The 257,203-nt window shown below is 47.4% G+C and overlaps 6 protein-coding genes across 15 annotated transcripts; 5 read left to right on the top strand and 1 right to left on the bottom strand.

Annotated features, from left to right (window-relative positions):
* Nucleotides 1-5,666: 5,666 nt before the first annotated feature.
* On the top strand, nucleotides 5,667-45,640 carry Oga (O-GlcNAcase). The gene is made up of 16 exons (XM_075974258.1): nucleotides 5,667-6,108; nucleotides 11,958-12,009; nucleotides 12,514-12,611; nucleotides 13,660-13,790; nucleotides 15,126-15,297; nucleotides 18,541-18,639; nucleotides 20,870-21,154; nucleotides 22,617-22,775; nucleotides 24,420-25,033; nucleotides 26,922-27,096; nucleotides 30,370-30,455; nucleotides 31,420-31,524; nucleotides 34,824-34,909; nucleotides 35,325-35,517; nucleotides 41,335-41,494; nucleotides 43,696-45,640. Exons 1-16 carry the CDS (start codon nucleotides 5,910-5,912, stop codon nucleotides 43,830-43,832), a joined length of 2,751 nt encoding a protein of 916 aa, XP_075830373.1. The 5' UTR covers nucleotides 5,667-5,909; the 3' UTR covers nucleotides 43,833-45,640.
* Nucleotides 45,641-46,594: 954 nt separating this feature from the next.
* Npm3 (nucleophosmin/nucleoplasmin 3) lies at nucleotides 46,595-48,503 on the top strand. Of its 2 annotated transcripts, none has more exons than XM_075975110.1 (6): nucleotides 46,595-46,743; nucleotides 47,053-47,138; nucleotides 47,309-47,428; nucleotides 47,538-47,631; nucleotides 47,927-48,037; nucleotides 48,301-48,503. In XM_075975110.1, exons 1-5 carry the CDS (start codon nucleotides 46,626-46,628, stop codon nucleotides 48,025-48,027), a joined length of 519 nt encoding a protein of 172 aa, XP_075831225.1. In that variant the 5' UTR covers nucleotides 46,595-46,625; the 3' UTR covers nucleotides 48,028-48,037; nucleotides 48,301-48,503. The 2 variants fall into 2 exon arrangements, with proteins under 2 accessions (XP_075831225.1, XP_075831224.1); XM_075975109.1 differs by lacking the exon at nucleotides 48,301-48,503 and adding an exon at nucleotides 48,133-48,268.
* Nucleotides 48,504-53,407: 4,904 nt separating this feature from the next.
* On the top strand, nucleotides 53,408-59,486 carry Fgf8 (fibroblast growth factor 8). 5 transcript variants are annotated; one of them, XM_075975105.1, is made up of 6 exons: nucleotides 53,408-53,537; nucleotides 53,638-53,866; nucleotides 54,208-54,294; nucleotides 54,555-54,702; nucleotides 57,850-57,956; nucleotides 58,759-59,486. In XM_075975105.1, the coding sequence occupies exons 1-6, from the start codon at nucleotides 53,506-53,508 to the stop codon at nucleotides 59,047-59,049; spliced, it is 894 nt and encodes a 297-aa protein (XP_075831220.1). In that variant the 5' UTR covers nucleotides 53,408-53,505; the 3' UTR covers nucleotides 59,050-59,486. The 5 variants fall into 5 exon arrangements, with proteins under 5 accessions (XP_075831220.1, XP_075831219.1, XP_075831223.1 ...); XM_075975104.1 differs by having other exon boundaries at nucleotides 54,522-54,702; XM_075975108.1 differs by lacking the exon at nucleotides 54,208-54,294 and having other exon boundaries at nucleotides 53,638-53,674; nucleotides 54,522-54,702.
* A 65,547-nt stretch (nucleotides 59,487-125,033) lies between these two features.
* Nucleotides 125,034-211,462, top strand: Fbxw4 (F-box and WD repeat domain containing 4). 4 transcript variants are annotated; one of them, XM_075974223.1, is made up of 9 exons: nucleotides 125,034-125,780; nucleotides 144,448-144,543; nucleotides 149,030-149,215; nucleotides 149,676-149,808; nucleotides 155,174-155,268; nucleotides 198,886-198,951; nucleotides 209,773-209,913; nucleotides 210,459-210,545; nucleotides 210,736-210,873. In XM_075974223.1, exons 1-8 carry the CDS (start codon nucleotides 125,053-125,055, stop codon nucleotides 210,541-210,543), a joined length of 1,530 nt encoding a protein of 509 aa, XP_075830338.1. In that variant the 5' UTR covers nucleotides 125,034-125,052; the 3' UTR covers nucleotides 210,544-210,545; nucleotides 210,736-210,873. The 4 variants fall into 4 exon arrangements, with proteins under 4 accessions (XP_075830338.1, XP_075830339.1, XP_075830337.1 ...); XM_075974222.1 differs by having other exon boundaries at nucleotides 125,035-125,780; nucleotides 144,448-144,547; nucleotides 149,034-149,215; nucleotides 210,404-210,545; nucleotides 210,736-210,997; XM_075974221.1 differs by having other exon boundaries at nucleotides 125,036-125,780; nucleotides 210,404-210,545; nucleotides 210,736-211,462.
* Nucleotides 211,463-212,136: 674 nt separating this feature from the next.
* On the bottom strand, nucleotides 212,137-235,457 carry Dpcd (deleted in primary ciliary dyskinesia homolog (mouse)). 2 transcript variants are annotated; one of them, XM_075974226.1, is made up of 6 exons: nucleotides 235,339-235,457; nucleotides 224,602-224,682; nucleotides 217,946-218,070; nucleotides 217,392-217,525; nucleotides 212,757-212,859; nucleotides 212,137-212,422 (listed from the first exon to the last, which is right to left on the bottom strand). In XM_075974226.1, exons 1-6 carry the CDS (start codon nucleotides 235,400-235,402, stop codon nucleotides 212,318-212,320), a joined length of 612 nt encoding a protein of 203 aa, XP_075830341.1. In that variant the 5' UTR covers nucleotides 235,403-235,457; the 3' UTR covers nucleotides 212,137-212,317. The 2 variants fall into 2 exon arrangements, with proteins under 2 accessions (XP_075830341.1, XP_075830342.1); XM_075974227.1 differs by having other exon boundaries at nucleotides 217,957-218,070; nucleotides 235,339-235,398.
* On the top strand, nucleotides 235,424-249,234 carry Poll (DNA polymerase lambda). Its single transcript, XM_075974225.1, has 9 exons — nucleotides 235,424-235,551; nucleotides 236,319-236,456; nucleotides 238,529-238,823; nucleotides 239,005-239,164; nucleotides 239,468-239,785; nucleotides 245,187-245,360; nucleotides 246,059-246,187; nucleotides 247,987-248,155; nucleotides 248,413-249,234. The coding sequence occupies exons 1-9, from the start codon at nucleotides 235,470-235,472 to the stop codon at nucleotides 248,775-248,777; spliced, it is 1,830 nt and encodes a 609-aa protein (XP_075830340.1). The 5' UTR covers nucleotides 235,424-235,469; the 3' UTR covers nucleotides 248,778-249,234.
* Nucleotides 249,235-257,203: the final 7,969 nt, after the last annotated feature.

Here is a 257,203-nt window from a genome sequence, read left to right as displayed (position 1 = left end):
TAGGCTTTTTAAGATAAAACTCAGAAAATCTGGCAGGCTTAGCCGGGAAGATATGTATACAACTGTATACACTTGAGCCACAGTGTCTCATTAAGGCCGTTAAGGCAGTGGTTCTCAACCTGTGGGTCTCAGCCCCTTTGGCAGTTCCTTTCACAGGGGTCACAAAGGTCATCAGAAAACACAAAAATTTACTTATGATTCATAACGGCAGCAAAGTTATGAAGTAGCAACAAAGTTTTACGGTTGGGGGTCACCACAACAGGAGGAACTGTATTAAAGGGCAGCGTTAGGACAGCCAAGGAATCACTGATTTTTTTTTTTTTTTTTTTTTGGTTTTTCGAGACAGGGTTTCTCTGTGGTTTTGGAGCCTGTCCTGGAACTAGCTCTTGTAGACCAGGGGAATCACTGATTTAAAGGGATAATTATTCCTCCCATTTTCTTATTCCGTCTACAGGTGGAACTTTCCCTGGCCAGGTGGTTGTCAGATCCAATTAGATCCCCCTCCTTTTGTTTATTGTGTTTCTCTTCGTCTTAATTTTAAGCTCAAGGACCATTTTATTAGTTTGAAACAACAAATAGAAATCAGGACAGACAAGGTGTAAATCTCTGCAGCTACTGGGAGGGAAAAGATGGAGAATCAAAATTGAGTCATGTCTATTTGAGTTAAGGGCCAAGAAAACTGGCAGGTTCAGCAGTGGAGGCTGGTAAGGAGCCGCATGAAAGGGAGGGAGGAAGGGAGGTTTCAGAGAAAGAGGCACAAAGCCTAGAGTGTCAGGGCAACCATGCTTAGGAATGGGCTGGTGTCTGAAGAAGAGATAAATCGAAGAGTTATGATCAGCTCCCAGTTGGGTTAACTCTAAGGGAGGAGACACCAGTATATAATGTTCTATGCTTGGGCCAGGGCAGAGTGGAATGTTCTGCCCAAGGCCGGAGAGAGTCTCTTCTCTTGACCCAGAGAAAGGGACTTCCCCTAAAAGGGCCTCAACAGAGTTCTGAGCCTCTGCCCTCTCATATGGAATTTTACATCCTGGAAAGGTTTTTTAGCACGTGTGACACACGCAACAGTGATGTGAAGGTCAGAGGACAATTTGCCAGGAACCCTTCTCTCCTTCCACCAGTGAGCCCAGGCACCTTATGCCCAGAGCCGTCTCTCTCACCTGCCCTGGTTCTAGTGTTACCAAGGAAACAGGAGATAGAATTCAAAGCTGATTATGAGGGGAGGGTCCATCTCTACCTAACCGAAAGTCTTCTGTAGCCTAGGGTGCCCAGAGCTCAGGACCTCTTGCATGTTTCCCTGATTGCTGGGGTTATAGGTGTAAGCCATCTTGCCCAGGCTTTAGTTTCCAGGCTGAGGAAGTGGACTAGCTCTCAAGGCCCTCTAGAAAGGTTTTGGCACAACGTTAGACTGGACTCAGTCCCGAGCCTTTGTCTAGGTGGCCTTGAAGTTAAGATTTGTGCGCTGCTTGGTGTAGTGACACATGCTTAGAACCCTGCCACTCGGGAGGCAGAGGCTGTGGGATCACAAGTTTAAGGGCAACAATCTGCATGCTGCATTCCAGGACAGCCAGGGCTACATAGTGAGGGAGACCCTGTCTCACAGAAACAGATAGGACTGGGAGATTGCTCATTTGGTAGTGCCTGCCATGCAAGCTCGAGGACCTGAGCTTGATTCCAATGTTATTTCTTTTCTTTCTTTCTTTCTTTCTTTCTTTCTTTCTTTCTTTCTTTCTTTCTCTTTCTTTCTTTCTTTCTTTTTCTTTCTTTCTTTCCTTTTTTTTTTGTTTTGTTTTCTTTCGTTTTGTTTTTTGAGACAGAGTTTCTCTGTAGCTTTGGAGCCTGTCCTGAAACTAGCTCTTGTAGACCAGGCTGGCCTCGAACTCACAGAGATCCGCCTGCCTCTGCCACCTGAGTGCTGGGATTAAAGACGTGCGCCACCACTGCACAGCCTAAGATCCAATTTAAAAAGATTTGTTTTATTTATGTATGTGTCCATGTAGGTGTTTTATCTACATATGTGGCTATGTGCCATGTGCATGCCTAGTGCCTGTGGAGGCCGGAAAAGGGCACTGGGCGCTCTGAAGGCCAGCTATCAGCCACCAAGTGAGTGTCCTTCTGCAGAGCAACAGTTGCTCCAGCTGCTGAGCCATCTCTCCAGCCCCATAAGCTCCACTTTTCGACATGATAAATTTAATCATTCTAGGTCTTCATGAAAGTGTGGCTGTTGCCAAGAAGGTGTTAGAGCGCAAGAGTGAAGTTCTGCTTATATATACTCAGGAGCCTCTACTTAAAGGCAGTCCTCAGAGCCACAGAAGAGGATCCAATGTAAGCTTTGGTGCTTACAAAGGGTCTAGACAAGCAGAGAAGGAAGGGAATTCCTAATCTTTCTGGGTGTTGGGACTGCACAGTGCCACCACCCCCCTAGTGCTGAGCTTCCCTGGTTCCAGCCACCAGCGTTCACCTAGACAGCTAGTAAATAGTATTCACCGTTGTGAAGTATTCCCTGCTTACACACCACCAGTTTCCACCTTTATACACGTACCAAAACCCACCTGAGTTCCTGTTTTGTAGATTATTTTATCTAATGCTATTTTATTTTTTGTGTTTTTGAGACAGGGCATCTCCGTGTAGCCCTAACTGTCCTGGAACTTGTTCTGCAGTTCAGGCTGGCCTCGAACTCAGAGATCCCCCTGCCTCTGCCTTCCAAGTGCTGGGATTAAAAGTGTGCACCACCTCCACCACTGGTTGTATGTGTGTGCAGGTGTTGGGTTGTGAGCTGCCTGGTGTGGGTGCTGGGAAATGAACTCAGATCCTCTTGAGACATCTCTGCAATCCCTGTACTGAGCAAATGTCTGTTTCTGTAGCTAAAATAGAATCTGTGAGGGCAAGGACCCATCTCATTCATCCCATATATATGTATCATAGGCTTCCTAAATACTGGTACCTTTTTAATTTTACATTCTTTTTTATGTGTATGGGTCTGCCGCACATGTATGTCATACATATATATGGGGGCACCACTGTATGTAGTGCCCAGGGAGGCTAGAAGAGGGCATTAGACACCTCCCCAAACTGGAGTTCTATATCACAGTGAGCCACCAAGTGGGTGCTGGGAATCACCTCCAATTATCTGGAAGAGTGTCAGTGCTCTTAGCTGCGGAGCTGTTTCTGCAGCCTCCACTGCTACCTCTTGTAGGTGATAGGGCAGGGGGCAGGGTAAGCATGGGCTGTGTGGAGACTGTGTTCTAGCTGAGTGGTTAAGAATCACACCCTTATCTCTGTGAGTTAGAGACCAGCCTGGTCTACAGAGCTAGTTCCAGGACAGGAACCAAAGCCACAGAGAAACCCTGTCTCGAAAAACAACAAACAAAAAACAACAAGCAAAAAAAAAAAAAAAAAGAAAGAATCATACCCTTCAGGCCTGGGGATATAGCTAAGGGGTAGAGTACTTGCATAGGCCTTGGGCTTAATTACCACCCAGAAGGAAAAAATAAATGTTCCTCAGCTGACATCAATGATTCAGACTAGCCTGGGCTACTTAATGAGACCCTATCTCAAAAAGAAGAACAGAAGAAACAAACAAAAAGCTGGGCTTGGGTGGGACATGCTTATAACACAAGTACTATGAAGGTTGAGGCAGGGAGGGGAAGACGGAGGAAGAAGAAATTACTTATATTTGGCTGTTAACTGCCATCTTAACAATCCAGGACTGAGAAGAACTGATGAAAGCCCTCGCACGGGGGGGGGGGGGGGGCAGGAGGGATGGCTCAGCCATTAAGGTACTGTGTTAAGAGAAACCCATGTACATCTGTCTAAGGAGTATAAAGGATTTATTAAGATAGGAAAGGGGAAATCCACTCACGAATACAGGAGATGGTAAATCCAGTCACATAGTCCTTGGAAAGCTGGGGACTGATCACAGGCTGCTCCATATGACCTGCCTCAGTCTTCACCACCCGAGAGTGTGCCCACCCCTCTTCCTTCCTTATAAAAGGTCAGGTAGGCAGACAAGAAGCACCTCCTCTCTAGGGCCAGATAGCCCAAGGTCATGGATGGAACCATTACAGTACTGCTCTTCCAGAGGACGGACCAGGAGTTCAGTTCCCAACACCCATATCCAGTGGCTCACAACCGCTTCTGCTGCCCCCCAATACAAATGTGACATGCATACACACACATTAAAAAGTAATAAATAAAAGGTCCTGGATGGGGCTGGCAATGGCTCAGTGGGTAAAGGTGCCTGCCCAGTCAGAGCCTGACAACCTGAGTTTGCTCCCCAGATCTGCAAAGGGAAGGAGAGAACCAACTCCCACAAGCTGTCCTCTGACCGCCCATGGCATGTGAACCCACACAAAATAAACAACTCAAAATCCCTGGAGAGTTTGTTTAGCATGTACAAGGCCCTGGGTTGGATACCCAACACTGCATACACCTGGCATGCCAGTTCACACTTGGAATGAACACCCACCCTTCAACGCCCCTGGAGTTACAAGTTGAGCTACCCCGTTCAAGTATAAAATAAACTACTGTCGTAATATTGAGCACTAGAGGTTTGTGCCCAAACTGAGGCGGATCTCTTAAGGCACATAAATGTCAAGTGCACTCTGAGAAGACTACCGGAAACTGGGAAACACAGCAGGAGCCAAGCCCACAGAGGCAGGCTTTCCCAGGAAATGTTGACGCTCGGGCTAAAAGGATCATGCCTTATGCACACTACACACTCCCCATCGCCACCACAAACCCGCCTTCCACCCCTCTTCTACCTTTATTAGACTTTTGTTTCCTATGTGCTTGGAATGTAGTCTTTTCTTTCTCCATACGTAGTCTGGCGAATTTCATACCACGGGCTCTCCCCAAACAAGGAGTTATCTCCTCTGACTTCCCGAAACAAATGAAGGGGTATTCTCAAGCAGAAACTGTGTGTACTAGATTATTTTAGCCATATTATGAGGTCATAATGGTGCCACAGCCCAGGATGTGACAAACTCTAATAAACAGTTGCCTGCACAATTGAAAACGGGTTAGCTCCGAAGGGGGAGTAGAAGAAAATGACTCAAGACAGAGGGGTGAGCTGAGCTCCTTGGCATGTCTTCACAGAACCGAACGTGGGCCTGGCAGACGTGATGGGCCAAGTTATTAGCAGCATCTCCTAAGTAGGTCAGTGTTTCCTGCCACTTTAAGACCAGAGGCGTCGTTTCGGCGCCTGCGCACTGGGAGAGTGAACGCCTCTTTTCCCCTTCCCCCTCCTCAGCCCGCCGCATTCTCCCGTGCTCCCCTCCTTCGGGTGGGGTAATGGTCCGTCCCAGAGTGCGACCCTCATCCCGGAGGGTGGCGAGCCAAGTGGTACGTTCCACGGCCGCACACCTCCGCGGTTTTCACGGCGCCCTTTGTTCTGTTTCCCCCTAGCAAATAAAGCATAATGGGCTGATCCCAGAGAAGGCGGGGGAGCCGGGTTAGGGACCGGTCTGAGCCGGTCTGTGGCGCAGGCGCAGTGCGGATAAACAGGAAGCGGGCGGCAGAGGCAGCGGCAGTGGCAGCTTAGGGACTCCCGGGGCTCCTAGCCGAACAATTAAGGCTGTTTGGAAGGCGCCGGACGCTGAGGACGGAAGTAGGCGCCTCTGGCCTCCTCCCGTGCAGACGCAGCGGCGCTCTCGCCCTCCGCTTAGGCTCCCGGCCCCCAGCCCAGGCGGAGGCAGCGGCTGACAAAGGGCTCTAGCCGGTGCCGCCGCCCTTCTCATCCGGGCACTCGGGCCCCCGCCGAGAGGAAGGGGGAAGGGCGGAGGGGGAGGGGAAGGAGCCCGGGAGGCGCGCGCTCGGAGCCGCGGCCCTTTGCAGGGCTCCGGGCCTGTGGCCCAACGGACCAAGGCGGAAGAGGAGCTGCGGCGGCGGTGGCGGCGGCCGGCGGCAGAAGGATGGTGCAGAAGGAGAGCCAGGCGGCGCTGGAGGAGAGGGAGAGCGAGCGCAGCGCCAATCCTGCTGCCCCCTCGGGGGCTTCGTTGGAGCCGCCTGCAGCTCCGGCCCCCGGAGAAGACAACGCATCCGGAGCCGGGGCGGCGGCCGGGGCCGGGGCGCCTGGAGGAACCCGCAGGTTCCTGTGCGGCGTGGTGGAAGGTGAGTCCGCCCTCCAGCCCCGCCCCGGTGCCCAGCACTTGGTCCCCCGGGAGAGGCCTGCTGGTGGGTCTTCATGTGGTCTCCACCCCCACCCCCCAGGTCGCAGGTTTGCCCTTGCTAACGCGGGTGTGGGGGAGGCGAGGGGAGACGGAGGGAGGGACTCACTTTTCCTCCAGTCTTGAGCGTCCCATTCTCCTGGCTACTCAGGAGCCTGACCCCACCCTCCTTGGGCTTGGAGCCAGGCAGACCACGGAGGAGGAGGCGGGGGCAAGAAGCCTGTTGTCGGCTCTGTGTTTCACTTCTTTGTACCTTGGGATCTTAGTCCCCAGGGTTGTCTGCTTTGAAATGAGGAAATTTGTGCAGCGCTCCGGTCCTCATCCTTGTCAGGGGGTGGGGAATTCAGCCCACACAGGTATGCTTGGGAGTGAAGGGGAGCGCAGTTGGGCCATTAGTGCTACAAACCCTGGCTTAGGGTATTTCTTTGCTGCTCTGCAAGCCTTGCAAGCTTCTTCTCCCCCTGAAGACTCATCTGCAGTCGAGAAAAGTGTTATGTTTACCAGTTGCTTTATTCTGCTCTGTGTGTGTGCGCGTGTGTGAAAATTTCAGTATACCATTCTGAGAACATCTGTGATGTGGAGTTAGAATTCAGTAAAAGATTTGGTTTTTATAGTTGCTGTCTTCTCATTCACAGTTGAAAGGCATGAGGGACGTTTTGGTAGTGAGGGAAGATTGCCAGATCATCTTACTGCAATTTCTGAATAAGAACCGGCAGATTCTGAACTCAGGAAAGCACATTACCTTAGTTCTAACCTAACTACGTCGTAGCTGGGGGTCTTCTTTTTTTGGGGGAGGGGGGCAAACCCAAGGTTTCCCAGTTTCTCCCCCCTCCCTATTACTGGAGAATATAAAAACCAACACTCAAACCAAAAGGGCTGTAAGTAGGATTCTTGGTTGATAGCATCAGCTTTTCCCAGTCTCCTCACCATGTATTTTGAAAGATAAAAGATGGTCATTACGGTATTTTAGATGAAGATGATTTGCGGGGAGAGAACATTCTTGGCAGCTGCAGTAGTAAGACATGAGACAGCTCAGCAAAATTATTTTACAAAATTTGGAGGAGTACTGTTCCTACTGGAGTCAGTATTTATGAAAATGTGAGTGCTTTGTTGTACATACTGAATTTGCCAGAGTGCAGAAAGATTTTAGAAAAACTGCGGTGGAATTTTTTTTTCCTTAAAAGACAGGGAAGGCCTGGCAGTTTTATTTGCAACAAAATTGTGTGTCTAAAACAAGTTACACAAAATGTTAAAATCTGCAGGAATTCCGTGTTTGCAGACAGGATCTCTGTGAAGCACAGAGTGACCTTGAACTTGTGACCCTCCTGCTGGGATTACAGGCCACCAGCCCAGTTTAGGTGTAAATTTCTTTGCTGTTTGTTGTTGGGGGTTGATTGCTCCCCCACCGCGGGGCATCACACTGGAGGGCTCTGTCTCCTCAAAGGTCCTAGGGTGGTGGCTGGTAGAGCTAACAGTTCCTGTTGACGACTGTAATCTGCATTGGTAGGCTGAGGGAAGGGGTTGAGGGGTTGAGGCTGGCCTGGGTTACAGAGTAAGACCCTGTTTAAGCAGCAGCAAAAAGTGGAAGTGTGAAATGAATGAGGTATGCTGGAGTGAATGTCAGGGAGCCTGACAGTGTGTTACCAAAAATGAGAGGAGATAGCATACTGTGGTCTAAATTGGTTTCCCTAGAATAGTATTAAATATGTTAAAATGAAGCTGTCTTCAGTTGTTTTCCCTCCTGTCATTCCCATGTGCATATTTTTCTTAAATGAGCACTGAACCAGTCCCAGTGTATTAAGTGCTTCTTGGTTGGCAGCTTTCTATGAAGTGTAGGAAATACTGTAGTTATAACCAGGGTGGTTGTTCTTCCTTGCTCTACAAACCTTGGTGGTTTTTAACTCTTGGGTTAATAGTACACGTCCTCTTTGTGGTTCAATTAATCCAAACCATAAACCTGGCTCTGAAAGAGTTGCTGAAGATTAAATTGTTAAAATTAGGGGCTTGAGAGATGGCTCAGCAGTAAAGAGCACTTCTTACTCTTCCAGAAGACCTAAGTTGCATTTACATGGCTCCTCAGAACCAACTCTAATGCCAGTTAGTCTGTAACTCCAGGGAGTCCTGCTTCTCTTTCCCTCTGAGGGCACCACACACGTGCACAGATGCATGTAGGCAAAACACTCATGATGTTTACAATAGAAGGTGCTGCTAGGGTTTAATGGTGATTGATTGTTGTGCCATTCTTTTTGGGGTACAGAATATCTGCCTAGGATTAGAGTTCCTGTGGGAGAATGCTTGTGTGAACACTGAGGAGTACTTTAAAACTGTGTTTTGCAGGGGAGATGGCCACACAGCATGCATGTGGAGGTCAGAGGACAGTTTGCAGGAAGCCTTGTGGTCCCAAAGATTGTCAGACTTGGCAACTGCCTTTATCCGCAGAGCCATCTAGCTGTCCCCAGTGCTTACTTTGGTCATCTTTCATGGTGCTTCTGAGTTTTCCTGATCTCTTGCTAATGATTAGGCTGGGACTGGTTGAGGGAAAGGTTAGATTGGCTGTGAGGTGTCTAGTGGTGTTCCTAGTGAGCTGGAGAGCTCCAAATGCCAGCTTTACCCTTAGTCAGTTTTTTTTAGACATTGTTTCATATTATTTACAGTTTAAATATTAAATGCAAAATAGATGTAACTAGAAAAACAGTATAGAAGTTTGTTTCCTACAGTGAACACTACGGTGTCACTTACATCCCTAACTAATCTATTTTTTTTTCTTTTTCTTTTGTTTATTTTTTGACACTGGGTTTCTCTATAAGCTCTGACTGCCCTGGAACTAACTCTGTAGACCAGACTAGCCTCAAACTCACAGACATCCTCCAGCCTCTGCCTCTTGAGTGCTGGGATTAAAGGTGTGCGCCGCCACCACCACCACACCTGCCTCCTAATTTTTCATTTCACAACTTGATTCTGAAATTAAGAGAGTTTGAAAGTTTACTGTTCAGGTCAGCACCGCTGTTGGGTTTGTGAATGTGATCATAGCCTGTTACTAATTAATTAATTAGTTCCTTTTTTTGTTGTACGAACTTTTCAAAAAAGGTGATCATAGCCAAGTGTGATGATTCACACCTGAAATTTCAGCACTTAGATGACTGAGGTAGGGAGGTGGCTACAAGGTCTAGCTAGACCAGCCTAAGCTAAAGATCTATTGCAAAAAGTGTGTGTCTATGTGTGTTCATGTGTGTATATACCTTCTTCTAACCTTCTAACTCTCTGATCTCATTGCCTTGTGTAACTCTTAAAATCACTCCTCTAGAACTAATTGAACTCCCTTTTAGTGTTTTGAGACAGAGTCTCACTGTAGCCTAGGTTAGCCTGGAACTGTGTAGTTCAGACTGGCTTCAAACTTAGGCCAATTCTGCCTCTGCCTCTGTGCTGGGACCACTGGCAGAGCCACCATGCCCATCTCTTAGTCTCCCTCCTAGTGTTAAGAGTTTGGTTTGCTCTGCTTTTGTTCCTTGCTGACTGAAGTCCCACAGTCATTCAGTCCCAAAGAAACATACAGAGGTCTACATTAATCATAAACTGATTGGCCTATTAGCAGGCTTCTGATTAACTCTTTCTTACATCTTACATTAACTCATTATTGTCTGTGTTAGCCATGTGGCTCAGTACCTTATATCAGAGAGGCAGTCTCATCTTGCTTACTCTGCATCTGGGTGATGACTACAGACTGACCCTTTCCTTTTCCCAGAATTCTCCTGTTCTCATTGCCCCACCTCTACTTTCTGCCTGGCTACTGGCCAATCAGCATTTTATTAAAAATAATACAGGTGACATGATAAAAGACCATTGTCCCCACACACCCCCCCCTTTTTAAACAAGAACTCTGAATCTCATATCCTTGTTTAGCTTTTCTCCTGACCGTTACCTGTAACAACTTGTAACCAACATTCTAAACAAAGGCAAACATCCATAATCCATATTTTGGGAATACAGGCATGGTTTTCCAGGCTACTTCCTGCTGATTGGGGGCGCTGGTAATCTTACAGGGACCTAAAGAAATTTAGAATTATGATCAAGTCCTGACTGGAGTATCCTGTGAAGCTTGATCATCTTGAAACTGTTCTGGATGCAGAACTCAGACATCTGGGCCTTTCATTCCTACTGGAGATTTCTCAGGGGGGTCTTCCTTGATCAAACCTGATTTTTCTTAACTCAAAATTGAAGCCACAGCTTCTCATTTCCTGTGGAAACAAAAGCAAAACCTCTTCTCCAAAGTAACATACCTTTTTTTTTTTTTTTTTTTTTTTGGTTTTTCGAGACAGGGTTTCTCTGTGGCTTTGGAGCCTGTCCTGGAACTAGCTCTGTAGACCAGGCTGGTCTCTAACTCACAGAAATCCGCCTGCCTCTGCCTCCTGAGTGCTGGGATTAAAGGCGTGCGCCACCATTGCCCAGCGTAACATACCTTTTGAAGTCAGGGTATTTTCAAAATACATATGTTGGATTAATCCAGTATTGACTGAGTTTTCTGTCCTGCCCGGTTCCCGCAGTCCTTAAGTCCCAAAGAAATCACACAAAGGTCTACATTAACTATAAATTGATTGGCCCATTAGGTCAGGCTTTTTATTAACTCTTGTATATTAGCTCATTTTTCTTGTCTATGTTAGCTACATGGCTCATCCCTTTTTCAGTGAGGCAGTCACATCTTGCTGCTTCTGTGGCTGGGCAAGGACTGCAGAGGAATGGGCTTCCTCCTTCCCAGAATTCTGTTCTCATTGACCTGCCTCTACTTCCTGTTTGGTTGTCCCACCTATACTTCCTGCCTGGCTACTGGCCAATCAGCATTTATTTAAAATATAATTATCAGAATACAGACCATGGTCCCATACCAGTCCAGCAGCATTTATAATCAAATGTTTTTTTTTAGCAGCTGTTCCTCAGCAAACAATTCAAAGAGAACACAATAACATACAGTATTCAGACTCTGTATTTTCCATTTTTATGTAACTTTATTTTAAATTGTTTCTTTTGTTTTCATTTTTAATTTTTGGTTTTTTGAGACGAGGTTTCTCTGTGTATCTTTCGCTGTCCTGGCACTCACTCTGTAGACCAGGCCTATACTTCCTGCCTGGCTACTGGCCAATCAGCATTTTATTAAAAATAATACAAGCAACAGGATAAAAGACTATTGTCCCACAGTACTCCCTAGTTGTGAGAGTGTTTGCCTAGTATGATCAAGGTACTCCTGTCATTTCCAGTATGGGGGGGGGAGTGTGTGTTTTGTTATGTGGGTACTGGAAATGTATACTCTCATGAATACTAAACCAGTACTGAATTATATCCCCAGCCAGCAGGAAGAGTTCTTGCTGGCAATAAAAGATGGTAGGTCTGGGTTCCTAAGCTAGCATGGTGATGATGCTCTCTGGAATTCCTGTGCTTAGACGCCAGAAGAAGAGCATTGTTGCAAGTATGAGGACAGCTTGTACAATCACTAGGCCAACCAGGGCTCCATAGTGAGACATCGTGTCTCACTAAAAATAAAACCCAATCTTACACACAGTAAATGTTAGAGGAGGAAATTTGGAAATTTAGGAATAGATAAACAGTGTTTGATTGTGTAGTTTTCAGATTCTGCTGTGTTTTATCCGTGGGGCTCAGACCTAGGGCCTCTGGTAGATGAGGCTGTTTACCCAGGAGGCCACACATTTCGTAGAAAACGGATTCCACGTGTGTAACCTCCTTTTTCTTAAGCTGTACCTTATTTTCAAAGCTGAGAGTAGTTTTATTTTTCTTTAATTCCAGGGTTTTATGGAAGACCTTGGGTAATGGAACAGAGAAAAGAACTGTTTAGAAGGTAAGTTTCGTATGACACAGGAGGCACTCTCGCTGGATGAGCCTGGTGTCATAGCAGGAGTTGCTATCTTGTAGTCCTTTCCAAACTGTCTGGGGAAGCTGAACAGGTTGGGGCTTTGTCTGCTTTATTCAGAGTTCTCTTTTTGTTCAATACTTAGTATGATGGTGCACTTTGTGATATTTAATTAGTTAAGGGCTGGAGAGATGGCTCAGTGGTTAAGAACACTGACTCTTCTGCCAGAAGATCTGGGTTTTTAATTCTCATATTCCCAGCACCCATATGGCAGCTTATAACTAACTGTAACTCCAGTCCAAGGGGATCTGACACCCTCCCACCAATGCACATAAAATTAAATAAATTAGAAAAAATTCCATTGATAATTAAAGTTTAACAGTAGAATATTACTGGTTTGTCATGAGATAGAGGTACATCAAAAATAGTAATTGAGATTTATAGTTTATTAATATTTCATATTTATGCAGCTGTAATTTTCTTTCTCTTCAGGCTTCAGAAATGGGAATTAAATACATACTTGTATGCTCCAAAAGATGACTACAAACATAGGATGTTTTGGCGAGAGATGTATTCAGTGGAAGAAGCTGGTAATCTTTTGTGTGTGTGTCTGTGTGTCTGTCTGTGTCTGTGTGTCTGTCTATGTACATACATGCCTGCCCCTGAACTTGAACACGTGTGCAGGCAGGTCCTTGAGTTAGGGAGTTTTTCTCTTTCCAACTGAAAGCTTCAGAGATTGAATTCTGTCTTTCAGACTGTGTGGCAAGTACTTGTATCGTCCTTAGCCATCTTGCTGGCCTGGTGGTGATGTTTTTTATTCTGATCAATTGAGTTCAAAATAGTGAGTGAGGGGACAATTTTAAGGTTGTACTAGACTCTTACTAAACATTGTATTTTATAGGGCAGCGGAGATAGCTCAGTGATGGAGGGACAGAGTAGTGTGATAGCTAAGTGACCGTTGTGACAGACAGACGAGTAGATAGATGGAGCTGTGTAAATTTAGCCTAGGAATTTCATTTACTCAGATAACCCCCTCCAAAAAGTATTTGAACCTTTCAAATGTTAGGAGAAATAGAAATGGGTTGCATTCAGTAAGAGAATTGACAATTGAGGGGATTTAAGACGAGGCTGGTGAGATGGTTCACTGTGTAAGGGTACCTGCCATTAAACCTGGCAACTTGAGTTTTGAGTCTCAGGACTCAGATGCAGCTGTCCTCTGTCCACACACTACTTTGTTAACACCAAATGTTTAAGAAACTATTTGAAAATGAGAATAAAAGGTCTTCTTAAAATATTGGTTCAAATAGCTGGGTGACGGTGATGCACTCAGGAGGAAGAGGCAGGAAGATCTCCGAGTTCTAGGCCAGCCTATTCTACAGAAATGAGTTCCATGACAGGCACCAAAACTACAGAGAAACCCTGTCTTGGGGGGGGGGGGGCTCAAATAAAAGTGCGTGCTTTTGTGAGATTATCAGGGTATACCAAAATACCTTCCATGAATATGATACTTTTTAAATTTTAATGCTTAGCATTAAAGAACCTTTACTGTAAATGGGAAGAGATAATTTCTTCAGTTAGAAGGGACAGTTTGTTTTAGCATCCTATGTTGCTTTCTAAAACCAAGACTTTGTTCTTTAGAGCAACTTATGACTCTCATCGCTGCTGCTCGAGAATACGAGATAGAATTCATCTACGCTATTTCCCCAGGCCTGGATATCACCTTTTCTAACCCCAAGGAAGTATCAACATTGAAACGCAAATTAGACCAGGTAATTCTTTTTAATTTTACTGACTCAATATTGAAATGGGGTTTTCTTAATTGCTTAATTTCTTAATTTCTTAATTAAGGAAATATTGGTGGGAGAGATGGCTCAGTGGTTAAGAGCACTGGCTCCAGAGGTCCTGAGTTCAATTCCCAGCGACCACATGGTGGTTCATAACCATCTATAGTGAGATCTGATGTCCTCTTCTGGCATAAAGGTGTATATGCAGATAGAGCACATAAATAAATCTTTTAAAAATAAAAGGAAATCAAATTGATACTTTATTTCTGTAGCTATTACTTTCATAATTATGGGTAGAGAAGTATTTGTCAGTCAAAAAACTTAACTGGAATACCATAGATCCCCATGCCTCTGCTTCCTGAGTACTGGTATTAAAGGCATGTGCCACCGCTGCATGTTTTGTTCTTTTTTTTTAATATTTATTTATTTATTATGGATACAATATTCTGTTTGCATATATGCCTGCTAGAAGAGGACACCAGACCTCATTACAGATGGTTGTGAGCCACCATGTGGTTGCTGGGAATCGAACTCGGGTCCTTTGGAAGAGCACGCAATGCTCTTAACCGCTGAGCCGTCTCTCCAGCCCCGCATGTTTTGTTCTTTAAGAAAAGATTTGTATTGGTGGCATCACATGGCTTGTAAAACTTTGAAGGTAGAAAGCTGGGTGTGGCGATTCATTATATTCTAAAATTTGAGGCCAGCCTGGCCTCCAGTGTGAGACCCTCTCTTAAAAAGGGGACGCTACAGAGATAGCTCAGCAGTTAAGAACACTGGCTGTTCTTTCAGAGGACCCGGATTCAATTCCCAACACCACATGGCAGCTCACAATTATCTATAACTCCAGTTCCAGGTGAATTAGTGTTCTTTCCAAGACTAGATCAAGGCCTAAATATTTCATAGATTGAGTATACTTGTTCATACTTTTGTAATTTTATGAATTTTTTGGATCTTCTAGGATAGGTTGCCTTGTATAAACTGTTTGAGGGCTAGAGAGATTGCTCAGCCAATAAAGGGTAGGCTCACAACCAAAAATATAAGAGTTCGGTTTTTCCAGCACCCACGGCTATCTCTCCAGCAACCAGACAAACAACCAAGCAAACAAAACTATTGTTTGAACATTTACTCGATTCATTCCCAAGTGAAAGTTGGGTCCCAAAACACTAGCTATATTAACTTGAAATTGCTACCACTTAAAATGTAAAAAGATCAGATATTTGACATTCCAAGGAAAATATTTGACTTTGATATAACCATAAGTATATATTTAAAATACTTTTCTCTGAGATGAACTAATAATCGTGTTTTTTCTTTTCTAAGGTGTCTCAGTTTGGGTGCAGGTCATTTGCTTTGCTTTTTGATGATATTGACCATAATATGTGCGCGGCAGACAAAGAGGTGTTCAGTTCTTTTGCACATGCACAAGTTTCTATCACAAATGAAATTTATCAGTACCTAGGAGAGCCGGAAACGTTCCTCTTCTGTCCTACAGGTATTGTATATAAGAACTGAGTATTTAACTAGTATTGGAATATGTTAAAAGGATCTATGTAAGCCAGGCGTGGTGGCTCAATACCTTTAATCCCAGAACTCAGGAGGCAGTGGCTAGTGGATCTCTGTGAGTTCGAGGCCAGCTGGTCTACAAAGCGACAGCCAGTACTGTCTTGAAAAACCAAAAGAAAAAGAAAAAAAAAGTATCAATGTATTACATATTTTCCATCATGTATAAAAGGGACACATGTTTAATACATTTTTTATTGATATTTATTGAGCTGTACATTTTCTCTGCTCTCCTCCCTGCCTCTCCCTTCCCCACTTCAATCCTCCTCCAAGGCCCCCATGTTCCCAATTTACTCAGGAGATCTTGTCTTTTTTTACTTTCTACTTCCCATGTAGATTAGATCTATGTAAGTCTCTCAGTGTCCGCATTGTTGTCTAAGGTCTCTGGGATTGTGGTTTGTAGGCTGGTTTTCTTTGCTTTATGTTTAAAAACCACCTATGAGTGAGTACATGTGATAATTGTCTTTCTGTGTCAAGGAACACATTTTTAGAAGACATTTTTCAAAGTCATATAGGGAAAATTTAGGACCTTATAGTACCAAAGAAGTAGGTTGGAGATGTTATGTACTTTTTAGTATTAGAAGTTGTTAGGAATATATCCGAAACGTGAGCTCTCTGCCCATGCCAAATTCCCAATCAAGCCAAATCAAAACAAGCCAAATTAAGAAATACCCAGGTTTAATGGGAGTTCTATGCTCTCGGTGGCGCCGCACAAACGGTGTGTCCTCTTTTGGGAGCTCATTTAAGTACCCTGGGGAGGGGTCAGGACCTGGCCTGCAGGGATTTGGAGTCCAGACCAGGCCTGGGGGCTGGGATAGATGCAAGGGGCTGGAGCCTACGCTCCCAACTTGACATTCCAGACTCTTTGGATATAGGGGTGACAGAAAATTGGAGTGGTAATAGTGACAAACATTTAGGCTCTCTTTGAAAAAAAGGGCGTAGACTCAAATCTGGCTACTTCCTGTGGGCAAGGGGCGATATGGGGAAAGGGAGAGCTAGGTGTCCACGTTTAGTAATAGGTGTGGCTGGAAAGGCATCCCATGTACTGTCATAGAAGGCAGGTGTCTAGGAAAAGAATTGTTAACATTAAAGATGAGTGTGCCAGAATGTGGAGCAGGTAGGCCCATCATTGTGGCATCCTGGAAAACCGGAGGGCGGAAGGTCCTGTCTGCTGGGCAGACCAAGTGTCTTGAGTAGGCGCCTGCTTGAGCCAGGAGAGATGGTACCAGCATGGGTGTCCCAAGAGCTTGGCAGCCGATGGAGTGTTGAGGATTACCGTGTGAAGTCCTGTCCATCGAGGTTCGAGAGACTAGGAGTTAACTGTTTGAGGAGTACTCTGTCCCCTGGGGAGAGTGGGGCAGGTTTAGGGGCCTTAGGGTCCACTGGTGTCGTGGCAGGAAGACAACTGTCAGCGGGTGAACGGAGAAGGGACCTTAAAAGGGAGAGGTAGTGTGTAACCATTACATTTCCAGGTTAAAGGAGGAGAATAGAATAATTGGAATGAAAACTGGAAAAAAATTTAAATTTACATGATTTTGACTTAGTCATGTCTCACTCCCTTCGGCTTGTTCTCTTTTTCTGCCCATGCATTTCTGCCCCCGTTTCACTGCTCCCACTCTCTTCTGGCTCTATTCTAGCAGTCAGAATAGAACGCGTCCCTGCTCTGCTGCTTGGTTTTCCGCTGAAAATGTTTTCATCCTTAGTCACCTCTCAAAATTGACCTCTGTAAACTTTGTTCACCTTTTTTTCCCTTTTCGTTTGTTTGTTTGTTTGGTTTTGGTTTTTTTCGAAACAGAGTTTCTCTGTGTAACCCTGGTTGTGCTGGAACTTGCTTCTGTAGTCCAGGCTGTCCTCAGACTCAGAGATCAAGCTGCTGCTACCACTGCCTGGTCTAAAGGTGTGGGCCACCACTGTCTGACTCACTTTTGTTTCTTGTTCAGAAAGAGATGTTAGTTGTGAGGGGTAACTGGTCAGAATTCTTTTCCAGTGGGGGTGTTGGGTTTGGTCTCATCAGGCTAGCAAGTTGGGGACTAAAGTGGGGGTGATGTGCACATATCACCATGCAGGTGTTGTAGGAGGCCGCCCAGACTCCCACAGAAACTGTTATTTAAATCACTGCTTGACCAGTCAGCTTATGTGTATTGCTAGCTAGCTCTTACATCTAGAATTAACCCATTTCCATTATTTTATATTTTACCACGAACCTCATGGCCTACTGGCAAGGTTCTAGCTGACAACTCACATCTACTCTGCCTACTCTCTCTCCCAGCATTCAATTTAGTTTTCCCGCCTACTTCTATTCTGCCCTGCCCAGGCCCAAGACAGTTTTTTTTTAATAGCCAATGGTGTTCATAGCATACAGAGGGGAATCCTACATCAGCAGGATTAAGTATTTTTTTTAAAAGATTTATGTAGAAGCTTATAAAATTCAGTTCTAAAGACTGGGATTATAAAGATTGCTTGTTATTACTACTAAAAATTCCAAGGATTTGTTTTTGAGATAAAGACTCTTGATGAAGAGTTAATCTGTGGTACATAGGGAGACCCTTGAGATTTTTGTTGTTGTTTGTTTTGTTTTAAAAACATGGAGATGCGGGGCTGGAGAGATGGCTCAGTGGTTAAGAGCATTGCCTGCTCTTCCAAAGGTCCTGAGTTCAATTCCCAGCAACCACATGGTGGCTCACAACCATCTGAAATGAGATCTGATGCCCTCTTCTGGCCTGCAGGCAGACACACAGACAGAACATTGTATACATAATAAATAAATAAAATATTTAAAAAAAAAACATGGAGATGCATATCAGTGACCCAAGTGATAGGGAAGCAGAGGCAAGGAGAACCACTACCAGGTTGAGGCTAGGGCTGCCGACTTAGAGACCTTTTCCCGAGGATTCTCCATCTAATGGAGGCTGTTCTGTGACATTGTTCTGCCTAGCATGACCTTCTGTGAACTTCTGCCTTGGGCCTGGAGTTGAGATAATAAGCAGGCCCACCACCCAGTTTGGATATATGATTGTATGAAATATTATATGTAACATCTGCCCAAGTTTACTTCTTTTTTTATGACAAAGAACCTTTTACTGTTTGAATAAAAATGATACAGAATTTTAAAGCATTTTTCCCAGTTCCCATGACCATTTTAATCCTGACTTAATTTTCTCCCCTCTGCATTCAGAATATTGTGGCACTTTCTGTTATCCAAATGTATCTCAGTCTCCTTACTTAAGGACTGTGGGTGAGAAGCTTTTACCTGGAATTGAGGTCCTTTGGACAGGTAAGTCCTCAAGAATTGTATAGTGAAAGTTTTATTACTAGGACTTAGGAAAACTGGTTGTTTGTATTAGGTGGATACTTTTGTCTGTTGAGACAGGGTCTTCTGTATTCCAGGCCTGAAATTCGCCGTGTAGCCAAGGATGATCTTGAATTTAGTGGTTCTCTTGTTTCTACCTCGTAAGTGCTGGAAATACAACTGTATCCAATATACGCAGTTTATGTGGTGCTGAGGATCTAACAACTAATTTTCTGTCAATTTAGCTATACTACTAGACTCCTGGGAAACTTGTTTTATAAAATGAGTAACAGGGCCAATCAGTGGTGGTGCACACCACTGGTCCCAGCACTTGGGAAGCAGAGGCAGACGGATCTCTGAGTTTGAGGCCAGCCTCATCTACAGAGTAAGTTCGAGACCAGCCAGGACTGTTAGAAAAAAACCTTGTAGCCGGGCGATGGTGGCGCACGCCTTTAATCCCAGCACTCGGGAGGCAGAGGTAGGCGGATCTCTGTGAGTTCGAGACCAGCCTGGTCTACAGAGCTAGTTCCAGGACAGGCTCCAAAGCCACAGAGAAACCCTATCTCGAAAAACCAAAAAAAAAAAAAAAAAAACCTTGTCTCAAAAAAACAAAATAAAATAAAAGAATTACGTTACTATGCTGGTTTAGAAAGGAAAATTGAAGCTGGGCATAGTGGCACACCCCTTTAATCTCAGTACTTGGGAGGCATAGGCAGGTAAATCTGTGAATTTAAGGCCATTCTGGCCTACATAGTGAGTTCCAGGACTATATAGACTGTCTCAAAAAACAAAAACAAAACCAGAAGAATTAAGTATAAAATTTCTGTTCCAGCACTTGGGAGGTTGAAGTAGGAGGATCATGAGAATTGAAGCCAACCTTATAAATGAGTGGATAAAGAGAAGGGAGACAAGGAAGCTGTGATAGCTCAGTAGTGTATCTCATCAGTCTGCAGCACCTGAAACTCTGGGCTTCATCCGCTTTGATGGAAAGACCTGGGGGATGGAGATGGGTATAGAGAGAAATTTTCAGGATAGTGTATATGCAAGGAAAACATGTAAAAGCTTCTGTGTTTTTAAATTTCACACTTTTTTTTTTTTCGTTTTTCGAGACAGGGTTTCTCTGTGGTTTTGGAGCCTGTCCTGGAACTAGCTCTTGTAGACCAGGCTGGTCTCGAATTCCCAGAGATCCGCCTGCCTCTGCCTCCTGAGTGCTGGGATTAAAGGCGTGCGCCACCACCGCCCGGCTATTTTTATTGTTTTGTGTATGTGATATGTGTGTAATTGCATGTGTCACAGCAAGTGGAAATCAGAGAACAGCTTGTGATGTCTCTCCTTCCATCACATGGGTCCTGGGGTCCTGAGGATCAAACTTAGGTCCTCAAGCTTGGTGGCAAGTGCTGTTTGTTTCTTTTTTATTTCTTTACTCTTTTTTTATTTTCTTTTCCCCCTGAGACAGGGTTTCTCTGTAGCTTTGGAGCCTGTCCTGGCACTAATCCTGTAGACCAGGCTGATCTTCCACTCAAAGAGATCCACCTGTTTCTGCCTCCCGGAGTGCTGGGATTAAATGTGTGTCAAGCAGTTTTATACACTGAGCCATGTCACTGACTTTCTTAGCTCTTATTTTATCTCTTTACATTTTTTTTATTGCATTTATTTATCGTGTATGTGTGTGTGCATGTAAAAGTCAGGGGACAACTTGTAGGATTTGGTTCTCTCTTCCTAACCTGTAGGTCGTGTGATTGGACTCAGGTTGCCAAACTTGCTGTTTAGATTTATTGTATTTTATTTTGTTTTTCGAGACCGGGTTTCATTGTAAATTTGGAGCCTGTCCTGGAACTAGCTCTTGTAAACCAGGCTGGCCTTGAACTCACAGATCCGCCTGCCTCTGCCTCCTGAGTGCTGGGATTAAAGGTGTTCACCACCACCGCCCAACCCAATTTAATGTATTTTTATGCATATTTTGCCTGCATGCATGGATGTATGTGTACCTAGTACATGCCTGGTGCCCAAGAAGGGATTATCTGATTCTGGAACTGGAGTTAAGGATGCTTGTGAATCACCATGTGGGTTCTGGAAACCCAACCCAGGTCCTCTGCAAGAGTAACAAATGATCTTAACCACTGATCCATCTCTCCAGCATTGCTAAAGTTTAATTATTTTAAAGAACCATGTAGAAGGTTCTGTAAATAAAGTTCTTTTTACAAATTATTTCTAGGTCCAAAAGTTGTTTCAAAAGAAATTCCAGTAGAGTCTATTGAAGAGGTTTCTAAAATCATCAAGAGAGCTCCAGTGATCTGGGATAATATCCACGCTAATGATTATGATCAGAAGAGGCTGTTTCTGGGTCCCTACAAAGGAAGATCCACAGAACTCATCCCACGGTTAAAGGGAGTGCTGACTAATCCAAACTGTGAATTTGAAGCTAACTATGTTGCTATCCACACCCTTGCCACGTGGTATAAATCAAACATGAATGGAGTTAGAAAGGATGTAGTGATGAGTGAGTATCCTGTATTGATGATGGACTTTTGGGGGAGAGGTACATTTGTATTCCTTTATTGTCACAGTTAAAGCTTTTATTATATTAAAGCATGTTTTCATTTCTCTTAGTCATAGATATATAATAAGGAAAATCTGTGTGGCCTTGGACAAGTCATTTTTTTTTTTGCAAAGTTTGAAGTGAGAATGTTGGTGTTTATTGATTTACATTTAATTATATTGTATGGCGGTGCCTCTTTCTTGGATATTAAGAGGAGAGTGGGAAGAATAAAGTGTACCTGCTTCTGAAAATAATTGAAGTTGTGGAAGGCTTGCAGGCATTGGTAGTATTTCTAATGTTGTCATGCTATTACAGAGTGTGGTACCAGAGGAAAGAATGAGAACCTGAAGTATTGAAGTGTTGATAAACAGTTTGACAGGTATTTGAGCTGGATCAGGTAGAGTTGCTACACATGGTTCAGGGGAAAATATTGGTCATAAAAATTTTGAAGTTAGAGCTTGTAAGGTAGGGCTTAGTGCTTTAAAGGCATTAGCTGTGCAAACCTAGCAACCTGAAGTCGAGTATCTGTTATCCACATAATGGAAGGAGACTCCACAGTTGTACTCTGACCCCCGTATTATGCCAAGGATGCATGCCCACAGGCATATCATGGCACACGATAAATAATAATAAAAATTAAGAATTTTGAAGTTAGTCTGAAACAGGGTTATTGATGAAATTTGGATTGATAGTGCGTTTTGCCAGGGCCCTTGGTGGTATGTAGTTGTCTGTCTCTCAGTCTGTGTCACTCTTGTAATATTTCATTGAATTAATGAGTCCTTTTATGGCCTGCTCATTGCTGTTTCTTTCACCCCAATAAAAGGCACAATTAGAAGTATTATCTCCATCCCTTCTGCATGCATGACATTTAACTCCTGCATCTTTAAGACAGCATAATGCAACACTAAGGGATAGATGTTGGATTAGCCAAACTCAGCCATGCAGGGAAATAAGGGAAAGCAAGACTTTATGCTCAAAATCAAGACGTTTTTCGAGACAGGGTTTCTCTGTGGTGGTTTTGGAGGCTGTCCTGAAACTAGCTCTTGTAGACCAGGCTGGCCTCGAACTCACAGAGATCCGCGTGTGCCACCACCGCCCGGCGTACCTGAAGACTTAAATAGGTTTTCTTTATGCAGAGGATGGTGTAATACTTTTAATTAACATTGTCATCACATTATTGGTATTTATTGGACATTTATGACAAACTTTTCTGATTATTCTAACATGCTTATTACTTCATTTGGAACCTCGACCAAGTAGGTGACTTTCCAGATGGTTACTGAAGGATCTTGTATTTGTGTTTTATGTTGGTGTGTTTTAGTTTTTCACTGCTTTGCTTGTACTGCAACAAGTGAAATTTATACATCTTCACTTGGGAGGAGGTTTTTATAATCAAAACTATTTTTGTGCTTTCTTTCCTCAGCTGACAGTGAAGACAGTACTGTATCAATACAAATAAAGTTAGAAAATGAAGGCAGTGATGAAGACATTGAAACCGATATACTCTATAGTCCACAGATGGCTTTAAAGCTAGCTTTAACGGAATGGTTGCAGGAGTTTGGCGTACCTCATCAATACAGCAGTGAGTTGGGCTGGAATGGGTGAGGTGGTGGTGCTGCTTAGAATTGAAGCTTAGTCGCATGCACGCTAGGCAAACAATCTGTCACTTAACTATATCCTAGCCCATCAGTTTTTATTTTATGTTTTACTTGGGATTATCTATTATTGCTGTGTATGAATGATTGTGTGGGTGGACATTTGCCTGTGAATGCAGATGCCAACCATCCACCTTGGGACTTTTCTTTTCAGTATGGTTTCATGTAACCCATGTGGGCCTCTAATTTGACAAGTAGCCAAAGATGAGCTTGAACTTCTAATCTTGCTGACTCCACTTCCTGAATTCTTGAAATACAGATTTGTGCCATCACACTGGCTTAGCCAGTTTCATAAGGAGATTGGATTACAGAGTTGAGTCACAAAGTGTACTGTCATGCCCCTTAACTTAGATCCATTAAGCAAAGTGTAATTGTGTTTGTTGTTACCTTTTAAAGCTACCTTGGAGCTTGCTGTTTAGTCAGGGATGTCACTGAACCTCTTCCTGATCCACCCACTTTTTTCCCACGTGTTGGATTTTAGGCATATGCTACTGTGTCCAGTTTTTATTGGTGGTGTTTGTTTGGAGTCAGTTTTTCTCTGTGTAGCTTTGGAACATGTTGGGGAACTCACTCTGTAGACCATGCTGCCTTCGAAATCACAGAGATCCGCCTGCCTCTGCCTACCAAGTTCTGGGATTAAATTCATGTACCACCATCACCCAGCCCATTTCTAGCTTCTTAAAAAATTGTGTAACTGGGGGCTGGAGAGATGGCTCAGAGGTTAAGAGCACTGACTGCTCTTCCAGAGGAACCGAGTTCAATTCCCAGCAACCACATGGTGGCTCACAGCCATCTATAATGAGATATGGTGCCCTCTTCTGGCATATAAGCATACATGGAAGGAATGTTGTACACATAATAAATAAATAAATCTTTAAAAAAAAAAGAGTACTTCCTGCTTTTTCAGAGGTCCTTCAGATTCCTACATACAGGCCAACTCAACAGTCATTTGTAATTCCAATTTGAGGAGATCTAATGCTCTTTTCTTGCCTCTAAGGGCATCGGGCATATCTGTGGTACACACATACATACATGTGGCCTACAGGCTATGGATCCCCTTGGAGCTACAACCATGGATAGTTGTCAGCAGCCTGATGTGGGTGCTGGAAATGAGCTCGGGTTCTCTGCAAGAACAGTATACACTTTTGTTCTGTGACAGGGTCTCTGTTTGCAGCCTTGACTTTCTTGGAAACTCAGCGGCCATGACCTCAGGTTGATCTTACCTCTGCCTTCTAAGTGCTAGGATTAAAGGTGTGTGCCACCACTCCTGACCACAGCATTCAGAAGGGTGTGCCATCAAGCCCAGTTTTCAAGTTATCTTTAACTAAATTTATTGATTTATTGTATGTACATACAGGCAGGTACGTACCACAGCACAGCTTTGAAGAGTCAGTTCTTTCCATGTCAGTTCCAGGGATCAAACTCAGGTCATCGGGCTTGGTGGCAAGTTTCTTAACCTTTTGAGCTGTCTCCCTGGCCTGGGGGGGGGGGTATTTCTTAAAGTCTAGTAAGCCTAATTAGTTCTGTTTTTAATTTTGATTGCTTTTGTTTCTCCTTTTTCCCCTTGATAGGTAGGCAGGTCGCACACAGTGGAGCTAAGGCAAGTGTAGTTGACGGGACTCCTCTAGTGGCAGCACCCTCTTTAAATGCCACGACCGTAGTTACGACAGTTTACCAGGAGCCCATTATGAGCCAGGGAGCAGCTCTGAGTGGTGAGCCTTCAGCTCTGACCAAGGAAGAAGAAAAGAAACAGCCAGATGAAGAACCCATGGATATGGTAGTAGAAAAGCAAGAAGAACCAGAACACAAGAATGACAATCAAATACTAACTGAAATTGTTGAAGCTAAAATGGCGGAGGAATTGAAACCAATGGACACCGATAAGGAAAGCATAGCTGAATCCAAATCCCCAGAGATGTCTATGCAAGAAGATTGCATTAGCGATATTGCTCCTATGCAGACTGATGAACAAACAAACAAGGAGCAGTTTGTGCCTGGTCCAAATGAAAAGCCTTTGTACACTGCAGAACCAGTGACTCTAGAGGACTTACAGTTACTTGCTGATCTCTTCTATCTTCCTTATGAACATGGACCCAAAGGAGCACAGATGTTACGGGAATTTCAGTGGCTTCGAGCAAACAGTAGCGTTGTCAGTGTCAATTGCAAAGGGAAAGACTCTGAAAAAGTGAGTATGCTTGTTGCACTCACTGGCTCCTCACAGTGAGACCAGATGCTCAGGGATTTCTTTACAATGCCTGTAAAACACTTGAAAGGGATTGTTTTTGTTTGCTTGCTTGCTTTTGGTTTTTGAAGACAGGGTTTCTCTGTGTAGGCTTGGCTGTTTTAGAACTCTCTCTCTGTAGAGCAGGCTGGCCTGGAACTCACAGAGATTTGCCTGCCTCTGCCTCCTGAATGCTGGGATTAAAGGGGTCTGCCACCGGTGCCTGGCTTTAAGGTTTATTTGTAGTTGAATGTAGGTGTGTGTGTCTGTGTCAGTCTGTGTTCACATGTGGGAACCTGCATTCAGGTTCCCACAAAGACCAGAGCCATTTGGCCTTTTACAGCTAGAGTTAGAAGCAGTTGTGAGCCACCTGGTGTGGGTTGGTAGGTTTGAGACAGATTCTCCATATATTGTGAGCTGGAGGTAGTCATTTTGGCTCAGCTCCCCCAAGTGTTGGGATTGTGGAAGCCCCTCCCCTGCAACAAAAGAAGCATCCAGGGGGCTGGAGAGATGGCTCAGGTTAAGAGCATTGCCTGCTCTTCCAGAGGTCCTGAGTTCAATTCCCAGCAACTACATGGTGGCTCACAACCATCTGTAATGAGGTCTGGTGCCCTCTTCTGGCCTGCAGGCATACACACAAACAGAATATTGTATAATAAATAAATAAATAAATAAATAAATAAATAAATATTAAAAATAAGGAAGCATCCATATATGTCTGGTGTGGTGGTTCTTGTGCTTAAATAATGGAAGCAGAGGATCCCAGAGTTCAGGGCTGTTCTCCACTATATCTTTAGTTTGATCAGCCTGGGTTATAAGCAGGAGACCCTGCCTCCCGCCCCCCAAAAAAAGTAACCAAGTTTAGTTTCTTCCTTTTCTCCCCTCAGCCATGAGGAAATTACTTTTATTTCATATGTAGGAGTGTTTTGCTTGAATGTGTGTATGTGCACCACATTTACGCCTGGTGCCTGAGGCCAGAAGAGGGCATCGCATCCGGGTGTTTGGGAGGCTACTTTGTGGGTGCTGGGCAAAAATTTGAGTCCCCTGCAAGAGTAGCAGGTGTACTAAACTGCTGAGCATCTCTCCACGTTTGTGATTCTTAAATGAAATACTGTAACTGGTGTAAAACACATTTTAGAATGTGTTCTATAAAATAAATGGGAAATTTTCTACGTCTGGCACCTTCACCTTCACAGTTTGACTTTCTTGTTAGAAATGGAGGGAAGTTGCTGGGCAGCAGTGGTGGCGCACACCTTTATTTATTTATTTATTTTTAAAGATGCTTGAGAGAGGAACTTGCTTCTGCTCTTTATTTATTTATTTATTCATTTATTTATTATGTATACAATATTCTGTCTGTATGCCTGAAGGCCAGAAGAGGGCGCCAGACCTCTTTACAGATGGTTGTGAGCCACCATGTGGTTGCTGGGAATTGAACTCAGGACCTTTGGAAGAGCAGGCAATGCTCTTAACCACTGAGCCATCTCTCCAGCCCCTGGCGCACACCTTTAATCCCAGCACTCAGGAGCCAGAAGCAGGCGGATCTCTGTGAGTTTAAGGCCAGACAGGTCTACATAGTAAGTTCCAGGACAGCAGGACTGTTTATCAGAGAAATCCTGCCTCAAAAAAACCACAAAAAAAGAAAAGAAAAGAAAAGAAATAGAGGAAAGTCTATTTTAGATATTTTCTGTCAGTTCAGCGAGATAAGCTCATCGTTCACTTAGTGTTTAAGCAAGTGATTCACTAATGTTTAAGATAAATTCGTGTGCCTGATAAACGGCTAAGTTTGTAACTCTTAGATTATTTTTGTTAAATTTAAAATCATTGCTTCCTTTTTTAAAATCCCGTATAGATTGAAGAGTGGCGGTCACGAGCAGCCAAGTTTGAAGAGATGTGTGCACTAGTGATGGGGATGTTCACTCGGCTCTCCAATTGTGCCAACAGGACAATCCTGTATGACATGTACTCCTATGTCTGGGATATCAAGAGTATAATGTCTATGGTGAAGTCTTTTGTGCAGTGGTTAGGTAGGTGCAGCAGCAATGATCCTATCTCCTCATTCTTATATATTATACTTAAAAAAATTATCCCACAGGGAGAAAACCATTTAGGGAATTGGCAAATTTCCATGTATTTTATTTCTTAGATTTTTCTTAAAGATGAACATAGTTGAAAAACTTGAAAGTTTTAGTAATTTTGTTGAGCATGTTAGTTTTTCTCCCTTGGGCTAATTCCATAAATACCTTGAAAATATGTTAGAAAGTGCTGACTTTAACGTGCTCTGACTGAATGCTTCCTGGATGGAACCCCGAGTCCTTCATTGACCTGATTTGGAGATGAGACTCTATGAGATGTGACGCTGTAAGCTTTCTGCTGCTTGCTGTGTCTTGGTAACATTAGTGCTGTGTTTATTAGAACTAGTGCTGCAACTCCCCCAGGGGCCTGGAAAGAGGAAGCCGTCCTCCCAGCCCTGTGCGCATGCGAGCTTTAGTGGAAGGCTATTCTGGTGCTACTTGGTATAACTTCATGTGGCTGTTTCTTTATTCCTCTACCAAGTAATCGATTTTAGCATGAAATGGAAATTACAGTCCCCTATAAGCTCTTGCTTGGTTCAGTGGACTTTTGTGTGCTTCCTCCCCCCTCCCCCCTTTTTTTTTTCTCTTCTTTTTGGAAATTCTCAAACTTGGTTTAAAAAAAAAAAGCACCAGCATGGCCAAGTTTCTCCAGGAATCTCATTTCATTTGCAGGTTTTCAGTGCAATGGACTCACAGCACACAGCAGGCAGCAAAGCTAACTGATGTGTCAGTTTTCATAGTAGTCAGAAATACTGTGACGGGGTTTCACGATCTGAGTGTGAAATAGATGGTCTGAAACACAGTCAGCCCTGAGTAGTTAGATTTGTAATTCTCCACCCATATGCCTTTGGGCTCCTAAATATTTAAAAAAGGAAGAATCTCTGATAATTGATTTAGAAACTATGATAATTTCCTCTGTGGTCCTGCGTATTAGCACGGCAGGCTTGATGGAAGGTTCTGTCTAGGATTCTATCTAGCTGGGAGCAGTCTCTTTAGGCTCCTGGGGAAGATGTGGGGAGATCTCTGTATTGACTGTTGAATGACAGCACTTGCCTTCCAGGCTTGTTGCCAGGGAGTTATTTAATCCTTACAGGGATTTGCGTTTTAAGAATCTAAGGCCCGTAGGTATTTTGAGCCTGAAATGCAGATTAGTGAGCTTGAGGATAAATCACTTAAAATATTAAATTTGAGGGTTTAATCCTCAGTGTGACTTCCCCATTCAAGAATTACTGAAAGTTAAAATTTTATTATATCCAGTATTACTTCTTTCTCTTCTCATGCTATCTTTGCCTGAGTAATTTTTCCAGTTGGTACAGTATCAACGCCAGAGCATTGTAATTTTAAATAACTACCATCACCAGGAGGTGACACATGCCTTTAATCCTAGCACTTAGGGAAGCAGAGGCAAGAGGATCTCTGTGAGTTTGAGGCCAGCCTGGTTTACAGAGTGAGTTCCAGGACAGGCTCCAAAGCTACAGAGAAAAACCAAAAGAAAATTTAAATAACCACCACCACATCCGAGTAGGTGTACAGTGCCCGTGACAGGGAGAGTGTCTTCGTGACCAATCTCGGGCTCATGTCTAGAGTCCTTTGTTTTTTTCCTCCTCCAGTCCAGCTGGCATTCAGTCCTTTAAAGAATGTGGCTATGCAGTACTTTTGATTACTAACGACTTCTATTATCTTCTTCCCCATTGTGTACAGATGGGAGAATCCTCAGCACAAGTGTCTACTGCTATTGGATGGACAGCGGCAGATGTTCACAGCGCGTCATGATTAATTAGTTTAAGTTGAAAGGCTGTGTCTGTGAGGTAGCTCAGGTAGAATAAACTAGGGCAGTAGACATGAACTGAAGTCACGTTTGCGCAGCGTCTGAGGCATTAACCATGTTTTCATTTACACAGCTCTTCGTACATGCAGCTTTTTACTGTACTAGTTGGAAGTGCTAGTTATGTTGGAGTCTCAAAGTGGAGGGTAGGGGAAATTGGCTGAAATTCAAGTTTGTGAAGTGTAGTAGTTTTGTTTTTGTTTGTTTTCTTTTTCTACAGTGTAAATCACTGAATTATGGAATGGGGCAATCTCTTGTAGTCTAAATTTTGACCCATTTCATGCTTATTTTACAAATACTACATTTTATAGGTTTGTGTTTGTTTTTTCTTGCTTTTTTTGTTTTTTAATTTTTTTAAATTACCCTACCCTTAAAACATAACAAACCCAGACATGATCTCTTAATGGGCTGAATTGTCAACAAAAAATTTGGTTTGCTTTGGGACTGTCTGACTAGCACACTGTGTCTTGTACTGATGAGACTGTTGACTTGAGCAGGAGGTAGAACGCTGTCTTCCAATGGAACAGAACTGTATTGCGCTGCTAATATCTTGTCAGAAAACCAGGCAGGCTGCTTCCGGTTGGTTCCAAAACATTTGCTTTTCGTTGTCTCTTGGTTGTTGGCTTTATTGCTTGTGAGGTCGGTTAGTGTTAACCTTAAAACTGACACCTGGGCCTCAAAGCCTGCTGCCTGATACACATGTTCATCACATTGCAAAAGTCATAGCAGGGTTAGAAGACTATATACTGTCACACTTTTAAGAAAAGTGTGTTTTTAGCTCTGGACAAATTAGGAAAAGTAATTGGCTCTCTCTTGTTCTCAGAGCTTGGCAGAATGGTATTCTAACTGGCCATGTCTAAATTTAAATTGTCCTTGTTCATGAAAACCAAATTTTTCATTGTTTTGTTTTTGTCCACAGTATTCTGCTGACCTTAAGTTTTCTGACAAGATTAACTCCCCTTTCCCTTTCCTTACCCTTCCCAAAATGTAAAATGTGACTTCAGACAGGTTTAATTCAGTTCCTTCATGGGCTGTGATAATAAAATGTCTCTATCTCATTCACTTCAGTTTATAGTTAGAGAATTTCATGATAGATAAGCAGCTGTTTGATTTATTGCTGTGTGTGTGGAATATAGAAAGTTTGCTGGGTAATCTCATTATTCCTTCCAATAATTAAAGCTTAGAACTGATTGTAGTGGTTTCCATTAATCAGAGGAAGGAATAGAAGTATTGAAATGCCGTTATAAATTTAAAAATAGTTATTATCACAGCCTTGCCTTGAAACCCTGGATTAGTACTTCTAGAGAGCTGTTTCCAGTGTATGTTAGTTTGTTGGACATTTGAGACTTCAGGAAATCCCCTTTCTCGTAACGTTCTCCGCTTGGATCTGATCTCAACAGGGTGTCGTAGTCATTCTTCAGCACAGTTCTTAATTGGAGACCAAGAACCCTGGGCCTTTAGAGGTGGTCTAGCAGGAGAGTTCCAGGTATCAATATGAATTCACAACTGAATTGACATTTTTCTTTGTTTTATGAGAAACCTTATGTTGCGCATCAGATGGCTGGAAGGATTGGTCTGCCGAAGGCTTTCTAGTCCCAAATTCAATTTAGTTACATAGCTGGATTTTAAATCAAATTTTCCTCCTCTTTCACAGTAATTTCTGAAGGAGATGCTGTCAATCCCCCCGCGCCTGCGAAGCGCAGCGGCTCTAGGTATACACTTCACATTGTTTCTTTGCAGGTCGCACAGCATTTAAATCTGCGCCCGCAATGCACAATGCGCGCATGCTTGTCTGCCAGTGGAAACTCCATGAGCAAAAAAGATGGCTTATTATGCAAGTAGATAGTAAAGGGTTTAAAGGGCAGTTTCTTGGTTCCTTAATAAATACAATACCCTTTAAAAGTAAGAAATAAAAAACTCTGCTGGTGACAGTCTGAACAGACTGTGAAGGGTTCTTGCTGCTAGATTTGTTCATGGACTTTTCCGGTGCTCTACTTTTCTCCCCCCAACAGGTGCTCTGCTGCGCACAGCAAACTGAAGCGCATTGCTTTGGGGATAAAGCGTCTCCTGGACAGATAACCCTCTTCAGACCAAACCTCTCCTCCTCACAGTCTGTTCTGCCATCTTGTAGTAGAAGGATGGTTCATTTAAGATTGGTTTTTAAAACAAATATTTATATCATAATTGGAGTAGTTTTTTGTTTTTATTATAAAATTAAATTTCTATTATTATACCATTAAAGCTGTGAGTCAGTTTGGGTAATTTCTATTCTGAAACACCCCTTCCCCAGGAAAGAGGTATTATATTAGTAAAGTGTAGTACGCCCCTCTTCTTTAGGTCTGCCTGCAGTAGCCAGTTAATGTTAAGTTGGTAATCTGCAGTGCACACTCATTGAAAGAAATGGATGTATTCTCAAAACTAATCTGTCGCCCTTTTTTTCCTTCCTACAGCGTTTGTTGCCAATTGATGGAGCAAATGATCTCTTTTTTCAACCACCCCCACTGACTCCTACCTCCAAAGTTTATACTATCAGACCTTATTTTCCTAAAGACGAGGTAATTTTCTGTCAACTTGGTATATGGTTAAGTGTTCTCACAGCTTTCCTTTCAACTAGATGGTTGCAAGAACTAGATGGTTGCTTCTGTGTCTTAAGCTACTCTTCATTTAGTTGTGTACTTATGGATTCAGGGATCAGACTTGGAGCCATCACTGATAGCCTTGGGTTAATCAGCCATCCAGAATCCCAAGAAAGCCTGGTGTGGAAGGCAGAGGCAGGTGGATCTCTGGTTTTGAGGCCCACTTGGTCTACAAAGTGTGTTCCAGGCCATCCAAAGCTACATGGTGTGACCCTGTCTTAAAAAAAAAAAGAAAAGGAAAAACAAAGGATAACTTTATTTTGCTTCATGGTTTCAATTTGTGGCAGCCAGCTCCATGACTGTATGTCATTACATCATGGTGCAATGGCAGAACAGAGTAAAACAAAGCTGCTTACCTTACAGTCAGTTAAACTGTACCCTTAGCAGTATGCCCTAAATTTGTCTAACAGGGCCTCGTAGGTCTTCCACTACCTTCCAGAGGCCTGTCCGTTGAATACCAAGCTTTAGGTGGATGGCCCTTTGGGGGCGGGAGTGGGAATTCCAGATCAGAATTGTAACTAAACCCCGAGCTCTTAAAATACCAGCCTGAAATTGAAGAAGTTAGCTAAAACACTGAACCCTAGAGGTGTAAATTCAGTAAAAATTTCAAGAGGAGCCTAAGGCATTTTACCTCCTTTAGGTTGTTTTTTTTTTTTAAGATTTATTTACTTTTTATGTATGTATACAGCATTCTGCCTGTATGTCTGCAGACCAGAAGAAGATCTTATTATAGATGGTTGTGAGACACCATGAGGTTGCTGGGAATTGAGTTCAGTGCCTCTAGAAGAGTAGCCAGTGCTCTTAACCTCTGACCATCTCTCCAGCCTCTCTTTTAGAACTTTTGAGCTGAGTCCTTTAATCTTCCCTTTAAACACTCAAACTGAAGGCTAGGTATGATGGCCTGTACCTTTATCCAGTACCTGGGAGGTAGAGGCAGGCAGATCTCTGAATCAAAGCAGCTAGAGCTACACAGTAAGACCCTGTTTGTTTGTTTGCTTGTTTGTTTGTTTTGATGGGGTTTGGACCAGAGAGATGGCTCGATAGTTAAGCACACATACTATTACAGAGAATTAGAGATCAGTTCCCAGCACCCAGATGGCAACTCACAACTGCTGGTAACTGCAGTTCCAGGGGATCCAGAGCTGCCTTTTGATCCATGAGCTCCTGCACATATATACCACAATATGTGGTGCATGTATTCGCTTGTGCAGGCAAATACACATACATACACATTAATAAAATTTTAAATCTTTTTTTAAATTAATTAATTTATACAGTATCCTGCCTGTAGGCCAGAAGAGGGCACCAGATCTCATTATAGGTGCTTGTGAGCCACCATGTGGTTGCTGTGAATTGAACTCAGGACCTCTGGAAGAGCAGTCGGTGCTCTTAACCACTGAGCCATCTCTCCAGCCCCCTTAAATCTTTTTTTAAAAAAGTATTTATTTATTATGTATACAGTATTCTGTCTTCATGTATGCCTGCAGGCTAGAAGAGGGCATCAGACCTCATTACAGATGGTTGTGAGCCACCATGTGGTTGCTGGGATTTAAACTCAGGACCTTTGAAAGAGCAGGCAATGCTCTTAACCACTGAGCCATCTCTCCAGCCCTAAAATTTTAAATCTTTATGAAAATTAAATGAGGGTTAGAGATAGGTACATAGCGAGCGTTCATTGCCTAACACATACAATGCCCTGGGTTCAATCCCTAGTATTTGAGGGAGGCAGAGAAGTATCCATTTAAAAAGTCAAATGACAGGTGTGTTTTGGTGGCTCAAGGTTGTAATTCTACTGCTCAAGAAGTTGAGACGGAAAAATCGCTGCAAGTTCAAGGCAAGCTTGAGCCATAGTGAGTTCTAGAACAACGTGAGGCTATGGTGTGAGACCTGACTAAAAAACAGTGTGTCTTAATTATGTGTTATCCTTGACTGATTTTCTCTTATGTATCTTTAATTTTCTGTAGTGAATTATTGGCTGTTGATAGTCAGCTATTTAAAGAAAGCAGGCAACTCTGTTTAAAGACAATAACGTGTAAAAGCTTCGTGGAAGTATTATTAGAAAAAGTGTAAGATTAGTAGGTCCTGTGGCCCTCTAGTTTCATCCCAGAACTTGAGTCTAAAGCCAGAGGATCTTGTCCAGGCTAGCTTGGGTTGTGTAGCAAGACCCTATCCTCAAAAAAAAAAAAAAAAAAAAAAAAGATTAAGAGATTCTTTAAAAGTTTACTGGCTTTTGGATGTGGAGCCACAATTTACTTTCAAAACCCATCCAGACTGGAGAGATGACTCAGTGGTTAAGAGCTCAGCCATCCTCTTTTCAAAGGAGGACCAAAAATCAATTCCCAGCACCCCCTCTCCAGATAACTCACAGTTGCCTCTAACTAGCTCCCTGGGGCTCAGGTGCCCAGAGCACCTGCCTTTAAATGCGCATGTCCTACACATGGGCAAGTAGACACAGGTTTGGTTTTTTGAGACAGGGTTTCTCTGTGTAACTTTGGCGCTTGTCCTGGAACTAGCTCTTTTAGACCAGGTTGGTTTTGAACTCACAGAGATCTGCCTGCCTCTGCCTCCCAAATGTTGGGATTAAAGGCATGCCACCACTACCTGGCGTGGACAAGTATACACAGTTTTGAAAATAATAAAAATTAAAGTTTTTTAGCAAACGTTTTCAGTCTTTATTAATTGCATTGCTGCAATTAATAAATTTATTTTATTTATTTATTGCTAGGTATCAAATGTAGTACCTTGCATATGCTAGGTGAGTGTTATACCACTGAGCTACATGCCCATTTCAATAATACTTAATAAAACAAAAGTAATTTTCTAGCCAGGTGGGGGTGGTCAATGCAGGGGCAGTCGGACCTCTTGAGTTTGAGGCCAGCCTAGTCTGCACAGTGAGTTCCAGTATAGCCACGATGACACAGAGAAACCCTCCTTTGCAAAAAACCAAAACAAAAGGTGATCCTCCTATCCCCAGGTGATGATTCTGATAAGCCAGATCATACATATTCCCCCCACCCAGACTTGTAATTCTTTTTCTCAGACAGTTGGTTTATTATCCATAGTTGTCTCAAACTCAGTATGCTGCCTATTAATCAACCTGGCTTTTAACCTGCAATCCTCCTGCGCCTGCTTCCTCTGTACCACCACACATGGCTGTTTTTATATTCATTCTTTTGACATTTGTTTTGGTGTGTTGCCTAACTAGATTATGTTTTCAGGCTTCCGTGTACAAGATTTGCAGAGAAATGTATGATGATGGAGTGGGCTTACCTTTTCAGAGCCAGCCGGACCTCATTGGAGACAAGTATGTGATGTTTTGATGTTTGATACAACAGGTTAAGGGTAGGTGTTGGCTGGCAGGCTATTTTAAGTCACAGTTTAGTCCTAGTTAAATCTAAAAAATGAATGTAAGTGAATGTACATGTCTATCTTCAGTTTCTTTTATCGAAAAGGTAGTTTTCATAGACTAAGTACATTGGACCTGCTGGGTGGTGGTGGCATGTGCCTTTCATACCAACACTTGGGAGGCAGAGGTAGGTGAGTCTCAGAGTTCGAGACCGGCCTGGTCTACAGAGTGAGTTTCAGGACAGCCAGGGCTACACAGGGAAAAACTGTCTGAGAAAAAAAGAAACAAAAAAACTTTGGACCTTGAATCAGTGAATTGTGAATTTTTTGTTAATACTTTACAAGCTTACCCTGACTTTGTTTCCTCCAATCAGGTTAGTAGGAGGGCTGCTTTCCCTCAGCCTGGATTACTGCTTCGTCCTAGAAGATGAAGATGGCATTTGTGGTTATGCCTTAGGCACTGTAGATGTGACCCCCTTCATTAAAAAATGCAAAATATCCTGGATTCCCTTCATGCAGGAGAAGTACACCAAGCCGAATGGTGACAAAGAGCTCTCAGAGGCTGAGGTAATACAATGGTTTTATATTATGATAATTTTTAGAAATTAAAGTGTAAAAATTGGCAGGTATGGTGACACACATCTCTCAGCACTAAGGAAGCAGAGACAGGTTTGAGGCCAGCCTGGTCAACGTAATGAGTTTCACACCAGTGAGAAATTACGACTTAAAACAGTTAAAAGTGTACAGTGCTTTTTTTTTCTTTGTCTTTTCTCTCTCTCTCTCTATCTCTCTCTCTCTCTCTCTCTCTCTCTTTCTTTTATCTTCCTTCCTTCCTTCCTTCCTTCCTTCCTTCCTTCCTTCCTTCCTTCCTTCCTTCCTTCCTTTCTTCCTTTTGGAAAACTCAGGTGTACCAGGCTAGCCTCGGCTATCTGTGTACTGAGATTAAAAGTGTGTGCCACCACAGCCAGCTTGCAGTGCTTTCTTAACTAACTTTATTTACTTTTTTTTATTCTGATTAGGATTAAATTTATGGCCTTGGGTGAACTAACATGCTTTATTTAGTGTGATGTACTCACAGTTATAATCTTGGTACTTGTTTTAAATTTTTGTTTTGTCTTTTGTTTTTTTGAGACTTTTTTTAATTTTTATTGAGCTCTACATTTTTCTCTGCTCCCCTCCCTGCCTCTCTCCTCCCCCTTTCAACCCTCCCCCAAGGTCCTCGTGCTCCGAGTTTACTCAGGAGATCTTGTCTTTTTCTATTTTCTACTTCTCATGTATGTTAGCTCTATGTATGTCTCTTGGGTCCTCATTGTTGTCTAGGTTCTCTGGGATTGTGGTTTGTAAGCTGGCTTTCTTTGCTTTATGTTTAAAAAAACCACCTATGTTTAAAAAAAAACCATACGATAATTGTCTTTTTTGTGTCTGGCTTACCTCATTCAAATAATGTTTTCTAGCTTCATCCATTTTCCTGCAAAATTCCAGCTGTCGTTATTTTTTTCTGCTGTGTAGTACTCCATTGTGTAAATGTACCACATTTTCCTTATCCATTCTTCTGTCAAGGGGCATTTAGGTTGTTTGCAGATTCTGGCGATGACAAAGCTGCTATGAACATAGTTGAGCACTTGTCCTTGTGGCACGATTGAGCATCCTTTGGATATATACCCAAAAGTAGTATTACTGGGTCTTGAGGAAGGTTGTTTCCTAATTTTCTGAGGCATCGCCACACTGACATCCAAAGGGGTTGTACCAGCTTGCATTTCCACCAGCAATGCAGAAGTGCTCCCTTTTCCCACAACCTCTCCAGCATAAGTTGTCATCAGTATTTTTGATCTTGGCCATTCTTACAGGTATAAGATGGAATCTCAGAGTTGTTTTGATTTGCATTTCTCTGATGACTAAGGATGTTGAACATTTCCTTAAGTGTCTTTCAGCTATTTTAGAATCCTCTGTTGAGAATTCTCTGTGTAGGTCTGTACTCCATTTTTTTATTGGATTATGTGTCCTTTTGGTGTCCAATTTCTTGAGTTCTTTGTATATTTTGGAGATTAGACTTCTGTCTGATGTGGGGTTAGTGAAGATCTTTTCCCATTCTGTAGGCTGTTGTTTTGTCTCGTTGACCATGTCCTTTGCTTTACAGAAGCTTTTCAGATTCAGGAGGTCCCATTTATTAATTGTTTCTCTCAGTGTCTGTGCTGCTGGGGTTCTATTTAGGAAGTGGTTCCCTGTGCCAGTGTGTTCAAGTGTACTTCCCGTTTTCTCTTCTATAAGGTGGCTGGCTTTATGTTGAGGTCTTTGATCCATTTGGACTTGAGTTTTGTGCATGGTGATAGATATGGGTCTATTTTCATTCTTCTACATGTTGATATCCAGTTATACCAGCACCATTTGTTAAATATGCTTTCTTTTTTCCGTTTGATGTTCTTTGTAAAAAATCAGGTGTTCGAAGGTGTGTGGATTAATATCCAGGTCTTCAATTTGGTTCCATTGTTCCTTCTGTCAGTTTTTATGCCAATACCAGACTGTTGATATCCGGGTCTTCGATTCTGTTCCATTGATTCTCCTGTCTGTTCTTATGCCAATACCAGGCTGTTTTCAGTATTACTGAAAGTCTTTATGAGTTGTAGAAGTTCCTTGGTAGAATTTTTAGGGTGAGACATTCATTGTTTCTTTGTGTAACATCCCTGGTTGTCCTGGAAATTGCTTTGTTAGATCAGGCTGGCATCAGACTCTCAGAGTTCCACCTGCCTCTGCCTCCCAAGTGCTAGGATTAAAGGTGTGTGCCACCACCACTTGGCTTGTTTTAATTTTTTAAAAGTTTATGTGTGTGGGTGTCTTTTCTGCATTTATGTCTGTGCACCTGAAGTTACATATATATGGCTGTGTGCTGTGACGTGTGTGCTGGGGATCCTCTGGAAGGGAACAGGAACCTTTAACTGCTGAGCCATCTTTCCAGCACTTCTGGGGCTTTTTTGTTTGTTTGTTTGTTTTTTGAGACAGGATCCTATTAATCAAGGCTGTCCTCGAATGCAAAGCTGGCCTTGGACTCCTGTTCCTCCTTCCGCCTCCCAAATGTTAAGATCATAGGTAAGAGCCACCACTTGGTAGCTGCTTGTCTTTTTTAACTGTCTTAATTCAGTTTATTTTTCCTCTGTAACAATCCTGTGTGGTGGCCACAACTGCAGCCTGAGTCTCTTGAGTGGAGAATTTAGTTTGAATTTTCACAGGATGGTTGGGCAGTTCATGATAGGGAGATTTGATGAATACAGTCTCTTTCTGGAGGTTGGGGGCATCAGACAGCAATAAGCCTAGACAAAGTTGCCCTGGGTAGCAGTACGGCCTCTGGTTGGTTTGTAGTCATCGTCAGTACTGGCTGTTGGCAGCAGCTTCTAGAGCATAGAAGCAGTGACGATGCCAGTGCCTGTGGGGTCAGAGAACCCTGTCACCTTGCATGGCACAATCTGGGACAGTCTTGTGCCCCCTGTAGCCTCTCTACACAAGGATAGTAGAAAGCTTGACAAGGTAACAGCCCCTTGGATAGCAATAGCTACCTCCCTAGAGTGCTTATCATTAGACCAACAGGACTGGAGTGAGTCCCCATTAGTTACACAAGCCCTAAGCCTGGTCTGCTTGGCCCAGATCTGCTTTCATACTGGCAGAAACAAGCGAAAAACAAAAAATAAAAAACTTCATCCTTAAAGGGATGCTCCCAGGAAAAAATAATCTCAAATTCCTTGATGGGCCAAGCAAATAGGTTGATTTCCTCTAGGTATGAGCTACAAGACCTTGACCAGGCAGCCCAGTTTGGTGATGGGAATCCATTTTGCTTCAGTGATGCACCTGCAGTGAGACTTCGGCTCTGTCACTGTCCTGCATCTGCAGCCCCTTTTTGTAGATGGAAGTTTCTGTCTCACCCAGTCCCACAGCCATACAGTGCTAAATAAACACACAGAGGCTTAGTTACAACCTGTTTGGCTTGGTAGTTAGGTTTATTACTAACTAGCTCTTACACTTATTAACCCATAATTCTTATGTTTAGCCACGTGGCTTGGTATCTTTTCTCAGTTAGCATTCTCATCTTGCTTCCTCTCCAGCTAGCTGGTGACTGCGTTTCTGCCTTTCTCCTTCCCAGAATTCTCTTAGTATGGTCAGCCTGCGTATACCTCCTGTCTGGCTACTGGCCAATCAGCATTTTATTAAAACAGTACGAGTGATAAATCTTTACAGTGTACAAGAACGTTATCTCACAGCACCTTGTTTCTTAGCTTAGTTAAATAAGACGTGTGTCTTGAAGGGAAAACCATGATTCTTTTATTCTATTGTAAGTATATTCACATTTGTATGTGTGTATTAGACAAATTTATTTATTTATTTATCTATCTATTTATTTATTTATTTGGTTTTTCGAGACAGGGTTTCTCTGGCTTTGGAGCCTGTTCTGGAACTAGCTCTGTAGACCAGGCTGGTCTCGAACTCACAGAGATCCGCCTGCCTCTGCCTCCCGAGTGCTGGGATTAAAGGCGTGCGCCACCACCGCCCAGCATATTAGACAATTTTTTAAAGTTACTCTAAATAATTTGTAGATTTCCAGACATTTTTCAGTTAGTAAAGAGTTCCAGTCTGTCCCTTGTTCATTTTTGACATTTCTCAAGCCTAAGAAACCAGGCTGTTTTCCTGCTATCATCTTTACTTTGTTTCACTGTTTCACAGTGCCACAGTGAGTATCTGTCAGGGTGTTTTTGGAAATGGAATTTTATTATATTATATTGCCCTGGCTAACCTTGAACTTTTGGACTCAAGATATTCCTGTCCTCTGAATAACTGGCTTGGATTTTCATTTTATTTTCTTTTTTGTAATTATTCTGCTTTTTCAAGACAGGGTCTCATGTAGACCAGGCTGGCCTTGAATTCAAAAAGATCTACCTGTTTCTGACTCCCAAGTGCTGAGATTAAAAGTATGAGTCATCATGTCAGTCCTTAGATTTTTGTTTTAGTTGTCGTGCCCCCCCCTCCCCCCCCCACACACAGGGTTTCTCTCTCTAGCTCTCGCTGCCCTGGAACTTGCTCTCTAGACCAGGTTGGCTGTGAGCTCATCAAGATCCATCTGCTTCTACCTCTCAAGTACTGGGATTAAAGGCGTGCACCACTAACCACTGCCTGGCAGATGTTTAAAGTCTATGTTGCTGAGAATTGAGTCTCCAGCTTCACACATGCTAAACCAGTGTTTGTCACTGTCTTATGTCTGGTTGCCTTGGTCTCTTGAGACAGAATCTCCTTGTATATAGCCCAGTACTCCTAGAACTTATTGTTGTAGACCAGACTAACTTTAAACTTACAGGACTCTGGTATTGAGGCATGAACAACCATGACTGGTCTAAGTTTTTAAGGATTTGTTCATTTATTTTTGGTTTTTCGAGACAACATTTCTCTGAAGCTTTGGAGCCTGTCCTGGAACTTGCTCTGTAGACCAGGCTGGCCTCGAACTCAGAGATCTGCCTGCCTGCCTCTGCCTCCGGAGTGCTGGGATTAAAGGCCTGGGCCTCCACCACTTGGTTTTATTTTTAGATTTTATTGTTTTGTATACCGTGTTCTGCCTGTATGACAGGAGAGGGCGCCAGATCTCATTATTGATGGTTGTGAGCCACCATATGATTGCTGGGAATTGAATGTAAGACCTCGGGAGGTCTTAACCTCCAGCTCCAGAGACTTATTTTTGTGTGTGTGTATGTGTGTGTACCTGTGTGTGTGCGTGGAAGCCGGAACTCAGAATTGAGTAAGTGCGTCCTCTGTTACTGCTTCTATCTTTGAGGCATGTTGAACCTAGGGTTCCCGTTTTTCAGAGAGGCCGGAAGACAATAAGCCTCAACAACCCTACTCCAGCCTCAAAGTGGGGTTATAGGTTTGTGCCTGGCATTTTACATGGGTGCTGCGATCCTGAAATCCAGCCTTCAGAACTGTGCAGCAGGTATTTTTAACTCCCAATCTATTAAACCCCCTAGACAATAGTCGGTCACTCAGTCTTGGGGAGTGTGTTGAGGGGGGAGAGGTTTTTGGAGATGGGATCTTGCTGTTTATCCCTAGGTGGTCTGGAACTCACTGTAGACCAGGCTGGCCTTGGACTCACAAGGATCTGCCTGCCTCTACCTCTTGAGTAGCGGGATTAAATATACTATACTATACTATACTATACTATACTATACTATACTATACTATACTATACTATACTCGGATATAGATACACCTTTAGAATTGTAAGCTCATTTCTCCTTATTCTGTGCTGGAAAAGTTAATACTGCTTTCCTTTCCTGAGTTTCTGGGACAGAGATAAAAGTAACATGAAAGTCAAAAGGATTCTAATGGTTTTTTTTGTTTTTTTTTTTTCCCCAGAAAATAATGTTAAGTTTCCATGAAGAGCAGGAGGTTTTGCCAGAAACTTTCCTTGCTAACTTCCCTTCTCTGATAAAGATGGATATTCACAAAAAAGTCACTGACCCAAGTGTTGCTAAAAGCATGATGGCTTGCCTCCTGTCTTCACTGAAGGCTAATGGTGAGTACAAGTTGTGGGGTTGTATTACTTGAGTGAGACTTTTTTATTATTATTATTTTTACTTATTTTGTGGGTATGTGAACAGAAGCCAGAGGAAAACTTGTAGGAATTGATACTCTCCTTTTATGTGTGGTCCTACGGATAAACTTAAGCTGGCAGGCTTGGTAACTGGTCTCTTTACTCACTGAACCATCTTACCAGTCCTATAGTTTTTAAAGTATTTAATTTAGTTTTGTCTCAGCCTGTTCTAGAGCACTGTGCACAGTCTTCTATTTCAGCTTCCTGAGTGCTGAGATTACTCATAAAGAAATCTGGGTCTGGTTACTCTGACAATCTTAGCACTCAAGAAGCTAAGGTATTAGGATTGCTACAAGTTCCAGGCTAGCCTGGGCTGCATAGTGAAACCATCTCCAAAAAAACAGGGGCTGGGGAAGGGTGATAGTGACACAAGGTGGGTGAAGGCCCCTGCTGCTCACAGACCCCAGTTTGGTACCCCGACTCTGGTCCCTGGAACTCACAGAAGGGGGAAGGAGAGAACTGGCACGTCACAAAGTTATTCCCTGATTTCCATATCCATGCCATGGTCTTTTAAAAAAAGCCGGCTGACCTGAGTTCAGTCTCCAGAATCCTTGTAAAAGTAGAAGAGCCAGCTCCACAAAGCTGTCTTCTGGCCTCCACATGTCCGCTGTGGCACATACACACAATAATTTTGTTTTTCAGTTTTGTGTTTATGTGTGTTTTGGGAGTGGTGTGTTGTGGTCTTACATTGTCCAGGTTGCCCTCAATTCTTGGGCTCAAGTGCCTTACTGCCTTGTCCTCTAAAGTGACTGGTCTGCACCTGCTGTGTCTGGCTGGCTTCTTGTTCTGAGTTATTGCTGATGTAGAAGTTAAGTAGTATTCATTGACTGTTGGAGAACACTTCATCGTTTTATAGCATGAATACTAATCTTGAGCCTCAATGAGAAATGACACATGTTTTTAAGTGGCCTTGCTGCCTGAATTCATATGGTAGCCTAGGTAGTCCTTGAACTTGTGATCCTCCTGCCTCAGCCTCACAGCTGCTGATAATAAACAAACCACCTTGTAAACCACACCTTTAATCCCAATACTCAGGAGGCAGAAGCAGATGGATCTCTGAGTTTGAGGCTATCCTGGTCTACATAGTTGAGTTCTAGGCTAGCCATGGCTGCATAGTGAGACCCTGTAGAACAGAAAATAAAAAGAACTCAACTTTTTCATTGTTGCATTTATATATTATTTGAACTAGTTGCATCCACTTTGCAGAATTATTTAGCTTTAGAAGGTAATTCTCAGTGTGTACTTAGGACAGAATATCACAGACATTAAATATGTCTGAAGAAATATGTATGAGCCTGCTGAGGAAAGGCAATTGCTGCCAAACCTAATGACCTGCATTCAGTCTCTGGGACCCATATGGTGGAGAGAGCCCACTCATGCAAATTGCCTTCTGACTTCTTTCCACATGTAATCCCTGCCCAAACATAGACCTAGAGGATAAATATTTATTTATTTAAAATTTTTAAAGGTTTATTTATTAAGCATACAATGTACTGCTGGCAAGGAAGGCACCAGGTCTCATTACATTACAGATGGTTGTGAGCCACCATGTGTGGTTGCCGGAAATCAAACTCGGGACCTCTGGAAGAGCAGCTAGTGCCCTTACCCTCTGAGCCATCTCTCCAGCCCTGATAAATAATTTTTAAAAACAATGTTGACATTCTGGTTATGTTGGCTTGTGAGAGGTTAGCATAGGTTCTGCCTCATTTCTTCAAAGGTGTTAGATGCTTTGAACAGAACTTACCTTTACTTTCAATACCCATTTCTCAAAGAATTTTCCTCATTCACTGTTGACTAAGGTCAGTTGTGGTGCCACATGTTTGCTTTTAACACCAGCACAGGGGAGGTCAATCTCTTGAATTCAGAATGAGTCTGTTCTAGTAGTGAGTTATAGGCCAGCCAGGGCTACACAATGAGACCCTATCTCAAAAACAAACAAAAAAATTTAAGCTGGAAAAAATGGTGGGCACACATCTTAAATCCCAATACTTGGGAGGCAGAGGCAAATGGATCTCTGTAGAATTCAGAAATCAAGGGATAAAGCTGTTATCTGTATTAAACATTATTATTCATGTTTGTATCATATACTTACGTACATTTAAAATATTTTGTTTAATTTTTAGGGTCCCGGGGGGCTTTCTGTGAAGTAAGACCAGATGATAAAAGGATTCTGGAATTCTACAGCAAGTTAGGCTGTTTTGAAATTGCAAAGATGGAAGGATTTCCAAAGGATGTGGTTATACTTGGTCGGAGCCTGTGACATTTATTGGCGCTGTGAACTGTCCAAAGTCTCTTAGCCCCACCTTGTGGTTGGTGTTGAGGTCTTCGCAACAGTTCAGTCTCTGGAGCGGATTGGAAACGGCGATGACTAGAGCTCACCATCACCTTCTCATCCTGCCCGCTGGCCAGAAGAAGATAGTACTGCTGCATGTCCTGCGTGAACAGATGCGGGTGCCCTCCTGTGGGTCTTGGGTCAGGGGTCAGGACCTCTTGTGGGCTTCTATAGGGAGAGGTTCTTAAATAAATGTAATCAGCACTATTTTCTGCATCCAGTGTGGTTGCATTTCTCACCTAAGAGAATGAAAATCATTCTATTCTCCTTGGTGTGCTGAATGAATGTCTCTGTTCTTGGGAGACATGGCAGGAATGAGAAGGATTTAGTGGGTTCTAATTGGGCAATTTTTCTGCTTTTTGTAAAGCTCTGGCTGTAATGTTGGTTCAGACAGTTGTGCTTTGTAGGGACAAAATGTGCATTTGTTTGTGGCTAAGGCCAAATTCCCAAACTTGTAAATTTCTTTGTATATAGACTAGCTGTAACCTGACTGTTCTTTTTGTTTACTGTTTTTATATATTTTTTTCCTTTGAAGATGAGAGGTGTTGGTTTAGAATGGCACTTTGGATAATGTAAACCATGGGTGGTAGATTTCCTTTGCATTTGTTTTTAAAGTGCCTCCCACAGAGGGATAGGCCATGACTGTTTGGAGTATGAGTGTCTAACTTCATAGGACTCAAATCTATTGGGAAGTGCAGTTATTTCTGGAAATGAACCTTCCTAGCAGATGCGCATGTGAAATGTTCTGACATTGTTGTCAAGTAAGGGTCAATAAAGGGACTGACTCGTGGTCTCTGCCCTTAGAGCAGCCGCCATTCTTCTCAAGACCTGTTAACTACTGGTTTAATTGAATCAGTCTTTAATTCTCGCATGTTTGTATCTAATTTTAAAAGAAAGAATATGTTAACCATAAGTATACTCTTTCTTTTAATCAGAGGTTCTGAAAACTTTCATGTATTTTAATTTAGATTTGGTGAACTTAAGGGTTTTGAGCATGAAGCTGGCAGATAGTCTCTGCAGGTTTTTTTTTGTTTGTTTTTTTATAATCATGAGTAGCTAGTAACTTCTCCATAGATTTCAACAGTATTTTGTTATCTTCCCTCTAGTTTTTCATCAGCTTTTGAGCTCTGAGCTGAGAGGGGAGAGAGAAAAAAGAAAATTTGAAACATTTTCTTTTATAGAACTCCAGTGTGAGCTTTTGAGATAGTCTTCAATTTAGCACTATATTTAGTGTACCTAGTGAGTTTCAGCTGAAGCCCAGGAGAGAGTGCTTGCTAAGAAGCCTCTTAGGGTAAAAACCTGTGATAGGATATGTTGAAAAACTGAAATCAAGTTTGGTTTTGAAGGCTTAAGGTAAAGGGCAAAATTGTTATTAGATAGTAAGACAGTTTAATGCTCCTCACCTTTCTCTGACTACACCCCATCCCCTAGTGGGAATTACAACCTTTTATTTAGAAGATTTCAGAGTCAGTTTCATATGGAATCAGGAATTTTAAACAAGTTGCTTTTTGTTTTATGTTGGTTTTCAATAATCACTTTGGATGATCTGAACATAACTGAGACGTGTCCAGGTCCATACTATCATTGCTCTAGGATAAAGTGCTGTGCCAACTTCATGGTTATTAAGGTTGGAATACATTTCGTTGATTGTTTGGATCACAGCTCAATTTCTGTAGAAAACGGACTGTAAAACTATCTGAAGACCATGCAATAGGCAAAATAAAACTTGAAGTGGATTCGTGTGATGGTGTGCTGCCTGTTCTCTGCCCTCGGGTCTTTTCTGTCCTCTCTCCATGCCTCAGCAGGGGCAGGGATTCCTCCTCTCCAAAGCGATTTCACTTTAGACTGCACTTTGAAGATAGTGCTCCCCTCCTGCCTTCACCAGCAAAGAACTAACTTCCAGTTTTTCTCAGAAAAGCAGGTTCATTTTTAAGTAAGTTGCCTGCTTATTGAAGTTAAAATCTTTGAAGTAGGGCTGGAGAGAGGGCTCAGCGGTTAAGAGCATTGCCTGCTCTTCCAAAGGTTCTGAGTTCAATTCCCAGTAACCACATGGTGGCTCACAACCATCTGTAATGAGATATGGTGCCCTCTTCTGGCTCGCAGACATACAGAATATTGTATACATAATAAATATTAAAAAAAACTTTGAAGTAGAGGGGTCTCTTGTGAGTTTGTCTATAGATTAGGGAGTGCATGGGTTGGTCCCACCTTGAATGGTGGGGTACTGGTGGGGGAGGGGGGTAGCCTGTTATAGGAGTGGAGAATCCAAAGCAGGATGTGCCTAGGCTGATGGGAAGTGCCGCTTTAATTGGAGCAGGAGTTGACTCCCGCATGTGGGCGTGGCTCCTTTCCGGTCTAGCTTCCAGCAGGATCAGGAAGCTTATCTAAGGCAAAGGTGTGGGTGAGAATTCCTGAGGAAAATAAAAATGGCTGCTCTGCACTCTAACTTTTATAGAAGAGGAAGTACACTACCATCTCTACATAAGCCCAGGTTGGAAGAAAGGGTCTTGATGAATGCGATGAGCTAGAGAAAATCAGAGTCCTCAGGGCCGTGGGAATGAGTGGACGCTGACATTAAGCCCTCATTCCGTGCCTCGTCCCTGTGGCAGTTCACGTGCCTAGAGCCTCGCTGCGCGCGACTCCTTTAATGGGCGGAGCCGGAACTGGCTGAGGTGTCGCGTTCGGTGCGTGGGGGGGCGGGGCTATCACGGTCGTTTCAGCATGGCCGCCGGCACTGCAGCTGCTTTAGCGTTCTTCAGTCAAGAGAGCCGAGCTCGAGCTGGGGGTATGGGAGGCCTGAGAGTCCCGGCTCCAGTCACGATGGACAGTTTCTTCTTCGGTATTGAAGACAGGAGTGGCAGAGGGTGGTGCGGGGCGAGTGAGACGTTGGGCTGAGGACGGCGGTTGGGCGACGTGAGTGTGGGCTGAGGGTTCCTCGCTTTCCCTAACCCTAACCCTAACGGTTACTCCGCGGCTTGTACGGCCCAAGAAGGACGCCCGCCCGCCCGCCCAGGTGTTTTAATGGCCGGTCGGCCCGCAGCGGCACATGGCCGAATGGGAGGGTTCAGCCGGGTTAGTGAAATGCTCTCGAGCGCTGTCGCCTCCACGCGTGGAACTCTGAGGCAAACGAACGCACTGGCTCTTGCAGGCTGTGAGCTCTCCGGCCACACCCGCTCCTTCACTTTCAAGGTTGAGGAAGAGGATGATACCGAACACGTGCTGGGATTGAACATGGTAAGAGAGTGGTTGGAGATGCAGGGAGCATCCATCTACTCACCCCCTTCCCCGTCACCCCCGGATTGGGAGTCACTTACCCCGAGACTGGCAGGTTTTAGGGTAAGATGTCTTCCCTTTGGGTTGTCAGCCTTCGCTGAGATTCACTGAGCTTGTGCGTACCCTTTCAGCTGTGCCTTACCGAGGGGGCCAAGGACGAGTGCAATGTGGTGGAAGTTGTGGCCCGGGATCACGACAACCAGGAGATTGCTGTTCCTGTGGCCAATCTCAGGTTATCTTGCCAGCCCATGGTGAGTTGTACCCATGTATTCATTGTAGTACGGTGGGAACTGAGAACCTCGGTGTCAGTCTCAGAATGGGTGGGCTAGAGTGGCTCAGGCCTTCCTTCTTGTCTTCCAGCTCAGTCTGGATGATTTCCAGCTCCAGCCACCTGTAACCTTCCGCCTGAAGTCGGGTTCTGGGCCCGTGCGCATCACTGGTCGGCATCGGATTGGTGAGAAGAGTAGGCCGTCCCGTTAGGCCCTCCCTCCCTCTCCCCCTCCTACTTTGTCCTAAAGCATCTGCATCCCAGGTTGTGCTTCCCTTATCATGTGGCTTTCACCGCCCCACTCAAGCCTATGAACTGCCTGTAACCTGGCCCAGGTGCCCCCCTCCATCCATGTGGGGGGGCCTTTTTTTTCCTGAAGTTCTCCCCACCTAGACTTAGGAGCTCTGGAGGAAGGGGTTCCCTGTCAGCCTCGCACTACAGGGTATTAAGTTAGTGTCTGGACTATGTGTGTCTCCTCCAGTGTGTATAAACAATGATTTTTCTGAAGAAGAGGACAGTGAGGAGGAGGAAATTAAGCTGTGTGGCATCCTTCCTGCCAAAAAGCGCGGGGGCAGGTCCTAGCCCCCTTCTGGTGAGTAGGAAGGGTGAGGGAACCCCTAGAGGATCTGAGCAGTAAAGGGGAGCCGATGAGGGCTCAGATATTGACTGCGTACCTGCTTTTCTCAGGTTAGGGAACTGCAGGTGTCATGCACCATATGTTCCTGGACAAGTTTCAAGAATTGTAAATGTTTTTCTCTCGTTGAAGAGGAGAGTTTGGGAAGGGGCAGGTGGGAGACTTGGACCGGTGCTAAGAGAGCGGGCATTCTCCATAGGGCCCTGTGTTTGCTCCTACAGGTTGCCTGAAGCCTCCCTTTGCTCTTGGGGTGGGATACATTTGAACATCGCTCCTGACTTTCTCTCCCCTCCGCCTGCCCAGATTGAATGTTTTGTGAACCCCCTGGTTCAATTCCCAGCACTGCAAAAAAAAAAAAAGTTCAGAACATTTTAAGCACTTTTTACATTTTTAGATATAAATAAAGTGGCGTTTGGTTTTTTGCAATTCTTGTGTGGCTTTTTCCAGCGCTGAGATTTCCCTAGGGACCACCAGATGGCACTGTGGCAGTACAAAGGGTGGTCGTAGATGTCTAGTCCTGGTGAGAAAATGTGGCATCCTTTTCCCCAGAGCCTTGGACCAAAAGCGGGCCTAAGTCCCTTCTGCCTCCCTTTCCAGCCTATTCCGTGTTCCTGCAGGTGGGGGAGGGCCATCGCAGGAGGTTATCAGCCTCCAAACAAGGGGTCTGGGCCTCTGTCAGCACTCAGGCTGATGGGCAGAGAGGGACAGATAAGTGGGCTTAAGAAACCTGAGGAATGTGTGTGTCTAGCCCCATGAGGGGCTCAGCCCAGGGAGAGGGCCTGTGAGGGGTGGGCTGGGGACCCGTCTTCGCTCTTCTGGTCTCTGAGGCATGTTGAGTAGAGCAGGGCCCTTAGAAACCTGATTCCCTGGGCCAGATGGAGGGAACTGGCCAGATTGGGTGACAGGGAAACCAGAATCCGGGTGGCCTGGCATATGGGGGCGGAAAGGAGCCCATGGGAATCAGCCTCCTTGACTGAGGGGTTATTGCCCCCCAGCACTCTGCCATACTGTCTCCTCCCTAGAATCAGGTGTTTCTGGGGTCTACCTTGCTGCTATGCCAGGAAGAGAAAGAGGGTGCTTGTGGGAGGACTGTGTGCAACCAGCTCTGGGGTCAGCAGTTCAGCTGTGTTAATGGGGGGGGGGGCATTAGTGCCCTACAAACAAACAAAAGGTTATTTCCCCAGACAGGCTGAAGATGGACAGAGAACAGGGCCTGAGAGAATCAGGCCAATTCACAAGCTGACCAACAAGTAGGGGGCCTCCCATAATACAAAGAGGCTGAGTTGGGGCGGGGCTAGTGTCCCCCACAGTATGGAAAGCAGTAACTAACCCAGGTGTGGTAGCACGGGCAAAACTTGAAGCTGAAACAAGAAAACTGGGACTTGGACCCCAGCTTGGGCTCTAGGGGGTAGGAGGAGAGGGAAGTGGTACCTCTCGGTCTTAGAAGTTTTTCCTCATCTATGTGATGAGGTGATGAGTTAGGGGTAAGTTTTCAGTCTCCCTTTCTCAAGTGGAAGACAAAAGGCACCCTTCTTTGTTTCGAGATCAGGATCGTGGGGCCTCTCCAGCCCAGGGCCTTACCTCCAGGTGTTTCCACCACCGACCGGCTAGGAGCCATTCGCGGAGAGTCTAGAACTGGAGGGGAAAGAGGAACTAGCGCCCTCTGGTGGGCGTGCTTAAAACTGCTGTGGTCGTAATTTCTAAGGGTCAACGACCGCTAAATTTAAGGCGAAATAGGCGGGAATAAGTCATTAAATTTTGAATGCATATATGTTTTCATTCACACGAAGCACTCGAGCTAGAAGAGAGGAGTTAGTTGGTGGCATTCCTTTCTTTTCCTACCTTCTTTGGTCTCCTGCCTCCAACCCCTTGGTACGTGCTTACGTGCAGAGACTAGCCATCTGTCCTCAAACCTCCCAAACTCACTACCCCGTGCGCATATCCCCCCCCCCCATCAGTGGCTACCCCCTGTGACTCCGCTGATCGCCCATTGTATTTCTCGCCTGTTTTCCCGGTGGGTCTCCCGGCGGTGGACTAAGAGCAGGGTCCTGCCCGCAGTGGGAGCCCAATCCACATTTGCCTTCTAGTTCAGGAGTCTCCCGGCCCCTTGTGGCGCGGCGCAGACAGACTTGGGAATTGTTTTTCCCTCCTTCCAGATCACACCTTTTCAGAATACCCCTTTTCTGCACTCTAGTACACAACAGGAGTGCTGTCAATTCTCTGGCCTCAGAGAATTTGTGGGTTGTAGGCATAGGATGGCGTCTGGGGAACGCTGAAAGAGCAGCAACCTGGTACTAGGGGTGGGGGGGCCGAAGAATGGAGGCTCTCAATCTCCGTACGAAGCGGCTAACACCGTAGCGGAGATTTGCATTTGAACGCTGGAGACCTGGGTGTGGATTTGAGGGGCCTGTGGCCAGACCAGGGGTGCGTTTGGGTCCTGGCGAGGGCGTGTTTGCTGAGGGGGCCGTTTGTGTTGGCAAAGAGTGTATGTTTGTGTTTGCAGGAGGGAGTGTGTGCATGTGTGTTTGTGTTTGCGGAGTGTGGGGGCGGCCGGGAAAGGTGGCCAGGCTGTCACTCAGAGATCAGGGTGACAGGCGCTCCCTCATCTAGGCGCGGGAGCTCTGATTGCAGATTCAAGGAAACAAAATAGCAATTGTAATTACGGGGCTTTGATAAGATAAAGGAAGAAGGGAGCTGGCCGGGAGGCAAGCTAGCACGGGTGGGAGGGAGAGTGGCCTACGGGAGCCCGGTGGAACATTTGCATCTGTCAGTCACCGCCTACTCTGGGTGCCTACTGTAGGGAGACCCATCTCTCTCTACCTCCAAGAGACACGGAATTTGGGGGAAATGAGAAGAATCCTGAAGATTTGGGTGATGCTCCCTCCACTTCCTGGGAGTGTCCACATGTAAAAGAATTTGGTCTCTCTGAGGCGGGAGGCAGAGATAAAAAGTAGGAGTAAAACCCTGACCTGGGACCCTTCTGAGAGTGCTGGTGTCTGCGGGGGGCAAGGGCAGTGACTCTGTAGATGGTTGATCACTAAGGTTCAGCTCTGGAGGAGCTGCTTCCAGCCAGGTGCTCTTCCCTATACATACACTCTCCGGGAGGAACTGGGTTGCAGGCTCTAGGGACAGGAGGTTTCCCTGATCCCGGCCTTTGTCTTGTTCCTCAAGCTTATTTTCAGAGCGCTGTGTTCATGGTGGGGAGAGGGCCCTTGGTTTTTGGGAGGAGGCTAGGCTTTGTTTAGGCATTCACTCATTAACACATTCAAAAATAAACACTCTCGAGGGCCTCTTATTCACAGCACATGAAATAAAGTCCGTGAGCAAACAGACATCACCTTTGCCAGCTTGGAGCAAGGCAAAAGGGGGCACACAAGTCATCCTGAAGGCCGGTAGCAAAGCACACAGCCAAAGGAAGGGGCTGGCCTTGTTTATGGACACTAGAGTCCCTCTGACCAATCTTCCCCTTCATGGACCCCAGAGGGGTTGAAAGGAGCTATTGCCTGCCAAATCATTACCAGATACAAGTGTGCAATAACTGGTCTGTCTGGCTATCATCTGTTGGCAGGTGAAGCCAAGTCCCCTTGGGAAAGTCACCATGGGTGGAATGCAGTCTAAATGCTCAGCCAGGTTCCCCCCACCCATTCATCCAACAAACACTGCCCACAGAGCAATTTTGCCAGCTCCGCCATGAGCTGGAAGTCCTGAACTCCTAAGTCCCTTGCCTTCAGGTCTGTGTGGATTAGAATTCGTGAAGGCAGTTACAGATGGGCTCAGGAAGTCTGCTTCTCTGAGGAAGGCTGAGAGGATCCCCCTTGGAACCCGTCCTATATATTGCTGCCCGCTTGCAGGGCTGAGACGGACTCCCGGGACTCGCCCTTCTGTAAGCTGCTCCGTGCTTGCATTTGCAGCTGGGAGTGGGGAAAGATGGGATACAGAAAGGGAGAGAGGCAGGCAGATTGACAAGGACCTGCTTGCTTCTCTCTGACCTCTGAAGACTTCCTGGGGCCACCAGAAGAACCTCTAGCTCTACCCCAGGGACACAGGGTCAGTCGATGGAGGATGTGAAGGCAGTAGCTGGGTGGGCATCAGTGACTTCACCTGTTTCTCAGAGATACCCGGCCCAGGAAATCTCTGCCTACCCAGGCAGTGCCCACAGAAACAAAGTAGTGGATCGGGGCTCCCAGAAGCCCTACGAAGAAAGCTATGAGGTAGGGGCTGGGAAAAGTTTCCGTGAGTCTACCTTCTCACCAGCGCCACCCCCTCCCAGCTGACACAAGACACCAGATACCTGCCGACTCAAGGAAAACTAATGGGGAAAATGCTAGGTAGCTCGGTCCAAGTCCCCGTTCCTCAGGTAGAGTTGCTCAATGTAGCTATCTTTGCCCGTGCCAACGGCTCAGTTTTAGAAGAGGGACAGTGACTATGGGTCCTGCGGGGACCTTTGGGTTGCTACCACATAGATGCCTCAAGGTTCCTCTCAAGCTTCAGGCTAGTGAGGGTGAGGAGGGGACGGGCAGGGGCAAGGTTGATGGTGATAGTGGGGTGACAGGAGGCATCTCTTCCTCCAAGGGCCTCTTTGGAGACTCTGAGACACGAAACCAGCAGGCCTGGCTTCTCAGAAAGGTGGAGGAGCCCGGTTCCAGTAACGCACAAGGGACACTCTGCATTGGTATCCAGAGCACTCCGCTGTTAGCTGCCGCTTCCAAAGGGGACAAGTGCTGCCGAAGCACGCAGTAGGCGACTCAAAAACGGGCAAGGGGACCAGATATGTAAGCAGACCCGGCCCCACGCGGAGAAATAGTCTCGCGGGACTCAAGCGCACAGGACCCCACCAAACCTGCTGTCCCGGAGGCGCCCCCCATCCCTGGATCACCCCGCCCCAGGGACGCTGGAGGAGACAGGCAAGGGTAGTGGGAGGTGCCCAAACCAGCCGCCCCCGCCCCTCCCGCGGGTCCCCAGACCCCTCCCCTGGGCCAGACCCCCCAATCCCAGCCATGCCCGCCGCTCCGCCCCGGGCCGCCCCGCCCCCGCCCCGGGCGGCGACCCGGCCCCAGCGCCCAGCCGGGGGTGCGGGCTCCGGCCGCCCGCCCCGCGTTCCCCCCTCGCGGCCGGTGCGGCGCCCCCCGCCCCTGCCCTCCCCCTCCCTCCCCCACCTCCCCACCCACCCCGCCGACCCGTTACCCTCCCGCCTGCTCCGACTCCTGAGCAGCCAGCGGCCACCGGCTCGGGCAGCGGTGCAGAGAGGATCAGCGCGCGCGGCGAGCACGACATTCCACGGGACCCGCGGAAACGCGTCGGCATCGTCGCTGGGCTCCCGCACCCCGACCATCCTCGGCCTCCGCCTCTTTGGCTCGTCCCCCCGCGGCCTCCTGTGGGACAGCGTAACCCTGCCCGGGCTCTCGGTGCTCCCGGGGCCGCGCGCCATGGGCAGCCCCCGCTCCGCGCTGAGCTGCCTGTGAGTACCGCGGTCGCCCCCGCGTCCCGGTCTGCCGGCGCCCGCCGCGCCCTCTCCGCTCACCCCGCGCCTCTCTCCTGCCCGCTTTTGTCTCCCACAGGCTGTTGCACTTGCTGGTTCTCTGCCTCCAAGCCCAGGTAAGGAGCGCTGCGCAGAGGCGGGGGCCGGGCGCGGGGGACCCGGCTGACACTGTCGGGCAGGGACATGAGGACCGACCCTTCGGCCAGCGCAGCAGGGCTGGAAAGAACCTTACAAATCCAGCCCAAAACTACCCCGAGGAGGGATCTAAGGAACAGAGAGACAGTGTCCTGCCTAAAGTCACACAGCGAGTGAGTGGAGAGACTAGAGCCCCAGGGTCTTGAGCCCCGCGAGTCTCAAACGCGTGCCAGCCAGGTCGGGTGGATGGGAACTTTACCTGTAGCCACACCTGGCCTCCTAGGAAGGCGGGAGCTGGAGCCAGCGTGTGTTTCTTGTCAGGGGAAGTTGGGTTGTAGTTGCAGCAAAGATCCTCTCCGCTGCTCTCTTGGGGAGACTTGTGGCCGGTTTCGGCCCACGATCGTGTTAGTCTAGGCCCTTTGCACTCTCAACATTTGCTCCGTAAATTTGTCTTTATAAATGTCACGGGTCGGGTAGCGTTGCCTCGCTACTTAAAAGCACCCTGCTCCTCTAGGAAGGCCCGGGCGGGGGGCCTGCGCTGGGCAGGGAGCCCGCTTCCCTGCTCCGAGCTGGCCGGGAGCCCCAGGGTGTTTCCCAACAGGTGGGTCCAGATTCTCCCTCATCCCGGGTTCATCCATCCTGGGCTGGGTCTGCGCGACTTCCCCGCGGGGGTTGGTGGCCTGAGCCAGCATGTTGGGGGGATGCCCCCAGTCCCTGCTGGCTGCTTGGCGCGGCGGGAGGTGGGTACAAGGGCAGTGGGGGCCACTCGGGACCCCTGGGCGGAGTAGCATTATAATGGCGTGCTGTGTATTTTTCAATTTCCTAAAGGTAACTGTTCAGTCCTCACCTAATTTTACACAGCATGTGAGGGAGCAGAGCCTGGTGACGGATCAGCTCAGCCGCCGCCTCATCCGGACCTACCAGCTCTACAGCCGCACCAGCGGGAAGCACGTGCAGGTCCTGGCCAACAAGCGCATCAACGCCATGGCAGAAGATGGAGACCCCTTCGGTAAGGCGCATTCCCCGGACCCTGGAGAGGAAAGGTAGTTGCGGACCTCGCCACTCCCCGCCAGCCCCAGCTTCAGAGTCCAGAGAGGCCAGCTGAGGAAGGAAGGAGTTAAGGCAAAAAAGGTGCCTTGAGGGTCAGCTGGAGAGAATGGTAGGGAAAGGACCCTGGGGAGGATGTGGCCCACAGGTGCCCTCTCTTCCCTACTCCACAAATGAACGAATCCGAGAGTCTCCCTTACAACCTCCCCCCCTTCATATACCTCTTTCCAGCTGCAGGTGGAGGCAGAGGGTTCAGGGTAGGGGGCCCAGATTTAAGGGAAGTTCTTGAAAGAGGATATGTCGCCAGGGCCCACAAAAGGCGAGTGGGAGAAAGGAGTGAGAGAAAGCCCCAGTTTGCCCAGCTTGGAACAGGGGGATGCTGCAAACTGATCAGTAGGGTCAATTGCACAGGGAGGCTAGGCCTGGAAGTTAGACCCCCGGGCTCCAGTTGTGGATACCCCAGGGGGCTGAGTTGGCTGGCGGCTCCCCGTAGGGTTGCTGAGTACAGGGAGCTACCGGAGCAGGGGCTGAGGACTGATTGATTTCTAAAACATTCAATATTCCTGTCCTGAGATGGGGCCAATTTCCAGGGTCCTGGAGGTACCACAAGGAAGGCAAACCCTCCGGGTGGCTGGTGTTGTTTTTAGAAAGCGATTATTGTGAGTTTAAAAACCTTTAAATAATGACCAACTTAACCCAGCATGAAAGGAGAAAGGAAGACTCTATTAAAATGTAATAAAAAGGTGAGGCATTTTAAGAGCCAAGGAGAAAAATGAAGAATGATATAAAACAGAAAAAGAACCAGGCCTTTTCTTTTTCAGATGTAGAGTTTGAAAGGACTTGCAAGTCTGTAAATGTTAAAAAAAAAAAAAAGAAAGAAAGAAAAAGAAAAAAAAAGAGGCTAAAGATTGTTCTCTGGGAATCTCTGGAGAGACCCCTGCGTCTGGCAGAGCGATTAAAGCTCTTCTTGCTTTCACCTTTTTTAACATTTCCTGAATACTTTCTCCTCTTCTCCAGCCAGTTTGGGGGATCGAGTATGTCTCGCTGCATTTTTTCAGCATCGACGTAGCCTGACTTCCCTTCAAAGCTGGAGGAGGAGACATAATTTTCCTGGGATAAATCTGTCACTGGGGTGGAAGAATAGGTTTGAAAATGCTAAGCTTTCCAAAAGCCTGGTTGGGAAAGCCGCTGTAAACTGCATGGCCAGACTCCCCAAATCGATCCAAGGAGAGTTGGGGCTCTTTGGGTGGGGGTGGGGGGCAGCCTGCCTGGTGGCCAAGCTCCCCCGCTGGGCTGGCAGAGCCGCCTTCAGGCCCTTTGTCCCTCCAAACTGGCTGCTTGTTGCCCTTCTCAGCTTCCCAACAAGGAAAAGGAAAGAATGGCTGGCCCCTCCGGAGTCCACTCTGCTGGAGCAAATGGCCTAGCATCCTTGGGTTTTGGGGTGGGAAGGGGAAACATGGCTAGCAGTAATGGAATTGATGCCTACTGACTTCCCTCAGACTCAGGGGAGGCTTCCAGGGTTCCTTTTGCAGGGCAGAAGTTGAGGTCCTGAGCTCTGAAAACAGAGGGACTAGGGAGAGAGCGGTGGAGAGATCCCAAGAAAGGGCGGAGGTACCCACTCTGTCATATGATGCTGGGCTGGAATCTTCAGAGCAGGGTCCTCTTACCCCTTCCCTAGCTCGCATTCTTCCCTGACAGAGAAACAACTGCTTCTTGCTCTACCAAGTAAGCATGAAAAGAATGAACAGATTGCCTGGGTCTGAGGAGAGGTGAACAGGAGGAGAGAGGTGAACTGTTGCATTTCCCTGCTGACCTGGGAAGTAAAGAGAGGAAGCCTTAGAGGCTAGGCAGTGTGGGGACTTCATTGATGACCCCTGGGCTTCCCACCCCTGATAGTGGTGAGAGAGAGAGAGAGAGAGAGAGAGAGAGAGAGAGAGAGAGAGAGAGAGAGATGCTTTCTCATGGAAGAAAAGGGCTGGGTTCTGTATTAGGAAGGAAGTCTAGTCAGCGTCCCTCTCTTCTTGGGAACAGTCTCTAAGAGAATAAAGAAGTGGTCAGGCCCAGGCTCTCAGGCAAGTTGACTGTCCACATGCACTGGAAGGAGAGAGAGAAGGGCACAGAGTTCAGTCCCAGGCTTCTATCACCCCTGAAAGCATTTGGCCTTTGCCTAAGAAGCCCATCTGTAGTGGAAGCTAAAAGAAAAAAGACAATTGAGTCGTTGGAGTCTACATGGTAGAGCTGGACTCTGATGACTTGGAAGCCGAGAGAAAGGGGCAGGATCCCCCTGCCTGTGTTTGGTTCCAGAAAGTAGTCTGTTGAAGGAGGGAGAAATGCCCTGCTCCTCTTCTGAGACTCATCTCATTCTAAATCGAGTGTGTGTGAACATGAGAGAGAGAGAGAGAGAGAGAGAGAGAGAGAGAGACAGCGCGCACAGACACACACACAGAGGTCAGAAGAGGGTGTTCGATTCCCTGGAGCTGGAGCTGCAGGCAGTTGTGGGTCCTGCTGTGTGGGTCTTGAGAACTGGACTCTGGTCCCCTACAGGAGCAGTATGCTGAGCCATCTCTCCAGCTCCTCTCTGTCACTTCTTGAAGAGCAGGGCTGCCCAATGGGTGGAAGATGGCCAGGACTGCTAGAACCGAAGCAGCAGCAACAGAACAGGATGGTTTTTACTTAGCCTCATGGTGGGGGGCCACCACTGTTCCCAGATGTTCTTAATGAGTTCATGATATTGTGAGATCTCTCAAGGTTAGCTATGGAATCTACATACTTGGTACCTCAACCTGATAATATTGGCTTCTAGCATGAAAAGAGGAATGGAGATTTGGGCTTCTCAATTTGATGCATCCAAACAGTTCTATGAAACTCAGGTTGTAAACTGTGATCATCTGGTCCAGTGCTGAAGTCTCGGGTTCTGAAAAAAGAGTTGCTCCTTCTCAGGGCTGCCCAGTGCTTAGCAAAGTGGGCTGGGGCTAGCCTGTGCTTTCTGTTCCTAGCCCTTGGAGCATTTGTTCCAGGGTTAGGGCACAGCCCTGGACCAGCCGACCAGGTAAAGCTGTGGAACACAGAGGTCACAGATGTAGTGACCATCACATGACTTCCCTGACAGCAAAGCTCATTGTGGAAACTGACACTTTTGGGAGCAGAGTTCGAGTCCGTGGAGCAGAGACAGGACTCTATATCTGCATGAACAAGAAGGGGAAGCTCATTGCCAAGGTGAGGTTCCAGAAGGGAAGTGGGGCTTGCGGACGTGGTACATTTTAATCTCAACAGCGTGGTGGATATGCAGGGTACCTTGGTTCCCTTAGGGGCTGTCCAATGGTTAGATGGAGGAGTAAGAGAGAGAGAGTCAGACGCCAGAGAGAGGAGAACCTATGAAGATGAAGGAGGAAGGCCAGGAAAAGGGTTGGGGGTGGTGATGGCAAATTCCATATATCTTTTTAACAAATCGCCAAATTGCTTTGCTATTATGTCCAATTACATGGTACCAGCATTTGGAATGTTCAGTAAGCCGCAGGCCCAGCCCCTCGGCCTAGCTCTGAAATGGCCCCATTAGTCACGGCTCCTCTCCAGCCTCAAGCTCCCGGCTCCTGGGCTTCAGGGTTTGGGCCTCAGAGTCGCCTCCCAGGCCTCCCCTCCCCCGCATAGGGTTGCTGTCCTGGGGGCTGATCCTGAGTCCGGAGATGCTGAGGGGGGCAGGTGGAGAAACGCTTGCGGGCAGTCAGGCCAGACTGATGGGCAGTAGGCCAGAACAGGCAGGCTTTGGGCCCCTCTGCTTCGGGCCCAGCCCCTCCGTAGACAGCCATGTGTCACTGCTGCCCAGGAGGACAGGAAGTTGCCGGGTGGGCTGCGGGTTGTGAGGGATTAGAGAGCGGGTGCCCGGGTAGGGGGTGGGGCTGGGCTCGGGCTCCCCTCGCCATCTGCTGGGGTGCCCACCTGCTGTCTGGGGCCGCTGGCCCTCTGTCTCACATGGAGGGAGGCTCCGTAATATCACGTCTGCCCCCACAACTACCTGCAGAGCAACGGCAAAGGCAAGGACTGCGTGTTCACCGAGATCGTGCTGGAGAACAACTACACTGCGCTGCAGAACGCCAAGTACGAGGGCTGGTACATGGCCTTTACCCGCAAGGGCCGGCCCCGCAAGGGCTCCAAGACGCGCCAGCACCAGCGCGAGGTGCACTTCATGAAGCGGCTGCCGCGGGGCCACCACACCACTGAGCAGAGTCTGCGCTTCGAGTTCCTCAACTACCCGCCCTTCACGCGCAGCCTGCGGGGCAGCCAGAGGACTTGGGCCCCGGAGCCCCGATAGGCGCCCTCCCGGCCCCTCCCCGCGCAGCCGGCTGCGGACTCCAGCGAGAGATCGCGGTCGAGGCACTGCGAAGGGGAGGAGCTGGGGAGCAGCCTTCTAGTTGTGGATATTGTTTGCTGTTGGGTTTTTTGTTTTTGTTTTTTTTTTTAAACAAAAGAGAGGCTCTATTTTTGTATTCCACTGGCTGTGGTGTCTGTCTTCTTAGCTCTCAGGAAAGCCCCGTGGTGACCAGAGGCTGGGTTCCCGTGGGCCTCCCTAGGGTGGGTGGAGGGCTCTCTAGTCTGGCAGACGTTCTCCTGAGGTCCCAGCACTGGCAGGGCACCTGGCCAGACCAGCCAGGGCCACTCTGTGCCCCAAGCAGGGGCAGGGAGCAAAAGGTTTGGCCTAGGTCTCAGTCCCTTAGGGGTGGGTGTCAGTGGGAGTAGCTGTGTACTAGTTACTATTAAATGACTGAAATGTTTATTTACTTGCATATTAGAAATGTGTGTTGGAGAGTGAGTCCCGCCAGGGATAGCCCCTTCTGAGGTGCTGTCCCAGCGGCAGGTCAAGGCCACCCTCGGTCTAAGACCCCCCTTCCTGTTTGCCAGTTTCCTCCCTTTAATCCCCTAGAGGGGAAAAACAGAACAGGGAGGGAAAAGTGGAAAGATTCTTAGTTGTCCTTGGAGCTTTCAAATGGGGACCCCCTTGCTCTGCTAACTCTTTCCAAGCCCAGGGCCAAAATGAAGAACAGGCTGGAGCCCTCTGTGGTTGGGGTGACAAGCCCCTTTGGCTGTCTGTGTAGTCACAGACTGTAGAGCTGTTAAAGTCTATAGAACCTGACTCCTCAAAACTGAACTAGAACAGTGCCCAGTGTCCAAAGTGTGGTGGTGGTGGTGGTGGGGAGGTGGGGTCGTCAGGGGCCAAGGCTGGTGTTTGTAATTGTGACATGGAACAAAGTTGACTTTGGGTGATCCAGCCAGAGCTGTGAAGAGAAGGTGCCAGACTCAGGTGCTGAAAAACCTAGTGCACAGTTGTTCGGGAAGAAACCGACCTCGGGGCCTGGTCTTCAGGGAGAAGAGCTAGGCAGGAGGGAGGCTTTTGGGATGAGTGTCATGCCATGCTGAAGGAGGCTCCGAAGCAGGACTCCTGTGCCCAGAGCTGGCCCACTCTGCACAGCTCAGGCCTTCCATCCTGGCTGTTCCTACAGCCCAGCTATTAGGACAGTCTAGAAACTTCTTCCTTATAGGCCTCTTTTTGGCACCTCACCTGGCATGGGTTGGGGCAACCAAAGGCTTCCTAGCCATGAGGCATTCGAGGGTTGTAGCCCAAGACCCAGGCTCAGTCTTTCTAGGTGGATAGGGATTGCCAAGGCTCAGTGGAAAGCCTGAAACAGAAGCTGGGGTCCTCGGTCCCTGCTGATATCATCCCGAGGTCTGCAGGAAAGAGCGAGGGCCTCTGGATAGAGTATGGTTCTTGGGGTGCATAGACACTGGGGGGCATAGGGAAGGGGCTCCAGTTAGCTCTTCCAGCTCCCCAACTCATGGTGCCCCGTCCTCTGCTCCCCTCCCCCTTTAATTAATTCTGGGTGAGCAGCCTGGCTTTATTGTGCGCAGAGCTGGGGTCTCACTGTGGGAAAAGTCACACCTTCTGAGCAGCTTCTGATGCCATGCAAATGAGGAGCGCGTCCAGGAAACGCTTTCATCTCCATGGCCGCCTGTCCAGCCCCCAGCCCAGTAATTACCCACATTGCATTTGTTTGAGAGCAATTCCTGGGGAAAGACGTGGGGTGGGAGGGTGTCTAGGGGGGTGATGGAATGTCAGGCTCTCCGCCTGTGATCCCGGCTACAAAGTGAGGCCTGGCTGGGCCAAGGGTGGTCGGAGGCTAGGCCAAAGCTAAGCCCCAAGCCTCTGACCTAGGAGCACCTGAGTCTTCGGAGGTACCGCGGGAACCGAACTGTGTTTGCGGCTAGGTAGAAGAGGTGAGCACTTAGAGGGCCAGCCCTGCCCCGAGACGGGAGAGGCGGGCAGGCGGGTAGGAGGGTGGGAATCTGCCGAGGCTGCCTGAAGAAGCTTTTCCCCAGGCCAGGGACCCATGGGAGCTTGAGCACAGAGCAGTAGGCTGAAACCAGGCTGGAGCACCCAGCAATTTGTTTATCTTTGAGTTGCTGCCTCCACAGAGCCCTCACTAATGGGGTTTTACAGCCCACTCAAGCTGCAACTGGCCAAGAATCAATCATTACCACACTTAGTGGTTTGATAGTTAACAGCCTGAACTGAAGCCAAACTGGTTGTTAACTGTGATAGCAACTGATTTCAAGGGGTTATTGCCAGCCCAGTATGCTCAGCCATTTATTTGGGGGGAAACAAGCAGGGCGCTGTGGCAAGGCCCAGAAAAGGGAGGAGGACTGGGCTGTGCTCAGCCAAAAGGCAGCCCACTCTGTCCGCAGGTCAGCTGTAGGAATGGTGGAGGTCTGTGTGGAGGCCTAACCATCCTGCTTGAGGGCTGTGTGAGGCCAAGTTAGCTCCACAGAAGACCTCTCCGCTACCCTTCACAGGGTCTGCCTTGAGCCTTTTTTTTTTTTCTCATGTCCATTGTTGTTAAACGGGGTTTTCTGTAACCTGGGCTGGTGCTGGCCTCATTGTAGCCTCCTAGCCTTGAACTCCTGATGCTCCTCCATGTGCCTTCAAGCATAGTGTCTTTAGTGCCTCCCATGACACCCTCACAAGGACAGCTCCCACAGGGGAAGCCCAGCTGAGTGGTCAGGCCTCTCTACCCAGCAGACAGGGCTGGACCTGGGCTTCCCAGAGTCTCGCCCAGTCCAATCCTGAAACCTGCTTTTCATTTCAAAACCACCAAAGACCCAACCCAGGTCTTGACTGGAAGGAAGGTTCGAGCACTCTCCCCTCCCGCAGCAACACGAACATCACACATTCTAGAATGCTCCTGCGGCAAAGGACCATCTCAGCTCTCCAGGTGGACAGCCCATGACTCAGCAAGTGCAGAGTCGAAGCTAGAGAGAGCATTTCCAGGCCCAGGCTGCCTGTTGAGAGCTCGTAGGTCTCACCCTGATGCCATTCATTCGGTCAATAAATATTTGCTGAGTGCCTGATATATGCCTGACTATTCTGGGCAGAGAGGATAGGGCAGGAAAAAACAAAAAAATCCGAAAATCCCCATTGTTACGCGCTCAGCTTCTAGAGGGAGGCAGGAGGGGGCACAGCTAACAGGACAGAGTATCAGACACAATTTCAGAGACGGGAAGCAGTGTGAAGGGCGGTGACTGGCGTAAACAGCACGATCAAAGAAGGCCTCGTTGATGACTTCGTGTTTGAACAGACACCTGTTGGGGCGAGGCTCTCGGTTGGGGGAGGGGCACCCAGGTAGAAGAACAGCTAGCTCAAAAAATAGAGGGGGCTAGGAAAGAGAGCGGTGTGGCTAGAACGCAGGTTAGAGAAGGAGGGGGCGTGAGGGGGCTGCTGGAGGAGGGTGTTAGAGGCTAGAATACTGAGTTGGGACCAGAGAGGTGGCAGGGCGTGTGTGGAGGGCAGATCATGCAGGGCTTGACTGGAAGGGCTTCAGATTTGCCCCCAGTGAGGTGGTACCCCGTTGTGAGGTTAGGACAGCAGAGCTGGGATGGGAAGGCAGGTTTTAACAAGATTGCTTCGGCTGCTGTGTTAAGAACAGACAGTGGGGGGCACGGGGGCACAGAGTTCCAAAGCAGCAGGGAGAAGCTAAGTGATTGATAATAGTGGATTGGGAGAGGTGAGAAGCGATTGGAATTTGGTGTGTGTGTGGGGGGGTTGTTGTTGCTTTTTCTTAAGGGAGGGGCAGGTAGAGATGGTAGGACCTGCAGGTGGGTTTGGTTGTGGTTTGGGCAGGAAGACAGGTGGCCAGGGGTCCCTGAGGCTTGAGCAACTGAAAGAGTGGAGGTGCCATTTGCTGAAAAGGTTCCAGGTGGGGCCGGTTTCCAGGGAGGGTTGGGAGTTTGAGCTGGACACATGAAGTTTGAGCTGACTCAGTATTCCAGAGGAAGCAGCCAGCGGGCAGCTACTCAGATCTGGAATTCCAGGGTAAGGGCTCCTTCTTGTGTTCTCATAGGAGGTGTGCTAGACACACAGGCGATGGATGTCAAAGCCAGGAGACAGAACAGAGTCCCGGGCAGTGGGGAGCGAAAGAGTAGAGATCCAGCTGGAGGACCACTGGGAGTCGATTTTCTCTTCCCACTCCTCAGATCAGCAGACTGGGTGGCACGTCTTTACCCACTGGGCCATCTCACTAGCCTCTTATTTTATTTTTGAGACAGTCTCATATTGCCCAGGCTGGTTTTGAACTCCTGATCCTCCTGCTTCTGCCTCCTTAGTGCTGGAATGGCATGCATTTGGCACCAAGCCTGGCTTATGTGATACTGGAGATCAAACCCAGGGCTTCGCGCATGCTCAATAAACACTTTATCAACTAAGTTACATCACCAGCCTTATTTATCATTTGGGCAAAAAGGGCTCACTGAGATGCCTGGGCTGGTCCTGAACCCACTCTGTAGCCTAGAAAGGCCTTGGGTTTGCCGTCTTCCTGCTTCAGCCTCCTAAGCAGTGAGGTTTACAGTTGTCCTAGTTCGCTCCTCTTTTGCTGTGGTAAAACACGGACTAAAAGCAGCTTGGCGGGGAAGGTGTTTATTTGGCTTACAGATTACAGTCAGTCATTGAGGGACATCAAGGCAAGGGCTCAAGCTAGTAACCCGGAGGCAGGAACTGAAGCAGAGACCACGGAAGAATGCCGCTTACTGGCTTGCTCACAACGGCTTGTTCAACCTTTCTCATACCACTCAGGACCACCTGCCTAAGGGCATCATTGCCTGCCCAGAGCTGGGCCCTTCCCACATCAATCAACCGTCAATCAAGAACATGCTCCCCAGACAGGCAGCCAAGAGCAGGCTGATGGAGACAGTCCTTCAAGTGATGCTCAGCTCGTTCTTCCCAGGTGACTCGTTTCTGTCAAGTTGATGAAAACTGCCAGCAACAGACCCGGCACTGTTGGGGGAGGCCGCTTATTTGTTTCCCGGCTGCCCAGACTCCTGAAATCACTGCACAGAAACTGTATTAATTAAATCACTGCTTGGCCTATTAGCTCCAGCTTCTTATTGGCTAGCTCTTACATCTTAATTTAATCCATTCCTATTAATCTGTGTATCGCCACGTGGCTGTGGCTTAACTGGCAAGGTTCCGTCTGGCGTCTGTCTCTGGTGGGAGCTCCATGGCTTTTCCTGACTCTGCCTTCTTTCTCCCAGCATTCAGTTTAGTCCCCCACTCCCACCTAGTTCTATTCTGCCCAAAGCAGTTTCTTTATTAATCAATGGTAATCATAGCATACAGAGGGGAATGCCACATCACGGCACCACCAAGGTCTGCCATGTTTTCTATATTATACTACTCACTCTCTGGTATTTTCTGGGTTTCTATTTGTTTACTAGATTCTGGTCTGTCTAGCTGTACCTTCCAGAAGAGCAAGAACTTCAGTATAATTTGCTCATTGCCTAAGATGACGCTAGGAATAGCGTAGATGACAATGAATGATGGTCACTGCAGTCAAGAGCTAAAGCAGGTACAGTCTCTGAGACTCTGGATGGAGAGGGCTGCTTGGATGTACCTTGTATCCCAGGAGACATAGGATGCATTAGCATAGGTGATTTCTGTTAGACAGATTGACCTGACCTGAAATTCACAATGTAGCCCAGGCTAGCTTTGATCTCTCTCTCTCTCTCTCTCTCTCTCTCTCTCTCTCTCTCTCTCTCTCTCTCTCTCTCTCGGTTTTACGATACAGGCTTTCAGCCTGTGTAACAGCCCTAGCTGTCCTAGAACTAGCTCTGTAGACCAGACTGACCTCAAACTCACAGAGATCCACCTGCTTCTGTCTCCCAGGTGCTGGGATTAAAGGCGTGTGTCACCTCTGCCCAGCAGCCTCGAACTCTTGACAGCCTTTCTACCTCAGTTCATCAAATGTTGGGATTACAGGTGCAAGGCACCACATCCAGATCACACCTATACTGTTTAACTAACAGAGACCCCAAACCCATTTTCTGAAATTGATACATGTTCCCCAGACCTAGACAAATGGAAGTCAAAGCAGGACCTGCTGGCCTGGAAACCTCAGAACCTCTCCAAATTCCACTTCCTTGGCTGCTTTGGGTTTCCATAGCAACTAAGGGGCGTCAATAAAGATGGTAAATGGGGAATTAAAAGCCAGAGAGAGCAGAGAAGAGAGGAGGAGCAAATGGTGGCAAGACAGATGGGGAGCTGGCAGGAGCGCCAGGGGGATCCCCAAGTCCCATGTGATTCTGGAAGGTTGTGCCAAGAAGGTCCTTTTGGTTGCTCTCCTTCCCATCTGGGTCTCTTGCTGAACTCTAAGACATAACTGTCCATCTGGGCAGGCCGAAAACTGACTGCTTGCAAGCCCCCTCCCACTGGTTGGCAAATACTGAGCCAGGCCTGAGCTCCATCCCTCAGCAAGAAGCAAGAGGGAGCCCTGAGTTGATTCAAGAAACACCTGTCTCCCCTTCCAGTTGAAGAACAGCCGGGGCACTTTCCCCCGCTGAACAGTCCTCTGTACTGACGTTTGGGGTTCATGACCAGGCTAGAAGTACTTAGAGCAAGATGACTGTGTTCTGCTGTGAGAGGCAGGAGAAGCCAATGGAAACTCTCCTGCAGAGGCAGCCTGCCCCTCCCTTGAGCCTAGAGGACTGGGAAATAGCTGAGCCTGAAGCCTGAATGAACTGGCAGCCTGCAAAGAGCCTAGGCCGACTCAGGCTGCCAACAGCGTGACACCTTGGTCCTGAGACCTAGGACTGCTTAGAGAACAGGTCAGTGACTTTCAAGGGGAGGAGTGGCCAGGACACCACCAAATTACCCCTGTCTCTCTGCCACATGTACACTTCATGATGTGGGATTCCCCTTTGTATGCTGTGAATACCATTAGTTAGTAAAGAATCTGTCTTGGGCCTAGCGGGGCAGTATAGAGACAGGCAGGAAAAACTAAACTGAATGCTGGGAGAAAGAAGGCAGAGTCTAGGAGAAGCATTGTAGCCCCACTGGAGACAGACGCTGGATCTTTACCCGGTAAGCCACAGCCTCATGGTGATACACAGATGAATGGAGATGGGTTAATTTAAGATATGAGTTAGCCAGAAATACACTTAAGCTATTGACCGAACAGTATTGCAGATAATGTGGTTTCTGTGTGATTATTTCGAGGATGAGCAGCCCGGAACAAACAGACAAGTGGCTAGAACCCAAACCCAAGATGGAGCAGTTCCCTGTGTACCCACAGTCACCAAATGCCTCCACTGTCATGGATTCTACCTTACGTCCCATCTCTAATCTACTTTAACGATTACAATTTTTCTTCTTTCCTTCCTTCCTTCCTTCTTTCTTTCCTTCTTTCCTCTCTCTCTTTCTTCCTTTTCCTTTCTTTCCTTTCATTCTTTTTTTTTTTAAAGGTTCTCACTATGTAGCCCCCATTGGCCTAGACTTCTCTATACCACACTGGCCTCACATTCAGAGAGATTCACCTGCCTTTGTTTCCTGACTTTTTAAGTTTGCTGGACTTAAAGGTGTGCACTGCCATGTCTAGCCTCCTCCTCCTTCCCCTCTCTCTTTTGTAGTTTTGTTTTAATTTATTTATTAATTAAAGATTTCTGCCTCCTCCCCGCCACCGCCTCCCATTTCCCTCCCCCTCCCCCGATCAAGTCCTCCTCCCTCATCAGCTCGAAGAGCAATCAGGGTTCCCTGCCCTGTGGTAAGTCCAAGGACCACCCACCTCTATCCAGGTCTAGTAAGGTGAGCATCCAAACTGCTTAGGCTCCCCCAAAGCCAGTACGTGCAGTGGGATCAAAAACCCATTGCCATTGTTCTTGAGTTCTCAGTAGTCCTCATTGTCCGCTATGTTCAGCAAGTCCGGTTTTATCCCATGCTTTTTCAGACCCGGGGCAGCTGGCCTTGGTGAGTTCCCGATAGAACATCCCCATTGTCTCAGTGTGTGGGTGCACCCCTCGCGGTCCTGAGTTCCTTGCTCGTGCTCTCTCTCCTTCTGCTCCTGATTTGGACCTTGAGATTTCAGTCCGGTGCTCCAATGTGGGTCTCTGTCTCTGTCTCCTTTCATCGCCTGATGAAGGTTAATATTCAGGAGGATGCCTATATGTTTTTCTTTGGGTTCACCTTCTTATTTAGCTTCTCTAGGATCGCGAATTATAGGCTCAATGTCCTTTATTTATGGCTAGAAACCAAATATGAGTGAGTACATCCCATGTTCCTCTTTTTGGGTCTGGCTTACCTCACTCAGGATAGTGTTTTCTATTTCCATCCATTTGTATGCAAAATTCAAGAAGTCCTTGTTTTTTTACTGCTGAGTAGTACTCTAATATGTATATATTCCATACTTTCTTCATCCATTCTTCCATTGAAGGGCATCTAGGTTGTTTCCAGGTTCTGGCTATTACAAACAATGCTGCTATGAACATAGTTGAGCATATACTTTTGTTGTATGATAGGGCCTCTCTTGGGTATATTCCCAAGAGTGGTATTGCTGGATCCAGGGGTAGGTTGATCCTGAATTTCCTGAGAAACCGCCACACTGCTTTCCAGAGTGGTTGTACAAAAGTTTACATTCTCACCAGCAATGGATGAGTGTACCCCCTTTCTCCACAACCTCTCCAGCAAAAAGGCTATCATTGGTGTTTTTTATTTTAGCCATTCTGACAGGTGTAAGATGGTATCTTAAAGTTGTCTTGATTTGCATTTCCCTGATCGCTAAGGAAGTTGAGCATGACCTTAAGTGTCTTTTGGCCGTTTTAACTTCTTCTGTTGAGAATTCTCTGTTCAGCTCAGTGCCCCCATTTTATAATTGGGTTGATTAGCCTTTACGGTCTAGTTTCTTGAGATCTTTATATATTTTGGAGATCAGACCTTTGTCAGTTGTGGGGTTGGTGAAGATCTCCCCGTAAGTGAGTTGCCTTTTTGTCTTAGTGACAGTGCCCTTTGCTTTACAGAAGCTTCTCAGTCTCAGGAGGTCCCATTTATTCAATGAGGCCCTTAATGTCAGTGCTGCTGGGGTTATACATAGGAAGTGGTCTCCTGTGCCCATGTGTTGTAGAGTGCTTCCCACTTTCTCTTCTATCAGGTTCAGTGTGTTCAGACTGATATTGAGGTCTTTAATCCATTTGGACTTGAGTTTTGTGCATGGTGATGATATGGATCTATTTTCATTCTTCTACAGATTGACATCCAGTTATGCCAGCACAATTTGTTGAAGATGCTCTCTTTTTTCCATAGTATACTTTTAGCTCCTTTATCGAAAATCAGGTGTTCATAGGTTTGTGGGTTAAAGTCAGGGTCTTCTATTCGATTCCATTGGTCAATTTCTCTGTTTTTATGCCAATACCAAGCTGTTTTCAATACTGTAGCTCTGTCTTTTGTAGTTTTGAAATGAACCCCTTGGTCTTGAGTGTGCTGACAAGGGTTCCACTCACCAGCTTCAACAATTTCTGTTTGACAAACACCATTAAATCTCACAAAATCATCCAGGCCGTGGTGGCGCATACTGTTAGTCCCAGCACTTGGGAGGCAGAGGCAGGAGGATCTCTTGAGTTTGAGGACAACCTGGTCTACAGAGTGAGTTCCAGGACAGCCAGGACTATTACGCAGAGAAACCCTGTCTCAAACAAAACAAAACAAAAATAAACAGCAACAAAATAACCCACCACAAAAATCTTTCTTCACAAAGAATTCCTGTGTTCCACACTGACAAAGGCCTGAGCTATCCCATCCCCTTCTATCTGCCGCTTTTGGTTTCCTCTACAGCTTTCCCTGTGTGCAGTGCCCAAGAGCCAGCCCATGAAACATTCATGGTGGGTAATCCGCCGTGTAGGACCTGCTGATGCTGTCCTGATAGAAGGGGCAGGTCAGTGGAGGCTGGTCTTGGGCTCAGGTTCCAGCCACTTTCCCGAAGCTGGTCCTGGTCCTCCTAGCCGGATGGTGGAAGTTCAGTTCCTGAAAGCGCTGCAGAGGAGGTTCCTCAGAAAGGATGTAGGCAGCCCAGGGTCGGGGAGGGCTTCATGGTGATCCATAAGGAAGAGTGATGGGTAGTTGAGGGTCTAAGTATAAGCCAGCAGACAAAATGAACCATGACTTAAGGGCTGAAAGGAACCACTGTTTGTGCTGAGTGCGAGGAGGAGGCACAGGCTGAGTTTGTGGTCTCTGAAGTTTCCGAAGTTAGCTCTTACTGGGGAGCCTGAGCAGGTAGTGGGAGCTGAGAGGCTCTGGGATTGGGAGCAGACCTCCTGCAAGAGGCAGGTCAATCGCCTGGAGAAGAGGTCGGTGTTTGGGCCTGTCATCAAAGCAGTAGAGTCGTGGAGAGGGATGAGGGATGCTGTGTTTTTCGCATCCCACAAACCCCAGACTTTCTCTTGACACAGCTGTGGTGGACCCGGTCTCCAGTCACATCAAAGAAGGGATTCAGAAGAATGGATGCTCAGAGGAAGAAGGAAATCAAGAGGCTCCGTGTGAAGCCAGGACCTTCGAGTACCCTCTGTCGCTTCCTGCCTGGGTAACCTGGAAGGAAGGTCAGGGTACATCTCTAAGCCCCAGCATTCTTATCTGTGAACTGGGGCTGTATTCCACCTTAGAGAGTTGTCCAGACCAGCATATGCATGAGCAGGGAATGTGTCCAGAGGGTGCGCTAAGCCTTGGAACGGTGGTTTCTATGGGGAGGGGTCCTGGGGGGAGGAGTTGGACCACCTGAGTAAGAGCTCGGTGAGTTCAGGTTTGCAAATCTACACTACTCAATGGTACGAGAAGAAGGTGCACTGGAGTCTCCAAGGAGGCTGCTTTCTTGGGAAGCAGCCAATAGCCCGAGGGCCTGAGGTCACCCAGAAGCTGGCAACGATCAAGGACAAGTTCCTCTGTGCCCAAGATGCCTAACCCCTCTCAACCTCATTTACCCAGACAGGTGTGTGGCTGCCTAAGGCCTGGGAGCCTGCAGACCCAGCAGAAGTGACAGGGGCAGGTGTGATGGTCCCTATGGGAGAGGCTCTACCTGCTGGTTCTTAGGGACCCATGCACAAGTCCTTATACCCGGATCCTCTGAGCTCCACTCCCTCCAGCTCTCAGAGAAGCTAGGGCAAGAGAGAGAAGTTAAGTGTGAGTTTCTTGGAGATGAAAAGAATAGAGAGGAGAGAAACTCCAAGGACAGAGATTTGGCATCCAGGGCTTCTTGTCTTCCTCAAAGACAAACATACGCTTCTCCTTTCCTCAGTGCCTTGACTCAATGGAGGAACACTGTGCGAGGCACCAAAGTGCCAAGTGTCAGGGAGCCCCAGAGAAGAGGGTGGAGAGACCTTGACTCCTGCTCCCGTCTGGCACACGGCCATCCTGATGACCACAGTCATGATGCTGTAGAGGCTGGGACAGAGCGGGGGTGGGATGGGGGTGCTGGATGAGGAAGGAGGGCTTGGGAGGGTGCTGGATGAGGAAGGAGGGCTTAGGGGGGTGCTGGATGAGGAAGGAGGGCTTAGGGGGCGTGCTGGATGAGGAAGGAGGGCTTGGGAGGTGGTGCTCAACAGAACCCAGTGGAAGAATGAAGCCCAGCTCAGCTCAAGTTCAGCTAAAAACTCACTGTCAAACTGCTGGAGGGGAAGGGGTGTGTGAGGCAAGGTTTCTACCTTCCTGCTGCCACACAGCTCCCAAACTAGTAAATCTGTGGTAGCTCATACATCAGCACCAGGTCCTTGCTCTGACTGCCTGAATCACTAAAGGGGCCTCAGGGGAGACAGGAAGCTAAGAATGAAGAGCTATAGAGTCTCAGGGACATTCATCTTTTCTTCCTTTTCCTATTTCTGTTTATTTTGTTGAGTCAGGCTCTTATTTTATAGGCACTTGGAATGGCCGGCCACTCACCATATAACCCAAGATGGAAGACTTGAGACTTCACTGACTCAGCCACCTGGGCCCTGGAGTTACAAGCGTACATCATCACCCTTGACAACCTTCATCTTTTCTGCACCTTAGTTTTCTGGTCTAGAAAGAGAACAGTTTGGATAGGGATGCATGTCAGCCAGAAGAATGCGGGCCACGCATAGGTGAAGCTAGGGGATTGAGTCCCAACACTGCATCCAACGGAGCATGGTGACCACCAGCATTAATCTCAGAACCTGGGAGATGGAGGAGGGAGGATCCAAACTGTAAAGCTCTCCTTGGCTAGCTAGTGACTCTCAGACCACCCTGTGCCCACAAACCAGAATCAGAAAGAGAGAGGATCAGCGGGGTGGCTCAGCAGGTAAAGTGTAGTGATAGGAGCGGCGGGGCTGCGTCCCCAGCACCCCGGCCGCCTGCTTGGCTAGCTTATGCCCTGAAATAACAATATACAAATTGTATTCATTTAAACACTGCTTGACCCTTTAGCTCTAGCCCTTACTGGCTAATTCTGATATCCCGATCAACCCATCTCTAATAATCTGTGAGCACCGGTCTTACCGGGAAGATTCTAGCCTACATCCATCCTGGGTCGGAGTTTCATCGCGTGTGTCTGCCCGGGGGGAGCTGGGCATGGCGTCTCTCTGAGGCATCTGCCCTCGAGAGGAGAGCTGTCGAGTCTGAGCTTACTTCCTCTTCCTCCCAGCATTCTGTTCTGTTTACTCCTCCCACCTATGTTTTAACCTATGAGGGCCAGCCAAGCAGTTTCTTTATTTCTTAACCAATGAAATCAACAGATTGGTATATGACACTCCCACATCAGTAAAGGTGGTTGTCACCAAGCCTGGGAACCCTTGCTCACTTCCAGGCCCCACATGGTAGAAGGGAGACCCAACTCCTACAAATTGCCCTCTGACCTCTATGCATGCGCCATTTGTACCTGTGCACACATGAAATAAATAAGTGTAATTAGAAAACTAAACTAGAATTCTGTTTTTTTCCGTCAATACAAACCTAGAAGTATCTTATAAACTAGTCCTGAACGCCTGACTTGACGGTGTGTTGAGACAGCTGTGGCCGAGAAGGCAAGACTAAGCCCTGCGGCACTCTCCAGGGGCACTCATGAAATAACGGTGAGGACCCTCCAGTGAGGCGGAGGAAGGTGGGCTCTGGCCTTGCCATCCAGGGACATTTCTGGGTCCCAAACGAGAAGGGTCCTCTAGGATGAGAAGCCAAGTCCCCCCCTCCTCCTGCCCCCCCCCCCTTTTCTTAGAGCACCTGGTTAGTGGCGATATTCCCCTGGTCCCAGAGCGGCCTCTGTCTCCTCCTGCGCTGACCACTCACACCTAGGTATTATCCCAACCAGAAACTTCCACTTGGAACAGAGCTCCCAAGAAAGAAACCTGAACTGCCAAAAAGAGGCTCCTTAACTGGGAAGTGGCTGGAAAGAGAGAGAGAAATCTTACAAAATCCTCGAAGCCTCAGGGAGGCCATGAAACCCTGAAGACAAACGACCAGGCAGCCTTGCTACCCCTGCCTCCTGCAGAAGCAGGGTCGGGGCTGAGAGGCTGGGGAGTAAGACCCGCTTCTAGGGGAGAGTAATTGGTGCACCTGTGGCTATGGCCAATATCCCCCAGGAGACCTTCAGGGTTGGCCTGCAGTCACTCAAACTGTCCCCTCCCCTCCCCAGTTCCCACCCCCATTCTTTCCAGCTGCTTCCACTTACTATAATGGGCTTCTGTAGCCAGCAGGAAAGGGCCTGCCAGGAACTTGGGGTTCTGTGGTAGGGATATCAGGGAAGGGAGCAAAGAATGGTATCCAGACCCTCCGTTTACTGAACACCCAACAAGTGCCAGGCACATGGCTCGTGTCTGTGATGCAACAGTCCCACCTCTTTTTACTGATGGGGAAACTGAGGCTCAGAAGAATGAGGCAATTGACCTCAGGTGATAGAGCTAGCTGAGTAATGGCTGACCTGACCTCTCAGTGTGGGACTTTTTGAGGAGAGAGGACAAATGTCCCTTCTGCCATGTTGAATCTCTGCTCTAGAACCCTGGTTAACATCAGAGTAAGGACTTCCTTTCCTCTCAAACTGTGGTGGCAGAAAAAGGAAACCCAAAGTTCTCATTTCTTTACTTGGATCCTACTGCCTTGTGGAAATTATTTCAGCCTTTGGGGCTCAGTCTCTTATGTGTAAAGTGGGGTTCACCATAGTATATACCCACAGTGGAGTGCCAGAAAGAGAACATAATCACGCATAAAATGCTTAGCAAGGGCTCAGCCGAGTGAGTCCACGCTCCAGAAATACCTTTGTGAGCTGTGAAGAATTCCTTTGCCCTTTTCCTCGGTAGTCCAGAGCCTGGGAAAAGACCGTCAGCGCCCGAGTGGCTCAGACTCAGCCCCAGCCAAGCTGCCTGCAAAGACAGCAGAGGTGGCCTGGAAGGAACCTCAAAGAGGCTGAGAACCGTGGTAGTGTGGAGGCCAGCAGAAACCCTTCCCATGGCTGAGCCACTGACTCTTGCCATATAGCAGTGTGCTTGGCTGGGCACTGGGTTGCCCTGGCATGTCTCTGAGGGCTGAGTGTGACTCCCGATCCCTGAAGGAAGATCCTTAGAGTTAATTAGACAAAGTATGTCCGGAACAAAGGAGACTCAGTCTCCTGCAGAGCGCCTGATAACTCTGGACTCTTATTTTCTCTGTGTAGCCCTGGCTGTCCTGGAACTTGCTCTGTAGGCCAGGCTGGTCTCCAACGCAGAGGTTCGCCTCCCTCTGCCTCCTAAGTGCTGGCAATAAAGGCATGCACCAACTTTGGACTCTTAACAAGGGAGTCATGGCCAGGAGCTTCAGATGCTGTGGGCTCTCTCACCTCTCTCCAGCATCTATCCAAGTTCAGGAAGCCTGGGATGACAGAAACCTGCCTCTGCTCAGCTGGAAGAAAGACTATGGTTGATCTTTGCTCATTTCCTCAATATCTCAAAATCTTTCCCACCCCCTAAACCCCCTTTCTTTCTTGGACAGGGTCTTATGTTGTACCTCCAGCTGGCCTTGAACTCACTATAGTCCAGGCTGGCCTCCACTAGGAGATGCGTTTGCCTTTATCTCCTGAGTGCTGGAATTAAAGGTCACCACACTCAGTACCGTTTCCTCAGTATCTTAGGGACTGGAGTGTGGCTGCTGCCATCAGTGACTTGGAGCTCGGCTTAAAGAACTCAGAACATTCCAGGTGGTGGTAGTATACACCTTTAATGCTAGTACTTGGGGGGGGGGGGCAGAAGCAGGTGGGTCTCTGTGAGTTTGAGGCCAGCCTGGTTTACAGAGAGAGTTCTAGAACACCGTGGGCTACACAGAGAAACCCTGTCTCGAAAAACAAAAACAAACAAACAAAAAACAAAAGGAAAGGAAAGGTAAGAAGAGAAAATCAGCTCAGGATACTATCTTCAAGACATACGTGGAGAAAACTTTCACCACAACTATGTCTGAACCGGTGTCGTCAGCTGACAGGGACTGGCGGGCTGAGCAAGAGAACAGCTGCCGGCGTGGACACTGGCTCTGGCAGACGTTCTGCCTTTTGATGCTCCAATGTCAAATTGTCATTGACACTGCTTATGTTTGAGAAATACGTAACGTGCACACACGTGCATAACATTGAAGCAAGTCTGGGATTTTGTGTTGAGCTGCGTTCCTAGTTATCCTTGGCTGCATGTGGCCCATAAACCACAGATTGGACATGGAGTACGGGTTTGTGAAGGGCTAACGCCACCACAGGCCTCAGACCCTAGGCTTCTCCCCACATGGAAGCCAGGGATCTCGTTGTCTAGGATGAGACGTGAGGTGCCGTCGCTCCCTAGTCACAGTTCCACTTCTGTCATCTACTGCCGTCCAGAAGTACAAATGGAAATATTTCGGAAGCAGACAATCCCAAGGTTTTATTTATTTTTAAATTCTTTTATTATTTTACATGTATTTGTGTTTTGCCTTTCTGTGTATTTGTGCACCACATGAATGGAGTGCCTGTGGAGGCCAAAATTTGTCAGATCCTCTGGTACTGGAGTTATGGATGGCATGAGCCTCCATGTAGGCGCTAGGAATCAAGCCTGGGTCTTAAACACCGAGCAATTTCTCCAGCCTAGCTCCTAAGTGGTAAGTTACACGGTGTTCTGCGTGGCATAATAACCTCATGCTGTCATACTCAGTCGTGCCTAGAACATGAACCAGGTGTTTGCCCAGAGTATCCACACAGTATGGACTACCTGCCCAGCACTGGCTCAGCTGTCTCAATTATCAGAGCTACTGCTGTGCTATCGCAGCGTCTGTATCCAAGTGCCTCTCATTTGATGCACTAACGGTCCAGCACTCAGAGGGTGCTGCTGGAAGTTTCTCCAGGTTGAAGAAAAGCCACGAAATTCTCTTTGCGAGCAAAAGGGTAAAAGTTCATGGCTTAATAAAGACAGGAGGAAATTTTATGCCGTGGTCGCTAAGACCTGGGGAAAGAGTAAATGCATGAAATTATGAAGGAAGGAAAACCCATGCTACTTCAGCTGTTGCTTCTCAGGCTGCAACAGTCATAGTCACTTGGGCCAGTGAGACAGCTCAGTGGGCAAAGGTACTTGCTGTCAAGCCTGACACCCTGAGACCCCGAGTTCCATCCCTGGGACCCACATGGTGGACATCCGTGGCATCACTTACAGCCAGATGGTGAGGCCCTTAAGATTCGTTTGCTGCAAGCTGTGAGCAATGCACAGCGCATTCGAAAAAGACGCTTCTCTGCCTGCCTCTCTGTGACTCAGACATCCGGCCACTCCATTCCAGAGGAGGAAATCAGAGTTCAGCAGGGTTAACTAAGTGGTCAAATCAGAATCCGAAGCCAAGCCCATTGACTCATTCCATTCTGCAAAGCTCACAACAGTAGCTAATGATGCCGAGCAAAATCTAACGGGAAAGTGACCTGTGACAGGGCCCCGTGACGCCGGGGGCGCTCCACCTGGTCAGAGAAAAGAAGCAGGAGTGCACAGAACCTTCCCTGCCCAAAGTCCCGCGTGCACCAACCAGGAGTTACAGGTGATAGTCCCCAAGGTTTCTTTGTAGCTTTGGAGCCTGTCCTGGAACTAGCTCTTGTAGACCAGGCTGGCCTCGAACTTACAGAGATCCACCTGCCTCTGCCTCCCGAGTGCTGGGATTAAAGGTGTGCGCCACCACTATATTCAGGGTTCTTACTCTAAGGTCAACACAAGAAGCACTGAACGCACGAGCACGACAGGCCTCACCTCAGCTGTTCTGTTAAAGTACTTCTAAAGTTCGGGAGTCCCCCAGAACCTCTGTGAAAATTGGCTGAGTTAAGAGTATATGCTGAGACTGGAAAGATGACTCAGCAGTTAAGAGCCCTGGCTGCTCTGCCAAAGACCTGGGTTCAAGTCCTAGACTTATAGGGCAGTTCACGATTACCTGTAACTCTGGATCCTGGGGTCTGACACCCTCTTCTGGCCTCTTTTGAGTCTAGGCATGAAGGTGGTTTCTAGACACACATGCAGGAGAAGTACCCATACATATAAAATAAAAGTAAATAAAAAATTTAAGGCTTTTACAAACAGAAGAAAGGGAACTGATTTCTCTTTGGCTGGGGGCTCCTTCATAGCGGCATCCCCTGTGGCCAGGACAGTTGCTCTCTGTCCCAAAAATTGGGCTCATGGTGTAATCACTGCGCTCCAAGTGGCTAGAACCAAAAGTTCCAAACAAAACCAAAAACCCACGAAGCCACTCGTACCCAAAGCTCTGCATTGCTCACTCTGCCCCCAAGAGAAACGTCCAATCCCTCAGCAGGCACAGTGTTGTCACAATCCTCCAGACTGACCTCCTTCCACTTTACGAAAAAAAAAACAGAAGGATCTGAAGAGATGGCTCAGTGGTTAAGAACATGTATTGTTCATGCAGAGGACCTGAGTTCAACTCCTTGTACCCACATCAGGCAGCTCCCAACTGCTTATAACTCCAGCTCCAGCGGACTGCCCTTCCCTCATGGTCATCCATCCATCTATCTATCTATCTATCTATCTATCTATCTATCTATCTATCTCTCTCTGTATTTGCGCACGCACATGCAGGCCAACTTGCAGTGTGGCTTTTCTCCTACCAGGTGGATTCTGGGATGGACCACAGGTCATGAGGGTCAGCAGGTGTCCTTACCTGCTGAGCTACTTCACTGGTCTCACCTCCTTTCATTTCTGTGGAAGGTTCTAGCAATTCAGATATTTCTCCCCAACTTCCAAATGCTCCACGCTCTCCCATGGGTTTGCCTTTCCACGTGCCTCTGCTTCCGCCAACTCCTGTGCGCTCTTCAGGGCCTCGCTCAGGCAGTCTTTAGTGCTCTGGTCCACTCTTCCCTGTCACATCCACTTGTCGTTCTCCTAGACCACAGCTCTTCGGGCAGCCCAGGAGCTTAGTAGCTGCGCCTACATTTCATGGATGGATACGGTCCAGTCTGGAGGCCTCCGGGCTTGGTCTCAGCACTGGGGCCCACAAGAGGGTAGCAACCATGATCTGTGGAGTCAATTACAGTCTTATGAGGTTTGGATTTAGAGGTAGTTTTAGAGAAGATGGCAAGAAGAGCTACTATTTACCTTTGTTACCTTTGTTAACACACAGATCGTATGACATTTCTGTGTGTGTGTGTGTGTGTGTGTGTGTGTGTATGTGAGCACACACGTGTCACAGTACACAGGGAAAGTCAAAGGTCAGCTTAGAGGAGTTGGTGGTCTCCTCTCATCATGTGGGTGTCAGGCATGGAGCTTGGATTGCCAGGCTTGGTGGCGAGCCCCTTCACCCACTGAACCATCTTACCGTCTACTAGGAACCATTCTGAGCCCTTGTCTGTCTGTCCCATCGAGCCTCTCAATGCTACGACAGCTGTTGCTACCTCACAAGGACATCATCTCCCGAATAAGCCATTAGCTCCAGTTTGCAGCTGGGAAACAGGTTCAGAAAAGTGAACATATTTTTTTCCTTTCAAAGTCACACAGCTGGGATTCAAATCCACATCTGTTTGCTTGTCAAACCCAAATTCTTAAAATAGTTATGTTTGAGCCAGGCAGCACTCCTGAGGCAGAGGTAGGCAGATCTCTGTGAGTTCAAGGGCAGCCTGCTCTACAGAAAGAGTTTCAGGACAGCCAGGGCTACACAGAGCAGCCCTGTCTCAGAAAAACCTGGAAAATTATTGTGTGTGTCTGTGTGTAGAGGTGTTTTGCCTATATATGTCTGTGCACCCCGGGGGTGCCTGATGCCACAGGAGGACAGAAGAGGGTGTCATATCTCCTGGAACTGGAGTTGTGAGCTGCCATGTGGTGCTGGGGATTGAACTTGGGCCCTCTGAAAGAGCATCCAGCGCTCTTAACTGCAAAGCCAGCTCTCCGGCCTCTGGTTCCTCGGAGTATGACCTTTCCCCTTTGCGTCATGGAAGAACAAGCCACATTGCCTCAGCTCAGCAACACTTCTGGCCTCTGGCTTCTGCATGGTATACAGTCTGTGGTTACATAGGCAGGCTGAGGAGATCGGAACTCCGGTCTGACACATGTACCAAGACCTTGTCTGGAGGAGATGGAGGTATCACTATCATTGACTCGTTGCTCCCTCTGCCACCACCCACCCTGGAATGGCCTAGGCTAAGAATTAAAGAACAGAACAAGACTGATCTTTAATCCCAGCACTTGGGAGGTAGAGACAGGCAGACGTCTGTGAGTTCAAGGTCAGCCTGGTCGACAAAGTGAGTTCCAAGACAGCCAGTGCTGCATAGAGAAACCCTGTCTCAAAAACCAAAAAACCAAAAAAACCAAAACAAACAAACAAACAAAACAAACAAAAAAAAAAAAAAAAACTGCTGGGTGGTAGTATACTTAATTCCAGCACTGGGGAGGTAGAGGCAGGAGGATCCCTGAGGCTCACTGGTCAGCTGGTCAGTCAGCTCAGCTATAAGAGATCCTGTCTCAAAGGAAGTAGGTGGTGTTACTGAGGATGATACCCAAGGTTGTCCCATGTCCTACACACACATGAACACACCTATGCTTTAAAAAAAGTAGAATGGCTTGGGGAAGACCAACAATCCCAAGTCATGTGGTCCCCAGAGATACTGGTAGCTTGGCATTACTAGGGGGAACTTTGGGGTGTTTTAAGCTCCTTGGAGGTGTAAACGCAGATGGCACAGAGTTCACCATCTCAAGCCGCACATCTTTTCCAGGATAGTTATTAGCACCCCAAAACTGTCTCACTTCTGATTTTCTATTTTTGTTGTTGACACAGAATTCAAAACACTGTGAAATTTATTCTGTTCGAGTATATAAATGCATTTTCAGTGTGTTGACAGAGCCACAAAACCATCATCCCTATCTAACCCTGTAACATTTTTCACCCCCTTAAAAGCCACCCACCCATGAGCAATCCCTTTCCTGTTCTCCCTTCCCTAGTCCCCAGAAACAACTAACTTATCGTCAGCATGCCCAACCCACTCCAGATCTGGGGATAGAGTCTCGGTTGGCATAATGTTTCTGAGGTTCACCTATGGGGCAGGACGCTAATGTTTTCAGTCCCTCTTCACCTAACCTTTGTATCTTAGCTATTGTACTGTGGGCTGATCTCATGGGGCTGAAGACATGGTAAGAGGCAGGAGTCGCAGTTAAGTGCTCTGTCTGAAGAGGCCTTTCTGTTGCTTCTGTGGATAAAAGCAGGCTGGGGACTGAGGCAGAGAAGGTTCTGTGTGTGTGATGCTGGACTTTTTAGCTGCCGCTTTTATTGGCTTTGAGGCCTTGGTTTCTGGATAATAGCTACAGATAAATGTCAACAATCTAATCTGACGCCAGCTCCTTATGGGAACAGAGTAGTTAATCACAAAATGGACCAGGGGAAATGTGGCTTGCAGGCTCTTGATTTGAGCTCTCCTCAGCCCTTGGCTTTGAGCCGTCTTGAGTAGATCCTTCCACTTTTCTCCCAGTCTCTACAGAATAAGCTCAGTGACAATGAGGAATCCCAAAGCTATTTGATTTTAATGCACTTCAAAGAGCCTTCCACCATCCTTTGGATTGTTCTGTTGAGCAATCTCAATGCTAGGATCCACTTAGGGCAGGCTGGACCGTGTGAAAGGAATATGGTTCACGTGTGCATGTGGTTTAAGCACTCAGTGAACTGGGTAGTTAATGTGCTAAGCAGTTGGACCGCAATAATTTGGGTATCTGTCACACGTGTTAGTGGCAGGAGGTCAGGATGAGAGAATGGTGTGGATGTTTCTAGAGATCTGTGATCATTTATCTCATTTCTCCTAAGGGGTTGAGTTCCCAGGGTGGAGGATCCTTTAAAGAATTTTTTTTTTAAATTTGTTTGTTTGTTTTGGTTTTTCGAGACAGGGTTTCTCTGTAACTTTGAAGCCTGTCCTGGAACTCTCTCTGTAGACCAGATTGGCCTCGAACTCACAGAGATTTGCCTGCCTCTGCCTCCCAAGTTCTGGAATTAAAGGCATGCGCCACCACCGCCTGGTCCTTTTTATTTTTAAAGTGCTGTTTCTCCTACAAATCCAACACAATTCTTATATACGTGGGACACCGTGTGCGCCCCCAGGGAAGAGAACAGAAGAGCCTGTGAGTAAGGAACCCATGGAGCCTACGTTAGCACACAGGTGTTTCCTTTCAGGCCTCAGCACAGCAGTCTGCCTTGGTGTCATCACGAGGGGCTCCACACCTCCGAATCCGGCAATCAGAAACAGTTTTGAACTGCCCCCAGACCACATGCCAGCAGCAGGGCACGAAGGTTGGCAGAACCAGGGAGCCCCTGTCCTCCAGGGAAAAGCCAGGAGGACAGGGCATGGGCTGGCTGAAAGCCGCAGACGGGTAATTTCCAAATGACCATTTCAAAGGAAGGTTAAATTTCTCTGAGATAAGCGGGAGAGCAGAGAGCATGCCTGTATCTCTAACCCCCTGAGCTCCGGGCCGTGATAACAGCTGTGGGGTTGGAAACCTAATGCTGATGAAAGAATTAAAGGGTGGCTGCAGGCAGCTATCGGTGACACCGCTCCAAACTGAGCATGCTCCTGGAGCGGCTGGGGACTGGGGTTACTCCATGAATAGAGGCCACTCTCAGGGAGTTTTTCCAGGAACAGAATGGGGTCAGGGAGCCGCTTGGGGAACAATGGTTACCACCGACTAGCTGAATTTCTTACAATCACACACCATACCCCCTGATCAAATAGCTCCTTTGTCCGGCTCATATAAAAACATGTCATACAATGATGATTTGGAAGAATGACACGGGTTTGCCTTTCACAGAGATCAGAAGGGCTTGTTGTGCAGCAGGGGGAAAAACATCAGAGTCAAGGAAAACCTGGAGAATAAAGGAGCGAATGGAAACAGTAACAATGCTGAATGCTGGAGAGACAGCCCTGGCCTGGTGGCCGGCAGAGAGCCCTAGCCTCCGGACTCTGCGGGGAGGAGCGCCCGTGGCGTCACAGCGCCCCCTTCGGCATTAAAGAAGGGCAAACTGCAGTCTGAGTACTGGGATGCGCACACAGACCAGAGCGAAAGAAGGGGTATGAGAGACCGTGTTCCCCAAACTGCAGCGCTGGCCCTACCCCTCCGCTTTCGTTTCCTCCGTTTTCTTCCCCTCCTCTGTTGTTTTTCTCCTGAGACAGGATCCTGGCTACCTGGCTGGCCTGGAATCTGTGGTACCCCTCCTGTCTGTGGTTCCCAAGTGCTGAGATTTTGCAAGGGGATGCCACTATGCCCACCCAAGTCATTGTTTTTAGTGGATGGAGACGCTGAAGCCTGGTGCAGTGACTTGGTGGTCTGCTGGTTTTATTGACTCAAGTTGCCTTAACGACTGCTTCTCTCCCCACGCTTCTCTCCCCTGAAAGACGGAGTTACGGCGCTCCCCAGGCGTTTCATTCAGAAGAGAAAAGATCATCTTTAGACATGTGACTGGGGCACCTGCCCGACTCAGGAGCTCCTTCTCTGTGCCTCTCTTTCCTCACCCCTAAAGTGGGCTGGGAAGTACCATCCTTATGATAGACTGCCACTCAGCCACGAGTTTAAAATACCTTCAGCGGATCCCACCCTGGGGAACGAGTAAAGCATTGCTGCTCTAAAGGACACCACAGTCACTAGACCCAGACAGACAAGCGTGGTCTAGCTAGGCCACGTGACTCCACGCTCTGAACCTTCGTCAAGGTGGGCGGATTCCTTTTCTGTTTCAGGCAAGTCAGATGGAGACTTTGTTGTTCAAAGAAAGCAAGCTCATATAGCCAGATTCCTGCAGCTCCCGGCCAGCAAGCAGGGTTACACAGAAAATGACAATCGTTAGTCACTAATTGACATTCCCCTTCAGTGCAGTCACTGTAAGCGGATCTGATGCTTTTGTATTGCATTTCCCGAGAACTATGTGGGGTTAAAAAGTGGGGGTGTTTTGTGTTAATATATTCTCTTTCATCCTCAGACCCTGAAATCCTTTACCAAGGGACAGGCGGCTCTCAGTGCTGCGCCTGTGGGGAACATAGCAAGTGCCACTGCCCCCTTCCCCCACAGTCGGGAGGCTTGAACCACAGAAGGGTCCTAAACCTTTCAGTGGGGGTGGAAATCAAGACTGTCACCTTGTTCTTTACTACTCTGGCTTTGAAACTAAAGAACAAGGTTCTGGAAAGCAACATTGGAGAACTGACCCCTATGCTCACCCTGGCTTATTGCTTTATACAGAAGCAGTGTTCTTAATGTCTCATATCTTATTCCATTTCCTTACCTTTGTTTGCTTGTTTAGTGTGCGTGGACTTGTGAGTGTTGTAACACAAGTGTGGAAGTCAGAGGACAATCCGTGGGAGTCAGTTCTCTCTCTCTCTTTGGAACAGGGTCTTTGTAGCTCTGGCTGTCCCGGAACTCACTATGCAGACCAGACTGGCCAGGAACTCACAGAGTTCCAGCTCCTTCTACCTCCTGAGTTCTGAGGATGAAGGTGTGTGCCACCAAGCCCAGTTTTTTTTTCCTTTAAGTGTTTATTTTTGTTTTCTGTGTATGTGTTCTGCCTGCATGTCTGTATGTATGTACATGCATGCGTGCCTGGTATCTGCATACATGAGAAGAAGGTATCAGGTTCCCGGGAAGCGCAGCTGCAGACGGTTGTGAGCCACCTTGTGGGTTCTGAGAACTGCACTTAGGTCTTTTGCAAGAACAAGTGGTCTTAACTGCTGAGCCTTCTCTGCAACCCCAGTTCTTTCCTTCCACCATGTGGGCCACAGGAATCAGACTTGGGTCATCCGGCTTGCCAGCAAGCTCCTCTAATTCAGCGCCATCTCACTGTCTTCATAGATAGTGTATGTTGTATCCACCCCACCTTTGCTCTGCGATTGGAACCCACGCGGTCTCATGTATGTTATTAGCCTGTGCTCTGCCACTGAACAACAAGCCCTATCCCTCAGAGGCCTGGAGTGATGGCTCAGCCGTTAAGGGCACTGACTAGGACCCAAATCGGATTCCTAGCGCTCATATGGCAGCTAACAACCATCTGTAATTCTAGTTCCAGGGGCTCTCATGCCCTCTTCTGGCCTCTATGGGCAACACACAAACACAGTGCATCTATAAACACACAATATAAAAATAAACATAAGGCCTGGAGAGATGGCTCAGCAGTTAAGAACACTGACTGCTCGTCCAGAGTGTTAGCATTCAGGCATCTGTACTGGCCTGCCCTTAGGGTCCTGACAGGATTCTGCTCAGCTGCAGCCACTGAGAGCATCCCCTGTACACATTTGCTATGTTCCCTTTAAAAGGTGGGCCTTGCCCATCTCCCGTCTCTTTCTCTCTCTCCCTATCTCCTCCTTCTCTCTTTTTCTCTTCTGCTACTCTTGTCCCCAGGGACCGTCCTCTGCCCCCCTCTCTGCCCTTTCTCCTCTATCCAATAAGCCTCCCATGTGAGCCCTGTTGCATGGCATGACTTCTCTAGGGCATTTTCTAAATTACAACACAGAGGACCCTGGTTCGATTCCTGGCACCCACATGATAGCTCACAATTGTCTAAGCGCCAATTCCAGGGGATCCAACACCCTCATACAGACCTACAAGCAGGCAAAAATACCAACGCACATGAAACAAAAATAAATTCTAAAATAAATGTAAGAACCAAATTTGACTGAGCATCGAGGTAAGTCCTGAGTGCAGCGGTGTGCACTGTTGTCCCAGCACTCAGGGGAGAAGCCAGCAGGATCCCTGGGCTTTCTGACCAGCCAAATGACTCAGTTCCCGTTCCCCCAAAGGACTGTAGAAAGCATAAGGTGGAGAGTGACTGAGAAGGACACTTGATATTTACTTCTGGCCTTGACACACATGTACCTCCACCGGTGCATATGGACACACACACACACACACACACACACACACACTGCATAGAAGAGTCAGGTGTGGTGTATATGACAGTAATTACAGAACCCAGAAGGCTAAGATAGTAGAATCATGAGTTTGAATCCAGTCTGGGCTACATAAAGTCTGTCTCAAAGAGAAAGGACCCAGTTGGTTCTTTTCTTTAGGGCCCCTCACAAGAGCAGCTGAGCAAATCTGCACAGAGTAGCAGTGGTCGTGTGTAGTGCTTTCCTCCTCAGCTCCACCATGCTTCCCTTGGCTAACATGCAGGGAACCAGCCCCAGCAAGTTTCAGGCTAGCCTGGGCTACAGAGTAAGACCTGTCAAAATTCAAAGAGATTGCTGGACATGGTGGCACCTTTAATCCCAGCACTCAGGAGAGGGTGTCTGCGGGTTCAAGGCCAGCCTGGTCTACAAAGCTCCAGAACAGCCAGGGCTGTTACATAAATAAACCCTGTCTCGAAAAACAAAACAAAACCAGAAACAAACTAACAAATACAAAGAGATTACCGAGTATAATGTCCCATGCCTGTGATTCCAACATTCAGTGAGTAGAGAGAGACAGAAGGGTCAGGAATTCAAGGCCATCATTGATCAAACTGAGTTTGAGGCCAGGCTATGCTATCAAACCCTGCCTCATAAAAACCAAACACACACACACACACACACACGCACGCACGCACGCACGCACGCACACACACACTCACGCACGCACGCATGCATGGTGCAGAGAATATAGCCAGAGTTCAAATTAGAAGTTGGACACCCCAGACTAGACTCTTGTCCTTTAAGGATGGTCTGCGAGGCCTAGGAGCCTTTGGACGTCTGTCTGTTCAGGCTTCCCAGCGGAGGCTTCAGAGCTGCCATTTGGAATGCTTGTTGGGTAGTGTATGGGACTCTCAAACTGTGCCGACTGCTTTTCTACAGAGCTTCCCCAGTCCTCATGGCTGATGCCTTCCCTGGCTCTCTGAGGAGACTGAGCCTTAACTAATAACCAGGTAATCCAGGCGGTGGTGGTGGTGGTGCCTGCTTCTAATCCCAGCACTCGGGAGGCAGAGGCAGGTGGATCTTTGTGAGTTCGAGGCCAGCCTGGTATACAGCAAGAGTTCCAGTACAGCCCGGGCTGTACAGCCAGAGAAACCTTGTCTTGAAAAACCAATAAATAAACAAATAACTAAATAATAATCAGATAATCTTGCTCTGAGGTCTGGGCTCTCCCTCTGTTTTTACTCATCGGAGGCCCCTCCATTCCGTAGCAGCATCGCGTCCAAAGTCCTCTTCCACACCAGGCCATCTGTCCGGAGTTCCTCCCCAGGCTTCTCCTCTCCTGCTGCTCACCAGGTCTGAGTCACAGTCACTGGTCCTCACACCCTTCAGGCCTTTGTGTAAGCCACTCTCTCCCTAAGGGAGCCCCTCCACCCCAGTCTTCCTTCTGGCTGGCAAACTGCCATTGTAATTTCCCCCCAAACTCAATCTGACTGTCACTTTGTGGTTTAAATCGCCCTGTGTTTTCTCATCATCTAATTTGGGCAAGACACTGTTTCTTCAAACAGAAGGACTTTGAGCTCCGGGTCCTGCTGATTGTCCAGCTTGGGGAAAGTACTGGATTCCATCTTCCAGACCGGCACAAACTGCGTGTGGCTTATGCACGGCACCTCCGCACCTCCCAAGTGTGCCCAGCGACTGGGAGGTGGAGACAAGGGGCCAGACTGTTTTATATATGAGACCCTGCTTCAGAAAGGAAGGGGGTGGGTGGGCAGTGGCGCAAATAATAGATGGATGGGCTAGAATTCAGAGCCCCTGAGCGGGCCTCCTGCTCAGCCTAACCTCGTGGCCTTCCTTTTTTGCCAGCTGCTGCCTAGTCTTGTAATTCCTCCCATTATTGGGAAGCTCTGTGATGAGACTCGGTCTCCTCAAGTGTAACATGAGAAGGCAGGAACACTGGATCCCTTCTAGATCAAATGATACATGCTGTCTGCAAAGGTGAAGGAATTTTCCAGGCACTTTGTGCTTCTGTGGGGAGGCAGCACCAGCGGTGCTGGCACTGGGGGTGTTCAAAGACCTCAGCTTAAGTCCCTTGGAGTTCGATGAGCTGTGGCCAGAGAGTCTAATTCTACCTGCCGGTTGTTTCCTAGGTATAGATACAAGCTAGGGAGAGCATATTCATTAAACGCTTGGGAGAAAAATAAAAAGAAGACTATTTCATGGTGTAAAAAAAAAGTATGCAGTTGAGGATGTAGTTCGGCCAGCAGGGTGCTCACAGGCATGCACAGGGACCTAGGTAGATCCCCAGTACCTCACAAACAAGTGTGGTAGCACAAGCCTGAGAGCCCAGCCCTGGGGAAGTAAAGGCAGGTGAGCCGAAGTTCAAGATCGTCTTCTTAATAATAAGCTGGAGGCTAGCCTGGGCTGCGTGAGACCCTACCACAGAGGGCCCCCGTGTGTGTGTGTGTGTGTGTGTGGTTTCAAATTCCAGTGCCCACCATGAAGCTGTGCTCACTGTTTGTGTGTTGTCTATATCCGCTTGTTGGATACAACAGTGGAGCCCTATCCTCTCAACGGAGACAGTGCGATGCTCGACCCTGCGGTATTTACTACTGAAGCAGCCCTTCGTGTGTTTGTTGTGCTGGGGACTGAAGCCAGGTAAGCACTCTGCAGGTCACTCGTGTTCCCAGCTCCAACATGACTTCATTGGATTTTTATGGCGTTTATTTTTGTGCGTTCATGCTTGCACCAGCATGCCTTGTAACGACTCCATCCTTTCTTCTGGAAGATTCCTCCATTCCGATTCGGCTTGTCCTTTTCCTCCTCGCTCTCATTCTTCCTCAGTCTCTTGTCTTTTCTCTCTCTTCTCTTGTCAAAGTCTTCCGTTCCCTGGACTTTGTTCTCTTCCTCTCTCCTTACGCCCCTCATCTTCCCTTCCATCTCTCAGGAGGCGCCATGTAGATTTCCCTGGACTCGCCTGTAGGGAGCTGGGGAGACCTGTCTCACAGGAGACAGCTGAGGCTGAGAACTACCTCCGACTTTTCCTAAGACACAGAGAGCATTCCATACTGTCCCTCATCTTTCTCAAGGTAGCACAAACAGAGTGGGAAGGGCTGGGAGCCGGCCTAGTGAAGTGCTTGCAAGGCAGTCAGTCTTGCAGACCAGTTTGATCTTCTGCAGTGGCTGGTTTGTAATCCCAGCCCTGGGGAGGTGGAGACGGGAGGCTCCCTGGGGCTCCCTGGACAACTAGCCAAGCTGAATCAGGGAGCCCCAGGTTTTGAGAGATCCTGTCTCAGACAATAAGGTGAAGGCCAGTTTTGAAAGACACTTGATGTTGACTGAGACCAGCACACGCATGTGAACACAGGTGCTGGGTACCTAGACACATATAGAAGAGGTTTGGAGCAGCTTCCCCACCAGAGATGCCAGCCATGCCTGTGCTCCTTCCTGTGCCCCTTCTCTTCCAGGCACCTGCCGCTGGCCCACAGGCATTCTTCCAGCTTCTGGAGGCCGCCTTACATTGCAACAAGGCAGTGGCTATGAAATCCCTGTGACAAAAATACCTGACCAAAAGGTGTTTTGTCCTTAAGGGAGGCCTTGCTTTTTTTTCCTTCCTTCTTTCCTTCCTTCCTTCTTTTCCTTGTTTTTCTTTTTCTTTCTTTCTTTCTTTTTTTTTTTTTAAGACAGAGTTTCACTGTGTAGCCCTGGTCGTCATGAAACTTGCTCTGTAGACCAGGCTGGCCTTGAACTCACAGAGATCCGCTGGGATTAAAGGTCTGTGTCACCACTGCCTGGTGAGGGCTTTTTTTTTTTTTCTGAGCACATCATTTCACAGCGTTCAACCTTGGTTTTATATGCTAGAGCAGAACCTGACTGAGGGAGTAGCCCAGGAATCAGACAGAGGGTGAGACCAGAGGTGGCCAGATGAAAATCCTCCAAGGACCCACCCCCAGTAGCCTACTTCCTAAACCCTACTTCCCAACGTTTCCAAAAGTAACACCTGTGGTGATGTTTTGTTTGTACTTTAACTAATAAAGCTTGCCTGAAGATCAGAGTGCAGAGCTAGCCACACTAGTTAGCCAGAGAAACCAGACAGTGGTGGGTCACACCTTAAATCCCAGCGCTGGAAGATGGAGGCAGAGGGATCTCTGTGAGTTCAAGGCCACCCTGGGCTACAAAAGATCGAATCAGTTTAAAAGAGAAACAGAGCCAAGGGATGGTGGCTCACACCTTTAGTCCCAGCACTAGGGAGGTGGAGACAGGAAGTGATGTGGCAGAGAGAGGAATTTAAGGCTGGAGCTCAGTATTCAGTCTGAGGATTCCTAGAGACAGGATACCCTGCTCAGTCTGAAGTTCCACTGAGGTAAGAACCAGTGGCTGGCTGCTCGACTTCTCTGATCTTCACACACACACACACACACACACACACACACACACACACACACCCGCCTCATATCTGACTCTGGGATTTTATTTAATAAGACAGTTAGGATTGCGTTACAAACACCACTAGCTGGGTCTAAGCATCTGAAACACTACCCCCATCTTTGTCCTCCCCGCTTCCTACAGCTCTCCATCTTTGTTTTGTTTTGTTTTGTTTTTGTTTTTTGAGACAGGGTTCTTTGTGTAACGGCCCTGATTGTCCTGGAACTCGCTTTGTAGACCAGGCTGGCCTTGAACTCACAGAGATCTGCCTGCCTCTGCCTCCCGAGCGTGGGGATTAAAAACGTGCGCTGCCACCACCTGGCCTGCTTGTAAGTGTGTGTGTGTGTGTGTGTGTGTGTGTGTGTGTGTGTGTGTGTCAGAAGACAGTTTGCGGGAGCCAGTTCTCTTCTACCGCATTCTCACCTTCTTCTACTTTAGAGGTTCCCAGGGAATGGGCTCGGTCATCAAGTTCAGCAGCAAGTGGGTGCACTGAGCCATCTTGCCAGCCTGAATCTTTTCTTTTCTTTAAGCCTGGGTTTCAGGGATCAAACTCAGGTTGTCAGGCTTGCACGGCAAGCGCTTTGACCCTCTTAGCCATCTCCCGGGACTTCTTTCCCAGGGTTTCCATATGCTCGTAGTCACCAGTCCTTTCTGAAGAAACAAAGACGTATAGAGACGCAGACACAGCCTTTCTCTTCAAAAGTCACATGGGGCCTCTGTGCTCAGGAGGGACAGTGAGCTCTCCACACAGAGACAAAGCCCTGGGGTAGGAAGCAGTGGCGGGAACAGGTAAAAGTACTGGTGTTTTCCTTGTGCCAAGTACCCTTTGTCCTTAGCACAGGTGAAGTCATTGCCGGGCTTAAGTGAGGAAAGGTGTCTGAAATAGCTATTTCTGTCCCAAGTATTACAGTTACTCGGTGTGCGAGGATTTGGTATTTTGTATTCTTCTTCTTCTTCTTCTTCTTCTTCTTCTTCTTCTTCTTCTTCTTCTTCTTCTTCTTCTTCTTCTTCTTCTTCTTCTTCTTCTTCTTCCTCTCCTCTTCTTCTCCTCCTCCTCCTTCTTCTTTTTTTTAAGACCAGGCTGGCCTTGAACTTGTGATGATCCTCCTGCCTCCTAACTGCTAGAATTATAGGCATGAACTAATGTGCCTGGTTATGAGTTAGAATTTGAACATGAGCTCCCAAGACTACAGAACTGGGGTAAGGACTTCTCACTGAATGGAGTGGTTTTCACACGCAGGCATCCTCGGCAGGAGACCCCGTAGTCTTCAGCTCCCCGGTCATTCCCAGCATCTGTGTCATTCCTTCTTCTGGTGGATGTTTGGGAGACATGGGACTCCAAAGAGAGAGGAAGGGGCCTAACTGGGAGCCAGCTGCTCACTGCCCCCCCCACTCCGTCCTGTGTTGTTGGGTAATTGAACACTGTGTGAAAATGAATTGCTGTGATTAGTGTACTAAAAAGCTGAACAGCCAATAGCTAGGCAGGAGGTGTAAGCAGGACTTCTCTGGAAAGAAGAGCAGAGTCTACAGCCTCACAGAGAGGAAACAGGAAGTGCAAGGCAGAAGAGACATGTGATAGGACATGGATTGATATAAATGGGTTAAGAGCAAGTTAGGAGCAAGCCTGAGTTATAGGCTGAGCTTTTATAATTAATAAGAACTCTCCGTGTCATTATTTGGGAGCTGGCTGGTGGAACAGGGAAAAACTCGTTACAATCTTGTCTCCAGATTTTCTCCAGGGATACCAAGAGCCAGACCACCAAGAGGGTGTCCCCGGAGAGAAGAGGTTCCCTGGGAATTAGCAATCCTGCTGCAGCCACCAATGCTTGCTAATAATACTATTGACCATCTGTAGGGCATGGGCTAGATGCCAGGCAATGGGGAGATATTATTTCAATCAGTTCTCACGGTAACTGTACGAGATGGGATGTGCCCATAGCCAGAGCCATTCAGTTCAAGCTCACCGTGTGTGATGCCGGAGGAGTTAGCGTTTCCATTTTGCCCTTAGCTTTTCTGTAGAAATGTACTACTTGCTGGCAGTGAGACTGTTATGGGCCAGGTATGCTACGGGGGTTCTCAAACATACTTTACCTCGCTGCATTTGTACGGTAATCCTTTCCGCAGGATCTTTCTCTCCCCTCCACCTTCAGTTTTTTAAGACAGGCTTCCTCTGTGTAGCCCTGGCTGATTTGGAACTCACTCTGTAGACCAGGCTGGCCTTGAACTCAGAGATCCATATGCCTCTGTCTCCCAGTTGCTGGGATTAAAGGTGTGTGCAAACATCTCCAGGTGTTTTGGTTTAGCTTTTTGGTATCAGCAGGTCTTAAAGTGTGGTCTGTGTATCCCTGTAGTCCTTTCTGGGCCTGCAAAGTAAAAAGTACCTTCATAATAGGACCTGGAGAGATGGCTCTGGGGCATAGAGCACTGGCTGTTCTTCCAAAGGATCCAGGTTTGAATCCTATCTCCCACACAGCGGCACACAAACTTCTTTAACTCCAGTTCCAAGGGATTCTATTCCTCCTTCTGGCCTCTTCAGATAACAGGTACCGATGTGGTGCCCAGACACACATGCAGACAATATACATAAAATACATACATAAAAATCTTCATAATAATATTATCACAACCTGGACATGGTACTACATGCCTGTAAACCCTCCTCTTGGAAGGCTGAGGCAGGAGGGGTTGCTGTGAAATCCAGGCAAGCCTGGGCTACATAGTGACTTTCAGACCAGTGTGAGCTACAGGTAAGATCCAAACCAAGCCAGACACTGACAAAGAAAACTAAGACATCTCTTGCCTTGTTCACTCTCATTTGTGGAATTTTTCAGAAACTATAAGTGATATTATTACAACTGATTGAACAAAGCATCAAACATGAGAATCACGTATTAAATTTCACATACGTCAAAATGCGCACCAATGACACTCTTCTTGCTTTTTTGGGGGGAAAATTCAGGTTTAATGAAAATGTTATTTAGCCAGATAGGCCAGGACCTATACTCACAGCATTTAAGAGAATGAGGCAGGAAGATTTTAACTTCAGTGCCAGCCTGGGTTACACAGCAAATTCCAGGCTAGTCTGGGGCACGGTAGGACCTGACTGAACTCTACACAACAAAAATCAGTCAGGTTATTGATGTCAACAACAGGTTGTTGTTTTGAAAACAAGTTAATTATCTTTAAAAGTTCTCAGTTTTCAGGGCTGGAGAGATGGCTCAGTGGTTAAGAGCACTGGCTGTTCTTCCAGAGGACCCGGGTTCAATTCCCAGCACATGGCAGCTCACAACTGTCTGTAACTCCAGTTTCAGGGGCCCCTCATACAGACACACATACAGACTCTAATGAGGGGCCTGACACCCTCATACAGACATACAGACACACATACAGACTCTAATGAGGGGCCTGACATACAGACACACATACAGACTCTAATGAGGGGCCTGACATACAGACACACATACAGACTCTAATGAGGGGCCTGACATACAGACATACATACAGACTCTAATGAGGGGCCTGACACCCTCATACAGACATACATACAGACTCTAATGAGGGGCCTGACAGACACACATGCAGACTCTAATGAGGGGCCTGACACAGACATACATACAGACTCTAATGAGGGGCCTGACACCCTCATACAGACATACATACAGACTCTAATGAGGGGCCTGACAGACACACATGCAGACTCTAATGAGGGGCCTGACGCCCTCATACAGACATACATGCAGACTCTAATGAGGGGCCTGACATACAGACATACAGACACACACACATACAGACACACATACAGACACACAGACACACATACAGACATACAGACATATACACATACAGACACACATACAGACATACACACATACACACATACAGACATATACACATACAGACATACATGCAGGCAAAACAGTAATGCACATAAAAAAATAAATTTTAAAAAAAGTTTTCAGTTTTCATTCCCAATTTTGTAACTCTCGATGGATATTACCCAAACAGACCTTTCCAAAGTACAGAAGGAGCCCTGAGACCTAAAAGCTGAGCCCAGCGGTAGAGCACATGTTTAGCATTTGTGAGGTCCTGGGTTTAATCCCCAGCACCCCACGAAAACCTCCTGAGAAGTCTGCTCTATATCATTCCCATCACGCTACACTGTGGCAAGCCCACCAGTGGTACCAAAGAATGTCTAGAAGCACAGGCCTGACCGATGGAGTTTCTGGTGAGAAGAGCCAGGAGCACCAGTTCTTCCCCAGGACCCAGAGGCGACAGCCTGAGTCTGAAGCCCAGTCCTGTAGATCCTATGGTACCAAACTGAGCAGAGGAAATGCCTTCATGGGAATCAGTAGGGGTAGGAGCTTTAGCTAGTCTTTAAAAGTTTTGGGGTTTTTTTTCTTTCTTTTTTTTAAACACTTGTTTATTTTGTGTTTGTGGGTGTGCATATGAGTATCACAGTATGAATGGGGAGACCAGATGACAGCTGTGGGAGTCGGTTCCCTCCTACCATGTGGGTTTGGGGGATCAAACTCGGATCATTCAGTTTGTCAACAAGTACCCTTATGTGATGAACCATCTTCCCAGCCCCAAATAGAGGGTTTTATTTTTGTTTATTTACTTATTTATTTTAGACAATGTCTATTTATGCATCTATGGCTGGTCTGGAACTTGCTTTGTAGACCAGGCTGCCCTGAACTCACAGAGAGACACCTGCCTCTGCCAACCAAATGCTAAATTCTGAGATTAAAGGCGTGCACCATCACAGCCTGCTGGAGTTGTTTCTCAATTCATGTATTTGTGTATGTGTGCCCTCATGGCACAAGTGGTGGTCAGAGGACAGCTTGGCAGAGGATTGAGTCTCTCTTTCTCCCATATGGGTTCTAGGGACCCATCTCAGGTCGCCAGGCTCAGTGGTAAGCACCTTTAGCCAATGGGCCAAGCCAGGGCGGTGACTGTTAACTTCCTTTGTTCTCAACTTTATTGATGTTTATTTGAAGTGCACTACCTTGTGCATTATTTCAGGTATTGATGAGTTATGAATTTCTTTGGGAACCTCCCTACCTCCTACTTCCTCCCCAGGCAACCCCCAGGGGATCACTTGGCACTGTCTATAATTTTACATACATGGGATGGAGTATAGTTGGTTCTCCCTGTCTCTGCCTGGCTCCTTCTAGTCTTCATGCTGGTTTTGATATTCATCTGTGTTACTGTGCTGAAGGTAACATTAGAAGTCATGTTCAGCCAGGTATTAACTGGGTGACTTTGGGGAAATCGCCTTCCTTGCCTCCGAGAGAAAACAAACAATTTCTACCTTGCACAGTTGAGAAGATAAAGATGAATCTATGCGAGTAAACAAGAAGCGTACTTTAGTTCCTGGTACCCACTGGGCACTTGATAAATGTGAGTTATTTTTGAATCTGTGTTTGGGGTGGGAATGGAGGAGTCCGGCTTGCCAGGCATGCAATGGGGGAGGACTTGTTTAGAAGAATCTGATTCATGGCTCCATTTAACTACTTGTTAAACATCTTGCTTGTGCACCTCAAATCTCCCCACACGCCAATCTCACCAGGAAATTTTTCTTCAGTGAGCTCTGGGGACATGGAAGTTTGTAGCCATGAAAGCCCTGCCAATTTGTGGAAAAAAACCAAAATCCCTCTAGGCTGCTTTGAAAACAGAAAAGGTGTATTCCTCCGTCACCCTCACTGACTTCCAGCCTGACTGGCTGGGTTTGCACAAACTTGGGAAGAAAGCCCCTGGCCTGGGGATGAGGAGGATTCCAGAAGTTTCCTGGCCAGAGAAAGCCAGAGAGTGACGTTTCTGTGCAACTGGTCCCAGAGTGGTCTGCATTGGGATACTGGCAGTCAAGCTGAGGAGTTTTTCAGAGAAGTGGAGAAGGAGCCATGCCGCTCAGCCCTTCCCCAGGGCCAACGGCCACCACAGACCTGCAAGGGTCTGCTGCAGACATGTTGGCTTCAAAACAAAGGATTGCATCTTCCCAAGTCTTCATGCTGCTGGCTAGAAACTGCCTTTTCCTGAGTATAAAGATGCAGTAGTCAGAGGGAAAAAGAAAGAGAGAGAGAGAGACAGACAGACACAAGGAAACCACAAAGAGGGCTGGAGAGCTAAAGTGGGGGAGGGGGTTGGTCGTCTGTTCAAGTCTAGCAGGAAAACACAATGAAGTGAAAAGCCTTCTTGGTCCGTGCGCTGGTCTTCATTTTTCCCCAGGGTTTGAAGTGGGGAGGGAGGGATAGGAAGAAAACAGGAAGAGGACAACTGGCCTGGCCAGGGCAGAAGCATCATGGAACCTTTGGGTTTGGGGAGGGGAAAGAGCTTCCTTGGGTCACCCTCTTACTAGCCAACACCTTCCTTCCACAAGAGGCTGCGGCCAAGGGTGATGTTGCTGGCAGTTGCTTAATTGATTAATTAGGAAACTTTAAAAGAGTGAGACATTCACTGCATTGCCCAGGCCGGCCCCGAATTCCTGGGTCCGAGCTATCCTGTCACCTCAGCCTTCCAAGTAGAAGGGATGACAGTCACAGGTGGCAACAGCACAAAGCTGCCCACGGCAGCCTGCACATCTCTCCACCAGGGAGAAAGCACCACACAGTGTTTTACCTGCTGGACCAGGTGACAGTTTACCTTGGCTTTATTTTTCCCAGTGCAAAGCATTTGCCAGGTTTTAAATTTTTTCTTGTTGTCAAATACTGTCCCAAGTTTACATGCTTTATCACTTGATTTAACCCCAAAGATTTTGTAAGGTATGAGATCGTTATTTTTTTCCCATTTTACAGATAACCAAGCCAAGACTTGGGGCCGGAAAGAGGAATTATCAGCTAAGAGCACTTACTGCTCTTCCAGAGGCCTGGAGTTCAGTTCCCAGCACCCAAATCTCGGGCTTACAAGTGCCTATAATTCAACTCCAAGATATCTGATGCCCTCTTGTGGTTTCTGAAGACACATCCACATGCGTGCGCGCGTGCACACACACATATACACACACTCACGAATAAAAATAAATCTAAGGGAAAAACAAGTTAGCCAGCCAGTGGTGGCACACACCTTTGATCCCAGCACTTGGGAGCCAGAGGCAGGTGGATTTCTAAGTTTGAGGCCAGGCTGGTCTACAGAGAGAATTCCAGGACAGTTTGTTACACAGAGAAACCCTGTCTCGAAAATCTAAGGAAACAAAGTTAAGGGAGGTTAAGGCTTAAGAAGGTTTAGTAGTTGGGGATGATGTGCAAATCTTGGTCCCAATATCAAGAGGCTGATTCAGGAGGATTGTACATTGGAGACCAGCCTGGGCTATTGCCAAGACTGTCTCTAAAGAAAAATAATAAAGCAAAGAACCCAAAGACAGAAGTGCTTGAGGCAGATCAAGATGGAAAAGAGTGGTTGTGCAATGGTGGTTCTGGAATGGAGGCCAAGTTTCTTAGACGCTCTGAGGCCCGAGCTCCTTATCTACAGGTGAGGAGAGTTACCCACCAAACCGATGTCTACAGGGAACCGCTCCGTGTCCAGCATTACTTCAGAAAACACTGATCTGTTGCTAAGCAAGCTGACTGGGTCTCTCTGCTCACAGATTGTGCATTGCAGCACACCTAATCACTGCATCTACCTCCCAGGACTGATGTGACTGGAAGGTTCTCTGTCTCTCACTCACATCCTTTCTTGCCTCAGCTCAAGCTCCGTTTCCTCATAGGAGTCTCCCTCAGTTAGTTTCCCTAGGGTGTCATCAGGTGTCGATTCTTTGGCCAAGCCTGGCTGCAGGGATATTTCGTTTGTGTTTTAACAAATGAAACTTTCCTGAAGATCAGAGTGCAGAGCCAAACCACTTAGGCTAGGCAGTGGCGGCACACACCTTTAATCCCAGTATTTGGGAGTCACATATCTTTAATCCCATCACTGGAGAGGTGGAGACAGGAAGGAATATGGTTGGGCAGAGAGAGGAATATAAGGCGGGAGGAGACGGGAAGTGAGTGCAGTCCGAGGACAGGATCGCCCTTTGGTCTGAGCGTTGGTAGAGGTAAGAATTCTCTAGTGGCTGGCCGAGCTGCTTCGCTGATCTTCCAGCACTAACCCCAATATCTGACGCTGAGTTTCTATTATTAATACCAATTAGAATTCTTGTTACACCTGGCTTTTTGCCTGGGCGCTGGGGATTCAAACTCAGGTCGTCATGCTTGCGTGGCAGGCACTCTTATCAACAGAGCCATCTCACCAGCCCCTCTTTGTGTTGTTTTTAGCTTAGGTGTGACCTGGTCTCTTTTGGCCTTTTAGGAGTGATCACATGTCTACCAGGTGTGCCCCATCGGCTGCATGGCCTACAGACCCCATGCATCCCAGGACAGCCACGGATGTAGCCCATGACATTTGTAAATGACAATGACGTCAAAAGGTTGGCTCCTCCTACAGAGAACTTCTTAAGAAGCCCAAAGCCAAAACTATCACCCAAGCTTGCTGGCAATTTTGGTAATGGAAAATACCTGTAGCCCTGTGTGCCACAGTCAAGGGCAAGGCTGCTTTTACCATTTGCGGGCATTTCTTCCTGGTTCACCCAGGTCCTTCAGCTCTTGGCAATGCAGAAGTTTCTTCCAAGAGGCTCCAAAGGGAAGGGCTTCGTCTTAACAGGTGGTGCGTTTAGGCTTGCTGGAATCCTCATCCGAATGACATCAGACTTAACATATGGACAAAGGCACATGGCATATTAAATGATTTACTGATGTCAAAGATCATTACCCAGGCTGCCACCCGTCCTCAGCATCTGCGCAGTCAAGACGCAGGTAGCTTCAGCTAAACTGGGCCAAGCAGCCTGGGCCTGGCCAGCGTCAGCCAGTTAATCCACAATGACACCTTCTTTTCCTACCAGAGGGAGGTTTTGACTTGAACTCCCAGGAGGCCTGCCTTCTTGGAATCCAGATTTCTCTGCTTCAGACTCTAATTTAGCTGGTATTGGACACAGAAGCCTAGAAAAAGCTGAAGCTTGTTTATTTGTTCTTTTATTCCTGGGTTTATAATTTGACCTAATATGCTGTATGTCTGTACATGTGTTGATCTCAGAAAATGCTGGAGCTCACCTACTCCAGCCATGTTGGCAAGCAGCTGCTAAAGCCATCAGCCATGTTTGCTTCCAGTTACAAAAGAAAACATTCTCTATTTGGGGCCATGTTGTTGTTGGTTTTTTTCTTCTTCTTCTTTCTTTTCTTTCCTGATTTAAAAGGGAAAATATGGTTCCCAGTAGAGATGGGGGGCTGCCTCCTCCCCTTCTTAGCTCGGAATGGCTTAGGAAACTTTGCGGCACACCTGCCTCCTCCTTTTTCTGATATCCCTCCTCGGTCTCTCCCTCTGGAAGCATTCTTAGGGGCTTTGACTTGCATTATGTGAGCGCTGGGGCAGGTTTCTCTCTCGTCCCTGGGGATGCTAGTTTATAGCCCAGCATCTCGCTCCACTCCAGAGTGTCTTTAACTAAGGCAGGTTGTGTCCCCCATCAGGTGCGCTGAGGAGTGACTGCTGGTGGGGACAAGAGAACATGAGGAGCTCTAACCTCTGACCAGAGCCTCTGAAGGAAAGCGTGACCCTGACCTTGCTCCCGTGCTTTGGAGAGGCCATTTGGGAAAAAAAAATTCATTTCCCAAAATACATATGAATCTGAGAGTTGCTCTGGCTGGGATGGAGGAAAGCCATATGGCGAATGTGGGGTTCACAAATGTTCGTTCTTGAGAAAATGCTTTAAACAAGAGTCATCCGTGGATCCCTGGTAAGTAAGTATGGTTTAGAAGGCTGGCCTGTGAGCTGGGGGGCAAGGAGCGAAGGAGAAGGGAAAAGAGAACCGAGCAGCTGGGAAACAGGCCTGTGAGCCCCCACCCCCACCCCAGATGGCAGAGGCCTCAGAAGTTACTGGAAGACAGAGGTACTTTGGAACTGAGGAGCAAAAGCCTTGTGACCAGCTAGCAGAAAGAGGGACTCGGTTAAAAATGACAGAGATTGGGCGGTGGAGGCGCACACCTTTAATCCTGGCACTTGGGAGGCAGAAGCTGGCAGATCTGTGAGTTCCTGGCCAGCCTGGTCTACAGAGTGAGTTCCAGGACATCCAGGACTACACAGAGAAACCCTGTTTCAAAAAAACAAAAAACAACAAAAAAAAAAACTCAAAATAAATAAATAAAAAAATAAAGATTATAGGATTACAATTCCACACTAGGCCTTGTTTCAATTTCTTTTTCTTTCTTTCACAGTTGTTATACATTTTTTAAAAACCCCATATATGTATTTTGTTAGACTTATACCTAAGTATTTTTCTTTTCGTTTTTGGTGCTGTGGAAAATGGTACTGAAAATAAAAAAAAATGAAAAAAAAAAAAAGGAAATTCCACTTGCTCATTTTGGTCTTTAGGAAAAAAGAATAAGAGAAAGGACTTTTCTTAGCTGCCATTATGAGCTTGTCCTAGGGAAACTGAAAGCCAGGGCAGGATGGGTCAGTAATCACAGCTGTCTCCCACCCCATCTCCTTCCTCACTGTCTGCTACCCCACCCCTTCCCTCTCTGTAAATGTTTGTTTATTTCATTTGACAGGATTAATGTTAAAGAAGAGTGGGGGCGGGGAGGGAGCTACAGAGAAGTAAGGGAGTGCTGAGATCCCAAAGTTAAGATCTTTAGAGGATTGGTAGTTGTTTGAGCTGGGGTGCTGTGTGTGCAGAAGCTAGCGGCAAGGGAGGGCGGGCTTCGGGCAGGTGGCTAAGTTAGAAACCCTGAGAAGAGTAAGCATAGGCTGGGTGGGGTTACATGTAGCCATCCTCCAGAAGACCATAGAAATTGGGATCAACTTTCTTCTGGGGTCAGGATTAATCCCTGCTCTTCCACTGTCATTCCCACGCAGGAACAACGGGGTTGGAAATGTGTTCGGGGGACATGGGCTCGGCTGCTAGAGTTTGCTGATTTTGAGGGGAAGGGGCAGATTCCGTGCCCAACCCTTGAGTCTATAGTGCCTGCCAGGCTTCCTGGGAAACGGGGCTGAATAAATATATAGCATATTGAAGAATCTGCAAACAATTTCCCAAAGTTGGTTCTCAGTCCCTAAGTGCCAGAGCGGGGGGCCAGGGTAGACCTACACCTTGGAGAGACAAGCTCAGTGACCAAGGTAGCCGGAAGCCATGGATCGGCCTTCTTGGACTGGGGGTGAGCTCTGCGGGCTCATTCCTGCTCACCCCCTGAGGCATGGCTGCTGAGCTGGCGGCGAGCTGGGGAACTGAGGGCTGACAGGAAGTGGCTCGGGATCTGTTCCTATTGGATTCTTTTGTATTATGTACTCCAAGATGCCCAAGAGCTATGATGAGTGTTGTACCCTTTGTTTGTACCCTCTGTACCCTCCAGAGGCACTGGAGCTCCTGGAAGGTGGCTGCAGGGGAGTACCCTGGAAAGCCAGAGCCAGGCAGAGCAAAAGTTTCTGAGCCTTGAAAGACAGGTCAGAAGTTTCTCATCAGGTAACAAATACAGAAGGACCCAATGGTAGGAAGGTGGCAATCAGTTAAGAAATAAGGAAGGCCGGGTGATGATGGCGCATGCCTTTAATCCCAGCACTCGTGGTGTGTGTGGGGGGGGGACAGAGGCAGGTGGATCTCTGTGAGTTCGAGGCCGGTCTGGTCTACAAGAGCTAGTTCCAGGATAGGTTCCAAAGCTACAGAGAAACCCTTTCTAAAACAAACAAACAAACAAACAATCAAAAACAAGGGAAAGAGAGAGAGAGAGAAAAGAAAGAAAAAAATAAGGGAAACAGGGGATATACGCCTTTCATCCCAACATTTGGGAGGCAGAGACACCAGATCTCTGGACTTCAAGGCCAGCCTGGTCTACAGAGTGAGTTCCAGGAAAGCCAGGACTGCTACACAGAGAAACCTTGTCTGGAAAAACAAACAAACAAAAAAGAAATAAAGGAAATGATACCATTTTATCAAAGGTCAGATTTCAGTCTGGGTCCCAAACAAATAATCTGTAGAAGTTTCTCACCTGGACATTCTTGTCACCGGAGAAGTGATATACTGTGTCTGTTTCTTTGCAGTTCAAGAAAAATCTCCTCCCTCCCCCTCCCACTGTCTCTTCCTACCTCCCCCCCTCTGGTCTGTGTGTCTGTGTGTGAAGGGTGTGTGTGTGTGTGTGTGTGTGTGTGTGTGTGTGTGTGTGTGTGTGAAGGGTTTGCTAGCTCTATCTTACAGAAGAGAAAACCTACACTCGTCAAGATTAACCACTTGTCCAAAGACACCTAATAAAGTGATCACGGACCTAATGTTCAAATGCACATTGTCTAGCTCTAAGTTCTGAGGTCTTTCTATAATGCGTTACTCGTTTAGAATACAGGAGAACACAGTTTGGATGGAATGGTGGCGTTCCTGCTGGAGCAGCAGAGATGGTGTGAGGGGACATTGGAATTTTGAGACAGAAGGATCTAGGCTGACCAGAAGGTTAAGCAGTCTCTAAGAAAGGAGAGCTACTCCAGTCTGTCCTGAATTCTCAGGTCTAAGGCTTTGTGGAGGGCACAGATTATCTTTGGCGAAAGACAAATGGTTTGGGGACTCACAGACAGGAGGACTAACAGACAAGCACTACTCCTCTTTAGGAGCATTCCTGGGCAGATTAGACAGCAGCTTGCTGGGGGTGGGGCGGGTCCTAACAGTGGTGTCAGGACCGTTCCTCCAGTCCGGTCAGACAGACTCCTGTGTCTCAGGTTAACCTTGAACTCAGTGAGTGCCAAGGACGACTTTGACCTTCCCATTGGTGTTCCTTCCGTCCTGTCTGGAGACTGAACCCAAGGTCTTGTGCATCCTAGGCAAGTGCTCTACCACCCAAACGACATCCTCAGCCCCAGATGAGACCATTTTTAATTTGCTTTTTGTTTTGAGACAGGGTCTCACTTGTAGCCAAGACTTGGTTGAATTTATGATCAACACAAAATGCCTTCACTTTCCTACTGAGACGACAGGTGTGTTCCACATCTGGTTCCTGAGTTCCATTTTAGATATTTTAAAAAACATTTTTAAATTTTATTTTGGCAGGCGTGGTGGCATACACCTTTAATCACAGTACTGAGAAGGCAGATGAAGCCGATCTTTGTTGTTAGTTCGAGGCCAATCAGGCCTGCAGAGAGAGTTCAAGGATAGCCAGGACTACACAGAGAAACCCTGTCTCAAAAAAAAAAAAAAATGTGCACCACATGTATGAAGGTATCCAATTAGGCCAGAAAAGAGTGTTGGATCCCCAGAGCTGGGGTTACAGTAGTTGGGAGTAGCCTGACTTGGGAGCTGGGAATTGAACCTGGGTCTTTGCAAGAGCAGGAAGTGCTCTTTTAACTACTGAGCCATCGCCCCGGAACTTAGGTTAAAAACAAACAAATAAACAAACAACAAAACCAAACCTATGTAATTAGGCTGGAAATATATCTCAGTAGTGAATTTCCAGCATTCAAAAAACAAGCAAAACAAAACCAAACCCTAACCAAGATGGTATTTTATCTATCTGCATGTATACACGTGTACATATGCATGCTGTAGAACAACCTTTTCGTGCACTATGAATATGCATTACTCTCATTGGTTAATAAAGCGCTGACTGGCCAGTGGCTAGGCAGAAAAGGCTAGGTAGGTCTTACGGACAGAAAGAGAGTGTGGGGTAGAAGAAAGCAGGGTTGTAAGCCGGACTCAGAGAAAAGCAAGATGAACCTGATGTGCTGAAAAAAACGGTACTGCCTCATGATAGAGCGTAGATAAGAAATACAGGATGATTTAAGTGGTAAGAGCTGGTTAGTAACACGCCTACTGGCCAGGTGTTTATAATTAACATTAACTTCTGTGTGGTTATTTGTGAACTGGCTGGTAGTCCTGACAGAAAATTCTACCTACATATGCACGTATATATTTCCAGAAAATAAATATTGGCTTGAGTATAGAGAAATAAGAAATCCTGTCCCCACCCACCCCCTTTTTGTTTTCTAAAACAAAAAGAAGTAGTCCAGGCTTCTCTCAAACTTTATATAGCTGAGAACGACCTTGAACCCTCGGTCCTTCGCCTCCACCTCCGGAGTACTGGGATCCTAGGTACGCACTCGGTACAAGTCTAGAACTCGGGTACTTGCTGATGAGACATCAAATGGCACACCAGCTGTGGCGATGGCGTGGCCTCTTCCTAGCTGCCGTTATGTGTCTCGGGTTACCCTGCACATCCTCTTCTGTATGTACACAGAACAGAATGCAGACTCGTATATCGCTCTCTAACACCAATGTTCACTGCAGCATCCTTCACAATAGTCCAAGGGGAGAGGCTCCCCAAGTGTCCACTGAGAAACAATGGGTGAGCAAAATGTTCTATATGCCCAGTGGAGTGTGAGTCATACCCAAAAGGATGAAATGTAGACGCAGCTACAACATGGATAAACCCAGAAGACATTCTGCTGTGTGAAACACACTGGGAATGACAGAACAAGCCTTGAGTGACTCCCCTCAAATGAAGTTCCTGGATTAGTCATCGCCCTGGATACAGAGAGGAGCAGGAGGAGTCAGGAGCAGTGAGCTACAGGTTAAGGGGTGTATAAAGATGGATGATTAGAGACCACAGCTGTATAACAGTGTACACTAAATTCTACAGAATTGTGCTTAAAGCCATTAGAACGATACATTTTATATAATAATACTTTACCATAGTATAGCTACTTTACCATAGTATAAGCATGTAGAGAACATTGAGAACTATAAAGCATTGGCAACATTAATGAAAGAAATTGAAGACGATACAGTAAGATGGGTATGGTGGTTCATGCCTTTTATACTAATCCTTTGGGGGCTAAGGCAGGGGGTTACCATGTGTTTGAGACCAGAGCCCTAGAGTGAGTTCTGAGCTAACCCGAGCTGCAGAATGGCTACCAGACTCAGAAACAAGCACACAAGCAAAAAAGGAAGGAAGGAAGAGAAGACGATGAATGAAGAGAATCTGGGACTGATTCAGAAGAATTTGTGCTGCTAAAAGGTTTATAATATACATGCAAATAATATACATGCAATCTTCATATTCATTGTAATCCCTATGAAACCTCACAGAAATAGAGAAAAACGCTCTCAATGTTGCCTGAAACTGTGAAGGCTACAAAGGTCATGGAGAGCTAAAGCAAGCTTTTTCTGTTTCGTTTTTCAAAAAAATTAAAGAATTTTCTATTTTACTTTTATTTTTTGGTACTGAGAGGTCCATTTCAGGGCTTTGGATACTCAAGGCAAGCACTTGGACAAAAAGAATGAAGGTGGATGTGATAGTCTACACGGTCTCGAAAGTCTACCGCAGCGCCATAGTAATCAAAACAGCATCTTTCTGCGTACAAACAGATCAGTGGAACAGGGTAGGAGCCCAGAAAGAAATCCACATATTTGCAGAGTTAACTTTTGACAAAGATGCTAAGAGCACGTAATGGAGAAAAGATGGTCTCTTCGCTGGCCGGTGGTGGCATATGCCTTTAATCCCAGGGATTACTTGGGAGGCAGGTGTATCTCTTTGAATTCAAGGCCAGAGCGAGTTCCAGGACAGGCTCTATAACTACTGAGAAACCATGTCTTGAAAAAACAAACAAACAAACAAACAAAAAAGACTGTCTCTTCAAAAATGAGGATGAAAAAACTGGATATACACACAGAAGAATGAAGTTAGACCCCCATCTTACACCATATACAAAATCAAGTCAAAATTTATTAAAGACTTAAGACTGAACTCTGGGAGTGTCGTAAGAGATGGCAGGGGAGAAACTGTGCGACACTGGTCTGGGCAGTGATGGCTTTAATACGATTCAAAAGGCCGAGGCCCAACAGTGAAATAAACTTACATCCAAATAAAGGGCTTCAGATTGTGGAAGACACAGCGTGGATGCAGAAAAGGGGGTGCTTACAGGAAGCAAAGGGACTGGCCAGAGTGGGAGGAACCAGGAGAGAAGGTGGGGGAAGTAACAGAGTATAATAGTCTTTGTGTATGAAAGGACACAGTAGAACACATTTCTTTGTAAGCTAACCAAAACCCCTAGAAACAAAACTAAAAACTTAAAAAAACAGCTGGCGGTGCACACCTACAATCTCAAAATTTGAAGATGGGGCAGGAGGACCAAAGTTCAAGGTCACCCCCAGCTACACAATGAGCATGTAGCTAACTTGGGCTATGCGACACCTCATCTTAAGGAACAAAAGATAAACATGGGAGGACAGTTTCTTCGGTGGTGTAGCCACTTGTAAGTGGTCCGCGAGCCTATCAATAATCCCTCACCACGTTCCTGTAAATAACCGTAATTAGCAAACAAAAAAGTAACCATAATTAAACTCATTGTGTCACATACATATACACACATTCATACATACACAAATATATACTCACACATACTCATATATATATATGTATATATATATATATATATATATATATATTCACATACACATGTACTTACACATATGACATAAAACAGAAGGGAAACCAGCTGAGACTAGGAATGAGCTCGTGGGAGGAAAGAAACAGAGGGCAACAGGGTGAATATGATCAAAATACATTATCTCCATGTCTGAAAATACAAAAACATCCATTACTATGTGTAATTAATATGTGCTAGTACAAAACTGTGGTGGAATTATTTGAAGATGTGCTATATTAGTTTATGCTGTGAAATACTTGTCTAATGATGCAAATATGTGCCACATTCTTCTATGTTGCATTTGTTTAACTCTGTGAAGCTGTGCTGCTTTGCCTGCCTAAAACACCTGAGTGGTCTAATAAAGAGCTGAATGGCCAATAGCTAGGTGGGAGAGAGAAATAGGTGGGGTTGCCAGGCAGAGACAGTACATAGAAGAAGAGAGAAGAGGGAGGAGCAAGAAAAGGAGAAGGAGAGGAGGATGCCAGGGACCAGCCACCCAGTCACATAGCCAGCCAAAGAGTAAGAAGGAAAGAGAGGTATATAGAATAGAGAAAGGTAAAGGCCCAGAGGCAAAAGGTATTGGGATAATTTAAGCCAAGAAAAGCTGGCTAGAAACAAGTCAAGCTAAGTCCAGACATTCGTAAGTAAGAATAAGTCTCTGTGTATTTATTTGGGAGCTGGGTGGCAGGCCCCCATAGAGCAAAGAGGAAAAAAAAAAACAATAACACAAAACTTTAAAAATACTTGTCAGTAGCCCTCCTATACACAGATGATAAACGGGCTGAGAAAGAAATCAGAGAAACACCATACACAAATAACATAAAATATCTTGGGATAACTCTTTTTTTTAAAATACTTATTTATTTATTTATTATGTATACAATATTCTGTCTGTGTGTATGTTTGCAAGCCAGAAGAGGGCACCAGACCTCATTACAGATGGTTGTGAGCCACCATGTGGTTGCTGGGAATTGAGCTCGGGACCTTTGGAAGAGCAGGCATTGCTCTTAACCACTGAGCCATTTCTCCAGCCCTCTTGGGATAATTCTAACCAAACAAGTGAAAGACCTGTATGACAAGAACTTTAAAGCTCTAAAGAAAAAAATTGAAGAAGACACCAGAAAATGGAAAGCTCTCCCATGCTCTTGCGTAGGTATAATTAACATAGTAAAAATGGCAATTTTACCAAAAGAAATCTACAGATTCAAAGCAATGCCCAACAAAATCCAATTTCATATGGAAAAATAAAACACCCAAGATTGCCAAAACAATCCTGTACAATAAAGCAGCTTCTGGAGGCATCACAATTCCTGACTTCAAACTCTACTACAGAGCTACAGTACTGAAAATGCCTGGTATTAGCATAAAAACAGACAGGAGGAACAATTGAATCAAATCTAAGACCCAGATATTGACCTACACACCTACGAACACCTGATTTTTGACAAAGAAGTTAAAAAATATAAAATGGAAAAAAAGAAATCACATTCAACAAATGGTGCTGGCATAACTGGATATCAACTTGTAGAAGAATGCAAATAGATCCATATCTATCACCATGCATAAAACTCAAGTCCAAATGGATCAAAACCTCAACATAAAACCAACCACACTGAAGCTCATAGAAGAGAAAGTGGGAAATATACTTGAACTCATTGGCAAAGAAAATCACTTCCTAAATACAACCCCAGTACCACAGACACTGAGAGAAAAAATTAATAAATGGGACCTCCAGAAACTGAGAAGTTTCTGTAAAGCAAAGGACACAGTCAACAAGACAAAACGATAGTCTACAGAATGGGAAAACATCTTCACCAACCCCAAATCAGACAGAGGACTGATCTCTAAAATATACAAAGAACCCAAGAAACTTAACATCAAAAGAACAAATAATCCAATAAAAAAAATAGGGTACAGACCTAAACAGAGAACTCTCAACAGAAGACACCTAAGGCTAGAAGACACCTAAGGCTGAAAGACACCTAAGGAAATCTTCAACATCCTTAGCCATCAGAGAAATGCAAATCAAAACAACTCTGAGATTCCATCTTACACCTGTAAGAATGGTCAAGATCAAAAACACTGATGACAACTTATGCTGGAGAAGATGTGGGGTAAAGAGAATGCTCCTCCATTGCTGGTGGGAGTGCAAACTGGTACAAATGCTTTGGAAATCAGTATGGTGATTTCTCAGGAAATTAGGAAACAGTCTACCTCAAGACCCAGCAGTACTGTTTCATATACCCAAAGGATGCTCAATCATACCCAAGGACATGTGCTCAACTATGTTCACAGCAGCTTTATTTGTTATGGCCAGAACCTGGAAACAACCTAGATGCTGCTTGACAGAAGAATGGATAAAGAAAATGTGATACATTTACGCAATGGAGTACTACACAGCAGAAAAAATAATAACGTCTTGAAATTTGCAGGCAAATGGATGGATCTAGAAAAAAACATATTGAGTGACATAGTGGGTAACCCAGACCCAGAAAGACAAAAATGTACTCATTCATAAGTGGCTTTTAGATGTAAAGCAAAGGAAAAAACCAACCTACAGTCCACAACCCCAGAGAACCTAGACAACAAAGAGGACCCTAAGAGAGACATACAGGGATCCACATAGAAAGGGGAAAAAGACAAGATCTCATGAATAAATTGGGAGTGTCGGGGTCATGGAAGAGGGTAGAAGGGGAGGGAGGTAAGGGAGGGAACAGAGAAAAATGTATAACTCAAATAAAAACAATTAAAAAAAGAAATTGCAGTTGCACTAAAAATGGCATCAAACTAAGGAAAAAATAAACAAAGTCACTGCAAAACTAAGCAAACCAAAGAGTAAAATGCTTTGCGCAGCAAAAGGAGCTATCAACAGAGGTAGGCAACCTACAAATTGGGAGAAAATACTTGGAAACCATACATTTGACAGGGGGCTGATCTGCAAAATATGTAAGGCACTCAAATTTCTCAACAGTAAGGAAGCAAACAGCCTGATTAAATGTAGGCAGAAGGAGTGGGGTCCACATTCCTCAGATCAGCCAGCTGTCTCCCAGACTCTAAGGACCAAAGAAATGCAAATTAAACCGCGAAGAGATATCAGCTCTTACCTGCCAGAATGGGACGCTATTGAAAGATGATGAGGTTTGGAAAGGGGAACCCTTAAATACCCTTGGCAGGAGTGTAAACTTTCAAAAACTTAAAAATAGAACTGCCGTATGATCTAGAAAGCCTACTACTGGGCGTGTGTCCAAAAGATATGAAACCAGTATGTTTAGGAAATATCTGCCCCCACAATTGTTACAGCACTCGTTCAAGATAACCCGGATGTTGAGTCAACCTAAATGTCCATCAGAGGATGACCAGGTAAAGAAAATACGATACATATATATATACACACACATATACACACAATGAAACCCTTTTTTATCCATTAAAACAAAAAATTGGGCCAGGCGGTGGTGGTGTACACCTTTAATCCCTACACTTAGGCAGAGGCAGGCAGATCCCTGAGTTCAAGGCCAGCCTGGTCTACAGAGCAAGTTTCAGGACTGTCAGGGCTCAACAGAGAAACTCTGTCTCAAAAACCACCAAACGGGGGAAAAATTGGAAACCCCATAGTGTGTGATGTGTATGCTGTATGTACCTGAAAGATTTTATTTTAAGTTTATATATTTTTTCAGGGGCAAAAAGTCAAATATTGCATGGTTGCAGTTACGTGTGAAATCTCAAAAGGTTGAACTGAAAACAGTCAAGTGGTGGCTCTGGCAGGGGTCTGAGGTGACGCTGGTCAAATGACATGCAGTTACAGTTAGATGGGGGGTGAGACCATGGTGATGGCTGCTATTATATACTTAAAAATGGCGAAGAGGGCAAATTCCAAACACTCTCACTGCAAAAAGGTACATGAAGTGATGCGCATGTCAGATAGCCTGGAATGCACAGGCATGTCGGAGCCGTACAGTGAACATCATACACAGACACAAGTTACACCTGTCAGCTGAAACAAACATACAAAAGACTTTACTGAAGGCTGTGGTGACTGTTCTTGTTGTCAAGGTGACTACATTTGGAATTAACTAAAACCCAGGCTGCCGGGCACACCTGTGAGGGATTTTTCTTAAAGAAATCGTTTGCAGTGGGAAGACGCACCTCTCGTCCAGACCTTCCGAGGCAGGGAGGTTCATGTTTCATCTGGGCCAAACCTTCCGCTGGCAGCCTGTGTACAGGACAGGAAGGAGGACAGGAAGCTCTTGCTCTTTGCTGCCTCTTCCTCCCTCTTGCTGGCGAGTCCATTCCTTCACTGGTGCCAGTGCCTGCTTCCTCAGGACTCCAGTGTGTACCAAAGATCAGCTGAGACAATCAGCCTCGTGGACTGAACAGGTCTGGATTCTTAGACTTTCCATCGGTAGACAGCCTTTGTTGGACTAGCTGGACCACACAGCCTGCATATTATCGGATTTATTAGATTAGATTTAATAGAATCCCTTTCTACTTACTTATATATAGATTCATTCTATCAGTTCTGTTCCTTTATTGAACCTTGACTAACACAAAGGCCATGGTGATTTTTATTTTACTTTAATTATCTTATTTTGTTTTGTTTTCCCAGAAAGGGTTTCTCTGTGTAACAGTCCTAGCTGTCCTGGAACTAGCTCTTGTAAACCAAGTTGGCCTTGAACTCACAGAGATCTGTCTACCCCTTTCTCCTGGGTGCTGGGATTAAAGGCATGAGCCACCACTGCTTGGCATAATTTTAATTATTTTATGTGTGTCTTTTGTTTGTTTGTTTGTTTGTTTTTGAGACAGAATCTCTGTAGTTCAGGCTAGCCCTTTAACTCATGGCAAACTGTTTTGGTTTCCTGGGTGTTGGATTGCAGGTATACTTATTTGTTTATTTGGGACATGGTCTCACGTAGTTCAGGCTGGCCTCAAACTCTGTATGTAGCTAAGGACTTTGATCCTCCTGCTTCTGCCTCCTCAGTGTTGGAATGACAGGCATGTACTGTTGTGACCAGTTTTATGTGGTGCTGGGGATTGAACCCAGGACTTTGATGATTCGAAGCAAGCATCCTACCACCTGACTCACAGTAGCCCATGAGTCTGCTCTTTAAACACATCACTGAAGTGTGGCGGCATATGCCTATGGTCCCAGAACGTCAGCAACTTAGTCAGAATTATTTTTTTAAAACATTTATTTACTTATTATGTATACAATATTCTGTCTGTGTGTATGCCTGCAGGCCAGAAGAGGGCACCAGACCTCATTACAGATGGTTGTAAGCCACCATGTGGTTGCTGGGAATTGAACTCAGGACCTTTGGAAGAGCAGGCAATGCTCTTAACCTCTGAGCCAACTCTCTAGCCCCTTAGTCAGAATTTTAAGTCTTGGATACTTAGAGAAATCCTGACCCTCAACAACCTGGTACTTTCTGTTGTGGGATATTTGTACACTGTGTATTGCTGTGATTGGTGTAATAAAAAGCTGAATGACCAATAGTTAGACAGGAGGTATGGGGGGATTTCCAGGGAGAAAAAGGAAGAGGAGGAGGAGTCCAGGCATGTAGGAGATGCCAGGAGATGTAGAGAGGAAACAGGAGGTCCAAGCTAGAAGAGAGGACTCCTTTAATCCCAGCACTGGGGAGACAGAGGCAGGCAAATCTCTGTGAGTTTGAGGCCAGCTTAGACTACAGAGCTGTTCCAGAGCTAAGGCTGTTACACAAAGAGACCCTGTCTCGAAAAGCCAAAAAAAAAGAGGGGGTGTGGGGAGATAGAACAGTGGTAATACCATGTCATAGGACATCAATTAATATAAATGGGTTAAAGTTATGAGTTAGTTGAAATAAGCCTAAGCTATAGGACCAGCTTTTTTAATTTAAAATTTTTTTAATTAATCCAGGACCAGCTTTCATAATTAATAATAAGTCTCCATGTCATTATTTGGGAGCTGGTTGGTGGAACAGAGAAAGACTGGTTACAGCTCTCGGTTATATAATGTGCTCTCTTAGCCAGCCTGGCCAGGCCAGTGGGTAGAGCATGGGACCCTTATGTATGTTCTCCTTGTAAAAGCAAAATATTACAGATAAAACGCACACCCGTTTCTCCAGTCTCCCGTAAGTCTGTATGTCCCTATACCTGTATGTTTTGATCTAAAGCTACTAAAGTTACATAGGATTTATTTGGCACTGGATGTTGAAGATAGTGCTTCACCTCATTACTAGAGTACACTAGATTTTATCCCCTACCAAGATCGTCTGATACAGAACATTTTTTTGTGTGTTTTTTTTCAACTTCCTGTTTGACTCAACACTATTACTTAAACATGTTTTCATGTCACCCTGTTCTTGGTTTAAGCCCTTCCTGTTTTATTACTGCCTTCTCTGAAGTCATTACATAGTGTTCACAGACAGATACAGCTCACCAATTATTTAGCCAAATCCCCGTTGATGGTTATATACAGTGTTTTTACTTGACAGGCGATGGCGCACCTGCCACATTCACACCTATGAGCTATATTTTTTTTACAATGATTCTAAAAATGCCTTTTAACATTCATAAAGAGAAAAAATAATTACATAAGATTTTTCATGCTGCGGGCAATTGAATCCAGGGCCTCAGTCATGGTGACTACGCATTTTATCAATGAGTTACATCCCAACCCAGAGAAAGTATGTATACTATATAATATAGAGGGCTGGAGAGATGTTTCAGTGGTTAAGAGCACCGGCTGCTCTTCCAGAGGGCCAGGGTTTTATTCCCAGCAACCACATGGCAGCTCAGAACTGTTTGTAACTTCAGTTCCAGGGGCTCTGACACCCTCACACAGACATTTATGCAGGCAAAACACCAATGTACATAAAACAAATAGATTAATTAAGAATACGTTTCAGTTTTTTTTTTACTTTGATTTTAAAAAATTATGTGTATGTGTGTCACGTGCACGTGAATGAAGTGCTCCAGGAAGCCAAAGGCAGCTGATTACCCCATCCCCACCCCTGTGCAGGAACTTCCAGGGTTGTGAGCAGTCCTACATATGTGTGCCAGGGTGGGTGGGTACTGGAGGGGGTAGGTGGGTGGGGGCTGGATAGCTGGATGGGGTTTCGAATCTGAACTCTGGTCCTCTGCAAGGGTAATAACGTGTTTTTAATCGCTGAGTCTTCTGTCCAAGTCCCGGAGAGAAGGCGTTTAAAGGATTTGTTTGAATTGAGTTGGAGCGGACTTTTAGACATGAATCTCGCGCCTGTCTGTCCTCCTCCAGCCTAAGGTGGTCCAGAACAGACTGTCTCGCAGCTACCGATGCAGTGGAAATTGAAAGATAGCAGGGGCTCCTCAGATGTCTTTGTCTGTTTGTTTGTTTCTCCTCACAGAATTCAGAACAGTGTGTATCTATGAACTCTTCAACTCCCAGGACCAACAACTGCTGTAGGGAACCCTTCTCGCCTAACGAGAGGATACAGGACCTGGGTCTCGCTTTGGGACTCACGGAAAGCGGAGAGTGACGAGACAGACCTAAGACATCCAAGTCCTTCATCCTTCCCTAGAACTTAGAGAATTTCATCCTTTGGACCTGTGGCTGCTGTCACCACCCTGATCCTCAGCTTTTACCCACCAGCTGAGGATGTCAGAGATGGAATCATGGGGGAAAAGAAGCCAGCAAATTCCCAGCACCTTGCGCTTGGGGCTCGGGGCTGGCCGTGTCATCCTTAACCAAAGGCGCAACTGAGTGTAAAATAAGAAAAGTTCTTGCGCTTGCTAAAACGACTCACCGCACAAAGGCTCTCCGGTGAGAAAAAGAAAAGCAAAAAGCAGAAGAAAAAGAAAACACTCCCCTCCCTCCAGACTCCCCTCAAGCCTCTAATCTCATCTCTGAAAAGGAACTGTACTTTACTGTCCACAAAACAGTCTATTTTCAAAGTGAGAGCAGGAGGGCGCTGGGAGGAGAGGGGCGCCCTGGGCCCACGGCAGCCTGCGAATTCCTGCTTGTTTATAGAAGGCAGTGGCCGAGGACAGACACTTTGAAACCACCTGTGAACGAATTAAAGACCGAGGGGGGCAAAACCCCCATCACAAACAGAATCTCACTGCTCAAGTGTGAAAGAAAAGGAAGAAAGAAAAAGCCAAGTAGATCTTTGCCGGCGACCACTAGATGGACGTAGAATTCAAAAACATTCTTTGGGGAGATCAAGGATGGCAGGCTTTGAAGCCTGGAGGGCCGGCAAGGCTCAGAGCGCCCGGCCGGCCGCGAGCCCCACACCCGAGCGGCCGCACTCCTGCACTTGCTGGGGAAAGCATTTAAATGGGAACAATGTCAAATTTCACAGCTATCTTATGTCCAGTGACCTTACGGGACCCCGAGGGAAAGACAGATCGAAAATAATTGTTCTCGACAAGTTCCTCGGAGAGAAGAAGTCAAATAGGCAAACCTTCAGGGACGACGTCTGCGAAATGAAAAAAATAAAAGGCTCGTAAAAGTGTTGCTGCGCGCCCTGCCCAGCGCCAGCCAGAGCCTGCTCGCTGGCTGTTTGTTTGTTTGGTCATCCACCTGCTCTGCACAGGACTCGCCGTGTGGCTCGTTCTTTATCTAATACACACAGAGATCAAGTTCCATCCCAACAGTCCAAGAACTTTTTTTTATTGAGGGGGAATAAAAAGGTGGTAACAAGTATTCTGAAATATTTAATCAATTTGAAACAGCTTTTCCTGATCTTGAAAGAAAATGAGACAGGCTAGCGTCTGAGTCAAAAAAAAAAAAAAGTCTACACACTAAGTGAAAGAACAATAAAGGACAATTTAGGAGAACAAAGATGAGCTCTCAAAACTCTGTATTTTAGACAAGAATTTCAATGACACTTCATGTCCTCTAACTTTGCCTTAAGTGAATCATCTTAGCTTAATGGCTCCCCACTCCTTAAAAGAAAAGAAGCATTAGAGGTGGGACTAAAAGTCCCTTTCACCACTACCCGGGATCACAGCCTTTCCCAGAATAGCCACGACCACGAGTTTTATGTACTATAGACCTATTGTTTTTTCTTTTATCCTTGTATTTACGTGTATGGCCTTAGAGAACTAAGATAGCTTTGTGGTAGCTCTCATAAATGAAATCATGCTGTATACACAGCTCCAAATCTATTGCTTATTTCACTCCATAGCATGATTTTGACACTATCCATATATATGTATCATTTATTTTTCTGGACAGTGTTTTAAAAGAGGAAAAAAGTTTATTCACAGGAAAGTTATACGTATACTTATTATGTTTCTACCTGTCTGACTTGGGAGCACTTCACTGAACAAACAAGCAACTGATTTGGGTTTTCAAAATGATTGACCAAACACCCAGAGAGGCAGGGGATGACACAGGGCATTCCAGTAATTGTAAGGGTGAATTGGTTGGTGGGAGGGCTGCAATGCTGGGCATTGAACCTGAGGCTTTGCACTTCATAGACAAGCTACCAACCGCTGTGCCAAACCCTCAGTCCTCTCCCTGTGGCTTTAATATTTGGTCTAGCAAGGCGGTGGTGGTGCACACCTTTAATCCCAGCATTTGGGAGGCAGAGACAGTCAGATTTCTGTGAGTCTGAGGCCAGCCTGGTCTACATAGCAAGTTCTAGTACAACCAGAGCTGTTGTACAGAGAAATCCGGTTTCAAAAACAAAAACAAAAAACGAAAGAAAGAAAGAAAGAAAGAAAGAGAAAAGGGGAGGGTGTAAGCTAACTGAGGTAAGGTTTACTAAAACACAACTACCCTGGACTTTATAAAGTACCTAATCATTTAAACCCAACAGGCAAAACAAATGAAAGAGACTTATTTTGGAGGAGTTGATGTGTGCAGAATCCGACATTCTCAGAATGGATCTGCAGGGCAAGGTAAAACTATGGTGGTCACTTAATGAATGCTGCATGCAACAGTTTTAACGTCACCTTGTCAGTGTTCCTGTGCACAAAACTTGTGAATGCAGGCAGGGCTTTGATTTGGTCAGGTTTGCCAGGGAGGGGCCACCGAATCCCTGAAGCATGATTTGAAAAAGATGGATAAGATATTCTACCCAAAATTCAACATCACCTTTAATCTTGCCCTCTCCTCCTCTAATCCCTAGGTAATGTTTTCTGCTTCTTTTGCAGAAAAGCAATTTTGTTAATCACTTTAGCGCCAATTCTTGCATCCCTGGCAATACTCAGAACTGCCTCCATCCAAGCCTTTGATGTGGGAAAGAAACACACACACACACTCTTTCGCATGTAATCTGAAAACAATTCACCTCTTGCCAATGAATGCACAGCACTCCACTTTAATAGAGAGCAAGTTCTGTGGAGGTTTCTAATCCTTTCTGCCAAAGAGGAGGAGAGATCACTCAGGTAGCCCAATGTCATTCAGGAGTTAAAATCACTTGAAATGTTTTGTGGTATGTTGGGGACTTCTTAAAAAACCAAAGCCAAACCAAAATAAAAACAAAAACACTTGTTGAAGATTTCTGTTGAAAACAGCACAAGGAAAAAAAATAAGAAAAGATTGCCCATCTCCAACTCAGACAGGATATTCTTCTCAACTCAGATAACTCTTGATCTGCGCGTGCTACAAAAAGCAAAACCAAACCCCCGCCTTAATCCCTCAAAGCTCGGCTGTTACAGAGAAGCAGCAGTAACTGAGGTGGCTTAAATTCCAGAAATGTACAAAAGATTTGGTTGGAAAGAAAGCTAAACAAGAAAAAACTCAGCTGTGACGTAAGGAGGTCCATTTAGGGCAGTAAAAATGCAAAGAATGATCCCTGAGAAAGAAAACTGGAGGTTCCGAGCTGTCTTAACGGTCTCATAGGCTTCTAAGGGGACGTGTGCGGCTGTGTGTTTGGAAGGGTGGGTACGTGCCAACACTTTTAAGACAATTGAAATTGACTTCCCTGTGGGCTGCATTTTATCTGAGCACGTGTTTAAGTTGCACAGTGATGCTCCAGCGTTCTGAAGCTTTGCTCCATGAACAACTCTCTTTTCATAACTTTCAGTTAAGGTCAGCAATTTCTCCCAGCTTAGTGATGTTTCCTTTTGTATTGTTGCTTATTTAAACCCGGGGGTAGGTTCTGTTCTCTCCCCCTCTATCCGTAGTTACTGTGTCTTCACGATCTACGATGTGGATCTACCTTCAGACAGTTTGGTTAACGCACTGCAGGTCCGCTTAGCTTGCTGTCGTTGTCTACTGTAAGGTGACAACCTCCCTCCTTATGGCTTCCTCCAATTACTCAAACATTGCTCTTTCATGACTTGGAATTCTCCCTTAGAGATAAAACTGAGTTTTCTTGTGGGGTTTTGTTGTTGTTTGTTTTATTTGAGAAAGGGTCTCACCATGTGGCCTTCAATAGATTGAGCTCACTACAGACCATGGCCTTGAATTTACAGAAATCTCTCTGCCTCAGCTTCCTGAGTGTTGAGAGTAAAGGCTTGAGCCATGATATGTGGTGTTAAAGATTATTTTTGATGAATAATAAATATTGTGGCGGACTTCTTTACCGGCGACGGAAGAACGACCACCACACCAGGATTCCACTCAGATCAGGCTTTACTGGAGTGCCCTTAATTGATGGGGGGCAGGGAACGAAAGGGCAGGAAGACGAGGGACAGGGTGCAAAGGGGAGAGGCAGCAGGAAGCGAAGGGGGAGCATGAAGCGAAGGGGAGAGGCTCGCTTAGGCAGCCGCTTAAATAGGGAATTGGCACACGGGTCTCCCTGTGATTGGCTGCCACCAACAGCTGACACCAGACCGCTTCGGGATAGGCTCGAGGATCCTCATCCACCGCGCATGCGGGAAGCGGGGAGCGCAGCTCTCAAAGCCATAGCCAAATATGGAGTTGTTTATAACCAACAAGACAGGATGTCGGCGCCATCTTGTAATGGCGATCCTGTCCGGCTCACTACAAAATATAAATAGGTAAAAATTCAGAAGATATCAAATGGGGCAGGTTAGCTGGCTCTTTGCAGTGAGGTGCTTGCCAAATCACCAAACCTTATTTCCTGAGTTCGAGCCCTGAGACCCACACAGCGGAAGAAAAGAACTGAGTCCTGCAAACTGTCCTGTAACCTGTACATATGTACCATGGTATGAGCATCACACACACACACACATTTAATTAGTATTATAAAATTGCTATGATGCCAAGTTACTTCTTTTTATCTCATGAATCTTCCCTAGATTGCCATGATGTAACAGCTTAGACATTTAAAATCCCATTGTTCAGCTGGGTGGTGGTCGTTCATACCTTTAATCCCAGCACAGAGAAGCCCTGTCTTTAAAAAAAAAAAGCTAAATAAATAAGTTCGTTGTTCAATGATTTTTTATGAGAGGTGACAGGACATTGAGAGATTTATTTATTTATTATTTATACAATATTCTGTCTGTGTGTATGCCTGCAGGCCAGAAGAGGGCACCAGACCCCATTACAGATGGTTGTGAGCCACCACGTGATTGCTGGGAATTGAACTCAGGACACTTGGAAGAGCAGGCAATGCTCTCAACCTCTGAGCCATCTCTCCAGCCCTTGAGAGGTCCTTTTAATAACTGGTATTAACTCTAATGTATGTGTGTGTAACTCTCTATGTAGACCAGGATGGACCTCCAACTCAGAGGTCCACTTTACTTCTGCCTCCTTAGTGCTGAGATTATTAATTTTATGAGTATGCGAGTTTTGTCTACATGTATGCACATCTAGTATGTCATGCCTGGCATAAGCAAATGTCAGAAGAGGGACATGGGTCCTCTGGCACTGGAGTTAGGATAGTTATGAGCCATCATGTAGATGCTGAGACTCCAACCAAAGTCCCTAGCAAGAGTAGCAACTGTCCCCGCACACACTGTTTTTCCTTTCCTTTTCTTCTTCTCTCTGTCTCTGTCTCTCTGTCTCTGTCTCTCTCTCTGTCTCTGTCTCTGTCTCTCTCTCTCTCTCTCTCTGATCTTACTATGTAACTCTGACTGGCCTGGAATTCACAGAGATCTGTCTTTTATCCTTTGCCTTCCAAGTTCTAGGATTAAATGCATGCATCACCATGTCTGGTTAACTTTAATTTTCTTTTCTTTCTTTCTTTTTCTTCTTTTTTCTTGGGGGGAGGGAGTAGTGGTGGTGGTGGTGGTTTCGAGACAGACTTTTTTTGTGTATCCCTAGCTGTCCTGAAACTCACTCTGTAGATGTCCTGGGCCTTGCTCTGTAGACCAGGCTGGCCTCAAACTCAGAGATCCGCCTTCTGTTTTTCTTTCTTCCTTTTTTTTTTTTTTTTGATTTTTCGAGACAGGGTTTCTCCGTAGCTTTTGGTTGGCAAGTGAGCTGGAGGAAGATTCTGGCAGATTTGGGTAGAAGCAATCTCCAAGAGGTGCCACGTATCCACCAAGTTTACTGGAGCGCATGAACACCAGGGTCATTGCTCCCTACTGCTTGGGTGATTCTCAGCATGCCAAGGCTCACCCCTCGCCAAGTGAAGGCTCTTGCCTGTCTCTTGAAGGCTGGGTGCTGTGTGGTCACTGTTTGAGTCTATTAGCAGAAAGACTTCCATTCAGCCTTTCGTTTCCCCATAAGCTCCTGTTGCGGGTGTGAAGCTCAGCATTCTTGGCTTACTCTGGTCGGAAGGCTTTTCTAGCAGAAAGTGTGTTCTTTGCAGGGAAGGGGAGCCGAGGCTGCAGGAAGCGAGTGCTGATGGTCAGTGGCCAGTGCTCTCCTAAACTTCCTGTGCTTTGGAACTACTCACTGTGTAGCTGAGGATGACCTTGAACTCCTGATTTACCTGTCTCTACTTGCCCAGTACCACCTGCAATTGGGGGTGTTACTGTGTGGTCTTGGGGATGGAACGCAGGGCTTTGTGTATACTAGGCTAGACAAGCAGTCTACCAACTGCTGTACATCCCTAGCCTTGGAATGTGTTTTCAGATCCTCGGGAGACAAGTGTTTGTGATCCAGCTGCTGTTTGTTTATTTTCTGACACGGGTTCCACACAGGCCCACCTGTAATCCAGCTGTTAATCCAGGCCAGGGGAAATCTCCCCGCCCCCCTTCATTTTCCCAGTGGTGCTAGTGACTGAACCCAGGGCCTCGAACATGCTAAACAAGTGTTCTCACACTGTGCTAACACTCCCAGTTCTAGCTGACTAGAAACTGTAAACAGAGGCTCACTTACATTCACATCCCCTTGCCCCGTACAGTGCTGTGGCTGGCAAGACTTCCTTAGCTTTTAGTCACCTGTCTTTGCTCTTCTTCAGAACACTATCTGGGATGTCTCTTTCGCTCCCTGTTGGCTGAGATAGTCTCTGATGAGACTCCTTATTTTTTCTATCTTTTTATTTATTTATTTGCTTTTCAAGACAGGGTTTCTCGGTAGCTTTGGAGCCTGTCCTGGAACTAGCTCTTGTAGACCAGGCTGGCCTCAAACTCCCAGAGATCTGCCTGCCTCTGCCTCCCGAGTGCTGGGATTAAAGGCATGCGCCATCACCACCTGGCTCCTTATTTTTTTGTAATCTTAACATTTTGAGAGGATGCTAGTTACACATTTTGTAGCACGCACCTCCGTTGGGTGCTGTCTGGTGTTTGTTATAAGATGTGAGTTCTGGAGAAGAAGGCTACAGAGGCACCTAGGATCTGTTTCTCCTTTAATTTATGCAGTGTTGACAATTGAGCCTTATGTTTAGGCAAACACTACCACTGGGCTACACTGTACCCCTCCCTGCCTCAGTGTTGCCCACTATGAACCTGACTTGTCATATGGTGCTCGTAATGACATCATTTTTCTCTTTGAAGAGTTTATTGATTTTCTGATATTTCATTTTGTTTTTGAGATAGGCTTTCTCTGTATAGCTTTGGAGCTTGTCCTGGAACTCACTCTGTAGATCAGGCTGGCCTTGAACTCACAGAGATCCACCTGCCTTTGCCTCTCTAGTGCTGGGATTAAAGGTGTGTGCCACCACCGCCTAGTAAGTTTATTGATTTTCTTAAAGTTGATATATGCTTACAGGAAAAAAAATCAAAAATATAGAAAAGCCTATCTTGAAAAACCAAAAAAAAAGTCTAAAAGTAAAACTCAAAATTTATATTACCAGGACATAACCATAATTAGTATGTTTCTCAAATAACCCCCCTTTGCACACATACATAGAGAGAAACATTTTTTTAAAAGTTCGTATGAAGCCTTGACGTGACTCAGTTGGTAAAGGTGCCTGCCCTCAAGCATGATGGACGACCTGGCTTCAATCCCTGGGACCTATGTGCTAGGTGAGAATTGGCTCCTGCAAATTATCCTCTGCCCTTCACACACGTACTGTGCCGGTCATGACCTGTGCCATTCGTGACCCCCCCAAATAAGCAAGAAAAAGTTCACGTAATACATGTTAAATTTATTAGTGTTTAAGGTCATTTGTGCCTGTGGGTGGGTGTATGGCTGGACATGGAGGTCAGAGGACAACCTTTGGGACCAATTCCGGTCATCAGGAGTGGAGGTAGGAGTAAGGCACCTTTATCCACTAAGCTATCTCAGCCCAAATTGTTACTAAATTTAAAGAAGAAAATGAAGTAGGAACACAATGAAGGAGTTGCCAAACTTCAGTTAAATGTTCTTTGTAAAGACATATTAGTTCCTATAGCTTCCTTTGAAGTGTTGCACAAAGATTATAAAAAAGCATTAGGGCTAAGGGTCTGCCTTCATGATTAGCTCTTGAAAAGTCATGCCCTTAATCCTAGCACTTGGGGAGCAAAGGCTGGCAGATGTTTGTGAGTTTGCGGCCAGATTGGTCTATATAGTGAGTTCCAGGCCAACCAGGGCCACACACACAGAGCAAAAGAGAGAGAGAGAGAGAGAGAGAGAGAGAGAGAGAGAGAGAGAGAGAGAGAGAGAGAGAGGGAGAGAGATATGGGGATGGGTGGTAGGGGTGGGGGAGATTAAAAAGCTGGAAGGTAGTGTGGGGAGAATATATATTTCCCAGAAAATGGCCTGTATAGTCCTGTATAATACAAAAAATTCCCTTAAGTAACTGAGACAAGAGTAGAAACAGCTTTCATTGTCGACATGTAGCTTTTATTGAATACTAGAACTGCTTCATATTCAGAAGAAAACCACAATATTTGTGTGTCTTTATTAACTGTCAGAGGTTTGAGAGGAACCTGCATTGAATGCTTTATTCCTTTTCCTGCTGTGTATGGGGAAGGTTCTCCTTAGAAAACAAGCTTCGACAACAGACTGCCTGGATTTGATACCTTAGGGGTTAGGAACTACTTAGTCAGATCAAGCCCTCAGCTTCTCCTCAGGAAAAAAAGTCATCAGTGTCTTCCTTACCTGATTATTGAGAGAAATATGGCCAGGCAGTGGTGGCATAAATCCTTAATCCCAGCACTCATGAGACAGAGGCAGGCAGATCGCTGCGAATTCCTGAACAGCTAGGGCTATACTCAGTCTTCAAAAACCAGGGCAGGGCCGGGCGGTGGTGGTGCACACCTTTAATCCCAGCACTCGGGAGGCAGAGGCAGGCAGATCTCTGTGAGTTCAAGACCAGCCTGGTCTACAGAGCGAGTTCCAGGACAGGCTCCCAAAGCTACAGAGAAACCCTGCCTCGAAAAACCAAAAAAAAAAAAAAAAAAACCAGGGCAGGGAAGGGGAAGAAATATGCAGGACAACATATCAATATATAGACAGTTCTTGTGACGGTGGTTGAAAGTGTTTATTACATGTAAGTTATTACGATACAGTGGAATAACAGTACATGTGTGGAGGTCGGAGAACACCCTGGGGGAGTCAGTTCTCTTCATGTAGGTCCTTGGTGTGCAACTCAGGTGGACAGGCTTGGAGGCAAGCACCTCCACCCACCGAGCTACCTTGCTAGTCCTAGACATCAATTCTGACCTAAGCAGTTCATCTGGTTTGCATATGGTATTTTGGCCAATTAATTAATTTCGGATTTAGGATAGAGCACAGTAGCAGAATACCTGCTTATCATGGATGAGACCCTGGGCTCAATCCTCAGTACTAAAACCAGACCAAACCCTTTCATTGATTTCCTGAAGAGGTAGCCCAGGCTGGATTTAAACTCTCCAACTCCCCAGCCTCCACCCCCAGAGTCCTGTGATTAGAGGTGTGCAGAACCACACCTGGCTGGCAACTTGATTTATGCATCTGTGTGCACATGTTCCTGTATGTATGTGTGTGTGTACACAGGTGTGGAGGCCAGAGGTCAATGTCAGATGGCTTCCTCAATTGCTCTCTACTTCATGTTTGAGACGGGTTCTATCACTGAGTCTAAAGCTTGCAGATTTGGCTGGTCATTAAGTCCCAGATAGCCTCACATTTCTGCCTACGTAGTGCTGGGATTATAGGGGTTGGGGGTCAAACTCAGGTCTACACTTTAGTGACTGAGCTATCTCCCCAGCTGCTGCAATTTGATCATTTCAAATGATAGCTTAGTTTGTCCATCAATGAAGGCAATACAGGTAATAGATAAGATGTACTCATTTAAAACGGCGTATTTTAATCTTGCTGTTTACTGGGTTAGTTAGATTTAAAAAATGCTTCTAAGTCTTCCACTAAGCACTAGGTACTATCAGCACGGATGAACTATACTATATGTGAACAACAGGTTAAAATTAGTTAAATTTAAATAGGGTTCTGAAACCATACATTATGTTCATCTGTCTTCTGGTCAGAGTGGTTCATAGCATACAAATGCAGCAAAATGTTGACCCAATGATACCATCATTTCAATTTGCAATGCCTTTGCCATGAGAGTCTCCTAACATTGTCGCACCTGAGACTAAGCCAGGTCAGTGAGATGATCTCTAGAGCGGCGGTCTAAATTCTTTGGTTGGCCTGAAATGTGCCTTTTACCATTTCATTTACCTACCAGATATGAACACACCCAGATATTCTTTCTAACCACAGCCTAGAGTTTGAAAATTGTTTTCTGCCCAAAGCCTTTGTTGTATCTTTTCAAGGGGATGTGTGTATGTGTGCATGTGTGTGTGTGTGTGTGTGCGTTTGTAACAGGATTTGACCTGTAACTATCACTGAGAATTTTCTTAGAGAAGTTCAAAGCATTTTACAGGGATCATCTCATTTATCCTTCGAAAGTAAAGCAGAGGCATTTATCTCCGCTACGGACTGAGAACACTAAAAGGCCAAGAGAGGCGGGGTTTTGTTGTTGTTTTGCTAAGATCAAAAAGTAATTCTAGGGCAAAGCCAGATTCTGGTCTGACCTTGTTACATGATGCTTCTGCAGCTCTGTAGCTCCATGCAGGGGCTTTGCTTGTTCTCCCCTTGGCTATGCCAGGCTTTGAATGATTCTCAGAATTAATGTCTCATCCGTTCCTGCTCCTTAAAAATGGCTGTTAAGATGTCAGCACAAAAGAAAACTCTCCAATCATTCTTGGATTGCTTGGGTTGTTTCCAAGAGAGAATCTTCCTAGGGACCTTTGGCTGGTGCGGAATTTGAAACGGTGCTTTCACTGCCTCCTGAAGTGCTGTCATTACAGGTGTGTGCCACCACACCTCATCTCTTACACAGATTTCAGGAAGAGAAACTCTCTGCTTTCTTTGTTCGTCCTGTTTTTGGTCTCCATCTGTAGTCCTGGCTGGCCTGAGCTTACAGAGATCTGCCTGTCTCTGGCTCCCCAGTGCTGGGATTATTAGCATGCTCCACGAAGGCTGGCTCGTCCAACTCTTGCTATGTAGCCCAGTGCTGTCTAACAGAAATAACACGAACCACAATTATAAGTCACACATATCTTGAATTTCTAACAATCGCACTAAATATACTGAATTCATTCCAGTATGTCTAAGTTACTAACAATTACTATGTAGTATACAATTATGTAAGGTATTTTTTAAGACTTTTTTATTTATTAAGTATACAGTGTTCTGTCTGCATGTATGTCTGCAGGTCAGATCAGAAAGGGTACCAGATCTCATTACAGATGGCTGTGAGCCACCATGTGGTTGCTGGGAATAGAACTCTGGACTTCTGGAAGAGCAGCCAGCTCTCTTAACCACTGAACCATCTCTCCAGCCCGGTATTTCATTCCCTTTCTCGTCTAGCTTTTCAAAAACCAGCTGTGTGTTTGACTTTTTCTTATAGCACACTTGAATCTGGAGAAATTGCCTTTCACACACACAGATGTCACCTGTGATTAAAGTAGACCAACTCAGACCATGTTGGACAGCACGGGTCTATCCTTCGGAAACTTTAAGATTGGTTCAGGTGAACCCAGTGGAGGTAATCTTGGAGAATCAACTTGCCCTATGTAATGACTGCTGAAGAGCCCTAGGTCAGCTATGGTCTGATATGCTGCTTGGCTTGGGAGCTGTGGACTCAAGATCTAGTCGGTTGCTTTTCCCTCCCCAGGTATTGTCTACTTATACTGGTACTCTGGTTCATATCAAGTGAGGAATGTTCCAACTTTTGGGTTGCAGTTTTATGAGAATCTGGTTTATGGCTTGTGGAAGGAAGGCATCACCTTGGGTTGAGGAATGCTCCCAGAACCAAAAGGCCAAGCAAGTAGGTGCCTGTTGAGGGCAGAGGTTCCACCTAGATGGTTCCTGAAGCCACAGGCCTCTTGTGGCCTAGGATGGGGGCTTTCTGTAAACTTGTCAATAACCCCCCCCCCTTTTTTTTTAAATTTGGACAGGATCTTTCTCCGTAGGCCAGGTGGGCCTTGAACTCATGGCCATCCTCCTGCCTTAGCCTCAGGGATTACAGACAAGCCACCAAGCTTGGTTCCTCGTTAGTCTTGAAGACATGTGCTTCAACTAGATGTTCCTGGTGCTCCAGAAGACGGGGATGTCAGCTCCCGATTTGGGGTTCGCACCCCGAAATGCAGGCGTGAGGGGCGGGTCCCGGCCTGGGCCCGCGCCGCCCCATGTGACCCGGTCCGACATGGTGTCGCCTCCTCTGGAGGAGGCGGCGGCGTCTTCGGCTCCGCTGCGCGTCGAACCGGCCCTGCGGCCGCTCATGGGCAGCCAGGGCCGCTCGGGTTCCCCCGGGAACCGCGGGCCCAGGGAAAGCGAGGGCGGGGAGGCGAGGGTCGCACGGGGAAAGCGAGGAAGGAGGAAGGGGAAAGCGGGCACCGGGCACGGCGGAAGAGGAAGCGGGGCGGAAGGGAAGCCGGGCCTGCAGCCGGCGAGGAAGACAGCGGGGCCGGGGGCTGAGGCGGGCCCGGGGCAGGAAAGAGAGGAGGGCGCAGGCGTGGAGGAAGGACCGAGAAGCTTTGGGAAGCGGGATGAGGGGAGCGCAGGCCCAGGGAAGGAGGAGGAACGGAGGCTCGGGGCCGAGCGGCGGGAGGACGGCAGCCTGGAGAGAGCACGGGAGCGTGGGTGTCAGGCGTGGGGCGGCACCCCGGGGACCCGGACGGCCATGGCGGCGGCCGGCGACGAGGAGGCGGCGGCGGCTGCGGAGTCGTCCGGTCGTCCGGCCGCGGGGCCCGCGCTGTGGCGCCTGCCGGAGGAGCTGCTGCTGCTCATCTGCTCCTACCTCGACATGCGGGCCCTCGGCCGCCTGGCTCAGGTGTGCCGCTGGCTGCGGCGCTTCACCAGCTGCGACCTGCTCTGGCGCCGGATAGCCCGGGCCTCGCTCAACTCCGGCTTCACGCGGCTCGGCACCGACCTGTAAGCGCCCGCTCGCCCGCCCGTTCCCCGCTCCGGGCCGGCCAGCGTCCTGGGAAAGGGCGGGGCGCCGAGGCCTGGTCGGCTCGGGGCCGTGTGGCACCCGGAATACCGAAACCCAGATTCACCCCCACTCCCTGTGCCCCAGATCCCTCCCCAGCACCCTCGGGGAGTCCCGGTGTCATCCCCCCAACCCGAGGAAGCTTCGGGAGAGCATCCCTCAGCGCCCTCCCCTGTGGGCGGCTACTCACAATCAGCCAGCCTAAAATACTCTTGAGCCCTCATGAGTTGTGGCTTTTCCTAAATTTTTGACTCTGGGTTCCTCAGCCCAGAACAACTAGGTTGGTCTGCGTCTTGTGCTTCAGGCCCTTGAAGGACGACGCCTGCTGGTTCCAGGACCCAGGCCCACTAGGTGGTCTTTCAACGTGTTTCTGTGGCCTTTGATCCTGTCCACTCTCTCAGAGGTTGTTAGGCTTCAGGGCTCTGATAGTCAAATATACAGAAAAGGCTCCAGAGCCTGTAAAAAAAGAGCTTTTAGTCCCATTGTCAGCATATTTTAGGACTTGATTCAGGCAGAAGGACCCGCAAAAGATGTCTGCTTGAGGCAACAAGTTGGATTTGGTATAGGCTGTATTCAAGATACTGAAGTTGGGTCAAGTGAATGCAAAACATCCCGAAACATTAGGTTGTTGAACAGGAAGGGGAGAACATGGTCACAGAACTCGTGAGGATAAAATCTTTCAGATTGCAGCCCGCCCTTGCTCAGTTGTAATCCGGGAGAATAACAAAAGTTCTTTTTTAAGCATGAGAAATCATCATCTCTACACAACTATTTTCATTTTAAATGTTTTTCAGGTGCACACCCCCTTAAATTGCCCAACCTGCCCTTGCTCCCTTACCCATCCTCACAGGAGGGCTAAGTGAGGTATGCCACGTGTCTCCAATTAGTTCCTTAGAATAAAAATCTCCAGCTAGGCATTATTGGACATAGGTTTTGATATGCAGAGGTATTGGGCCAAGTCACAGTATACCAGCAAAGAATGAGTGAGCCCATTTGATGTGAGAATTAAAACAAAAACAAACCCGTTGCTGCTTTTGCGGGCGAGTGAGTGGGCCAAAGCCGCGTCATTGTGTATCTCTCTCTCATCACTGGCCAGGGTAACTATTTTGCCACGTGTCTGTTTCACCTGTGGCAATCGTCTCTTTCTACTGTTTGTTACTGGGCTCTTGGTGTTTTTGTTATAAATTTGGAATTTTTCTGGGTCATAAATGTTTGACTCTCGTCTATCATCTTTGGTAGAGATATGTTTTCCAGTCGATTTTTTATTCTGTTGTTTTTATTAGTTTTTATACTTCATTAGAATCTGACAGTCTTGTAATTTTTTCCTCCTTCTCTTTAACCTGATAAATTTCTAATTCTTTCACAGACCTGACAAATTTAGTTGCCGACTGATTTGCTTGTAACTTGATTTTTTTTTAAATGGCATTTTCATCAGTAACACTTGTTTTGGTACAAGGAGAGAAATTCTCTTACTGTATTTTTCTCTAAAGAGCTCGAAATTGCTATACCTTTTCTTAAGCTTCTCTTTCTCTTTGGGAGGCTTACAGGGCTGTATATTAAGTGTGAACACACACACATATACACATGTTTGCATATTCAATTTGTATCTGAACTCTCCCTTTTTTATCTACTGGTGTTATCTTCCCATTTCCATAACATTTTAAATATGCTGCTCCGTGAAAGAGTGTAATATCTGCTAGGGTTCTATGATACTTGCTGGGGGACATGTCAGGGATACTGTTCCACTTCTGTTCATGACCAAAACCTCCTATCCTTTCTGATGTTCTAAGAGAGACTGAGAACGATAACAAAATGAAAATGAACTTACAGTAAAAAGTGCTTAGGGTCTGCAAAATGATATTTATTATGGCCTTACTATATTGGGTATGTTCATTTTAATTGTGTGTGTGTGTGTCCTAGCATGAAGCATTGTCCTTCCAGAGAGGTTGTTTTGCTGTAGCACTTGATAAAGAGCAGGGTCACTGCTCTGGTTTTGGGGTTGAGAGGAGAAATTATGCCTGTTATAGCAGGTGGAGAGCATTTACCAGTGTGACCTGTTTCTGGACAGCTGCAGAGACTTAATAAACCACTGAGAGGTAGTTGTCATCCCTGAAGAGATAAGGCATTACCCCAATTCGCTGAAAGGTCAGGGTGCCTGCTTCCCAATGTGCAGATGATCGTTCCCTGCATAATGTCGGCTGTTGGTAGTCATGCTTTGGACTAATTGATGCGGACTGGATAAGAAGTACATCTATAAGCGCAGCACAAAACTTGACTTTCTCAGAAGGCATACAGTCTCTCTGGCTCTGAGTTTTAGCTCCTTAAAGACTAGGAATAACATTGTTCAGTAAAATGGGTCCTAACCAGCCATGATTGTGTTCAGTACTAGAAAACCTTCCCTAAGTTGTTGTAAAAGAACTTTTTCAATTGCTTGCCTTTCCCTTTATTCTGCAGATGTCAGAAGTGGGCATGGTTTGATTTGGAAGTGCTGCCTAATGATAGGAAACACACACACAAACACACAGATAACATCCAGGTTCTCTCATCTGTCCTGAATGTTTTCACAAACATGACAGCACAACCCGTGGGCTTAGGGACTGCACTTGCTGCTTAAGGGCCTTCTGATTTTCAGAAACACTAACTGCTAAGGTTTACTGACCTTCCGGCCCAGGGCAAGCCCTGTTCCCTTTAGCTCTTCCTAACTGATCATAGCTTTGTTGAGTAAGATGAACTGCTTGGGTTCCTTGTCATTTGCTAATGGTCTTATTCTTGTGCTTGAAGGCATTTGAGCCACTTAAAAACCACAAACAAATAATTTGCTTCCCTTTAGGCCTCTTGCCCAGTCAACACTAAGAAGTATTCTAAGTGGGACTTCCCCCACCCCCCATTTTTTTAGGAAACAGAAAGTAGTTTGAATTAGTCATCTGAGTTCAAATTAGTTTTATTTGAAAGCTTTATGAAGCCTAGAGAAATAGAAATATCTTGGTTATAATTGTAAAAATCTAGGCAGTGTTTTATACAGAGATTTTTTGAATAAAGAATGGGGTGGGCACTCACCCAATTCGGTGTGTAAGAACACAGCAGTAGACTCCACCAGGTCTGTCATATATGATGCCTGCTGTGTGCAAGAAACACATGATGGGGGAGGAGCAGAGGTACTGTGTGTAAATTCGGATATGGGTAATTAGTGGGAGCAAAGGAAGGAGAAATCTGCACAGAGACCTGTTTAGATAATACTTGCAATTTCTATGTTTAAGAAAGCTTACTTGACCCCTTCTTTATTTCAGTGTTTCATATTTTCAAATGGGAATTTCCTATGGGCAGTTCCGTGGGTGCTCTTCCATTAGCCCGGGATAGATTTGCCTGGAATTAACAATAGGCGTGTCAGGAGGAGAGCCTCTGAGGTGTTTGCCCTGGCATGCAGACTCATTCCTTTGACAGTCCTGCAGCCTTGGAGCTCTTTGAGGCTGGGGGCCTAGGATATCTATTTCAGTGACGATTACCGTCCAGAGAGGGGAGATAGACGCAGATAAGCAGAGTGTGTTTGTTTGTTTTAAAATGATTGCACCTAAGAGCCCCCCTACCCCCAGGAAGAGAAAGCATGAAGTTTCCTTCCCTAACTGAATGGAGAGGGCATTGCTGACTGTAAGGCCTAAACTGATTTTTAGGAGACAATTAGCAACTCGAAATTATCCTCAACTTTCTTCTTGCCCTTTCTGCCTTACCTGTGAGGAGTAAGGCACCTCTCCTTAGCTGCTCAGAGGTTTCCTGGAGGGATATGTTGTTGTCTTAGTTGTTTGGAAAGGCCTTTTGAAAAAACTATTTTATTTTAAAATGTGGTATGTATGGGTGTGTGCACATGATGTAGTTGCCTGGGGGGTCAGAGAGACTGGATCCCTGGTGCCAGAGGGTGCTGAGACTAAAGCCAGGTCCTCTGGAAGAGCCGTACGTGCTCTTAACCACTGAGCCATCTCTCCAGCCCCAGGCCTTATTTATTTATTGATGGTTTCTGAGTTAATAAAAGGAGGGTTCAGTTTACATGTTCACAGTAAATGCACCTGCAGAAGCAGGAAATGGTCTGGTGCTAGGCCTGTCTTTAGAGGAGGCCTCCTTCAAGGCTGCAGGGCTGAGGTAGTCCCTGCCTTTCCACCCTAGGGGCCGTCTCTAACTCTCAGGGCAGAGTCACAAAGAAAGCAGACTTCACCGACTGCAGTGTGAGTGCATTTGGAGATCTAGATCCTTCACCCAAGTCAAGTTTGGGTTGAGCTTCTGAAATCCAGGTGGTGGCAAGATTACTGAGGAAGCATACAGGTTTTTAAATAATTATTTTTGGGTTCTTGACATAGGGAAGAATCTCCTTTGTATGAAGTTATACCCTTAACTCTGAGTTGACCTTGGCATTGGATTAGTCCTGTCTCCTAACCATTGGAACAAAGAGAAATTCAGGTTGACTTTCTTTGAGGCCAGGTTCTAGGAAGATTTGAAAATTAACACGAGGGGCTGGAGAGATGGCTCAGAGGTTAAGAGCATTGCCTGCTCTTCCAAAGGTCCTGAGTTCAATTCCCAGCAACCACATGGTGGCTTACAACCATCTGTGATGGGGTCTGGTGCCCTCTTCTGGCCTGCAGGCATACACACAGAATATTGTATACATAATAAATAAATATTAAAAAAAAAAGAAAATTAACATGAGAAGGAATAAAGGGAAAAATGGATTATGAGTTTCAGAGGAAAATCTGACTCTCCTACCCCTATCTACAGAAATTGTTCAGAAAATTCTCTGGTGGGGGCTGGAGAAATGGCTCAGAGGTTAAGAGCATTGCCTGCTCTTCCAAAGGTCCTGAGTTCAATTCCCAGCAACCACATGGTGGCTCACAACCATCTGTAATGGGGTCTGGTGCCCTCTTCTGGCCTGCAGGCATACACACAGACAGAACATTGTATACATAATAAATAAATAAATAAATAAATAAATAAATAAATAAATATTTTTTAAAAAAGAAAATTATCTGGTGTATGCTATCAGATGAGGTTGGAGCAAGACAGACTTGGTTCATTTTTGAGGCAGCCTTCTTGTTCCGTAGTCTTGTTCAGGTCCATGGGCTTTAGGTGGAGCTCCACAGAAGCAAGGTGGTCATACCAGTTAATGTACATATGAGTCCTAGCTCCTGGGAACACTCATCTAAACTGAGAATGAGACTATCTGGAAAAAGAATTGACCCCTTGTTGGAGGGTTGGCTGCCTATCTCAGCTCTGAGTCAGTTCTTCATTTTCTTCAGACTGTCCGCATCGCCCTCCCTGGAAGAATGGGCCACCCAATGAGCCCCTCTTTAGCCTACAATTAATTGCCTGCGCATTCTTTCTTTTCTCTTCTTTTTTGGTATTTGACATGAGCTCAAATTGCTGAGAAAGGTGACAACTGTGAAATGAAGACAGGGCTCGGAGACACCTTAAAAAATACATGTAAAGGCCATTAAATGACAAGAGCAGACTGCCAGGCTCTTTCAAAACATTACCATGTCTGTTGACTTTCCATTCCTTGTTCACAGCACAAAATTGGAGGTCAAAGAATCATAGGAGTTAGAGATGGAAAAGACATTTGGGGTCAGCTAGTTCATCCCTCCGCCCTCTCCCACCCCTTATTCCAAATCATTCCTTACGTTATATTTTCTCCCTCAACTTCACGGTCTTCACTCAGCCCCGGCCATCACCTTTGGGGAACGATGGTGGAGGTTCTGGTCAGCTTCTCCATGGTGAAGCGAGATATTGCCATTGCCCCCAATTGACATTCATGAACTTTGTTGGTGGTCTCAGCCGAAATGCTGAAGGCCTCACGGAATGGCTGTCTGTTGCTTTTCCTGATAGAGTCTTAAGAGCATCAGTGTGTGGTGATGCAAGCGAAGAGGGGCTCTGCTGAATTCAGCCCTAGATTTTTGCTTTTTAAATCTCTTAACCTGAAGGGAACTGATATCTGATATATGGACTGGGGACAGATAGTAATATTGGAAGTCTATTCAATTGAGGTTTTGATAAGAAATGCAACAGAAACTGGTGGATTTGCCGAGCACGGTGTACATGTCTTTAATCCCAGCACTTGGGAGACAAAGGCAGGTAGATCTTTCTTTGTGAGTTTGAGGCCAGCCTGGTCTACATGGTGAGTTCCAGGACAGTCAGAGATTTTGTCTGAAAAAGTCTAAATAAAGAGAGAGAGAGAGAGAGAGAGAGAGAGAGAGAGAGAGAGAGAGAGAATTAATGGGTTGGGGTACGTGAGATGGTACAGTGGGTAAAGATGTTTGCTGCCAAGGCTGCTGGCCTGAGTTTGAGTCTCTGGAACCCACATGGCAGGAGGCCCACCTCACACAAGTTGTCCTCTGACCTCTACATGTGTACCATGGCACGTGTGCAGCCACACACATCCTCTCTCCCCTCTCTTCTCCAGCCCCCGCAAATGTAATTTAAAATTGTTTTGGATTAAATAAACATAAGAAATACTGGAACTGCCAAGTAGTAGGCGGCTGCTTGGGGAAATTCAGGTTGGGGAAGAAGGAGAGTTGCCCTCCTGAGGGGAAACTTCCGGAAAGCTTCGGCTTTAAGCCGAATAGAGAGCCCATGAGTTGGAGGTGGGAGTCTCGGGAAGGAAACACTGTTACCTTTGTGGTTCCTTTCCTTACTTATTTGTGTATGCGTGTGTGGGTACGCATGCTATGGGCATGTGTGGAATTTAGAGGACAACCTCTGGGGATTGGTTTTCTCCTTCGATCGGGAGTGTTCCGAGGATTGGACTCCGGTTGTCGGGTTGGTGGCAAGTGTCCTTATTCGCTGAGCCACTTTGCCAGCCCTCCCCTTTGCTGTAGGGGGCAGAGAAAGAGAAGTCATGCTCATTGGCCCCCAGTTTGGAAAGGGAAGAGTCGTTTTTTAGAAGCAGCTCTGGAGGGCTATCCCTAACTCCCCCTTCTTGTTCCAGCAGCTGTTGGGAGCGCTCCGAAGGGGGTATTATGTTTCTTCTGGTAACTCTGCCAAGAATGAGAGGAAATCCACAATCTGTGGGGTTTGGGGGTGGGGTGGGGATAGGGTGGCAGGTGATGGGACAGGGAAATTAAATTGTTTTATAGTAAATACGTTGAGATACTTTTCCTGGAGAGCAGTTTTACTGAAAGGTACAGTATATTTCCCCTGTTCACAAACTTAATGAGTTCCTTTCTTTAGAAAAAGGAAATAGTTTTCAGTACTTTTTCTTTCTCATAGTTCTAGCTTTGACCTCCTATTTCTTTGCATTTCCTTTATAAAGTCTATACTGACTTTCTAAAGATACATCAAGATTCAGACATGGGTGATGTGTGCTCAAGACAGGGCTCCCTGCCCAGGGTGCTGTTGGGAGAGCTGTCCACTCATCCTTATCATGCCTACATTTTGGCTTTCATCATAGCAGCCCAGAGACTGGAGATGTGAGGACTGGCTCGTGGTGTATGGTTCACACTCTCCATCTTTTTGTCCAGGCTAGCGGGACACTAGGGATTTTAAAGTCTCGGTACTTTGAGTGATTAATACGGAACACAGCTTTAAGATTAAAAACAATAAAAAGTAACCCTGGGAAGCAGAGTGGTGTAATTATTCCTCACGTTTCAGATGGGGAGTCCAGGGAGAAGGAGACAAGAGAGCAGAGTGTAACTAAGTCAGCCTGTGCGTAATTCCTGACTCGGGGAGACTTGTCCATGCACATGCACACCAGTAGCAGCTTCTTTTACTGTTGTTTCTTCTCAGAAAGTGCTAGACCAGCCTTTTCAGTGGAGAACTCATTCTGTAGTCAATTGAATGTGGGAAATGCCTTGCGCCACACCCCTCTGGGACCGCAGTGCCCACGGACAAATTAAAGGCACTGAGAAGTTCTGTCATAGAGGGAACTGTTTAATTTTGTTTTATCCTTCATTGTCCAAAATATTTTGATCACAAAACATTTTTCCTGCTTAATATTTGTTAACATTTTGCTGAACACATCCTGGACAGGTGCCTTGCAAGTTACAGAGCTTGGCCAGTGACAGGAGAGACAGTGTAAACATGGCTCGCATCTGAAGCTCACAGTGAAGGGTGGGGAGGCTCACTGCTCCTGAAACTGCTGTGGATGGCTGGGATTTAGCCTAGAATTTGGATACTTAACATTGAGTTCTTATTTCTTCCTTCCTTCCTTCCTTCCTTCCTTCCTTCCTTCCTTCCTTCCTTCCTTCCTTCCTTATTTTTTTCTTCTTTTTTCCAAGACAGGGTTTCTCTGTGTAGCCCTGATTGTCCTGGAATGTACTCTGTAGACCAGGCTGGCCTCAAACTCACAGAGATCTGCCTACCTCTGTCTCCCGAGTGCTGGGATTAAAGGTGTGTGCCACCACTGCCAGGTCTTAGGTTGAGTTCTTAAAGATGTACATATTATATGTCTTGCTAGGAAGAGCTTAAATTTTTTTTTAGATTTATTCTTTATGTGTAAGAATGTTTTTGCTTGCATATGTGTATGTGCACGGTGTGCATGCCTGGTGCCTGCAGAGAGCAGAAGAGGGTGTCACATCCCCTGGAACTGGAGTTATGAACAGTTGTGAGTCACCATGTGGGTGCTGGGAACTGAACCTGTGTCTTCTTGTCCCGGCAGTGGTGACACATGCGTTTAATCCCAACACTCGGAAGGCAGAGGCGGGTGGAGCTCTGAGTTTGAGGCCAGCCTGGTCTACAAAGTGAGTTCCAGGACAGCTAGGGCTACACAGAACCCTGTCAAAAAAAAAAAAAAGGAAGAAAGAAAGAAAGAAAGAAAAAAAGAACAAGTGCTCTCAACTGCTGCTGTCTCCCTGGCCCAGGAAGGACATCTGAACCTCCGGGTAGTGTTGGACACAGTGAGACTTGCCAAAGGGAGAACATATTTTTGAAAACTCTTTAAATTAAAAAAAGATTCTTTCGCCGGGCGGTGGTGGCGCACGCCTTTAATCCCAGCACTCGGGAGGCAGAGCTAGGCGGATCTCTGTGAGTTCGAGGCCAGCCTGGTCTACAAGAGCTAGTTCCAGGACAGGAACCAAAAGCTACGGAGAAACCCTGTCTCCAAAAATCAAAAAAAAAAAAAAAGATTCTTTCCTCCTTCCCTTCCTCCTTTCTTCACTTAGGCTGTGGGGGAAGAGTCAGGCCAATCTCTGAGCTCAGACAAACTGACCTACTCAGTGAGCCCCAGGCCAGTGAGAGCTGAAAAGGCAAGATGGGCTCCGTGTGGTGCACAAATTCAATTTTAGCCGGTGTGTGTGTTAGCTTGGTCTACCTACCCAGCTTGGTGAGGAGGGTGGTGATGAATTTGACTAGTCTCTTGAAGAGAAGCAAGCATTGCCAAAGACAGAGATAGGCTGGTACTGTTGGTGCTGGTGATACAGGTAGGGTGGAGCTTCTTAAGTTTTTTTTTCTACTCATGATCTCCTTTTGCCTGATAATATATAACCCTGGGTATAAAAGTTTGTAAAATAGGTAGGTATGCAAATAAAAAGTTCACTGATAATAAGTCATAATGAAATGTACTCTGAAACAATTCTTTGTAATGTATGACTTTATCATTTATTAAAGATGAAATATATAATGAGATGGATTTTGCAGAAGGAATCAGGTGGTTGCTGAGTATTTGATGCTGCAGCATGTCCAGTGTGTTTTCCAGGCTGACTGATGCTCTGGTATCTGAGTGTCATGCCAAGATCCCTCTTCTGCATCGTTTCTAATACAAAATGGCAAAAGGATGGTTAGGACCATTTTAGAAATTGTTGGGAATTCTACCGTAATCCCAAGCTAAAGTTGACCTAATGATTGAATGTGTATTCATGCGGATGAATGTCTGTATATGTGTGAGTGCATTTTTGTGGGTATGCAGATATGTATGTGATCGTGTGGGAGTATTTGTGTGTGCATATGGAGGCCAAAGGTTGACATTGGGTGTCTTATCCCTCTGCCCCTTGTTTTTGAGAGAAGGTCTTTCACTGAACCTACTGGTAGGGCTGGACTGGCTGTCCTTGAACCCTTGGGATCTACTTGTCTCTGCCCAGCCAGTGCTAGGGTTTTATGTGGGTTTTGAGCATGCACAGCAGGTAATCTTCATTCTTGGGCTGATTGTGGATATTTAACACCACACCCTTTTATATGGGCCTGGGGATCCAAACTCAGGTCCTCATGCTTGTGTTAGAACTTTGCCAACTGAGCCGTCATCTCCCTATGCCAGTTTAATATTTTTTTTTTTACGTGAAAGTTGGCAGGCAGTCATGGTGCATGCCTTTAATCCCAGCATTCAGGAGATAGAAGTAGGCAGATCTGAGAATAGATAGAAGTGATAGAAGTGGCCTGAGTTTGAGGCCAGCCTGGTCTACATAATGAGTTCTAGGACAGCCAAAGCTACACAGAAAAACCTTGTCTTGAAAAACCACACACACACAAGAAGTTGGCACCTCAAATAGCAGATTTCAAAGTTCAGCATTCTAACAGTGCAATCCAAAGATACTTACATACTGAGGAATGGTGGGAGAAAAAATATTTTGTTTTTGTTTTCCATAATTAAACTATTATGCTTCTGTAAGAGCAGAAAGCTTTGTGTATACAGCAAAAATACTGCAATTCATAACATCTAGTAGTCTTTCGTTTGAGCCAAGAGGCTTCAGCAGCAGTGGGTGGCATGAAGGGCTGTGCAGTCCAGAGAGCACGTGTTGTGTTTCAGACCAAGGCGGCAGTGACGTCAATGCAGCATGAATGAACTGTCAGAACTACTTCTGGTTCATTATGCATTTGGTTTTGGATTCATTTTTGTTTCACCTTTTATTGATTTGAAATTTTTCATGACTCCCACATTGATTTGTACCATGGGTTGCAGCCCACGGTTTAAGAAACCATGGTGTCAGGTACAGGGTTAAGTGTGGAAGAGCAGCTTGCTGCAGTCATATAGCGTGGAACATGGGTGTGAGATGGAAGAAGGGGGTTGGCATTAGGGAGCCTCTGGAGGAAGATACGGGGCGTTCTTGTCAGTGCCATGCTGTCCTGTGTGAAGTCTTATCAAGGTGACCCTAGATTCTAGGTGAAGTAAATTTAACATGATTTAAAAAAATTTCATTGAGCTTTTCAGAACCTTAATTATGGCCACGTGCTGTCAGGTGCAAGACCAGAGGAAGATTACAAGTTTCTCGCTGAGCTGCTTGGCTCTTAGAATGGGTAGAACTGGTGGGCATGGGCAATCTGGGAAGGTCTGCTCTCCGGAGAGGGAGAAATCAAAGGAAAGAAGAGGTGGTGCTAAGGCAAAACCCAAGCCCTCAGACTCCATACACTGTGCCTCTCTCACTGGCTCAGGGACCATGGTGGCCTTGTTGCGCACTTGCCCCCTCTTCCTAAGTTCCAAAGGGCAAGCAGTCTTGCCTGTCACTTCAGTAGGCAGTGCAAGATGGGTTGGGGAAGAAAGGGATTAATGTTCTGTGAGTTTTCTGATCCTGGAGATACGTACACTCACACATACAGACACACACGCACGTACGCACGTGCACACACACCCCCTCCAGCCATTGTTCTTCAGAGCAGGTTTGTTTATTTGCCTTTGATTTGGGGGTGTGAGATTGGAAAGGGGAATTGAAAGGTCTTTCTAGATGATGTCCTGGATCATTTCTGCCCCTCTGGACTCACTTGGTAAGGTTTTAAGGGACCAGGTAGCTTACATGGGTGCATGTTGTATTGTTTTTGTTTAAAATAGTTCATGCACCCAGGAATGCAGTCAGACTCTAATGGTGACTAAGTGCCTGAAAGCTGAGCTGGAAGGGAAAGGAAACAAGGGGAGAGATGAGCCTGAGGCAAGGGAAGGAGGGCTGGGGAAAATGGCAGTTCAGCCAGGCCCCTGGGCCAAGCTGGAGAATTTTCCTTGCATTAATAGTCTTGGGGAGATTTATTTATAGGACACCAATTGAGTTCTTTGAGGGGAGCACCCTCACTTTATATCAGCATCTGGGGAAATGGTTAGCCTGTGGCCATTTCAAGGGTGAGGGCGAGGCCTTTATTGGTTTCCAAGGCACACCAGCCTCTGTCCTCAAGGGCACTTTCCTTCTGCCTGGTTCTGCCCTCTCTGAGTGGAGGATAACAGGCATCAGAGAAAAACTTGGAGCGTGGCTGATTTTTTTCAGGTATTGAGGCCAATAAAAATTTAGATACAATGTGGCTACACCATCTAGGGTATTCTCATAGGATTGGTGAAGGAGATGGGAAAGCCCTTAAGTCATTTTGTAACAAAGTTAATTTTTTCAAGTCAAGCCACATGGCCTGCTCTTTGAAAAGCTGAAGCTGATTTGAGGAACCACAACTGAGTGTTTGGTTATGGTGTTGACTTTAAAAGAAGATTCCTGCATCCTCTCCTGCTTAGCTGTAGTTTCTAAAGTTCAACTTTGGATGGTTCTAGTTGCTGAGACTCCTCAGGGAAGTCTCAGACTCCCTAGGAAAGTTTCAGTCACCAAGTTACTGTTAAGTGACCAGGGGGATGAGAGAAATACCCTTCTCCTAATTCAGGAACTGTGTGGATTCCTTTCTTCTCCACATCTTCCTCTGGGATCGAGAATATGACACCTTTAGCTTGTTAACTTAGACCTAGTTTAGGAGGAGAGGTGTAACTACCCACTGTCTTCCCAGTCTCTGGCGTGCGGAGGGAGGGGCACCTGCTGGGAAGTGTTGGCATAACAGTGTGTGCTTTTTCAGTTCTGGGTCAGCTCTTTTCCTGTCCTCAGTTCTCACCCTGTGGTACAGGCGGCTTTCTAGTGATATGAAATAGGGACCACATCCACCTAGTAGGAAAATTCAGTAAAAGATCCACGCCCACCTAACAGTCTTCAGCCTAAAAGATAAAATGTTTGTATTACAGGAATAACTTTTAAAAGTTATAACTAAATTGATTAGGAGAAAAATAATTATTATTTTAGATTTAGTGGTGACATCCCCGATACCCGGGATTAGCTAGTAGATATATTTGTGTTTCCAATATATTTCTGTGGTGATATATGATCACTTTAGAAATTAGTTTTAGGTGTCATCATTAAAATATCAGACTTGTATAAATTATATTTAAGTTGTTTTATTATTGTTAGATTATGTGTATATGTATGTGATATGTGTGTAAATCCGGAAGCATGTGCCACCATGCACTTGTGAAGGTCAGAGGACTTTTGGTGCTGGTTTTCCTTCTATTGTGGGTGCTGAGGACCAAACTCAGGCCATCAGGCTTGTGTGGCAGGCACTCTTACTTGAGCCATCTCTGGCCGTGTGGACTATTACCCTCATTTCATAGGTGTAGAAGGAGACGGAAAGGCACCTGGAGTTACATAGTCCACACCCTGGCGATTCCAGTTCTCTGAGTCTGCTTTCTGTGCCCCACAGAACTTTATTTAACCCGTTTAGTTAAAGGTAGGAAGACACATTACTATGTGCTGTATCGAAAACCTTGTTCACTGTTGGGTGTGGTGGCGCACGCTTTAATCCCAGCACTCATATATACCACTCATCATTAAAAGCCTGCAGACAAAAGTTTTGATTTCAAGAGTCTAATGGACACACATTTGAAAAGATGGCTTGGGCAGGCATAAAGATATCTAGTCCAGCCGGGCGGTGGTGGTGCACGCCTGTAATCCCAGCACTCGGGAGGCAGAGGCAGGCGGATCTCTGTGAGTTCGAGGCCAGCCTGGTCTACAAAGGGAGTTCCAGGACAGACTCCAAAGCTACAGAGAACCCTGTCTTGAAAAACCAAAAAAAAAAAAAAAAAAAGATATCTAGTCCATTTCAAGCTCTGGTCTTATTTATTTGCATAAATTAATTATTTTGATCTGTAAAGTCATGAATATATAGGACTGAATTTTACAAACACAGAGATATGCCAGGCGGTGGCGGTGTGCCACCTTTAATCCCAGAACTTGGAAGGCAAAGGCAGGCGGATCTCTGTGAGTTCCAGGCCAGCCTGGTCTACAAAGGGAGTTCCAGGACAGGCTCCAAAGCTACAGAGAAACCCTGTCTTGAAATAATCCCCCAACGAAAGAAAAACCAAAACAAAACAAACTTGTTCCTATCCTAAGGCACTCTTAATATACATCTTCTTATTTGTTATCCATAAAGCTTAGGCTTCCATGGTAGTTTTTACTTAGTCTTACAGTTACTGTTGTTGACTGTGCAACAGCTGTCTCCATGGTTGTGGGCCCTCACACTGTCCTTTCCAGTGCTGTTCGTGTCTATCCCATTGCCTTAGTGTGCTCGTCCCTCCCACAGGCAAACATCTGGGCTGTTTCCAGCTCATACATTGTAAAATGTAGTTTTCGTTTGAGTTATTTGTTTGTAATACAGTGCTGATAGTGGAAATTTGAGATCAGAACCCAGTACCAGCAGTGCATAACCAAACCCAGTATTTGTGAAGTCAAAGCCTTGTCAGGCTTTCCCACCTAGTAGAAGTGAGGTGGTATTTAATAACTGTTTGAAGGTACGTTTCTGTAAACGAGTACTCAGAAATGTTTTTTCAGTGTTTCTTTGTGGGAATCCCACTTGACTGCTCGCAGGCTCTGTTGGACATGGATGGCTGGATACTAGAGACGGGTGTTGTTTCGATAGATTTGCATCAGCTCCCTACAGGTTGTAGAGATGGAATTTGTATTTACAGTGCTCATTCCCCTGACTTTTGTTTACCTTTGAATTTCTTTTTCCACCTCTGTTAGCATTTCAAAATCAATAGAATCAACTTACAAACTTCATAAATCATATATTTTGTTTCTACTTTTCTTTGGAGTGTATATATTTCATTTTCTTCTACCTCAACTATCTTAAATTTACCCTTTTTTGTTTTGTTTTTGACTTTTTTTTTTTTTTTTTGAGATGGGATGAGACAAGATCTTGCTTATAGCTGAAACTGACCTGGAACTCACTATGTGATCCAGGCTAGCTTTGAACTCACAACAAATCCTTCTGCCTCATCCTTTTGAGTGTTGAGGTCACAAGCTTATGTTATCATGTCTACCTCAATTTCCTTTTTTTTTTTTTAGGTTTACTATATTGTAGTATGAGATGTCCATCTCAATCAGTTCTTTTTTTCTTTATCGGTACATACTCAGTTTTGTCAACAACATCTTTTATTTTTATTTTTTTATTTGTACTGAGGATTGAACCCAGAGCCTTACAAGTGCACATCTAGTCTACTGCTGAGCTACCCCTCTCCTTACGTCATACCACACTGCCTCTAAGTGCCTATATATATAGATAATTTTTTTTTGGTTTTTCGAGACAGGGTTTCTCTGTGGTTTTGGAGCCTGTCCTGGAACTAGCTCTTGTAGACCAGGCTGGTCTCTAACTCACAGAGATCCCTTTGCCTTCCAAGTGCTGGGATTAAAGGCGTGCACCACCACCACCCGAGTGCCTATATTTTTAAGGGACATTTTTTTCCTCTTTAGTAAATATTACGTTGTAAAAGAATTGGAAAATATATAAATCACAACTGTCTCATGGTTAATTAAGAAATTAAGCTGAGTGAAAGGCAAATGGAAGAAGGGAATCTTGATGAGGGTTAGGAGGAGGACTCGTTTTCATACTGTTAGCCTTCCATCTGTGTATCTCTGTGTTTTGTTTGTTGTTTTTGTTTTTCGAGACAGGGTTTCTCTGTAGTTTTGGAGCCTATCCTGGAACTAGCTCTTGTAGACAAGGCTGGTCTCGAATTTACAGAGATCCCTCTGCCTCTGCCTTCCAAGTGCTGGGATTAAAGGTGTGCGCCACCACCACCAGGCATATCTCTGTGTTTTTAAAATTCAGTCCTATATATTCATGACTTTACAGATCAAAATAATTAATTTATGCAAATAAGTAAGGCCAGAGCTTGAAATGGGCTAGATATCTTTATGCCTGCCCAAGCCATCTTTTCAAATGTGTGTCCATTAGACTCTTTTTTTTTTCACGGCTCATCAATGTTTATTTTTCTTTTTCTAAAGATCAAAACATAAACACACAGGCAAAACCAGACAAGCAGAAAGATTTGGATCAAATACCCAGGTCCTTATCCGCTAGTGTTTATCACCGTGTGTCTCAGCAGTGCACCTAGTGTGCCTTGTGTGGTCAAGTGTTTGAAGCCATGGAGACAGAGATAGGCAGGTATCCAATATGGAACTTTCACATTCTTATCCATGATTTCAAAATTCTGCCTAAAGATGTACTCAAAAGGCCTTTGAACTCTTCCCTGTCTTCACATCCCAAACTATGCCATTCTTCCTGATGGTATGTACCCTGTCTTTTACTGCTCTTACCCTCCTCATTCAAACATCTATTACTCAGTCAACATTTTTTTTTTTTTTTGGTTTTTCTAGACAGGGTTTCTCTGTAGCTTTGGAGCCTGTCCTGGAACTCCCTTTGTAGACCAGGCTGGCCTCGAACTCACAGAGATCAGCCTGCCTCAGCCTCCTGAGTGCTGGGCACCACCTAGCAGTTTATGTGTTTTCTTAAAGAAAAATGTATATATACACAGTGATTTAGATTAAATTTATATTTGAGTGAAGTGCTCAAATTTAAACTTGATCATTTGAAATTTTTTGGTGGTGAGTTTTGTTGTTTTCTTACATTTTTTTTATTATATTGTGTGTGTATCACACGTGAACGTCAGAGACAAATTGTGGGAGTCAGTTCTCTCCTTTCACCATGTGGGACCTGGGGAAAGAACTCAGGTTCAGAGTTGGTGACAAGGGCCTTTACTTTCTGAGCCTTCTTGCTAGCCCCACTTTTGTTCTAAGACAGTGTCTTGCTTTAGGCTGGCCCGGAAGCAGCCACGCAGATCAGGTGACCTCGAACTCTTGATCATTCTTCTTCAGTTCCTGCGCACTAGGGTGACAGGCCTGTAGCACCACATCTGCCCAACTGATAGGTACTCCCAAAGCCCTTCAAGGTTTAGATAGATATAGGACAGAAAACCTCAGCAAGTTTCCACAAGCCTTTTCAGATGGATCCCAATCCTGCTTTGTTGGTCATCACCATGAATTTTTATTCCTTTTAGACTAGTCATCCTTTTTCTAAGTTCATGGCATTGAACTATAGTATGTGTAATATTGCTTTCATTCAGTATAATTTTTTTCTTTTTAATTTGGGGGTGGGCAGAGAGATGGTTTAGCTATTAAGAGCACTTGAGGACCTGGGTTTGGTCCCCAGCATGCACTTGGTGGCTTACCGCTGTCCACAACTCCAGTTTCAGGGGATCTCATGTTCCCTTTGGTCTTTCCAGGCCCCAGATATGAACATGGTACATATATATGCATGCAGGCAAAGCCATTCATAAAAGATATGAAATAGCCCCTGCTGGACTTTCGCTACAGTGCTGTGCCATTTTATTCTCTCCCATCATCGGTTAGAAAACTTCCTTATTGGTCTTCTAACAGTGTGGACTTAGAGGCTAAGAATGGTCGTACATGGCTGTCATCCCAGCACTTGGGGCTGGGGCACACTGAGTGAAGGTTGGCTGAAGTATGGAGAGAGAAATATTTCTTCATTGGAGTACAAGTCCTTTGCCAAATGTATGTATGTGTGTGTGTGTGTGTGTGTGTGTGTGTATATATATATATATATATATAATGTGTGTGTGGTGAATATCTTTCCTACACTCTGGCTTGCTATGTTTATTTTGATGACATAGTTTTTAATTTTGATAAAGTCTAATTTATTAGCTTTTTTCCTTTATGTTTTTGCTTTCTGTGTCCTAAGAAAACTTTGCCTACCCATCCCCCCGGACAGACATGTGCCATTTTCCCAAATGGTTTATTTAGTTTATTCTAATAGCTTTACATTTTAGAGTTTATGTTTGGGTTTATTATATATAAACCTTTCCTATTTGGTGTGAGGTAAGAGTCAGGCAAGGTTCATCTTTTTCATTATGGATATCCAGGAGTTTCTGTACTTGAAAATTAAAAAAAAAAGATTTATTATTATGTCGCCCTCTTAGTGCAGTTGGCAGTGTGTCGGGCTCATATATGTTTTAGTGTGTGTGTCCTCACAGTGCGGATGTGCAGTTGGCAGTGTGTCGGGCTCATATATGTTTTAGTGTGTGTGTCCTCACAGTGCGGGTGTGCAGTTGGCAGTGTGTCGGGCTCATATATGTTTTAGTGTGTGTGTCCTCACAGTACGGGTGTGCAGTTGGCAGTGTGTCGGGCTCATATATGTTTTAGTGTGTGTGTCCTCACAGTACGGGTGTGCAGTAGGCAGTGTGTCGGGCTCATAATACTGTTGTAGTGGATGTGTTCTCACAGTACGGATGTGGCCAGTTCTCTTTTTCTACCGCAGGGCTTGAGCTCATGTCGTAAGGCTTTTGTGGCAAGTGCTTTTTACCCACAGAATTGTCTCATTGGTTCTGGCGCTGTTTTGCATGTTTTTCACTGGATTGTTCTGACATCACTATAGGTACTATAGTGGTTTCAGGATAGACATCTGCTTGACTTCTTGACCAGCAAGGATGGAGATAGGAGCTCCTACTTCTGATCCCAGCATCCCTTTACCTATGTTTGTTTCTGTTCTGAATGTTCCCAAGTCCTGACTCTTCTCTTATTGGCAGTGAGTTGTAGTGACTGGGTTTGTTGTTCTGTTTGGACCTAGGATGGCCAGCATTCCAGTAAAGGACCGAGTGAAGGTGTCTCAGAACTGGAGACTGGGCCGCTGCCGAGAGGGGATTCTGCTGAAGTGGAGATGCAGGCAAGTAGCTTCTGAATTTTTTTAAAAAATTATTTGTTTTTATTTTATTGTATAAATTTTTGTTTGTTTTTGTTTTTTGAGATTGGGTGTCTCTGTGTAGCTCTTGCTCACTCTGTAGATTAGGCTGGCCTTGAACTCTGAGATTCACCTTCTTCTGCCTCTCAAGTACTGACATTAAAGGCTGTGCCACCACCACCCCACCCACCCCGCACGCTTTTTCGCTTTTTGTCTTCATTTTTGTTTTGTTTTGAGATGGGTCTCACTGTGTAGCTCTGGCTGTCTTGAATTTACTATGTAGGCTGGGCAATATTAAACTCACAGAGATCTGCCTGCTTCTACCTTCCAAATTCTAGGATTAAAAGCATTCCCACTGTGTCTGCCTTGTATATAATTATACTATCTGCTTGTATGTCGGTGCACCATGTGTATGCCTGGTGCTTGAGGAAGTTCTAGAAGGGTTTCAGATCCCTTGGAACTGGAATTACTGACGATTGTGGCTACCATATGGGTGCTGGGAATCAAACCTGGATCCTTTGAAGGAGCAGTAAATACTATTTACCTGTAAGCCATCTTTTAGCCTTCTTGATTCTTTTAAGGCTTCCCAAGACAGAAGAACATAATCGAAACTATAAGACTACATTGTAGGAGCTCTCTCTACTAGGGTGACTACTAGTGATTCTTCAGACAGCATAAAGAGCCCAGCAGAAGGACGACTTGCTAACAGTTCAAAGAAAGATTCTAAGAATGTACTCTGGGGGTTGGAGGGTGCAAGATAGGAGGATCTCGATTTCACGATTTCAAAGCTTGTCTGGGCCAAAGAGCCAATAGGAGATCCTATCTCAATTTTTTCCCCTTCTCTCTCTCTCTCTCTCTCTCTCTCTCTCTCTCTCTCTCTCTCTCTCTCTCCCTCTCTCCCTCCCTCCATCCCTTTCTTCCTTCCTTTCTTCTCTTGCTTCCCTTCTCACCTCCACAGAGTTTCTTTGTGTAGCCCTAGCTGTTCTGGAACTTGCTCTGAAAACTAGTCTGGCCTTGAACTCAGAAATCTGCCTGCCTTCCGAGTGGTGGAATTACAAACTGTGCTTGCCCAGTTACAGTTGGTTTTGTTTGTTTTAGTTTTTGGGTTTTTTGAGGCTGGGTTTCTCTGTGTAACATTCCTGGCTGTCCTGGAACTTACTTTATGGACCAGGCTGGCCTTGAACTTACAGAGATCTGCTTGCCTCTACCTCCTGAGTACTAGGATTAAAGGCGTGCACCACTACTGCCTGGCACAGTTGTGATTTTTAAATGTTATCTCTAAGGAGTTAACTCTCCTCTTGGATTCTGTTAAACTCTTCTTCATTATTTTTTTGGGGGGTGGGGGGCTGGTGGCCATGATGCTGGGTTCAAAACTAGGGCCTAGCCCATGTTTGGCAGCTGCTTCACAACTGAGCTACACCTCTAGTTCTGTTTATGGAAGATGCTCAGGAGGAAAGCCTGGCAACCTGAGCTCTACACAGAGAATGAAATTTAGCTTCTGAGCTCCACATACATGCTGTGCATACATGTGTATGCTGTTGTACACATACAAAGTAAAGAAAATAATGTCTTTTTTTTAAAGGCAAAATGGGAAATTAAAGATATGTGAAGTAAGACTTAGGAAAAGTGCCAGTGTGTGTGTGTGATGTCTGCTCACGTGTGTGGGTATGCAGAACAGTGCTTGGAGGCCAAGAGAGGGCTTTGGGTGACCTGCTCTGTCATTCCCCCTTGCGGCAGGGCTCTGAATCTGGAGCAAGGCTGGTAGCCTCAGGTCTCAGTGGTCCTCCTGTCTCCTCACCCCACAGCGCCGTGGTTACAGGCACTTGTGTAGTCAGCTCTTTACACAGGTGCTGGGAGTTTGAAATCAGTCCTATGCTTTCACAGTGAACACTTTCCTCCCCAAGCTAGCCTCAGCTCGTGCCATCCTCCTGAGCTAGCCTCAGCCCATGACACCAGTCCTCGTGCTTGTACAGTGAGCGCTTCCCTCCCTGGGCTAGCCTCAGCCCATGACACCAGTCCTCGTGTTTGTACAGTGAGTGCTTCCCTCCCTGGGCTAGCCTCAGCCCATGACACCAGTCCTCGTGCTTGTACAGTGAGTGCTTTTCTCCCTGAGCTAACCTTAGCTTATGCCATACAATTTTGATGATTATTATAACACACTTATGCCTCATCAATATCAAAACCCTTCATAATTATTATTTGGCACCTTGTCCAAAAGGTGCTTCATGTTGGTTGATCTCAGTGGATTTGGAGCTTTGTGACTTCATTCTGACTGATCCGTTCCTGTGCTGAACACTGATAGTGCACTTCTGCCCTTGGTGACTACCTTAGAGGTGCTTCTGTCACTGTGAAGAGACACCATGACTAAGGCAATTCTTATAAAAGGGAACATTTAATTGGGGGCTTGCTTACAGTTTTAGAGGGTTAGTACATGATCATCATGGCAGGAAGCAGATAGGCATGGCACCAGATCAGTAGCTGAGAGCTTTACATGCTGATCTATAGGCAGCAGGAGAGAGAGGGAGAGAGAGAGATGGAGACAGAGAGAGAATGAGAGGGACAGAGCTGGACTTTTGAAACCTCAAAGCCCATTCTCAGTGACACACTTCTTCCAGCAAGGTCACACCTACTCCAACAAGGCCACACCTCCTAGTCTTTCTAATCCTTCTCAAACAGTTCCACTCCCTGGTGACTAAACATTCTAATGTATGAGCCTATGGGGGACCACTCTTATTCAAACCACCACAATGACCCTTAGTTTGCTTGTGCTGTTTCTACTGGTTTGGCTGATGTCTGTTTCTGTGAATTATGTGGTTTTATGATAAAGAAGGTATGAAAGAGAAAGATGGATTTTTATGATGAAACGCCTTATTTTCTGATTTCTATTTTTACTTGGTTGGGTTTTCTTAAAAAGTAGGCTCTCCTTTGTAGCCCAGGTTGACCTCAAACTTGCCATCCTTGTGCTCAGTCTCCTTAGAGCTAGGATTACAGTGCCGTTATACCCTGTCATTTGTGCCTTTTAACATCAAAGGGTAATTCCTCTATCACGTTCTTGCTCCTGGTGTTGTCGTTTATGGCATTACTTTAAGGCAGTCTGGCAAATAAACACAGAACAGTTACCAGGTTGCCCAGGATTCTTCACTGCTCACCTGGCATGAACCTGGTTTCTTGTCCTAGGTAAATGTCTGTTTACCACATGGTTGTAAGAACATGAATTCCAGCCCCTCTGCTGCCCATTTGGATATGCTGCCTAGTGGTGGAAAAGATGTTGAGGAGGAATGTGAATAGTGAATAAGAGCTCAGACATACATGCGCTTCACACATGTTCTATGTAGTATATGCACACACTTGTAAAAACTGCATGAGCAGAAACTCAGTTACTACAAAGCCCAAGCTGCATTTAATGGCCCGGCAAGTCAATTTGCAAAACTTTTCCAGATTCCCATGACGCTTGTTTTAAGGAGCCGAAACACAGCCCAGTTTGCTCAGACAGGCTTGGCAGTGGGAGATGGTGTCTGACCATGGAGATGAGTCAGCTTTCCCTTTGATTTCTTGAGACCTGGTAGCTCCAGGACTGTAGGATAGGCACAGATGGGATGTCTATCTCGGGGAAGGGGCTTAGTTCCCACCAGAGAACCCAGTTGTCTGGTAGGGTGCCCTTTCCTTTCTCTTCTTATCTTCCCTCTTCCCTGTTGTCTTCTCTCTTTTTTTTCACACACTCCTTGTTTTTTGAGATAGCCTATAATATAACCTATACTGGCCTTGACCTAAGTACGCATCTAAAGGTGGCCTCGAACTCCTGTTCCTTCTTCTCCAGCACTCAAGAGAGTGCAGGAGTTACAGGTGTATGCCACTATTCGCAGCAAAGTCTTTTTTCTTAAGGCTTTAGTTCCACGTCATGGGATTGGCTGGTGGCTTTTAAGCTTTCTTTGTTCTGGAGATTGTTCTGGAGATCTAGAACCTGCTCCAGATATCTCTTATGAGTTCTTTGTTCTGGAGATTGTTCTCGAGATCTAGAACCTTCTCCGGATGTCTCTCAGGAGTTCTATAAGAGCTGAATTCTTTGTAGCCCTGAACTGCAGCACTGTTTTAGAGCTGTTATATCAACACATGTGCCCTTCGCTGCAGAAATGGCCATACCCCTGGGAGGATCACGGCTTCTCTTGAGCAGGTTTGCCTACTCTCCTAAATGGCTGATTCTTTTCACTTATAAATGTTCCTTTGCTCCAATAACAAGGGAATGGGATTTCCTAAGACTTTTCTCTATCACACCTTAACTGATCTATTGAGCAAGGAGTATATGTCAGAGTCGTGGAACCTTGAAACTTACCAATTGGACTTACAGTTGCAGAGGTCACTTTACCTGACTCATTTTTCTATATCCTTCAACTGAATTTTTTAGGTCCTGCTTATCTATGAGAAGTGCTGGCAGCAGTTTTACTTTTTTTTTTTTTTTGGTCCCTCTCTGTAGTCAGATGCCCTGGATGCAGCTTGAGGATGCTTCTCTATACATATCTCAGGCTAATTTCATCCTGGCCTACCAGTTCCGCCCAGATGGTGCCAGCTTGAACCGTCGGCCCTTCAGAGTCTTCGCTGGGCACGATGAGGATGTTTGTCACTTTGTGCTGGCAAACTCGCATATCATCAGTGCAGGAGGGTAAGTGCTGGATCTTCCCCAGTGTTCTATAGGAACTGGGTCTGCCTCTGACTTTTCTGGCTCAACAACAAAGTATCAGGGAAGTAAACTTTTGAAAAGGTAGGCTTTAAAAAAAAAAAAAAAACCAAAAAAACCCCAAAACCAAAAACCACTTAAAGCAGAGATTTACCAAAGCTGTTAATAGGGTTAGCCAGAGAAGAAAACAGGAGCAAGAGCCTTTAATACAAAGTAGAGCAGGTTTGCTGCTCTCCAAGGGGAGGTTTATTTTCTCTCTCAGCTCTCTTTAGCCCCAAGTGTGCTGAAGAGATGAAGCTACCTAACACTCAGCACCTTGTAGGCCAGCCTGCTTTGTGCTTGGCTCATCTGGACGTCACTGGACACTTGGGCTCCTTCAGCGGCCTGGTCCTCCTGCTGCAGAGGGAGTATTAACCCCTGGGCTGTGCTCCTTGTTCTCTCGTAGAGATGGGAAGATTGGTGTTCATAAGCTCCATAGCACCTTCACTGTCAAGTACTCGGCTCATGAGCAGGAGGTGAACTGTGTGGACTGCAAAGGGGGCATCATTGTGAGCGGCTCCAGGGACAAGACGGCCAAGGTGAGGTGTTGTCCCCTTTACGTACTGTTATCTCCTCCTGTCTATAGGGACTGGGGTGGGAGAGGGTGGATAGAGCCCGGAGTCCCAGGATTGGCTGAGAGTGAAGAGGGTGAGGGCAGAGGAGAAGGGACATAATAAAGAATTACTTATGTGCCTTTGGCATGCAGCTTGCGATGCCAGGCTGTGTTCCTGCCAGCTGGACTGGGAGAGGAGTGGGCGGTGGCTGGGATGCTTGCTACTCACTTGAAATGTGGTGTGAATGCAAAAACAGGGCTTGCTCAGCTTTTCCTCCCTGAGCTGAGTCTCCTCAGGTTTGTGGGTTGGGTTCTGCCCCAGGATTTTATTTTAAAATCTCCCTCCTTTTCTTGCTCTCTGTTTAAAGAAGTTAATTTTTCACTGCCTTGTTTATAAGCAATCAGGCTGACAATTAAAACGTGTTTTTACTGATTCTCTGGAGAGTGATGTGGTCAGTAGGCAGTGGAGACCACAGGAAGGCTGTTGTTGGTTGCATCATTGCCAGGTTGCCTGGTCCACAGACATCCACGAAGACATAAAATATGAAACTGATAAACAGTTGTCATCCTTGCTTTGTGAGTCCAGTTCATCCAGTCTGTGTCAGGCGCTGCTGCTTATGAGACACAGAAAAGATTCTCCAGTCTTGGGTGCAACAGTCCTAGCCAGGATACAGGCTTTGCCGCTGCAGTGGAAACTCTGCTTACCGTTCAGTTGATGATGCAGAAGACCCCAGAGGTCTTGATGATCTGTTTTCCAGAATCTAGAGACTCCATTGTAGAAATTGCTTATTGGTATCAGTGAATGGGCCTCTAAGCCATATGTAGAGAGATCTCAGGAGAGGGAAGTTGCAGCTTTTATCTATAACTCTTCTGACTCTGTGTACTCTCTAGTGATTGCTTTTTCATGTTGCTGGTTTATATAAAGACAAGGGCTAAATAGGTTTCCTCCTATTTATAAACATTTTTTTTCCTTTTGAAATTTTCTGCCTTATATTTTTATTTAGAAAGAATGGATGCCAGCATAGGAAGCCCAAGAAAGATCAGCAGTTTGTCTAGGCTTTTGTTTTTGAGACAGGGTGTCAAGTAGCCAAAGATGATCTTTGTGTCTTCATTTTCAAGTGCTAAGATTATAGGTGTATGCTATCATACCTAGCTTTAGTGTGCTTTTGTTATTGTTGTTTGTTTTTGAGACAGGCTTTCTCTGTGTAGCCCTGGCTGCTCTGGAACTCAACTCTGTAGACCAGGTTGGCACAGAGATCCACCTGCCCATGCCTCACAAGTGCTGGGATTAAAGGCACGTGCCACCACCGCCTGGCTTTATTGAATATTTTGAATCTTCATGGCAACCACCTTTCCTGTCACCTGTTTCTTCCTCTTCTCCATCCCTTATTGACTTCAGATTTTTGCTTAGTCAATGACTCTATAGCATTCCTGGCAAAGATTCTGACTTTAACTTGCCAAGTGAATCTGGTGCTAGAGCGATGGCTCAGTTGAGTGCTTACTAGTCTTGCATGAAGATCTGGGTCTATATTGTCAATGCATTTGGGGACAGTGGCATTTGCCTGTAATCCCAGTGCTGGGGAGGCATAGACAGCTGACTCCCTAGAGCTAGAGCTTTCTTAAAACATAACATTTGTTCTTTGTTAATTTCATACATGTTTTGTAATGCATTCTGGTTATCTTTACTCCCCTATTATTTCCCTTCTACCCTTCCAGCCCTCCATTTTCCTTACAAATATTTTTCTTTTTTTAAGATTTATTTACACTCGGGAGGCAGAGGCAGGCGGATCTCTGAGAGTTCGAGGCCAGCCTGGTCTACAAGAGCTAGTTCCAGGACAGGCTCCAAAAGCTACAGAGAAACCCTGTCTCGAAAAAACCAAAAAAAAAAAAAAAAAGAGAGAGATTTATTTATGTATGTATACGAGTGCTCTGTTTTCCTGCACATCTGGAGGAGAGCCCAGATCCCATTACAGATGGCTGTGAGCTGCCGTGTGAGTGCTGGGGATTGAACTCAGGACTCTGGGAGAGCAGCCAGTGCTCTTAACCACTGAGCCATCTCTCTAGCCCCCTATATTTGCTAGCTTTTGTTTTTATTAGTGTTGTACAGAGTTTAACTAGAGCTATCTTTATGAGGAGGAGTATAACAGGATACTATGCCTATCCCTCTCCCAGAGTCTGTTAGTTGCCAACAGATGAAGCGTTAGGGAAGCTCAGTGTCAGTGCCACAGTTCCCGTGGGCTCGTGACTGCCATGATCATGTTGTTCTTAGAAGATAGCATTTTGAAGCCCCTTCCTCTGTCTTCTGGCTCTTAACATTCTTTCCTCCCCTTCTTCTGCAGTGCTCCCCAGGTCTGAAGAGGGTGGTATAACTGTTAGGATTGAGCTCCCAGCAGGCCTATAATCAGCATCTGTGCAGCCATGAGGAGAGGCTTCTCTGTTTACAGCTGAGAGTAGCCTTTGTCTGTGGGTATAAGAGGTGTTCTGAAGCTGGTTTGGTGCTGTATTGGATTAGTTAAGCAGTAACCTTAGGTTCTTCTCTAAAACCTCAGGTCCATCTTTCTTTCTCTTTCAAGACAGTGTCTGTCTATGTGGCACAGACTAACCTTGAACTTGCAATTTTTCTGCCTCTTGAAATTACAGGTATGTGCCACCACACGCCTATTAGAATTATTTTCTAACAATGTAGACTGTAACCAGGCATTGTGCTAAGCACTTTATCCATTTTTATCTTTCCAGGTGAATATCTTCCCTGCATAATTGCAATGTGTTTTAGATATACAGTATATCTGTGGTATCTACTCTGTAAGGTTTTTTTGTTATACAAATTAATATATAGATACTTTATGTTTAAATATATAAACTATATATGTGTCTCGAAAAACCAAAAATATATATATATACTTTATATGTGTTTATATATAAATTATATGTATATAAATATATGTATGTATATATATATTCATTATTTGAGATATCTGTCCTTGAAGTTTCTTTGTAGCCAAGTATGACTTTAAACTTCTAATCTTGCCTCCACCTGTTGAATGCTGGGATTATATGTATGTACCATACCCAGTCATGTCGTGCTAGAGAGCAAACCTAGGACTTGGTGCATGCTGGGCATTCTGTCAGTGGAGCTGTGTCTCTAGGACTTGGTGCATGCTGGGCATTCTGTCAGTGGAGCTGTGTCTCCAGCCCGCATGGTATCTGCAGTGACTTCTAGATGAACTTTCTCTAGTAGATAGATGATTCTGTCTAGTTTCTTCTTAGATACAAGAACCTGGAAATCAGAATCCTTTCTTAAGGGCCTGATTCCTGCTAAATTCTGTACGTCATGCTGTTCTAGTACTCTATATTTATCTTCCCTTTTCTACAGCATGGTCCTGAGACAGGCATTTTCCCCCATTTGATGAGACAAAACTGAGACCAAAAAGTTAGGAAACATCTCTAAGAGCGAAGATAGTAAGTCACAGGTAGGTTCAAACGCGGTCAGACTCCAAAGACTGCTTGTTCTGTAATAACAGGCTACAGGGAATATTTTGTTTACCATTGTGGTTTGTGTCTTCGTTTTAGGATTTTTTTAGAATGAATTCTCAGCTTTAGGGTTTCTGAGTCAAACAAAGATCATTTTAGGAACTTTCCACCTCCAGTCTGCCTTCCAAAAAGACTGTATGGATGTATACTGAGTGTTTTCCGGGGTGGGTCTGTTTTGCAGTGATAGCAAAGATCTGACCAAATCTTTATTGTGTCAACTCCTGTCCCTCAGGTGCCAGGGTATGCTGTGCCATGGGACAGTCTGGCCACTTTCCTCAGTGATGCTTGGAACTGGCAGAGCATTTCCCGAGTCACTACCACAGACCTGTAGCCTTGTCCCATGGTTTGTGGGCTCTCAATTCTACCAGCTGTCTCTGTGGAAGCTACTAACAAACTCAGCTTTAGGCTGTTGCCAGAGATTCTGTAAATCAGGAGTAGTACCCCCTTCATCCTGCAGGAAAACCTGCCTCCGAGGGAGTTCAGATAAGGAAAAAGCAAAGGTCTCTTCCAAGCTGGGCAGTCTAAAAGAAGAAACCAGAAGGGCATCTACCTATTACCAAAGGATTTGACTGTCAGGTACAAAGCAGATGCTGGAATACCAGCCTTACAGGGAATATTGAGGGTTTGTTTTGTTTTGTGTTCTCCTCATCCAGAGTATTCTTGTTAAATTTATTTTCTTAGTTTTGGGAAAATTACTCCTACTATCATCCCATCCCCCACTTCATCATACTCAGAAATCCTAAGAAACACTTTCTCCTTTATAGGGAAGAGATACCATGTGACCCTAAGAAGGCAAGACCACCCCCATTCCATCACCTGCCCCTTACACTGAAGGAATGTTTTCTTAAGTTCTTCCATCTAAGGTCCTGCCTGAGTTTGGTGTGTTCCCCTTATAGCTCTGCAGGGACCTTGAGAGGTCATTGATCCATCTAGCTGCCATGGGATCCCTCTGTGGCTGCCCTGGGGAGAGCCCTGTACATTTGAGGTTTCCTTTCTGTTTGGCTAGAGGCTTATGTCCCTGTGTGTGTCATCTGGGGTAGGGCGAGGTGAGGGGGAGCCGGTTGCTTAATGGGACATTTCTAAATGCTCCGGCTGCTGAGAGGCCCTGGGAGTGTTGATTAGAGTTAAGCCCAGAGTGGCTGCTAATGTGCATTCCTGACTGATAGGGACCAGATAGTGTGCTCCAAGCAATATTTTTAACCTGTGGAGATATGGAAGCTTAAAACAGTTAAGCTTTTCTGCTACTTTTGGTGACACTAGGTGCTAAATTCCCTGCTGACATGAATAGCTTTGGGTCCTGGGCATTATGAACAAACAACAACAGCACACCACCTTCTCACTTTGAAGTCTCCTTTCCATTCTTCCCTTGTTTTGTAGCTTTCTTTTGACCCCTCTAACAGTATAATGTCTCCCCAGATTGGACCTTGATCTTCCTGTCTCTCCCTGTGTGCCTAAAGCAAAGTTTTGGTGAAAGATAGGAGAAAGGAAGATCCACAAACATAAGGACGTTTCTGAGAGAGAGGCTACTTCTCTCTCCCCTTTCTTATTTAGAGCTCACACAGGGGTTCTGCATCCTCTCATTGTCAGCTAGGAATTCAGGGCTCTCAGGTGGAAGGAAAGGTGCGTGGCTAGGTCTGTCGCTGTGGTAGGTGAACCAGAAGCTGGAGAGGCCTCTCTGCTGATACCGTGAGCTCTGTCTTCAGGAGAGAAAGGATTCTCCATTCCCGCACCTTCCTGGTCCCACTCATCCCACCTGGTGTATGTTGCTTCTTTCTAGTCCCAGGCAGTGCCAACAAGAGCATTTCCTCTCCTGTTTTCAGGTATGGCCTTTGGCCTCGGGCCGGCTGGGGCAGTGCTTACACACCATCCAGACTGAAGACCGAGTCTGGTCCATTGCCATCAGCCCGTTACTCAGGTAAGGGAGATATGTTTGGGTTTTTGTCTCACACAAGAATGTTTTCATTTCATTAGGTCAGATAAGCTAGAGAAATTTTCCCTAGTATATTCTAGGTTTCTATGAACCGATCTCCTGGAGATTTAAACACTTTCCAGAGACTTGAGGTCTTTTCACATACTTGTGGAACTGAGATAACCTTTCCTGAGCATCCCAAGAGAAATGTTAAGGCACAGATACCATTCTGGAATGTGGCTGAGGGGTCAGTGTTACCTTTCTGGAGCAGATGTCCTTTGGGATTGCTCCAAAGCAAAGGCTTCTCAGTATACCTGAGAGTAACAGCAGCAGCTAGCCTGCTGTTGTGACTCATCTCTGCTTCGTCCCCTGGAAATGTCTTCTGGAGTATCCCTTACAGGCTCTAGGTATCAGGAGAGGAGGGGTTTGGGCCTGCCGCCTGGGCCCTGGTCTGTATGTGAGGGACAGAAACAGTGACAACTGTAATGGAAGTGCAGCTCTGTTTTGTTACTTTGTACGGTAGTTTGGCCTGTGTACCACGTGTGTGTCTGTGCCATGGAGACCAGGAGGGGGTGTTGTACCACGTGTGTGCCTGTGCCATGGAGACCAGGAGAGGGTGTTGTACCACGTGTGTGCCTGTGCCATGGAGACCAGGAGAGGGTGTTGTGCCACGTGTGTGCCTGTGCCATGGAGACCAGGAGAGGGTGTTGTACCACGTGTGTGCCTGTGCCATGGAGACCAGGAGAGGGTGTTGTACCACTTGTGTGCCTGTGCCATGGAGACCAGGAGGGGGTGTTGTACCACGTGTGTGTCTGTGTCATGGAGACCAGGAGGGGGTGTTGTACCACGTGTGTGCCTGTGCCATGGAGACCAGGAGAGGGTGTTGTATCACGTGTGTGTCTGTGTCATGGAGACCAGGAGAGGGTGTTGTACCACGTGTGTGTCTGTGTCATGGAGGCCAGGAGGGGGTGCTGCCCCTGGAACTGCAGTTACAGATCACTGTGAGCCACCATGTGGGTAAAGAATTAAGCCTAGGTCCTCTGGAAGAGCAGCCAGTGCTCTTCACTGCTGAGCCATCTCGCCAGGCCTGCCACTCTTTTTTTTTTTTTAAACAAAAAACAAAATAAAAAACAAATGAAAAAAGTCTTGCTGTGTGGCTGAGACCAGTTTAAAACTCACTGTGTAGCTCTGACTGGCCATGAACTAGTTAGTGATCTTTCTGCCTCAGCCTCCCAATGGCTGGGATTTCAAGTGCAAGACACTAAATGCAGCTGTTTCTTCAGCTTTAACTGGCCAGGTATGTTGGCTCATGCCTGTAATCCCAGCATTTAAGGGGCTAAGCAGGAAAATTAACCATGAACTTGAGACCAGGTTGATCTATAAGGTCAGTTCCAGACCAGACTTGGCTACGGAGTGAGACCCTATCTTGGAAACAAAATAAACAAAACAAAACATCCAAAAACAAAATAAAAAAAGCTAAAACTGGAGAAACATGAGCCAGTGAGCTTTGCATCCTGGCTTCTGTTATCTTTGTTATTATTAAAAATATTTTATTGACTAACAGTCATTGTATGTAATATTAAGTTTCATGAAGACCGTTTCTTTCAGATATATCATGTACTTTTATCTAGGCCTTTTAAAAAATATTTTATGTGTACGGGTATTTTGGTTGTGTGTATCTCTGTATACTACATAGATACACAGTGCCCCTGAGGCCAGAAGAAGGTGTTGGATCTCCTGGGTGTGGAATTACAGATGGTTATGGGCCACCATGTGGGTGCTGAGGATCAAACCTAGGTCCTCTGTAAGAGTAGTCAAGGCTCTTAGCTGATGAACCATTGCTCTAGCACTTACCTAGGTTATCTTGAACCAAGGCAGGGCCTCTCTCTTCCTCAGTGGGGTTCAGACACTTTTCTGTAGTTGAACTGTAATGGAAGTTAGTAGGGTCTAACTGTGTGTACTTCCTTGATGCTTCTCATCCCACCTGAATGGACCTGGGAAAGCAATAGGGCTGCCTACCTCCACCTGATTAAGTCGCTTGCTTGTTTTTATAAGCAAGTTGGTGCCCTTTTGCTCAGCCCCCTTCAGCCTCTTTCTCCTCACCTCATGGAGCCTGTACCCCTCCTCTTGCTCTCTTCCACAACTCCCTTTCAATTTTTTCCTTCCTAAGAATTAGAGCTGATTAGCCACGTCATTAATTCTTCAATTTGACGGCTGATATAGCAGGACCTGAAACACATTGCTGACCCCAGAGAATGGAGACCCCATTCCTTAGCATATTGACGATGGGAGAAGTTAATTAAAATTCCACAGAGCAGAGGTGTCGGCTAACCTATAAACCTGTCGCTTTTCAGAACAAATCATTCCAGCATCTTAGGAAGGAGGAAAGGGAAGAACAGCAGGGAGTGGAGAAGCCAAGTGTGGGAGCTCTGGGGGGAAGAATGGAGCTGGGCAGCGTTGTCTTCTCTGCAGTTTCTTCCTAACGCACCCTCTGAAAGCTTATTAGCTGATTAGCCAGGCTCGTGTGTCTGTGGGCTGGATGTGTGGGGACTAAAGGGAGGCAAGTGGGAGGTGATAAGTATGCTGGTGACTTTTGTCTTGGTGATTACTTTTGGCTTTGGCTTCAGGAGGCTGGAGTAGGCTTGTTGGTAGAAGGGACTCTGGCTAGAGATTGGCCATGTACTTGCTCCATGTTCATTGAGGCTGAAGTGTATATATGGGCTGTTCCCTACACCTCAGCCTTATAGTCTTCTCCTCACTTCTCAACAAAGAAAGACCACAGAACACCTATGGTGTCAATAAGAGAAGCTGAGAATGGAATTTACCTTCCTCATTAAGAGGCATTTCAGATCTGAGTAACTGAGTTTTAATTTTCTGGACAAAACATGGAGACTGACCACAGGCAAGGACATGACATTGTAATGTTATTCTGACTGTTCCCTGAATACTACACTTCTAGCTGTTAGCTGCTGCTAGCCAGCTGTTCTCTGTGAAAAACCTCTGCTAAGTCCCTTTTGGGTCCCTCAATGCTTTCTTAACATTATTCTTCAATCTTCTTGTTGTGTTTTCTTAGTCTTGAATGAGTATTTTGTCCATTGTTGGCTGGCTGTTTAGTGTTGACTGTGAAGTTTCCTTAATTTCACAGATGATGTATTGAACTCTGTTTGAGTTTGCTTTGTTTTTGTTTCAGTTTTCTTTCTTTCTTTCTGTCTTTCTTTCTTTCTGTCTTTCTTTCTTTCTTTCTTTCTTTCTTTCTTTCTTTCTTTCTTTCTTTTTCTTTTTAGATGGGGTTTCTCTGTGTAACAGTCCTGGCTATCCTGGAACTCACTTTGTAGACCTGGCTGGCCTTGAACTCACAGAGATCTTAAAAGCATGATCTCCACCACCACCCAGCCGTGTTTGCTTTGTTTTTTGAGACAGGGTCTTACTATGGAGCCCTGACTGGCCTGGAGCTCACAGAGCTCTGCTTACTTGTGCCTCCCTAGGTCTGGGATTAAAGGAGTGAGCCACCATGTGTAAAGCAACACGCCTGTGAGTCTCGGGCAAGGGCCCTGGAGATTTAGACACATACAGACACACAGACACACACACACACACACAGACACACACACACACACACACACACACACACACACACACACAGAGGCACACAGAGATGTGGGGACATGGGTCATCCTTGAGACAAGAATACCAAGAATGCCCCCTTTACTGTGTGCCAGGGCAGCTTATATAGAGATTATTAACTAAAAGCCACACCCCAGCCAACCCCACCAGAAACTACTCCTCTGCCATCAAGAACTCCCGAGGGTCTCCTGCTCAGAGCAACTGCAAACACAGGAAAACAAGTTGTTTTGCTCAGAGCAGCTGTACGCATTGGAAAAACAAGTTATTTACAGGAAATCCAGGATCTGGGGGTCCACAGCCCCCAATAACCATGCCTGGCAGACTCTTGTTTCTATTTCATTTATTTATTTGTGTGAGTGCGTCAGTGCATGTGTGTGCATGTGTGTGTGCCGTGGTGCACATGTGAGTGCGTCAGTGCATGTGTGTACATGTGTGTGTGCCGTGGTGCACATGTGAGTGAGTCAGTGCATGTGTGTACATGTGTGTGTGCCATGGTGCACATGTGAGTGCGTCAGTGCATGTGTGTGCATGTGTGTGTGCCGTGGTGCACATGTGAGTGCGTCAGTGCATGTGTGTGCATGTGTGTGTGCCGTGGTGCACATGTGAGTGAGTCAGTGCATGTGTGTACATGTGTGTGTGCCGTGGTGCACATGTGAGTGCGTCAGTGCATGTGTGTGCATGTGTGTGTGCCGTGGTGCACATGTGAGTGCGTCAGTGCATGTGTGTGCATGTGTGTGTGCCGTGGTGCACATGTGAGTGTGTCAGTGCATGTGTGTGCATGTATGTGTGCCGTGGTGCACATGTGAGTGCGTCAGTGCATGTGTGTGCATGTATGTGTGCCGTGGTGCACATGTGTGTACATGTATGTGTGCCGTGGTGCACATGTGAGTGCGTCAGTGCATGTGTGTGCATGTGTGTGTGCCGTGGTGCGCATGTGAGTGAGTCAGTGCATGTGTGTGCATGTGTGTGTGCCGTGGTGCACATGTGAGTGCGTCAGTGCATGTGTGTGCATGTGTGTGTGCCGTGGTGCACATGTGAGTGAGTCAGTGCATGTGTGTGCATGTGTGTGTGCCATGGTGCACATGTGAGTGCGTCAGTGCATGTGTGTGCATGTGTGTGTGCTGTGGTGCACATGTGGAAGTCAGAGAACAACAGTTATTTTTGACTTTCCACCATCTAAGTCCCAGGAATAAACTCAGGTTGGACTCTCTTAAAAGCTTGTGTTGGGGATTCTGACTTTAAACTAGACATCCAGGACATGGGCTGGGGTAATTATTGTCCCCCTCTTTTTGTATATTCAAAGAATATACTGGGCTAGAATCTTTATTCTGTATTATTAAGTCCATCTCTGACAACTTTGTCCATGACTTTGAGCCTTTAAAAAAACCATCCATCCAGCTGGGAATGCTGAAGCACGTCTTTAGGAAGCACTCAAGCAAGAGGCAGAGGCAGAGGCAGAGGCAAGTGGGGTTCTCTGAATTCTAGACCAGCCAATGCTGCATCAGAGTACCTGGTCTCAAACAAAACAAAAAATTCATCTATTCTTTTAACCCAGGAGGTAACAACTTTCATCTTCAAGGTCTGCTCTTTAGAGCAGTCTAGGAGATATGGTCTCCTTGCCTGCTGCTAGTGAGTGGCTCTAGGCAAATCATTTCCTTTTTCTGTGCTCTCTTTACAGACATGACTAGATTACCGTGACAATGACCTGAAAGAATATATATATATAAACTGGGCGGTGCTGGTTCACACCTTTAATCCTGAGGCAGGAGGATCTCTGTGAGTTCAAAGCTAGCCTGGTCTACAAAGCAAATTCCAGAACAGCCAGAGCTGTTACACAGAGAAACCTTGTTTCAAAAACAAAAGTATAAAGACTAAAAAGCTCTACTTTTTATAGTCACATATCAGCTCCCTCACCGTCTTATCTACTGAAGACTGAAAAGCTCTAAGTCTTGTAGTAGCTCGTCAGCTCCCTCATCTAATGAAGCATCCGCTTCGTGCTCAGTTGCTTTCAAGCCTATTTCCTAGGCTTCCCTGGGCTTCTGCTGCCCGTCTGCCCAGCAGTCACACTGCTCTTTTGTAGTCTTCTTGAGGTAGAGTCTCCCCAGGAATCTCTCTTCCTTTTTCTCTTTCTTTTGAAGTGATCCTCAATGGCTGCCTTGTGTCACCTCCCTGCTACCAGTCCTGTTGAATGTGTTGTCAATCACCGAGTGACATGGCGCTGGACCCTTATGAATAGCATGAAGGGCTGTGAGTAGCCACTACCTCTAAGGATAAGTCCTCCATTTTCCTTTGCTGCTTCCTTGAGAAGTTGGGAGGAATCTGGGCAGCCAGGAGACCTTGCTCTGCGCTTTCTCGATTATTGTCCTGTGCACTTTATTGTTGATGCTCTTGGTTTTTCCCTCTTCTTTTCACATGTTTGTACTCAGGCACTTTCAGCATAAAATACAGAGCCTCAGACTCCAGGCCTAACAGGAGTCACTTTTAATTAGAGAAAGTAGGAATCCTGACCTGTGTCTAGCCATCACTTTTCCTTCTTTCTGTGGGTTTGGGATTTTCATCTGTAAGCAGTTGTAGAAGGTAACATTTAATACCAATTGGGTGCTCAAAGCTATGTTTGCTTACTTTATTTTTTGTTTTAGAGACGGTTTCTTTGTGTAGCCCTGGCTGTCCTGGAACTCACTCTGTAGACCAGGCTGGACTTGAACTCATAGATCTGCCTGCTTCTGCTTCTGGAGTGCTGGAACTAAAGGTGTGCACCACCACTGCCCAGCTCAAGGCTATGTTTACTCGAAAAAAATGCTAAAAGAAAGTAGGTTTCAAAGAAAAGTTGCAGGCAAGGACTTTCCCTTTGATTCCCACCCATCCTTCTTATCCTGTTGTCAAGACTCAGGTCTTATGAATGGAGGCCTGTTCTGTAGAGGAGGTTCCTACCTCTAACCGTTGGGTGAACAAGAGGAAGTAAAAAAGATACACACTGTTCCTAGAACAATTGTCTGTGACTTCCACAGTTGGGTGGCAGAAATGCATTATACATGATCTCAGATATAGCTCCTAAGGTCACTGTGAATTCTGAGTATTTTTTTTTACAGTCCATGGAGGCTTTTTATTTCCATGTTTTATATGTCTAGAAAAAGAACCCCAGGATTTCCCCTCCTGTGTGTTTTGTCTTGCCTCTTTGTCCATGATGCGTACTGAGATTGTCAGAACAATGAAGCCAGACTGAAGGGATGGGAGCAGATTGTTCTGCCATTTTTCTAGGTCTTTGAGTTGCACGTCAAATCTAGGACTTATCACTCCACACTTGTTCAACCTCGCTGCCTGTGAGGTTCACTATGATTTCCCAGCTCTGTGGTCATCAATGATTTCAAATTCATCAATGTAACATTGCTTCATCATCACAGTTGGGAACTGGACGATGACTTTAAGCAGGGCGTGATGAGGACCTGCGTCTGACTCTCTTCCCAGCATTGTTAATGTTCTTGGTGTATCAGCCGGGACATTCATACGTACCATGGTGACTGCACAGAAAGATGGCCGAAAGAGACTCTGAATACTTTTATATGACTAGTGCAGATTAATATATTTTATTACTACTTAAGTTATTCTACCTGAATGAAGTTAGTAAATATTCAAGAACAATACAAAACTTTTTTTTTAAATTTTTGTTTTTGTTGTTTTCAAGACAAGGTCTCACTATGTAGTTCTGGCTGGCTTCAAACTCACAGAGATCCACCTGCTTCTGTCTCCCAAGAAGTGGGATTAAAGGCGTGCGCTACTACACCCAGTCCTTCAAAACTATTTATAAGACTCAATCCTTTATAAAAGTGGGATGGAGAGATAGCTTAGTGATTAAGAGCACTGGCTGCTCTTCTCGAGGACCCAGGTCCGATCCCAGCACCCACATGGCAGCTCACCACCATCTGTAACTCCAGTCCCAGGCTCTTTGAAAGCCTCTGTGGGAGCCTGGAAACACTGCTTGGTGTCCAGACTTGACATAGGGCCTGGTGGGGAAGGCCACATGTGAGAGAGGCCCCGGACCTACTCAGGTAAACGCTTCTGCCATTCTGGGAACACACATACACATAGGCCCTTGGTTTTCTGGACCCCTCCATCCTGCAGTTGGGGCCTGGGTTGAAATGAGTCTATGTTTGCTTGGAAGGAAAAGGGAGATAAATATGTAGCTCTCCCTTTTTCTGAAGACATCATATCTATTTTCCTGAAAGGGAGAAAAAAAAGGTACTCGGTAGAGCCCTTGCCTCTCAGTGAGCAACTCTGCTGCCGTGTGGGCGAGTGTGGTCAGGACGGCTTCCCCACATTCTTGGGTTTTAATCCCTTCTCTCCTGTTTCTGTCATCAGGGAAATATATGAGTGGTATAGGTGTAGAAACTTGACTTAGTTGTGTTATTAAATATACAATGTAATTTTGTGTGCTGTGGTGGCCTGTTTGTTTTGGGGGGGATTAGTCCAAGTCTGCATGAAATGTACCGATTCAAATTTGTAAAGTGAGTTGTGGCCTCTGGGGGGTTTTGATGGTGAAGCTGCTCCTTCTTGCTTCATTTATCCCAGGGGTGAGGGTGGGTCTGGAAGGAAAGCCAGCACTCTGCACCGTTTGGCAGTGGGTGGCGGTACTGGGAGAGCAGGGTGTTTGTTCAGCAGCTACAGGCTTTACAGTGTGCTTTGTGTGGTAGATGCCATCGCTAGCCTGCTGAAGTACATCTTTCTTTACTGAAGGGTAATTGCATGTGGAGTGTGCTCAGACAGTTTGAGAGCTGGAAAGAAGCAGTTTCAGTGTGGGTTCCTCCGATTCTCTTCTCCACGCTGCTGCTGTTTTCTGGACCTGGGCACCATAGCTCACTCAGTGCTTTGAGGGGAAGAAGAGTCAAATGTGAGGAGTTTGTCTGTAGGTTTTCCTTCTGGTTGGTGATGAACTGCTGTACATGAAGGGGGTCTCCAGCCTTGAGATGCTATAGAAAGGGGAACAAAATGACTGTAGTGCTCCATCTCTTAACTCCTCCTGGGGGCTCAGGTGGACTATGGTGGCTTAAGGGTCTTCCTTCCTTCCTTCCTTCCTTCCTTCCTTCCTTCCTTCCTTCCTTCCTTCCTTCCTTCCTTCCTTCCTCTTCTTCCTCCTCCTCTTTTGGGGCCTGAGGAACTAAGGCCTGCCGAGTTAGGCAAGAGTGTCTTCTTGTCCTGCTTTGTGAGCCTGCCAGACACAGGAGGGGGTGTCCATTGAAGATGAGAGTCAGAGTTTACAGGAGGACACTGGAGGGTCTGGTGTGGCTGGAGGAAGAGAGAAGCCCTGAGTCATACTAGGTGGCCCACGGCTCCAGCTGGAAATGTGATGCGTTGTCAGGCATCAGTGTGTGTGGTGGGGGCATCTTACTGCGTCAGTCCTGATGAATCTTCGGGCTCTGCTCTCCATCTTGGTGTTCACTGCCTATGCACATTCAAGCCTCGTGGAACATCATAGTCATCAATACCAAGGACCAAATACTGGGGTTGGTTTCAGTTCCTCAGGACTCTGGATTTCAGCCATTCCTCAGGGCAGGATGGCACAGTGAGACTTGTGATGAGCTGCTTGCCGAAACTCCAGCCCCCTCCATGCCTGGCGGGCTCAGAACCCATTTTTTTTTTTAAAGAAGACATTTTATTTATTTATTTAATATGTATACAATATTCTGTCTGTGTGTGTGTCTGCAGGCCAGAAGAGGGCACCAAACCTCATTACAGATGGTTGTGAGCCACCATGTGGTTGCTGGGAATTGAACTCAGGACCTTTGGAAGAGCAGGCAATGCTCTTAACCACTGAGCCATCTCTCCAGCCCCTCAGAACCCATTTTTAGGAGCAACTTCTTGCCTGGCAGATGTGGTTGGCTCACTTGTCAAGAACTGACTTAAAGAAATTGCCTTAAATAAAACACTACAAATGGCAATGGGCCACTACAGGAGGCTAGACCGTGTGTGTCCAGAGTTGACGCAGTGAGGCTGTGTCCCTGCCAGCAGAGATCCAGTCCCATTCCCAGTCTCAGTGTCGGTAGCTTTTTCTTTTAGACTTATTTTTATTTTTCATCAGGTGTGTGTGTGTGTGTGTGTGTGTGTGTGTGTGTGTGTGTGTGAAAGAGAGAGAGAGAGCGCGTGAGACATAGACACTGGATCCCCTGGAGCCGGAGTCCCAGGTAGCAGTGGGCCACCTGACATGGGTGCTGGGAATCAAACTCAGGTCCTTCTTTTTTGCTGAGCCATTTCTCCAGCTCCCTGCTATTCTTCCTCTGTCTCTGATATCTTCCCTTTTCTCCAACCTCAATTCTTTCCTCCTCCTCTTACTTCTCTGTTCTTTCATTCTTTTCCCAGTATTACTTAAGAATCGCTGTTATCTGTGCATAGAGCAGGCAGATCTCTTAATTGTGTAAGGTCAGCCTGGTCTGTGAGTTCCAGGACAGCCAGAAAGCTACACAGTGAGACCCTGTCCCACAAAAACTAAACAAACAAACAAAAGTTATCATCTTATTGGCTTATTGAACTAGATGGGAGAATCAGATGGGTAGGTGGTGCAATGGTTAGTTCTCAGGTGGCGGCTCAAGAGGACCCAAGGGAAACAAGTGGACAAGAGGAATGGATCCTGGTGTTGCTATTGTTATAGTGAAGTAGCATTAGTCCACATTGATTTATGATACATTTCAAAATTACTGCAAGAGTCAGAGGTTTTCTTTAATTTTTTGAGCTAGGATCTCACAGTGTACACTGGCTGTCTTGGAACTCCCTGTGTAGAGCAGACTGGCTTCAGACTCACAGATGTGCCAGTCTCTGCCTCCCTGCTGTGGTTAGAGGAGTGCACCACCATGCTTTGGTGTCGGGAGGTTTCTAATATCCTGTGTAAACGTATCAAATATTTTACTGTCTCCTATAGATCTATACAGCTCCGAGTGTCAGTTAAAAACTAAAATGCAAAGAGAGAGCTGCAGAGTGTGGGACCAGTGTCCTTCCTCCCGCTCTGCACCACCTGCCATCAGAAGTCCCCACCTGTGCCACCTCTCCTCTGTGCTGCCCTGGCTGCTGTGGGCAGTGTGCCTGTGTTTATCTTTCTTTGATCAGTGTTCTACTGACAGATAATTCAGCAGTCACATCCCAAGGTGGAAGCATGGTGTTAATGTTAAAATTAGGGTGTTTTTCTTCCTTTTCTCTCTCTCTTTTCCCCTTTTCCTCTTTAAACTTCAGTGGGTGAGAGAGGGAGGTGGGAGGGTAAAGGGGAACCATAAATTCTGAGACGGTGTAGCTGTTCTCTGAGCAGCCAGGAAGCCTCTGAAGTCGCCACAGCACTTTCATTAACATTTAAATTAAGGGTTTGTTTTCCAGGCTGTTTTATAGGCTGGGACCTTTCATGGCCTGTCACATGCAGCACCCACCCCCTTCCCCAACAAGTGTGTAATTGTAGCCACTGCTCTATCCTAACTCTGGCTTGTAGCCGGAGCTTCAAAGGGAGTTGTTGGGGTGAAGCTTGTGGCGTACAGGCTATGACAGCTGGGGTATCATTCCTCAGATGAAGGTGCTCTTGGGGCTCCAGCTCCTTTTCTCTGGCCTGTACTTTTCTTTGCCCTCTGCCACATTTTGTTCCCTTGGGCCATGGGCAGGTGGGAAGGATACCTCCATCTCTCTGGACCTGGAAGCAGCCTTTCTAAAGATGTGACTCTCCATGCTTCTCTTTTTCCTCCTTTAGCCCTTTTAGCATCATGACACTTGTACTCAGGGGTCACCATCTACAAAAAATGTTCAATGTAGCCAGGTGGTGGTGGCGCACGCCTTTAATCCCAGCACTCGGGAGGCAGAGGCAGGCGGATCTCTGGGAGTTCGAGACCAGCCTGGTCTACAAGAGCTAGGATAGGCCCCAAAGCTACAAAGAAATCCTGTCTCGAAAAATCGAGAGAGAGAGAGAGAGAGAGAGAGAGAGAGAGAGAGAGAGAGAGGAAAAAGGAGTTCGTTTGCACTGAAGTTTCCTTTCTCTAGAATATGGGGCAGCAGGAGGGTTTTGAAGACATCCCTGTTGTCTTTTTCTTTACTGTCAGTCTTCTCTTGGTCTGCAAACAGTAAGTGTGTGTGCCACACGCACAAGGCATCCAGTGAGTTCACACCTCTAAGGCATCCTTCCCTCACTGAGTGAACACTGCACTTTCTATTGAGAAGCTGTGGTTTTCTTTCTTTTAGGGCATTGGCTTCACTGTGTGAGACTGCATATTTCTTCCATACCTCACTAAGCTACTCAAATCACCATGACTTATCTGTCAGGTGGAAGCTAGCTGAAAGTCACCTATTCCTCCCAGGTAGCCTTGCCAACAGGTGGACACCCTCATGCCCTGGGGTACTGCCCAGAGGGCATGAGGGAGGTGCTGGGAAGACCCCTCTGCAGGTGTTGCCCAGGCTCGGATTGCAGGCTGGTGCTCAGCCCTTGCCTGGTGGTGATTAATCTGGGACTCAGCCAGCAGAGGCTCACGCAGGGCAGCTTTGGTCCCTCACTGTGAAGACCTTTGGCTTAGAGACAGAATTGATCTCTGTAGCTTGCTTCGGCTTGGGGTTTGATCTGTCAAGGCTAAAGGGGAACCTGATGGTGGAGCGGAAGCTTCTAGCCCTGCCTAACTTACGGCACTGATCCGTCCCAGTGGCTTGTCAGGATGGTGCTCATATGTTTAAGGAGATTTCTCCACCTGTTAGCTGTGACACTCAGACAGCCAGAATAGGGATCTTCAGGAAGGACACGTGCCTTTAGTTTCTTGAGCCAATGGAGCTTTAAGTGGTGTGGGGACTGGGAGTGAGTGAAAAGGCCAATGACGGGGTGGTGACTGGATCAGGAGCAGGATATGTTTGCGGAGGGTCATGTTGGGGTGGTGGGATCACCCTATTCTCCCACATTTAGGTGGTTCTCAGGCCATCCTGGCAGATTTTAATGTCACTTTAGAAGTCTTAGGTTCTTTATTCCATTTTACATTTTCTTTCTAAAGCCTCTCCTTAGCCCCTCATCACTACTGCTTCCATCTTCTGACTGCTAGTTCCTGGGTCCTCTTGCTGGCTGGTTATGGAGCCAGTTGTCTCTCTCCCCTCCTCTAAGTTCCGAACAGACAAATATGCTTTGCTTGGTCATGAGCTTAGGGCCCGGAATAGGAATCCTGCTGGTGCAATAGCTTCCTGTGTCTGCGACTCTCAGTGGGTTCATGACTGTGTTGTTATACTTGGCAGGTGTGGTTTGAGCCCCAGGACCTGAGACATTCTTCTCATACATGAAGGAGATGGGCACCTATGTGTTCCCTAGCACTGGAATGGTGATGGGAGCTAGCTGCATGTACAGATGTTGTGAATTACAGAAGTTTGTGTTGATTATCAATCTTTCTGTGTTAACTAGAATTTCTGTGCAAGATGACAAAAAAGAATGTATTTACGCACTATCAAAAGCAATGGATTTATTTGGCTCTTTCTTCAGACCCGTTCTGTAAATAGATTGGATATCATCACAAGGCTAACCTTGTGCTTCTCTAGTACTTTCTTGAAATACTAGAAATTTCTATCTAGAAATTTCAGATTGTGAGGTTTTGGGAAGAGGGGGTTCTCCCTTCCTGTCTTGTGTAAGAAATGTCCGCCTGAGGGCAGTGGTGGTGCACACCTTTAATCCCAGCACTCAGGAGGTAGAGGCAGGTGATTGTCTTGAGTTCCAGGACAGCCAGCTGGCTACACAGAAAAACCCTATCTCAAAACAAAACAAAACAAAACAAAACAAAACAAAACAGCATGCCTGTTGCTGCATGTATAGTCTCTCTGCCTCTGGAGTACCCTGTTAAAGCAGAGTATGTAACATTCTTGCTTCTTTTCTTTCTGATGAATTAGTTCGTGGATCTGTTAGTCTGTGTGTGGTGCATGTGTGGGGTCAGAGGACAACTTGTCAAAGTGGTGCTCTCTTTCTGCTGTGTGTCCTAGTGATGGGACCCAGTACCCACTGAGCCATCTCACTGGCCCACCCTTGCCTCTTTTCTAAGCTTCTCTTGCTTCTCTCCAGCCATGACCTTTTCGTAGGTTATAGTGTGTAATCTGGTTTGTGTCACCCTGTCAGAGACAGACGGCCAGCTGAGGCGCTGTGAGGGCACAGGAATGGAAGCAGGAGGGAGGTAAGGGCCAGGAGGTGCTGGCCCAGGAAATTGCTTTCTGTAGATTTCCTTTTTCATCATTTTCATTTCAAACAGAAAGCATGAACAAGCATCAAGAAGTCTGGGGAAGAGACATGGTGCTCCAGTTGGGCTACACTAACATGCAGAATGATCCGCAGGGTCTGACTTTGCAGGAGACAATCTCAAGTAATGAGAGAGAGTCGTTTTGGTTTTTTGTTTTTTTGAGACAGGGTTTCTCTGTAGCTTTGGAGCCTATCCTAGAACTAGCTCTTATAGACCAGGCTGGCCTCGAACTTACAGAGATCCGCCTGCCTCTGCCTTCTGAGTGCTGGGATTAAAGGTGTGACCACCACTGCCCGGCTGAGAGAGAATCTTTGAAGAGACTGAAAGAATTAAAAAATCACAGGGCTGAGGGCAGCAAGATGACTAGGTGGGCAAAGGTGCCATCAAGCCTAATGACTTGAGCCCAATCCCTTGAACCCACATAGTAGGAGAAAATGGACTCCAACAAGCTGTCCTCTGATGTGGGAGTCCCCTCTTTGTGCTGTGATTCCCATTAATGAATAAAGAAACTGCCTTGGCCTGTTGATTGGACAGAACTTAGGTAGGCAGAAAAAACTAAACTGAGTGAGGGAGGAGGAAGACAGAGTCAGCAAGATGTCATGGAGTCGTCAGAGTCAGACGTGCCGAATCTTTGCCAGTAAGCCACTGTCATGTGGCAATATACAGATTAATAGAAATGGGTTAAAGTAAGATGTAAGAGTTAGCCAATAAGAAGCTAGAGCTAATGGGCCAAGCAGCGATTTAATCAATACAGTTTCTGTGTGATTATTTTGGTTCTGGGCAGCCGGGACAACAAGCGGCCTCCCCCTGCAACAGTCCTCTGACCTCCACATGCATGCTGTGGTACAAAGGACACTTCATGCCCTTACACACATACACAGAGACACAGACACACACACACACACACACAAACACACACGATAAAAATGTTAAAAAAAAATCGCAAGCTGGGGATACAGCTCAGTTGTTTTGGACCTGAGTTTGATATCCAGAACCCATGTTAGAAGAAAGGGGTGGGAGTGGGGTTGGGTGTGGCAGCGTATTCTTATAACGCTAGCCCTGAGGAGATCACCTGGACTAACTCTAACTGGCTAGTAGCCTGACCCACTTGGTGGGTCTAGCCTATTGAGAAACTGTCTCAAAACACAAGGTAGATGGTAACTGAAGAACGACTTCTCAGGGTTTTATATACACACTAACATCACCCCATTCAAGAGCACATACACAATTAATTTAAAACCATAGTTTTCTGTGATTCTTCTCTCATTCAGATTTGTCTCTGGCTCCATTTAGCTTGTCTTGCTTTCTTCTTTGTTCGTTACTGTGGCAAAGTCATGATCCAGCTTTAGAACATTGCTGTGGGATGGAGAACAGTAGCAGTCTGTAGTCAGAACACTCTAGGAAGCATGTGCACAGGCCCTGGGAACTGGAGCTCCCAGCTGAGGGCTGGTCAGCTTGTGTCCTAATGGCATCAACTTGTCTGTGAGAAGGCGTTAGAACCAGGGCTCTTCCTGGTGTGCTGTCTGTGTTCTCCCAAGGTTAGGGAGTGGGCTTGATGGCCTGAGTGAGCGTGGTGCCGCGAGTCCTTGTCCTCTCTCGCGGTCCTTGCTTCTGCTCCTCTGTAGCATTCTGCTTCTAGGCTATTGACATTAGAGTGTGCAGCCCTTGGATGCTATGGTGGTGCTGCAGATCAGCTAGACAATGGTAGCTACCACCTGCTACACTGACACAGTAGAACAGCAGGCGAGAAGCTTTACGTTGCCTTTTTTTCTAGCTGATAAGCCAGTAAGAAACTTTAAGGCTGGGAGAAGCACTGAGGGAAGGTGGGCGGGTGTTGAGTATAAATGGACCTCAGTAATAGAAAACACTGCATAGCTACAGGCTTCTCTTTGCTTTCTTTGTGTGGGGCATTAGTTGAAAGACAGGCTAAGATGTGGCTCTTTCTGCCTCTGACCACACAAGTGATAAATGTACCTCTTTCTACCTGTTGCTATCATATGTCCTTTCCTTCCTTCTTTACAGATTAAGAATTTTATGGCCAGGTGGTGGCACACACCTTTAATCACAGCACTCAGAAGGCAGAGGCAGGCAGATCTCTGTGAGTTCGAGGCCAGCCTGGTCTATAGAGTGAATTCTAGGATAGCCAAAGCTACACAGAGAAATCCTGTCTTGAAAAACAAAACAAAACAACATAAACAAAATTAAATTGTTTGTAGTGCTGAGGATGAAACACAGGGGCTAGTATACATGGTGCCTTACCATAGACCCATTTTCAAATTCAAAACACGAGACTTTTTGAGAGGGGAAGGGCAGGGTCTCATGTAGCTCAAGTTTGAATTCTTGATTCTTCTGTCTCTGTCTCCCAAGTGCTGGGGTTACAGTCATTTGCCACTGTCTTAGGATAGCTTTGAAGAGACCCCATGACCAAGGGAAATATTATAAAGGAAAACATTTAATTGGGACTTGATGTGGGATTTCCCTCTGTATGCTGTGATTACCATTAATGAATAAAGAAACTGCTTTGGACTTATAGCAGAGCAGAACTTAAGTAGGCAGAGAAGACAGAACTGAATGCTGGGAGAAAGGAGGCAGAGTCAGAGAGACATAGCCCTGCCGGAGACAGACACCGGAACTTGACCTGGCAAGCCACAGCCATGTGGCATACACAGATTAATAGAAATGGCTTAAATTAATATATAAGAGTTAGCCAATAAGAAGCTAGAGCTAATGGGCCAAGTAGTGATTTAATTAATACAGTTACTGTGTGATTATTTCCGGTCTAAGCTAGCTGGGTGGCTGGGAACCAACAAGAGGCCTCCGTCCAACAGGGACTGACTTTCAGGTTCGGAGATTTAGTCCATTATCATGGTGGGATGCATGGTGGTATGTAGGTAAACATGATGTTGGAGACAGAGCTGAGAATTCTACATCTAGATGGGCAGGCAGCAGGAAGAGAGAGTGACACTGGGTCTGGCTTGAGCATCTGAAACCTCAAAGCCCATCCCCAGTGACACTTCCTCCAACAAGGCCACATATTAAATAATGTCACTCTTTATAAGCTTGTGGAGGCCATTTTCATTCAAACCACCACAGCCACCATTCCTGGTTCAGTTAAGGAGTTTTGAGAGCTGGAGAAATGGCTCAGAGATTAAGAGCACTGGTTGCTCTTCTAGAGGTCCTGAGTTCAATTCCCAGCAACCACATGGTGGCTCATAATTATCTGGATTGAGATTTGGTGCCCCCTTCTGACCTTCAGAGATACATGCAGGCAGAACACTGTATACATAATAAATAAATCTTTAAAAGAAAGGAATTTTGAGACTGGTTTTTTTTTTCAGTGCTGGAGATCAAACATGGCACATTACACATGCTAAGCAAGTGATCCACCACTGAACAATATACATTAAGTCTTTCAGATAAGGAATTTCAAAAGAGAGGTTAGCTCAAGCCTTGCCCTTGAGTAAGGCCTTTAGTGCCAAGTTCAAACTCTGGACTCTCAGGAGTACAGTCCCCTAATAGGCTGCTGCAGATTTAACTATTCATTGCTGGCATAGTCTTTTCATCCAGTCCTGTTATATTATGACCTATTATAGGTCCACAGAGAAGAATCAGCACAGAGTGCATGACCCTGAAATTCCCCTCCCTTGCGTGGGGCGGGGGGGGGGGGGGCGGCAGGTGTGCAAGCAGGATCTCAAGTACAAGGTCACAGGACAACTTCCACCTTGTTAAGGCATAGTCTCTCTTGTTTCTACCGTTGTAGGTCTTGCTTTAGCTTACTCTGCCTTCCATCTCACCACCGCTGTCAACATGCTAAGATTACAGATGTGCCAGCACATCTGACTTTTCCCTCCCTCCCTCCCTCCCTCCCTCCCTCCCTCCCTCCCTCCCTCCTTCCTACCTTCCCTCCCTCCCTCCATTTTTTCTTTCCTCTTTCTTCTTCTTCTTTAATGATTTATTTATTTATTTGGTTTTTCGAGACAGGGTTTCTCTGTGGTTTTGGAGCCTATCCTGGAACTAGCTCTTGTAGACCAGGCTGGTCTCGAACTCACAGAGATCCGCCTGCCTCTGCCTCCCGAGTGCTGGGATTAAAGGCGTGCACCACCACCGCCGGCTTTAATGATTTATTTTTATTATTGTTATTTTTTATGTGCATTGGTGTTTTACTAGCATGTATCTCTGTGTGAGGGTGTTGGATCCCATGGAACTTGAGTTGCAGAGAGTTTGAGCCGCCATATGGGTGCTGGGAATTGAACCCAGCTCCTTTGGAAGAGCAGCCAGTGTTTTGAACTGCTGAGCTGTTCAGTATGGGTTACCAGGACTGAACTCAGTTTAGCAGGCCTGTGTAGCAAGCACTCTGCAACCCCACCCCCAGCCATCCATTCCACTCAGCAGAACTCCCCCTGAGGCTCTGCTTTTACAAGCTGCTTCTGTCTTTCCTGCTATCCTTGCTGCCCTGTTGCAGCTGCAGAGTTAGCTGTCCTGGGCTAGCCTGATCTCCTTCCCCTACCAGAATAGAAGGAAAACAATGATTGGCATCCCTAGAGGAAGGTCATCTGTAACAGTAAAGTGGGAAGAACTGAAGAGTTAACGCATCAGAAATGTTCTTCTTTTTTTGTTTGTTTAATGCTCTTATAGACCAGGCTGGCCTCGAACTCACAGAGATCCTCCTGCCTCTGCCTCCCGAGTGCTGGGAATTAAAGGAGTGTGCCACCACAGCCCAGCGACTACATTCTCTTTCCTAACTGTAGAAAGTTTGTTTTCAAGTTCCCACTGGCTTTTGTTTCTTGTTCTAGTCTCTACTGTCTGCCCTGCCCTGTGGTTCTTTTTTCTCTCCCCTGAGGAAAAACTGCATTATATATGTGTGTGTGTGTATGTATATATATATATATAATAAATTGTAAATAAAGATAGATATAGAGAAGCAGCAGACAGATAGCAGAGCATCAAACATCCAGAAGAAGCCGAAACCGATTGGGGAAGCCCCATTGAGGGAGCTGGAACTCCTGATTGCTGGGGGGAGCAGTGCATGCCTTGGGTGAGACTTTCAGTTAAAGAACGATTAAGAGCAGAACATCATGGAGTCAGGTGCTCAAACATCCAGCAGAAATGGGGTGGAGAAGGCCCTTTGAGGCAGTCAACTAGAATTTCTATCCAGAGTTCACTCCAGGGCTGAACTTGTGGCTTCTGTTCCCACTGCAGGCATTTTTATGTCTTGGGATAAACAACAGCAATCTCTCTGGAAATGTTTCTTGAAGATACAGTGTTTTTACTCTTGTTTTGTTTTGCTGTTGGCTTTTTTCCCTATCACAGAGTTAGTGAGGTCAGCCCATCCCAGACAAGAAGTCTTGAGACAAACATGCTTTGGTCTGAAATGCACGGGGCAGGGGAGCAACCTCACTTTCAGAGTCCGCTTCTCAGCGTGCTCATACCTTGCAGTTTACTAACGCAGTGTTCGTTACCAGTAACTATTCTCTGTTAGTTAGTTCCCCAGCCTGCAAAGCCATTCATCAGTTTAGAGTTAGGGTCTGAGCCGGAGAGGCTCACTGACAACATGAGGGCACGTATAAGGCTCAGAGTCAGGGTTATCCTGTCATTCAGTACAAGAAAAGAGAGGCTGGCTTAGGACCCAGGAAAGAGCCAGGGACCACATTGGCATTTGGAAAGATTTGGCATGGGAGCCACAGAACTGCCTAGGTTCTGGGTTTGTTGGCCAACTATGTCTGGAAACCTTTTCTTTAAAGAGAATTGAATAAAACTTTCTAGTCCTCTTTGGATTCCCTTGGATAGTAATTCCAGGGCTTGTCATTTGTGTTTGAAGCTAGTGGTGAGGAGGGCGGAATGAAGAGAAGTGAGGGGGTGGAGATGGGAAGCAAAGAAGGAGTCAGAGAGAAATTTTATTGAGGGAGTTTGCTGGGTTTATGGGAGGGAGTCTCTCCCCTCCTCCCCATTCGGATTTGAAAGGGCCGGTGCATCTTTGATTAGGTGCAGGTCAAAAGAATTTACACATTGTGACCTTAATAACTAGAGGTGATTGGCAGGCGGGCTATGGGGAGGGGGCTGCGGGCCCCTTTCATCTCACTTAGCACAGAGGAGAGACAATGGGCCAGCCGATTTTCCTTGTTGTCCCTTGTTTGAAAAGGTCTGGTGTCTCTACTAGGTACCTGTGACATGGGGGTCTTGATTGGGGTCTCATAAAGGCCCCTGTCAGTATGTCCAAAGGCCAAGAGTACAAAAGCGAGCAGTGGGTGGGGGTCTCAGCTGACCACTGAAGAAGGGAGGGGAGGTCCCGGGAGGCAGTGGAGGGAGAAGCAACCCTGATGGGAGCCCTTAGAGAGGGAGGGGAGGGGGGCAAAGAAGGGCCATTTTTGTCCCTAACTCATCAAGCACATCTGCAGAATTGTCCAAGCCACTGCCTCCCAGTTTCAAAAGAAAAAAAAAATGATCGTTTGATAAACCGTCCTGATTCACCGCTTTCTCACAAGGGTGGGAGACCCAGTCCTGACCTCTGTATGATTTCACGTCAGGACAGCGCTTTCTTGCCCCGCCTCCAAATTGCTAGAGAAACTTTGAAATATATCCTGTGGCTTTCTTTCTCTCTTCTTTTACCCTCCTCCCACCCCCCAATTTCCCACCCTCTCCACCCCACTGGCCACTGTTATCTCCCTGGGCACTCCAGAGTGTAGGCAAATAATTAGTCCCCTCTTTCTGGGGAACAATGAAACTAGGGTGTTTGTCGCACCCCTTCCTACTGCTCACAGAGCTAGGAGTTCTGGGGGAAGCACCAGGTGGCATGTGCAGTGTGACCAGGCCTGTGAAATCCCTGGGGCTGGCGTGAGGGATTCAGGGAGCGGCATGTTTCTCAAAGGAATGTGCACAGGCACATGCATTACTGGTCTCCTTTTTCCCAGGTAGAGGCATCTTCCATGAAACGCCGCCACACTCAGAGCCCAGGTGGGAGCCCTCGCCACCGCAGTGGCTACTTTCCCACCCTGCACTTAGTCACATGGAGCTAACATGGGAGACCAACAGGCAGCGTCTCTGGAGAGCCTGATCTTTGTATGCAATGTGTACTCCCCCTCTGCCCTGTCAGTTTTGTGTGTTCACGGAGTGTTGATTTTAATGCCGGCCTGTGTAGGTCTGGGAGGCCAGGCTGGGGGCTCAGGTCTTTGTCTTGCAGGGCCTCTTCTTGGAGGGTCTTCTGCCCTAGAGGCCAGTGGCAGATTTGAGGGGTAGGGTGGGATGCCAGCTCTGGCTGGCAAAGGATTCCCCCATCTATGCGTCTGTCACAGACCTCTACAGGGTGCCTAGTAAACAGGAGCACCTTGGGATCGTCCAGAACATCCTTGCCTGGCACCTCCCACCCACCCTTTGAGTTAGCTCTACCCTGCAGGCTGCCAGCTTCAAGTGAGTCAAACCTTCCCCGTGACTAAGTCTGGCAAGAGCACAGATTGGGAGCTCCAGGGAGGCAGGGCAGGTGCTTGTTTGCAGGGGTCAGAGAGGTGGGGGCAGGCAGGAGGGGTGCAGGGAGAGTGCCAGTCAGCTGCAGGGACTATAGTGGTGGTAAGGGGCACGAGCCAAGGGGTCTAGGCAGGAAAGAGCCAGAGTGGCAGGGAGCACTTCTGGAAGTCACAAATGCTTATCTCCTCCAGCTGACCACAGAGCCCTGGAAGTGGAGGCTGTGTAGGAAGCATTGAGGGTTGTCAAGAGCTGAGAGGGCAAGCTCTGTATTTTGTGTGAACCCAGAGGCTTGCTGGGAGAGAAGGTGCCAATTCATGAGGTAGAGAGGACAGTACTCTAGGGAGGCCTGAGGCCCAGGTATGGGCTGCTCTGCCTGTAGGCAGAGTGAAGTCTCTGAGAACCTGGGCCTCAGGTAGTCTGTGGATGGGACCTGCCCTCCAGACATGGCCAGGCTGCCATGGGTGTGGCCCTAGGCCTGAGGCCTTCTTCTGAAGCATGAGGTTTTCAGAACTGGGCTACATCTTCCCTTTTCATAGGGATCAGAAGGCAGAGATGAGGTGGCCCTGGGAAGGTACCCTGCCAGGGTTCTCCAAACACAGTGGCTCCTCTGTGCTGCCGCTGGCACCCTTCAGATTGTCTTGGGTATTCGTGCCAGTCATTCTGCCAGGCCTGGTGAAGGGAAAGAAGGTAGACCTCCAAGGCTTTTGGGGGGTCCAAGTCCCATAGGGGCCTACCAGGAAGACACCACTAATCTTTGGGTCAGTTTGGGGGGGTATTTCTTTCACTGAGAAACAGGTACCCCAGCAGTGCTCAGTTGCTGTTACCTTCTTTTCCCCTAGTCTTTGTAAGAGCGATTTCTTCCCTCCTTCCTTCCATAGAGAGGAGAACTCGAGCTAATGGAACGAGGGAGTGACTTGTCAAGGATGGTCAGCTTGGCGCTCCACGGCTGTACTCGCACTCCCCATGGGGTGTGTGCCCTGCCAGGGTTTGGCTGAGAGGGTGCCAACACATCCCAACTTATAAATGCAGAAGTGGTGCAGGAGAGAGATACAAAACACGGAAGCAGATTGAATGGCTCCACTGAGGTGTTTGACTGGAGAAAATGAGCGTTTCTTACTGATTAGAATGCAGGGCATTTCATTATTGAGTTTCATTACACGTAGAAGAGTGCAGTGGGTCTCTTTGGGGATTCCCTGGGCCGATTTTTCCTTTTAAAAGTCTTATTCAAGCCAGGTGGTGGTGGCGCATGCCTTTAATCCCAGCACTCGGGAGGCAGAGGCAGGCGGATCTCTGTGAGTGCGAGACCAGCCTGGTCTACAGAGGTAGTTCCAGGACAGGCTCCAAAACCACAGAGAAACCCTGTCTCAAAAAAAAAAAAAAGTCTTATTCAGGGTGAAAGAAGAAGCAGGAAGTGCTCTTGGTAACTCTAGAGGTTAAAGCAGAGTTTGGAACAAACTAGAGGTAAGAGGCGGTTGGGTCTCCCAGAAGGTGTGTGCTTAGAGATTGGACTTCAGGACAACAGAAAGAAATGAGATGGGCGTTGGTGATGCACACCTTTAGTCCTAGCACTGGGGAGGCAGAGGCAGGCAGATTGAGGCCAGCCAGTCTACATCTTGTTCCAGGACAGCCAGGGCTACACAGACAAGCCCTGTCTTGAAACCCCTACCCCTCTCTAAAAAAGAAAAAAAAAAGGGGAGGGGGAGGGAGAAAGGAGGGAAACTCTGGTTTGTGGGGTCTTCACATCTGGCTTAGCAAAGCAGTTCTGAGCTCTCCCAGGTAGGAACAGCCTGAGCTGTCCACTTAGTCAGCTTGCTTTAACACTGTGACTGCCATAGACTCCTGTCTGAAGGGCACCAAAGTGAAATCCTACAGATTATTCAGATTATCTGGTGTTCAGTGTCCTCAGGAAAGGACGACAGAGGGTATTGCTGACAGAGAACTTGTGCTCAAGAACCGTGTCAAAAATGACATTTTTTTTGTGTCATTGTTGTGACTTCAGAGGCCCAAAGACGCTTCCCTATCCAAATGGCCTTTATTTTTGTTACAAGTAGACTTAGTGGGGCTGGAGAGATGGCTCAGCGGTTAAGAGCACTGATTGCTCTTCCAGAGGACCCGGGTTCAGTTCCCAGCACCCACATGGCAGCTCACAACTGTCTGAAGATCCAGTTCCAGGGGATCTGACACCTTCACATCAGTGCACATAAAATAAAGTAAATAAACAATAAGAAATATTTTTAAAAAAACCAAAACAACAACAACAAAAAAAAACCAAGTAGACTTGGTGTCCCTGAGCTCTCAGCAGCTGGAATACATAAGAATCTCTGCTGGTGCCTAGAAGGCCTCGTCCCTGAGAGAGTTTCCCATTGATTGGGTGAATGTGGGCTTTAAGAGCTCACTGAGGGGACTGGAGAGCTGGCTCAGTGGTTAAGAGAACTTGTTGCTCTTGTGGAGAACCTGGTTTCAATTCCCAGGACTCACATGGTGACTCACAGCCACCTGCAACTCCAGTTCCAGGGGATCCAATGTCCTTTTCTGAACTCAGGGTACAGATGATGCATACACATGCATATAGTCAAAACACTCATACATCTGTTTTTTGAATCTCATTTCAAAGGTGGGGCAGCTCACTTAATCTTCCTCTTTCCTTATCCCCCACAAAGAGGGAAAAGTGTGCCCTGTGCCAATCCTACCTCCCCAAAGCAAAGGAGAAGAGGTGGTCAGAGGGAGCCATCTGGCCCCCATGGGTCTCAGCTGGGTGCTGGGTAGTCAGCACTGCCATTTTATTTGCAGCCACAGTTCTGCGTCCTTCTCCTGGCTCTACCAGGCAGATGACCTGTGGGTTCCACACAGAATTGAAACTCCTTAGGTTTTCTACAGAAGGCTCTCAGGATGCTAGGTAGGTGATGGGAAGTTAGCTTTTCCCTAGCAACTTTAGACTTGAGGTCATTCAAGCCAGCAGCCAACGATGCTCTTGGGCAGTATAGAAATGAAAGCCATAAGTGAGGTGGGTCAACAAGCTAGTAAACCTGGTGTCCATACCCTACCAAAATAGTTTGCTCTATTGTACCATTTCATTCTTCTGTAAAGTTGTTATCCCACCCCAAGTGGCTTAGTGAGAAAGATGGAGCTTTTAATCGAAGGATCTTTTTGAAAGCTTCTGTTGTTTTTGCAAAATAGCACCTAAATAAACAAACAAACCCATAGCGTTAGAGCTTGCAATTTCAGAAATGCATAAAAAACATGTCCTGGTGGGCTGGAGAGATAGCTCAGTGGTTAAGAGCATTGCCTGCTCTTCCAAAGGTCCTGAGTTCAAATCCCAGCAACCACATGGTGGCTCACAACCATCTGTAATGAGGTCTTCTGGCTTGCAGACATACAGACAGAATATTGTATACATAATAAATAAATAAATAAATAAATAAATAAATAAATAAATAGAACATGTCCTGGGGCAGCGGCCATGTAGTCTTAAGTTTAAGGGTTGGCGTGGTGTTAGTAGGCCAAGCTAAACCAGACCTGGATGGGATGGCACATAGCAGCTTGGTTCCAAAGCTCAGCTACCCCAGAAGTATCTATCATTCAAGAACCTATTTCATTCAGTGCTAATGAGAAGAGTGCTCTCATTCTGTCTCAGCGGTGGGCACTCAAGAGGGCATGGCATCAGTACCCTGGTGGATGCTGAGAGAAGAGATGACAAAGGCAGAAACAATAGGGAAACAGATGAGTTAAGGTTTCCCTTGGAATTGCCTCATGTTGAAGAAGTCCTTGTCCAGGTTGGGGTGAGGAACAGCAGAGATAGGGCTTAGAATAAGTGAGTTCTGGCCAATGGGAGTTAGGCATTCAGAGTGGAAAGCCATGCATAGCAATGCTGTGTGGGTATGTATAGACTTGGGGAGCTTGCCTCAAGGTTTTGTGGTAGGGTCCTAGTATTTGGAGGCAAGGCAGGCAGACCTCTGTGAGTTCGAAGGTAGCCTGGTCTATATAGTGAGTTCCAGGACAGCCAGGGCTATGTAGAGTGACCCTGTCTGGAAAAAAAACAAAACACAAAGTTGTTTCTGTAATCCAGTGAATTCCAGGTCTCAGATGATAAACAACCAGCACAGATCCCTCAATTCTAATGCGCAGTGTACTCTGGAGATTTATAGTCCCAGTGGAACCTGAGTGAGTCCTAAGAAGCACTTGGTCTGCCCCTGCCAGAAGATAGTGTCTCTCTAGGCTTCTTGGGACTCCACCTTGAGTGCTGGGATTAAAGGCATGTGCTACACATCTGGCTAGAACTCCTTTTATTATTTTTTTCAAACCAACAAAATACCCCCAAACCAAATCTTAAAGCCCCCGAACCTTCCATCCTTCTCCCTTTCCTCTGACTTTATTTGCTGGGTAGTGAAAAGTGCTTTCCCGAGTCCCCTTGGGTTGTATGCTGAACAAGGTGAGAAACCCAGGGGAGAAGGAGGCTGTTGCCAAATGTGCTGGCTGTGGCTCCTCCCAGGTTTGCATCCCCTGGCCTGCTGCAGCCACCACACAGTCTGGGCCACAGCCCAAGCAAGCAAAGGTGGCTTGAGCAGCAACAAGCTCCAGCTTTGTTCCGAGTGTAAGGGAAGTGTATTCTGGAGCGATGGGATCTCATCTAAGAGCCACCTGTGCCTCCCAGCCTCCTTCCTGGCAGTGCCTCCTGGCACCAGCGCCCTCTCCTCTAGCCAACAGGCTAGTGGTAGGAAAGGTACGCTGGGAGACAGTTAAGGGGGCTGTGGTCAGCTTGAGGGGACTCAAATTTCAATTTGTCCCTTAAGGCCTCTGCTTGGCTCAGATCTCTTAAGACTCTGGCCAGGCCTAATTGGTCCTATCTGTCACTGGCATTGACAGTGGCTTTCTAAAGTGGTCTGCAGAATAGGACAGGCTCTCACTTTTTAACCCTAGTTCTTGGTGCTTCAAGAGGTAAATAATATAGGTTCTCATCACTAGGCCACTCCCTTGATCAGGAATCCAGAGTGACACTGGCTGCCTGGAGTGGTGGTGATGGCCAGAGTGACGGTCATGTATTCAGCTCAGGCAAATGCCAAGGGCTGTCCTGAAGACTGCCTCTCATTTAACTCTTCCAGAAGGTATTGCCATCATTTTCAGTTTACAAGTAAGGAAACTGAGGCTTGAGAACAGTTAATGTTCCAATAGTCGTGTACACAGATATACCAGGTTTGAGCCCTGGCATTGAGTCCAGAGTGTGTGCTGCTGGCTGCTGTTGTACCCTGTCATGGCCCTGTCTCACGCTGAACACTTTCCAGTGGGGTAGAACTTGCTGATTTCCTTGAAACTATTTCCAGTATTAAACAATGGATTCTTGGCTTGCTTCTGTGATTGGGACTATATACTGCTTAGAGGCAAACCTATTTGAATTTATTTATTTTTTTGGGGGGGGGATACTCTAGCATGGCTTGGTGAACTCAGACAGTATCTGCTTAGAAAGTGGGCAAGGCCTGTGGGAGAAATAGGTTCCAGAGCTCAGTGTTGTGCTGCCCCAGGCAGGTGTTTCAAGGTAACTGAGGAGGAAGGGTGTCCTTTACAGGTTGAACACAGCAAGGAGCAGCAGGAAGGATGAAAGGTAGGCCATATGTAACTGAGGGTCATGAGTCTTCGTGGACACGCTGGGCTCCTGTGGTTGTTAGACTGGCTGCTCCTAGAAGGAGTAGATGGCCCATGGGTGGTAGTTGGAAGAAGGGAGGGTCTGTTCTCACATCTCTGAAGTCCGTGCTGGCCACTCCACACCCCACAGATGCTTCTGCTGGTGCTGGAGGCGGGGGTGGAGAACTGCAGGTTCTAGCAGCCAGGCTGGAGAGGAATCAGGCAGGTGATATGGGATAGAACAGTCATTTTCCTGACAAGAGTAGACAAAACAAACCAACAACAACAACAAACAACAGAACAAAGCAACAACAACAACAACAAAAAACTAGACCTGACCACCAGCAAAGAGCTGTCCTGAGGAGAACTCGCTCACCTAGGCTCTCAGAAGCTGCGTGGCACATGGCGAGATTTGATGGCAAATGGAGCTCCACCCCATTTTGTCCATGTGACAAGAGGACGGCCTGGGAGGCAGCTGTGTAGCAGTGACCGGTGCCATGGAGATTCAGCTGCATTCTCCACTAGTTCCAGACCAGAGTGTTTTTAGTGGAGTTTCCAGACAGGGTAGCACTATTGGGGTCCCAAGTACAACTTGTCCTGCTCACCCCAACTTCTGCTCCACAAAGTTAGCTCCCATCTTAGAAAAGCTATTGTAGATACTGCTCATAAAAGTGGCCTGTTAACTTTTTTAAACTTGAAAAAACATTATTCTAGTACAACTGGTTTCTGTTTTATAAACAAGAAACCTGAGGCCCCAGGAGGGCACAGACTTGCTGGAGGTTGGGCAGCTTGGGCACTGCTGAACTGGAGCTGTATGCCGGCTGGCTGGCCGCTCCGTGGGCTTGGGCCCACATCGGACTCTTCTGTGCCGCTTGCCTTGGGTTTCCCTGGCCGGGAGGTGAAGTCCTCATTCTCTCTCACTTTCCCATCTTAGTCACCCTGTCACGCAGCACATCTGCTTCTGTCTTTAAAATTCACCTTTCACAAGAAGAACTCCTGCCCCTAGGACTGGTGATGGTTCAGGGGGTCTTGGAGTAAGAAGCCAGCAGTCTGCATGGCACCAACTCTGCAGCAGTGTCCCCTCCTGAAGCCTGTCTGCCAACCTTGCCATTCTCTGGCTCTGAACCCAAGTAAACCCCATGCTGTTCCACCAGCCTTGTCTCCCCAGCCTTGACGCTATTTCAATGTTCAGTACTAGATTAAAACAAGTATGGTAACAGCAGTAGAGTCAGGGTCACAGAACACCCCCCCCCCCCAGTCTCCTTAGTTTTCAACTCAGAGTTGCTTCATAAAGCTCCCTGTTCTGGGTGTCTCTGAAAGCCCCAAGATGATGTGTACCCAGCCCTGGGTCAACTGGGGAAGCTAAGCAGATAATCACTGGCCACACTGCTACTTTAACAGCTACCTCTTCCTCCTCTGCCCAGGTGGCCCCAGCCAGTCCTGTTTGCTTCACAGTGCAGAGGTGTGGCTAAGAACTCCTTTAGCTACCTGGAGCTCTGAGCCTGACTAAAGACAGCCTGTGTGGGTGCCCATGGAAGCTGTGGATGGGGTAGTTCCTTCCCTCCCTTGTCCAGGCCCCAGTTCCAGCTGGCCCCACCAGCCCTGGTCCGGCGCTCTACAGGGCCCAATTGAGAACCCTCTTTTGTCCGCCCGGCACAGAGCAGCCCCGCTCGCTGCTCTTGCTGCTCTCGCAGGCTGCAGTCTCCCCACCATTCACTGGCAAGGCTGAAAAGCCCTCAGCTAATTGCAACGGGCTGAAAATTACCACTTGCCTGCGTTCCCCTGCTGCTGAGGACATTTGTGTCACTGCTGTATTTAGGGGAACAAAGGCCTCCTGTGGGGAGAGCCCAGGTACGAATGTGGGGTGGGGGAATAATTGCAATCTCTCCAGGTGAAAGCCCCCGTTAAACTTCAGTAAGTCAATTAGGCAGGGAGGGAGGAGGGCAAAGACCCCCACAATAAACTGTTCCCACCACCAATTAAAGAAAATCATTTTAGCTTTGAGGACAGAAACTGCTTATTAGAAATTTTGTGGCCCCCCTCCTCTCCTACTCCAGTTCCCTTTAGGGATGAAACAACAAAACGCCTTCCTCAATAGAAGTGTTTCTCCTCCTTCTGCTCATTGTGTGGCCTGAAAGCACTTACCCTGGGAGGGCAAAGGGAGGGACAGAGACAGACCAAAGGGGAGGAGGAGCAGGGGCTTAACACCTGGGCTGGTGCAAAAATCACAACTGCCTGGTGACTTTGGCCACAGTGTGACTACAGGGTGTGGGTGGAGTTTGCTTATGTGGGGGACATGCATATGCCCACAGACACCAGTGGACACCAAGGACTGCATGCATGTGTGCAGCAGTCAGGGCACCTCTTTTCCAAAGGCAATAAACAGGACTCTGTGTGTGTGTGTGTGTGTGTGTGTGTGTGTGTGTGTGTGTGTGTGTGTGTATGTGTGTGTGTATGTATGTATGTACGTGTGTGCTTACATGTGTCTTCTCAGTGAAGGATGGTGAGGCCAGGACAACCCAAATAGCTGTGCCGCTCTTCCCAAGGCTGTGGCTGAGCCCATGTTTTCTCTCCTTCCAGGAGCCAACTATCCACCTGGGAACTGAGCCACAGCATAGCTGTCTACCTCAGACAGTTGGCAATGGAGGGCTGAATGTCAGCAACCACCTACTGGCCTGGGCTAGGAACAGTTTACGGGGAGTCATATTACTCTCCATAGCATTGCTCCTATGTTGCTTGGGTAGAAGAGGTGAGAGGAGCCTGAGCAGGGAAGAAGTTAGAGGTTTGGGCATGCTTTCTTGGTATCTGGCTTGGCTGATACGCTGCATGTATGGGAGACTGGTTTGCAGAGTCTTGCCCTCCCCAGTTATTGAGAAGCCCAGGTTCCGGGAGGAACACAACAGGAAAGGAGGTAGCCTTGTGTGTTAGTAGACGAATTTCCCAGTGCATATGTATGCTTATATCGCAGATCTCAAGTGGTGAAGGCCTTGCATCCTACCCAGCCCTGTGTCTTATTACTTTTACCGAGGACTGCTGGAACTGGTGGTAGACATGGCATTGAGTCAGTCCCTGCCCTTGACCCCTTGTGGCTTGTGATGTATTTGGCCTTCATTCCAGTGTTCCAAAGAGGTCAAATTAAATGTCAAGGGTTAGGCTTTTTCCAGAAATGAAATATTCCAAGTTATTTGCCTACCAAGGGGACATGGGTGGTAGAAATTTGGTACCTACATGCTGAAAGTGTAAGAGAAAGGCTCTAGAAAAGTCTTGAGCAGGAATATAGAAAGAGAATAAATTTGAGAAAACAACTTTAGGTAGGTGCATGTATACATGTATGTGTGTGAGGTTTTTTAAAGGTTTACCTTTTTTTTTTTAACAACGAGACATACATGGATCTAACTTACATGGGAAGTAGAAAGAGGCAAGATCTCCTAAGTGAGTTGGGAGGTGGTGGTGCACACCTTTAATCCCAGCACTCAGGAGGCAGAGGCAGGCGGATCTCTGTGAGTTCGAGACCAGCCTGGTATCCAAGAGCTAGTTCCAGGACAGGCTCTAAAACCACAGAGAAACCCTGTCTCGAAAAAAAACAAAAAAACAACAAAAACAAAAGATCTCCTAAGTAAATTGGGAGCATGGGGACCATGGAAGAGGGTTGAAGGGAAGAGGAGAGAAAGGGAGGGGAGCAGAGAAAAATATATAGCTCAATAAAATCAATAAAAAATAAAAATAAAGATTTTTTAAAAAAAGATTTACTCTTTTTAAATTAATATGTATGTGCACATGCATGCAGTTACCAGCAGAGGCCACAGATCTTAATCCCCTTAGAGCTAGAGTTATAGATAGTTGTGAGCCACCTGACGTGGGTGCTGGGAATTGAACTGGGGTCCTCTGGAAGATCAGTATACAATCTTCACTACTGAGCCATCTCTTTTATCTCTCTGCACCACTGCCTTTTGATACAATATTGAACTGTGTACTCCAGACTTCCCTGGAACACACTATGGTACATAAAGCAGACCTCAAATTTATGGCAATCCCCTGCCTCAGTCTTTTTAAGTACTAGGATTATAGGTATGAGGTAGCATATCTTGCTTGATTATTTATTATTTTAGAAAAAGAAAATTATCTCTGTTGTATGAATTTTCTTTTAGTTCCTCTTGCTGTGTGTGTGTATGAGAGAGATTCTATTAATGTGAATATTTTTTATTATTTTATTTTTTTTAAATATCTATCTATCTATCTATCTATCTATCTATCTATCTATCTATCTATCTATTTATTATGTATACAATATTCTGTCTGTGTGTATGTCTGCAGGCCAGAAAAGGGCACCAGACCTCATTACAGATGTTTGTGAGCCACCATGTGGTTGCCAGGAATTGAACTCAGGACCTTTGGAAGAGCAGGCATTGCTCTTAACCACTGAGCCATCTCTCCAGCCCTGAATGAAACTGACCATCACCATTGTAATTCTTTTATGTGTGGTTTTTATTTGAGTCGGAAGGTTCTGTAGTGAGGAGGGCAGAGCAGACTCTTCAGGACAGTTCTAGCTGTGTAGGAAAAGGGCTCCAAGCAAGCGGTATGTATAGTCTTTGCCCAGGGCTTTGGTCTTTGGAAACTATGCTTCCATCTGGAGCATTGTCCTTGATACCTGCTTCCGTCCAGATCTTGGAGTAGGAGGTAGATTTTATTTCCTGATGCTCTTCTTGGGCCTGGGTGGGAGAGAACCTCTTGTCTCCTTTCTGAAGTTGCAGGCTAACCTGTGTTGAAGGTCTATCTGCTCTTCTAGAAAACTGCTAACTACGGATTTCATGGCCGAGGTGCCCAGCAGATAGATACCTGTCCGAGTGCATTGTTCATCTCGGTTTGGTGAATGTCCAGCAGCCACCGAACAGAGAAGCTCTAGGTTACTTAGGACAAATTAATTGTAAATAGTGAATTCAAAGCAAATGCATATTAATGTGAGTTTTATTTAATAGGTGCTCCGAGGCAGCAGACCTCAGAAATGACTAGACCCAGAGACCACAATACTCCCTACCTCTTGGTCCTTGGGGTGCCTTTCTTTGTATCTGCTTGGATCTCAATTCCTTTCTTTTTTCCTAGTTTATTCCATCAGGCTGTTAAGGACTCCTGAGTCCCACAACTTGTTGCCTAGTCACAGAGAATGACTAGCTTCCAGAACTCATGGAAAGAGAAGCTGTCTCAGAGAGCTTGGGCTAGTATACTACCCGATCATCTTACTAGTCAAGAGGGAGAGTCATGTCACAGCATGGTAGGTCACTCGGGATCACAGTTGGAGAGTTCAAGGTGACAGAACAATAGCTATGTGCCAGCACTGTTTCTCTAGGGTCAAATTAGCCTGCTCCTCTGTGAAGGACCTGAGCTCAGCCTATGGCTCCCAGCTCTCAAAGAACCTGGAAGGAATGATCCGTTCCTTAACCCCTTCCTTCTCTCTGCATTACTAGTTAAATAGTGAATAGAGCTGGGCAGTGGTGGCCCACACCTTTAATCCTAGCACTTGGGAGTCAGAGGCAGGCAGATCTCAGGGAGTTTAAGGCCCGCCTGGTTTACAAAATGAGTTCCAGGACAGCCAGGACTGTTACACAAAGAAACCCTGTCTCAAAAACAAACAGGCCGGGCAGTGGTGGCGTACGCCTTTAATCCCAGCACTCGGGAGGCAGAGGCAGGCGGATCTCTGTGAGTTCGAGGCCAGCCTGGTCTACAAGAGCTAGTTCTGGGACAGGCACCAAAAACTACAGAGAAACCCAGTCTTGAAAATAAAAGAAAATCAAAAAAAATAAAAACAAACAAACAAACAAACAAAAAGCATAGGGCTTTTAAGAAACTAGCCTATCTGAATAGTAAGTACAATTGGGGCTATGTAGTGAGGCCCAGTCTTAAAAAAGAAAAGCAAGCAAGTGAGAATAGGGCTTCACCTCCCCTTCAACTCTGTCTTTTAAAAAAAAGTTTAAATTTATTCTTTTACAATTTCACAAATATATACACTGTATCTTGGACATGTGTGTATAAATACACACACACACACACACATATATATATATACTTTATCTTGGTCATATATATACATACATATATACACTATGTCTTGTCATATACACAGCTCCCTTCTCTCCTACTTCTCTCCAGAGTCCCAGCATGTGTTCCTCCTGCTTTCAAAATCTCTTATTTTTCCTTTCTGGAGACAGGGTCTCACGAGGTAGCCCTGGCTGGCCTGGAACTTGCTGTCAGACTGACCTTGAGCTCAAGAAATTCACATTCCTCTGCCTCAATACTGGGATTAAAGGCGGCGGCCTCTTTTCCTGGCTTTTTTTTATAACCTGCTAGGTCCAGATGTACACACACACACACACACACACAACCTACCTGTGACCACACCTTTCAAAGAAAAACGACTCCCCTTTCCCACCCCACCAGCATCAATTGCCAGTAGTTCCTCAGCAAAAGGTAACCCTTTTTCCTTTTTCCCTAGGGCCCTCCTTACACATGCTGGTTTGTGTTCAGGTAACTGTAGTTATAATGACTCCATGATTTCAACTGGCTGTGCCATTGTCCAAAGGACAACACTTACTATCATTCCTCCTAATCCTCTGGGTCTTAGATTTTCTTTGTTGCCCCTCTTCTTTAGTGTTCTATGAGCCTTGTAGGGGTCTCATTAAGGGCTGAGAACACAATAGCCAATTATTCTTAGCTCTTTGGCCAGTCATGATTTTCTGCCTGCTGCAGAAAGGAGTTCCACTGACTGAGAACAGCACTAATCTATGAGTATAAATGAATATTTGGAAAGCAATTTGACAACATATCTGTTTACCCAAATAATAGTCATGGGTTCCCTTCTAGGGCTTATGACCTCCCAGCTCTGGGTTTTGGCCTGGGCAACAGGCCTCAGATCCAACCAGAAAGCCATTGGTGCCTCCCTAACAGTCATGCCACTGTTACCCCTGTAGCACCTCATGCCCGTTAGGTTAGTATTATAGCAGGCAGCGTCCTTCACTAGGGACGTCCATTGGTGACTTTTGCTCTCCAGTGAGCTAGTCAGCAAGGAGGAAGTTTCTGGATCAGTTCTAGTTACCCTCTGCTTGATGGAAAAAAGGGGTTTAAGGGTGCAAGTCGTGGTTGTGAATCCAGGAGTCACGCCCTCTGCCTGCCCTTTCTCAGTTTGCTCAGTATCCTGTGGGGGCTTTTTCCTTTTTTCTTTTTTTTTCCAAGACATGGTTTTTCTGTATAGCTTTGGAGACTGTTCTGGAACTCACTCTGCAGACTAGGTTGGCCTCAAACTGACAGAGATCCAACTGCTTCTGCCCCCAAGTGCTGGAATTAAAGTTGTGCGCCGCCCCACCCCCCAAGGCCTGTCATACTTAAGCCCTGCAGTAGGCTTCAAAGCCGTGGGTGAGGAAGGTCTGTGGTCATATAGTAGATAGTGTTGATTGACTGTCTTTGTTCCTGCCAAGAAACTCTTTCTCTTATGCTTTGATAATTGTATGTGAAATGATTCCTGGTGTTTAATGAAGTACGGAGAATGCAAATAAAAGCTACCCTATCTCTTGGAACTCCGTAGGTCCTGGGCCATGGTACAGGTCAGAGATGCAGGACCTTGGGCTTGACTCTGACCTGTCTCTATTTCTTTTCACTGTTGACCTTGTAAGCACGTGGTGCTCCTAACCCAAGAGTCAAATCCCTCTATGGTTTGTTGGATGTATGTTTTGAAAGAATCAAGTTTTAAGGTAAACTTGTTTGAGTGTATGTGTTCTTATCTATGCAACTCTCCAGTCGATCTCCGCTTTCCTTTCTAGTTCTTGGTAGAACCACAGTTGACCCTCTCATCCCACGCCCCTATTTAAATGCCAGTCATTTATCTTTGTCCTCAAACCTGAGAAAACACGAGATCCTGTCTGTGCTTAGTTCTCAAAATATCAGCAGACCATGGGCCGTCTGTGTCAGGAGGTGTTAGCAGCCTCCTGCGTAGGCTTGATGCGGACTGCTGTGATGACTGAAAGGGGAAGTGTGGAGTTGGAAATCTGCTTCTGGACTCAGGAGCTCAGGTTTGTAAGCCAGGGTTATAGGTGTAGATGAGGCCACTAAGCTGCAGTCTAAACTCTGGTCTCATGGTTATGCAGCAAGTGCTCTTAACCACTGAACAAGCTTTCTCTCCAGTCCTCCACCTCCTTTTTGTTTGTTTTTCAGTTTATCTGTGTAGTTGCAACTGTCTTGGAACTCACCTTGTAGACCAGGCTGGCTTCGAACTCACAGAGATCCTCTGCCTTCTGCCTCCCAAGTGCTGGGATTAATGGCCTGAGCAACCACTACCCCAACACCACCTTCTACTTTTTAATTGTTTTTATTGAGCTATATATTTTTCTATGCTCCCCTGCCCTCTTCTCCCTTCCCCTTCTACCCTTTCCCATGATCCCCATGCTCCCAATTTACTCAGAATATCTTGTCTTTTTCTACTTCCCATATAGATTAGATCCATGTATGTCTCTCTTAGGGTCCTCATTGTTGTCTGGGTTCTCTGGGATTGTGATTTGTAAGCTGGTTTTCTTTGCTTTATGTCTAAAAGCCATTTATGAGTGAGTACATATTTGTCTTTCTGGGTCTAGGTTACCTCATTCAATAGGATGTTTTCTAGATCCATCCATTTGCCTGCAAATTTCAAGATGTCATTATTTTTTTTCTGCTGTGTAGTACTCCATTGTTTAAATATACCACATTTTCCTTATCCATTCTTCAGTTGAGGGACATTTAGGTTGTTTCCAGGTTCTGATGACAAACAATGCTGCTATGAACACAGTTGAGCACATGTCCTTTTGGTATGATTGAGCATCTTTTGGGTATATTCCCAAAAGTGGTATTGCTGGGTCTTGAGGTAGGTTGTTTTCTAATTTTCTGAGAAATCGCCATACGGATTTCCAAAGCATCTGTATCAGTTTGTACTCCCACCACCAATGGAGGAACATTCCCCTTACCCCACATCTTTTCCAGCATAAGCTGTCATCAGTGTTTTTGATCTTGGCCATTCTGACAAGTGTAAGATGGAATCTTAGAGTTGTTTTATTTGCATTTCTCTGATGACTAAGGATGTTGAACATTTCCTTAAGTGTCTTTCAAGCCATTTGAGATTCGTCTGCTGAGAGTTCTCTGTTTAGGTATGTATCCCATTTTTTTATTGGATTATTTGTTCTTTTGATGACCAACTTCTTGAGTTCTTTGTATATTTTAGGGATCAGCCCTCTGTCTGATGTGGGGTTAGTGAAGATCTTTTCCCATTCTGTAGGCTGTCGTTTTGTCTTGTTGACTGTGTCCTTTGCTTTACAGAAGTTTCTCAGTTTCAGGAGGTCCCATTTATTAATTGTTCCTCTCAGTGTCTGTGCTACTGGGGTTATATTTAGGAAGTAGTCTCCTGTGCCAACGTGTTCAAGTGTATGTCCCACTTTCTCTTCTATGAGGTTTAGTGTAGTTGCACCTCCTATTTTTAAAGTGTGTGTGTGTGTGTGTGTGTGTGTGTGTGTGTGTAGACCAGAGTCACTGCTGTCATCCTCAGGAAGGCCATCCACCTTCTTTGAGTCAGAGTCTCATTGGGCTAAAGTTCACTAGCTGGTTCAGCTGGTTAGCTAGGGAGTCTCAGGGTTCTCCTATCTCTGGCTCTCCAGCACTGCAAGTGCACACCACCATGCCCAGCTTTATATAGTGCTGGGGTCAGACTCCAGTCCTAGATTGTAAACAAGTAAGTGCTTTACTGACTGAGCCATTCCTCTATAGCCAGAGTCACAGGTGGGTAGGAACTGCCTGGGGTAGATTCTGGGAACTGAACTCAGGTCCTTTGGAAGAGCAGCAAGCTCTCTTAGCCATAGAGCCATATCTTCAGACCCTCAAACATTTCTAATCTTTATATAAGTAATGCATAAATATGTTCTAATAAAAATATAAACATTCTGGGTGGTGGTGGTGCACCCCTTTAGTCCCAGCACTCAGGAGGCAGAGGCAGACAGATCTCTGTGAGTTTGAGGCCAGCCTGGTCAGAACAGCCAGAGATTCTTGAAAAACAAAAGCAAATATATATACACACAATTCAAAATGAGTGGGCTATTTAAGAGTCCTATCAGTCAACTATGGCCCTGCCTCCTTTATATTATAGAAAATAAGTCTAGTATGTATTTGTTGTATTTGAAGCAAACAGCTGACATCCTATAATTTGGAACATATGCAGATCACAGGCTTGCATTGTCTAGGCTCTCATGCACTTGCTCTGAACTTTAACCCTTTTTTCAGACATTTTGTTACTCCTATGCATTTATTTCCTCTTTCAGATGAAGTCAGAATCTTGTTTCTATGGGACTATATTTCATTTATACATTAATTAGATGAAAATGGGCATTTGAAGACATTTTGACATCTTCTGTCCAGGATCATGACCCATTTCTCTACTCACTCTTGAACTGGTCTTGAACTCACAGAGATCTGCCTGTCTCTGCTTCCCAAGTTCTGGGTTTAAAGGCATGTGCCACCACTGCTCGGTCAGCTCTAGCTTCTTATTTGCTAACTCTTACATATTAATTTAATCCATCTCCATTAATCTGTGTATCGCCACATGGAAATGGCTTACCCAGTAAAGTTCCATCTGGCTCTGGCAGGGCTACATGGCTTCTCTTTGACTCTACCTCCTTTCTCCCAGCATTCAGTTTAGTTTCCACCTGACCCAGCTCTTCTCCTATAGCTCTGCTATAGGCCCACAGCAGTTTCTTTATTAACCAACGGCAATCACAGCATACAGAGGGGAATCCCACATCATAGCAGGCCACTCACTACCAGGGCTACCAGCTCTTGGCCATGAAGCTTGGACAGGAGGATCTAAATGTTGTTTTTTCTTTAAAAAACTAATGTGAAAAAAAAAACTAATGTGTTTTTCCCTTATTTGTTTGTTTTTGAGGCAGTGCCTCACCATGTAGCCCTGGCTGTCCTGGAACTCAGTACCTAGACCAGGCTGTCTTCCAAGTACTGGGATTAAAAGTGTGAGCTGCCACTCCTGGTTGTGTTTTCCTTTTTTAAAAGTAACATTTGTTAGGGAATATCTGAAAAATAAAGAAAACTTAGGAAAGAAGAATTGCTTATTGCTATTTTGCCCAAGCACAGTCTCTTTAGCATTGTAGTGTTTTCTCTTACTCTTGCCTTTTTTTTTTGTTTAGGCTATTAACTTTTAAAAGATTTATTTATTACATATACAGTGTTCTGCCTGCATGTATGCCTGCAGGCTAGAAGGGGGCACCAGATCTCATTACAGATGGTTGTGAGTCACCATGTGGTTGCTGGGAATTGAACTCAGGACCGCTGGAAGAGCAGCCAGTGCTCTTAACTGCTGAGCCATCTCTCCAGCCCCAGGTTATTATTTTTTAAATACTTATAGTAATTCTGTTTGTACCCTGCTTTTTCTCTCTTTTTCTCTCTTTTTCTACCTATATTATTTGGGAATATCATGTTTAATTCACATTTTTGGTTTTGACCCCTTGAAGACAAGACATGTCCTTTTCAACTAACCCACCACATATGGAGTTCACTAAACCTCTTTTTAAAAGTGTTGTTGGTGGTGGTGTGTGTGTGTGCGCGTGCGCACACGCGCGCAGAAGTGTACAGATGTCATGGCACGCTTGTAGAGGTTGGAGAACAACCGTCAGGAGTCAGTTCTCTCTTCCCACCTTGTTAGTCAGGGTCTCTATAATTTCTTCTGGTCTGTGGACTTCACACTGGCTGGTTCATCATCATCCTGGTGATTCTATTGCCTCCACCTTGTCATAGGAGTGCTGGGATTAGAGATTTGTATCGTTGCATCCATATTTTTAGTGGTTTCCCAGGATGGAACTCAGGTCATCAAAAGTGCACAGCCATTTTGCTAGTCCAGATTGGCTGAACTTCTGTCTCCACCCTCTTTTTGAGGTAATTATTCTAGTTTCTGTAAGAAACGAAACTTATATTTATATGCCTAAAACTTTACTGAAACTTCAGACAGGCCTGTTCGTCCTATTTCCTTTAGTTTGATGAACAAAATTGTATTTTCTTCTTGAGCACCGCGCTCTGCTTCCTCCTAGAGGTGCTTTTCTGGACAGGAGGCTGGCAGTGTGCTCCCCCCATGTCGACACGAGATACACCTAGCAGTGGATGTTTCCCTAGTTACAAGGTGGACATGTATACCAGAGAGAGAGAATTTCCCAGACACACCCGTTTCGTCTTCTCTTTGTTGCCCGGGGTACTCTGTTGGCTGCATTCCAGGCACCTCACTTCACCTAGAGCCTGCCTCCATCTTTCCCCTTCTTGACTTCTATTGACCTCCTGTGACCACTTCACTGGTCCTGTCCATGCAATGCTGTCACTGCAGCTCCTGTTCCTGCTTCCCTAGCTGAGTGAGTGTGTGTGACCTTCGCACTGTATTCAAGCTGTGGGATTTGCATGCTGTAATGATGTCGGTGTGGAGGTTAGCAGATGGCAACAGAGCAATGAGACCTGACATGTTCTAATGATTCTCTCCTTCCCATCCTCACTGACCAAGCCAGTGGAAGGGCAGGGGTTTCCTTGAAGTATTTAAGGAGGGGGCCAAGGGAAATCAGGGGTGGGGCCCAGGTGCCGATGAGGCCTGTGACCTTTGCTGCTATAATATCAGTGTTTCACAAGCAGGGAGGTTCAGGAACCCACTTGCAGCCCATCAAAAATTGATTTAATTGCAATTTTTCCTCCAATTAGGAGCACTGGAGCCTGACTAATTGGAGTAATAGAGAGTAATAAGGCTCAGATAAAAAGCCTTCCTTGGCTTCCTTTGTATCTTGTGTCAGTGCCTGTCAGAGGTCAGAGAGCTTGCATATTCTATTAGGCAGCCTGGCCTTCATTTGTACAAATTAGTTTACCCAACAGTAATTAAAATGCCAATGCGGGTTGAAGAGAACTGAATACACTTGATGGGCATGCTGGTGAATGATGTGACAGCTTTGGTGGCCTCCCTTGCCAAAGTGTGTCAGCCTGGGCTCAGGCTGCTGGGGCCTAGGCCAGCTGGGTGGCTCTGGCCATCCACGGGCCACAGCTGCTGAGCAAACCACTTCTGCTGCCTGTCTCAGGGCCAGGCTTTTCTTCTTGTCCAGGTTCAACTTGTTGATTCATTCACTCAGTCATTCAGGAACTTTGGGGACTTCAGGCAGACACTGTACTTCATTCTGGGAACCAAACAAAATTAACTTGAAACATAGCTCATATGCATTGTGGGGTGAAGGGTGATCTACTGGATTCTAGAATTAAGAGGGCCAATTCTAGCCCTACTACCTGCTGCTCAGGTGAATAAGAGGCAAGTTTTATTACCTCCCTGAGCTTTCTAGTCTGTGGGAAATGCTAGTAAAATACTTGCTCAGCACCTTACACCTAGTAGGGACTCAGTAGATTACAATGGTATGATAATGTATGCTTGTAATCGTGTGCTTGGGAGGCTGGAGGGAGAGGACTAAGTTCAAGGCTAGTCTAGGCCACATACGAAGACCCTGTCTCTAAACAAATAGTAAGTGAATGACAGTCATTCTCCTGTGTCTGTGAGGGACTGCATCCAGTACTTGTCCCCTAATCAGTACCAAAATCTTTACCTGTTCAAGTCCCTTCTTTAATAAATGCACAATAGCCAGCAGGTGGTGTATTCCTGTAATCCCAGCACTTAGTAGCCAGAAACAGGAGGCCTAACAAGTATGATGCTACCCTAAGCTTCATAGTGAGTTCCCAGTCAGCCAGGGCTCTCAAAATCAAAGCAAACATAAATAAGGGGCTGGAAAGGTGGCTCAGTGAGTAAGCACTTGCTGCTTTTGCAGAGGACCAGGGCTTGGTTCTCAGCCTCCACATAGGACAGTTTACAAGTGCATGGAACTCCAGCTCCAGAGTTAATGTCCCTTCTTACCCTCCATATTCCTGAATTTTCTCAACCTTCTGTTCTTCATCTTGCATGCAGGACCCCTAACTTTCTTGATTGGATGGCTCTGTATCTACTTCGGGCTTTGTGGCCTGTGTGATACCAGACTTGCCTGAGGTAGATCAGTGGCAGGTTGAGGGTATGAACAAGGGCTGAGAAATTTTAGGCTAGCTCCTGGCAAGGGCTTTGTTGTTAAAAAGAAAAGGTGTTATCTTATGGAGTCTGAGGGACTTCTTACTCCCCCATCAGTGGATATTGTCGTATGTTGCTGTTCAGGTTTAAATCTTTGATGATTTGGAGAATATTCCTTTAAGGACCAGTTTCACTGGCTGTATAATTGGCTTCTCTAACCCTGTTGACCTTGAACTCTGGAAGGCCCCTTTCTGGTCAGTTTTATGGATCTGTGTTGAGTGCCCTTTGAGCTAAGCACTGTACTAGACATGGGAGTCCATGTGGACAGTCTCTTAGGAGGAGCTGTGGAAGGGATGCTTGTGTTTGATTTCATTGAGAATTTTAACAGGCTTGGCATAGGACCCAGCATAGTGACAAACACGTAGCAAATCCAGCATAGACATCAGACTGAGCCCAAGCAGGCCAGAAACCAGGACAGGCTTTACATTCGGGAGCAAGGATTGTGGCGCTTAGAGAAGTGGGGGTTGAGCTGCCAATAAGGCATAACCCCCACCGCATCGCTCTTTCAAAGCATTCTATCTGGACGGTTTGGGGCAGGTGCGGAGTATTGGCAGCCCTGTCTGGGATTGGCCGGGTTCATCTGTTACTAGCATCTTCCTTCAAATGTGGCTAGTCTCCTGCTTTTGCCACATTTTTCCTAAGGACCATAGGCATTGGAGAGAGGGCAGACAGAAAGCATGGCCACAGCAGTGGGGAGGCGTTCCAGGAGTGTGGCTACATCTATAGCTGGCTTGACTCCTTGGCACCCAGGCAGTCCCGGACTGGGCATGTTCCCCAGCTGCTCAAGCTGTCTGCAGTCTGTAGCTCAGCGTTTCTGTTATTAACTCTTAGGCCCTCCTAAGGGCCAGAAGGACATTCTAGCTTCACAGCACCTAGGCAAAAGGGGAAGGACAGCTTCTGGAGAGAAACACTTATAGGTAGATATCTTTTATAGACAACTAAAGAGGTGAGGGGCCTCTTCTTGGTGGCAGATGGTCAGGACCAGAAGTGAATAGGCCAAGCAGAGGACAGGAGTCCCTTGGGAAGGGTCTACATAACCCCCCTCTTTCCCCTACCCCTTCCCCACCTACTGGGAGGTCAGGCTGCAGGAGTGGCAGGGATTAACTCCAGGCTCCTTCCCAACCTCTCTGTATTGATTTACCTTGAGGCTAATTTAGGCCTGTGGCCAAGAGGTCTAGAGAGACTTCCTTAAGAGATGTCTGTGTCTGTGCTGGCGCCCTTCACCTGGCCCCAACTCCTCAAAAGTCTGGAGAGCCCAATTGCCTGCTCCAATGATTTCCAAGTAGCTATTGTGTTTTCAGGCCAAGGTAATTGGCTTTACCAGTTATTAATGGGTTACCCCAGAGAGAACATGCAGGAGGAGGCGAGGGTGACACCTCCTGACTCTGGAGTTTAGTTTCTTGCTGTCCAGTGGCAGCTGCCCAGACTAGGAATGAGGCATGGCAGGAGAAGCTGCCTGGCACGGCCACTTTGTGGTAGAATGACTGCTGGCTGTAGTGTAGATTAAGAGGAAGTTGGGATGCTATCATATTCCTGGAGGAAGCCTTGGAAGCCTGAGCCTCGAGAGCCCCAGTGTGTCTTATCTGGCCTTGCTCCAGTTTGGCGATGACAGGTGGGCACTAGTCCATAGTTTCGATAGTAAACCAGCCACCTGGTCAGTGCCTGGCCCAGGCATTTACCTCGTCAGCAGCTGGCAGCTAGCTCCTTGCTTGCTGCACTGTCCAAACCACTGCCTCTTTCAGAGCCTTCTCGGTAGCACTCTACCTCCTCCTGACACGTTGGGTACAGAAAGTACAGGTGCTGGACCATGTAGGCCAGTGGGCTGCTTGCCTATATGGTTAACATATCATTAGTGTATCCAGGCTTCCTTCCCCTGTGCAGGACGTGTAGGGACCTGGCCCATCCCTGCCCCAGTGTTTTTAACCCTGATTGACATGAGGTTTCTTTTCTTTTCTGTCTTTCTTTCTTCCTTCATCCTCCCACCCCCATCCCAGACAGGACACCCCCTGGCTGTCCTGAACCTAACTCTGTAGACCAGGCTGGCCTTGAATTCAGAGATCCACCTGCCTCTGCCTCCTAAGTACTAGAATTAAAGGCTTGTGCCACCACTGCCCAACTGGTTTCCCAACTCTTAAACCCTTGTGGAATGTCTCCAGCTGATTGCGGTGCCACTTGTCAGTCCCAGTAGGATGTTCCCAGGAGACCTTATGGCCTTGTGCTCTCAAGTCTCAGACAGGTATATCTTTAAGAAGCTCACTGCCTTGGGCTCAGAACTCACTTCCAGAGGTCTGCTGCTACTGTGGTCAGAGGACACGTGGTCCCAGTCCAAACAGCAATCTCATCTGTGGTTGAACCTGTAGGTCCTGTAGTCAGCCTTGGGAGGTTGCACCCCTCCCCACTACCCACCAAGTTATCTCTCCCAGGCTTCTGTGCTGTGGTACTTCCTCATTCTCTCTCAATGTTTCTTTTTCTGGCTTAACCCCATGATCCCTGGGGAAAGAGCCCTGCATTTCTAGTGTGTAGCCATTTCCGCCACAGGTTCTGACAAGCCAGCTCTAACTCGGCTCTCCTTTTGTTCGGCAGCTCTTTTGTGACAGGAACAGCTTGTTGTGGGCACTTCTCACCTCTGAGGATCTGGGACCTCAACAGGTAAGAGATTCCTAAACCCACAGAGCATTCAGTGGGGGCAGGGGTAGGGCAGCTGGGAGACTAAACAAGAGCTAGCTGCTAACCAGCTCCTGCCCCAGTTAGCCCTGAGGTACCACATTGGAGGAGGTGGGGCAGGAACCACACCTAGCCACCCACGGGCAGCTGCAGTGCCTTTCTTGGGAGTTATTTGAGGTTAGCTTGAGGAGATCACCTGTACCAGGTGGGTAATTTCATGTAGAATTGATAGTAACTACTTGGATTTAATATACCTTCTGAAGAGTGCCTGGCTATGTAATCTATCCTCAGAGGGGGATTTTTATGATATAAAAAATTTCAAAGGTGGCCTACAGAATCTATAAAAAGAGTTGTCTAGAACAATTAAAACACAAGCAGGTTTTCTTTACAGTTGTCCAGTTGGCAAGCCTAATACGTTCTCATCGATTGTCTGTTTATAGTGTTTTTGGTACCCCACCCCCCGAGACAGGGTTTCACTGTGTAACAGCCTTGGCTGTTTTGGAACTCTCTCTGTAGACCAGGCTGGCCTCAAACTCACTGAGCTGATCCACCTGCCTTCTGAGTGCTGGGATTAAAGGTGTATGCCACCACTGCTGGCTTGGTTTTGTTATTTTTTAACCAAAAACTTTTATTTTGAAATAATATTCTATATTCATAGGAAGTTACAAAATAGACTAGAGGGGTGCTCGTATAACATCTTAAATAACAGAGCATATCAAAAGCAGGAAACTGACACTGGTGTGTCCCATAGCCGTTCTTCTGCCCAGTGCCAGGCTTTGGAGGCACACCTTTAATCCCAGCACTCGGGAGGCAGAGGCAGGCAGATCTCTGTGAGTTTGAGGCCAGCCAGGTCTGTAACACAAGTTCCAGGACAGCGAGGACTGTTACACAGAGAAACCCTGTCTTGAAACCCTGCCCTCAAAAGATAAAGATTCTTCCTCATACACCCTTCCTAATGGTACCTGCCATCCCTCTCTAACTCCCCACAACCACTTAGATGCTCTTTGCCTCTAATTTTGCTATTTTGAAGATATGATATAAATGGAATTGTATGTTAGTTTTTTGAAAAAAAATATTTATGTGTATGGTTGTTTTGCCTGTGTGTATGTCTGTGCAGCATGTGCATGCAGTACCTGCAGAATCCATGAGAGGGCATCAGATCCCCCTGGAACTAGAGTTACAGACAGTTGTAAGCTGCCATGTGGGAGCTGGGAATTGAACCAGTGCCCTCTGGAAGAGCAGCCAGTGCTTTTAACCACTGACCCATTTCTCCAGGCCCTAGTGTGTTACCTTTTTAAGAGTAGCTTTTTAATGTCAGAAATGGTGGCACATACCTTTAGTCCCAGCACTAGAGAGGCAGAGGCAGGCAGATCTTTGTGAGTGTAAGGCCAGCATGATCTACATAGTAAATTCCAAGCCTGCCAAGGCTACACAGTGAGACTATCTCAAAAAAACAAACAAGTAAAAAACAAATATTTTTTTTTCTTAGAAAACTCAGCATATCCCACACGTCCTACAGACATGTGCATAGCAGTACCATTCCTTTGGACCACTGAGTATACAGTCCACGTGCAGACACACCCAAGTCTCTCTCCCTGATGAAGAACACGCACCCATTCAGGGACTTGCGAGTTGTTTTCACAGTTGGACAACTGCAAATAAAGCTGCTGTCTAGGACCATCTGTGCATAGCTTCATGTGGGCACACATTTTTATTTCTCTAGGGGAAATGCCAGCAAAGTCAATTGCTTAGATTGTTTTTTTTTTTTTTTTTTTTTTTTTTTTTTTGAGACAGGATTTCTCTGTGTAGCTTTGGAGCCTGTCCTGGAACTCTAGACCAAGCTGGCCTCGAACTCATAGAGATCCACCTGCCTCTGCCTCCTGAGTACTGAGATTACAGTTGTGTGACATTTTATTTTAGATTGTTTTAATAAGTGCATGTTTAGTTTTTTTACTTACCAAACGTTTCTCAGCACATCTTTATCATTCCACATTTCCACCAGGACACAGGTATCTGGTTTTCTTTACATCTTGACTAGTGTTCCTAGTGCCAGTGTTTTTATTTTCTGTTCTAATAAGTGTGATACCAGAATTCCCTCTCTTTGAGATTTGCTTCCTGAATCTATGAGCTTGGACAAGAAGAAAGCCGAATCCCTCTCTCCTGGAGAGCAGGCCTCTGGGTGTCTGTGACCTGTTCCTGCCCTTCCAGAGCCTTCTTCTTCCCAGGCCCACCATTTCAGCTCCTTAGTTGTTCTTCATAAACAGAGTTCATCTATTAACTGTAGCTTTGGGCTCTAAGTAATGAAAATCAAATTCAAACAGATCAATTAGGAATGGAATTATGGCCAGGCAGTGGTGGCACAGGCCTTTAATCCCAGCACTCGGGAGGCAGAGGCAGGCAGATCTCTGTGAGCTCGAGGCCAGTCTGGTCTACAGAGTGAGTTTCATGACAGGCTCCAAAGGTATAAAGAAACCCTGTCTCAAAAACAAAACAAAACAAAAAACAACACACAAAAGAATGGACTTGTAATTGGAAAGGAAAAGAGCCCAGAAGAGGCTCTTCTTTGGCCTGAGAGAAGAGCCAGCCTCTCCTACACATACTGGTACTGGCAAAGAGAAAGGCAGGTGCTTCAGACCTGGGGTTTGGTTAACAGGAAAGAATGTAAGCAGTGGGCCAGTGGTCTGTGGAGCTGGGCTCACGCTGGCTTCAGGACCATTGTTACCTTCAATTCTCTGAATCAGTCCCTCTGAGCACTGGCCAGTCCAAGTGTGGTCTCATGTGAGATGGGTCTTACCTTCCTCACTTTAGATCTACTTTTGTGGGGCTGGAGAGATGGCTCAGTAGTTAAGAGCACTGGCTGACTTTTTTTTTCAAAGGACTCAGGTTTGATTTCCAGAAACCACATGGTAGCTCCCAACCATCTGTTACGTCAGTTCCTGGGGTATCTGACAACCTCTTCTGGCCTCTGAGGACACTAGCTAGCTATTCATGTGGTGCACAGACATACATGCAGGCAAAACACCATGCACATAAAAATGTATTTACTTTTGTCAATTCATTTGGTGGTCACATCACCCCATTGCCAGCTAAACTAAAACTTCTAGGGCTCCTGTGGTTTTGTGTCCTGAAGCTGTTGGCATCTGACACATTATTGAATTTGTTCTCATGAATTTATTCTGTAGAACTGACACCAGTCCTTCCCCCTTGAGATTAAGGCTGAGGCAGAAGGAACCCTCTCTCGTGGGGCTATGTGCTGGGACCAGAGGGAGTTGAGGGAGCCCTGGTTGTGTGGCTTGAGACTCCCACTCCAGAACTACATTGCCACTTACCAGCTTCAATTGGGGCCTCGCTAGACTTTGCTTTGCACATTGGGGACTGAAAATGAGAATCCACTGTTTCCACTCCCAGGAATAGTTATGATTAAATAACTATGAAGAAAGGCCCCACTGCCAACACCTACATCCTTTGCCGTCTCCCACAGCACTGAACAGTTCATGGAGACCTGACCTCTCAAGTCGCAGGAAACCTGTGGCTGCCACCAGTGGCAGGAGAGGAAGCTGCTGGCCACAGCACAGAGCAGGGTGTTGCCAGTGCGACTGTGGTCCACGGATGAGCATTGTGTCAGCGGTTTCAGCTTCAGTTAGTCATAGAGTTGGGGCTCACGTACCATCCCCTCTGCCTGGGCCCCGCTATGGGAGGGGGGTCTGGGTATACCACCATGGCTTAGCAGAATCTCAAAGTTAGATGATCTGTGGGTGTGGTGTTGCATGCCTTTTAATCCCACCATCTGGGAGGTTGAGGCAGGTGGATCTCTGTGAGTTTGAAGCCAGCCTGGTTTACATTGTGAGTTCCAGAACAGCCAGGGCTACATCGAGAGTCCCCACCTCAACAAAACGAACAAACAAGGTTGGATGATCTTTGAGCTGCCTCCTATTGCCTTGGAGGGAACTTAGGATCAGGATGGAGTTCTAAAGGACTGGCTCTGTGAATATCATTCTATGAAATGCCTAGACCTCATCAACCCCAAACACTGACACTTTACTGAACTCAGAATGAACCCAAATAAGAATGAGCACAAGACAACTAAGGTTCTGGGTTGCTCTGGAATCAAATGAGTTATTGTCACTGTGTTCTCTGGCCAGCTTCTGGGCTCTGCATGTGACAGGGCCACGCTAGGTATCATATGGCATTGCCTCCTCTCTAGCCCCAGACTGTCCTCGTCACCCATGGGAAGAACCAGACCTTGTGCAAACATTTGCCCTGTGTCCAGGACACAGGTTGGAGAACTGAGATGGCAGGGGGTGAGGAGGTGCCCTGGTGGGAGGAAATAGATGGCCAGGACAACTTTGGAGCTGTCTTTCCTAAAGAAGCCAAGCAGATAATAAAGCCATGTAGAAAACAGGATTAAGGTAATGAACAGGCAGGACCAAGTTTGATCTTTCAATAACACCAAAGCCTGACTGACAGGCAATCTGCAAGGTGGAGTGGTATTGCCGGCAGGACGCTGGCTGGGCGGAATGCAGTGCTGGCTGGCTGCTTTGCTTTTAACCTGTCACTGCCGAAACCTGAGCATGGCATGAATTTTCTTTTATGTGTGTGCTGATTTGGGGGGTGGGGGACTCTCAGCATTTGGGCTACCCTCAGGTGATGGTGGGGGCTGGGACACCCAGGAGGTGCAGCTTCCCACTGGGCACAGGTCCTGCCATCTTTAGAACTGTTGCCACGTTCATCTCTCAGGTACCCACCCCAAGCATCCAGTACTGAACTTAGACTGCCCAGAGATCTCTTTCAGGGTACCCAGGGGCTAAGCAGGGAAGGGTGAGGAAGGACTGGCTAGAACTTGCCTGTCCTATCTCCCTTTTGGCCTTTTCCTCTGTTGGAACAGCACTGTAAGTTAAGCCCAAGGAGAGGGATTGCCAGTGAGGAAGCTGGGGCCCCTCACTCAGCCCCAGGTGCATAGGACCCAGTATCTGACAGCCCAGTGTTCAATCCTCAAGTGCCAACAACTCCCAGTGACAGCCAACCACTGAAGGAGTCTCGTCAGGTTTCGAGGAACTATACCAAAGCCCTCCTAGTCCTTAGCTCGAAGCTTAGAGGCATCCAACCAAGTGTACCTTATGTCTTCTCTCTGCATGTCAACAAGACACTTGGGTAGTCACGGGGGTGGGGGGGTGCCAGGTGTTGACTGTGTGGCACACACCACCCAGCTACTGGAGGCCTAGTAGGCCTGAGTGGTCCTCTGTCATCTTCCACCACCATGAGCCTGCTGTTGTTACAGGATTTGCATTTTCTACCAAGGGGCATTTGAGCTGGATCTAGCAGTGGTCACTATGAGCACAACACTCTGGGGATTGGGGACACTTCAGACCTGAAGGTGTCACAGGGGTCCAGCTATTGGCCCTGAGCCATGCTGGGGACTGTGAAGTTAGGGAAGCAGGTAGAGGGCTTTTGGTGACTTTACTGTTCCCGAGGCACTGAGCCCTCTGCTACTGCCACCTTGCAGGTTTGCATCCACACGCACAGATATCTCTCTCTGTCCCTAAGGGCAGGGTCATCCCTGTTCTGTTATGCTTTTATTTCTATCTTGAAGCTGCTGAGTCTCTTAGCCAGGGAAAAGGCAGAATGGGTTTCCCACATTCTTAGGCTTTACTCGGGGTGACCCCATGCCCTAAGGAAACCCAGGTCAGCACTAGTAGTGTCCCCTCACAAAGCTCTCCCTGATCTGTCACCATGGCCTCTTCCACCAGGTACTTAGCTACCTGGTTGGCCCCAGGCATGTTGGGAATGGAACTTCGTCTTGTGCTAAGCACAGGGTCTGAATATAGGGCATTCGCTAACAGCCAAATGGCAGGGGCTCATGGATGGAGATGGCAGCTGTGGTCATCACAGGCTGGTGTGCTGAGGACATCATGCATGCCCCATTCCACCCAGATGTGGCTTTGTCTCCCCTGGCCTTCCTCTGCCCCGCCCCGCGCAGGGGCCTGGCCTTCAGTCAGGGTGATTACGGGACTGCCCCTCCTGAAAGTACCTGCCTTCTCCTTTGAAAGTATTACTGACAGCCTTTTCATTCTCTTGTTTCTTTACTTCTTTAAGGAACCCTGTAATTTCTTATTCTTTTTCCCCCTTTGCTTTTGCTTTCTTGTCCCCTCTGTCCCCCTGAACTCTTTGAAATTGGCTCTCTGCCTGCTGACACCAAACTGATACTTTGCGTTTCACTACTCCTTATCCCTTTATGGCAACAGATGTTGAAATTTTGTATCCTTTTATCTGCCCGGCTGCCCTTTCCTGTAATTACGTCGCCTTGTTAGCAGTACAAAGTGGGCTGCCTGGCTGCCTGGCCTTTGAGCCATTGTGTCTGAACACGTGTGCTCTGGTGGGTGCTGGAGGGGATGCATGCTCACACATATACATGTGACAGACACTGTGTGCCCCCTCCCTCTGACATAGCAGGGACAGTGAGTTTCAGCACCGTCCTCACATCTCCACTGTTGGGTTTGAAATCTGGGGCAGGTGGCTCAGTGGGTAAAGGTACTTGTCACTGAGCCTGACAACTTGAGTTTGATCCCCAGGAGATAGTGACTCCTTTAAATTGTTCCTTGATTCCCATAAGCACAACTTTTGCAAGAGATGTTTGGGGAAGACCCCCCCCCTTTTTTAAATTTGGGGTGTGTTCCTTTGATTTTCTTAGTAGAGGACCAGCCCCTTAGGCACCTGAGGTACAGAGACCTGCAAAGTACAAGAGAGGACCTGAAAATGAACCTTGTATCTGCTGGGGCCGGGCTGGGCTTGCAACCAACTAGACCCTCCCATTCCCACAGGGGCAAGTCAGAGGTCCCTTGACGAGTGGCAGGGCCCCATCACCTACAGAGGACAGTGAGAGACCAAGACAGATACCGTACAGGTGCTCCATTGTTGCAGGAGAAAATGGCAGACTTGGAGGCTTAAAAGAACACAAAATTAAGCTGGGCTTGATAGCATGCCTTTAATTCCAATATTCAGGAGGCAGAGGGCAAGCGGATCTCTTGAATTTGAGGCCAGAGAGAGTGAGTTCTGGGACAGCCAGGGCTACACAGAGAAACCCTGTCTCAAATAAATAAATAAATAAATATAGAAAATTGGGGGTGGGGGCGGGGAGAGACCTTGGGCCTATTGTAAGGAGCACACAAGCCAGCATGTGTGAAACACTCAGTGTAGGTAGTGCCTGCCAGACTCAACTATGTGAGCTGCTACAAAGGTAACAGCTACTCCGCCACTATGAGACCTATACAGCCGTCTCTGTTCCTATCAGGATACCACCAGGCTGGGGTTGCCATTCAGCCTGTATCCTGTCTTCCTGGTATTTGACTTGAAGGTATTTCCTCAGAGGCTTTGACTTCTTTATTCATAATCAGAGGACTGATTTTATGTATGCACAGGTCTCTGAGGGCTGGGCACCGGACACTGCCATGTGTCCCCTCACACTGCCAAGCCTCTAGCCAAATCAGATGGTCAGCCTCATTACCATCGTCATTGCCTGTCACAATCCCATCATTAACGAAAGAATTACCCAATCCCCTCACCCCAAAATGTCTGTTTATCCTTTTAGAACGTTCTTTTTTCTGTCTTTTTTTTTTTTTTTTTTGGATTTTCCAGACAGGGTTTCTCTGTAGTTTTTGGTGCCTGTCCTGGAACTAGCTCTTGTAGACCAGGCTGGCCTCGAACTCAGAGATCTGCCTGCCTCTGCCTCCCGAGTGCTGGGATTAAAGGCGTGCGCCATCACCGCCCGGCCACAAGTAGCTGGGAACGGTGAGGATCACAGCATGTGGCACTGTGGGCTGGAAGCTTCAGAACACTCCCGTACGAGAGGCCTGTGGTGAGTGTGTGGGCCAGAGGAGGTGTAAGCACTGGACTAAGAGTGAAGTGGGGCATGGTGTTGAGACGCTGGAGGGGCAGGGGAAATGCCTGTGTCAACTGGGCCAGAGTGGCTGATGGCAGTACATTATTGAATTTTCTCCCTCGTGGTCAGCAGGGTAAGCCAGGCTCAGGAGACCTCCTTTCGTTTCTGAGAGACCCTTCAGGGATGTGGTCCTGCACAGGTACCAGAGGCCTCCCGCAGCACTCCGACTTAGCCTGTCTCATTCATCAGGCTCACCCTGCAGGCTGCTCCATCTGTCTTTATCTTTCCCTGGGTGGAGAGAGAATTGCTGGAGTCAGGCTCAGGAGGCTAGGGTGTGGAGGTCTGCGGCCCTTGGCAGCTCCTGGAGGCCTACGCTTTGTCTGCAAGAGTTGGAAGGAAAGGGACTTTTTTTGTCTGGCTCTCTATAGTGACAGCCCAGTTCTTGCTCCTGTCTTGGCCCGGGGCTCTGAGTGTCAGCCCGGTTCCCACACAGTTGTGGACAGCCAAGGCTCTGCGCACACCACCCCGTTTGCCTCCTACAGTGAGAGGCCGAGAAGCATTCTTAACATTCTTTCCAGAGAAAAGGGGTGAAATGTCTGAATTTGGGGTCACCACGTTATACAAATTGCAATCTAATCGTTTTTACAAGAACACACTTGCAGCGAGAAAAGCAGCGCAGGAGGGGTGAGGAGACAGAAGCCGTCTGGGCTATTGTTGGCCCAGTCTCTCTCCATCACAACAGTTAAGCTACAGTTTTCTACTTCAATTGGGGCTGGGGTGGGAACCTGAAGGGCCCATGGTGCCATTTCTGTTTGTTTTCCCAAATCAAAGCCGCAGCAGGGCTCCTGTGGCACTGCTGGGCTACTATTAGGAGAGACAGGCCATTTCCCAGGGCCTGGTGTGTCCGCTGATGCTCTGAACTTAGCCTTGTGGTGCTATACAACAGAGCTCCGAGGCTCCAAGGCCAAAGAAATCGTTATCTTTTTATTGGTGGTTTAAAGTGTGTGTAGCCACTTGAGTCCCAGAGAAAGTAAAGCAGAAACTTCTCAGGCTGGGTCAGGCAGATGAAGGGCTGGGCCTTTGGGTCTCCCCCAGGCCCCTTGGGCTGTGCTGTATTTGGTGGCTGCTTGGGCAGTGGACAGGATCCAGATTAGTGGCGGCTCAATCTGGAAGTGCTCCCTCTCACTTCTGAGCACCAGCAGTGGGTACCCAGCTCTGACTCTCTCAGAATCCCAGAGACAAGGTGGGCAGGCAGAGGGGGCTCTCCTGGGCTCCACCCCTACAGCCAGTCTTTCATCTTCTATTTCAAACAAACATGAAATTACTTGCATAGATTAAAGGGGAGAGTGAGCTCCTCAATCACTCCTTACAGCCTTACTAATGGAGTGGGCAGGGCCCCAAAATCTGGAAAGGAAAGAGAGAACTGAGGGGCTCCCACCTGGTGTACACAAATCCAAGTCTACCTTTGAGAGGGGACCCCCCTCCCCCCGCTGTCATGGTTGGTGGCTGCTCTAGAAGGGCAGGGTCTCTCTAGGAGCAAGGCCGAGTGGTCTGTAGCAGACACCGACCTGGGGAGCTGTCTCCCGGTCCCCTAGGAGCCCCTGACAGACTCCCACCCTAGACCACTGCATAACCTTGGAAAGGTGGCTGGCACAGTGTGCCAGTTTAGGACTCAACCCTTCAGTGGATAGCAGTAGGGTTCCTTGGCGGGCTTCATGGTGCTCACAGTGGACAGCTAAACAGGTAAAGAGAGAGCCCCAGCCTCCTCCTTCAATGCTTTTTTTTTAAAAGGCTACCTTTTAGGGGAGCAGGCTGAGAGTCTGAGTGATGGGAACAGCCTGGAGCTGAAGTTACATTTAGACACACGGCTGGCAGCCCCGCCTGCTTCAAGCCCTTTGTGAGACACTGCTCAGGCCAAAGTTGTTCTGAGTCAGTGAAATCCCCTCGTGCCCCATGCCCAGGCCTCTTACCTGTACATGCCTGAGATGTGTGCATGGCCTGTTTCTCCTGTCATACCATGAAGGAGAGCCGTGGACAGGAAGCTGAGGCACTGGGCCCAGAAGGTGCCTCTTCTTATTCCCTCCACACATTCTGCAGAAACTCAATACATCCACCATTCCCGGCCATAAGGATTAGCTGGTGCACTTGATGTTGAGGGGCAGTTGCTAGGGCCAAGAGGCCCCCCTACGTGGTTGCTAGGGGTCTGGCATGGGGTGAGAGGTCTGCCCACTGCCGCGGTCACGGAGGGAATTACACAGTCACAAAGAAATTGTTCTTCTCAGTAATCTGGTCTCGGCCACCGGGTGGGGTACGGGTGGGGGAGCAGGCTGGAGCCCAGCAGGCTGGGGGCTGTGATCACAGAGGCGTGCTAGCCCTGGGCTGGGGGCCAGAGACCGAGAACACCAGGGACCAGCACACTAAGCTGCTTTCTCAGCTATTTCTGCCGCTGGACACAAAGGTGTTTACTTGTTTTAACATCTCCTAGGACTGCCCTTTCTCCCTTTGTGTGGTCTTTATCCCCAGTAAGGTTTGAGCCCCAGATTACAGTCAGGAATTAAGGCACTGGTCTCAGGCAGCTCAGAACTGCATGACCTGCCAGATGAAGGAGTATAAAGTAACCAAGTGTGTGCTTGTGAGGGGGGCTGACCTCTTCAGCAAGACCCATTCATAGTCCCAGAGGGAGCAGGCAGCCAGCATGCAGGTGTGATGGAGGAAGGTTGCTGTGTCTTTGCCCTACTGAGCCTTCAGCTAGGAGCTGGGATACTGGGGGAGGGCTGGGCAGTTTGCTACTTGGAGGTTCAGTCGCTAGGCATCTTCTCTTCAGCACTCCCAGGTGATGGAGACCTATATGTCTCCAAGGCCAGATGCCTTTTGCAAGGCCTGGCCAAGGTAGGTCGCCTTTCACTTTATGCCCTTCTTTTCTCCCTCAGTGGACAGCTGATCACACATGTGGGCAGTGATTTTCCCCCAGGGGCCGGGGTGTTGGATGTCATGTATGAGTCTCCTTCTACACTGCTGTCCTGCGGTTATGACACCTATGTTCGCTACTGGGACCTCCGCACAAGTGCCCGGTGAGTGTGCTGGATGGGTGGATCACACGGAAGGCCTGTACCAATGCAGGAACTTTTCAGTCCTGGGTTGGCCAGGGCAGGCACAGAGAGCCTGTCAGCAAGGTCGTAGTAGTTCAGGTTCCCTACCCTTAGGCAGCTCTCTCTGCTCAGTGTGGCCTGGGAGACAGAGAAGGGCAGACCTTTTTCAGAGCCTCAACAAGTCAGCAGGGAACTCTTCCTTGGCATTCTCTCTCAGACCTTGTGAGGCCTGTGTGTGTCTCCCACGGATCCTACGTCAGGTAGTCTGCCAGGAGGACGTAGATGAGGACAGGGAGGCTCACAGGAGGCCTCTGCAGAGGCGCCCTTCTCCATTAGGGTTGCTCGTGAAAGAAGCCAGTGAGTCAGGCTTCACACTACTCCAGCCCATAGGCCTCCCTAACCTGTCTCCATCCCTGGGGAAGCTGGGCTGGAGGGAGGGCACCTGCCTGTACCACTCTCTCTTCCTGGACAGGAAATGTGTCATGGAGTGGGAGGAGCCCCATGACAGTACCTTATACTGCCTGCAGACAGATGGCAACCACCTGCTGGCCACAGGTTCCTCCTACTATGGTGTTGTGCGGCTGTGGGACCGGCGCCAAAGGGCTTGCCTGAACGTAAGTGTCCCAACCAGCACATGCCTCTGCTGTGTCAAGACCTGCTGTGGGTTGCATTGGAGGCCGGTGATTGGCCAAGGTTGTAGCTATGGTACATGTCCCTGTTTCACTGGGTCTGGGTCTCCTGAGTTGGGGTACCCCATTTCCCAATTGAAAGACACTCTTCTCATTCCTCTGCCCTCCCTCCCAGGCCTTCCCACTGACGTCGACTCCGCTCAGCAGCCCTGTGTACTGCCTGCGACTCACCACCAGGCATCTCTATGCTGCGCTGTCCTACAATCTCCACATCCTAGACTTTGAGAACCCATGACCAAGTGCCCTGCCTCTGAGCCGGGTGGATCAGCTTCTCAGGGACCTCTCTTGCCTGGCAGGTGAAGTGACTGACACCGCACCCTCTTCCCAGTCCTGCTTCACTTCTGGACCTGTGGCCACAGTGCCCTGGCACCTGAAGCACTGCCTCCTTGACACTGGGGCTGACTCTGATGTAGGCCTTCCTAGTACCCGTGGTCTTAGGAGAATGGACCTGAACTCTGGTGTTTACAACAGGGCCAACATAAGGTCCTGGGCTGGCGAGGCCCAGCCTGTCCCCGAGCCCTTCATAGCACTACAGCAGCCTGTAGAGTGAGGTGAGGGGTTCCCACATCCCAGCTAGAAAGACAGGTGAGTTGCTGGAACTTTTGCCAGTACCAGCTGTCTCCTCAGTCAGGTCTCAACTTTGGCCAGCTTCTTGAAACTGGGGGGCTCATTTCTGAGGTACTAGCCTGGTTTTGTTTTGAAACTAAGAAAAGGGACAAAGGACACCTGTCAATTCGGGTCTCTGGGCTAGCCATTCCTCAGGCCAGCTGTGAGAAACATGCTATATGATTTTAACTTCTGTAAAAATAAAATCTGGGGGCTGGAGAGATGGCTTAGAGGTTAAGAGCATTGAGGCCCTGAGTTCAATTCCCAGCAACTACATGGTGGCTCACAGTCATTTGTAATGAGATCTGGTGCCCTCTTCTGGCCTGAAGGCATACATGCAGACAGAACACAGTATACCTAATAAGTAAGTAAATCTTAAAAAATAATAAAATAAAATCAGATCTGGTTAGGTCATCCTAGGAGGCCCCAGGAAGGCAGAAATCATATTTAAACTCAGAAATGTGTACAGGGAAGGACAAAACCATGGCTCTGTGTCCTCAAGGTTCTTTTCTTCCACCTCTTTGGGGTGTGGACAAGGGACTGTGGCTTGTGGCTGTTAACCTGCTGTCTCCTGTGGTGACCTTTCATTCACCACACACACCTTTGACAACCTGTAACCTTGCTCTCTTCAAGCACAGTGTTGTAACATTCTGTGCTATTTCCAGGACTGCTGGATGTTTTCAACTTCCCCTTTGCTCACATCCATCTCAGGGGAGTTTTTCCTGGGCCACCTGTATAGGACAAGTACGGCAAGCCTAGCCCTGCTCTCCTCTTTAGCTGGAAGGTGGGGACGGGACGGAAGGCTCCAGGATAGGGAGGGTGGGGGAGGTTGCCACACCAGCGCCTTCCTTGGGAAGACCAGGGTGCCTGAGGTCAGGCAACATAGAGCAATGAATAGAAGGGCAGTCCGTCCAGAGCAGCTCCAAACGACTTTACTCAGGAACAGAACCACAGGCAGAAGCAAGCTGTGCCCCAAGAGCCACGTCCATGGCCTCTGAAGTTCTTAGAGGAAGCTGCCCACGCCAGAGGAGCCCAAGCCAGGAAGTCGCCCAGCTTCCTTCACACGGAGGTCCAAGCAAAGCTCAGGACAGCTACTGGGTCTTACAGTCCCCATCACTGCTGTGGGCTGTCTTTACCTTCTTTAGCTCCTTCTGTAGCTCGGACTCAGCCACCATGACCTCCTTTGGCTTCTGATACTGTGGAGGGAACCAGGGAGAAAGCATAACTCGGTTACTAGCCCCTCCCTCCACACACACACACACACACACACACACACACACACACACACACACACACACACACTCTCTGGATCCTCTTGTACATGAGGAGACATAGGTGAGCAGGTCTGAAGGACTTGTTCAGGGTTGTGGCTGGGGAGGAGCATCCCCATGATAACCGCTGAAGTCCCCATCATGGCCTCCCCCCGCCCCCCAGGTGAGTAGGAGAGCCTGGTCTTCACCAAGCAGACCTAGGACTTGGGGTGCCTGAAGGCAGGAGAGTGGGCGAGGGAAGAGGAACCTCTTCTCTTACAGAGATTATCAGGGTGCAGTGGGCGTGAGCAAAGCTCAGTGCAGAGTCCTCCAGAGGAAGCTGGTGTCGGTCTAGGTCAGGAATGGAGAACTTCTTGTAGTACCTGTGGGGACACCGAGAGGCTGCTGGGAACCAGCACGGTGACCCTGGCAGTTGGGCACCAGGCCCTTCGCTACCAGGTTTCTACATAGCTTGACAGGAAAAGGGCCTGGGTTTTTTGGGTCTGTGGCTCTGGAATCAAAAGGATGATGGCAGCCTTACAGCGGGTCAGCCAAGGGGGAGCAGAACCAGTGGGGGTTCTGAGATTAGCCCAGGGGTCAGACTCACCAACTATACAAACAACAGCCCCAGGCTCATGGGGACACCAGAAATGGGACATTTTTCCTAACAAGCATCAGCAGGACTTCTAAGGCTGTTTACATGAGACCTCACCGAAAGACTGGGGTGACGACAACGTGTCTCTGAAGGCCTCATTGACCAACTACTAAAACCAGACCAGAGTGTCACTAGACGGAGCTATCTTCCTGGGAGGACAAGTCATGTCTCAGACTCTGAACCCTTTTCCCATATAGTAAACACAAAACCAACCAGATAGCACAGATTCTGAGGCTTTGCCAAGAGGGAATGCAGTTGGGAGGGAGGGAGGGAGGGTGCTGGTGAAGTCAGGCTCAAAGTTCCTCATGCCTGGCCCTCACTTGATGCCCTTCCTCTCAATTTCCTTGGTGGACGTGTGGGCTAGATGGGATGGGCACCAGCCAGGGGTGGCTAGAGCCCCTACCTGGACAAGTCCTGTTCTGAAGAGGGAGAGCGGCTGTGTGGGCTGAGGGAAATGCCTCAGGCAGGTACAAACAAACTCAAGAGAAGGGCCTGGAGAGAATGGGCTTTTAATACTTCAGAGGGACCTGGCCCTTGTGGTGACAGCTACACTGAGTCCACTTCAAAAGCTCTGATGCCCTGGGGACTCGATGCAGGGTTCTGCCTTGTCTTCCCTGTCCAAATCCCTCAGTTCAGAAGAGGCTCTGGGGCCCCTCTCTTCCCAGGTTCCCCTCTCCCCACCAAGGTGCAGGGACCCACGCAGGAAAAGAATGTTTATTCAAAGGCTGACAGTTCAAAAGGAGTGGGGGCTGGGACCCTAATGGTACTGCACATTGCTTTCTTTTCCAAAGCTCTGCCCCAGGGAAAGGCGATCCATCTGCCTGCAATGGGTGGAATGCCTGCTTCATCCTCTTCCTAGCCAACAGGCTAAGTGAGGGCTTTTCCTGGGGCCCTGGTCTGGCCTGCAAAGGTGGCAGACACTGATAATAGCAGGGGGTCAAAGGTTAAACAGTGGAGATTAGGTGAACACAAAGGCTTGTTAGGAAGTGTTAACATCTTCCCTGCAAATATACACAGAAAGCAGGACCAGGAGAGAAGCACCGCCCACCCCCAGGCAGGGCCAATGGAAGAGAAGCAGCCCAGGGCTCCCCCCCCCACCCCCCCCCCCCCCGCCCCGCAACTTCAGGATCAGAGAACTTAAGGTGTGTGGCTTGCCCCTTCCCTTCCCTATTCCTACACCAGTCTAGGGAATGGAGGTTGCCAATGCCTGAGAGGGTTAGCTTTGCTTTGCATCTCTGATGGATTTTGTTCATTGGGTGAGGCTAAACAACCTCTCCTAGAGACGGCTGACATCTAGGGTGCTAGTGAATAAAAGTCTCCACCTTTCCCTCTGCACACCGCCCCTGCTCACCTGCTTACCTGCTCAGTCTAGGGTGTGCCACAATACCTGAACTTGAATTTTTGGCCAGCATCTGGATGAGAGGAAGCCACTGTGCTTCGGGAAAAGAGTGCCTTCCTGTCCCACTCTACTACCCTGCCCAGTTCCCTGCAACCCCTGGCTCTGTGCATGGAAAAGGGTACCGGTTAGGCATTGTGAAAGCCCGTGAAGGAGCTGAGGCAGGGCTGCGCAGGCCTGCTGTGGACAGTGGTGTGGTCTCTGCCCCACACTCCTCTAGCGTGTCCACTGTATTCAGAGAAGTCTCCAGCCAGTCCTGCCCTGAGAGTGGCAGCAGGTAAAGCTCAAATCTCAGGCACTGGGCAGACTACACCATGGCTTCCTGCTGCCTGTAGAGTCACAATGAAGAGGCCCACACTCAGCTTCTCAGAGCCTGTCAGGCAGTTCTGCGAATACGGAGTCCTGTCGTCTAGATTACTCACTAATAAAAGCCGCAGTTAGAGTATCACCAGTGTCAAGTTAGCCAGGCTCTCTTCAGCGCCCTTGCTTTGGCAGCTTGACCATGGTACAGGGTGCATGTATGTATGTGATCCTAAGTTCCTCAAACTGTCGTGAGGTAGTGTAAGCACGCTTCTCACAAGTGAGGAGACCTTGGCCAGAGTCTACTGTTGGCACCTGGCAGGGGCTAGATCTAAGCCAGAGTCATCTTAGTCCAGCACACTCGGTCTTTCCACTTCCGGCTGAGACATGGAACCTTCCTTATACAAACATGTTTCTCAGGACCAGATGGCGCCACACCAGGGTCCCATAGAAATGGTTTCTTTCTTCCCAATTCATCTTATTAATACCCAAGGTCAAGACTACAGCAAGACACTGGAATCAACTTCAAGCAAAGTGACTAAACCAGTTCTGCAGGGGCAACAAGCAACTGTGTAGCTCTGGTTGGGAACCTTGTTTTGGATGCTAAACGAGGGCACACCTCTAGGTGAAGAAAAGCAGAACCCAACAAAAGTGCTCTGGTGGGGGGCTCTGCAAATGCACAGCACTGAGAAGGGCACACTACTCTCTGTACAGGTCACTGTATGCTTTTTATATGCATTTCTACAGCCATTAATATATAGGTAAGAATATGCTTCATGTCCCCCTCTGGATGGTATCATGATCAGGAAAGAGATTTTAAAAGTGTTCTAAAAACCAAATCCTGCTCATACAAAACACCGCTGTGATTTGTTTGACCGCTGGAAGTACCGGTAGCGACTGAATTTCTCCAGGTAGAAGGTAGGAACTCCATTAGGCACAGGAAAGGACTGGTTAAGTTTGGTGGCCTCTCCAGCCTACTTTCGAAAATAGGGACCTGCAGGGGGCAGGCTGAGCCTGGTTTAGGACTCAATTCTATTCTATTCAATTCTAAAGTAAGCACCAAAATATCATTTTCTTTTCCCTCTGTGAAGTCCTCCTCCCAGGGTACCACTCCCATCCTACCTGGCCTCTAATAGCATCTCAAAAATGCCCCCAACCCCTGCCCTTGGGTGCTGGAATGCTCCGCTAGTGAGAGCCCCTGGCCAATAGCGCCACCTATGGCATCTATGTATACACGTGCAGGGGATGGGGCTCAGAGGATCTGCTCACAGATGAAGATTTTGGTGAGCTAGCTGGCCCCTCTTCCAGCACGCTCTTGTAATCACATTTCTGCCTGATATCTGTATTCCACAGTGACCTCTGGGGGACGGAAAGGAGGCAGCAGCCAGCTCCACAAAGCGCTGAGCTGCAGATTCAAATGCTATCAGAAGCACTTTTGTTCCTAGTTTGGACCCAGGGCTTCGTACGCCAGGGAATGCTTGCTGAAGCACGGAGTTTGTTTTCCTACAGGCAATTTCTCTGTTGTCTGAAATTGCTAAATTCCACTTTAGGCACTGACTCCTGTTAATGATGAGAACAATAACGGGAATAAACTGCCTTTTATCTGAGGACTTCAGTGTGCTTTATAAACGCAAACCCTTATTATTATGACTTTATATTTATAGACAAGGTCCACTACGGGGGCCGCTGGCTGCATGTACAGCAATAATCCTGAAATTAATTCATTCATCTCTACCCTTTCCCTTGTCCCCTTAACCCTGCCAAAGTGACAGGGTGTGGGGGTGCTAAGAGGACAACAGGACCCAGGGCTGCACTGGAGGTGGCTGGGAAGCCCTCTGCTTCCTAAAGGAGACTGCACCACATTACCTGAAGGGGGAGAGGGGAGCTCTCCTGTGAAGCAGCAGATGCGATGTAGGCACCATGGGGTGAGGCTCTGAACCCCAGCATCAAAGTTGGGTGGTTTGGCAGCTTGTGGACGAGGAGATTAAAAACAAAAAAACAAAAAACAAACACCAAAACCCTCCCCAAATGAGGTCCCTGTTTAGAACTGGCCCTCATACTCTCTCTAGCTCAGGCTGAAGCGGATTCTTTTCTAGACCCTTTGTCTGTGATCAGAGTACCAGAAACCCAAATGTGATCACACCCTGGCCACCTCTCAAACTTTAGCACTCACTGCCTTCCCCCTAACAGATCACAAAGGGAATCTGAAACAGAATTCTAGAGATTTCTGAGAGTCAAACTTCTGCCTACTTCCCCTTAGTCCAGGGAAGGACGAGGGCTGCCACCCAGATGTGGCTTCCTGCCAATTCAGTGGCGTCACCAAGCCAAGTTCACCAGGTCAAGGATATAACAACCCTAGAGCAAACTGCCAGAGACCACAAGCTAGTGGTTAAGCCCTATTCATGCAGCAGATAGTCACGTGAGCCCTAGGCTAGGCCAGATCCCAGACTAGACCCTGGCTTGGATTTTCCCTTGGAGCTGCTGCACAGTCAATTCCCCAACTCTCGGAGCCCACTCTACCTCAGCTCACACCCAGGGAAACAGGTGCCCACCGTGCCACTCACTTTTTGTTGGTCGTTCTAACAATGACACAGCGCTCCTTCTGGGCCACAGAGACGCTATAAACATCCTTTGGGTAGGGGAGATTTCGAATCCGCCACTGGAAACTTGTTTTAGTGTCCTTACGCATGAAGATGGGCTGTGGAAAGCAAACCAGCCCAGGGTGGCCTTAGACTTGTGTAGTAGAATGACCTTGAACTTCTGTTTCCTGACTCCACCTCCCCAAGGGCTGAGACTACAGGGCTGTGCTGTGGCGCCCAGGTTATCAAGGACCATTCTTGGGGGAAGGTTCAAAGGGTTGGCCCCTACCCTCCCCAGGCTCTAGCTAGAGCCAGACAAGAAACCCTCTGCTCTTCTTCCTGGCTCCCACCCAAAGCAGTTGCTATTGCTGTGACATACCAGGCCTAGAGGCCTTGCCCTGGAATGGGCAAAATAACGTGTTTGGATGTCCATACAAACCTAGTGTGGCTAGGTGGACATAGTGAATATAAGGTGGTCAGCAAATCATGGTCAGAAGTTTCCTCCCACTCCCCCTTAGACACTGGACAGACAGACATACATTGGCATTACTTTCCTTGATGAGCTCGGACCCCAGGCCCCCGGCTCCTGAGGGCGCTGGCTCTCCCACTTCAAGTTGCCACTGGCCCAAGGCTCCCAGGGCATTTTTCACACGCCATTTTCTCACTGGTGAGAGAAACAAGCAAAGGATGAACACTCTTCCCGCCAAATATGACAGGACATTAGATACCCGGACAAGCCGGGGCCTTTGTCTCGATGCTGGGTCTTTTGCACCTAATGGGGAATCACATAACCTGGGAAGTCAAACTGGGGTACCGCAGCAGCAACAGCTTGCCAAGTCCACCTCAAAGGTAGGCTGACCCCTGGAACTGAGCAGCTCTAGGAGGAATCGTGGGGGCACCCAGCAGAAGGCAGAGGGCTGACAAAGGTCATTTCTGGAAATGGGAAATCTGGGTCTTCAAATGGAGTTTAGCTGTGGTTTGCTGTTTCTTGAGATGCAGTCTGACGAGAAAGCCCTGGCTGTTTTCAAACTCTTCCTTCTGTCTTGGCCTCGAGTGTAAGGATTGCAAGAGTGTGCCAGCATGCCCATCTTTGGATGCATTTCCCTCTCTAATAACTACGCAAAGGGAAACGAACTGCATGAGAGCTGTTGTCCAGGTTTGTCTCACGATTCAGAAAGTCCAAAGACACTCACTTATTTCAGGCACACCTGGCTTAATAGCAACAACAGATAGCAACCCCTCCCCCCCCCACACAGCCCAAAAGTTGTTTAAATAATCTTGAGCTAGGTGTAACTCACTGATAAGAGTTTTTCCAAGCACTAGGATTAACCTCTATTATTGCAATCAACAAATAGTTTGCTGATTTTATTTTGTGAGACTTATTTATTGCTTTATATGTTTGGCTTGCATTTATATACTACATTTTAAATGCACTAAGTGTAAGTGTGATTTCCTTTTGTAAAATGGATCCTTATGTTTATAACTTGATAATGCATATACAACTCAGACATTTGTGAAAGGTTTTTCTTATTGTGGTTGATGTTTTTAATCCTTGTCCTCCTGTCCTTTAGGTCTGTTTTGTGATGTAAACTCCTTCTGTAGCCTAGGCTACTGCTAACCTCAGGGTAGTCTTCTGGCTCAGCGTCATGGGTGCTGGGCTTATAGACCTGAGCCACCATGCCTGTTTTTATTTTGGTATTGTTTTTGTCTTATAAGATACATCTATTATGGAAATCATATATCCAGACAAGAGCGGGCAGATTCTCACTGACCTCCAGTCAGTCCTGAGCTGGTGGCTGCTCCCACGCAGTCCACAGTGGAGATGTTCTGCTGAGGTCCACCCTCCACCCCTACCCTTCTGCTGTTTAAGAAAGCCTGGGGGGCTGGAGAGATGGCTCAGAGGTTAAGAGCACTGATTGTTCTTCCAGAGGTCCTGAGTTCAATTCCCAGCAACCACATGGTGGCTCACAACCATCTGTAATGAGATCTGGTGCCCTCTTCTGGCCTGCAGGCAGACATGCAGACAGAACACTGTAAGCAAAATAAATAAATAAATCTTAAAAAAAAAAAAAAAAAGAAAGCCTGGGCTGCCGAGTTGGGGCATCCTACAGCAAGAGCTAAGCAGGAGGTGCTGAAGTCTTCCAGCTCCTGGAGCTGCTCGAGGATGTGACCAACTGAGAAAGGGCCTGATGGGCAACCACAACTGTTGTCAGGGACGGCTCTCTCTTCAGGGTGGGGCGGGATCTTTTCATGGTGGTAGCATCAGGCCTGTGGGCTTCTGAGCAGCTGGGCCAGGCTTGCACATGCTCACTTCTGTGAGCACAAAAGCCGAACACAAAAGTGTGATGTAGAATTAGAACCTTCCCATGAATATGGGCTTTTTATAAGGTCTGCTGAATTCTGCAGCGTGATTTTATTACATCTTAGGGCCAAAAATTCTCTCTAGAAACACATTTGCAAATTTATAATGGAAATGAATAAGGATGAGTGAAACCTGGAAATGTGCTTTCTAGGCAACTTCTTATGCCCACAAATACTTCCTTAAGTGAACGGCTGTGACGGGGAGTATATGCAAACCTCGTCCCTGCAACACCTCCCCGGAACACCATGGAAGACGGCCTCAAGGGACTCTGGGACAGTGGCAAACAAGTGGCAGACACCTCCTAGCAGTGGCTGACCATGACAAGATGACAGAGCCCACCCCCTGTGACAGCAAACATCATCCCAGGCTTCTTAAACCATGTCTAAAATGCTACGCCAGGCTGGGGTACAGCTTGGTGGTAGAGCTATGCCTAGCATGTGTAAGACCCTGGCTTTGCTCTCAGCAATAGGAAGAAGGAGGGGAAGGGGAAACCCAGCAACAACTACCCATATAAAAAACTAGGCAGAAAATTACTTTTCCCCAGACATGGTTACACAGTATCAGGGGCCAGCTACACAAGCACCTGAGACCGTTTGGTTTCTTTCAAGACAGGGTCTCACAATGTAGCTCTGACGGTCCTAGAACTATGTAGAACTCACTGCCTTGCAAGTGCTGGGATTAAAGGTGTGCACCCCTGTGCCTGGTAAGAGCACTTAGTATTAGGAGCAAACTAGCACCTCTGGGTCCCCATGCCATTGCTGTGAACACAGCCATCACAGGTTTAAAGGGGCAAGTTCACTTAGCAGACGTCTAGTCCAGCACCTCTGTTCTTGTTTATTTATCGAGGAGAAACCCTTTCTTCCCCACCTGCTTGCCTTCAAGCCCTGCCTCTATTCTCCGGGGGGAGCAAACATCAAGAACAGTCAAAATTCAGGTCTACTGATCATGTGCCACATACTTAGAAGGCTGGAAGGATGGAGGCTAGAGGCTATCAGGCTAGATGACAAAACAAACAAAAAGAATTCGGGTCTTACTTAGAACCCCATATTCAGAGTTCAGTCATCAGTAAGAGATAAACTGTCGTCTCCAAATGTTCTAGACAGATGTGATGTCCCGAAAGCCTTCTTCAGCACTTTTTTTTTTCTTTTTGGTTGAGACCAGGTCTCTCTATGTAGTCCTGGTTGTCTCAGAACACACTATGTGGATATGGCTGGCTTCAAACTCACAGAGATCCTCCTGCCTCTGCCTTCTGAGTGCTGGTATTAAAGGTGTGACCACCATGCCCAGCTTGTGTTTCTATTTTTATACTTTAACCTTTAAAGGCCAGGTGTGGTTTTCTGGAGGGGAACACTGATGAATTACTACCTAGTTGGGCTGGGGAAGCAAGACGGCCCTGTACTCCTGGGTTCTGTTAAACCGCTTGGCCTTGGGACAGCACCAGTATGGCTCCTAGGAGCAGGAGCCACTGCAGGAACCCAGCTCATCTTCCATAGAAACCTGTCCAAGAAGGAAAGGTCACTGCACTTCTGTTTCCTTATTTCTCACCCCAGCTCAGGGTCATGGAAGTGTGGCACCCTTGGCTGTCTCATTTCAAGCACCCTGGGAAATCATACTCTTCACTAGAGTATAACACGGTAAGAAGGTTCCCTTTCCAGCCTCTCAAGAGGCAAGATCCAATGAAAGATTCTGAAGTCCTTACTTTTCCCAGGTATGTGAGCATGGGTGTGCACAGGCAGAAACGCAGTCTGGGCTTTCTGGTCTCGCTTTTGTTCCTGTACTCAAGGACAGCTCCTGCGGCAATGGAGGACGGTTTCCACCTGCTGTCACTCTGATTTGATTATATGTTAAACCCAAACTGGTGTGTGCAAGGAAGCTCCCCGGGACGCTGTCATCTCTTCCCAGCTGAGTCAGGGCCAGCCTTTGGAAAGGAGACTTCGAATGACCCCATAAAGGGTCTGCAGGAAATGTATGAAGGAGGCAGTGCGGGGGTGGGAGGGGGCTTTCCCAAGTCAGCAGGAAGCGGGCTGATGCCCGGATGCTGAAAGCAGTCCCATCTTTCAGGTGGGCTGGAAAATGGAGGCCCTAAAGGCCTCCTTCCCCAAAGCTCCGAGGCCTGGCCCACTTCCAATAAGGATAATTACATTCCCTTTCCTAAATACTCCCCGCAGCTTAAACTGGATGCAGGATTCTTCCTTTCTGCCCTAAAACACTGCAACATTGCTATGTGGCTATTAAACAGCTGCCGTGGCCCATCCCCGAGGAGGCTGAAGGGAATCGAGTGGTCATTTATAAAGCCGCTGAAGTGCCTGGGGATGAAAGTGCTCAATATCCTCCCAATGCAGCCTGTGCTGGTTAGGCTGGCGGTCAAATACCAAAGCAGATTAAGAGGTAATCCAAATGTAAGCGCTGGGGGACGTCTGCCCTTCAGCCTGGCCCCCTGGACACGCTGTGTTCTTCGGGGGTTGGTTTGATGTTCCGATCATTGTGGCAAGGCCCTTCAGCTTTTCCTCTATGAATACACACAGCGTTCATTGTGGGGGGTGGGATGAATAGCCCCGAGAGGGAGAGAAGAGATGACACTAACATGCTTATTAACACTGACTGGAGGAACTTTGTCCCAGACAGATGCACACCTACTGGCAATTCTTCCTCCGTAAATTACTTTCTGAGCTTTTTCTCTAACAGAAAACCTGTTTGACCAATTATCAAATTTGTGTACGAGCTGGGGAAAAAACATGGAAACCATTTTCCTCACTGCCACAAAAACTAAATCGACTTCAACGTCGCAGTGTGCAGGCACCAGCCAGCTCTGGTCCTGGATCATGTTCAAACATTAATAACCAGGCCAGCGGCATGCGCTTGCAGTCCCAGCTACTTGGGAAACTTGAGGTCAGAGGACCACTTGAGCTTCAAAAGTCTGAGGCCAGCCCAGGTAATGTACGGAGATCCCGTGTCAAAAACAAACAAACGAAAAGCTAATACTAGACAATATTTTGCAAGGGCAGTTGGGCTGGAGTTAGGAGATAAAAACAAACAATCTTAGAGCCTGGCAGCACAGCCTTTACCCTCAACTCTATGAAGGCTGGGATGGGAGGATCGCCAGCCCGGGATGCACAGGGGACCACATCCTGAGAAAACAAGAACAAAATAAAGGGCAGGATTTAAGCATTCTTTGCTCTAAGATGACGCCACTGGACAGAGGCTCAAACACTTCAGTCTGGCTTAGACACCACCCAGCTTTGTGGTGCTTCACTTCTCTGAGCTTACTCCTTCGACTGTAAAATGGGGACAACAGAGCCTATGTCGTGGGGCTTTAAGGAAGATGGTTACATGAAGTAATTCAAGTAAAGGCCCTGGAATGATGCCCAGTTAGTGTGTTAATGTCATTATTAAGTAAAGCAGCCAAATGGTAAGCTACGTCCCTCCTCCATTCTTGCTACTAAGCAAAAGGAAGTTTGAAGGCCACGGTCTAGCCCAACCTGCTACCACCAGAAGTGGGACAGGAGAGCACAAAGCGCTACAGAAAGGAATCCGGTCTTACTCTTAATTTTAGTATCATTCCCAAGCATGGCAAAGGGGCTGCGCTCGTCTGTCTGTTTTTATGGCCTCCACTGCACTACCTGCTTTGTTTGCTGTGTGGAGAAAAGATGTGACATGAGGGGCTGGGCAGGAGCTGTGACCAGACTCAGGGTGACGGCGGTGGTTAGCTCATGTGACCTCTGCTTTCATAAGTTCTCCCCTGTTAGACATTCCAAGGCCGTCACCCCCTGGGAGCGCTATAAATTACAATGCATTGTGAGGATATTACTACTGTATTGGTTTCCAGCGAATCAGTGTCATATGCTAAACACATCAAGATTTTTAATAGCACCAGACTAAACCAATTGGGACTGGAGCCCAAGCAGCTCATAATAAGAAGGGATCAACACTTCACTACAACTGAGCATGCGCAGGACACGCATTTTAAGACTGGGGACTGAGAGAATATGCAAACCAGTATAACCCATGTTGTCAGTTCAAGACATTTATGAGCTGTCAGGAAAAGGGAAAAAGAAATTCCCTCACCAATACTACCTGTCGATCAGACCCAGGAAGAAATGAAAGTCAGGAATAAAGACAAGAAAATAACTCAGCCCGTGATTCCATCATTGGTCTTAGCGTTTCAGGTGTGACTTAATAAAGAGCGCAGCTCCCATGGTGGAGAGCTTTGGGCCCTGGGCCACAGGCCAGTCACCCAGCTCTGGGAAGTCAGTTAATGCTGGTGTGCATCCCTGGGAACAGAGAGCGGCAAATCAAATAATCCCCAGAAATCCGAGCTGCAACTCTGATTCATGAGCCTATTCTTAAGGAGGGGATCCTGGGCACACAAAGCGATGCTGCCGCAGAAATCACCATTCCTGCCCAGTTCATGCCATTCAAGATGAGGGTCATATTTAATGGTGTCGTCAAGGAGGCAAGGTCAGAAGCTGCCACGTCTGATGCTTGCCCTTGGTGTGGCTTCAGGAAGCAACAGAACAAGCAAGCAAAAAGCTTGAAGTGCAAGCCTTGTTTTACCACCGCTCCCCTCTACTCGGCCTCTTCTGTGATCCCTGCCTGAGAGGTTCACTCGCCCTCTCATTTAGCTGGAGGTGGGGGATGGGCTGTGCTGGGCAAAGGACTCCACTAGGCTTCTCAGGTTCAGTGTTCAGAACAGTCTTACCCCAAGGACCACCATCTCCCTACCATGCACACTGCATGCTGAGATCCCCACTCGAGCCTCAGGCCAGGAGCATTCAAGTGGACATCCATCAGCTCCAAGAGCTGCTGAGGACCCTCAGGGAGCCCCCCACTTACCAAGCAGTTCACTGGTCTTTTCATCGTATTCTTCGGCCATTTCCTTCCCGTCAGGGAACAAATAGTGCACCATCCTCTTCCCTACACAGAACAAAGAGCACCTTACCCACAGCTGCCCTCGGCCTTGCCCCTGCAGACCCAGAGCACCTTACCCACAGCTGCCCTCGGCCTTGCCCCTGCAGACCCAGAGCACCTCACCCCACAGCTGCCCTCGGCCTTGCCCCTGCAGACCCAGAGCACCTCACCCCACAGCTGCCCTCGGCCTTGCCCCTGCAGACCCAGAGCACCTCACCCCACAGCTGCCCTCGGCCTTGCCCCTGCAGACCCAGGCATCTATCTCCCAAATAGCAGCAGCCTGAGAACCTGGCCAGTGCCTCCCCTGCCCTGAGCTTCTTGCTGGCCACCACGGCTTTTGAGATGTGTCCCAGGCTCCCTTCCCATCTCTGAACACACCTTTGCTATGCTGCGCCCACCACCAAAAGAAGCCATGCTTCTTCCCAAGCATAGAACTTTCCTCACTCTTCGACGCCTAGTTCAAGTGTCACTTCCTCTGAGTCTCCCTCACCTATGACTGCAGCCACCATGGCAGATGGGTCACCTCCCCTCGGGTCTGAGTCCAGCCCACAGCAGAGCATTTCCCACATCAGGACAGTGTTAAAAGCATCTGGTAGAAACGAATGGACGGCATCCCATGTCTTTCCCCACTTCCTACAACCAGCGCTAGATGCGCTGATGTGAGCCCGGCTTCCTGACAGGCGCCTCCAGCCACACTGCCACCGCCTTCATCTACACATCTCTAGGCCACTGTCGGCATGGGGCCCGGGATGCTGTCATCATGTACCTGCTCCCTGACACACACACACGGTTATGATTTTTACATCTCTTATGTGAGTCTTTGGTTATTGCTTGTCTCTTCTATTGGATTGGGTACGGGTGTCCACAGCCTCCCAGAGATCAGCCACAGAACCTGGGATGTGACAGGAACTCAAATGCTGACTCAAGAGAATAAAAACACATCGATGTATACCACCCATTAAAGGATTAAAAAAAAAAATCAAACAAACCAAAAAAGCTGGGTAGTGGTGGTGGTGTCACATGCCTTTAATCCCAGCACTCTGAAGGCAGAGGCAGGAGGATTTCTGTGAGTTTGAGGTCAGCCTGGTCTACAGAGTGGATTTCAAGACAGGCTCCAAAGCTACAGAGAAACCCTATCTCAACTCCCCCAAACAAAACACAAAACAAAACAAAAGATAAAAAGAACCCATGGGAGTCTCCTAGCCCACAATCACTTGCTCAAGCGAAGAGCTGTGTCATTTCTCCCAGGCAGGTAAGTAGATGGAGGTGGACATGGACCTTCCAGCCTTCCAGTGCCTTCCAGAAGAAGAGCCCCAAGGTGGCCTTCTCCTGTTTACTCACACCTCTAGGATACAGTTTCCCTGTCAGTCCTAATTTGTATTGCAGGGCAGCTTACCCCGAAATTTGCAAGGCCTCAATAACCAGTCAATAATATCAACCCCCTTAATAATCTGAATGCTTCACAGGTAAGAGCTTGCTCTGCAGGCATGAGGAGGCGAATTCAAATCCTCAGCACCCGGAATAAATAGCTGGGTGTGGTTGTGCATTCCTGTAACCCCAGCATTGCAGGGCAGAGACAGGCAGGTCCCAAAAACCAAAAGGGTGAGCTCTGGCTCAGGAAGAGACAGCAATAAGGCAGAGACTAACAGAGGAGTGACGTAAAAGCCTGGCCTTCACAAACCCGACATCCTGCTATGGCCTCCATATATGCTCCTGTACACTTACATGCAAGCGCCACACACAAATACACCATATCCCCCTCCAAATACTGCCCTATGACCAAAAGTAACAAAAGCAGACTTGAGAATACACTTGAATATTCAGGTTCAAAGCAGCATCACTCACGCCAACTGAAAGGCAGAAGGAACCCACGTATCCATCAGCAGACGGCTGAACACTGTGAGGGAGAGTACACACACAGTAGGATGCTTACACTGTGAGGGAGAGTACACACACAGTAGGATGCTTACACTGTGAGGGAGAGTACACACACAGTAGGATGCTTACACTGTGAGGGAGAGTACACACACACAGTAGGATGCTTACACTGTGAGGGAGAGTACGTACACACAGTAGGATGCTTACACTGTGAGGGAGAGTACACACACAGTAGGATGCTTACACTGTGAGGGAGAGTACACACATAGTAGGATGCTTACACTGTGAGGGAGAGTACACACACAGTAGGATGCTTACACTGTGAGGGAGAGTACACACACAGTAGGATGCTTACACTGTGAGGGAGAGTACACACACACAGTAGGATGCTTACACTGTGAGGGAGAGTACGTACACACAGTAGGATGCTTACACTGTGAGGGAGAGTACACATACAGTAGGATGCTTACACTGTGAGGGAGAGTACACACACACAGTAGGATGTTTACACTGTGAGGGAGAGTACACACACAGTAGGATGCTTACACTGTGAGGGAGAGTACACACATAGTAGGATGCTTACACTGTGAGGGAGAGTACACACACAGTAGGATGCTTACACTGTGAGGGAGAGTACACACACACAGTAGGATGCTTACACTGTGAGGGAGAGTACACACACAGTAGGATGCTTACACTGTGAGGGAGAGTACACACACAGTAGGATGCTTACACTGTAAGGGAGAGTACACACACAGTAGGATGTTTACACTGTGAGGGAGAGTACGTACACACACACAGTAGGATGCTTACACTGTGAGGGAGAGTACACACATAGTAGGATGCTTACACTGTGAGGGAGAGTACACACACACAGTAGGATGTTTACACTGTGAGGGAGAGTACGTACACACAGTAGGATGCTTACACTGTGAGGGAGAGTACACACATAGTAGGATGCTTACACTGTGTGGGAGAGTACACACACAGTAGGATGCTTACACTGTGAGGGAGAGTACACACACAGTAGGATGTTTACACTGTGAGGGAGAGTACACACATAGTAGGATGCTTACACTGTGAGGGAGAGTACACACACAGTAGGATGCTTACACTGTGAGGGAGAGTACACACACACAGTAGGATGCTTACACTGTGAGGGAGAGTACACACACAGTAGGATGCTTACACTGTGAGGGAGAGTACACACACAGTAGGATGCTTACACTGTGAGGGAGAGTACACACACAGTAGGATGTTTACACTGTGAGGGAGAGTACACACATAGTAGGATGCTTACACTGTGAGGGAGAGTACACACACACAGTAGGATGCTTACACTGTGAGGGAGAGTACACACACAGTAGGATGCTTACACTGTGAGGGAGAGTACGTACACACACACAGTAGGATGCTTACACTGTGTGGGAGAGTACACACACAGTAGGATGCTTACACTGTGAGGGAGAGTACACACACAGTAGGATGTTTACACTGTGAGGGAGAGTACACACATAGTAGGATGCTTACACTGTGAGGGAGAGTACACACACACAGTAGGATGCTTACACTGTGTGGGAGAGTACACACACAGTAGGATGCTTACACTGTGAGGGAGAGTACACACACAGTAGGATGTTTACACTGTGAGGGAGAGTACACACACAGTAGGATGTTTACACTGTGAGGGAGAGTACACACACACAGTAGGATGCTTACACTGTGTGGGAGAGTACACACACAGTAGGATGTTTACACTGTGAGGGAGAGTACACACACATAGTAGGACGCTTACACTGTGAGGGAGAGTACACACACACAGTAGGATGCTTACACTGTGAGGGAGAGTACACACACAGTAGGATGCTTACACTGTGAGGGAGAGTACACACATAGTAGGATGCTTACACTGTGAGGGAGAGTACACACACACAGTAGGATGCTTACACTGTGAGGGAGAGTACACACACAGTAGGATGTTTACACTGTGAGGGAGAGTACACACACAGTAGGATGCTTACACTGTGAGGGAGAGTACACACACAGTAGGATGCTTACACTGTGAGGGAGAGTACACACACAGTAGGATGTTTACACTGTGAGGGAGAGTACACACACAGTAGGATGCTTACACTGTGAGGGAGAGTACACACACACACAGTAGGATGCTTACACTGTGAGGGAGAGTACGTACACACACAGTAGGATGCTTACACTGTGAGGGAGAGTACACACACAGTAGGATGTTTACACTGTGAGGGAGAGTACACACACACAGTAGGATGTTTACACTGTGTGGGAGAGTACACACACACAGTAGGATGCTTACACTGTGAGGGAGAGTACACACACACAGTAGGATGCTTACACTGTGAGGGAGAGTACACACACAGTAGGATGCTTACACTGTGAGGGAGAGTACACACACAGTAGGATGTTTACACTGTGAGGGAGAGTACACACACAGTAGGATGCTTACACTGTGAGGGAGAGTACACACACACACAGTAGGATGCTTACACTGTGAGGGAGAGTACGTACACACACAGTAGGATGCTTACACTGTGAGGGAGAGTACACACACAGTAGGATGTTTACACTGTGAGGGAGAGTACACACACACAGTAGGATGTTTACACTGTGTGGGAGAGTACACACACACAGTAGGATGCATACACTGTGAGGGAGAGTACGTACACACACAGTAGGATGCTTACACTGTGAGGGAGAGTACACACACAGTAGGATGCTTACACTGTGAGGGAGAGTACACAGAGTAGGATGTTTACACTGTGAGGGAGAGTACACACACAGTAGGATGCTTACACTGTGAGGGAGAGTACGTACACACACAGTAGGATGTTTACACTGTGAGGGAGAGTACACACACAGTAGGATGCTTACACTGTGAGGGAGAGTACACACACACAGTAGGATGCTTACACTGTGAGGGAGAGTACGTACACACATAGTAGGATGCTTACACTGTGAGGGAGAGTACACACACAGTAGGATGCTTACACTGTGAGGGAGAGTACACACACAGTAGGATGCTTACACTGTGAGGGAGAGTACACACACAGTAGGATGTTTACACTGTGAGGGAGAGTACACACACAGTAGGATGCTTACACTGTGAGGGAGAGTACACACACAGTAGGATGCTTACACTGTGAGGGAGAGTACACACACAGTAGGATGCTTACACTGTGAGGGAGAGTACGTACACACACACAGTAGGATGCTTACACTGTGTGGGAGAGTACACACACAGTAGGATGCTTACACTGTGAGGGAGAGTACACACACAGTAGGATGTTTACACTGTGAGGGAGAGTACACACACAGTAGGATGCTTACACTGTGAGGGAGAGTACACACACACAGTAGGATGCTTACACTGTGAGGGAGAGTACACACACAGTAGGATGCTTACACTGTGAGGGAGAGTACACACACAGTAGGATGCTTACACTGTGAGGGAGAGTACACACACAGTAGGATGCTTACACTGTGAGGGAGAGTACACACACACAGTAGGATGTTTACACTGTGTGGGAGAGTACACACACAGTAGGATGCTTACACTGTGTGGGAGAGTACACACACAGTAGGATGCTTACACTGTGAGGGAGAGTACACACATAGTAGGATGCTTACACTGTGAGGGAGAGTACACACACAGTAGGATGCTTACACTGTGAGGGAGAGTACACACACACAGTAGGATGCTTACACTGTGAGGGAGAGTACACACACAGTAGGATGTTTACACTGTGAGGGAGAGTACACACACACAGTAGGATGCTTACACTGTGAGGGAGAGTACACACACACAGTAGGATGCTTACACTGTGAGGGAGAGTACACACACACAGTAGGATGTTTACACTGTGTGGGAGAGTACACACACAGTAGGATGCTTACACTGTGAGGGAGAGTACACACACACAGTAGGATGCTTACACTGTGAGGGAGAGTACACACACACAGTAGGATGCTTACACTGTGAGGGAGAGTACACACACAGTAGGATGCTTACACTGTGAGGGAGAGTACACACACAGTAGGATGTTTACACTGTGAGGGAGAGTACACACACAGTAGGATGCTTACACTGTGAGGGAGAGTACACACACACAGTAGGATGCTTACACTGTGAGGGAGAGTACATACACAGTAGGATGCTTACACTGTGAGGGAGAGTACACACACAGTAGGATGCTTACACTGTGAGGGAGAGTACACACACAGTAGGATGCTTACACTGTGAGGGAGAGTACACACACAGTAGGATGCTTACATTGTGAGGGAGAGTACACACACACAGTAGGATGTTTACACTGTGTGGGAGAGTACACACACAGTAGGATGCTTACACTGTGAGGGAGAGTACACACACACAGTAGGATGCTTACACTGTGAGGGAGAGTACACACACACAGTAGGATGCTTACACTGTGAGGGAGAGTACACACACAGTAGGATGCTTACACTGTGAGGGAGAGTACACACACAGTAGGATGCTTACACTGTGAGGGAGAGTACACACACAGTAGGATGCTTACACTGTGAGGGAGAGTACACACACAGTAGGATGCTTACACTGTGAGGGAGAGTACACACACAGTAGGATGCTTACACTGTGAGGGAGAGTACGTACACACACACAGTAGGATGCTTACACTGTGAGGGAGAGTACACACACAGTAGGATGCTTACACTGTGAGGGAGAGTACACACACAGTAGGATGCTTACACTGTGAGGGAGAGTACACACACAGTAGGATGCTTACACTGTGAGGGAGAGTACACACACAGTAGGATGCTTACACTGTGAGGGAGAGTACGTACACACACACAGTAGGATGCTTACACTGTGAGGGAGAGTACACACACACAGTAGGATGCTTACACTGTGAGGGAGAGTACACACACAGTAGGATGCTTACACTGTGAGGGAGAGTACACACACAGTAGGATGCTTACACTGTGAGGGAGAGTACGTACACACACACAGTAGGATGCTTACACTGTGAGGGAGAGTACACACACAGTAGGATGCTTACACTGTGAGGGAGAGTACGTACACACACACAGTAGGATGCTTACACTGTGAGGGAGAGTACACACACACAGTAGGATGCTTACACTGTGAGGGAGAGTACACACACAGTAGGATGCTTACACTGTGAGGGAGAGTACACACACAGTAGGATGCTTACACTGTGAGGGAGAGTACGTACACACACACAGTAGGATGCTTACACTGTGAGGGAGAGTACACACACACAGTAGGATGCTTACATTGTGAGGGAGAGTACACACACAGTAGGATGCTTACACTGTGAGGGAGAGTACAGACACACAGTAGGATGCTTACATTGTGAGGGAGAGTACACACACAGTAGGATGCTTACACTGTGAGGGAGAGTACACACACAGTAGGATGCTTACACTGTGAGGGAGAGTACACACACAGTAGGATGCTTACACTGTGAGGGAGAGTACACACACACAGTAGGATGCTTACATTGTGAGGGAGAGTACACACACAGTAGGATGCTTACACTGTGAGGGAGAGTACACACACACAGTAGGATGCTTACATTGTGAGGGAGAGTACACACACAGTAGGATGCTTACACTGTGAGGGAGAGTACACACACAGTAGGATGCTTACACTGTGAGGGAGAGTACACACACAGTAGGATGCTTACATTGTGAGGGAGAGTACACACACACAGTAGGATGCTTACACTGTGAGGGAGAGTACGTACACACACACAGTAGGACACTTTAGAGCAGAGGCTGGCATTGGGCAGAGTAGTCAGCTGGCCTTTCAAGCGTGAGGACTTGAATTTGATCCCCATATTCACATACAAAGTCTGGGGCAGTGACGTGTGCATATAATCCCATGACTGGGGAGCTGGAGACAGGAGGATCCTGGGGCTCGCTGACAGCAGCCCAGCCTAATGAACAAGCTCTAGGTCCCAGTGAGAGACCCTTTCTCAAAACAAGGTGGAGACCAGCAAGATGGCTGAGCTGGTGAAAGTGCTTATCACCAAGCCTGACAAACTGATTGATCCCAGAAGTCAGATGGGGGAGGGAAAGAATCAGTTCCCACAGTTGTCCTCTGAGTACCACATGTATGCTATGGCAGGTATACACACATGTATGCTATGGCAGGTATACACACATGTATGCTATGGCAGGTATACACACATGTATGCTATGGCAGGTATACACACATGTATGCTATGGCAGGTATACACACATGTATGCTATGGCAGGTATACACACATGTATGCTATGGCAGGTATACACACATGTATGCTATGGCAGGTATACACACATGTATGCTATGGCAGGTATACACACATGTATGCTATGGCAGGTATACACACATGTATGCTATGGCAGGTATACACATGCGCACATATAAATGTTAAAAAAAATAAAAGAAAGAAAGAAGCAAAATAAACCCACAAACCATTGTGGGCAATTGTGAGGAAGGACACCCAAAGTTGACCTCTGACCTCCACACAAGCACACACAAAATATATAAAGGAGATTCTGCACATGTGACAACATAGACGAATCTTGAAAACCTTCTGCTATGTGAACTAATTAAATCAGATCCTATCTAATTCGACTCACACGAGGCTCTTAGTCAAATTAATTGAAACCCACAGTAGAATGCTGATCACTAGAGGCCGGGGGGAGGGGGGAAGGATAGTGTGGAGTTCTGTTCTGATGGCTACTGAGTGTTGGTTTTGGAATGTGAATGAAATTAATGACACCTAACTGTGCCCCTAAAAATAGTTATGACAATAAATTTTATACCCTCCCTTTTTTTGACCACACACACATACACACACACACACATAAAACCAAACAGATCAAGCATGGTGGTACATGCCCTTTATCCTAAAACTAGGAAGGCAGAGGCAGGAGGATCTCTGTGCCTTCAAGGCCAGTGCAGTCCACACAGCACATTTGGGTCAGCTAGGACTACATAGTGAGATCCTGTCTCAAAATACAAAAGACCACTATCCCGTGAAGTAATGTCCAAAATCTGCACACTGTGCAATCACAGCGTATCCCAATTCATCTATGCCTCTTGATTTTCCACCATTTCTCCTGCTACAGCCTCTTGAGAAAGGAGACTCCTAGTTACTCTGTACCCAGGCACGCGACACAGGCAGGCAGCGCATGAATGGCTGAATGGTGACTGTTTCCGTAACACTTAGCCACCATCCACTCTCACGCTTCCTTGCTCTGCATGTGAGTTATTCTTTGGCACACGGCCACCCTCCCATCTCCACTTACCAAATAATCTGTTTTTTTTTTAAAAAAAAATTATTTATTTATTTATTATGTATACAGTGCTCTACCTGCATGTATGCCTGCAGGCCAGAAAAGGGCACTAGATCTCATTACAGATGGTTGTGAGGCCATCATGTGGTTGCTTGGAATTGAACTCGGTTCCTCTGGAAGAGCAGCCAGTGCTCTTAACCTCTGAGCCATCTCTCCAGCCCTACTAATCCATTCTTTAGGGGCTGGAATTTGGTGATTATCCAAAGAGAAAATATTTTCAACTTCATGCTTTCTTAGCATTTCATACACCATCCCAACCCTCCCCTCTCTCTCTCTCTCTCTCTCTCTCTCTCTCTCTCTCTCTCTCTCTCTCTCTCTCTCTCTCTCTCTCAGCTAAGGTCTCCTGCCTTAGCCCCCCCTCCACCCCCACCCGCCCAGATGACAAGCATGAGCTGCAATCTCTTGCTAATATCTCAACCTCTAACACAAGCTGCTCTACTTACATGTCTTCTTCTTGATCATTTTGTGAACTCCTAGGAGAGCACAGGTCATGAGTTTTTGTTTGTTTGTTTTTCTGTCTGCTCTAGCACAAATGCTGCAGTTAGGAACAAATGAAACCTGACTTTAATTTCCATAAACTTCAGGCTTCTGTGATTGGCAGCTACCTGTGGAGGTAAGTTCCCAGCTGTTAAGCTTTAAAGGGAATTCAGCTCTAATTGAGCCTGGCTGCCAAGTGGGTCCAGGAAAGACCTCTGAAGTAGAGGGGACTTACACTGAGCAATTGCAGGATGGGGAAAAGCTGATATTTCAAACTCTTGTTCTAGTCATTTAGACCTTAGCCCTTGTTCTCTCTCTCCTAAAGAAATCCACTCTAAATAGAACACAGCTGGAAAGGCTCGCCGGAACAACAGCGGCAGCCTACCCACTTCATTTTATAGTTGGAGAAAATGCGGTTCTAACAAATTAATAAGTGAACCAATAGCAGAGTTGACCTAAAACCCTGGTGTCTCTCCATTCTATGCCACAGGGCTGCCGTCCTCAATAGGACCCCCAAACTGAGGTGCATGGGGCCCCAGGTCATGTTACATTTATATCTATCTGCAAAACCTGGGGCTCTAAAACCTTCCTGGATTTCAGTCAAAAAAAAAAGGGGGGGGGGTAAAAAATTTCGCCTCTTGGTACAGCCCTGAGGAACGATGATGAGAGTAAAATGAATTATTTAGAATTACCAACAAAACTCGAGCGGGGCGGGTGTAAGGAAACTTGAGGTGGGTGACCAGAGACTTGGGTTCTACTCCAGCCATCTCCCTGGGCCTCAGTTTCCTCCTCTGCAAATGCAGGAAGCAAGCGTGGCTGGCTGATGGTTGCGACAACTCCAGCTCTGCCCACCCAGGCTGAGGCCCTCCCAGGAGAAGCCGGCGCGGAGAGCCCGCCCAGGAGGAGAACACGAGAGGCTCGAGTTACCATCCTGCAGCAGCGCCGTCTTCTCGGCCGCCCGCAGACTCTCCAGCCAGCTAGTCACCGCCATCTTCCCTCCGCCCAGCAACGCGCCCGACCACTTCCATGGCAACTGCTGGGCCGAGGGTCACTTCCGGATGACCCGGAAGGTATTCTGGGAATTTACTTTAAAATTCCCCCCGCCCCCCCCCACTCCGTCCGTTTTCATTGACTCCCATGGTGAGTTTATTTCTCTTTGCGGGAGATTCTGGCCTTGCGTGGACCGGCCCCGGGGCCGGGTCGAGTGGGGAGGTTCCTAGGACTTTTAGGGTCGTGGCATCAGCGCTCTTCTGGCCCCAACTGGGAGTCCCCAGTTCACGCCAGCTGCACACCCAGTGCATCTGCCCACCCCAGCTGTGAGGGCACCTTACACCTGCAGTGGCTGCACCCCACTTCCTTGCAGATACGGAGCTCAATCCCCCCCCCCCCGCCCCCATGAGGCTGCGACAGGGGCAGGTGCACGGCGTACCCGCAACTTTCCGTGAAGTTTTTCTCTGTAATCGCACATTGATGCTAGAGAAAAATGACGTGAGGCTTGTGTGCACGTGTCCCTCAGACTCCACTTTTTTGGGGGACAATGAAGACTTTACTAAAAATGTAGTCCTGTTTCTTAGGCAGTTATCATTTTGGAAAAGCCTCTTGGAAGTGGAAGCAGAGGCCGGCTCTGCGCTGGATCTTCAGAGCATCCCCTTCCCTTCAATGACTTCCCTTGAGTCAAAGGTCACCCCCACCCCTGACTCCCATAGTCCCAGCCTTTCCCTATCTTCCCTCTGTACTCTTAACGCAGAAAGGCTGGTGTGTGGAGCGCATATTAAACCACTGGCATTTAACCGGGGTTCCTGAGACCTCTGAGAAGGGGTCTCTTGCTCTCAAAGCCCGCCTCTCTTGGCCAAATGGTCTAGGGGCGGCCCTGAATCTTGGTTTTCTGCACATCTACCCTTAAACAGAAAAACAAGGATCCAGCCATACTTCAATGGACCCCCAGGGGATCTTGAAGGCATTTCCCAAACGAAAGAAAATTCGTGCAGACCCATCATCAAAAGCACTGGCAAAGGTTCCCAGAAAGGAGGCAGGAGATGCTGGAGGTGAGCTGGCCCGCCTTCGAACTCACGCACCTGAACCCTCAGCCATCTGTTTTCACCCAGAGTCAGAAGCGGAAGTGGCCTCACATGTGTAGGGGCCGAGATCTCCGCCTACTTGCTTTGTGTTTGCTTTGGTCTCTGTCTCTTGTTTAGAGTCTCACTGTAACCTTGACCATGCCTTGTAGCTGAGAATGACCTTAAGCTCCCGACCCTGTCTCAGCCTCCCTAGAGCTGGGTTAACAGGTGTGCAGCACCACGGCTGGCTGGCGCTTTGTCTTCGTTTGTTTTGCAAGGAAGGATTTCTCTCTGTAGCTCTGGTTGTCCTGGAGCTTGCTCTGTAGGCCAGCCTGTCTTGAACTTGGAGGTGTGCCTGGGATTAAAGGCATGCACCACTATAACTGTACTTGTCTTTGATAGCTTATTTGCTGTGTTATCTTCTTCCGCACCCCAAGATCTCGGTGAGAAAATGTTCCCTGACTCCTCAGGAAGTGGCCCTTAGAATTCTTTGTTGTCCTGGAGGAGCCCCCGGAGCACACACATACCCCTGCGTCCCCAGGCTTGTTCTGCGTTGTTTTGCCACCAGAATTGTTAAGTAGCTGGCAGAGATTTTTAAGGGGTTGGGAGTGTTGGTCAAGTCCTCTAGACTGAGGGCAAAGAACTTGTAATGGTAAGAAATGTGTGCTTTGCTGAAAAAAAAAAGAGGTGATAAAATGATTTTTGAACTGTGTTCAGAGCAAGAAGGCTTCAGTCACAGATACTTGTAGATGACCTGTGACAGGCCAGGCACCGCTCTACATATGACCTGTGACATGCCAGGCACCGCTCTACATATGACCTGTGACAGGCCAGGCACCGCTCTACATATGACCTGTGACAGGCCAGGCACCGCTCTACATATGACCTATGACATGCCAGACACCGCTCTACATGTGACCTATGACATGCCAGACACCGCTCTACATATGACCTATGACATGCTAGACACCGCTCTACATGTGACCTATGACATGCCAGACACCGCTCTACATATGACCTATGACATGCCAGGCACCGCTCTACATGTGACCTATGACATGCTAGACACCGCTCTACATATGAACTGTGACATGCTAGACACCGCTCTACATATGACCTATGACATGCCAGACACCGCTCTACATATGACCTGTGACATGCTAGACACCGCTCTACATATGACCTATGACATGCCAGACACCGCTCTACATATGACCTATGACATGCCAGGCACCGCTCTACATGTGACCTATGACATGCCAGACACCGCTCTACATGTGACCTATGACATGCCAGACACCGCTCTACATATGACCTATGACATGCCAGACACCGCTCTACATATGACCTGTGACATGCTAGACACCGCTCTACATATGACCTGTGACATGCCAGACACCGCTCTACATATGACCTATGACATGCCAGACACCGCTCTACATATGACCTGTGACATGCTAGACACCGCTCTACATATGACCTATGACATGCTAGACACCGCTCTACATGTGACCTGTGACATGCCAGACACCGCTCTACATATGACCTATGACATGCCAGACACCGCTCTACATATGACCTGTGACATGCTAGACACCGCTCTACATATGACCTGTGACATGCCAGACACCGCTCTACATATGACCTGTGACATGCCAGACACCGCTCTCTTTTGCACCAGGAAGAGGACACTGAATCCTAACTCCCTGCGTTCAGATGACGTCCCTTGAAGAAGTTGGCTGTGTTTGCAGTAGAATTCTTTGAAGGCTTTTTACGCTCTGGGTGGCAGGAAAATGGTTACTTTGAAGGGAAGTGATTTCAAACCGTTCACTGTGACAATGTCTAAGTTGCCCAACTCAGTGACATACACACATCTGTAATCCTAGCACTTGGAAGTAGAAGCAGTAGAAGCAGAAGAATCAGGAGTTCAGGGTTATTCACTACGTAATGAGCTTGAGGCCGGCCTGGGCTATGTGAGACCCTGTCTTAATAATAATGGTAATAAAATAATAATAATAGTAACATTTATGATAATAGGTATTTGGATGTCCTCTCCGCAGATTGGCTGAGCTCCCTGAGGGCTCACATTATGCCCACTGGCATTGGACGAGCCCGGGCCGAGCTCTTTGAGAAGCAGATTCTCCATCACGGTGGCCAGATATGCTCTGCCCAGGCCCCAGGAGTTACTCACATCGTGGTGGATGAAAACATGGACTGTGAGCGGGCTCTTCGGCTCCTCAGACTCCCCCAGCTACCCCCCAGTGCTCAGCTGGTGAAGTCATCCTGGCTGAGCTTGTGCCTGCAGGAGAGAAGAGTGGTGGACACAGCTGGATTCAGTCTCTCCATCCCCGAGAGGTGGGCTGCCCCTCGCCTTTCTCAAGTTTTGTGGATAGCATCTTGAGTTATTCCCAGACAACTCCTTTGTTTTCAATTGGACATACTTGGAAATGGAGGTTTCAGTGGAGAGAAAGGTCGGGGACGGAGGCACGGGAGAGTTTTGATACCCTAACTACCTGTGACCTCTCCTGCCCTCTAGTTCCTCCAACCAACCACAGCCCAGCAAGACAGACCAAGGCTCTTCTGCTCCTGGTACCCAGGAGGCTGTATCCAGGACGACCCTCTCTCCTCCCCCTCCTCACACCGGAGCTGCATCTTCTCCCAAAAAGACAGAGAAGGCACCAAGAACCCCAGCCCAGGTGAGAAGCTCCCAGCTCAGGGCCCTGCCCGTAGAAGTAGAAGGGCTTGGTGTTTATCCAGAGACCTAGGTTTCTCTTGATTATGTAGCTGTTCCGCTCTTCCCGGCAGCATTCATTGCTTCTGCATTTACCAAGCCATGTCTACCTTCTCTGAAGGAAGCCCTCTGGCCTTGCACTGGTGAAGGGGCAAGCCCAGTGCACTAGGTGCAGACTCATCTTTGAGTCAAAGTAGGAACACCTGCCCACCAAACACAGCTCTCACTCTTGAGGAGAACACAGATTTACTGTTTCTTCTGTCTCCAGCTCAGCTCAGATGACGAAACCAGTGATGAGGAAGGACCTCAGGTTAGCTCAGCAGATCTGGAAGCCTTGATCAGTGGGCACTACCCCACTCCCCCTGAAGAAGATGGTGGGCCCGACCCAGCCCCAGCAGCCCTGGAGAAGTGGGTCTGTGCACAGCCCTCGAGCCAGAAGGCCACTAATTACAACCTGCACATCACAGAGAAGCTAGAAGTACTGGCTAAAGCCTACAGTGTCCAGGGAGACAAGTGGAGGGCCCTGGGCTATGCCAAGGCCATCAATGCCCTCAAGAGCTTCCACAAGCCTGTCAGCTCCTACCAGGTACTTGGAGGTTGGAGAAGGGGCCTCTCCTTTATGAACTAGTGGTTAATGGCAGTGAGAAGGGGCCTCTCCTTTATGAACTAGTGGTTAATGGCAGTGCTAGTCACCAATGGACATCGAATTAGTGGTTAAGATTTTATAATGGGTGGGGTTTACACTGAGACACACTGATAATATTTTTAAAAAAGGAGGTTGAGAACAGACCAGCAAAATTGTTAGGACTGGGAAATGGGTGCTTAGAGGTTTATTACACCGTTTCTTCTACTTCCAATTGTATTTATATAATAAGAAGTTTAGGCGGCTGGTCCAGTGCACATCTGTAGTCCCAGCACTGGGCAGGGGGGTAGCAGAGGCAGGCATATCTCTGTGAGTTTGAGGCCAGTCTGTTCTACAGAGTGAGCTCCAAGACAGCCAGGGCCACACAGTGAAACCCTGTCTGGAAAAACAAAAATTAAAAAAAAAAAAAAAGAATTTAAGGCCAGGCATGGTGGTACATGTCTTAGACTCTGTTTGTTTGTTTGTTTTTTGTCTTAAACTCTGGAACCATTTCATTGTGGGCTCTATAGACAAGTTACTTACTGTTTGTCAATTTTCCAATCACTTGAAAGGAATTAATAACGCTTGCCATTCACAGTGTTTTTGTAAGGTTGAAGGATGGTCCCAGTAGCACAGAATGGCATGAAGTAGCCCCGTCAGTGTGTCACAGTAACCCCGTCAGTGTGTCACAGTAACCCCGTCAGTGTGTCACAGTAACCCCGTCAGTGTGTCACAGTAACCCCGTCAGTGTGTCACAGTAACCCCGTCAGTGTGTCACAGTAACCCCGTCAGTGTGTCACAGTAACCCCGTCAGTGTGTCACAGTAACCCCGTCAGTGTGTCACAGTAACCCCGTCAGTGTGTCACAGTAACCATGTCAGTGTGTCACAGTAACCCCGTCAGTGTGTCACAGTAACCCCGTCAGTGTGTCACAGTAACCATGTCAGTGTGTCACAGAAACCCCGTCAGTGTGTCACAGTAACCCCGTCAGTGTGTCACAGTAACCCCGTCAGTGTGTCACAGTAACCCCGTCAGTGTGTCACAGTAACCATGTCAGTGTGTCACAGTAACCCCGTCAGTGTGTCACAGTAACCCCGTCAGTGTGTCACAGTAACCCCGTCAGTGTGTCACAGTAACCCCGTCAGTGTGTCACAGTAACCCCGTCAGTGTGTCACAGTAACCCCGTCAGTGTGTCACAGTAACCCCGTCAGTGTGTCACAGTAACCATGTCAGTGTGTCACAGTAACCCCGTCAGTGTGTCACAGTAGCCCCGTCAGTGTGTCACAGTAACCCCGTCAGTGTGTCACAGTAACCCCGTCAGTGTGTCACAGTAACCCCGTCAGTGTGTCACAGTAGCCCCGTCAGTGTGTCACAGTAACCCCGTCAGTGTGTCACAGTAACCCCGTCAGTGTGTCATAGTAACCCCGTCAGTGTGTCACAGTAACCATGTCAGTGTGTCACAGTAACCCCGTCAGTGTGTCACAGTAGCCCCGTCAGTGTGTCACAGTAACCATGTCAGTGTGTCACAGTAACCCCGTCAGTGTGTCACAGTAACCCCGTCAGTGTGTCACAGTAACCCCGTCAGTGTGTCACAGTAACCCCGTCAGTGTGTCACAGTAACCATGTCAGTGTGTCACAGTAACCCCGTCAGTGTGTCACAGTAACCCCGTCAGTGTGTCACAGTAACCCCGTCAGTGTGTCACAGTAACCCCGTCAGTGTGTCACAGTAACCCCGTCAGTGTGTCACAGTAACCCCGTCAGTGTGTCACAGTAACCCCGTCAGTGTGTCACAGTAACCATGTCAGTGTGTCACAGTAGCCCCGTCAGTGTGTCACAGTAACCATGTCAGTGTGTCACAGTAACCATGTCAGTGTGTCACAGTAGCCCCGTCAGTGTGTCACAGTAACCCCGTCAGTGTGTCACAGTAACCCCGTCAGTGTGTCACAGTAACCCCGTCAGTGTGTCACAGTAACCATGTCAGTGTGTCACAGTAACCCCGTCAGTGTGTCACAGTAACCCCGTCAGTGTGTCACAGTAACCCCGTCAGTGTGTCACAGTAACCCCGTCAGTGTGTCACAGTAACCATGTCAGTGTGTCACAGTAACCCCGTCAGTGTGTCACAGTAACCCCGTCAGTGTGTCACAGTAACCATGTCAGTGTGTCACAGTAACCATGTCAGTGTGTCACAGTAACCCCGTCAGTGTGTCACAGTAACCCCGTCAGTGTGTCACAGTAACCCCGTCAGTGTGTCACAGTAACCCCGTCAGTGTGTCACAGTAACCCCGTCAGTGTGTCACAGTAACCCCGTCAGTGTGTCACAGTAACCATGTCAGTGTGTCACAGTAACCCCGTCAGTGTGTCACAGTAACCCCGTCAGTGTGTCACAGTAACCATGTCAGTGTGTCACAGTAACCATGTCAGTGTGTCACAGTAACCCCGTCAGTGTGTCACAGTAACCCCGTCAGTGTGTCACAGTAACCCCGTCAGTGTGTCACAGTAACCCCGTCAGTGTGTCACAGTAACCGCATCAGTGTGTCACAGTAACCCCGTCAGTGTGTCACAGTAACCATGTCAGTGTGTCATAGTAACCCCGTCAGTGTGTCACAGTAACCCCGTCAGTGTGTCACAGTAGCCCCGTCAGTGTGTCACAGTAACCATGTCAGTGTGTCACAGTAACCCCGTCAGTGTGTCACAGTAACCCCGTCAGTGTGTCACAGTAACCCCGTCAGTGTGTCACAGTAACCCCGTCAGTGTGTCACAGTAACCATGTCAGTGTGTCACAGTAACCCCGTCAGTGTGTCACAGTAACCATGTCAGTGTGTCACAGTAGCCCCGTCAGTGTGTCACAGTAACCCCGTCAGTGTGTCACAGTAACCCCGTCAGTGTGTCACAGTAACCCCGTCAGTGTGTCACAGTAGCCCCGTCAGTGTGTCACAGTAACCCCGTCAGTGTGTCACAGTAACCATGTCAGTGTATCACAGTAACCCCGTCAGTGTGTCACAGTAACCATGTCAGTGTGTCACAGTAGCCCCGTCAGTGTGTCACAGTAGCCCCGTCAGTGTGTCACAGTAACCATGTCAGTGTGTCACAGTAACCCCGTCAGTGTGTCACAGTAACCCCGTCAGTGTGTCACAGTAACCCCGTCAGTGTGTCACAGTAACCATGTCAGTGTGTCACAGTAGCCCCGTCAGTGTGTCACAGTAACCATGTCAGTGTGTCACAGTAGCCCCGTCAGTGTGTCACAGTAACCCCGTCAGTGTGTCACAGTAGCCCCGTCAGTGTGTCACAGTAACCATGTCAGTGTGTCACAATAACCATGTCAGTGTGTCACAGTAACCCTGTCAGTGTGTCACAGTAACCATGTCAGTGTGTCACAGTAGCCCCGTCAGTGTGTCACAGTAACCCCGTCAGTGTGTCACAGTAACCATGTCAGTGTGTCACAGTAACCCCGTCAGTGTGTCACAGTAACCCCGTCAGTGTGTCACAGTAACCCCGTCAGTGTGTCACAGTAACCCCGTCAGTGTGTCACAGTAACCCCGTCAGTGTGTCACAGTAACCCCGTCAGTGTGTCACAGTAACCCCGTCAGTGTGTCACAGTAACCCCGTCAGTGTGTCACAGTAACCATGTCAGTGTATCACAGTAACCCCGTCAGTGTGTCACAGTAACCATGTCAGTGTGTCACAGTAACCCCGTCAGTGTGTCACAGTAACCCCGTCAGTGTGTCACAGTAACCATGTCAGTGTATCACAGTAACCCCGTCAGTGTGTCACAGTAACCCCGTCAGTGTGTCACAGTAACCATGTCAGTGTGTCACAGTAGCCCCGTCAGTGTGTCACAGTAACCATGTCAGTGTGTCACAGTAACCATGTCAGTGTGTCACAGTAACCCCGTCAGTGTGTCACAGTAACCCCGTCAGTGTGTCACAGTAACCCCGTCAGTGTGTCACAGTAACCCCGTCAGTGTGTCACAGTAACCCCGTCAGTGTGTCACAGTAGCCCCGTCAGTGTGTCACAGTAACCATGTCAGTGTGTCACAGTAACCCCGTCAGTGTGTCACAGTAACCCCGTCAGTGTGTCACAGTAACCCCGTCAGTGTGTCACAGTAACCATGTCAGTGTGTCACAGTAACCCCGTCAGTGTGTCACAGTAACCCCGTCAGTGTGTCACAGTAACCCCGTCAGTGTGTCACAGTAACCATGTCAGTGTATCACAGTAACCCCGTCAGTGTGTCACAGTAACCCCGTCAGTGTGTCACAGTAACCCCGTCAGTGTGTCACAGTAACCATGTCAGTGTATCACAGTAACCCCGTCAGTGTGTCACAGTAACCCCGTCAGTGTGTCACAGTAACCCCGTCAGTGTGTCACAGTAACCATGTCAGTGTGTCACAGTAACCCCGTCAGTGTGTCACAGTAACCATGTCAGTGTGTCACAGTAACCATGTCAGTGTGTCACAGTAACCCCGTCAGTGTGTCACAGTAACCATGTCAGTGTGTCACAGTAACCCCGTCAGTGTGTCACAGTAACCCCGTCAGTGTGTCACAGTAACCCCGTCAGTGTGTCACAGTAACCCCGTCAGTGTGTCACAGTAACCATGTCAGTGTGTCACAGTAACCCCGTCAGTATGTCACAGTAACCCCGTCAGTGTGTCACAGTAACCATGTCAGTGTGTCACAATAACCATGTCAGTGTGTCACAGTAACCATGTCAGTGTGTCACAGTAACCCCGTCAGTGTGTCACAGTAACCATGTCAGTGTGTCACAGTAACCATGTCAGTGTGTCACAGTAACCCCGTCAGTGTGTCACAGTAACCATGTCAGTGTGTCACAGTAACCATGTCAGTGTGTCACAGTAACCCCGTCAGTGTGTCACAGTAACCATGTCAGTGTGTCACAGTAACCCCGTCAGTGTGTCACAGTAACCCCGTCAGTGTGTCACAGTAACCCCGTCAGTGTGTCACAGTAACCCTGTCAGTATGTTACAGTAACCCTGTCAGTGTGTCTTATAGCTGTGATGAAGGTGGTGCAGTGGTGATGGCGAGGGCTTTGTTATTTTCTGTACTGCTTTTTGTTGTTGTGTGGTTTGTTCTTTTCTTTTGGAAACGGAGTCTTTGTGTGGGGTCCTGACTGATCTGAAAATCTGCCTGCTTGCACCTCTGCCTCCAGGAGTTCTGGGATTGAAGGCATGCACTACCACGCCTGGCCATTTTCTCTATTTCTTGTTGCTGGTCTCTGGGAACCAAAGGACAAGTTCCATATGGTTGCTGAGCTGGCTTCTGGGCAGAAATTCCTCTGAAGGAGCCAGATTTCCTATGCTGGTTCTCCCTTCCTAACTTCTTATTCCTCCTCCCTACCACTTCCTCCCTAGGAGGCCTGCAGCATCCCTGGAATTGGGAAGCGGATGGCTGAGAAGATCAAAGAGATCCTGGAGAGTGGGCATCTGCGGAAGCTGGACCACATCAGTGACAGTGTGCCTGTCTTGGAGCTCTTCTCCAACATCTGGGGAGCTGGGACTAAGACTGCCCAGATGTGGTACCATCAGGTCACACCCTGCCCTCCTGCCACAGCCCTTCCACTTGAGCATTGCCGTGCCACAGAGCCTCCGCCACATCCTCCCCTCTCTGCCTGCAGGGGCCAGGGTCCTTGTGTATCCACCCTGTGTTCTCATGAGAATGAATCGAACCCCAGGAGACTGCTTTGTAATGGCACCAGAGTTCGCCTCGGTCCCTCTCCTGTCCCCAGGACAGTCGTTTGGCTTAGTGTGTCCTTGAAGTGAGGGAAGGAACAATAAATATATTACTCTGTCCCATGGACCAGCAAGGGACTTTCTGTTTTCTTAGTTTCTTGAAAGAGTATCTCACTGTGTGGCCTTGGCTAGGCTAGAACTTGCTGTGTAGATCAGGCTGGCCCTGAACTCATGGAGATCCATGGCTCTGATAAGGGACTTTCTAAGGAGCCCAGGCTTTTGGCCCCATGTCTAAAACAGTGGTTCCCAACCTGGCCATGCCAAGAATGATCTTGGGAACCGGTGAGAGTGAAGCCAAGACCCATTTTAGACCAAGGAATCAGAGACCAGCATCCTCAGATTGTGGTGTCCCCCTGCTTAGAGGCTGGAGTTGGTCAGTCTTGCCTTATGTCTTCCATGGTAGCAGCTGTGACAGAGCACCTGTATCTTCTGGTCCACACACTTCATTAGTCCTGGGTCCTCACAGCCTCCTCTCTCGCTGGTTTTTTTTCCAGGGTTTCCGGAATCTAGAAGACATCCGAAGGCTGGACTCACTGACTGCTCAGCAGGTCGTTGGCTTGAAGCACTACGATGACTTCCTGGAGCGCATGCCCAGGGAGGAGGCTGCAGAAATTGAGCAGACAGTAAGCATGGCTCCTAGAGCACTAAGGAGAGCGAGGTTGAATTCCCAGCTGGGCAGCCCCACAGGCAGAAGTAGTTAAGGGGCTGCCAGAGATCGAGAAGAGCAGGTTGAGACCAGAGCCATAGGCCCAGAGGACATCAGGTGGGGGTGGACACTGTAACACCAGCCGTATGGGTGAGTGGTCTCAGGGCTAGAGAGCACTGGGCCTAGCGTGGGGGCAGACACAGTCTCAAGGACTGGGATGTGAGAGGGTGAACAGACCAGGTTGGGGTCAGGGCAGAAGTGGTGGTTCATTGTCTTGAGAACTTAATGAAAATTGCGGGGCCAAGAGTGGTGGCGCACACCTTTAATCCCAGCACTTGGGAGGCAGAGGCAGGCAGATCTCTGTGAGTTCCAGGACAGCCAGGAATGTTACACAGAGAAACCCTGCCCCGAAAAACAAAAACAAACAAACAAAAGACAAGAAGTGAGAACTATGGACTCCTCAGCTCAGAAGGCACAAATGGCCCAGGTATCGGCCTCTTTCCACATGTGTGGACCCTCTGAAGCACCTCTGTGGCTGCTCAGAATTGATGGGATTCAGATGAAAGAATATAAGATTAGGGGTGGGGTCAAGAGAGCATGGCCAGGACTTAGGGGTGAGCCTGGTTAGGAGTTTCTCCCAGGGTTCTGTTCTATTTGCTGTGAGTATTTGTGATTGTCAAGGCCCAACCATGTGGTGCAGAGGTTGCTGGGTATGCCCAAGATCCCGTTGCTGTCTCCAGCACCACAGAAAGAAAAAACAATAGTTTCAGTTGGCCAAGAAATAAGCTTTGGCCAAGTTAAAGGTTTGGTTTAGAGCAGAGGACTAAGTTTATGAGTTTATACAGAGTTGGGTCAGAGAGACAGGGCACCCTAGGATGTCTGTGTTGTTTGTTCAGCTGGTGTGGGCCTAGGGTCTTGCTGAGCGATAGCTGAGACAGCCGCCTGGGACTGGTCTGGATGGATAGACAGGCCCTATTGTGTGCCCTTCATCACGCTGTCACTCAGCTACGGAGTCCAGGCACAGGGAATGCCCTGGGCAGCCACCAGCCCGCAGCCCATTGGAACCAGGCTTCCCACTGTAGCCTGCTCACAAGTAGGGCTCCAGCTATAGGGATGCTGATGGAGGCCCAAGAGGGGAGCGAAGGGATTAGCAGAACTGCTTGTCAGGCCCTGGGAATTGAGGTGTCCTGGCTGTGGGTATCCAGGGCCCCGGAGACCTCAGTGTCCTGCAGTGGGGGCGGGACCCATCTCCATATAAAAGGCCTCCACAGCGGCTGGTGGAGGCTAATGGGCTTATTCCTCCTCAATTAGGCCTCTCAGATCCTTCTACAGACAGGCCTGGCTCACCCCTGCTAGAGGGTGTGGGCAACTCCTGTCCTTCCTTCCTCACAGGCGCAGTGGGGTTTGTGCTCCACTTTCTCCCTGCCAGGTTGGAGGCTCTGCCAGCCACCTGCTCAGGCCTTAAACCCTGACTCCCACACACTGCTGTCAGCTCCAGAGTCATAGGCAGCTTGAACTGCAGGGATACGGCCTTTTGTGGAGTTTCACAGGCCTGGCCACTAGGTGCAGGTGGAGCCAGAACCCAAAGAGTGCCCCCTGCTCTTTCTTATACAGAGGCCTTCTACCCAGACAGAGCCAGCGTCTTCAGGCCTCCACAGGCCTGTCTCTAGGGGCCCAGGCTTATCCCCCTCAGCATAAAGCCTGGGGCTAGACCCGGGAGCTGGTGCTGTCATGGGAGAGGCCTCCAGCATCTCACCCCTCCCTGCCCTTTCCCAGGTCCGGACATCAGCCCAGGCCTTTAATCCTGGGCTGCTGTGTGTGGCCTGTGGCTCTTACCGAAGGGGAAAGGAGACCTGCGGGGATGTGGATGTGCTCATCACTCACCCAGACGGCCGGTCCCACCAGGGCATCTTCAGCCGCCTCCTTGACAGCCTTCGGCAGCAAGGTATCCACTGTCTTTGGGTGAGCAGGCTGGAAGGGGGCAGCCATGTTTGAGTTGTCATCTTTGAGTCCTAGTTTGAGACATGCCATGGGGGAAGGGCCAAAGACACTGTAGGACAGGTGCCTACAGGTAGGTCTTCCGACTACATTCTATAGATGAGGAATTGGGCCCAGCGGGGCAGGGTGGACTAGAGAAGGGAGGGGTCTGGGCAAGTTGGGAGGGTCCAGATTGCCCTATAGACATCCCTTCCATTGGACCAGGGTTCCTCACAGATGACCTGGTGAGCCAGGAGGAGAATGGCCAGCAGCAGAAGTACTTGGGTGTGTGCCGGCTTCCAGGGCCCGGGCAGCGGCACCGGCGACTGGACATTATCGTCGTGCCCTACAGTGAGTTTGCCTGTGCCCTGCTCTACTTCACTGGCTCTGCGCACTTCAACCGGTCCATGCGAGCTCTGGCCAAGACCAAGGGCATGAGCTTGTCGGAGCATGCCCTCAGCGCAGCTGTGGTCCGGAACAGCCAAGGTGTCAAGGTGGGGCCTGGGCGCGTGCTGCCCACCCCCACAGAGAGGGACGTCTTCAAGCTCTTAGGCCTGCCCTACCGAGAGCCAGCTGAGCGGGACTGGTGACCGTGCTGTGTGAGCTGCCACCACCACTATAGCTTTGCCCAGCTCAGCCAAGCTGGGAGCTCTGGGCCTGAGGGAAAGAGCCCGCCTGACAGTGAGAGCCTGCAAGCCCTCTCGCGGTTGGACAGGATGACGTATGCTGCTGTCCCCTCCACCTCACCATGGCTCCTAGTGACATTTGAGCAGAACAGGTGGCTGGTTTCAAGCCTGTCTCCTGTGCCTAGGCTTTCCTTTCCACCCCAGACAGATCTAGATGCTGGGACTTGGGGTGAGGCTGGGGCTGGGGGGAAGCAGCTGTGGGTTCAGCATCTTCCTGAACCCTTACAGTAGGAGACACCATGCGGACTCCCTCCCCCACTCACTTCCTGTGCAGCTGGAACTGCTGGGGACGGCCTGCCCAGACTCTGTGAGGACTGCTTCAGAAGGCCCTGGGGCCTAGTAAAGTGCTTTTGACTTTCAACCTGCCTGGTGTCTGAGCTGCAGCCCCACCTGCTGCCCTGCACCCCAGCAGAACAACCATGGGGCCTAGACATCAGAACCCACACTACCACCTTCTGGTCAGGGTCAAGCCTGGCTGAGTCAGATCCTGAATGCAAAGTGTGGTCTAGGGGAGATGGTGTGAGAGAGAACTGGAGTTAGGCACAGGGCCCTCTCTGTCCACCCTTCAGCAGCTCCTGTGACCCCCAGATGGGACTACAGTGGGATATGAGCAGAGGTGACAGGACTTAGAGGAAACTACGGAACATGATCTGTACACCATGGATAGGAATGGGGAGATCTGGGGTTCCCGGGAAGAGGAGAGGGGCAGAATGTAAGGAAATGGCCAAATGGGGGGTCAATGGAATATCTGAGGGCAGTCATGAACCAGCTTTAGGGAGGATGCTGGGATTCGGGAGATCTGGCTGCAGTGTTTGGTTGATAGGACAGGCGGGGGTGAGCCTGTAGGTATACAGCGGGGTCCTGACTCCGGACTCTCTGTAGCTGGGCATGGCAGGACAGGAGACCGGGGAGGGGTCTAGAAGGAGGTTTAGAAAGTCAGAAGGCTTCCTGCAAAAGACCCCGTGACCCCATTGGGAGATTTTTGGGGTGGAACATGAGGCAAGCTTAAGTCTAGAGGCTCCAACTTTAATCTGTCAAGTGTGAAAGATGTGTGTGTGTACAAGGTGTGTGTATGCAAGGTGTGTATGTGGCTTGTGTATCGTAGAATCCCAGAGTTGGCTTTTGCCTCCTTGGTCTGGGCAGTGACACTTATTTATAATTCTAAATACTCAGAAGGCAGAGGCAGGAAAATCATAAGTTCTAGGCCAGCCTGGGCTATGTAGGAAGTTCAAGGCATCTCAAAGTGAACAAAGCAGTCATGAACCCTAGCATCTTGGAATCAGACCTCCAGCTCAAGCCTAGACCCCAGACACCAAAGTGGGGGGACCTGGCCTGCATGAGTGCTGCTGAGGAAGGGGTGGAGCCCACTACAAGGCCCCCACCGAACTGAGAAGTAGCCGCGTCCAAGGACCCAAAGCCCCCATAAGGTGCCAGTCTTCTGGCAGACTTTAGGAGCATGGACTGCATGTCCTGCACTGGAAGCTTCCAGAAACACTGGGAGAATAGAGCTGACTACCTGGGAATTCAGAACTTCGCTGTCCCTCGCCCGCCTTACTTAGTCTCCCCCAGTAGACACAGACTCCACGGTGCCTCAGACACGCATGCTCTTGTCTCACCTGATCAGTGCAGCAGGAGGTCCTGTGTTGGAGAGAAAATGCCCACAGCCTTCAGGGTTCCATGACACTGGTGTCTTGATTGCAGGGTGACATGAAGCTACAGAGGCTGAGCTCTGTGTTCTCAGGCTGCCGAGAGCGGGGGGAAGGGGGGAGGATGGACCCCAAGTCCTGCTCAGGGGTGTAATGTTAGGGTTCCCCAGCCTCTGAGAGCCCAAATCCGCCCTCCTGGCATCCCTGCCCTCATCTTGCCGTAAAGGGAGGACTCAGTTTCTGAGCCCTGGTGGGAACTGGGGTCCTGTCTGGTAACTGAGTACCCCACAAACCTCTCAGTCCCAAGGAAGAGAAAAGGAATTTTACAAACCTGCTTTCAGCTCCAGCTCAATCCCCCATCCCTGAACCACGGTTGTCCCTGGTCGGACCATGTATGAGGCAGGGCAAAATGGCTAGCAAGTATGTCCGCGTCCTACGGATAGACCTTATCTGGCTGGAGACTGAAGACTCAGGGAGGAGCTCATGTTCTCAGAGGTGAAGAACTTGCCTAGCACCACCGCCACAGCAGCAAGCAAATGTGACTAAGGCCAAGCACCTGCAATGAAGCGATTCTTCTAGCCCAGAGTGGCCCCAGGGTGGGCCGGGAGCCTCGGGGCCTTTCCTGGGAGAGAGGGGTGCCAATGGGAGAAAGGGCAGAGAGGTCCTGTGCTTCTGGCTTCCACGTAGAAAGTCTAAAATTCCCACAGCTTAAAGACCCTTCCAGATTCCACTCCGGAACCTCCAGAAGGAACATGGCCCTGCCACCTGGCTCTCATCCCGGGAAGCCTATGTTGGGTGACAACTTTGGTTTTGTGGTTTGTTTTGTTCTGTTTTGAGACAGTTTCTCTGTGTAGCTCTGGCTGTCCTGGAACTTGCTCTGTATAGCAGGCTGGCCTTGAACTCAGGGAGATCCCCCTGCCTCTGCCTCCCAAGGGCTGGGATTAAAGGCCTGAGCCACTATACCCAGTTTAACTTCATATTCTTTTATGCCTCCAAGTCTGCCATTTTTTCCTGCAACAACAGAGAGCCAGTACTGTGTGTGTCTTGGTCTCCCACTGTCCTGAGTGGGTGTGGGCCCTGCCACACATCACCTGTGACTTGCCCCTGGAGAAACAGGAGGGCCAAGCTGGTTGCAGACTTTAGGCTTCTGTCCCCTTTTTGGCTACTATGGGCCTCTCTTCATTTTAGCTGCCGTCTGACACTTTGTACCCACAACACAAGTCCTCTTAGGGTGCCTATGACCCAGCCCTGCCAGACAGTAACCTTGTGTTTACCTAGTGCCTGGGGTCATGGCCATAACCTTGCTACGAACCAAACTTGTATCTGGAATTCTGGCTACTGAAGCAGAGCAGGTGAAGGCAGGCCAGGCATCCCCAGCCCACCGCTGGAATGAGTGGGCACGGCACGGTGGGCAGGCTCTGGTGTGCCATTTTTCTGAGTCATGGGAGTTCGGCCCCTTTAATAGGAGTGGGATTCCTCTTGCCAGGACTAAGGGGTGCAACTTGCTTCCCTCTTCACCCTCTCAGCAGGGGAGGGGAACATTGCTGTCCTCTGAGCGAGGGAGCTGCCCAGGAAGCCACAGCTGTGGTTCCAGTCTGCAGAGAGAATGCAGGGGCCTAGTGGGGACTCCAGTGTGGTCCCGTGTCCACTCTGCCCTCCACTCTGCACCAGCCAGCCGGTTTTCCAGAATCCCTGAGTCATTGGGTGGCCCTTCTTCCCAGCTCTGGGACTGGCGGTGGGGGGCATTCTTCTCTCTGAGGACCCAAGAAAAGCTGGTCTCTGGAAACTCAGCCTTACTCCTCTGTGGAAGAGATTGCTGCCTCCTTAGGAGAGCTTCCCTGAAGAAGGCCCTGGGCCCCAAGACAAGAGGCCGCAGGGGTTGATGGACTGCTGGGCGATCTCTGAGAAAGCCTCCAGAAGATGAGCTGACTCAAGGCTGGAACATTCACTATTGCCGTTTGAGTGGCTTGGAGCCTATGAAGAACCTGCTAGACACAGGCCTGGCCCTCACTGAACAAGCCTGTACTTGCCTGTGACAGGTGCCTCAGCTTAGTTCTGAGGGTGTGTGCTGGTGTTTGACGGACTGTGTGGTCGCTTGCTTGTGTGTGTGACTGCACACGTTTCTGGGTCCTTGGGTCTCTGGGCTGCGTGTTTACACTTTGTGTCTGAGTACCAGTGTGTCCAGCTAGCCTCTGGGTACAGGCTCCCATGTCACCAAGGGCTCAGGTAGGTGCGCGGGATGGAAGGGGTCCCCGGTGGTGCTGGTCAGGGACTAGGAAGGTAGCAGAGTCCCGGCTGGAGTCGGAGCTCTGGGTGCTTGTGTCCATGGAGGAGGCCGCAGGGCGGACCGCTTGCGTCAGCCTTGAGCAGCCATCAATAGCGCGCGGTTAATTAATTTGATGGGAACAGCAGGGACCGCCGTTTGCATTTAGTGAAGTTCCAGGAACTTCCAACCCCATCTTCATAATTGGCCTCATAAATTGTAAGAAAGAGAGAGATCAGCAAAGCGGGAGGAAGGAGGGGCCGCCCGTCCGTCCTTATTTAATTTTATTGCTGAAATTCATCTTTTTAGCCTCCTCCGCCTGAATCGGCTCTCCCTGCCGGATTTGCCTAATCATGATAAATTAATATTCATTTCCCACCTCTTACCCAGCTCCCGCGCTTGGATAGAGTTGGGAGGGTCTCCTTCCAGCCCCTCTGCCTTGGTGGGAGATGATCCCCAAAGTGGAGCTTGTGTGCTGAACTGAAATTGGCCTTTGGGGAGAACAGGAGGGAGCCTGGGGTAAAGATGGGGTTGTCTTTTCTTGAGAGGGGGACTACAAAGATTGGTAGGAACTCAGAGGGCTCAGAAAGCTGACATTAACTACCAGTGCCTAGCCAGGGCTGGATTAAAAGGACAAGGAGAATCCTAAAAGTCTCCTCGAGACCTCAAGGCCGAGCTGGACAGGGAAGGCTGTGGTGGGACGGGGACTGGAAGCTGAATAGAATCAAGGCGCCAGGCCGAAACAAAGAGTTGATCTTGCACTGATCATTTCCACACTCCACGCCCTCAGCGGGATATGAGCCACCTTGAGAGGATGGCACCATGGTAGTCTGAGGGTTCCTGTGGGCACCGCTGGTTTCTGAGCACTCTTTCTCAGTACATCTAACACCGTGGCGAGACCTGTGCCGCTCTGTCTGATGGGCATAACTCCTGCTTCAGTTAGGGCTGCTGGCAGCACACACAACCCTGCACCTCCCTCCGTGTTGGGGCTCTAGGCTAAGGGATCACAATTCCCTCAGCTGCTTGCACTTGGTTCTGTGACACGTGCCGGCTTTCATTTCATCCAACCTTTGGCCTCACTTACAAGGGAGGAACCTGAAGATCACACAGGAACAGCGATTGGTCCAGTGCCCCAGGACGAAGTTCAGGAGGGCTGGAACGAGGAGTGAGGGAGTGACCACCCGCCTGGGAGGCTGAGCGTGTGTGGAACATTCAGTTCCAGGGTGCGAGCTTCTGCCTGTGTGTTTTATTAGGTGACAAAGAGTACATGATCTAACCACACAATCCCTTTGAAAGGAGAGCTGTCTCTGAGAGGTAGCAGGACAGTGGAAAGACCTGAAGCATGGGCAGGGCCTCGGAGGGGCTGAGGAGCAGTGTCCGCTGATGCTTGGCAGGAGATGGATGGCAGCCCCCTGCCACCGCCAGGAAGTGAGTCCTGCCAGTCACAGTGATGAACATGCAAGGACTTTTCCTTTAGAGCCCTACAGGGGTCCCAGGCTATCCAGGGCCTTCATTCAGCCTGTGGATGCTAGGCAGCAAACTCAGCTGGCCATGCCCCACACCATGGTTGCTCTTTGAAGGGGCTAAGGGGGTGAACGTGTACTGCAGAAGTAGGGAGAAGATGCATGAAGTCTGGGCAGGGGTCTTTGGACGCTCCTGCTGTGGGCCAGAGTTGAAGCTGAGGCGGGGGTCTGGGGACTCTTCATACCGCTCCCCTCTCCCCAGATTTCCCAAGGCAATAATTGCTCCCAGTTTCCAGACCCTCAGTCTCCTCTGCTGCTTTTCTTTTCTTTTTTGACTTTTTAAGACAGAGTTTTTCTGTAGCTTTCGAGCCTGTCCTGGAACTAGCTCTTGTAGACCAGGCTGGCCTTGAACTCACAAAGATCTGCCTGCTTCTGCCTCCCAAGTGCTGGGATTAAAGGCATGCGCCACCACCACCTGGCTTCTCTGCTGCTTTTCATAGGAACAAATCCGTGCAAATTGTTCAGTTTGTGACCTGTGCATGGGTGAACCTGGAACCTGGGCTGTGACTCGCTGTGAGTGTAGCCAAGAGATACAACTGTGAGCTCCTGCAGAAACTTCCAGCATATGGGCTCCTGCAGCACAGCGGCCTGGTGGCACCTTCCTTTCCAAAATGGCGTTTCAGACATTTATTCATGGGACCTGGATGGATCCTGGGAAAAGAGACTTTTGAGACCCACACCACGTGTTAAAAGGCTGGAAAGACCAGTGATATTGTGCAAGTTATGGAAGGACACTTGGGGAAGGGCCCTGAGTTACCTACGCCACATATCTGGTTTATTAGAGAGAGCAGTTTTGCCAAGACCTACATGTGAATATGTAGTCTCCCGGTAGATTCGTGTCTCCATTTTAGAGATGAAACCTGAGCCCCAGACAGAAAGATGGTTCAAGGGTCAAGACCATGTGCTGATCTTTCAGGTCCCTGGGCCTGAGTTCAATTCCCAGCACCCATACTGGGTAGCTCACAACCACCTGGAACTCTGGTTCCAGTGAATTCAATATCTCTGGTCTCTCTCTCTCTCTCCCCTACACACAGATGGAGAGAGAGAGAATTTAAAAAATAAATCTTTTAAGGAAAAAAAAAGAACCCTAGTCTCAGAGAGGACCCTTTTCTTGTCGTAAGTCAGGCTACATGTGAGGGTCAAACGGGTGTCACTCAGATCGCTCTGGCTCGGCTCTCGGTCCCACTCAGCATAGATCTAACCGGGCCCTCTGTCCCAGCCCCTTTCCCACTTCCCTCAGAGTCCGCAGAGAGAATTGCTGATGCTGACGGCCCTGAGTCCAGGATTCAGTTTGGTTTTGAGACAGTGTTTCACTGCGGTAGCCCCAGCTGGGTGTGAACTCAAAATTCCCCAGACTTGGCCTCCTGAGGGTGGGTACAGGATACCCACAAGCCTGGCTCAAACCTGGGCTTCGAATCATTTGTTTCCTCCTGAGCAGGGGTACGCAGTGGTCTACACCATCATCAAGGCGTTACGGTGAGGGCAGCAGCAACTCCTGAGCCTGCAGAACAGAGCACACATCTGGCCGACACCAGTTCCTCTGTCGGTTCCAAACATGCCTGCTCTTCCGGGCCTGGACTCCAAGACAGGGCCCACGGAGTTCTGGCCTGAGACACTCCATCCCCAGCTCCTTGTGGTCTCTGAGGGTTCTGTCTCTCTCATCCCTTGGCCTTGATTCGGCACTGTCTAGAGAACTTTTCCTTCAGTTTGATCAGGAAATCTGAATATGCTCAGCTCACCCTCCCTGACAGTCAAACACCAAACTGGGAAGGAAACGGCCCTGCCTGTTTCCACTTCTCAAGCTGCCTAACGGGGAACTCCCAGGGATTGGCCCCAGAAAGAAAATCAAGGTTCTTGGCCTTGGGAGCCCTCTGACCCTCCCCATCCAAAGACCTACTGCCTGCTAAGGTCTCCAAGGAGGTTCCAGGTGACCCAAGTTCAACTTTGTTGTTCTCAATTCCTCCACGCTTGAACAAACAAACTTTTCTGGGATCTTAGTGTGAGGAGTGTTTCCAAAGCAGGGCCATTCAGAGCTCCCTGCCTAGGAGGTCCTAGGCGTATCCAGGGCGGGGACGACGAGGGCGCTTCCCAAGAGGCGCCGGCAGAGGGCGCGCGAGGACCAGCGAAGAGGTCTGCGGCGAGCTCGGGAGAGACAGCACGGCTCCTCTAGGACCTGGGCACTGGGGAAAGGGTCCTCGCTTCTCGGGAGGAAACACCCGACGAGGACGCGGACCCACGTCCTTCAGGGCGGTGAGACCCTTGCAGCACCCGCCCGGAGTAGGGAGGGACTGAGGATCTGATGCTGATGGTGACTGGGGTGAGAATCTAGTGAGACGCCTTCCTTTCCAGACTCATCTCTGGCCAGGACTCGGTGCCTCAGTTTCCCCTTTAGGAATTCTGTTCCTGTTGATGGGAGTTATAACCTGGAAGAGCTGTTGATTGAGATGACGGAGGACTATCACCTGCCATGGTCATCCTTTTCTTGGCCCAGCCTGTCTAGACGCAGCTCGGTGGTAAAGAGATGGATGGAGACTGGAGAGAGTGGCTGAGGGACTGGCACGCGGGGAAGCCAAGGGAAGATCTGAGAAATACGCTGCAAGGACTGTGGCGGTTGCCCACGGACCTGGCGGATCTCTGCTGCGACCCTTCGGGCCGCGCTCTGCACTGGCTCCTTCACTCCGCTGCTGCTCCCCACCAGCGGTGGTGATTTATGGCTGGGCCAGGCCTGTCGACCTTGGACGATAACTAATGACGGGTCAATAACGCTACAGAAAAAGTGAAGTGAGAGAGGGCCGAGACCCATCCCTTTCGGCCCATCCCTCCTTCCGCCCCCCACCTCCCGCCAATCCTTGGCTTTGTGCACATTACTGAAGTCTCCTTGCAGGGGTGGGAGGCTCC

Source organism: Microtus pennsylvanicus, chromosome 5, assembly GCF_037038515.1.
Source record: "Microtus pennsylvanicus isolate mMicPen1 chromosome 5, mMicPen1.hap1, whole genome shotgun sequence".
NCBI lineage: Eukaryota > Metazoa > Chordata > Mammalia > Rodentia > Cricetidae > Microtus > Microtus pennsylvanicus.
The sequence above is the reverse complement of the archived record's forward strand: the minus strand, read 5'-3'. Positions and strand labels throughout refer to the sequence as shown.

Coding starts and splice junctions, on each gene's coding strand:
- Npm3 (XM_075975110.1), top strand. CDS start 46,626: ATGGCCGCCGGCACTGCAGCTGCTTTAGCGTTCTTCAGTCAAGAGAGC. Junction 46,744..47,052: donor GATGGACAGTTTCTTCTTCG/GTATTGAAGACA, acceptor TGGCTCTTGCAG/GCTGTGAGCTCTCCGGCCAC. Junction 47,632..47,926: donor CACTGGTCGGCATCGGATTG/GTGAGAAGAGTA, acceptor TGTCTCCTCCAG/TGTGTATAAACAATGATTTT.
- Dpcd (XM_075974226.1), bottom strand. CDS start 235,402: ATGGCGGTGACTAGCTGGCTGGAGAGTCTGCGGGCGGCCGAGAAGACG. Junction 224,683..235,338: donor GACGGCGCTGCTGCAGGATG/GTAACTCGAGCC, acceptor TGTTCTGTGTAG/GGAAGAGGATGGTGCACTAT. Junction 212,423..212,756: donor ACTGCACCCTGATAATCTCT/GTAAGAGAAGAG, acceptor TTCCCTCCACAG/TATCAGAAGCCAAAGGAGGT.
- Fgf8 (XM_075975104.1), top strand. CDS start 53,506: ATGGGCAGCCCCCGCTCCGCGCTGAGCTGCCT. Junction 53,867..54,207: donor TGCCTAAAGTCACACAGCGA/GTGAGTGGAGAG, acceptor CTGCTCCTCTAG/GAAGGCCCGGGCGGGGGGCC. Junction 54,703..57,849: donor AGAAGATGGAGACCCCTTCG/GTAAGGCGCATT, acceptor CTTCCCTGACAG/CAAAGCTCATTGTGGAAACT.
- Fbxw4 (XM_075974221.1), top strand. CDS start 125,053: ATGGTGTCGCCTCCTCTGGAGGAGGCGGCGGCGTCTTCGGCTCCGCTG. Junction 149,216..149,675: donor CATATCATCAGTGCAGGAGG/GTAAGTGCTGGA, acceptor GTTCTCTCGTAG/AGATGGGAAGATTGGTGTTC. Junction 198,952..209,772: donor AGGATCTGGGACCTCAACAG/GTAAGAGATTCC, acceptor TTTCTCCCTCAG/TGGACAGCTGATCACACATG.
- Poll (XM_075974225.1), top strand. CDS start 235,470: ATGACCCGGAAGGTATTCTGGGAATTTACTTTAAAATTCCCCCCGCCC. Junction 235,552..236,318: donor CGTTTTCATTGACTCCCATG/GTGAGTTTATTT, acceptor ACCCTTAAACAG/AAAAACAAGGATCCAGCCAT. Junction 248,156..248,412: donor TGACAGCCTTCGGCAGCAAG/GTATCCACTGTC, acceptor CCATTGGACCAG/GGTTCCTCACAGATGACCTG.
- Oga (XM_075974258.1), top strand. CDS start 5,910: ATGGTGCAGAAGGAGAGCCAGGCGGCGCTGGAGGAGAGGGAGAGCGAG. Junction 22,776..24,419: donor CGTACCTCATCAATACAGCA/GTGAGTTGGGCT, acceptor TCCCCTTGATAG/GTAGGCAGGTCGCACACAGT. Junction 41,495..43,695: donor GTCTTCACTGAAGGCTAATG/GTGAGTACAAGT, acceptor TTTAATTTTTAG/GGTCCCGGGGGGCTTTCTGT.